This window comes from Anguilla anguilla, chromosome 1, assembly GCF_013347855.1.
Source record: "Anguilla anguilla isolate fAngAng1 chromosome 1, fAngAng1.pri, whole genome shotgun sequence".
Taxonomy (NCBI): Eukaryota; Metazoa; Chordata; class Actinopteri; order Anguilliformes; family Anguillidae; genus Anguilla; species Anguilla anguilla.
The window spans coordinates 10,508,890-10,797,247 of NC_049201.1; the positions used below are offsets into that span (position 1 = coordinate 10,508,890).

The 288,358-nt window shown below is 39.7% G+C and overlaps 12 protein-coding genes and 1 long non-coding RNA gene across 23 annotated transcripts in view; 4 read left to right on the plus strand and 9 right to left on the minus strand.

The window, feature by feature from the left end:
- The first annotated feature begins 19,438 nt into the window (after window positions 1-19,438).
- spred1 (sprouty related EVH1 domain containing 1) lies at window positions 19,439-62,862 on the plus strand. Its single transcript, XM_035432751.1, has 6 exons — window positions 19,439-20,079; window positions 44,160-44,334; window positions 49,771-49,939; window positions 51,731-51,777; window positions 56,900-57,055; window positions 58,552-62,862. Exons 1-6 carry the CDS (start codon window positions 20,048-20,050, stop codon window positions 59,197-59,199), a joined length of 1,227 nt encoding a protein of 408 aa, XP_035288642.1. The 5' UTR covers window positions 19,439-20,047; the 3' UTR covers window positions 59,200-62,862.
- A 1,705-nt stretch (window positions 62,863-64,567) lies between these two features.
- fam98b (family with sequence similarity 98 member B) lies at window positions 64,568-68,559 on the plus strand. Its single transcript, XM_035420536.1, has 8 exons — window positions 64,568-64,644; window positions 64,833-64,981; window positions 65,129-65,257; window positions 65,636-65,814; window positions 66,211-66,291; window positions 66,478-66,594; window positions 67,460-67,627; window positions 67,774-68,559. The coding sequence occupies exons 1-8, from the start codon at window positions 64,607-64,609 to the stop codon at window positions 68,110-68,112; spliced, it is 1,200 nt and encodes a 399-aa protein (XP_035276427.1). The 5' UTR covers window positions 64,568-64,606; the 3' UTR covers window positions 68,113-68,559.
- A 2,929-nt stretch (window positions 68,560-71,488) lies between these two features.
- On the minus strand, window positions 71,489-91,345 carry ptpn21 (protein tyrosine phosphatase non-receptor type 21). 3 transcript variants are annotated; one of them, XM_035420515.1, is made up of 20 exons: window positions 91,228-91,345; window positions 88,923-89,227; window positions 87,454-87,623; window positions 87,064-87,161; window positions 85,546-85,613; window positions 85,341-85,411; window positions 84,640-84,727; window positions 82,550-82,638; window positions 82,048-82,135; window positions 80,914-80,993; window positions 80,708-80,815; window positions 79,803-79,863; window positions 79,378-79,459; window positions 77,785-79,196; window positions 76,378-76,518; window positions 74,945-75,163; window positions 74,199-74,327; window positions 73,343-73,577; window positions 72,841-73,001; window positions 71,489-72,451 (listed from the first exon to the last, which is right to left on the minus strand). In XM_035420515.1, the coding sequence occupies exons 2-20, from the start codon at window positions 89,100-89,102 to the stop codon at window positions 72,323-72,325; spliced, it is 3,609 nt and encodes a 1,202-aa protein (XP_035276406.1). In that variant the 5' UTR covers window positions 89,103-89,227; window positions 91,228-91,345; the 3' UTR covers window positions 71,489-72,322. The 3 variants fall into 3 exon arrangements, with proteins under 3 accessions (XP_035276406.1, XP_035276398.1, XP_035276415.1); XM_035420507.1 differs by having other exon boundaries at window positions 91,129-91,345; XM_035420524.1 differs by lacking the exon at window positions 80,708-80,815 and having other exon boundaries at window positions 91,129-91,344.
- Window positions 91,346-92,063: 718 nt separating this feature from the next.
- Window positions 92,064-100,562, minus strand: spata7 (spermatogenesis associated 7). Of its 3 annotated transcripts, none has more exons than XM_035404442.1 (12): window positions 100,259-100,561; window positions 99,794-99,865; window positions 99,494-99,586; window positions 99,132-99,179; window positions 98,383-98,516; window positions 97,515-97,966; window positions 97,212-97,260; window positions 95,546-95,670; window positions 95,075-95,125; window positions 94,745-94,822; window positions 94,397-94,454; window positions 92,064-93,901 (listed from the first exon to the last, which is right to left on the minus strand). In XM_035404442.1, the coding sequence occupies exons 1-12, from the start codon at window positions 100,290-100,292 to the stop codon at window positions 93,395-93,397; spliced, it is 1,701 nt and encodes a 566-aa protein (XP_035260333.1). In that variant the 5' UTR covers window positions 100,293-100,561; the 3' UTR covers window positions 92,064-93,394. The 3 variants fall into 3 exon arrangements, with proteins under 3 accessions (XP_035260333.1, XP_035260350.1, XP_035260342.1); XM_035404459.1 differs by having other exon boundaries at window positions 93,759-93,942; window positions 100,259-100,562; XM_035404451.1 differs by having other exon boundaries at window positions 93,759-94,042; window positions 100,259-100,562.
- A 4,659-nt stretch (window positions 100,563-105,221) lies between these two features.
- On the plus strand, window positions 105,222-124,224 carry kcnk10b (potassium channel, subfamily K, member 10b). Of its 2 annotated transcripts, XM_035390664.1 has the most exons (8): window positions 105,223-105,477; window positions 106,110-106,176; window positions 109,614-110,014; window positions 117,751-117,868; window positions 119,114-119,274; window positions 120,295-120,487; window positions 121,080-121,222; window positions 121,705-124,224. In XM_035390664.1, the coding sequence occupies exons 2-8, from the start codon at window positions 106,122-106,124 to the stop codon at window positions 122,359-122,361; spliced, it is 1,728 nt and encodes a 575-aa protein (XP_035246555.1). In that variant the 5' UTR covers window positions 105,223-105,477; window positions 106,110-106,121; the 3' UTR covers window positions 122,362-124,224. The 2 variants fall into 2 exon arrangements, with proteins under 2 accessions (XP_035246566.1, XP_035246555.1); XM_035390675.1 differs by having other exon boundaries at window positions 105,222-106,176; window positions 120,298-120,487.
- A 3,494-nt stretch (window positions 124,225-127,718) lies between these two features.
- LOC118212613 (G-protein coupled receptor 4-like) lies at window positions 127,719-134,626 on the minus strand. 2 transcript variants are annotated; one of them, XM_035390690.1, is made up of 3 exons: window positions 134,567-134,626; window positions 132,186-133,191; window positions 127,719-131,707 (listed from the first exon to the last, which is right to left on the minus strand). In XM_035390690.1, the coding sequence occupies exon 2, from the start codon at window positions 133,179-133,181 to the stop codon at window positions 132,216-132,218; it is 966 nt and encodes a 321-aa protein (XP_035246581.1). In that variant the 5' UTR covers window positions 133,182-133,191; window positions 134,567-134,626; the 3' UTR covers window positions 127,719-131,707; window positions 132,186-132,215. The 2 variants fall into 2 exon arrangements, with proteins under 2 accessions (XP_035246581.1, XP_035246590.1); XM_035390699.1 differs by having other exon boundaries at window positions 127,719-131,827.
- Window positions 134,627-136,347: 1,721 nt separating this feature from the next.
- Window positions 136,348-137,632, minus strand: LOC118214190 (G-protein coupled receptor 4-like). The gene has a single exon (XM_035393888.1). It carries the CDS (start codon window positions 137,405-137,407, stop codon window positions 136,481-136,483), a length of 927 nt encoding a protein of 308 aa, XP_035249779.1. The 5' UTR covers window positions 137,408-137,632; the 3' UTR covers window positions 136,348-136,480.
- Window positions 137,633-140,985: 3,353 nt separating this feature from the next.
- Window positions 140,986-143,622, minus strand: bdkrb1 (bradykinin receptor B1). Of its 2 annotated transcripts, none has more exons than XM_035387531.1 (2): window positions 142,904-143,622; window positions 140,986-142,446 (listed from the first exon to the last, which is right to left on the minus strand). In XM_035387531.1, the coding sequence occupies exon 2, from the start codon at window positions 142,443-142,445 to the stop codon at window positions 141,381-141,383; it is 1,065 nt and encodes a 354-aa protein (XP_035243422.1). In that variant the 5' UTR covers window position 142,446; window positions 142,904-143,622; the 3' UTR covers window positions 140,986-141,380. The 2 variants fall into 2 exon arrangements, with proteins under 2 accessions (XP_035243422.1, XP_035243412.1); XM_035387521.1 differs by having other exon boundaries at window positions 140,986-142,449.
- Window positions 143,623-144,425: 803 nt separating this feature from the next.
- On the minus strand, window positions 144,426-147,945 carry LOC118220943 (B2 bradykinin receptor-like). The gene is made up of 2 exons (XM_035405429.1): window positions 145,271-147,945; window positions 144,426-144,781 (listed from the first exon to the last, which is right to left on the minus strand). The coding sequence occupies exon 1, from the start codon at window positions 147,157-147,159 to the stop codon at window positions 146,059-146,061; it is 1,101 nt and encodes a 366-aa protein (XP_035261320.1). The 5' UTR covers window positions 147,160-147,945; the 3' UTR covers window positions 144,426-144,781; window positions 145,271-146,058.
- A 70-nt stretch (window positions 147,946-148,015) lies between these two features.
- On the minus strand, window positions 148,016-164,485 carry LOC118220950 (B2 bradykinin receptor-like). Of its 3 annotated transcripts, none has more exons than XM_035405453.1 (4): window positions 164,401-164,485; window positions 154,173-154,659; window positions 153,039-153,128; window positions 148,016-150,292 (listed from the first exon to the last, which is right to left on the minus strand). In XM_035405453.1, exon 4 carries the CDS (start codon window positions 150,283-150,285, stop codon window positions 149,230-149,232), a length of 1,056 nt encoding a protein of 351 aa, XP_035261344.1. In that variant the 5' UTR covers window positions 150,286-150,292; window positions 153,039-153,128; window positions 154,173-154,659; window positions 164,401-164,485; the 3' UTR covers window positions 148,016-149,229. The 3 variants fall into 3 exon arrangements, with proteins under 3 accessions (XP_035261344.1, XP_035261335.1, XP_035261353.1); XM_035405444.1 differs by having other exon boundaries at window positions 153,039-153,147; XM_035405462.1 differs by lacking the exons at window positions 154,173-154,659; window positions 164,401-164,485 and having other exon boundaries at window positions 153,035-153,237.
- Window positions 164,486-169,942: 5,457 nt separating this feature from the next.
- LOC118222271 (uncharacterized protein C14orf132) lies at window positions 169,943-194,544 on the minus strand. The gene is made up of 2 exons (XM_035407724.1): window positions 194,214-194,544; window positions 169,943-171,675 (listed from the first exon to the last, which is right to left on the minus strand). Exons 1-2 carry the CDS (start codon window positions 194,238-194,240, stop codon window positions 171,448-171,450), a joined length of 255 nt encoding a protein of 84 aa, XP_035263615.1. The 5' UTR covers window positions 194,241-194,544; the 3' UTR covers window positions 169,943-171,447.
- Window positions 194,545-226,760: 32,216 nt separating this feature from the next.
- LOC118223040 lies at window positions 226,761-237,541 on the minus strand. Its single transcript, XR_004764385.1, has 2 exons — window positions 236,741-237,541; window positions 226,761-228,680 (listed from the first exon to the last, which is right to left on the minus strand). It is a non-coding gene; the product is annotated as an uncharacterized LOC118223040 (long non-coding RNA).
- Window positions 237,542-278,118: 40,577 nt separating this feature from the next.
- The window catches only part of syne3 (spectrin repeat containing, nuclear envelope family member 3), a 22,389-nt gene continuing 12,149 nt past the window's right edge, over window positions 278,119-288,358 (plus strand). For both annotated transcript variants that reach the window (XM_035379706.1, XM_035379715.1), the window contains exons 1-9: window positions 278,119-278,262; window positions 280,004-280,161; window positions 280,508-280,680; window positions 281,071-281,380; window positions 282,724-282,879; window positions 283,602-283,946; window positions 284,622-284,758; window positions 285,748-285,922; window positions 287,697-287,879. In XM_035379706.1, coding sequence (XP_035235597.1) covers window positions 280,018-280,161; window positions 280,508-280,680; window positions 281,071-281,380; window positions 282,724-282,879; window positions 283,602-283,946; window positions 284,622-284,758; window positions 285,748-285,922; window positions 287,697-287,879 — 1,623 coding nt within the window. In that variant the 5' untranslated portion in view covers window positions 278,119-278,262; window positions 280,004-280,017. The remainder of the gene's footprint in view (window positions 278,263-280,003; window positions 280,162-280,507; window positions 280,681-281,070; window positions 281,381-282,723; window positions 282,880-283,601; window positions 283,947-284,621; window positions 284,759-285,747; window positions 285,923-287,696; window positions 287,880-288,358) is intronic.

Below are 288,358 nucleotides of genomic sequence, written 5' to 3' on the forward strand. Positions count from 1 at the left end.
TTATACTTTTGATTGGATGGCCATTGAGTTCTGGGATGAACTGACATTTTGGGTAGACTGCAAGGCCAGATATACCTTGTCAAAGTCCATGGCATCCCAACACCTATGCAGTTACAGCTCTTTGTCATGTCAGATGTTCCCTGTAATGTTGTTGTTTAATGGAGTCCCAGCACCCATGGGTAGTGATGCCAACGTCATTTTGATGTGTCTTTAGCTGATGGCACTTTAACAGCCTGCAATTAGTTGTTACCTGGAACACAGGGTGATTGTTTTTTGTCAAATGCCTCAACACACAACACTAATCACACAGAGTTAATCTGACACCCTGGCCGGTATACCAGGAGATTTCAGCAGTGGCGTTAGCCCGTCCTTATCAGTTGATGCTGTTCTGCACGCTGTGTAGAAGTTTTGTGCAGAAATGTCCTGAGAAATCAAAATCATAGCATCAGGTACAACATAAATTTGTGATTAAATGATTAAACTTGCATATTTCAAATCACTATTTCAGTAATAATATGCATATGAATCTGGTGTTTGATGGACACATGGCTGAGTTCTATAACCAGGAAATTATTTGTTAGGTTTTACTTTTTCCAGTGTAGCTTGAATAGGATGATCGTAAAAAAATTTTTTTTGCCAAGTTATCATTCAACTGGCAACAGCAATATTTATTTTTTATATGTTACTGTCACAGTTGCCAGGAACATCTGTGAGTGCTACACATTAGCCAACGATGCTGAATGAAAGAATCTGTCATTTGAGCGGTCATATTTAATGATGTGATAGTTGCTGGAAATGTTATGTTCTTGTGGTAGAGTGTGGAATTTAATGTGAGTTTCTGCTGTTATCGCAAAGTTCCTTAATAAGTAAAGTAATGTTGATTATTTCATTAATCTTTAGATCTTGTATATGTCATTAAGTTCTGTAATTGTTGAGTATCTGACCTCATTTTATTATGAAAAGAATGAGTAAGTCAGTTGATTGTGAGTCATTGTGAGTCATCTCTAGAAAATAGCATATTATGAAGTTCTGGATTAATTCCAGTCAATATTAATGCAGCTGTCAGTTACTGCATTGTACTTCAGCAGATGCTGTGCAATGCATGTGCCATCTCTGAGTAGTGGTATGCAGTGTGATAAATGAAATATCAGCCAGCCCAATCCAGTCTAGGAGCAGAAAACATATTGAATTAAGAGGAATGATAATTGTTATGGCTGTCACTCATCTTAGAACAGCTGATTCATGTCTGCAGGAGAGAATAACAGGGAGCATATATGATACATAAATAAAATTGTAAATAAAAAAATATGAAATGTTATTATTAATTAATTAATTAATTAATTAATTAATTAATTTGTGGTTGGCTGATATATATGTAGATACAAAAAATATGTATAACTCATTTCAAATCATTCGTTTGTCTTGCATTGGCATATTATTGTTGTACATGAATAGCATTCTAATGCCCTCATGTGGGTAAATATTACAGTGCACCTTCTACTTATACATAAGCTCCATAATGTTCGGGACAAAGACATATTTTTTTCTTTTATTTGGCTCTGTGATCTACAAATTTAGATTTGTGGACATGTGGTCAAAGTGCACAATCCCAGATTTTATTCATGATAATTTGTATACATTTTGGTTTCTCAAAGTAAAAATTACAGCAAATGGGGGAAATAGTCCCCCCATTTCAGGGCACCATAATGTTCAGGACAAATGGCTTCACAGGTGCTTTTGATTAGTCATGAGTGTTCAGTTGCTTACTTAGTGAAGGTATAAGGGAGCTTTCAGTATCTAGTCTTGATTATAGGCTTTTATTGCCTTTCAATTTGGTTATTGTCATTTGTCAACGTAAGGACCAGAGTTGCCCCAGTGAAAGTAATGGAAGTCATGAGAAATTAGAAGAAGAAAGAAAAAAGTCAGACATAGATGACTGATTGAACATGATTAAGTAGAACGAGCGCTGGTGAGCTATTTTGAGAAAAGTTGTGTCTAAGATTATTTTATAAGTAAAACTCATCTTTTTGTCGTAATGTAGATAGAAACTGAAAAAAAATGTTTACACTTTGGTTTTTTATTCAGTAAATATGAATACATTGACTGAATTCTTCTCTACCTAAAGTTATTTATTTATTTCAAACCACAGGTGGCCTAACAATTTTGGCCTGTACCATATACTGTATATACCTACAATAATAAGCATGATGACATGGTATTTATTAATTAATCAGTAATGATAAATAAGGAAAATTAATAACTTAACACATTCGATTTGACAAAATATTTAATGAATGAGTTGATCAAATTAATTTTGACAAAAAAGAAAAAATCTCTGTAGCCAATCATAAAATGTCCAGTAGGTGTCATTATTAACCACAAAATGAATCATTCCAAAGGCAAGTACACAGTAGTTTTATAAAAGCACTCACAGTAGATCTCCTCCACAGTACTGAACGCACTCTATTGTAAATGTATTCATGATTTCTTACACAATCATTCATGATATTCTGTGCGTGTTAGATAAAGAGAGAGCCATGGTTATATCGTGCAATGCAATAACCCCTCTCTGGACAGATGTAACGAGTAACTGGCAGCATCTCAGAGATTTCTGGAAGTTGGGAGTTTATTACTACCATTTGCTTATTGAATTTTTGACAAATTTACAAACATAAGTGGTTAAATATATTGTTTCTAAAATAGTAGGTGATAGATGTTGAACGATGTAAAAACAAGACAACAAAAATAAATCATAAATAAAATTTAATGAACTATGTGCTTGATTATGAGTGATCTCGAAGGTTCCACACACTCTGTAGCTCAAGAATGGATATTGTGTTGTGCATGACATCCTCCAAAAGACAGAATCCTCAGATAATCCACATATCAATAACAATAATACTGTTGTTGTTCATTGATTGCATTTTTGTGAATATATAATTCTATAGCAATGCATCGTGACCGATGAATGTCAGATTGTTGGTTATACAACCTTCATGTGGGAACCTTTAATCGTAATGCTGTGTTTCCTTGGGGAGGAAATATATTGCTGCACCAAATAGCTGCCTTCCGGGATGAGAGGGGAAATAAAACACTGGAATCACTCTCTGGTGTTTTAAAGGAAAAATTCATGGACTTTTTCCATCATCATTGTTATTTGTTTGCTGTGTCATGTTGAGAAAACAGTCAAATCTGTGTATATCCCTGTCTGGTTAAGTTTGAAAGAGAAAAGTAGCAGGAGTAATGCAGAACAATGTAAACACTGCATATTGTTTAAAAAGTCCAATATTATATAAATACTGACCACAGTGTGCACAAAGTCTTTAATCTAGTTGTATTTGCTGGTGTTTTCCTGCCTTTGGCTATAGCAATGATTGCTGCCTTACACACTGCCTTCAGTGCAGCGTGAATGCGCTACCCTGCCACAAGCCACCCACGCATCACATTGACCACTCAGACTGACCTATCAGGGAGCTTTATCAAAATGTATGACACTTCACTTAGGGCTCAAACCAGATAGCTCTGAGGTGGGTCTCTGGTAACACCCAATCGATACAATTCAATACATTTACTGGCAGCTACAGCTCTGTAGTATTTCACGCAAGTTCACTCCTTTCGTATATTTGAGAGACCCAAAATGAATAGGCAACATTTATGCAAATATCCATTTACTAAGGCACTGTTTTCAAGTATTTACATTACATCAAAATGAGCAATTATTATTGACCTGAGCATGATGAGATAGTACAGATATGTAGTAAAGCATCAGCAAGCAACACTTGGTAATCTGCCTATGCTATATGTTCTATAAAAGTAAAAAACATACTGCCTTGGCTTGCCTTGTTATTTCTCTAGAACTATATTCATTATAGCAGAAAACTTTTAAACTGCATGATGGAGGCAGACCCAGGGGAAGCACAGGAAATGTTTATAAAATGTTTATAAGCAACAGTATTTAACCCCAAATTAAATTAAGCACATTGCTTTGAAAACATTTTCCAATCAATAATAAGGCAAGGAACAGGCCAAAAAGAAATTTATTTGATGACACTGTCACGTTGAAACTGTTACCCAAAATCCAGAAGACCAGAACATATTTGCCAGGTGTATGTAAAAAGAGAGTTGCATTTTGATATTACTATACCAGCCCTGGTTATGGTGTAAATGGGTGTACTTCTGTCAGTGCAAACATAAAGATTGTTCACCACAATTTATTTTGATGGGACAGAGCCACAAACCAAAAGGTTCTGAGCTGTATGACATCAAGTTTCACATCATGTAGCCAACACCTACTTCCAAGAGCAAAGTACCTATGTTTTCAAGTGAAAGAGGAAGTTTAGGCTCATTCCCTGTTAATGCCTTGTAAATAGCCCACAAGTAAAACCAAGTATACTTCTGGTCATAGAAACCAAATGGCCCTGTTTCATTTTCCTCTAGAGGTTGTTTGTTTGTTCCATCTGAGAAAACGAAACCTGAAAACCTGGTACTTTCTACAAGGGATTTTTTTTTTTTTACAAAAAAACACAGAAATCAATTGGTTTTGCGAGTCTCAAGACTTCCATTCTCCAAACTGCCCCTGAAAGACACCTCTATGAGTAGACTTTTGCTGCTTTAGCCTCCTTTAAAAAAAAGCCTGAAAAGGTGTTATTCCTAATGCATGGAAGTCACTCGGATGAACTTTGTTTTCTCGAAAGGGTTCGAGGCTGTGGTAGGGCTGCTTTTTGTTATATAATCTTTCTTGTCAGGGCAGCGACACATGCTTGCTGCTATAGGAAACTCACTAATCGTTTCTTATCAGTTAAGAGGCGTAATGTTTCGGTATGCGTGCATGCGTGTTTCAGTGTGTGTCTGTGCGTGTGTGGCAGGCACGCAGTCTGTGAAGCCCCTTCATCTGCTAACTGCCCGTGTTCAGCAATTACCTCTAATGTGGGCTCGCTGCGTTGAGTCAGGCCCAGAGCATAGCCGCTTCAGTGTGTTTGCAGAAGCTGAGGAGGAGGAGGAAAAGGCTGACTTTTGTCAGTTCTGCAGGCCAGAATCTCTCCAGTACATCCTGAAAAAAGGGGGACGCTATAAAATTTGCATGTGCCTTGTGTCAATGTGCTCATTGATGCTTCTCCTTAATTACAATATGCACGCTTTATGTTTTGATTGATAGACGTGCATACTTTCCTCTTCTTTGCTCTATTTGCAATATGCATACGGCGTGTTCTGTTACAGGTGAGCGTGTGGCTAATGTGAATTTGCTATGTTTCACAGGGCCTGGTAGACTTGCCCAACAGAACCACATGGACGTGCCCCAATGTGTTGACATTGGATACGGACTCAGATGAAACCGAGGTAGGCTGTCAGAGATGGCCGCACATGGCTGCAGGCACTCAGCGAGACAGAAAGACGGCTTCCCAAAGAAGCATCAGCCCCCTTTTGCTGGCTGGAATTTGCAGTGTGTTGGAACAACTTAATAACAATGCGTGAAGCAAAGAAAATTATACAGCTTTTGCTCTGAGGAAAATTTAATTGCTCTCAGGTTGTTCTCCGAAAACATTTTGTTCATCGGCACGCATGCACACACAGATATGCAGGCATGTGTACACACGCAACACACACACACACACACGCACATGCACACACACACGCACACACGTATGCACACATAGACACACGCACATACACACACACACACACACACACTTGCACACACACGCACACATACACACTCACAAATGCACACACACACAATCACTCACACACATACACACGCACTTACACGCACACAAACATACACACACACACATACACCCACACATACACACACGTGCGCGCACACACACACACACACACCCACACACACACACACCACCGGCTGACCCTGTGCCAAGGGCTGGCTGGTAGTGCAGACATGTGTACCTGAACCTGCAGGTTCCTGTGCAGTCTGAAGTGAATGGAGGTTGGAGCCACATTCCAGCCTGTTTCCTCAGGCGGGGCAGCTTGGCTGCAGCATTCCTCTCCCCGCCTGACAAACCAGGTGCATACCTCTCATTGTGAAGGAGCAACACCACAGAGAGGGAGGGAACGAGAGAGAGGTGGACCCGAGGCAACCACACACACACACACACACACACACACACACACACATGTTTGCATGAATAAAGGCCTTACTCACAGGCAGATATCACCAACCACGCATAAACTAATTCATAAAAATACTTACATGCATACTGTTCAGACACACATACATGTCGATATATATATGCGCACATACATGCACAAACAAACAAATATATACATATGCATGCACATGTACACAGCATATACGCAACACAACTCTCACCCACAGTCACTCGTCCTTTCTGCAGCGGCTCGTATCTAAGCGCTGCGATACAGGTGCTGTCTCTTTAAGTCATGTATGATTCAGGCTTTTTAATGCATGGATTTTTGTATGGGGGAGTATGGCTATTTAAAGAACGGAGTTGAAAACAGAGAATGTGCAGATAGGTTCTTTTATGAGTTCTCACGGTGCGGCAATTGTGTGAGTCACACACGGAGCTGCGTGAGGGGGAGGATGCAATCCAGGCTTTTGCGCGCTCGCTCTCTCGCCCCTCCGTACCGAAGCTTGGCGGAGGAGTCACGTGGGCGCCGCGAGATCGCTGATCCTTCCTCCACACTGCCACGCCGCGCGCGGACGTACGCGCAACGTACACGGCGCCCCCCGCGGTGCCACGTGGGGGGGGGCAAAGCGACATCCATCTCTCCCAGGGGTGGGGGGTGGGGGTTGGGGGGGGGGATCGGGTGGAAGAGACCGGGGTGAAGGAGAGGGAGAGGAGGAGGAGGAGGAGGAGGAGGAGAGGAGAGGAGAGGGGGGGAGAAGCTCATTTTGATTCTCTTCTCATGCAGTGGCAGTCGTATCTGCAGGGTCTGTAGAATGTAAAAAGCCGCAGCGCCCAGAACAAAGGAGCCATTCAGCGCGTCAGCCTGCTTCCCCTCCGCACTGCGCTGCCATCACAAAACAAGTCTGCTGGTACATGCTATTTGACAGACACGGGATTCCATGGCTGAAAAGCCTGAATCGGACCCATTATGCCGGCGTGCCGGGATATACCTTTCCTTACCGCGCTACGCAGCTCGCCGACAACGCTCTCCCGTCCGCGGTCGGAGAGCGAGCGAGCGGGCGATCTCCGCCTCCCCCCCCCCCCTCCCGCCCGCTCACCTCCGTTCGGCTGCTTTTCACCGTTAGCGCGCTAGCCTCGGCCTTTTTAAGTGAGGTTGCCGAGAGCTCGACCGCCGCCGCCGCCCCCCCTCCCCCCCTCAGCTGTCTCGGCAGTGGTACGTTCCGGGAGTGCAGAAGTTGTGAGAGGACATTGTTTGTAATCCCGCGTCGCAGGGGTCACTTCCTGAGTCATGTGTCCATCCCTCCAGCCCTTAAAGAGTTCGGACTCCCCGGCGGCCGGCCAGCGCATGCAGCCTGAGCGGCCTGCTTCTTCCCCTTTTGTGTTGGAAGTTCCAACATCTGAAAACAATAAAATAATCTGGGCACAATAGAGCTCTTCATGGAGGGGCGTTGAGCTCCAATCCCCCCCCCCCAGATGAAGTGAGGCGGGGGGGGGGGGGGGGGGGGTCCACACAGCTGAACGGAGGAGGGACCCCTCGTCACAGGTTTCTGAGGCCAATGTCAGGGCTTTGTCCTGAAGGAGGAGGAACAGATTTAGGTGGGGAGGTCTTTTTCACAGTGTCACATAGGGGACAGTTCCAGCATGGGCTGGTGTCCGGGAAATACACAGCTGAACATTGCGGATGAAGTGTGTCTGACAAAACACACCTCATATTTGAATCTGTTTGATTATAATCATGAACTCAAATACTGTTTAACAGTGTTGTGGGATGTGTGGGTGTGTTTATATATAAAAGGAAAAACCTGTTGAGAAATACCTCTGTTTCCTCATTGACAAATGCATACATCTAAAAAACTTCCAAAAATCATTCTACATTTTAAATCTGAAACCTTCACATTTTTTATAATTTGGAATGATTTCACACAGGCAAATAGCAGTTTCTTTTGTGCGTGTCATCCGTCTGTCATAGAGACTGGGGCAGCCAGGTGGCCTTTTGTCTCATGACAAACTCATGACCAACTCCTGCAGAGTTCAAGCCGTCAAGTCAGAAGCAGGATGTTGATATTACTACGTTATGTTGTTTATTTTGATGTGTAATAAAACAAATATTATTTCTCTCAATATTTGGGGTTTGCCACCAAGCTGATCAGGAACTGTCAGAGGCATATGATATCTGCTCTGATGACATAGCTAACATGTAAAAACTATCACTCTTCCTTCTTCCTGACACCATTTCTCTCTTTTCTTCTGCTCCCATTGTCCGTCTGTCTTTTTCACCCTCTCCCTCACTCTCCCCTCTGCTTTAAAAGGCCGTAGAAGTGGAAAAGGGTTGGAACTTCATCCACAGTGTCCATGAATTCCACTCATCCCCTGGGATCCGCTAACTGTCGTGGTGTATCCAACTCACGCTTTCATTTCCCAAGGAAGAGCTGCACGCCTCACAGCCTGTAGAGCATTTACAGAGCAAAGAGGTCTGGGACACAAGCCCACTGGCAGGACGCAGTTCCACTGTCCCCAGTCACAGGTGCTATGGGTGGCAGAATCCAGGCCAGGATAATGCCTGTGGGACTTCCAGCTGATCTGAAAACCAAATGATCAAATTTGGCACTGGAAAAAATACTGTATGATAAACAAAGTTGCCTGTCTCTCTTCCCATGAGTTCCTAATATAATACTGTGTATGTGTGTGTGTGTGTGTATGTGTATGTGTATGTTTATGCGTATATATTACATACATTCCCTTATCAATGTATGACCATGATTTTCATTGCTTGAGCTGAGATGAGATTCCTTGCGTGTGAGGGCGCAATAGCGATTTCCTGCTTGTTGTTCGTATCCACACCCGTGCGGTGACAGAGCTGAGCGTCTGCGGCCCTCTCCGCGCTGCCGCCGTGCCTGCATGCCAGTGCACTCCCTAGCTAGCGTGCGTGTGTGTGTGCATGTGTGTGTGTGTGTGTGTGTGTGTGTGCAGCCACAGCGCAAGGCAGACATGCCCCAGGGCCCTGCGCTTCCTCGCTCGACAGCTGCTGCTTGTTCCCTTCACTCAAAGCCTGCAATTAACATGCCTGACGGCCGCCGGCTTCCACAAGCAGACCTCCGCGAATCGCAGGTATGCGTCCGTGTGCCTTCCGACGGAAAAAGGCCGTAAACGCCTTTCGCTTTCGCGTCCCCTCTGCTTAGCAGACACCCCACTAAGAGTCCGAGGAGTCCCGGGGTAAAGCCTCTGCTGTTGTTTTTTCTCGTGGGGTGGGCAAAACAAAAAACAAAAGAATGCCAGCGATGGTCATTTGATGAGTTCAGTCAATTACTTTATGAATAAATGACAAGCTTGAATGGTAAGGGGGGAAAAAATCCCACAACATTGTGTATTGTATTTACTTTTGCTGTTCAATTTTGTAACCCACAATTATTTTGCCAGTTACTCTCAATCCAGTAAGTAAATAGTAAATAATAATAATAAGTAATATAATCTGTAAATAATTGTGATTCCATTTAATAAAAATAATAGGTTCTGTGGACAATGTTTTTTTATATAGTGCATTGAACTTTGAATTTACTGTTGAGCTTTATGGCATCAAAGACAAAAAATGGCCTGCAAAGTTATTGTATCATCTCGTCCAAAGTGTAGTCCAAACATAAGTGTTTCACAGTTATACTACACATATAAAATATGTGTCTTCAACTTTTCTACCTTCAGATCCAGCAGTATCTTGTTTCTGGATTCATTGCTAATAACACAGTTTAGATGACTGGTGCCATATAAGAACCAGAAGAACCACCCATTGTTTTTCTCGACTGCTTGCTGTGTCATCGCGAGAGAAGCTACTGTACGGAGTGGCAGGAACGCGCTTTTGACAATCTTGGAAAGGGTAACTGAAATGCTGCGGCCCAGGCTCATTATCTGCTGAGCTTGTATAAACAGCGACAGAAAATGTGTTGTAATCCCCTGACATACAGATCCACTGTCAGCAGTAATCAAGGAGGTACAATGAAAAAAAATCAGTCACCCTTCCCTTATCAGTCAGAGAAGAGTTAATGTGTAAACTGACACCACTAAGCAACTGCTTAAAAAACACTTTTCGATGCTTACAGGCTGGGTGGCCAATGACCTGTGGGGCATGCCAGCGTACAGGCCTATTATTGAGAACAATTTTTATTGATAATTCTAATGAAAAATAACAATAACATTCAACCACTGCCAGCTCAGCAACTCTTGTCTAAAATACTGCCCTCACCACCACAATCAACCACCACACCCACCACCTTATACTGAGCCTCCAACGATTTCCTCTCGCTCAGTTTACTGCTTTAAACTGTGGTATTATCATAATTGCAGGTCTGTGGAGTGGAGAACCTTCAGTGTACAGTTTTGACAGGATACACTAGATGTTTGAAAAGTAGTATAGTCAACCAATGGTTTTTATTTAATTTTTTTGATAAGGAATTACCCTGTGATTTCTCATAATGTTGAAATCATTAACTAAACTGTTTACTAGTTAATAATTTCAAGGACTAACAGCCCCAATTTTTGAAAGGTGAAAAGTTTTGTAAATGGGTTTGAAACCTGGTGCTGTGACCTACAAACATTGAGCCCTGGCATACCTATTAGAGGTAAGGACAAGAGCAAGCCATCTCCTGTGCCTGTGTTATTAAATGTTTATGAGGGGAGTCTAAGCAGCATTCTTATTTAAACATCCTGTCCTTGGAATGCTCAATAAACTGCACATTGTGATCAACACAGGAAATGCACTAAAACATCCATATTTGTGAGCTGAGAAAGTGGACTGACTTCCTGAACTTTGAATACTCCAAAGGATAAAGGCATGTTGTTGAGAACTTTCAAAGATGCTCATTGTTTTTGAATGAAATTGGAACAAGGGGCACTCTATTTGGGCCTGTGAGCTTGGTTTGTCATAAGAAAAGCAAATTTAAAGGTTTTTTTTTAAAGGCCCTTAAAAATAATAAGGGGGATTCAGCAAAATGTCCTGTATGTGCGACTACCACACAAACACACACACATTATTTGTATTATTTGGTATATATCTACACTTGTCCAAAAACATATTCGTCTTTAGGTGTCATTCATGAAGGTGAGGCTCTCGGTCAGCTGTGTCACATTTTGATCCATGGGATTAACAACTTTCAAGTTTATATGTAAATTGTTTGGGCAAATAATATTCTCTCTCTTTAAAACTTTAATGAGAATTTAGCTTTAATGAATACTGAAAAAAGACAGTCCTGCATTATTGTAATGGCCAGCTTTCATCATCCATACACAATATTAGTGATTGGAAAGTGAGGCTCTGGGAACCTCAAAATGGATTACGTGCAATCAATAGTTTATTGATGTGAACCACTCATAGTGTATTGTTTTGAAGCCTCTAGCCTGGTTCATATGGGTTTATACTTGGTCTCTAATAACTGCAAAACACGGAGCAACTCAGATGATCTCTACTTTCCACTTTTCTTGAAGTCATCTGGGACGCCAACGCTGAATGTAGGGGAACAATACATTACAAGAGTCACAGCTATCACAAATGACTTAGCTTGGTTTTGGAATCATGTAATGGCAGGTACGTATTTCAGGACTGGCCAGAATAAAGAAACAGTCAGGTTGTTGATATGTAGCATGTTTTGCACTGAAAAGAAAAGCCAAAACTGACATAAGGAAAGTAAAATGTACTCTTGACCATAAGATTTCCTGTGGCATTTCCTGCTGTCAGATATATATGTGCAATATACTTGTTACCTAATTTGCAGTTGTTTGTGTGAATAAACTTGCTAGATGACTTCTCGTACATCATCAACCTTGTTTGGTTACATAGTGCCACCTCCAGCCAAATTGCAAATGGCAAATATGCACTCTGCTCTGTGGGTTAGGGAGTGTCACCATGAGAATTTGAATGTCCCTGTAAAACTGCTTGCGATTATTGGCTTCATGGAAATTTGCTAATGAGCTAAAAGGCTGAAATATAAAATAGATCCACATGGGCAGACTGTACACGCACTGGCTCAGAATCATTTGCTCTACAGAGCCAAGAAGACCATCATGGCCTCAGAAAAAGTATGTCGCCACAAAGCATCTACAGTATTTTGGTATGAGCTCCAAAAATCCAATGATCCTCAGATTCTGTGAACACACTGTAGAGACTTTAACACTCCCAATTTTGCAGTCCCTTCAGAAACTTGAAGAAAAAAAAAAACTATTGCGACTACAAGGGAAAGCATAATATACCATTTTCCCCTGGTAAAAGCAAGTTAATAGCATTTCAGTTTTGTGGTTTTGCTGTTTAGGGTTTCTTTGTTTTATTGTTTGTTTTGTTACTATGATACTGATTAGGTATTGGGTGGGCACGCTCCAAACTCACTGGACAAACTGGAAATGTCTAAAGCAGCATAGCAGGCCAATTATCAGATTATAATGTATGCCCTCCAAAGAAGTTAAATAATTCATGATCCAATAATAGCAGGCTTGCACTTGTCTTGTCAGAGGTGATCAAATTATTTATTGTTAAGTCACTCTGGAGAAAAGGGTTTGATATTAATCTGAACCACAACAGTGAGTCAAAGGAGAAGAGGACTAACAAGAGTAGAAGTCTTGCGGCAGAATTCTGTACTGGATATAGTTACACAGAATAGAAGAGAGAAGGTCAACCGAGGAGAATTTTCATATCAAAGATGAGAAATCACAATACACTTCACAAATATGTCTGTATAAACCTAACCAAAAGGACTCGAATTCAGAAGTGATGAAGAAGAAGGAGGAGTCTTGAATGACCCCCCCAGGTCAACAGCGGGAAGATGAGGTAATGAACAACTACTGAGAGATGGGGGATTCAATTTAAGCCCCAAGACTGAGATTCCAATATGAGATTCCCAACAGATTAAAGCAAAGCAATCCCAAACAGAGGCTTGGTGTACAAAAGAATAGTAAACCTTAGAAAGGCACGTGATATGGGAGATTAGTCAAGTAGGAGAGAAAAGAACCAGGTAAAACCAGGTACCCTGCAGGAGCAGAGAGTAAGGACAGGAGAGGTAACATCAGTACATCTTGGCAACGTCAGCCATGCTGGTGTATGCCCTTGGGTGATTGTCAGAATGGCTTGTCATTGTAGAAATTAAAGCACTGTGATTCACCGATCTGAAATTCAGAATCAAAATATGTTCACTCCCCAAAGTAGTGCTTCTCATTGGCAAATGAATACCTAGGCGTAGTTATATAAAGCCACTGCACGTGGGCATTAAATCTACCCCACCAAAGCTGTTGAAACTGAATTAATCTATGATATATGCTCCAAATTCAAAAACCCAATGGTTGTAGTTCCCTTTGCTTTGAGAATGAAGGAAGGGTTCCCACTTGGTCTGAGACAAAAATTCTTCAATAGTCACAAAAGTCTTGACCAGAAGTGATTTCATAGCTTGACCAATATGTGAGTGACCTTGACTACAAAATTTGTAGTCTATTCTATATTTGCTATATTTATAGGTGTTTTGTGGGCATCATACTGAGTGCATGCATCAGGTGTTTTGCCTGATATTTTGCATGCATATATGCCACATGCATCAGAGCTTCATCTGTTTAACTGTCTGGTGGTGTAATCTCATAATCCTTTTTTATGAAGCTGTAGCCGTGGCTATTAAAGGAAAAGTAGAATCGTATCATGTGACAATTTGGTTGTGTTCATTGATAAAAAGACATGAGGTGATTTGAAGGTGTGCCAGCAACATTGTAAGTATGTGGTGAGTGGATTGTAAAGACTTGACAGGGAGGTTTTTATTAGGTAAATGTTGGTGGCCTTTTCCAAATGGGTCTGTTTTACCACAGTCTGAGGTTAAAATATATAGTCTTGTGGTCTGGTCATGAATATTTAGGTTGTGGCATATAGTGGTGTTGTAGGTGGTCGACATGCTAGTAAATTCAGTCTTGTGCCAAAATAAGCTATCGCGAGCAGCATGTTTCATGTTTTATTTAGGTAGCAGGAGTGGTAGCTTGAGTGCTGGGCATTGATGCAAGCCATCAGGATGACTTTTTATTGAATAGCCAGGCTCTTTGCCCTGTTCAACAGAGAAAGGGTATAGTCATCAGCAAAGTAAGCAAGGAAAGAATTACAAATGCACATGGGATATGGCGAAAGAGGGGAGCGAGTTTGAGATGCATTTTTGCAAAGAATGGAGTGGGTAATCATAGAAGATGGGAATAGATTAATATAGCCACGATGAAACCAACAGGGAGGTATACAAGCCCAGGTTTTCCTTTTCACCAATGATGAGATAGAGAGCAAAGACAACGACTAAATTCTGTGGCTAACTCATCAATATTTGTTGGTGCGGAGAGGAGACATGCCATTCATTTAAAGGGCTAAGAGGGTGATTTGTATCCAGATAGCACAGTCATGTTTCCCCTTCCATCCAGTATGCTTCATTCTGTAAAGAAAATAGTCCTACAGCCCTTATTTAAAAAATAAACAATAAAAAACAACATTGTGTAGCATTCCTTTCATTTCCAAAAATGAAAAAATAAAATAAAGAAATACAGTAAGTGGTGGTGCATTAGTATATTAGTATACCAACATATGAGTAACATAACATATTTCTTGTCATAGACAGAATATAACATATTTCCAAGGCATTCTTTTAAAAGTTGAAAATAGCGTACTTGTGCATTCTGCAATGTTTCTGTGTTTGCTCATGGTCTTAAGTGCACCATTTAATCATCAAATTCTTATAAAGTGACTAAGAAATGTTGCTGGTTTAGTTCAGAGTGGGGGGAGGGGAGGGAACTCAAATGGGTTCAGATCATACCTAACAGAAATACATATTTCTGCTATTATTACTCAAAGAGGTGTCCTAGGACCTCTGTGACATATGGTATCCAGCAAGGTTCTGTTCTTGAGCTATTATCTCTCTATACATATTACCCTTGGCCAGGTTATCTGGAGGCATGGCATCAATTTCCATGACTACACAGATGATAAGTAACTGTGTGTGTCAATACAACCAAGATAAATTCTACCATTTAAGACACTAACAACATGTAAACTTTGCTTCTAAATTCCAGAATGAGCAAAATGATATGTCTTTGGTTCCAGGCAACAATGATATCATTACACAATTAGTTACAAATGCATATTGCTAACTAAGCAGGAGTTTAAGATTTGGTGTAGGCCGAATATAAACCACAATCACTATTTAGATGTGAATGTAAAATATCTCCAATTTGCCCTTTTTCCTTATAAAAACATTGCCAAACTAACATAGTCTCTAGTATCTAGCTTCCTGACTCTCAGGAGTATGACACTGTCTCCTCAGCACTGGATTGTTGAAGTGGTTTTTGGAAGGTCAGACTGTGTATGAAGGATTAAAAATATTCTGCAATTATTTTAAGTGAATAAAAATATAGTTGTAGATAGATGTTGTAGTTCCTGTTGATAGATTCCCCATTGAACATTTGGCGCACTTAAATTCTGCTCCTACACTGAACGGGTCTGGCTCTTTCGTACCCGAATGAGCTTATTATTCCACATTATGCTATGAGTCCCTAACCATCTCAAACAGCTGGCTACCTTGTTTCCAAAAATTTCAAGAGATAAAATGGGTGGCAGAGCTTTTCGCCATGGGGAACCTCAATTACAGTGACTTGTCTCACAATGAACAAGAATTAGGGGCTCAATATTTACATGCCTTTCTTATGGCTAATAAACCATAATCTTCATTGTGCGCTGTATTTACCCACGGTTATAGTTTAGCTGCTTCCAAGGTTAATGAATTTTATTACTACTGTGGCTGAAATATAAAACTTTTACATCATATCACATTTGTATTTTCAAACACTGTATGGGAGTCTTTCAGTCCCCTTTCCATTTGTTCATTTTTTCATGTTCATTTTTTACAGCAAACAGTACATTTAACAGCAAACATTTTCTTGCCACTTGGAATGGCCACTTTTGCTTGTAGGTCTGTCACATCACTGCAGCATCCTCAAAGCCTTTTCTGAGACCATACTGTAGGTGAGGATGTGGTATTGGCCAAAGCATGATCTACTTCAAATATGAGATTTTCACATTTTATTCAATATACATATTTCTTTTATTACTGAGGTAAGAAACAACATGTTACATTTCAGATTGTTGGTTGAAGTTACTCTTAAACAACTGAATATCTTATGAAGGCATATATTTTGTTAACACAGCGCATGGTATGATTTTCTGTGTTTCCATCCGTAATAATACTTAAATTGGATTGATTTTCAGCTATTTCTCTGAATTCTACACACATCTAGACAGCTGTATGTAATTTTATTATCCTCTTTTGGATGAGAAATTGTGACAAGATCATTTATTCAAAACACTAACATGTCTATCTCAACTTCTCATTTTTAAGACAATATTTTAAGAAATGTATATTCATACAATCTGCACACTAACCAGAATGCTCTGTGCAAACTCCATCAATGAGTAATGCTGCCATCATCTCTGAACTGAGTAGGCGTTCAGGTTTCCCACTAACTTCAGCCTGAAATCACTCCCGTTCGTGTCTTATACAAGACTGAATCTTACTGCTTAAACACCTGAATACAGGAACAGTGTTTCAATGAAATGTACCTTTCATTTAAGGTACAAGATATTTCTACATTATCAGCAGAGAATACACTACTCTGTTGCTACATAAGACCATGGCACTGAATGTATTGAAGCCAGTGAAATACAAAGAAACTTCTCACACAACATACTGTCACTATGACAACCGTGCAGAATCATTCAACTCGATCTCCATTCCACCCAGCAAAGAAATCCAATAACATAAAACTCTTACATAACTCCCCTCTTGGTTCCTGTACATATTGTACGCCCAACAACATTTTACAGAAACTGAATTGAACTAATGCACATAAGATGGAAAAAAATGGCCAACATGATAGCTCATTACTTTGAAAAACAAACATTTTTGAATTTCAAAAAAAAAAAAAAGAAAAAGAAAACTGTTGTCAAATAAAAAAGACAGTTCAATTTACTTTTGGAACATCTTTTTTGTATAATGATAAACTGTTTTGATTATGATGTTAATGTTTACTGCTAACAAAGACAAAATAGCAGCACACACACACACACACACACACACACACCATGAAGCCACTGAAATTCCCTTTGTTCACTGATCCATAAGAGTCTCTTATACTTGCACTGTCCAAGTATAAGCGACTATATACTCAACAATCCACCCTGGGTTAGTGTCATGTCCACCTGAGCCTGAAATATATTGCTCCTTCTTAAAAATTCTTCCACCATAAATAGAAAACCTGGAGGACTATTTTGGTTGAATATTTACTTTAATTCTACAAGAAACATACCTTCTGTGACTTCATGGTCAGATACAACCTAGCCATACCTGTCAGTCACTGTGCCATTATACCATAGGCGTGATTAAACAAAAAAATCTTTGATTAGTCTGCCCAGGTGATGTGCTTTGTGAATAATAAAAAATGGCCACTAGTTTCCTGTGACAAATCATGATCTTGTGTAGGTGGGGCTCGAATTAGAGGTGGCAACAAAAAACAGAAAAACAGCATACTTGAGTATTCCGCAATGTTTCTGCACTTGCTCATAGTCTTAAGTGCACCACTTAATCATCAAATTCTTATAAACTGACTAAGAATCGTAGCTGGTTTTGCTCAGAGTCGGGCATAAGGCCAGCTAAAAGTTGCTGGAATAAATCAGATCGCAGGAAACCAGTCTCACTAACTTTAACTTCCTCTTCCAGATTCTCAAGCCATAGAGCATCTGGGGTCAAAACCAGATACAGACTTATGGTCAAGCTGTAATTTGGAGAGATTGTTTCTCTGTGGTAGCCATTAGCTACTTTACTTAGATTTCCATGTGAGGCTGTGCTGTGACAGGCCAGATTCCACCAAACGCTACCAATGTGCTCTCATTTACATATTTTGTTTTGTATTGTTCCTACAATTAAATACACATTATGTGTACAGGGGGCATTCATTCTATATGATTCTTGGCTATATAAACTGTGCACACACTGTGTGCATACAATTTTCCTACTTTTCACATTACTTTCTGAATTTTACCATTGGTCAATGCATATGAAAATGCACTTTGACTAGGACACATGAATGAATGCATACTGGATGGATACATGCTGCCAAATTGATCTCAAAGTGAACATATTTGAATTTAATATTGAGCATATGGAGTGTTAGGCTGTACATTACACTGGAACATTAGTTAAATCCACTGGTTCAAAAATAAGTGGCTATAACTGCCACGTCAAACATTTTCTATGTGTCCAAACTGGTTCGTGATGTAATGATATTGGTTTTACAAACAAGATATAACCCTATTCATTCTAAAGAAGCTTCTAGCTATGGCTAATCGATTTACAGGCATTACGGCACATAAATCCATGCTTGCAAATGTGACTCCTGCAATGCATCAGCTAGTCACCCCTACTAGAGAAGCTGAAGTCAGCTTTAGTCGCGAATTGGTCTTTATGGCAAATAAAGGAAATTAACTTGTGATAATTTGTATTTAGTTAAATCTGTTAAGATAAATGAGCATTCGCCTGGTGTTTCGTATGTATTTTGTGCGTGTCGTAGCAATATTTATAGTATCTAATTTTTTACTTTCATTTTAAATTATATTTCGATTGTATTTCAGCAATATTCTTTATTCTGAACGAGAAACGCTCCATTTTTTTGCCCCGTTTCAATACAAAGCATTTCAAGTATGTAAGAAAGTCAGTGACCTTTGGAATGAGGCATTTTATGTCATGTTAGGAATAGGAAGTTCAGTGACATTCATTAGAAGCCTATTTCCAACAGTTTACATGAATAAAGTCAATTTGAATCCTGGTGTAATTCCTTTTGCTAAACAGCACAGTTTCCCCTTTCAAATACATCTGCAGAACCCCCACCATTTTGGGTCATGTGCATTCCCAATTAAAGCGATTGTCTAGTGAACGTTCAGTATTCACCATAGCGTGCTTTAAACCACGCTGCTCAACTATGTAAATTATAAGGCATTGCTATACTGTAGGCAAGAGTTAACCTAGCAGATTCAGCTCTACTTTGCGTGCTATCACACGGACTCTTCCCTTTTCTACGTATCACTACTCTGAGTGATTGAGAGGTAACTTCTTTTGGGAAGTGGGGGACTATTTTTGAGCAACTTTGGGAAAACAGCCCGCTTCAACACTAAACCAATATATTAGTATAATATATAATCTTTCATACATTATTATTCGAGGAAGTAAGATAAATCGTGCTCCTTGATTGCAGAAATGTGCACTCCCACATGTTTTTTTCTGAAGCATCGCGGAAGGATTCAGTAGAGAGCTGGGGTCAACGCTTCCGCCCAGTTTTCCGATGTACGCTGCCCGAATTGAAAATGGAGTTCGTTGAAGGCAGATGCATTGCAACTTCTCATTAAACATTACCGCCGTTTTGTTCATTTTTGTTTCAGTATCAAAGCGTATATTGATATAAACTTTATTTTTTAGTTGCGGAAGCTGAAGATATACCGTGACGGAGTGACACTGCAGCCCTCTTCTGTGCTGGTGTCCAACGAAGTTGCGGAGGGGATTGCTACGAATAACGTGCTATATATTTCTTTTTGATATATACATTTTTCTGTCAAAGAGCTGGAGTGTAATAATCGTTATTTTGGGTATTGGTAAAGATGTTTATTCTGTTCTACTCGGATTTTATTGCTGGACAAGAAAAAATGACCCCGCATTTGCTATTCCCTTTCACAGTTTAGTCCAATTTGGTTTCCAAAAGAGAGCTGTAATGCATTCACATTCTAGACCTTTTATTTTTACCCGATAACTGGCGTTCGTGTCTGAAAGAAAATGGTGATATTTGCGGTTAATTTCCCTGCCGTGCCTGCGTTGTCGGTGCTACTGCTAGGATTTGGATCCCCGTGAGAAAAAATGAGCGAAGAATCGACAAATCCAAACAACGAGTAAGTATATCATTTTTTTCTTTTGATGGATTGCTAGGATGCCCTTCACGTATCTCGTCTTGTAACCAGGTATTTGAAGGTTCCAAATGATGATTCACATTGCATCAAGCTTGCGTTGGTAGCTGAGAGCAGTAGCCCGTTAGCCAACAATTATTTGATATTGTAATCTATGTATAACAGTTGGCTAACTATTTGGGTTATCCAAACCCTTATTGGTAATAATTTCGCTGCATGCTGTTTTTAAACTACATTTGGGAGGAGGGAAAACTTCATGAAATGTTTCCGATGACAGTAGCCTATCGTACAGTTGAAATGCATGATCTGACTAGTGTTTTTATGTAACCATTCATCTCATTACATATAATGGTAGACATGCATCTATGTTTGATATTAAATTATTTTGCTATTCTTAAACACCTTAACATAATGCCACTTAAATGAAATGCAAGAAAAGAAAGAGCCATCTAAGCTACATTTTTAACATGGTCTCTAGGCCACTTGATTTTATTTATTTAGATATCCAGATAATCGATTTAGTCGCGTATACAAACATCAAACATGCAAGTCTTCTATACGATATCATTGCGATAGAACACTTGATTGCATCTATTTCATGCAAACAATTTAATAACAGCGAACTATCGGCAGTATTGTGATTCATGCTATATTCTAGGTATAAATGATCTCATTGTTCCCATTTTTGTTCACATTTCATAAAAGATCAATGCTTTGCTTTTCTTTCAACATAAATGATGGTTCAGACCGAGCCTTTAAGCGAGCTGTTTAGCAAACAGAAAGTGGTTGCATACTGCTGGCTGCAATGTCAGCCTTAAAAAAAGCCGAAGACGCCATATTTTTCTCAATCACACTCATTTGCATACCACAATCTCCATTCATAAAAAATGTTAAAAGAACGTTGCAGTGCACGAAATGTGCTGAATCCTTGTCCAGAAAGCAACATTACTCTGGTTACGAACGTTTGGTGCGGCGTTTTTATGCACTGTCCGTGTATTTCACGTTGGAAATCTGTGTTGTTTTAATGGGCTGATCTCTGCGTGCGCTTGTTGACAGTCAGTGAGAAATATCTGCTCGGGAGGTGCTGCGGTCACGTGACCGCTTCCATTCATAAAGTACCTGGCTGCCCATTCACAGTAAGCTGTACAGTACAGAATGTCTCAGCACAGCACAGGCGATCACACAAAGATTCTATCTGCAATCGGGAACGGCTTTACAGGGATGGAAACGTGATCAGCGGCCACTCCTTAAAACGGCTTTTTTTTTTTAAATGACCATTGTTGATGTAGTGTTTATGGTGTCGGCAAGACGGTGTGCATTTAAGCAGCGTTCGTATCTTCATCTTCTGCTCACCTTTTATTGATGTTTTATTGTTGAAATATGTCAATATGGCAATGTCTCCTTGAAGATTTTCTTAGGCTTTAATGGTTTCACAACTGTAGCCTAATACACAGACCAGTAATTCACATACTAGGCATTTTGTCATTTCAGATTTTTTTGTGGTAGCATTTTCTGTTTCACAGAGGACATGTGATGGATAAAATGCAATATCTTCCTGGACACAGTGTAAGTCAAATGCAAATCTATGGTCCAGACTGAAATATTTATGCATTTTTGTTTTTATTGCAATATTTAAATTGCAAACCATTTTACACCATGCTTAGCAATAGCATATATGGCTGATGACAGCACCAGGCACAAAGAAGCAAATGTTTTGAAGCTCTGGGAGGATGCCATTTTGATTCATTTACAATATGTCAGACATTGTTTCATATGCTACTGGCCTGCCGTTTGTTTTCATATGGAAAGAACGACTCGCACACTACATAGAGATTTTTAATTTATACAGGGTTTTTGTGTGAATTGTGTAAATGTATAGATTTTTACCACCATCCACCCCCCCCTCCCCTCCGAAAAAAAGAAGAGGACGTTGTTCCGCCTGTCTATTCGACAGTGCTGCTCAACATCCGCACAATCATTTCCATTCTCTCATTCGCCACAGGGAAAATGTTACTGTTTATGGACAGGTTTAAAAGGCCCGTTTAATTCTTGCTTAAAAAAACAAAAAAAAAAAACGAAATGTATGTGCCTGATTTGAGGTAGAATTAGATTTTAATGCCACACTCGATGCACCGTGCAGTTCTACATGTAGGGGATGTGTCAGTTCTATGGCTGAGGGACACGTTCAGCCTTGATGATCAGTTACCGAACGGCTCAAGCAATTTTATCCTTTGTGGGCCTTTTTTTCTTTTCTGCACGTATCCTTGATTTGTCCTTTTTTATTGGTGCAAGGCAGCGCTTCAGCCTAGGTCTGCTGAAATGTACTATTTACATAATAATTCTTAAGGTAACGTGGTGGAGGATAATAATTCATCAAGATTTGGTATTTAAATTCTGTCCATGACAATGATGGTTAAAATATGGTGTGTACATCACCAAATATTTTGAAGTGTTATATAAACATGGTTCTCACAGATATGTCAGGAAAAAAATAATTTACATGAACATTTTGAATGTGGTAATTAAATGAACACACTTCAGTTTATTGTCACTGCAGTGAAATGAGCTGAATGACTAGAGGACATCGGAAATGCGCTTGGGGACCGGTTGTAGCTTTTTGCTCAAAATGACCTTACAAAAGGTAGACAAGAGATTAGGGTGTGGCAGCAGGAAACCGCAGGAAAGGGATGTTTCTTCTCCAGCTTCATTAATACAATATAACCTGCCTTTGGTGACAACTGGCCTTTGTTTCTGTGTAGTGAATATAGGAATACTGGCTATTCTGTTTCATCAGAAGTCAGACTGTTGTTTTATGCAACTAAAGCAACATGAATTATTTTTACACATTTAATTTTTAATACTTCTCTGTATTACAAATACGGAAGTGCTATTTGTTCTCTATTCACAGTAGCATTTTTCTTTTTTTCACTCATTAAATAATTTTCAGTTATGACGTGCTTTGCAATGGATCTATACTTGCATTAGTTGCACAAAAACTGTGGCAACTGAATTGGGTCCTCTGCATTTGCAGTTTTAGCCTCCTATCAACCCCATATTCTGAGACTAGTTCTCATTGCAGATGTTTTTTGTGTTGTGGTCTTTTGTGCTTCAGTTATTGACCACCATATCCCACTTTGCTTCACATTTTTTGTGTGTGATTGACATTTTGCCATTGATCAGCTGTGTTTCAGGGCGGTTGGGGTGGAGGTGACCATCATCATGACAGTCTCTTTGCTCTTGTAATTAATTCGAAAGAGTTCTCAAAGTATATTTAAAACTGCTTGTTGAGATCTGACATAAGCCTATTTTGGGTTTTAAAATGGGCTTGTGGATATTTTTGAAATGTTTAGAGTTCTTTTTTTTTTTAGATTAGGAATTTAAAGGGATTATCTTTGCTCTGTTCACACGGGAGGGGGAAGGAAGCTGTACGAAGTCGTGGAGTTTTGGTTCTGTATTTTGTGTAGCCAGCAATGCTGTGGTGCAGCCTTTTTTGTTCTCAGATTACTGAGAGTCCAAAGCAGTGACCAGTACATGCAAATTTTTTTCCTTTATCATTTCTAGAGTTTTGTGCACAAATATGAGATGCGGATGAAATGTAATTGCATAATATGTAATTACTCCTCATACCTCATAACTGTTTTTCCAAGTACTATGGAGGAATTATTTGGGAACTTGGTTATTTGTAATGTGTATATTGCAATTAAGGGTGTGCAGCCTTTTTAATGATCAAAAAGGTTCTCCATCTGTGTGTTCTCATGCATTCTATATTCTTCCCATGACTGACACAAAATTATATATTTTAGCTCAAGTTACTTCCCTTTTGTAGTTACCACTTCCTCTAAATATTTTAGGAGTAGACTGAAGCTAGTCTGAATTTCAGAGACAGTGGCTTTGTTTTTTGTTTTGCTTTGTTAATATAGGCCTGTCTTCTCTATATTCTAAAATGGCGACTCAACTAACAACTAGCCAGGTAGTGATGCTAAATTAATGATGAAGTATCTAAAAGGCACGATGTTAACAGCATGTCTCCCTTTAATTGATGGCTAGATTATTATTATTTTTGAGCTGCGCTGAAACACACCCAGGGTTATTCTTAACCTCTGATTTTGGTACTGTGTCTTCCCCTATTAATGCATAATTTGCCTCGAACTAGAGCATCACTGAAAATTCCTCAATGCTTTTCTGCAGCAATGATACTGTTTGCAGTTGTGTGAGAAGTTGAATGGAGATTGGCCTTGTCAGTAGTTGCAGCTGGGCCTAGTCTGCTCCATCCTTTGGCTATGTAGTTTCTCTTTTCCAGGGGCAGGGCTTCCTGGCATGAGTTTGGCCCCACCCATTTTTACATTGTTTTGGCTATTTTATCCAGGTGATCAAATGCCAACCATGAAGTTCTAGTGACATGCTGTGCTGACCTGGTTAGTAGCGGGCCAGGGGCGGGGTATGGCCTTTCATTAATGGAAAGCTGCTACATGAAAGAAAATTTTTACAGGATGTATGTTGATAGGCCTAATCCATGAAGCACAGATACAGTGCAGCAGTTTATCTTCAGAAAGATTGCAGGTCCCATTATTTGTCTCTTACCAGCAAGTTACATTTCTCACAGAAAGCACGTGTTGATGTACCTTGTTCTACATTACGGTTTAATGTCCTACAATGATTATTAAAAAGTATAGATATTGGAGCAAAAAAAAAAAAATTCCCATATGATCATCAGTTGTTTCATAGTTGAATGTTCTAGAATAAGAATTTCTTTATTATGATCTGGTATTGTGAAATAAGGGAGGGTGGCACAGCAGGGGTTTATTATTATTATTATATTTACCGGGACATATTTTAAAATGAGATTATTGCACTGTTAAGGCACTGTTCATCTTTCTATCTGGAATTTAAACAATGACTGAGTAAAGGTGCATTACCTCAAAAATCTGCCTTTCCAAAATGCAGCCCACGATCATTTCTGTTTTCATGAATTTCCCCTTAATTTGAAATAAATGGACATAAATCATGGCATGTGGAACAATTTTAATACGTATTTTCATTAAAACCAACACCATCTTTGTGCATTAATAATGAGGTAATGTTGTAATGGCAACACAACAGCAGTGATGTGGGACAATATTTTGGGTAGTTAATGAAATTGATTAGCTTGGCAAGTATTCTTTAACGATTAAGCAAAAATGTGCTGCTTGCTTCAGATAGAATCACATACCCGCCGCACTGCCCAATGTACAGCTTTCATTTGGTTAGTGTGCCTGTTTTTATCAACATTCAGTCACTATCCAAAAGCATGCGACTTGAAATCAGCCTGCCAATCAACATTATTTCTGTGGTTGAGTGTTTCTAGAGATGCATTTTGTGTGTTTTGCAATATGCTATGTGCATGTGTTTCCATGTCAGTCTGTGCCTGATGCTGAAAATATTACTACAAACCTGAACAGCTTTTGTGAATTGATTCAGGCATCTCTCAATTGAATATGAATATTATGATAAGCAGCTGCATTTTGAGAATGCTGAACACATTTATTTTCCTGGTTTTTTCTTTCTGCATAAAAAAATAAATGCAGAATCCTTTGCTTATGCAACATCTGCTGTAAGCTTGATTTCTGGGAGCCCTATATGTATTTTGTTTTGCACAATAAAATAATGAATGGCAGTTCAGTTGAGATGAATGTACATTTATTTAATTCTGGGTACTGGGTAAAAATCTGCAGAGGAGACAATTTAAGTCTGTCAGAATAAAAGAAGATGAAATGAATCTACACAAAGTTTACACGAAACATGCCAGAAACGAGCAGTTGCGTGTATTGTGTTGTACAGTAACTGCTGAATCAAGGTTTTTCTGTACCTCAGCACACGATATTCAGATTTTCTTTCTTTTGAAATTTTCAGTTCCAATTTTTGTTGTGTAAAAGACTCTCCCAGCCATTCATGTCACGTGTCACAATGTCCAAGAAAAATAAAAATGCATCTACAGTACTGGCTGCTGAGTGTCAAACCGTTTGTCACAAGCTGATGTGCACATTGAAATATTTTGCCTTGAAGTCCTCTTGCCTAAGACAAAGCTTATAGGAGGACAACAGTGGTTATTTTAACTGGCTCATTCCAGATGTAACCGGCTTTTATTGAGCAAGCTGCTGTGACATCATATACGTAACCACTAGACAGTCTTCCTCCTGGTAGCTATAATAGCTTGGTAGCTAATTAGCTGGTTGGTGCTGCCAAGGATTCTAGGTTATTCAATTTGCTAAATTATTTTCTTCTTTATAAAACGCAGGTAAAATTGTTCAATACAGAAATTTTCATTTTGAAAATGCAGATTTGTGAAAGCTAGCACAACCTGTGACTTTAAAGTGCTTTGTGTTTCAGTTCTATTCAGTTGAAAATATAGATTAACTGCTTGGCAATTGCTGTTTTGGTTTTATTGTTAATCTGTTTGTTTATTTATTTATTCAGGCCTTATAAAAATCATAGAAAACCATGATAATTTAATGGTAATTTGATCTCACTATATCCAATGACATGAGTCCCATTGGAAGTCATCATCATTTTCCAACTGTTTTCCAGCAGTTTGCAGTAAACTACTTACGCTTTTACGTAATGTATAGACATATTCAGGTTGGCAAATTATGTAATTACGAAGGACCTTTCATGCTGAAAAATGAAAAAGTATGGAGCATCTTTGTAGCATGGTGGGTTGTTTCTTAGATCTTCCAAATTGTAATGTTACTTAGCTAGTTTATGCTATGCTACTTAGTGTTAGCTAGCTAGCTTGTGTCTGGAGACTGAAGATGTTCAAAAATGATAGAACAGTCTTTCTTTCATCTTTGTCAGTTGGGCCTAGCTATGTTATAGCATGGCTTGGGTTGCTATGGTTTCTTTATCAGAAATAAAACTTGTATTGCCTTAAAACAGTCGCATGTAGCCAATAGCCTAAACATCCAATTTGCAGGAAGTGTGCTCATGACATGGAAACGGACTCTGTTTTGAAAATTATGACCTGCAATGACATTTCATAATTGAGTTGAACAATGGATTTCCACAAAAGTCTGATTCTTGGAACACGCTTGGCTGTGATAGTGTCTTATTTGGTGAGCTTAGACTTTCTGTTCAGGATTCTGCTTCAGCTTTGGTAATTTGAATCAAGTCCCCAAAGACTCCTCTTACTTCAAAGCTCCCCATGACTGCAGCAGTCCAGATTTGTGGTCCCCCTTTTCTGTAATCACAGCTCAAGTTTTTAATTTGCCAAATGGTTGCGGTTCGAATTGAGATCATCTTAATGTGTGGTGTGATTGATGTTTGAGAATAGTTGGCTGCTTGTGATACACATATGGGATGCTTTAATGTATTATTGTGCCTCAGCACATGGCAGTAGAACATAGTTTGAGTAGTTTCCTCAGTCCAGTAATGACGGGTTGTTAGCGTCTGTCTGATGCAGAAAATTGGTTTTATCAACTTATTAGTTTGTTCAGTGCTGCTATATACTATATATTGTGCGTTTCAGTGTTGTGTGTGTGTGTGTATGTGCGTGCGTAGGGTTATATAATGCACATTTCTTCAACGGTAGATAAAACAGAATTTCCATGTTTTTTTTATATTAAAATTGATATGGCCTACTATGGGTTGGGTAGCATTTGTTGTTTTTACTTTTTTTTAGACAATGTTATCAAATGGTAAGCCTGTGTGTTCTGACATAAACGTCGTACAGATGCAGTCACATTCAGTGTTCATTGGCTGCCATTAGAACTGGTTAATTTTGTTTAATCAGTTAAGGAAAAGGAATGTAATGTAATGAATGTATTTTTTAACTAGAATGTTTCTTGCTTAATTGCACTGGAACAAGACAAGCAGACAAGCAAGTTAGCCTAGTGTATGGACTATTATAGGCTATAGGCCTACATAGGATGGATGTTTATACAGTTGTTAGAATGGAGGATTCATTGCATGGAATTTAGCCCAATTTGTGCGACGTGATTATTATTCTCTTCTTTCACGTGAACCGTATAGGTTGTTTTCATTAATCAAAACCCACAGGGCAAGTATCTTTTTGGTCTGAACAATATGAAGAGTCGAGCCAACAAGCATCAGCAGTTATAGCTAATATTGTATGTTCTAAATGCTGTGCATTGATGGAAGTAGGCTAATGCACGTGTATTGTAATGTACTTTGTCCAGTAGTGCACCCAGTGAGAAGTACTGGGTCCACTGGAGTACTGGGGAGCCAGCGTGCTCTACAGCATGCTCCAGCTGTCAGATGAGGTGCCGAGGCAGGGATTTAGCTAAGTGATTTAGGCTGGGAAGTATTGGATTAGCAGATTATGAGATTATTTGGTACCATATGATTCTTTTTGGACAACAGATCTAGGATCTCGGTTTGTCTCAAATTAAAGACCATTAATGGGTCTTTAGCTCTAGTAGCTGTGATTTTCTTTCGCCATTGTTTTCACTGAAAATAGACATGATTGCTGCCGTATTGGTTTTGTTAAACATGTTATGCGGGCCTACCTCCATCAGACTCTTTCAGTTGCCCTGTCTATTCAAAATTTAAATGTTTTATGGTAAGGACCATATATGCTTTTTTGGTGGTTGTTCGCTATCTAAGCTGTACAAATGTGTTGCTCTGCTTTAGCCTTTTCAGTGAAAAATTTGTTTTGTTTTTTTCAGTGACAATTGAATTTCAATTCAGTGAATTTATGAAACTTGGTAACATGGTTGGCTGCCTTTTATTTAATGTATCTTCTAATTTTTTTGATCATTGGAGATGTGAGGTCAACCCATCAAGGTCATTTATACTTAATTTGTTTATTTCTATATGTTAATTCAATTTTTTTTCAATTATTTTCCATAATACATCTTGATGCTGTTTAGCCCATGTGATGAGGAGATTTTGAGAGATATATGGTTTTTCCCCATACTGAAATGTCATGGACCTGTCCACATCAGCCTTCTATTTAGTGCAGTGTGCCTGTAGGTATGGCCACAGCTTTAGTGCATTGGGTTTGCCCAAATTTAAATTGCCTCCAATTTCTCAGACTTCAGTGGTCTGCTTGGGAATTCTGTCATGAGCTTCAGGGCAAGTGGTCTCTGTGGTGGAGAGGCCTAGTAATGACTGATGATATAAAGTCTGGAAAATACCCTCCTTATATATGCAAAGTGCAATGCAGTTCAGGCATGGTGCATGAAACAATGGATTTCCCCAACAGTATTGAGAGGCTTGCTTTTTAGGTCTCTGTAACTCTAGTTCAGATTTCATACTTGCATAGTCATCCATTAGGCTTTGCTATTGTGCTGTTGGTGGGTACAATACCTACTCATACTTATATCAAACATGCATGCAATTAGCATGTAGGCCTCCATTCTCTACCCATGTTAGGCTCTACAATGGTGCTTTTGAGATTCGTATTCTATTTTTTTACATTTAAGATTGAACGGGTTGTTCTGTTATCAATTGCTTGTATATCTGAAGATAGCCCTCACATTGGTTTGATTTAGGCTATGTCATTGAAAATTAGGGCTTTGAATAAGCTTTAGAACAGACAAACCACTGACTGATTTGCATCATGTTAGTATTATTGTCCATGTACAGATGGATTATAATATTAATATTTGACTCCACTGGTTTGTTCTTTGTTACCATTCAAGCAGCAGAACCACGTACGAGCAGCCTGCACTGAATTTGTTTTCCTTCTGCGTTGTGTGAAGGTTCTCTGGATATTTCATGCTGAAATGCATGAGATGGAGATGAGTCATCCGCTAGATAATATGGGGGAAGAAATAAGAGAGATGTGAGACACGTCACTGCCATGCGAAGACGCAGGGAGGAGAGCAAGCCAATCCCTGCTGCATATGCAGCGCATCATGCCTGTGTTTTAACCTAATTTTACCGAACATTGCCTTTCTTAGCAAGTGAAATGTATTTAAAAATTCAGAGGCATTTTAATTTCGGTCCTATCCCTAAATAAAGATTTCATCATCAAATAGGCTATCTGTGCTTCATTTTTCAGTGCCTCCCTTAATTCAGTCTACCTGCACTCTGACCACTGGAGCCTAGTGCTTGAAGGAAAATGATTTTAGGATTTCTTTGGTGAGTTAAATGCTCATGTACAGGCGCACATGAGGGATGCAGTGTATAATCTAAATAAGGGAAAATTACTGCAGCATTTATTTAAAATGGGTACTGACTAGGCTATTTGTAGAGACACTTGCTAGCCTGTGTGAGAATACTGTGAAATAAATGTTTTAATATTTCATTACCAGGGTGCATAAAGTAGCATACCTACATAAAACATATGTGGAAGGTAGGCCTACATGGTTTGAAATTTTTATGGAGCCCATCCCAGTTTTACAGTTGCCCCACTATTATTGTTTTATGATTGGCTTTCTGTCTTGTCGCAGGTAAGCAGAAGCATATTAAGCTTGCCCAAATGCTCTCTAAGTACAGCTAAGAACCTAACGCGAAGCTAAACCATGTCAGGCGTACGTAGGTGTATTTTTTTCTATTGCCAGAGTTGGCTTATGAATCACATTTTGGTGATGATCATTTCTAAATGTTTCCTTTTGCTTAACTACTTGAGTGCTGTTAGAAAATGTGTTTGCCAAGTTTTGTTAAACGGTGTAGACTAAATTAAGTCCTAGTTGCCTGGTCATCAGGAACAATTGCATAAATGTGCTGAGTTTCCTAGAATTGTAAATTGTGAACGTCACATGTACAATGCACACATCTATCCAAAAGCAGAAAGATTTTGTGTTTAAATTTTATGGCATGAACGGAATTTGAAATGCAAGGGGATGATATCAAATATCATTCATATGAAGGATAGTAGTGAATTTTTGTCAGATGGTGCAGTTAATAGTGTATTTGTAAACTCAGACTGGGCAGCAAAATCTTGTGGGCTTATATTTAATTTGTGTATAATTAGCTTTTGCTCTCACCTCATGAAGCAATTACTTATGGGATTTCTGGATTTCACAGGACCACTGAAAGGAACACTGTGTTTTGGCCTGGAAGTAGGACTTCTAAGATTAGTTACCACGCATCAAAAATACACCAGTGAAGCAATGTGTTTTGAACTTAATAATAATAATAATTACTGCATTACAACCTGAAATGTATGGGCTGTGCTTGGGAAGTAAGTGGCTAATGGCTTCTGCTTTGTCCCTGGTGTCCTAAGTCCAGTACAGGCAGAATGGACTGTGGGCTACCAGAGGTAGAAATAATCTATTGTATGGTTCCTTAAAATGTAATTTAGTTAGCTATAATACAATTAAAAATTTTAATTTTACTTGTGGTATTTTACTTGTTTATAATTAGGTTCTTCTGTGCCAGTGTGTAATGTCTAATGGAATGGCTCTGGAGCTGTAATGTTATACAGTCATTTTTATTTGAGGCACAGAGTTGTGCTACATAATATGTATTTTTACTGCTACTAGTCTTTCCTAGATGACCATTGCTTGGAGGTGCATGAGGTAGGCCTACATCCATTGCATGTGTTGTCATAAGAAGCAAGCTTCATGGAGCACTGGTATCAGCAATGGAATGGAATGCACTGTTGGGTAAAATAAAAATAGTCAGACAGCCAAGAAAATTGATTGACGCTTGTCTACTTTTGGTTATTTAGGTAAGAGTGAGGTGTATCTGTGCATATGTACGAGCAGTAGCCAGAGAGTATTCCGGAATACCTTTCCTGGTTAGGAGAGCTAGTAAAATTGTGCAGAGGCATCAGCTTGATTGGCTGGCATCCTTGTGCTTTCAGGCTAGTTTTTACACTGTAATCGCCAGGTAGGCTACCTTGCTGGCTAAACTAAAAAGCTAATTATTTGCCAGATGCTACATAATTTCAATCACGTTAGCTTCTGCTGTTTAATTTCTTTAGGCCTGCTTATTTAGGTAGGCTTATTCTCACAAATGGCTAACTACATTGTATGTGTACATTCTACATTATGGAGATCTTGTATTTATTACATACAGTTCCACTAACTAAACATGTTGCTAACATATAAGAATGCCATTATTCCTGAGTTGCTTTGGGCAACTGTAGAAAACGTCGCGTAGTTAGGCCTACTGCTTCACAACAGTATAATTGATTTACCAACCTTGTGGCCAGTCAAACACTAGTCAGGAAGTACTCCACTGGCCATTTATTTCCGAATGGCAGCCAGTAGTGTGAGAATGAATCAGACATGGAACATTTTTTGACTGTGTGATTCCCAAGTTTATGCAATTTGAGTGTGAATATTTGGGACAAATTAACTGTCATAATTGTGAAATTATAATATAAAAATTCAAATATGAAATGAATATGACAGATCAATAATAATATTTATTTACCTTAGTTCTTGATTGTAGCACAGCAATGATATTTACAGTTTACTTGTGTAAAGGTTAAAGATGATTTTTTTGTGTAGAACTGATGCAAGTATTGCTAGCTTAGTAGACTATGTCTCTGGGCCTACTAAGGTTCAGTGTTTTAGCCTATATTTTGCCCATCTATACAGTTTAAATGTGATGTGTCTGCAGTTTTCCCATTTCACAATGACTTCATTAATCTGAATGAGAGAACATGCCTGGCTGTTAGTTTCTTAGAATCACATGGCCTGATGATTGTCTTCTTTCTTCTCTCTCTTTCCGAGTCTGACTTCAAGTAAATAATTAGGCTATTTTCCAAGCTCCACAGTTTCCAGGCTCCTACATGAAATTGCACACAATGATGCTACTTAACAGTTTGACAATCTGTGTTTTATTTCTGTATTTAGAGCACATCTGTATTCTATTGTAGAGAAAAGTTCTGTGCAGTAGTGCTATACCAGAGGCCACTATCTGATGCTGAAATTGCATATATGCACGTCTAGGATTGTGTGGGCTGTGAACACACCTAGACAAAATTTATCTTCTGTCACTTAAAACTTTGAGTCCGATGTACATCTTCAAAGGAAATATTTGCATTTCTGGAGGTTTTGTGCACAGTATTTTGTCTGGAAAGCATTCCTGCGCTGAGCCTGTTTACAGTTTACTGATTCAGTATTAAAAATAAAAACCATTTGTTCACATAGCAGGCACACTTATCCATGGCAACGTGCATTGCGTGCATTTTTATGCTATCCATTTGTGCAGCTGAATATTTTGCGCCACAATTCAAGTGCCTTGCTGAAGGGTATGGCAGTGAAAACCCATTTCAGCCACAGTGCCCCCCCCCCACCCCCAATAAAAAATAATAATAAAACTGCCTTGACATCTGTCTGGTCACCATAGCAAATCAGCATTTAGCAAGGCTTGCTTTTGGTTGTGTGGCATTACCAAATAAAACGGTTTATGGGAACTGTTTATGAAGGAAGTATATTGAACCCCCCATTCCCTGCCCACGCACACACACATCCACGTTTTAAATTGTCATATTAAAAACAAAACATGTTCACTAGAGTCCACGTATCAGCAGTCTTGTAAATGTTATGCAGCCCAAACTTTGTTTGCTCTTGTGCCAAATTTGGCTGTGGTATGCAACCCAATTTTAAATAACCAGAAAGTCAAGTCAATGAAAATACTTTCATCATGCATTATTAGACCTGAGTGTGTGCCGCTCAGATGATGTAAACCAGCAGCACTGAAAATCTAGAGTCTAATATTAGTCTCTCCCTCCCTCGGTTGGGTCCACCCCTTCATACAATGCATCCAACCTGTGAAATGGCAAGCCGTGCCACTACTCGCACGCATTTAGCATGTTTTAGGATCTCAAGAACATTTCGCAACATAGATGCTTATGTGTGCTCCATACCTGTCCATTGTTAGACATTTCCGGCTTTTTTATTAATCCTTTGCAGTTCACAAACTATTATTTATTTACAGACAACCCTTCAACCCTTTCAGTTAATGTTGTCTCCGAAATTGCTTGCACACAGAAATGTGCTGTTGCCATAAAATCCGAGAAAATCTTGTTTATGTATTTTTAAATGGATTCATTGATTGTGAATTGATAAAATAGAGTAACTGCTAATTAGAAAAATAAAAAGCTCATTGGCTGACAATGTTTTGAAGCATGCTGGCTAGTTAGCTAATATACCAGTTATGTTGCTTGTGACCTTTCCAACTTTTCATGTACATTTTATTGTTTTCAGCTAGCGTGCTGATAAAAGTTATGGAGATTTATGGCATAAATTGGCCTTAATTAGGTATTTTGTTTTCAAGAGTTTAGACGATTCAAGTTTGTTTTGGATAGCTTAGCTACTTTCTATGTTAGCATGCTTACAGGGACTAAGGACCAAACATACATTTAGTAAGTCTTCACAGAAAAGCAGCACACTAAGCTGATATCTGATTAACAGACCATATGAAGGAGGCTGGGTGGACTGGGATGTCACCCACGATATTAAGGAGCTAGTAAGCTACATTAAAACTATGAACTATTCGTTTTTATGTGCATTGTTTTTCCAATGGGTTAAAGCTGTCAGTACTGGGTGAGTTAAGACTCAGTTTGAGACGTTAGTAGCCAGGTGTGAGCTATATGAATACCGTATACTGTAGTATAACTTTTGTTTTTTTCAAATGTATTTATTTTAAACTCCGGTTTACCAAATCTCCCCCCCCCCCCATTAAAAAATGCAGTCCAGTTGTGATTTAAAAAAATTAAAAAAAGAGAGATGCACTTCTGATGGGTGATGTTTTTTGTGTCAAGTAAGGTCATACAGTAGTTCAAAAAACAGTGAATGCTGATGAAGCTTAGTCTCCAAAAAAAAGTGCAAACTCACCCATTTGGCCGTTCTTTGGATTAGGGCTGGGCGTTATACCGCAATGATAATTATAGAATGTTTCTAAGCTTGATAACAATGATCAACGCCATGTGACCTGTCTGATTACTTGCATACGTTTTTTTTCTTTAATCATACCTGATGCGATGGTAAGCATCCAAACTGATGCCGCATGAAATGCTTCCATGGAAACAAAACAAAACATAACAACAACAAAAAAAAATGTAAAAATCGCAACTGGCATCTGTCGGGTGTTGATGAGGCTGCCAATCAGCGACAAAGCCTTGCAGCTTCCTTGCGATTCTCAAAAAGACATCACCTGGAAACATTCCAAAGAGTATCGTTGTGTCTTTATTAAACAAAGCAGAACTTAGGCTACGTGTTATGAGTAGGGCCACCATTTTGTCTCCCCTCGTTTTCTCACATGGTACTTCAGTCCTCTGCCAGCTAGGCTATAGGTTGCGATAGCCTCTTTGTCAAGCCACTTCTAAAACAATTTGCCCCACCTCAGTAATCTAAGTTGATAAAGTAATTGCCACTAATTAAACACAGATGATGATTGACGTTGACCTTTACTAACGACATTCACGTGTTAAATTTAGTTAGATTACTTCATACCGTGGACATTCTGCAGAATCTTTAACTGTTGTACAGGGGAATGATCTTTTCTTAGAAGCAGTGGACAATTCCCGAGAGCTATGAGATTTAACTTGCTCAAAAAAGTGAAATAAAAAGAATTAATTAATGATTAAACGAATTCACTAATCATATTCTTAAATCAAGACTTTTAGTAGAATCAGGTGTCCTAGTGCTGGGCTAAAGCAAAAACCTGCACCCACACCAGCCCTTTTTGGATACCCCTTATTGGACACCCCTGCGTTATATGGATGCTTTTTTCTTTTTACAGCAGTGATACTCAATCCTGGTCCTGGAGAGCCACAGAGTCTTCTGGTTTGTGTTTCTTCTTTGAGATCTGTACCTATTCAGACCCAAGAAAACTAATGACTTGGGTTAACTGTGCAACAAGGAAAGCTAGCTGTGCCTGTGGTGCTCCAGACCACTGGCTCAAAGGCATGCTTTTCGTAACTTTAAACTTCCATCCATGTTCATGTTCCATCCTGACTCTCCCCACATCAGATCAACTAATTGTTTTTATGAATGTCTCATTTAGAAACTCAGTTGTACGATTAGTCACTGGACTGTGCTATTGGAGTGCCTATGGGGACCACTGGAGGATAACCATTGAAATACAAGTTTAAATCCTCGAAGGTAACATGGGAGAGACAAACTGATGGCCCTAGTTATGAGATTCCACATTCCAATTTTTTTTTCACTCATAGAGAGCTTCCTGGGTGTACCGGTAACCGTTTTATTAAATGAGAACAAGGGTGTTTCACCATAGGGCTTTCTACACTGTGAGGTTATGGACAGCATTATCATGAATGGAACGAATTGTTGTGCATGCATGGTATGCGTAACCTATGATTCATGAAAAATACCGGCATTGCCATATACCGGGGTATTGTTTAGAAAGCATAGCGGGGTATGAAAAAAATGATACCTTGCAACCCTGCAGTCTAGAACACAAGATTTAGCCGAACCCCTATGGTGCTGCTGTATCAAATTGTCCCTAAAGAGAAAGTAGAGGGGGGGGCTGTTCGTGCAGTCGAGTGCGCTGGGTCAGATGATTGTAAATGTCAGCTGGTTAGCTCTCGCAGGCTGATCAGCTGTCTTCCTCGTACAGGCCTCCCTCCTGCTTGGCCCGCAGTGCGCAGGATCACTTCTGCTCCTGCCTGTTATTTCATTGCCCCTTTTTTCAAAACCATGTGACTAACGTGGTTTTGCGAGCGCTCCAGAAAGTGTCACTTATAATGCAAACTGGAAACTATAACCAGCGCTTCCTGCTCGAGAGATTAAATAAAATTAACCTAGACCTTTCCACAGAGTAAAACGAAGAGCACGCTCTTGAAACATTCAAGGGTTTGCTTACTTCACTTTTTTTTTTTTTGAGCTGTTGCTGGTACTTTTCCTCTACCTTAGCGCGTAAATAACGTTCGAAGCGGAAAAATGGCGGCTCTTTGCCGGATTTAGGTTTTCAGGATGTACGGCGAGTTGGGGAGGCCTGATCGGCAGCCTCCGTTGGGTGCAGGGAGAGGGGTGACTTTTTTTCCCCCCCTTTTCTGATGCTAATGAAAAGAGGACGTTTCCAGTCTTAACTTGCAAAGCGTGTCCCTCCTGCAGCATGCTCCACTGCCCGGATATTGTGAGAGCACAAAACTCCCGGCCTGAGATCCAATAACGTGAAATTTCAGCAGAGAAGCCACTATTGTTTGGAGCAGAGGGGAGCGAGGGGCGGGGCAACACTTGGCCATCACCCAGCGCACCCCCCCCCTCCCCCCAAACCCCCCCGCCCCGTCTCACACCCCCTGAGGAGATGGGAAGCCCGGGGTCTGATCCAGTGTATGATGGCATGCCTGCACTGAGTGGGCAGCGGGCCCAGCCCAGACAAACGGTCACTTTGTCCATCGGGGGAAATGGCTGTCCCGAGGCCTCTCGCAGCACGCAAGCCCCTGTGGCTTCTGGGAAACGGATGCGCTGCATCACACGCGCCCGTGTGCAGGTTCTGGTGCTGTAAACGGGTTACCGTGGGCAACTTCCGCAGGAAACGTTGGCGATGCCGCGATGGTGCCGTGGGAATGAATAATACGGTTGATGCGTTAGTGACCGCCATTTGCTCCATTTATGGAACTGCCTGGCTTCCAGAAGCGGGGGTGGGTGGGGAGGGGGGAAATATTTTTGTTTAATGCCACTAAATAGTACTTGAATTTAGTTTGGTGGTTTGGTAGTTTTTTTATGCTTGAATACTGTACTTTTTGATTGGACGTATCCGTATGGAATCTGCAAACATGACTTGTTGTTACACTAAACCACATCGTCATGCTGAATGTAGCAGTTAAGACCCATATTTACACAGTTGATGGTTTTGGTTTGAATAGAAATAATTTGGGCACAGGAAGCTATGAATGCTTAAAAAAATAACTCATTTCATTTATGTGCTTTTAGTCGTCCTTAGTCACACATGGTTTCCTTCTAATAGCTAGTTTTTTTAAATGCTGTCTGTGGTTACACTGCACGTTGAAAAGTTTGAAACCGCAAAATCCGTCTGTCAGTTTTTTTGATGAGCTTGAGTGTTGGGTCCTGGGAAGCAGCCCCCCCCCCCCCCCCCCCCATTTTTCGGAAATGAAGCCAGTCATCCAGCGGAATAACTTGGAATAATTTGGAATTTGCGCTGTGTGCTGCGAGCCAGCTGATACGCTTCCGCCCTCATTGTGTGTGCAGTGGACTGTGCTCTTCCTGCAAGGGGCACAGATCCCAATCTCTCTGCCTGCGTATGGTCCTCCCTGGGGGTGGGGGGGACGGGGGGGTTTATTGGGCTTGTAGGGGCTTAGCAGGACTTTCTCTCTCTCTTTCTCTGTGTGTGAGCATATGTGGAGATTGTGGGTTTTATGTGTGTGTGGGGCTGGTGGAGGTACAGGGTTGGCATGAAGTGGTCTGATTGTTAAATATAATATTAAAAATGATAAGTTGGGTGCCTCACATTGGTGGTGGGTTCCCCTTCATCACTGTAAAGTGCTCTGAGTCGCCAGCCAAAAGCGCTATATAAATGCAGGGAATTAAAATGATAAACTTTATTGTTTTTTTTGTGTTTTCTGGACCCTTGACTTATTTCTCTCTTTTTGTTTGTTAAAAGCGTATTTTTTGAGATGTTGATGAGTGGCCAGTTGATACTGAATGTTTGCTTCAAGCAAATGTTTTACTGTGAAATCTTGCTTGGGACTGAATCTGGGGGCATTCTGTTACAGTAGAAAATTTGACAATGGGATCCTAACAGGACATGGGTTTTGCAAGATGTTAAGCAAGATGATGTGTAAGTTTAAAGCATGGTATTTAACTAATACAGTGGCAAAATGTTGTGTGAGTGTGCAGTAAACATAAAGTAATGTAAAGAGAATGTGCAAGTAGCCACAGAAAGTTGTACATATTAATGAACATGAAAACTTAACATGAAAAAGAAAGTTGAGCCTGTGGATTAGTCCATGGTTCCCACACCGCTTTGGAGAGAGAGACGATAGAGTGGGATGGAATAACCATGGTTGGGGAACCTTTTCCCCCCTCTGACTTACCTCTGTAGAAAGTTCATGAAGGCAGTTCATTTTTCGGCCCTTGTAAATGGAGCGTGAGGCCGGCGCGCGGGCTGTAGCCGGGCCCCCGGGCCCCCGCTCCGCTGCTCCGCGGTGATTTATACGCTGCGGCGCGGCGCGGGTCGGGGTAAATGGAGAGCGGCCGTGGTGGGGCCGCTGTGCCGGGGTCAGGCCCTGGTCAGCCCGCTTCGGTCACGGCTGAACGAGGCCGACGCCCGCCTTCTGTCCCCGCGCGGGGGCCGCGGGGCCACGGGGCCGCCGCCTGACGGGCGCTTCCTTTCGGACGCCGTCTGCGGGGGGGGGGGAGAGGGGAGAGCAGGCGGGCTCACCATTACCATACCTCAGGCCGTGTCCCTGCTGGGAACAGCCAGCGTTTAGCGCTTAGCGCCTAGCTTTACTGCCCACCACAGGGCCTGATAACAGAGCTCTGTCTTTTTAACTGCTGACCCGCGCGCGCACGGTTCCTTGGTGTCGGCTGGGTGGGGGGTAGGGGGGGGGTGGGGCGGTTTGGGGTGAGGATGTGGAAGTGGGACCTGCCTTCCTTCTCTAGGACAGGATGTGAGAGAGCGCAACCCTGTTCCCATGCGAAAGGGTACATGCCAAATGCTAGCATCGAAACCAGAGGCCTCTGCAGTTTTAAAATGGTTGACGCAGTGTTCTGTGGTTTCACATCTTTTTTTTCTTTTCTCAAGCATAACCTTGCTTGAAAAACAATATACTGCATAATGTATTGTCACACCATCCTACTTTTGATAAAGGAACCGATTAATCTTTAGCAGAATACTGAAAAATATGCTCCAAGCTAGTAAAAGATGTACATTACAGACTCAATGTGACATTGCACACATGCATCTGTGTTATCCTTGTACCAAAGGTGAACTGCATTGCATACTCAAGAGTGGCCTAAACACCACCCTGTCCTCAATGAACATGGACAAAATTCATACTCTGTCTAATGGTACTGTTGTGTTTGTCATCTTAAATATTGTGGTAATAGTTGTCATCAGGTAGGGTGAGGTTGCTGGGGTTGAACATGGCAGCAGAACTCCCCTCCCCCCCTCTCTGTTAGAAATGGGATATGCCCATCTGGGTCTATGAGAGCGCAATCCTGTAATCTGAAGGACGGCGTAGCAATCTTGTCTGATAGGCAAGGCGTGTGCTCCCTTAGCAGTATCCTTTAGTTCCTGGCTGTGGAACTCACCACCTCTTTGTATGATGCTGGGGGCCACCAGCGTGAGGTGGAGACAAAAGTATCAAAACAGTGCTGTCAAGCCTGTCATTTTAAGTGCGTAGGCATCGTCCGATTTGCCTTCAAATTAGCCTTGTACGGAACAGAGAGGTTTGCTTTTCAAATGGCCTGCTTAATTTACAAATATCATAACCCCTTGTATTAATGTATACAATGCATTTTGTTTGACTAAACAAATTTTCCCAGAACACGAGTGAGGCTGCTCATTAGACTACAAGGTGCTGGGATAATAACTGCGTTTAAAAAAAAGAAAATAATTTTTAAAGGTGAACTGCATTTAAATAACTGCGTGTGATGCAGTGTGACTCTGCATGTTTGAGTTGTAACGGGAAGTGTTTGACTGTACAGTTCTGATTGATGGCGGGCAGGAGATGCTCGGTGGACACATGCTCATTGTTTCAAATAAATTTGATGAATTTAAAAGATTTTACCCATTTTCCTTTCCTCCCAGTATGGGGTGGTTGAGTGTGTGTGTTCCCGCTCATCAGTGTAACCTGTAGAGAGCACTGGCTCCACTGAAACGCAGGCTAATGCCCAGAAGCTGCAGGCTTACAGCCACGCTCTCACAGACACTAGGAGGAGTTTGGCTCGCAGGTGTGGCTCGTTACAGGCAGCCTGCGCACCGTCCGATTGGGCAGAGGGGGTCGTCGGAGCGCGGCGAGGCACGATGCGCCCCTCTCCAAGGCCGGAGCCATGGGCGGTTCCGTACCGGCTCAGTCTGAATGCCGTACCGGGCCACCGAGCTCATCCACCTGCTGGAACAGCCTGAACGGGATGAGCCGTCCTGGAGCCCACACACGACGTCCTAATTAAAATACGAACGTGCTTCACGATTGCCACTTCCAGCAACATCAGAGAATTGGCTGTGGGAAAGTTAACCATGGAGCTCATTCTGCATTGATGGGGAATTTCATGAAATAGAGAGTTTATTTTAGTTTATGACATTATCTCTGCAGGCTCAGGTAAATGATTTTGGATTTCTTTATTGGTTGTAAAGCATTTGCCAGTTGTTGTGACAATGCATAATGTTCGCTCATTCAGTTTGTAGCAGAGCCCTCTAGTCACCTTATTTTTTGATTGGGACTGAAATCCCAAAAAATAAAGGAGATTACCTAAGGGTATTATTTAAGTTGATGCATATTTTGAAATGTGGTATTTTTTAGTTCGATTTCTTTGATGATATGTGTAAGTAATGAAAATTGTAAAAACTGTCATTAGAGGTGGAGATGGATTACAAGTAGGCCTATTTCTTGTCTGTTTTTTGCTTTCCAAATCCACACGGTGAAAGCTGCTGTGTTTCCTTGCCTTATGAAGAGATCATTTAGTTTTTGCTGTTTCCTTGTATATTACCTTAATTTCACATCAGTTATAAAATGGTATGGTATATTTGCAAAGTTAATTATTTGTTTTAATGATGTATTTCTAATCACTATATTAATTTGATGAATTTAGTTCATTGTGAAATTGTTTACAGCAGATAAGTATGGGTTTTGCCATACTATGTTCTCTACAGTCGTTCTCTACAGTGGTTTGTCAGAAGTAGAGTGTAACCTGGTGAATGTTATAGTTTTTTTGTTTTTTCCATCATGTAGGAAACGCTCATTGCATAGAAATGTTCCTCATCGGTGGTGTTCTCGGTCCTCCTCTTCACAGGAACCGGTAAAACGCAGGGCAGTCGGCTGCTCAGGCGCTCTGTACCTTTAAGAGCGCACCCACCTCCGGCTTTTAGCTACAGCCAACCGCTCTCAAATATTCATATGAAATAATGTGGAGGTGACCCCGATAGCATGCCCATCCGTGCTGGGGAGTGCTTGGTCTGGGGGGGGGGGGGCGTACCGTATCTCAGCCCTGGTAAAAAGGGTTACGGAATACGTGTGCGCTTTAAAGATAAATGAAAGCATGTGTTTCTTCTATTAAGAGGTGTTTAACAAAGCAGACTGTGTACTGGGCTGAGTTAGGTGCAGTGACCATGGGAAAGGGGGCATTCAGAAGCCACGGCGGAGTGCTGTGGGAATTGGTGCTTTTGAGAACCCTTTCCTTTGGTAATGGGTTAATGCACTGAGCCGGCTGAGGAAGGGGGGGGGGGGAAATCGAGGGAGACCTTTTTCTGCGATCCATTTCCCCCTCACCTTTGCTCCATCTTCCTCTTTGCTTAATATGTTACTAGAAGGATCCATAAAGGGCTGCCTTCGTCAAACTTCGACCTTTGTAATTTCCGGTTTCAGATCGGAATGCGATTTTTAATCAAGCCCTCGCTAGATTGCGGGCGATAATCGGGAGCGACTGAAGTTAACTACCTGTAGGTCAAAGTTTTGGACATTACTGTGTGATGTCTGCCATTTTGTGCTCGTCAGGTATTTTTGAGGAGGTAATAAAGCAGCGATATTAATGGGCGTTTAAAGGCACGGACCGTGTACATGAATCTTTGCTGTTATGCAACGCTGTTGGTGGGTGGGGTCCTTCTTCATCCAGGCTGATGCAATCGGTCTGCGATTCTTTATAGCTATCTGTTTTTGTTTTCGGTTTGTTTTAAATGAAAGCAAATTTGAAATGACCTTTATGAATAACCATTGTTGCAGTGCAGATGGGCGTGTAGATGTGAGTCTGTCCTGCATTCTTTTGGTTGATGTGGCATATTCCTGCTCCTGTAACTTCCATTCTCACAGTGAAAAAGGGGAAGGAGCAGCCTTCACACCATGAAGAGTGAACATTCATTGATCTTTACAGTCAAGCTGAAGATTGTTTATTAAGTGCTCGAAACAAAATGATGTTGTGAGTTGGCTTATCCTCGCAGGTGCTGAAGAAAATGTTGGCTGGCTAGCTGTTCTTGTTACAAAATTGTTACTTGGTGCCTTGTGATTTGCGAACGCTAACATTAACTATGAAATGTTCTCCTCAAAACAAGATGCCTCCTTATACGCTGTATTATGTGCAGTTTTGTGACCTTAGGGCCACGGTTGATTGATTTGTTTTTGCTTTTATTTTTGGATAGTGAATGAAATAAGAACTGCAGGTACTCTTTGTGCAACAGCGGACTTCACTTTGAAGCTGAAATGGTGCCATCTCATCCTGTAGCCCCCCGTCCTCTCTCTGGCTCAGGGGTTAAGGACAGAGTCATATGAGACTGCTCCAGAGTGCGTTCATTCACAACCAAGTGGCACGGCAACCAAGCCAACTTCTGCTTGCCTGCAGTGACCTTGAGTTGTGACTTTCATCTTAAAAATATCAGGGGAAAAGATGTTTTATGTAAAACGGCCAGTGATGGCTTCTCGTGGACAAACAGAGCCCAGTGTTAATCTCATGAGAATGTAGTTTGCAAAATGATTGTATGTATTGACTGTTAGATTGTCTGTTTTCTTTGATAGACCATGGCACCGCAGTAGTAATGTATGTGTATGTGTGGTGATGTGGCCGGTCAGTAGTGCTGGACCTGGGTCCTGGGTCCTGGGTCCTGGGTTGTGGTGGTGATGCGGCCTGTCGTTAGCGCTGATCTCCCTCTGCAGTGGCACCGCAGTAGTAATGTATGTAATGTATTTGTATGTGTGGTTATGGTCCTTGTTCATGGTCGTGACGCGGTCCTCCCCCCCCTCTCTGCGGTGGTACCGCAGTAGTAATGTATGTGTATGTGTGGTGGTAGTCCTGGGTGGTGGCAGTAATGCGGTCGGTCTCTCTCCCACTCCCTGCTGTGGCACCGCAGTCATAGTGTATGTAGTGTATGTGTGGTGGTGGTCCTGGGTCCTGGGTGGTGGCAGTAACGCGGTCTCTCTCTCCCCCTCTCCGCAGTGGCACCACATTAGTAATGTATGTGTATGTGTGGTGGTGGTCCTGGGTCCTGGGTGGTGGCAGTAACGCGGTCGCTCTCTCTCCCCGTCTCCACAGTGACAGTTACGCGCGCGTGAGAGCAGTGGTCATGACTCGGGATGACTCCAGCGGGGGATGGCTGCCCTTGGGCGGGGGAGGCCTCAGCTGCGTCACCGTCTACAAAGTCAGCCGGCAGGACGACGGCGGGTGCCCCGACTTCCTCATCCAGGGGGAGCGGCTCAAAGACAAATCGGTAAGCGGACCGGACCGCCGAAATCCCACAATCCCGTCCTGTCACGAGCGTCACGCGGGCTCCCGCGCATCCGCGCGGAAAAGGGTCGCCAGATGAGCTCATCGGTGTTTGTCATCCTGTTTTTCTCTTCCCAAAAAACATGGGTCTGTTTGGTCTTCCTGTTGTGCAGGTGGCTCGGAATAGTACCGCACTGCATGATGAATCACGGCATCACTGGGAAGGACTGAATGTTCACACACGCACGCACATACACACACACACACACACACACACACACACACACACACACAGGGAATGTGGGTGCATTTGCTCTCACAGAAGTATGTGGGTTTGTTGGTGTGGAGCAGATGGATAAAAGTAAGACAGTCACAGGCACTTTTTAAGCAGTGGCATGGATTGCGATGGGATGGAATCCAGTCAAACAACTCTAAAACACAAATGCCTTACTGAGCAATATGGGGACTTTTTCTGTGAGGTGTACATTTTATTTTCTTTCCCCCCCACTTTTTTCTGGATGCGGAATCTTCGTATTGAGTCCATGTTCCTACTTCCTCTTTCTTGAACGTCTCTCTTGTCATCCTCCTCGGATAGATAGCGTTTTTAAAGCACGGTCGACACGGCTGGGTTGGCGCACGCTGCGTCTGAATCAGATTAATTTTATCGCAAAGACCGAAATCTAAAAATAAACCGCTGTCGTTTGAATGGCCTTAGTGACTGATGATGTCATTGAAAATTAATGTAGAAAATATAATTATGTTGGTGTTTCTGTTCCATTCTCTGTGCTGTACATTACACTTTTCAGCTAGACTAGAATGCATTTAAAATGTACATTTTGAGTGAGTCTAGTGTAGACATTTTAAATATAATATACATTTTTAAAAATGTTATTTAATGTAGTAATATTTCATAATTACAAGTGAAAATGTGGTTTATTGTCTTCCCATAGCCGGTTGGCCAGTGCAGTGCAGGGAGAGAGTATTGTGGACTAAAACCCAAGTCTTGTGCGTGATACTGTAGATCATTAAACACAGTCACAATTAGCCATCAGTCTCAGGCCAACAGAGATTATTTTTACACTGTAGAGGTCAAGGGATGAGAAGCATAGTGCTTGGTATATAGGGCCAGATGTAGCCTATTCTGTGGGCTACAGTGTGATTTCAAGGTTTGTTGTTATTTAACCTACATCCCCTCCAAACTAACCACCTATTTTAATTTTTTTTGATACGTCAGTTATATATGGTCTGCTCATGGAAAGAGAAACACGAACTCCTGAAATGCTACGATGGCTGCATGCCTCAGATTGAAGTTCTTGTTAACACAGGCTATTCCACGTTCTTGCGATGGATTGATGGGAGGGAGAATCACTTGGATTTCCTGCTTGCATTACGAGAAGATTTTGTACAGTTGGAAAGAAAAGTAACTGCGCCCCATTTAAACGGTAGTTCACCCCCCAGGCGCGGAGCGGGGATCGGTGGGTGGAACTGGAGAGGTTTCTCTGGGCTCGACTCTTTTAGCCTGTGTCCTCGGCAGAGCATCGCTTAGTGTGCCTTTAAGGAACAGTCACAGAGATACGAGGTGGGAGGGAGGGGGGAGAAATCTAAAAGCTCTTTTTCCGTGCTAATGTGGGCTTTAAGTGTCCGTCATGTGACAGCCCCCGGTCATGGTTGGAGTGCCACGGTTGGCTAGAATGCCCCGGCACGTCCGTCATCGGCGACTTCTGGACCCTGGAGAAGCGAGGCCGCGTGTAACTTTCTCGGCTCTGTAGTGATAAAGGCCGGGAGGGAGGGAGACTGCGATTGCAGTATCCCAGAGCCACCAGCCATACGCGCGGTGGTACAGTACAAACTGTACTGGTGAGTCAGCTCTTACCCAATATAGCCACAGATGCGCCTTTCTTTTTAATACCAACTTGAATTTTAATTGGCTGCAGCGTTTTTTTTTCCAATTGTCAGATAAAATAAACCTTAGGAGTGGTTTTTCATCTTTATCTGTACCTTTTTTTTTTCCATACAGCCTTTTCTCTTCTTTTCCCGGTTCTATTCATTTCCTGTTCAATTGTCCGTCTGTATGACGCTAACTACTGAGCCGTGCAATTGCTAACGGTGCGTTGTCCCCGAATGACTGTCTTTCGGTGGGCTTTTTAATTATTGTATCTGACTTCTCTGTGCGTGTCTCAGACTCCCTTTTTTTGTTACGCAGTGCAAATGATTTCAGCATAAATGTATTAAAGGAAATCATATATGACGGTTTTTTATTCAGTTATTGGTGCCAGTAGTGTTTTTTTTTTTCTTCTTTTGCTGAAGAAAGAAGGACATTCTGTGTCTGTGTAATGTTGAGCCGCTACCGGTACGCGCTCCCTCAGTGTTGAGCTGCCCTCCCCTCGGCCCTGTCACCGCGAGACGGCCTCGTCATGGTAACGGATCTGTTTGGAACAGGCCGGGACGGCCGCGCGGCACAAAGGGGGCCGGGGAGCAACCCAAAACCCCCGATTCTGTTTGGATTCAATTGGAATTCCATTCATCATCGTCCCTCTCGCTCGCTGCCTCCCGCTCCCTCCCGCCCGCCCGCTCTCGCCGCCGTGCGGAATGCGGTGTTGAGTGTCGTCCTTCCTCGTAACGGCGATACTTCCTCCTCTCCCGGGCCCGCGCTCACCTTACCCGCTCCGGCTCCACTCAGTCTCGCTCCGACAATCAGGCCAGCGGCCTCCTCCTCCCGTCGCCTGTCGGGCTGGGTAAACACGGGGGCTTAACCCTTGCGCCTCTCTCAGGAGGAACACCCAAAACGCGCACACATACCGGCGCGGTCGCACACACACACACACACACACACACACACCTATCGCACGAAGCGCGCTCGCTCCTGTAAACACACACCGGAACGGCGACCGGTTGTTGGCTGTCAGAAATTAAAGTGATACGCGTTAAAAAAAATATATGGTCATGGCTGTGCTTCAGATTTGAAAAATGAATGTCGTCAGCCTGCTGTGAATATTCGTTTTCCCGTCTTTTTGATTGACAGTGATGTTTGGTTGTGTTTAGTTATTTGAAAGTTTAGCACACCTAAACCTAGGGAGCTTGGAAGTCCTATCCTGTTTTACTGTGCAACTGTTGTTCTAGATAGCATGTTTGCAAACACAATGAAAAGTTTCCTTAAATTCACTGCATGGTAGCTACACGTTTATTGTATTCACTATTTAGCAGTTGGCTGAACAAAGTGTGCATTTTTTCCCCACAATATTTGAGAAGCAGAAGACAAGCGTGTTGGCCAGCTTTGATTGTTCCCGTGTCAGACTGATCAATAGTGGAGCCCTATTCAGATAAGTATTGCACACAGCGTAGATTAGAACTGCAGTGTCTTTTGAAAACATACAAAATGGAACCCCCCGATCCGCGCGCTCTTTTGTAATTGTTATGGTCAGTCTTTTCGGGTAATGCTGATCTGATGTTTGACAAGCAGTCGTTAACAGCATCTGGAGTAGGGCCCGGGTGATTGCGAGTGGGCCAGTTTCTGTTTGTTTTGAGAGGTATAAAAAAGCAGCAGCCTCACATGCACGCACGCATGGACAGACACACACACACACACGCACACATGCATGGACACACACACACACACACGCATACACACACACCTACACACACACTCTAGCGTACACACACACACACATGCATGGACACACACACACACGTGCATACACACACACCTACACACACACTCTAGCGTACACACACACACACACACACACACACACACAGGACTCACTGCTATATCCCCCCTCCCCCATTTTGCCCCAGGGAAGTATGGGAGCTCAACAGGAAGTTAGGCTTTCTTTATTGTGACTGAAGAATGTTTGGGTATGTGTACACGCGCAGGATAAGGTTCCATTTGCAGGCTGTTTTTGGTGAGAGATACGCAGTCTTTGCTTTCGTAAGGCAAGAGGTTCACCGCAACAGAGACTTTTTCTCCCCTCCTTCCACGCATCAGTCTTAACGTCTAACCCACCGTTTCTATTATTAATTCAGTTGCACAATTATAAACAGCTAGCGATAACCGTGGCGCTATCTATGGTCATCTGCTTGCCTGTAAGTTGTGCACTGAACACCGACAGGGGCCGTTTACACCGCAGAATGCCCCCCCCCCCCCCTCCCACTGTGTTTAGGTCACTCCCGCGGTGAGACGCAAACAGGCGAGTTGCGTTGAACGCTGACTTTGAGTTTGAAGCGCTGTGATTGAGCGAGTCCTTTTCTACGCGGTGCTAGCAGCCCTAGACTTCCCTCAGAGGCACATAGCCCGTAATGCTCATCTCTCATTTCATTTAATCTGCAGAGAGGCAGCTCTGGAGCTCAGTCAAAGAGCCCATTTAATAATGGGCTTCCAGAAAACTGCTCTGCACTTGTGTACGCTTAGTTTCTCAACTTTACCTCTGTTTAATAGAACAATATTGAAATAGAATTTTTTTTTTTTTTTTTGAATTTGTGTAAATTTATTTATTTTGCTTAATTTATGTATTTTTGCCAGTACAAGTCCCATCTGGAAGACTTATTGGTCTCTTCCCAGCTCTATAACTCAACTATTAATAGGACCAATATTATTTATTTTCAGTCAGTAGTACACAGGGTATATTACTGTTGGTTGGTATGCTGGATTCATGTCATGTTATTTGAAAATTGCGGTAATATTTTAGGAATGTACTAGGTGCCATGTCAAGTTGTATTTTGAATGAAACTCAAGATATTTATTCAAGAAAATAAATATTTTTATAAAATGTATTCAAAAAGAATGTCATAATATAATACACAATATTATAAAGAATATTAAATTGTTTAATATCATTTCAATGATTTCAAATATTTAGATGTCCATTACTGAATTGCACCAAGTTTTGTGAAAACCTGTGGTAGATTTCTGTGTCTACCAGGGGATCTAGGATCTAGAGACATTCTGCTCTGTCAGAATAATACAAATAAATCCAACTTAAATCTTAAGAGATGAAACTTCAAAAAATTGCAATACGGTGATGAATATATTTCTTTAGCACACAGGCAGAAACACTGTAACACTGGTACCAGCATGCGAGGGATAGGTGGCATGCAGACGGCACAGGTTAAGGTGATCGACAGGTTCACACAGAATGGAGTTGAGAAGAGTGCACTGAGTTTGCATGTATCTAACAGACATGGAAATGACTTGCTCTCCCCTGTCGTGGTGGGGCTTAGGGAAAGGCGCGTTTGAACTGGAGGTAACCCCCACGCTCTCACTGCGACGTGTGGGAAAAACCGCGCTGGCGTACGCGGGAGACTGACGTCCTTCTCCTGGCGCACATGCAAACCTAGCCGAGGAGGGACCACCCCCCCCCCACCCCCCAAAACCGAGGGATACGGAGCGGTTGCCGACGGCGATGGCTTTAGCCTTAACGACAGTCCTCTTTCACCCCCTCAGGTTGTGCTGGAGTGTGTTCTAAAGAAGGATCTGGTGTACAACAAGGTGAACCCCATATTTCACCACTGGAGGATCAACGACAAGAAGTTTGGCCTGACGTTCCAGAGTCCTGCGGACGCCAGGGCCTTCGACCGCGGCATCCGCCGAGCCATCGAGGACATCAGCCAAGGTACGGTCCCTAACCCCCTCCCCCTTCCGCCAGCGCGGCGGTTCTGCTGTTGAGCGTGGCGTTTTTGTGGCGATCGCCAGCGGAAACCGTCCGGCTTATCAGATCACGCAGGCGTCCGCCTACGTGCCGAGCCAGGAAGATTTGCCCCCTCGCATTTGCATGGAGACTCCGAGCCAGCAATTAGCATTTGCATCCCCAGATTAAAATTCCTCTGACTCCGCACGGCTGGAACCAGTACGTACAGTCGCTTAGCGCGCGGCGGCGGCGTTTCCCAGGGAGCACGCATGAATGGCGCGTCCTGCTGCGGGTAACTCCGTCAGACTTCCGCCTTCCCCGCGCCTGTGTTGTCTGATCGCGGTAACGGCTGACCTGCCGCTGATCCCGCCGCTGATCCCGCGCGCCGATTAGCGCCGGCGTTTCGCCCGATCGTTGGCCCGCCCCCGGCCCTCTTGTTTACCTCCAGTCTCCGCGGGCGGCCCGATGGAGGCGGTGTCGGCTTTCTGCGGGAGCCGCCCCGCCTCGCACGGGTCACGGGTCCAGGGGCAGGGGTGAGATGGGAGGGGCGGGGAAGGGTGGGGCTGGGCGGCGCCGGAACAAGCCTGGTTAGGTTGGGTTTGTTCCTTTAACCAATGACATTTCCGGTAAAATGCCAAAGGTCACAGGCCTGCAATTAACTGAAAAGGAGCCTGTTCAGCAACTCGCTGTCATAAAACACCCGGCCTCCATATCCTCAACACGTTGGACCAGAGGGACCGTGGGGCCTGATAGCGGGTAAAGTTTTGCTAGTCCTAATGAGCGGCGGGGTCGTGAATGACAGTACGCTGTAATGATTATGCCGCTATTGGCCGAGCGCCGGGGGAGAAGCGCAGACGTGGATCAGTCTGCCGGGCGGGGCCGTTTGCGCTCCTCTCACATCAAGCCGTTTAGCGATTTATTCATTACGGAGCTCCGGGTCCTGTGCGTCCGTCTGTCCATCCGTCCGTCCGGGCTCTCGAGCGGCGCGGCGTCACGTAGCGACGCGCTCGCGGGCCCTCAGTATTCCGCCGCGGCGCTCCGCCGCCGGACCGCAATACATCGACTTTGCAGTTCTGCGTTGCCATGGCGACTGGGTACATGGTTCCACCAGAACCGTGGCCTTGCATTCGCGTAGTCACACAGCCTGCGCTGCCTGCCTGCCTGCCTGCCTGTTTGAGGCAGGCCGGCACAGGCTATAAATGCCAGAACGAGCAGGCTGTGTGCGGGGATGGGTGTGAACCAATCGGATTACACACATGGGGAACGTTCTAAGAGGATTTGTGATTTTTGGTTTGAGGGAATTTTGTTAATGATTTAAACAAATGTGCGAAAAGGTTGATATTTGACGGCAGGAGAAATCTGGTATGTAATAAAAATAGAGCCGTGTGGTAAATATTTAAGCGGAGCATTTGACGAATGGAAAAGCAGCACAAATTCATCAGCCTTCAGAATGAAAGTTATCTGGGGCTGAAGCAGGAGCTGATCCGCCTCCTGTGCTCAAGTGTTTTGATTAATCACCTCTGTGGCAGCCATTTTAATGTATGTGTGCTTGTGCAATCCATTAGTCATGTTGATAGGCTTCCTTTTGAAGAGGTGGCGTGTGATGAAGCACACGTTGTGTGTGTGTGTGTGTGTGCGTGTGCCCGTGAGTGTGAGTGTGTGTGTGTGTGTGTTTGTGTGTGTGTGCACGCGTGCACATGCGTGCGTCCTGTGCAAAGCTAATGTGCACACCGGGAAAGGTGTTTGATTTTCTTTCCTCTTCTCTTTCCGTTTAAGGCTGTCCGTCGTACAGCGAGCCTGAGGTTGCTGAAGATGGATTGCAGGTGAGTGAAATGGAGGCTGTGTGACGAGAGGAGGTGCAGAGCGCTGCTCACTGTAGGCCCATTCAGCGGCGGGCGCATTGACCCAGGGTGTGGCGAAACACAACGCCTTCTTCCTGTAATCCAGACGCGCGGCCCCCTCTCGCGCTCCCGCCCTGCGCGCTGCCATCGTCGCCGCGGCGACAGGCGTGTCCCGCGCGCCGCGTCCAGAGCACAGAACGGGAAATCCGCCCGGTCGCCGTGGCGCTCGGGCTCAGGCCTGGCTCAGGCCCTGTGTCGATTGGCTAGTTTTTGGCGAGTCATGACCACCTGGCCAATCGGAGCGCAGAGCAGAAGAGCTGTGTTGGGCAGGTGTATCAGGAGTGCATGAAGGCCCGTGCTGTTGGCAGAGGTCTGGCACTGTCACATGATTCATTTCACATAATCAGGGGAAAAAAAGGCTAGGAGTAAAATGGGTTTTTATCCATCATCTGTTGGGTAGAAAATGGCCCTTGTGTGATGAAAATGCAGTTGAATGCTACTCTACCTGTTGTGCTGGAAAGCTTATAAAAATGAATGGCACCTTTGTTCTCACGTTAAAGCCTTCATATGCAAGATATGTTCTGCTCAATGTTCATATTTTGTGGGAGAAGCTTCTATTCCATTCCCAGATGTTAGTTAGATTTTGACTTCTGATGTCTTAAAATCAATGGGCTAAATAGTTATACACGGGGAATGGCTTGCACTTTCAGAGGAAAATGTATGTGAATTTGAACTGTCTTATATCATGCAGAGGCCCTTGCTCTCAGGCACAAGAATCAAATTTATTTTTAATAAGTAGAACCATTCTAGTTTCAGTTTTACTCATTTCTTATGTGTGCGTGTGTGCGCATGTGTGTGTGTCCGCGTACGTGTGTGCGCATGTGTGTGTACAGTGAGCTCTATAAAAAGTGCTGTTATTTCCACGTTGAAACCGAAGCGTATGTAACAGTATCCTTTAATAAAACCTGCGGGTGTTTACTTTACCCACATGTGAATTGCTTGATTGCAAATCTTGTGGAGATTGTGGAGAGCCAAATCAAGAAAAAAGTCTTTGTCCTAAACATTATGGAGCTAACTATGTAAATATATTTTTTCAGATGTTGACATTTGTTCAGGATAGAGAAGCTTGGTCGTGCAGGGTGAAAAGTCATTGCATTTCCAGTAATCACCCTCAGATCTTATTTTAAAACATTATGAAATCTGATCAACTAAATTGGCGGTTTTCATTTGCTACATTTCCTCGTCTGGACACAAGACCATTGTTAAATTGACATTTCCTGTTGATACGAGTTGTTTTTATTTGTATACTTATTCGATTTTTTACAAATCATCAGCATGGAATTTTTTGTTGACCCGTTTCATTTGGCAAACAGTGCACATTGTTGAAAATATGGATGCAGGTATTTGCAGATGAAGTCCTGGTTTTAGTCTCGTCTCCTGCTCTGTTAAGACACACCCCCCGGCTGTAGAGTCCCAGGCTGGGCCCACAGCCCTGCAGTTGCTTGTGTCTGATAGGGCATGGCGGTCGCTGTGTACCCTGCCAACCACATCCTGCCCTGGGGTTCAGCACCCACTTCCAATCCCTCCAGACAGCAGACCGCAGTCTTCCTGTAGGCTGCACCTAATCCCCCAGACGCCCCGCTTAGCCCCGCCCCTGTCCTCACCCCACCGCAGCCCCGCCCCCACCCCAGACCCTGCCTCTACCTTCGCCTTGTGCAGATTCACATACACGTTTCTCTCCTGGGCGTGCTACTTCTCCATTCCGGTGCTTACGTGCTTAAATGCAGATGTCCTTTCTTGTCACAGGGCTCTTGCTCTGAAAGACTACACGTGGCTGCCTAGGCTACATCTGTTGTTAGGCCCCACCTCGTAGCATCACACTGCCCTTGGAGTAGATATACTTAAGATTTTATTGGACAGACCTTGGTTTATGTACTGTCCTGCGTAGTTTTCAAACCACTTAGTTTAAACAAGCTGAATGGATATCAAAGAGAAATCTACATAAAGGAGAAATGTAATGGGTTGACCGCAGGGAATATGGTTGGGGAAGCCCTTGAAATCTAGGGAGAATGGAATTGCCAGGAAGATATGGGGCTGCTGGGAAATGTAGTCATCTCTCCTTATGTGACTGCAGCCATTTTAGCTGTAACCGAGCTTTGGAGCAGGCTCGCTTGTAAATACCCCCCTAGGGGGGTTTGTGCACAGGAAAGGAAGTCTTGTCCAACAAAAAAAAAAAAAGAAAGAATCCACAAGAGAAATGAAAACATCCTGCTGTAAGCAGTGTCTGTATTAATACTGAAAAGCGAGCTGCTTTTTCCCATTTGGAATGAAACCCTTTTTAAGTGCACGAAGAGGAAAAAAAAAACACTCCCTAGCAACAGGAGGCAGATGGATGAGCGCGACTGTAGAATTATTGGAGACCCAGGCAACAGCTGCTTTTCTAATGGGCAGATCTGTGCACTGAGCAGAAGAGCTCTTCTTTCTTGTGCTCCTGTGACCGCTCTCTAGCATGGCTGAACGGGCAGGAGGGTAATCCTCTCCTCTCCTCTCCACCCCGCGCGCCCCTTCCGACGCGCTCTACCTGCGAGCGGGACCCGCCGCGTGTGCCGCGGGCACACGTGCGCCGGCACGTTCCGCGTTCGTCGGTTAAAGGCGCTAACGCTAGCGCTGCTTCGTGGCGAACGCGCCAGAATACCGGCGCTCGGTATAGCGTCAGACCCCCCCGGGGGGAAAGCTCTGGATCACTCCTCTGTGTAAAGGTCTCCATCCTCAGTGGATTCCTGCAGCCTGTTTTTTCTTAATGAGCGGGGATGTGAGGCGGTCTGAGCGCTTGCAGGCTGCTCATTGGCTGAGCTCCGCTCCAGCACAGAGCTCGGCCCCCGGGCGCTGGGCGTGGGGAAGGGGAAGGGGGCTAGGGGCCGGATCGCCCGGTCGCGGCCGGAGCGTCCGTCTCCCCTCACGCCACTGGGCGGGATCGGAACGGCCCCGTAATCTCAGACGGCGCGGAGTGGAAGAGCGAGCGAACGAGCGAGCGAGCGAGCGGCGTGGAGGGAGCGCTCGTCTGGCTCCCATTTTCCCCCCACAGCTGTCATCTGGCTTTTAAGTTTGGGCTGCGTCGGGCCAGCTGGAGCTGGTTTCAGCCTCGATGCTCGCGCACTCGCGACTGCTTCGGCAGTCTGAGGGGGGAGAGAGGAAAAAACAGAGAGAGGGTGAAAAAAAAGTCAAAGGAAGCATCTCTTAGCAACCGTAGGACAGTAATTACTGTAGCAGCAGCTGGGAGCTAACCAGATTTCCGTTGTGCATTAAAACACTGGCGTGGGTTACTTTACACACGGCACCGGCTAACCAGCGCCAGCAGTGGCCTCCACACACTGTGGGTAGAGGAGCTCGGACGTGGGCGGCGAGTGCGTGTGTGTGCGCGCGTGTGTGTGTGTGTGAGAGAGAGTGAGAGCATTTGTGTGTGTGTGTGAGAGCATTTGAGTGTGGGTGTGTGAGAATACTGTGCAAGCGTTTGTGTGTGTGCGTGCGTATGCATGTGTGAGTTTGTACGTGAGCGTTTGTGTGTGCGTGTGTGAGTGACTGATTAGAACGGTGTGTATGTGCTTAATCATACGTTCATATCTGCATGAGCCCTGTGTACATGTGGCATAAACGTGTGCTACAGTTTTAGCAGTAAAGACTAGAGCCTCTGTAATTTCTGTGAGCGTTTCCGTGCCGTTCGCTGGTCAGCGTTTGTGATGCTGAGTGACGCGGGCGCTGCCGCCTGTGTGCTCGCGGTTAAATGGCACGTGTGGATGGGTGCTGCGCCTCCACCCCCCCCCCCCCTCTCCGGTGCAGCCGGATGAGCCTGGGCCTGCCCACTCCTGACACCGCGGCCTGGGTCGTGACTGGGGCCCTGCGAGGCTGATTCACAGCGCTTTATTTAGTGCGTTTCATGGCACCTTCGCCTGTGTCCGGTCTGAATCAGCACATGTAGCGCACGTAGCGCTAGCGCCGAGACGGGCTCGGAACAGCCTGGCTTCCTGTGTGAAACGGCTGCAGAACCCTCAGATTTACTGAAAGGATCCGTACTGGGAAAATATGTATTTCGTACAGTGACTTCTAGATTGTTCATATGCATTGATGTATCAACAAAACATGTAGGCTGCACACAGATGGGATTTTTGAAAAATGAATTTCCTGATTAAGGTTTTGTAACACGTGTTGCAAGAGCTGAGAAAAAGTAGAATCTCGGTTTTTGTTAAAAACTATTTTGGAGAGGTGTTATTCTAACCCTTTGAAAAATGACTAGTGTATTTTAATCTCTCTCTCTCAAAAAAAAAAGAAATTCAGTGCCAGTGCAGAACATTAGCTGGGCTTATTTTAACAGTAGAAATATATTCCAAATTTTATGAGAAACTGAGATGGATAGAAATGGGTTGGTTTTCATATGGAATGACCCTGGTGTGAAGAAATAGGTCAGATTTCATATGGAGTGACCCTGATGTGCGTTTGCTGGAATGTTTGTTGGCAGGTTTTTGAGAGTTTGCATAATTTAAAAGCAAGATATTTGCCAATGAGTATTTGATGAAAAGGGACCGGAATGCTCATATCTTAAAACACTGAATTCCTGCTTTGGCACGTGACACTAGTGGAGTAGAGCTTCAGTGTTTGTTAGGCCCATGTTTGTAGTTCCTACACCAATAAAAATGCCTCTGGGAATCAGTTTGGAGATAGGAACCTAGTGTTCTGAACAGAAGGCGTGTGAGTCATTAAGAGGCTCATGAAACATGGATCGCAGTCGCCCCCTGGTGGATAAAAAAGCCGCCACATCATGGCCTCTAACCTGGCATTGTAATGGATGTGCAGGGAGAGCATGCATTCAGTCCTCAAAATCCTCATCACAGTAGGAACAGAATCTGTGGGTTGCAAGCTTTATTACCAGGGCTAATGATGGTGGCACAGTCAGTCATACCAGGGTTAAAAATGTGATTGAAATGTAAAAAAAAAAAATATCAGTGTCATTTCTACCTTTCACTCACAGGCACTAGAGAAAATGGCGGCTGAGCTGGAACCGTGTCTTGTGTAACAGCGGTTCGTTTCCCGCCTTCTTTCCCCTGTGCAGGTGAACCCCGAGCCTCCCTCCATTTGCACGGCCATGAAGGAGCCCTTCTCCCCGCCGAGCGGCGTGGTGAGCTCGGAGCCCTGCCGGGGCTGCTACGTGCGCGCCCAGCCCTTCGACGAGTTCCCCACCGCCAACCGCCGCTACGTGCCCCCCCAGGTCAGCCCCCCCGCCGCACTCCCGCGCCCCAACACGAGCCATACTCATCAGGCGCACCGACGACACTGGTGTGGTGTGGGAAATGATGTTTAGATAAAGATTTTGATTTCTGATATTAAACGTAAGGAATGGTGAATTTCAGTAAATCGAGCTACCGTAGCAACCATATTATCGAGAAATCTGAGCATTTTTCAAAACGGGTTTTCCTTTCCTTATTGGTGGAAACATTATCAGCAATGTAAATGCTTCTCTTATAGCTGATCATTTAGCTGGGTGTCTTGGTTACTGGAGGGTCTGGAGATATGTCTCGCGTGCACGTGCTGCTTCTGTGTCAATCTAGGGCAGATCCAGTGGCTGTTGATGGCCTAGCAACCAGCTAAGCAGATACCGACCAGCAAACTTTTACACTTCCCTATTTTCACGCTGGCGCCTAGCTTTCACATCATCAGCAAGTTAGCGTACAAATCCTCACAGATTTCATCTTTAAAAAGCCAACTGTTCTGACGCCAGGAAAGTGTCGTAAAATTCTGAGCAGAAGTAAAAAAATTAGAGGTGTCAGACAGTAGTGTTTAGAGCACACCCAAACACACAAGTGCGTACTCCCGTCTGAACTGTCCCTCCTCCTACTTATCCGGAACCATTCGCATATCTGTTTTCATCTTTACATCGGTGCAAGGTCGTCTTTTCATTTAGCGTAGCCTTTCTCAGGTATACGCAGTAAACAGTCATCTCTGCTTCGGTTGGTCTGGCGTTTCTTCCCCCGCTATTATAAAGAAATAACAGTCTTTTCCACTCCAGACACCCAGAATATAGCTATTATACAGTCTTCAATATGTTTTTTTTTAATACGTGGGTCCATACGTCAGGACTGCGAAGGGGAGGCTGAGGTTTGATTCGAGCTCATCAAATCATAAGTATGCCACAAAACCTAAATTCAAATTTTGCCTTTAAGGATGTCCATGCAGGTACACTGGAGAAAGTGTGTTAGAACTGACATCATGCATGTGCACAGCATACATGTCCAGTTTTCATAGACAACATGGGAAAGGGTGCAATTGGAGGCCTTGTAGCTTAATCACCTGCACTCCTGTTAGCCAATGGCTTTCTCCCACATTAATGACCACACTCTGGCTGAGGGAGCACCAATAGGAGGAGAGGCACATCTTTCACTGATGTTAATGATTGGCTTCTGGCAGCTGTGGTGATTAATATGGCTGCTGTTCTGAAACCTCCCCCTCCCACATACGTCTCTTTCTGACTGATTTAAGTTCGTTATCAAACACGTGCAGAGTTATCTGCACAAAGGGAAGCTTGTGGTTTCACAGAGACAAGTGCGTGATTCAAAAATCACCACGGTTACGCGCCCAAGTGATTCATTTGCAGATAAATCACTGATAAAGAAAAGCTTGTTGCTGGTGTTCTTTTCCGATTTAAAGCATAGTTTGTGTCAGCGAGTGAACGTTTCTCATTCCCCGTTCCGCGTTTTCGTCCGTCAGGTGTCCTTCAAGTCGACGCGCCACGTGAGCTTTCACATGGACGAGGAGGAGATCGTGCGGATCAACCCCCGCAAGGACGTCCTCATCCGAGGGTACGAGGACTACCGGCACCCCGTCATGTGGAAGCAGGACCCGGAGCGCGAGGAGGTGGACTTCACGGTCCCCTTCTCCAAGCTGGACTCCAAGAAGTGCGAGTACCTGTACCCCGAGGGCCCCGAGAGCCACGCCGGCAAGGACTCCATCAAGACCCAGCCGTCGCCGCTGCTCAAGGGCAAGAAGTCGCGGCGGCGGCGGGAGGACGGCGAGCGCTCCCGCTGCATCTACTGCCGCGAGATGTTCAACCACGAGGACAACCGGCGGGGCCAGTGCCAGGACGCGCCCGACCCCATCAAGCAGTGCATCTACAAAGTCAGCTGCATGCTGTGCGCCGAGAGCATGCTCTACCACTGCATGTCCGACTCGGAGGGCGACTTCTCGGACCCGTGCTCCTGCGACACCGGCGACGAGCAGTTCTGCCTGCGCTGGCTGGCGCTGGTGGCGCTGTCCTTCATCGCGCCCTGCATGTGCTGCTACCTGCCGCTGCGCGCCTGCCACCACTGCGGCGAGGCCTGCCGCTGCTGCGGCGGCAAGCACAAGGCGAACGGCTGAGACGCGGGCGGCGGGCCGGCGCCGCGCCGACGGCTTCCTCTTTTTCCTCACCCGCCGCCCACCCAGGCGGCCGCGTCTTGTTTTTGCGCAGAGCTGGGCGCGGCGGCGGCGCAGGCTCTGCGCTTTACCCGCCCGCCTCGCCGGCGACACGCCGCGCAGCTTAGCGAAAGGAGAGGCGTCGAGGGACGGCACAGAGATACTAAAACAACGCAAAGTTTCAAAAAAATTAAATAAAAAACACATTTAAAATGAAACATCCAGGCCACCGTACCGGACTCTCGTACACACAGTGCGTAACTTTGTGAAGGAATTTTGTCTTTTGTACAGGAAGCAGATTTTAAAAAAACGATACGAATACAAAAAGATGCGTACAGAGAGTGTGCTGTATGAGTATGCTAAAAGGGATATGTTCATGCTTTTCTTTTGTGAATTTGCAGTTGGGTGACCGTGGCCTTCTTGACTCGAGCGTTTTCTGACAGTGTAATTATTAGAAAAAAAGTGCACTAGATATTTTTTTTTCCCTTAAAAGGTAACCTTCATTGATTCTAATGGTAAATTAACAGTGAGCATTATAATTGTTGCTTAACAGTGCTGAGGTGTATAATTCTGTGGTGGATGTGTATGTTTTTTTTTTCTTTTTTTCATTGAATGCGAAAAAAATAAATAAAAATAACAGCATAATTTTTGAAGGTACCGTTAGAAATTGCCATCCAAAATTCACGAATGAACATTTAAACGTTAAACCTCCCTTTATTTTTGGTCGTGAGATTTGGACCATGTTGTTGCATTCCAAGATAAAGGGATACATTCTGTAAGCAGAAGCAAGAAGGTAAAACGTTGCTTTCCGCCCGTTTTTGGGAAAAATCGACACAAGGACTCTTGTTTACCACATTAGTTTATTGATTTACCTAACATGAGACCAAGACAGCAAAATTCCAGGTATTCCACTTTAGTGATAATAGCAGTCCTCTGAGTCCACTTCCCATGGAAATGATTTTTCTTTGTGACTAGTCTTATCTGGAAACTGAAAGCTGACATTTTGCTCAACCAGCAAGTTTTTTAAATTCATTTTGGGGTATTTGGTACCCCTATGCAATGAGGCACTTAAGTTAGTAATTGGACACTCTCTCCCATTGTAATATTTCTTTGCTTTTGGTTGGTCATTCAAATACTCCAGGTAATGGAAATGAAAATCCCACTTTAAAAGCACTGGTTTCCAAACTTTGGTTCCAGCATAGTCACCAAATACATTTGTTTGCTCCTTTTTAGTGTATAATTGTGTTGTATGAATCACAGCACATGTGCTAACGTGCGTATTTATGTGCTCTCTCTCTCTCTCTCTCTCTCTCTCTCTCTCTCCATATGGTTGTGTGAGTGTGTATACAGTATGTGTGTGTGTGTGTGTGTGTGTGTGTGTTCGCTATTTTGCAGATGCCCCTGTCCAAAATAACTTACTCTAGAGCATATATATTATGTTATACAGAAGTGAATACGAGTAATTAATATATTCAAATGAAAATTAATACACAGTAGTAATTTGTTTTGCATGGCTATGTCCTCTCGGCTGTATAATATTAGGGTCACAAGCTAAAACATTCCACAATTATTGTCCAATCAAAACTGTTTTGAGTCCTTTTGAGTGTCCTCTCACAGCTCCCTATAGATTCCCTAGATCAGTCTGGGGGTCCTTGTGAATAGATGAATATATTTAGACATATAACTGTATACATGTGCATATAAACTGGTATGTACATGTTTTTTGCATATGTATATTTATAAATACACATGTATCTACACACATATGCTGTCATGTACTATTTCATAGTAATGTTAAATTAACATGTGAATGCTAATTTACATTCGCCAGCCTTGTTTAGCAGTGGGTTAATTAAATGTCAATTTAACCGGTGCATATTAGCCTCACAAGCACACGTTAACTGAACGTTTAGCGTATCATTTGGGCCTGTAACCATCAGGTTTAAAAAGTCCTGTATCGTAGAGAACTATACCTTGCCATGGTAAATTCCCTCCCACTTCCTGTCTATGCAGGAAATTAGCCCTGTCACAGGGTATGTGTGAAGCATGGATAAGAAAACATCCAAAATATGACTTCCAAAACTCACTCTGCATGAGTGTCTTTATTTTATTTTACTTTCTATGCAATTTTACCTTGAGAAATACTTAGACTTCTGTCCACACTGAGTCACTGATATGACACTTTAATATGTTATATAGATGTTAGCCCAGGTACCAAACTCAAACCATTTGTAAATAAGTAACACTATATTTAAATAATGGTAATAATCCCGTTCTGAATTTAAAAATAGATCTGTATTTATCACTGCTGTCAGTATATACTGTAGCTTTGACAGCATCATGTATATAAGTCACCTTTGAGTATTATTTCACATTGAAAAGTAGAGGGGGTACATGATGGAATGACTATTGAGCTTTTAATAAAGAGTTTCTTTCTAGTTTTGTATTGCAAAAAGAAGGATAGAGACAGCTAATGCGGTACATTAGTGACAGTCCACTTATCTTAAAAGTTTGATATCTAAAGCTGCTAGAAACAATCACTAATTCTATTGAGTTAAGAAAAGGTTACAGAAGACTGTTAATACATTACCTAGTTCTCATACAGTGTAAAACAAGGATCTGGAGCAAATGTCTTAGTTTTGTGTGCACACGCCTTTTCGTTTCGTTTCGTGTCCTCTTCCCCCACCCCCTCCCCCACCCATCTTGTCATTTGATTGCTTTGCATATTGCAAGCTGAACCAAGGTTGGATGAACCTGATTAAAACTTGCTGGCTGAGAAGCAAAATATAGGAAAATTTGTATATATATTTTGGAAAATACTGAACTAACATGTTTCTGTATTAACCAGCACAGGGCAACACCTTGTCATGTACTGTATTTTATACGCAACATGTGTCTGCTTTATTTTTTTTTTAACCTACAGTATCTGTTAACTAGCATATGTAAGACTTCAGTTCTTAACCACTTTGCTGCTAGTATTTTATTTTTTAATCTAGATAACTGTGCATAACTTTGGAATGCCTATATAAACATGTTTATTCAATGTATTGTAAAAAAGTTACATTTCCCAGCAGCTGAGTGGTTACTTAAATTCTCCGATGCTTCGATGCACTGATATATGTAGGCTTTTTATTCTTACAGCGCTTGATGTAACTTTAATGTGATTAGTTCTAAATAGTGAAAAACATTTGTGTTTGAAACTGCAGTATAAATGGTACTCCAATAATTCTTCTGTAAACACTGCCTGTTTTTCATACTGTACATCTATTGGTTTCTTAGTGCCATTTGCTTCACACCCTGATGACCTCAAAAAAGTGCCTCACATCTATTATAGTTTCCATTTAAACCTTAACAGCTCTTGTTCTGGTTATATTTGTTTATATACATTTTAGGTATTTTTATTATTGTTTAAAAATACCAAGCATATGATGTACAATTTGTAGTTCAATAACTCATGTCGTAGTTGTATTTTCTTTATACATATACAGATGTAGCTTGTTACTTTTCTTAAGTATATAATGTAAATATGCATATATATGTTTGTAACTGTTTTTATGTTACATCATACACTTGTAATTTGACATATCAAATAACATTATCATAATAAAATGGTGAGTTTTAATCTGTTTTCCTGAGTATGTCTAGTAGATATTCAAAAATAACCAAATACTTAAGTCATTTTCTCAGAGTTAAGTTCAAAGTGTACTGTAAGCGAATGTAAGCCTAAGGTAGGAAGGCTAAAATTTAAGGGGAATGTATGGGAGACTATAGCACCAAATAACTGCAGCAGATGAGCATTCCCTACTGTCTCCAAAACCAGCTGAATGATCTGCACTGGACCAGTTCAAGGATACTTTGCTGCACAACATTTACTGTGACCATGTCCAACGCACAGACTTTAAGACAAGAACATTGAAATAGTCTGAATTGGAACTGAAGTTTAAAGACAACAATTACTTGTTGGGTATGTAACAAGCAATCAAACGTGTTTGGTAGGACATATAACAATCTGCTACCATGAAAAATGATGTGAGTATTGGGAATGCTTACCCCTTTTTTTATTTAGCCTTTATATAACCAGAAAGTCCTTTGAGATTGAAAGTCTCTTTTCTGAAGGAGACCTGGCCAAGCTAGTAACTTTGTAGTACATTTAAAACAAGATTGTTAAGATACACACACTTATAATTTGACACACATGCAAGCAACACTGCAAATAATAGAGCCCATTGACTATGTAAAAGAAGTTGCACTTCAGTGATAACGTCCTGAAAAAGAGCTTTGAAGTTGTGTAACAGGACAATTGTTTCATGTTTGAGGATGTTTTGACTGCATGGGATGAAGTAGGAAGCTGTTTTTTCTCCTAGTTCAAGAACAGGAGTGGGGCCTTTAAAAAGCATCTACTGGAACGAGCACACTGATTATGTACAGTGAGATAATAACGCTTGGGACAAAGATGTGGCTTTTTGGCTTCCATTTTAGATTTGTAATCAAACAATTCATATCTCTACTCCACAATTTTAGATTTGTAATCAATTCAAATGGTTAAAGTGCAGATTCTCAGCTTTTATTAAAGGGAATTTTTAAACATTTTGGTTTCACTGTGTAGACATTACAGCACTTTTTATACATGTATGCTTTTCTCACACTTCACAAGAATTGTACAGTGACTTACCTCAAGTCCTGGAATATTTCCATGGACACGGGGGGGGGGCAAAAAGGTTGAGAATCACTGTCCTACAGCAAAGTGTCCCCATCGCTACACTGGGGCACTGGGGATCATTTGACCAGATGGAATACCTACTGGCCCACCAACTTCAACGAATGGGAGACCTCACTTACTTAGCTTCAGCCGTTCGGCAGGAGCAGGGTGCACGGTGGTATGGCTGCAGGTGGTATGACTTTTATTTATTATTATTATTATTATTATTATTACTATTATTATTATGCAGACTTACTTTCAGAGCAGGCTTTGATAAGGCTATTCAGTTGCCTTAAAATACGCGTTCGCAGTAAATAGCAGAGTCCTATTGAATTTGTGTATAGCATAGACAAAACTGCTCGCTGCGAATATGAAAAAAGCCACTGGATTGTACAGTAGCACAAACACCATGAATGATCAAAGAATCAATTTGATATTTAAATGAATCATTTTTTTGCGGATTTAACGAACCCGTATCACCTGCATTACGTTTCGCAAGCGGTTTGCCTTGGAACTATCAGTTAGTATTCTGACTCCACTTAGGACTCAATTTCCAGTTACACACACGCCACTTACTGCAGCTCAGAAGCTTGTATAAAAATGGAAGGCATTTACCTTCATCTATAACATGAGATCGACGTAGACTTGTGTTTCCACAGCTCATTTTCCACAATGGAATACGATATCCTGGACATTTTGGAACAGCTCGGGTAAGCAAGAATGCTAACGGACACTTATTACGATTATCATAACAAAAATAATAAAGCCGTGTGCTAGCTAGTTCTTTGCACATGATGGTCCACAGTGAGTTCTAGTTGCTAGATTTTTCCCTACTGTTGGTTAGCTACTTTGTTTTCAGTATACCTTGCTACAAATAAACGACTTCCACTGTGTACAGGTATAATGGGCCTTTGCTGAATGAAGAGGTCCTTGCAAAAGCATCCGAAGGCGGTTTGTCTTCACCCGAGTATATAGATCTGTGCGTATGGTTAACTTCTCGACTGAAACGCCTGTGCTGCTTAGAAGAAAATCTGTCTGCCGACCCAGGTAATGCAGTACTATTTCTTTCTAAACTTGTATTTCGGTGTCAGTGTGTCACACACGCCGAAACACACGCGGAAAATGTATTATTCTTCTTCTTCTTATTATTATTATTGTTGTCGTATTATAATACTATTTTTTGTCGTTTCCCAGGTGACATTGATGGACTTCAGTTTGAGATTAGCGGGTTGCTGAAAGAGCTGTCCTGCCCATATACAACTCTAGTCTCGGGGGATGTGCAACAGAGACTAAAAAATAAAGATGACTGTCTAAAACTGATCTGTGAGTCTAGATGTCATACATAATGAAAGCTATTCAGAATACCCTTCAAAATTTTTTTACATATGGCATATAATTTGTAAACATAAATATATTTCTTATACTCAGGTAAAATTTTAATACAATTTAATTTTCTTAATACAAACCTAGGTTTCAGATTGTTTATAATTGCTGGAGGCAGTGAATATGTTAATAGAAATTGTTTGGTGAGTTATATGCTGATATGCTTGAAATCTTTTACAGATCAGTTAATGTTCATAACTGCCCTGTAAATTTTGATATCAGAAAATGACTCGTTCTTAATTTACATTAATGATATGCGACTTGCATGCTGTAGACTCCAGTTGTTTCAGTCATGCCTTTGTGTTTTGATTTCTTCAGTGTTTTTAAGTTCAGAGCTGCAGGCTGCACAGGTAATGCAGACCAAGTCAGTTCAAGAGAGCACCAGCGTGGAACAGAACACAGCCTCTCCAGATCTCAGGCTCATCTGCAGAGTACTCGGTCTATCTGAATCAGAATGTCTGGATCCAGCCCAGTTATTTTCCACCATTGAAACCAAGGTGAGTTTCTGCCCACTTTGCATAGCATTAGGTAGTAATGTGTATAAACTTGCATTTTACTATGATTGTATCCAAGATTTTGTATTTTTTTTGCAATTGAGAGTTGGCCAAGATAGGGGACGTAAAGCCTAACAGAATAAAGATTGAGACGAAACAAGGCAGGAAGTATAATACATAAAATAACAGAGAATTGGTGTGTCCACAGAACAGAGGGGCACTCATTATAGTAATTGTGTGTGTTCTTGTTCGCTGGACAAGATTTCAGTACATTGCACATTACAAGATACAATCAGTGACAGGTGTTAATGGCCAATTGTTACAGAGAAGTTCAACTGCTTTACAAGCATGAATTTTGGCCTGCTACTAATGGTGTACAATCTGGTCTTACTGTTATAGATAAGTAATATTCTTGAAAGAATTCCAAAGGAGCACATAGGCAAGCCAGTGTTGAAGTCCTCCATCGGTGGCGAACAGTGGGTGAGCATATACAATGTGTAGTTGAAATGTTTTTTTCATTAAGCATGCATATGAGCCATGTAGAGGACTAGGCTAAATTAGCCTTTTTGTCATATCTCATGGTTTATACTTGTGTAATGATTTACCTTCCGAAAGTTCTCGTGCATCACACCATCTTCTGCGCGTTCTGCTTTTGTGAGTTAACAGGAGGAGCTGGAGAAGATCAACACGGTTCTGTCTTCCGAGTACGAGTGCCGAAGGAGGATGCTAATCAAGCGCCTGGACGTCACCGTTCAGTCCTTCAGCTGGTCAGAGAGAGCCAAGGTAGGCGAGCCCCGGGGATCACAGGGCTTCCTGGGTGAGATTCGTGTGCAGTGCGTGGCACTGCGTGCGGCGTAGCATGGGCTACGTGATGTGCTGCTATGTCACTATATGTGTCTCACTACTCCGAAGACCACCCGTGGTTCACGGCATATTGTTATCTCACTACATGTATCTCACTACTCCGAAGACCACCCGTGGTTCACGGCATATTGTTATCTCACTACATGTATCTCACTACTATGATGAGCACCAGTGGTTGGTGAGTGAATTATGACTTCGTTCCACATTGTTCTGTGGTTTGCCTATGCCCACTTGCATCAGACGGTCCACTTAAGCTTTCCATCTGTGGCTGTTTTTTTTCCCTTATTTCTGCAGCGTCTCCCTTTTTATGACATTTTAACTTTTTTTTTTTTTTTGCTTTTCATCACAACCGTTTTGCGCTGTGTTTAGGCCACTATGGTGCGTAAGCCCTATTGTCCACAGGAAAATTATTTCTCTTTGAACTCTCCATTTCTCTCTGTCAAGTCCATCACTCAGGACAACAGCTCTCTTCATGTATCCGTGGAGACGACACATAGTAGTGTAGCTATATGTATCGTCTCTATAGTTACATGTACACGAAGAGAGCTGTTGTCCTGAGTTGTACCAAATTGAGCAAGGTACTTAACCTGTATTGCTTCAGTATATATCCAGCTGTCTAAATGGGTACAATGTAAATGCAATGTAAAAGTTGTCTGTCGCTCTAGACAGCATCTGCTAAATGCCTATAAATGTCTGTCACTCACTCTGTGATTAATCACTGTATGTGTCTTGTATATCAATAATTTTGATGTGGTGTGTTATGGCCTTTTTCTGTTGTTGTTAGGACCAGATAGACAGTATGGCTAAAGTCTATCAGCCAAAGAGACATTCATTGAAAATTAAGACATCAGTAAGCCTTGAACACCTGCTTGCTGCCAGAGAGGACATTTGCAATGTTGTGAAAACGAGCAGTGGCTCAAGTCGGGAGAAGACCACCTGTGCTATTAACAAGGTAGGAAACCCTGCTGTAGACGCGAGACATTGTGTATTAGTAGCATAGTCAGTGTCTTAACTTCTCTGGTACCTTGGATTCCTGTCCTGGGCACGGCTCATACTGATGTTGAATGGAGGTCTGAACTGCATGCTCTCCTCTCACAGATCCTAATGGGCAGGGTGCCCGATCGAGGTGGACGCCCATCGGAAATCGAAGCCCCTCCCCCCGAGATGCCCCCATGGCAGAAGAGGCAGGAAGGAGGAGGGAGAGGCGGCGGGTGGGGTGGACGAGGAGGTGGGGGTGGTGGGAAGGGTGGCTGGGGGGGTCGAGAGGGAGGGGGGAAAGGTGGATGGGGCAACGACGGAGGAGGGAAAGGTGGGTGGGGCCACCAGGGAGGGGGAAAAGGTGGCTGGGGCCACCAGGGAGGGGGGAAAGGTGGGTGGGGCCATCATGGAGGGGGAGGAAGTGGATATTATAAGGGGAAGGGGGGAGATTATTATTGAAGCAGTTTTTTTTCCATTTTGAACATGGAATCGGAAATGAGTATTACACTTTGTCTCAGTAGAGGACAACTGAGATTGCTGCCTCTGTAGGGGCAGGAAGTTAGGGCTTCCTTTGGTGTGTAGTTCATAGACTAATGATGAAAGTTGCAAATCATGAATTCCTTTTTCAGTATTTAAAGTTTTTGAGTTTTTAGATGAGTTTTGTGTGAAGTTACAGAGTGAATAAATTGGGACTACTCTAATGACAAACATCCTGACACATTTTGATCATTTAGGCTTCACATTTTTTTTTTTTAAGATAATGGCATGCTTACTTTGTCCAGTTATGAAAGTACATTTCACAGGATGTGGAATTCTATTTTTAATTATTGTTTTTTTTAAAAACATGGCTCTTTTTTAGAACTATTAGTTAACCAGTCTCAAATAAAAACAGGTACTTAAATATTTTTCAAAGGTTTGGGCAGATTTCTTTTTTAATGGAAAATGCAGTTTACTTATGACCTCAGCTATATGGATTTTAATTTCTTTGTTGCCCATGTTACCATTGATATGCCAGTACATGACTATTTAAATTGAAGCGTTGAGGATTCAAATTTACCAAGAAATTCAAAATGAAACCCCCCCCCCTTCTTGGTAGTCTGTTATTAATAAGCCATCAAGAAGGCTATTCCACTCTTCTCCAGCAGAGGGCATAAAAGGTAAAATAATAAGCATACTGTTTTCCTTGTCCAATTGCAAAATCAAATGCACAAAAAACCCACTGAATTTCCAATATTTTATTCATGGCAGAAAAAGATTCCTCTAAACAGTTTTTTTTTACAATGGAATACATTTTTGCTTATTAGATACAATTTGTACATTGCTTTACAAATATTTTCATTAAGCTTTAAAGCTGGAGAGATTTTACAAATTGTACAGTATAAGATTAGAACACTGTAAGAGTGGATATACAGCAGATCTGCAGACCTGAGGAGGCGGGGCCAGTTTGTATGTTCACCGGCCCCGTTCCCCCCCACCGCTCAGATAAACCACCGTTATAAGACTTGGAAACAATATAACCAGCATCTGCAAGTAAAATGAAAATCAAAAGCAGCTTTGCCAGGACTTGTCCCATTTTCCTTCTTTCTGACCCAGATTATGTTGTTATTTCATAGTTCTCATCGTCACTATGCCTTTTTCCAGTTCAGTCATTTTTATGGCGTACATTTTATCCACAATTTGAATTCCTTCCATCTGTATGGTTTGCCCAGGACATACCTTAAATTATTTCAGTTTCTTTTAGGAGACGCCATTATCCTTCATTGTTCATATGTCCATTCTGAGGAGTAAACTGGTCTCCTTCACCACTTTAACATTCAGAGCCATCTGTACTGTGAGGCTTGTCAGAGCCTACATACTGAAACCACTGGGCCTACCAGGGTTTTGGTTCAAAGCATTGTTCATCCTTCACCAGAAACCAAACAGTAGTGACTCCATAGCCTTTTAAACAGATCTCTGTAGTTTTGAACGAAACATGCAGAAATAGTAGCCGTGCGAAGCGTGTCATGAAGCTGACCCTTTGTAGTAGCTTTGGGAACAAGTTACTGTGACTGTAGTATTTCTATCTTTCAACAGCAGGATGTGTCCCTCCCCGTACAGCAGGAGATCTAAAAGTGTCACTGGAGTGAGAACGACAGTCCCGTCCAGGACACGGTGTCACAGATGCAGAATTGAGTCATTAGACTCAGACACGCCATTCACTGCTGTTAACCTGCGACGAGCCCCTACTCAGCACAAATAAGCCCAGCGCTGAGCACTCGAGCCAGGTATGGCCGTGTACAGGACCTTATAAAAACGTGCCCAACAAACTGTCCCTAACTGTGCTCTTAACGCTGCCAAAAGCACTTATGTACAAGAGTCATTTAAATGCATCTCATTACGTTAGTTTAAACCTTAGAGCACCCCTGTGTATATGGTATCAAAGAGAGACAAAAAATCTCACGTAAAACATTTAAAAGGATTGTCATCCACAACAAGTACTTCTGTCTGATTTCCTTCATAAAACAAATCTAGAAAAAAGGCACTTTCATGAAAATGAAAAAAACATACCATACCGTTCACTGTTGAAGTGTGTTCAGTACATTATTTGTACAAGACTACCAATAAAACTGTAGCACTTTTGTTGGAAAATGGCTTTGATTTACAAGGTATTTGCACTCCGTAACAGATCCAACTCATTTGATGCTTCTTTAAACTTGCTTCCACTAATGCACGGTTGTAAATCAAAAGTATCTGTGCAGTCTGTTTTTGGTGATGCCAATGAGGAAGGAAACATTTTCTCCTTTTGAAAACCTCTAAATAGTTTAATCTCGTGTTTAGTGTAGAGCTATGCTGCTGGACTGCCAACAACGCACCGATAAGACAACAATGGAATGTAGGGTATATGTGAGAGAAACCCTGCACTGTGTGTACAAAGCATGCAAACCCAATCAGCCCATTGCACTTTCAGAGCACAAACATCGCCGTGACTAAACAAAGGCTGGACCAATCATTTGGCGTCAGAGAAACACAAGCGGTGATACCATATTGGGTAAAAACATGACACATTTCACCTGACGTGATAAAGGTTAGCTTGATTCCAAGGTAAACACTGATATGCAGCACTAAGGAAGTGTATTTTATATTGCCATTAATCCATTGCACACATTTTCTGAATCCCTGAACAATGGCAATAGAAGTGTGATTAAAAGCTCAGTTCTTTGGCAAATACATGGAAAGGACTCCAGAGTTATCCCTACCCCTACTACACCAACAGATGGACCTGCTGTCTCTGTGTAATTTAATACCATAAAAGCCATTACAAAAAAGTGGACTCTGTTAGTTCGATCATGGATTCCCTTAATGCGAGTTGTAGCATCTGTCTTTTTAAAGATGAAAGCAGGCTATCAAAAATACTATGTTTGTACAAGCTACATTTTGTTTGGTATTTTGGGCTGAATTCACTACACAGTGAACAGTCAGTTCGTCCTGAAGGACTTTAAAACCAGCCTAGGAAGTTATCACTTAGTTCTGAATTTAGCCCCTTTCTAATATTCAAGATGTCCATTATTTTTGGTTCTTTAAGTAAAAAAACACATCTTATTTTTCAATGTTAATGGTCATATTTAACAAATAGCAATAAATCTTGATTGATTGGAGATTGGATCCCAGATAAAAAAGGCTTACCTGTGACTAAATCCTCATAACAATCCTTTTTTCATGAGTCACTTTTAATTGCTGGTGGTATAACTTCACCTTCACTGCACCATGAATATAGATTGGCATTAGTCCTGACCTAATAAATATAGGGTCTAATCATAAATGACCTTAATCAGTCATCTAAGAACAGATCCAAAACTATAACAGTGACATTTTATTCATATCTTCAGACATCAGTGTATTGCTCCAATAATAATTTCCCATAATTTAAAGGAATAATTGAATTTCTTCCTGTTAAACAGAAAACTGAAAATATATATAAAGATGTAGATAACATAAACCCAAAGTCTTTTTTTAGTGTTACTATCCTATATTTCTCAGATTCAGTGCACACTGCATACTTCTGAAACAAACTGCCACACCCTTCTTCACTCGAACATTTATCTTCACCATCATTCCATTCCATTCCTTCTCCCCGATGACCTAATTTTGCTCACGCGTTTCCTCGTAGCTAAAACTGAAAAAAAGAAATCTACAAAAATACCAGTAATAAAAACAGTGCCGCGATCGATAGTGTTACACATTGATCGTATACGAGCGGCTTTAAAAACATTCGTTGCTATATACAGCCAAAGAAAAAGTGCTGGGATATTTCATGGATTTGTAAAATAAGCTTTTAGTGTAAAACCCCACAGCAAAATTTCTATATAACACTGTCGAGAGGTAACACATTGGTGATGTGTTCGCTAGCTAGCGCGCTGCAGTTCCTTCATTTAGGCCTTATTCTCCTTCCAGGTCTATTCCTTCCGCTAATACTTAGTACGATTCAGTGGGCTATTGGCTGTAAAAAGACCAGCACCACTGATCCACCGTTGCCCACCACTGTCTCAGAGTCACACAAGCAGAGGATAGGTGATCTGGTGGCAGGCGGGGAAGCAGGGACCACAGCTGACTGTGTCTCACACACACACACACACACACACACGCCTCGGGTCCTCAGCTCAGGCCAAACGTGCCCGCGTAAATGACAGGCTCATATGAGTCTGGAGTTCTTCAGGAACTGAATGAGCACTTTGTAAACGAAGGTGTACTGTGAAATGGTCTGCACCATCATCATGCGCTGCTGCCGTAGCATGTTCAGAGCCGTCGGGACGTCCAGCATCTGCCACAGAGAGAGAGAGAGAGAGGCATTAAAGGCTACAACAGACAGTTCCCAGGTTTACAGTATGAAAATAAATCACGATTGGAAGCTAAAACCAGTGTGTGGGCAATCTTTGTTTTTTTGATACAGCAGACAACAGTCAATTGTTGAGATTACATATATCAGCTAATCAGCGTACACTATTTATCCACTGCTAAAAATGAGCCTGTCCATGGTTCCTTGCCACCACACAATGTTGCTGTGAAAACTACTGTACAATAAACAACAGCCACAGACTGAAATGAAAACATTATGTACGGTATGTGTGTGACAGCGCTTCTTTGCGACTCTCTTCCTGGCTCTTTTATAACATCGTGTACGCAAGATCGTAACGACAGACGCGCCAATACCTCGTTATGTTCCAAACAAGCGATCATGATTTCCGACAGGATCACCACTCCGGTGCGACCCACTCCTGCACTGCAGTGGACCAGAACCGGCAGGTTGTTGATCTTTGGGTCTGTGGTGCTGTTTGTGTGCCTCCTCACGGACTGGATCTCCTCCAGGTACGCTGCAACGCAAAGTTACAGCAACGGTGACTTCCATTCTGACAAAAAACACAACTTCTAAACAGAAATCATTTTAAAACAGCAAATCCTCCGGAGTGTGAAATTGCACAGAAGGAAGCCCCTAATTACAGTGTCAGAGAGGGCAGTGTTAATTTCCATTCCCCAATTACTCTGAGAGCAATACACCTTTCTAAGAAGAACTATACAGACGGCTCTTCACTGCTTTTAACAGAAAGCCCACATTGCTGTGATTGTAACACTGGGTCATGTGACCAGCGTTCATCTCTCTTCATCAGAGCACAGGACGAGGAGGCCGGGGGAGTTCTGGGCGGGGCGCTCTTACCCAGGAAGCCCTTGAAGTCCTCGGGGCAGCCGTGGTCGGGCCAGTCGGTGTACTGCAGGTGCCAGACGGTGCGCTCCTGCCCCGTCAGCAGGTGCTTGATCTTCAGGCCCGTGGTGGCGTAGCAGCCCGAGTCCGTGCGGAAGCGCGTGGTGATCTTGAAGCGGCCGTACGTGACCGTGTTGTGCCGCGAGCCCAGGCGGGGCCAGTAGCGGAAGCTCTTCTCCCTGCCCCCCTCCTGCAGGGCAAGAGCGTTTTACACAGAGGCAACGGCTATCTACCCCCCCTCCTGCAGGGCAAGAGCGTTTAACACAGAGGAGCAGTCACACAAGGGCTATCATCCCCTCCTTCCTCCTACAGGACAAGAGGGCTTTAAACAACAGCTGGGCTTTTCCAAGATACAATATAAACAGACGGCAGAAAACCCAAAATGGGTCACGGGAGTGTATGAGGTGGGTCCTGGAGTGTCTGTAATAGGCTAGTGAAATACAGTCTGTAATCCACTAGCCTCTGCTACTACGTGTATTTGATTGATCCCTGAAAGATACTAACACTAATATTGCGATGCTACAAAAGTAAACCTGAACCAGTGCTACAGAGTACGGATGTAGCCGAGTGACTGACCAGCTCACCATGCACTTAACTGTAACCATCTGACCGTTTCTGAGCACACTGCTTGCATGATCAAAACCAGCATTCAGCAAGTAGTTCTGGTAGTTCTACACCAGCCATCTTATCGCAGTGTCCATTGTGAACAGGCATGTGGAGTAACGGCAGTGAGAGAGGCGGCAGGAAGGGGCTCCTTCTGGGCACTTTGTCTCACAAGCTCGGAAGTGAGTGTACAGGAAACGGTGCGTACCTCCTCAGCAGTAACCATGGCGATGATGGCCACGCCCTGTTCCCACACCATCTGCCAGAAGTCCTGGCAGGTGTTGCTGAGTGGCCCCTGGGAGGCGATGTAGCTCCACTCCTCCCCGCCCACAGTGACCTGGAAAACAGGAGGAAGGGACACTGTGCAGTCTGTCCTGAACAGGGACAGCAGCTTCCCCCTGCTATTTACACACCATAAAAGGCCAACCGCAAACACTGAGCGGCACTTATTCAAGTTCTGTGTACTTTTAAACTTTTAAAAACTGAGTCACATTTAAGATCAATAAAATAATAAATAAATGACTTGAATAAAATGAAAAATACATACATAAAAAATGATTCCTGTCAGTTTTTCAGTGTGCAATAAAACCTTTAAATTTCACCTATCCTATAGTCTGAAGATGAAAATGCTAAAACAGTCCAAGTGAGGTTCTCTCTAAAACTCAGGTAATACATATTACTTTAATATTTACACAGAGGAGAGCAAAAATGTCAGGAACTCCTTATCTCAACAGCCAGGAATCCTCACTCCAGTTGTTAATTAACCAGTGCAGAAGGACACCGTTTAATGTGGCCTGAATGCTCCATTCTCTAACACTGTGGGTTTCCCATCCCTCTGTACTGAACACACAAGCGCTGCGCTTAACACCGCACAGCATGTCCAGTACCGCACACGTTTCCCATTTAGCCGTCTCCTGACAGGAGCGCCCCTCAGCACAGGGAGCTCCAGCCTACCCTGATGTGCGAGGCGTTGATGTAGCCCGTGTTGTTCTCCTTGGTGGGCACCAGCTCCACGCGCGTGTCGTCGTAGGGCAGGACGTCCTGGAAGCGGTTCCTCTCGCCGCTCTCGGGGAGCAGGGCGGTGGACCAGTCCCCTTCGGGCCGCCGCTTGGGCACCTGCTCGTACTCGGTGAACACCATGCCCTGCTCCAGCCGCTGCTCCAGGACCTTACACTGAGACACGGTCAGACCGCGCGTGAACGGATCGCTCTGCATATCCACTTAAAGCGGTCGTGTTCCGGTTGGACAGTTTTGTGTTAACTTATTCTCCCAAAGACACAAAGGAACATAAATAGAAGGTTTCTTTTTTTTTGGACTTGGGCCCATTTTTCCAAACTAATTACACGCTGTTGATCGGTATTGATAGTTATCTTGTCACATTGTTCTTTGTGGAGCTTAGCTCACCCTGAGAACTGCTCCGGTCTGCGTAGCAATTCAGTTACACAAACAAGCCTTGAAATGCCTTCTAAATGTGGCTTTCCACCAAATATAAGCTTGCTTAACATTTACAAATGCATCTAATAGATAACTGTGAACACTTATTACTCAAAACTTTATTATTACAGTATTTTTAATGATTTTTTTGCACTATAGAAACACTTCCTTACTTGCAGGCTGTAACCATGCACACAGTGGGGCGTGTTGGTGTACATGTTCAATACGATAGCTAACACCACAACGTCAAATATGGCTGAATGGCTACTGTACTACAACAATACTGAGGAGGCTTCTCTGTCTGCCGTAGCTCTCACTGAGAACAATGTATGCTTCCGCTAAAAAAAGTAGTCTGTCAACAGATAATCAAATCTGTCAAGTCTGTCAAATCCCTGGTTATGAACTGACGGAAAATGACTTAATTGAAAGTTCCCTTCAGGCTATGTAGTTATTTTGAGGCAGGAAATACAATGAGTATTTACAGGATTGTTTGGTGGCTCCATTCGACTGCAATGCAAAGCAGTGTGGAGCAGGTCTCAAGGTGACCACAATTCCACCAAAGGTGTGACAAAATGACTATCGTTACCGACCAGCATGGTGGAAATAGTTCATAAAAATGGGTCGAAAAAGACAAAAGTTACCCTTTAAAGACCTCTATCATGCACAAATTTTTTAAATAACTGCTGTAAGTAGCACTTTCACTTCTTACATGTCATCACATAAAACACTGGTTAAAGTCAAATACAGCGAATTACATTCAAGTAAACAAGTTCCAAATATTGTTCAATAATTTATCAAAGAAAGAGGACAATCTGTAAAGCACGATCAAGTCGGAAAAGTGTTCTAACGACAGTAGCAAATCTGACATACACCGTCTAACACACGCCAGGCTGCTAGCGCCTAGCCCAGCGCAGCAGCCTGTGAAACGGCAGCGGCGGCGGCGGCACACCCACCCTCTCGTCGTTGGAGGCCTGCTCGGGCTCGTCCTTGCCCTCGTCGTGCATGGGCATCCTGGAGTGCGCCAGGCCGTTGAGCGCCGCCACCTTGAGCGGGCCCATCTTCTTGAAGTCTGGTCGCGTTCCCTTCTTCATGCCCTGGCGTGGTGGAGGATGAGAGCCGGCGTCAGGAGCGCGGCGCTGGAGAGCGCCTGGAATGCACCCGGTCGGGCCGGGGTGGCCCGACCGCATTCCAGCGCCCGCGCCCACGGGCCCCAGGATCAGCCACGCGGAAACGGAGACGCCGATCCCTCAGCCTGATACCGTCTGCCGCGCCGCGGGCTTATCGCGCCGGCCCCAACGCCACGTCGAGCGCAGCGACGCCTCGACACCCACGGCGTTCCCGCTGGACTCCTGAGTACTGAGGCTTCTCAGAATTTCTAGAAGTTTCCCGCTGTGTGGCGCTGACTAAAAGCAATCTGCTCAGAAATCTCGTGTCGTCAGCGAAGAACGAAAGTTAAACGGCGGGTCGGACGAACCGGTATCCACAGAGAACGCTAACACAGGGGTGTGTCCGTGGTGACGAACACACCGCCACTCTTCCCCCGTCTCCTCAGACGCACTGAGCGTGACTCACTGCAATGAGCCGCACGCCACAGGCTTACTCAGCCCAGCCGCTCACCTCTCCAAGAAAGGCTCAGCACTTCAGCATCCCGAGCAAACAAACAGCCAAGTATGAATACGTGAATGACGAGTCCTAAAACCACGACGAACCGGTAATTCAAGCATTTGTGGAGATTAATTCAACGTCCAAGAAAGCATAATAATTCAGTCTTTGAATGTATACCCTCCGTCATTCCTTGTTCTGCTACATTTTCACTGCTCACCTCAATTTTTCTACCACAGGAGAGTATTGCTGCTCGGGGGAAAACCACCCGGAGGTAGAGCCCAGTATAATGCGTTAAAACTAACCCAATGTGATCGGATCATGTGAGCCAGACCACAGAGGACCCTCACAGCCAGAATAACGCACCAGTAACTGTTTACGAGCACAGCCTATTTGGAATATTGTAGAATTCCAAATGTGGGCCTTTGCAATCAGTATCCTGAATACACTGCAAATATTTTGTTCCATTCACAGCTCTTTACAAAAGCCACGGTGTTCTGGTTGAACCGCAGTTTGCGCATGTGATTCTAGAGCTCAGAATTTAGCTCAGTTTAGAATTCAGAATTAGGCCTTTACACCGTATGTTGCGCTACTCAACAGAGGTGTATATGAAAACAGCATATCTTCCACTAGAATGCCTGCGCTTGGCTTACTCTGAACATTCCATTCTGAGTGAAGGTATTTACATGTCATTTGTAGCTGTCGAATATTTGGAATAGCAGCAGAACCTTACGGAGCACATGAACACAGTGACTCACCCCTGTAGGAGGGAGGCCCTCCAGCGGGTTCCTCTTGCCAGGGGGCCCGTCTGAAACGGGCCTCTTCTTGTTGGGGTCCCTCTTGGGCCTGGGCCGGACGGGGCCGCTCAGGTTGCTCTCGGAGACGGAGGGCGCCATGGCGTTCCCCTCCCTCCTCTGGGGCCGCCCGTCCACCAGCACCCAGTCCGTCTCCTGCTCGCGGAGCAGCAGGTGCGGCTGGTAGGTGAGGGCGCTGGCCAGGGCGGGGTCCAGGGCGGGGCCGTAGGGGTAGGCGGGCAGGGCCTCGGCGGGGGCGTCCTGGGAGCGCGGCGTGTGCCTCCCGCTCTCGTCCTCCGGCTCCTCGTCCTCGCCGCTGCTGTGCACCAGCATGGTGGCGTCCGACAGCGACTTCTTGTGCCCGTAGCGCAGGTCCTCCCCGCTGCCGCCCGCCTCCTCGCCCGCCTTGGTCCTCTCCAGGAAGACGTCCAGCTGGGAGCCCGAGCGCGGGGCGGCGGCGGCGGCGCGGGGGGGCGGGGCCTCGGCGGCCGAGGCCGACGCCGTCCTCTCCTTCAGCTTGACGCCCTCCAGGCCGTAGGCCAGGCCGGCGATCTCGATGCTGTTGCGCTTCTGCATGCGCGTGTGGCGGGCGGTGACCAGCGGCTCGCTCACCTCCTGCAGCGAGTGCGCCACGGGCAGGCTGTCCTCCTGGAAGGTCTGCACCGAGTGGTGCACGCGCCGCGTGATCAGGTCCGGGTTGCTGCTGCTCACGTACAGGTGGCGCGACAGGTCCGGCGTGCTGTTGGCGGGCCGCGGGTACGGGTAGGGCGGCGGCGGCCGGTACACCTGGGTCCGCATGATGTTGGGCGCGGGGTACTCCTGCGCCTGCAGCTGCACGTTGGTGAGCTCGGGCACGCTGACGGCGCCCACCACGGGCCGGCGCTCGCCCGGGTACGGGTAGGGCGAGGGGCTGTGGAAGCTGTAGTTGAGGTGGAAGGGGTAGTGGCCCGGCTGGCCGTGCTGGCGGATCTCGGGCTGGCTGTACACCAGCGGGTCGGGCCGGCTGTAGGCGTACGAGCTGCCGATGTTCAGGTTGCGCATGGAGTGGCTCTGCCGCTCGGCCGGCGGGCCGCCCCGGGTCTTCTGCCGCATCACCGTCTCGTAGTCGGGCGTGGCGCGGTACGAGGGCGGGATGAGCGCACTGTGGCGGTGCGAGGGCACGTAGTCGGCCCGCATGATGTCGCTGCCCGTGATGCTGGGGTTGGACGACATGGGCGACGGCTGCAGGTAGTGCTGCGGGTTGTTGAGCGAGCTGGTGCTCTGGGCGCTGTACACGCTGCCGTTCCGGATCCTTCCGTTGTACTCGTGCGGCGAGCGGTCCAGGCTGGTCTGCGAGTGGTAGTAGTAGCCGTTCTGATTGTTCATGTAAAGGTTGTCTGTAAGCAAAAAAAACGAGAGGTGTGGATAAGGGCCAGTGCTTACTTCTCCAGGCTAAATTTACTGTAAATATAAAAGCAAACAATGGCAGGACATCTTCAGGAATGGAGATTCTGTATTGGGGGAGTTTAAAACCCTCTTCACACTTATTAAAAATCCACATCTAAAACGTGTCTCTACCTTGGGATGATGTGTATGGTTCAGTGTAATGGCCATTGTAATGCATCTGTGGGGGACCCATCATGTACGCTTGAGGTTTTGGCTGGGGGGAGGGGGAAACAGAACACAATATTACACAACAGTACATTTCAATTGTATATTTAAATAGAACATTACCTTGTTATTGTGGTCTCTTTGAAAATTGGGGAAAATGGGGGTTGTATAGAGAACATCTTTGCTACTGCTATTGCAGGGTCACATGAATACAAAGTGATTGCATCAAACATAATGAGCACAATTAAGTAACACTGTAAGGACTAAAAATATATCAACAGACAAGTAATTAGCTGTTCTGTTTTATTGCACGCTAATTTCAGAAATTCTAAAGTCTGTCAATCTGTGCGCTTAATTCTAAAGAACAAATGGGCAATTTCCTGGGCGTTTACCAGAGAAAGCCTGGTGGATGATCTTCGTCTTACAGGGTTGACGGCAGCAGCCTGAGTTTGGCTAGAGAAAACATTAGAAATGAAAATGAATGGCTCTTGTTCTCTGTACTGTACAGTCAGGATCTCCTGTAGGTAAAGATAACTGGGAGTTAGGCTGACAGAAGCCCCAAAGAGAACTCTCCTGAGATCAACTGCCTCTATTCAGATCTATATAAAAACACTCTTACTACTTTCATGGTTACCACTGAATTGTGTGACTTCACAATTTAAAATCATTATTAATAGAATACAAGACAGTAGAGTCCATATTTCTGGGTAAGAGCTGGCATCTATGAACACAAATATTGGGTTGATTCTACATCTGTCCAGAAGAGTAACCACACTGCACTTTATTATTTCCAGTAAACAAAAAAAACTGAACCAAGCCTTTAGTTCAAGAATTCAAGACCAGGTGCAGTCAGGCTTATTTTATTCTTTTTTCATTCCAGTATGAATTGAAATATATATATATATTGAAATAAAATATTATTGTTCTTTTCCCATCACCATTAGCAAAGACAGGCCTTATCTGTAATGTATGTAACTTCTTAATAATAAACACTCAGTTTCATGCTAATGTCACCATCAGGGAAACTCCTAGGTCTGTAGGTACCAGGTTCAATTTACATACATGCAATGGCTTACGGTGGAACTGTCAACTTCAGTCTCCATTTTTATTGCATACTTACCTTTGACTAAACTGAGAAAAGCTTTTTATAAATATTCTACCTCAGAAAAAATGATCACTGGCTGCACAGGGACATTTCAGTGAACGTACAGTACAGTGAGCAGGACTGGTGACACCCACAAAGTGAAAGAATGGAAACACAAGGCTAGGTGGCCATGGAAAGAGAGTGTTTGCTCACCCCTTGATAGAAGGCAGAGAAGGACGGGAAAGCATTGGAAAGCGAGGAAAGGAAAGAGTGAGAATAGACTTCTGGGAGCTCTCAGAAGGCGGGGCTTCGCTCTCCTCTCTGGAGACAGGAAAGGGACAGGAGTGAGGAGAGCCGAGAGGAACAGCGGCGACGCGGGCGAAAGACACGGGCGCGAAACGGGGCGCGGGGACACTTACAGACTGCTTTTGTTTATCTTATAAAACTTGTGCCGGGCCAGGCACATCCGGCACACGTATTTGGATGTTTCCATGTCCTCCTGAACAAAAGAAAAAGCAAAAAAAAAAAAAAACATTTAAAATGGACACAATTTGGTTGCCTTTCAGGCGCAGCTGTTACATTCACACCACACAAGTCACGTTATCATTCTGGTTTGATAGTGAAAATATAGGCTCTTTACTTTCATGTGTAAGTCACCAGGCCTTGTACTACAATCAATGAGTTGTAGCTAAACACAAAAATTAATTTAACACATTCTTCCTCATTTTGCTTATTATTCTTATTTTGCCTATTCATTTTATTTCTCGAAAGCAAAAACCATGTAGTGACACACATAAACCCGTGAAAGGGAAAATGGCAACAAATATTTTTATCTGAGACATAAAAACTCCTAGTTCGGGCAATGGGCAATCTTTCTTCTTTTCATCTATTTTTTATCAACTACATTCAATTCCAAATGGCTTTTTCCTTTCAGCACAATCACTCAGGTTGATGCCATATCCCAGCGCATTATGAATTCTATCCAACCAGGGGGAAATCCATCAGCAGCCTCACAGACACATCCAACAAAACCTGCATAACATGACCCTGTATGACACTCTCTGGTTTAACACATCAAAATATTATCAAATCTTAATGAAAAATGAAACATTCTTTCAGTTCCTAAACAGCATTTTTGTTTTGTAGGTGAAAGTATCGCACCCCTCTTCTGTAGCTACCATGTCACCCAAAAGTGAGAAAAGCCATTCGCAAGGTCCTGCTGTAACAAGCAGGCCATGTTAATCTGTCTAAGATGTGCTGAACCTTCAAGGGCTTGCCACCATCACTTTTTATTGTTCCTGTAGCTGGCGATTACTCACTCCCACTTGACAAACAAAATCAAACTGTACCAGCCTAGGAGGCTCAAAACAAGGAACTACCATCTGCAACTTCTAATGACACCATTTAAAAAAAACAAGTTAACACATGAATATGCACGCCATCATTTCAAGAAAACAAATAAATAAACCAAAATATATATTTATGTTTAAAATAATTTTTTAAACATAAGTGATGAGAAAGTATGTGTGTCGTGTGGCAGTCGGGAGACTTACAGTCTGGAACTGAATGGTGTCTTCTTTGTTCGCCAGCTCCAGAGCAAAGAAAGACTTATTGTGAGTCATGTTGTTAATGTCATTCCACCTACACAGCCAATTAAAACAGGGAAAAAAGATGGTAAATGTGGTTACAATTTTAGACACTGCAATTACAGACAGGCTAGAAATACATAATATGACATGAAAACCTCCATGCAAGCCTTTTAATAAACACTGCGAATGTGGACGTCCTTCACACATCCTAATATAACAGCGGTAGTGGCTTATAAGGACATACGGTGAAGCTGAATGAAATGAGTGACAGAGGCTGCGAGCCTTTAATGGCAGCACATCACACAGACCTTTAAGCAGGTAGGGCCAAAGTTTTAATTAACCGCGAAAATAAACTGTGCAACAAATAACACGTCCCCATCTTTATGGAGACCCACGCATTTAGAAGCATATCGTATTGCCGGGCTGTTTCTTTTCCGTTCTGAGCTCCCGTTCCTTACGTTCTCACCTAAATATAACGGGAGGCCTGCCGTTTTTGTGCTTCACAAAGATCCCATCCAGACATGCCCCGATGAGCACATCAGTGCCTTGGCTGTCCTGTTGCAGTGAAGAGAAAGCACGACACGCCACATCAGCTGTTGCATTTCCCCTGTTCGTTACATCAGCTCGCTGGAAGCCTTTACTGTTCTTTAGCAGCTCTAATAACATTACTGTCCATAATGCAATCCAGGTATTTCTGCTTTGCATTAGCTAGGCCCATGTACCATTTGAGCTGATCTGATTATTTAGATGGCAGGTCAAATTGGCAGGGGCATTAAAAGCATGATGCTCTCACTGAATCTGCTTAAATGGCAAGTATCAAATACTGAGTGCCTCCACCATTAATGTTTCTTGATTCTAAGTGCTAATGTATCTGAAAAAAAGCTACTGATGATAGCCAAATTGCAAAACTATTTGTGGCGTTAAAAAACATAAAATGAATACATTATGAATGAATACGATATTTCCTCAGAATCTTTTAGAGAGACCTTGTGGCATGATACCAAAAATGCCTAAAAACAAATTCAGTTATGCACTGTACAATATAATTCAACAGATGAGTTAGGCATCGTAAAAAATAAACATCAGGCAATTTGATGACATCACATAATAACGTTTAAATCAATAAAGTTCATCTGGAGTGCTATCTACCCATCCAGATCGCTTCACTGAGATTTGATGAGTTTTCTGGGTATCCCCTGCAGCTCACCCATATAGCACAAACCTCAATAGGGCCAACATTCGAGGCACTCAAAGTGCCAAAAATTAACATTTGAAAAAATCAACAGAAACTTCTCTTTCCAAATATAATGACAGTTACTCAAACATCCACAGACCTCATTGTTTTAAAACATCGTTTCAACATTGTATTAACAATGTTGACACTGCACTCCAGAAAATTAGTGTGCTTTAGTCGAGACCGAGTACAGATATGCACAGTTGGCGTATTTCAGTAGAAAGTAGTTTTCAATGAAACCATGAACAACAACAGCTGTCAATGTTTGTGTTTAACCATGTCATTATATATGGAAAGAGATGTTGCAGTTGAGTTTTTCGAATGAAACTTTTTGCCACAAAAACTTTGCCCACTGAGGTCCGTTGTGTCAGATATCTAGAAAACTTCAAAAATCTCAGCAAAACTATCTGGATGGATAGATAGCACCATGGAAACATAGCTTTATTCCATTTTTGAGTGAACTGTGCCTTTAAATATCCGACAAAGACAATCGGATATAACAGACTTTGTGAATTAGCCATATGAAGAGCATATGTGAGACAAGTAAAAATGATCTGTTTTCAGTCAACAAAAGAGCTATTCATGCAGAAGGTCTGCCATACACAAGCCGAGTATGACACAACTCCACTGCCAAAGCACAAGATATTCAGTGTGTGTGCGTAGCAAGCAAGCTGCTTTATGTGGAGATATAGCTTTCCATAGACCATATTTTAAAAATGACTATGGGCACAGTCTTTGTGAACTGTGTGAAAATGCCACAGTGGGGAGTTGAGCTAGTCCTGTAAGGGACTGTTAAGCAGGAACACCAAATTACTGAGGAATGGAAAGGTCTGTTCAGTACTGATACAGTAGGTCTGCTTTACTAGTGTGTCCATACAAAGCACTGCCACCCTAAAGACTTCTGGCAACAGCAACGGACAAAACACATTGAACATAACACACTCTGAGTTACTAGAAAGTAAAATGTACAAGTAAAAGGAACACATTTGTGATTTTGTTAAACAGACTATAAAAATAAACTCTTTAACTCCAACTTAAATTGTAAATTATATGATGTTCACATTAGCTTATGCTGGCATTCAAATTTCCCATTTCTGACCACAGGTATGATTGTTTAACTTTTTTTCAGTCTACAGTTTTAAACTTTACATTAAAATCAGGTTGAGTGCTTTTTAAAAAAAAAAAAATATGGGACATGATGCCTTTGGTTTTTATTTGTTTGCTTTTTGTGAACCCCACGCACAGTAAAATAATACAAAATGAAATAACTCTAGTCCACCCGCGTCAAGCTGTTAGCGTGGTTTGACTGGGTCTCTTCTCACCTTGGCTTGATAACTCTCCTGGCCATAGCCTTCCATCTTCTCCACCTCCTGCATGTACAGCATTTCAGCCTCTGGGGCTGGCAGGCCTCTGCATGAGAACATAACACAGGGTTCCTGTCTCGCACACTGGACCATACACGTCATCGTCCTATATCACACCCGATACTGATAAAAAGGGGAACTGAGATTTTAGTGCGCTCTGTTATTACACAATCCACAATACTGTTCAACCTTGCACCAAAATGATTCAACTTACTACAAAGCGATTAGTTTTTTTTTTTTAAAACATAGTGAGCTACTTTCCTTTGTTCTTTGTTTGGACAAGAATAATATAAACAATTTACAGACGTGTCTGTGCCAAGGCTGGCAGATATTTTCAGTCCCGCATCATATTGAAGTCGTAGGTTCTGATCAGTGATAAATGGCTCTCGGTGCAGGCGGTAAGCACTTGAAAGGCTATGAGCCAGGTTCAGCGATTCCGCTTTTATCTGTTCTATATAAATCACCGCTGACAATTCATCAAAAGACTCCTCAAAACTATAAACCGAAACAGATGATGGCATCGTGTGAGCATCTTTACTGCATTAGTTCCAATAGATGAATTACTGCTTAAAGCCAGATCAGAGGGTTCCACCCACATGTGGAAAAACACGGACGGTAAATCTACACTTCAGCGGGTCTGCCATGTTCTATGTTCTTACCTGTACTTCTGATAGAGCAAGGCCACTTTCTGAGTGGCTTCTTCCAGCACTCTTTCATCTTGGATCCATCCCTTCAGAGCAATGAAAAACAGGACAGCATGGGCATCGTGACACATGCATTTGCAAAAATGTAAAAACATGGCAAATTTTATTTAATCCAATTATGCTTCCTTAACCATATAGTGCCAAAAGGTAAAACACTTACAATAGGAAACAACACAAACTTTTGCAGAAATTCCTGGGATTCATAGCGATTGAAGTCACCAAAATCAGCTGGGGAAGAAAAAAAGCATCAGAGTAAATATTTTCAATTTAAAAAGCATTCCAATTTTAAACAACAGAATGTTTTACAAAGTATCAATATTTTTATGGCACTGCTATCAAAGCCCAATTAATGAGACAATTATGCCTGGTTGTAAAGATTGTGTATCACCTAAGTGAGGGAGTGGGGGTGTACTCTACTCATTTCAATAGAGTTTACGCTCTTTAAGAGTCTAGCCAGACAATTAATAGGAAATGAGATAAACAGCCAAATTAACCACAGAGACATCAATAAATCTTGCCTTACATTCAAACTCCACTCTTTCAGTTTCAGAATGCGCCAAGGTGGCATATATGCAACAATCTGAGGATAAAACACTTCTTGATTTTGCAATCCTCCTCAAATCAATTCATCCAAGGTTACATGTGCTTATACAATTAAGGAACACCAACTCACTAAAAGTGAAACGGAAATCTTAGAATGTCAAGAGACTTTCTGGACAACCACTACAGGCTAATTTTAGCAATGGTGAGACTGCTACTGTACGGAATCGATTCACGGTTTGAAACTGCAGCGGTGCAATGCTAACAGCAATTTCAAACTGCCATCGGAAATGTTAACAGCTATGTTGGGCATTCCAACTATTGACCTAACCGTGTACTAAAACCAGCATAGGCAATCCTGCCAACGAGCAAAAATAGATGCGGCTACATCTTCAGACTAAACAGCCGAAAGCAACCTTACATAATGCACCCAAAGCGAATGGCACAAAACACCATTTTAGCTTGACTATAACTGCGGCATTCTTTACCCCGACATGTGATTCACGTCAAGCGGCAGTTTGGACCTGGTTGCAATAGCGAGTGATCTCAGTTCCTCTGCTATGTTAACACCAGGCCAGTAACTTTTGCTGCCAGATATATCTTTGCCAGCAGTGTTTGAGATTCTTTTCCTTAGCAAAGGCTGGTTGGAAATGTCATGGCTTGAATCTCAATTTGCTCAGCGCGGGCACTAGTGTTACAGCTCCGTAAAGTGTGTACTGTAGCATGCTGGATACACACGTGTTACCATACGACCATACCACTGCGCACCAGCATTACAGCTCTGTAAAGCACGTCTTGTAGTACACATGAAACCTACATGCTACCCGTACCATTATGCACTATGTAGTAATGGTTCCTTCCATTATGCATATATCCTTCCTACAAGTGGCACAAGCGGCTTCAGAAGACGTACTGTGGTGGAGCATATTTAAAAGAGACCTGCTTGTACACAGTTAACATCTTCGGGATCAATACAGCAGGGCCAAAGTACAGAATTTACTTTGACAAGCCATCTGAGCAGTGAGAAACATATAACCATGCAGCATGGCGTGTCGCTGCCTCTGAGCTGGTGATCAATCTCCACTCCCCAGACAAAATGTGCTCATCTGAAATGTTTTACTGTCCCAGATCACGCTACCTTGCACAGCTAAGGCAGCCAGCCGTATGGCCTGCTCTATGGAGCAAGGTATTCGGCCTTCCAAGATATCTTTCTTCAGCTGAAGGTAATACTGGTATCTGCAGGAGGAGGAAGAGGAAAAGGAGGTGAGTGTAGTTACTTTGCTCAGATGAAAGATGCAAACCTGTAAGATTATGTAAGATTATATAGGCTACATGCTGGGAGGAATTCAACAACACAAATCACTAAATCATGTAGTAACATTTTACAGGAAGATTTTCTAAAGGTTTGTCACTGCTTGGTGAGACTGGGATGACCATGCAGAACTGATTCTCCTCTTTGTACGTACCAACATTCAGGGCAACACAGAAACTAGTTTCACCAAGAATATTTTAACCAAGCGGAGCTCACCTTGTTATCTCCTGCTGTAACTGGCCCACACTTGGCACATAAAACACTACTCCGAAGTAAACCGTGGGCTCCAAGCCATATTTGTCCAGCTGTTTTTTCAGCGGCTTTTCCAAGTCAATCCATCTCTGTTGGTTTTGCTTGTTGAAGTACCAGAGACTGAAATATGTCACCTGGATGACAAACAATTTCATTTTCAGTAACAATTTCTTTGTCAGTGCAATGGGACAACCTGTGGCTTCTTTATGAAAACAGGGAATAGAAGCATGTGAAACCAGGTCAATGGAAGCACACCTCCCTCTAAAATAGCTACTTATCAGGCGTTTTCCACTTTCTCTGTCAATCAGCAGAACTTCTTAAGAGACATTTAAGGGATGTCCTGAGGAGTAAATATTCCCCTTTCAAGGTTCTATCCTGACTTTCAGCAGCCAAATATCGTACAATTACCTTTAAATTATACTGCTGATGGTTGTGTCTGCATATTTTCCCATTATATTTAACATTCAACTGCAGTGATGCAACGGACCTTTCCTTAAGAGCCAAGTAACAGCATAACATAACCACAAAGCTATCAAAACAGTCTTTTTGACAAATAGAATACTAGTAAATTCTAAATAAAAAGTCAAAAGACTGTTGAAAGACTGTTGTTGGAGTATGGCTCTAATTGTTATGTCCAACTTTACCACTGCCACTTTGGAATAAATTGTTTATAAAGCAGATTTAACATTGTATTCATTTTTGTCCCCTCTTGGAAAAATTTAGTTTGATAATACAGATTACCAACAAAAATATTACTTCACGGTAACAGATGCAGCTTGCTTATGGCAGAGGAATCGTTTTTGAATCCCTGACTTATTATTCCTGGTGTATTAGCAGCGCAACTATCTAGACCCTCAGGCCTCCCTGCCAGATTTACAGCTTCATTTATAGTTCAACACCAATTAGAGTAACATGAAGAATACAGGATTACAAGGACAACTACACACACTCTCAGTCACTGGCATTACTTGAGGGGTGAACAGTAGGCTCCTCTAGGATGATGATTTACAGTTAAGAAGCTAAAAAAAGTAAAAAGATCGCATTTAAGTCTTTAATAAACACCAAAGTCATTTTCGAACCATACAGTCTCCTCACAATCGCAAGATAAAATAAGGTACCTTGTTCTGATGGAGTGGAAAATACACTGGTCAACAAAACTGAATCACTGCAACGAGCTTAACACAATGCAGACCTGCACAACTGCGCTGGCCGTTCCTCGAGTTCATAGCTGGCACATAGTGTCACCGCATGACTAAGGGCATGCGGTATGCCAGTGGCTGAAACCAGTGACACTTAATTGCTCAAATGACAATGCTGGCTTGTGTAATACAGACTGCTGCTGTGGCAGAAGGATGTGAAGGTACACAAAGAAGTCAGTTTCACCGATAGGTAAGCGCAAGCAAGGATCGCGTGCCTCAGTGGCCAATACATACCTCTCGTAGCTCTAGTCTCTGAGCAACAGCTTCCAGACATTCCTGACCGACGCTCTCCACAGAAAGTGTGAACTCAACAAATTCGCCGTTGAGCAGCTGGATGCGCGTAACAAGGCAGCTTTTGCTGGAGACCGTGTACCTTCGTGTTCTCTTTAGTTTCAATCCAAATGGTAAGGGCATTGTTCACTCTCTGTCTGCTGACGTCCCTCCGTTGACCAGAAATATCTGTCCCCGTGTTTTCTAAAACCTAACCCAGTAACATGTGACTGGATATTCAGAATTCCACACAGCAGATGCATGTGTTCCTAAAGAGAACATTGAATTAAGATAAGAGTTTGAACATGCAACATGGTTCAAAGTACATTTTACAATTTGGATGTCCACCATGTGTCAGGCCTCCACCACTGGATGTGTGTAAATTTGGGGATTTATGCCAAACGCCAAAAATGAATGACAAATGACAACAAGAGCCGTCTTCACAACTCTAGTCTTGCCTAGATTACTGATCTTACTGAAATTACTGATTACTGAAACGCGAATGTCTGTGACTGACTGACTGAGTGCTTGATGAAGTTACACCACTGGTCGGCCGAGTTATGTCGCCGGATCACGTGTGTTAGGTCCAGCCATATACTAGGTTTTAACCTGGTCTTGTTTTTCTTAAAAAGCTATATCAATGCTTTCATGAAGTGTTTATATGTCCTAGTACAATGATTGATATTGAAACCCAGCTAATGGTATAACATTTCGTTTAAAATATGAAGTATTAAATTAGTGGCTTGCTAAATTGCTTTCAGATAATAACAAAAACAGGCAAGTTGGCTAATTAAGGTACGGTGCGCATGGGCCGAAGACCAGAAAAAGAATGGCACAAACTTTGACCGTGGCAGGTGGGAAAGATGGCTAGCAAAGTGCGTTAGTATTTTTGAGTCAGAGACGGAGTAGAATCTCAACATTTTTGCTAAACAAATAACTGGACGTGACATGGCCGGGTGATCAACGCTCCCATCTTGCCGTTAAAGCTCAGCAGCGTCAAAAGTGTTAGCTATACAGTAACGTTCACTTGTTAACCGACAAAATATAACGTTACTAATTTCAGCATCTTGTACTAACAATAATTAATTTATACGTCACTTGGTCGTCTTTAAAAACGTTAAATACTTTCTGATAATGTTAAGTAGAGTAGTTAAGCTAGTCTAGCTAAATTGACAACTGTGCTTCCCAAACGTTAGCTGACTAAGGATATCTGGCTAGCTAGTTAATGTTCGCCAAAGCAATATCCAAATAAATAACATGGCATTGGCTTGCCGTTGGGGCAATCTGCAATAAATCAGCTAGTCTAGTTAACTAGCCAATCTAGCCAGCTATCAAATTTAATCCTATCACGCAAGTAGCCAACTAACGCAGCTATCCATCTGCCTTCTGTCATCACGTCTCAAGGATGGCAGAAAAACAACGTTAGCAAAAAGCTAGCCACTTAAAATCAATGAGAAACAGTGATTTAAAGACAGCTAGCAAACTTCAGGTAGTCTAGTTTGTGAAGATAACGTAGCTAAACCATCATCAGCTAGACAGTCTAAAGTGAAACTTGCTTGCAAACAAATCACACTGTACAGTTATCGCAACTAACGGTAGATACTTTCTACCAACTGTAGTATCTGATTAACGTTATATAGCACTAGCTAATGTTGATAGCTGACCAGATAATACATTGCTGACAAGCTAGTGGTACCTCCCTAATGTTACCTATCGAACAAAATAAAATCAGAAACCAGTTAATATTATCTAGCTCGCGACATAACTGGCTGCGATTTTACAACGTTCTAACTCGTGATAATTTAGCTAACTAGCAAGAGCACGTAGCACGAGCTGAGCTCACTAACCAGCCAAAAAATACAGCCAGAAAGCCTACGACTGCGAATTTAACAAAGTTGACGAAGCGAATTCAGGCTAATTTCACGACTAAATTCGACAGGTTAGCTAGCTAACAACAAGCTAATTATGAGCAACAAGTTGTTTAAACTTCCATACTAACTAGCAAAGTCCGCGTCTCTTAAGTCAAACACGAACAATATCACACCATTAATTTACAGTTTAATGTTGAATTACACTGGGGGCATAATTTAACTAGCCGACGACAACATCGGTCTTTCCGGAGCTGGCTGCAGAAGCATCAAAAAGTGCATTTTCACTATATTCTACCTACCTGTTGATATTATCCTCTCCAAAGAAATTTGCCTGTTTGTAAACCACACGCATTCTCCACAACACACAATTCCCCACAAACAAATTTTGAATTAGCTACCTATTTTTAATTTTCGCTAGTCAACTTCAATGTATCTTTCTACAGTAGACTAGGCATGCTGTAATCCGCACAGGTCACACTAAAAACACGCTTCACTTCCTGTCGACAGGCAAATGACCAGCCTTCGTATACATCCGCGGATCTATTTTCCCCTTGTCTGTCTCAATAAATATTCGTCCACTAACAGCAGACCGGTATTTTCAAAACAAAGCAGTCTGAATCGTGCGCTGTGTAAAGAACAATGGGAATTTAATTTAAGCGCATATCCAGCTCGGATCATTTCATTTGAACGAATACTTTTGGAGGTTTTTTTAAATAATGTTTTGCTTACGGCGTGATACACAAAACACCACCGGGTTTGAGTCCATTACATCAGACAGCTGGAATGCCAGGCAGGGAAAATGCCAGGAATGAGACAGCTGTCTCATCCACTGCCGAGAGGGGAGCAGAATTTTAGACCGCACGAAGTCTCGCGATTAAATATATATTTACACACACGCACATTTTTTAAAGTTCTACTGAAACGTAAACGTTTATTATTATTGATGATGATAATAATAATAATAATAATATGCCACATAGAACTTCAGCAGCCAAATGGTAAACACTTATAATCTGCTGAATCGTCCTGAATATAAGATCTAATATTTATTGAAAGCATTATTTTGTTTCTGCTGTTGTCAATTCATTATTGTTCCTGGTCGAACGCGTGTGTCATCCTCTTTCATCTCCTTAATCTTCATCAATTGATTCAAAATTCAGAAAAGTGCATCGCATATTGTTACATGTATCAGAACTAACAATCACCCGTATAATCTTTCAGACAGACAACCAAATAAGGTTACAGAATAAACAATTTATTTCATTGAAATAGAAGGAAAACTATAGGTATTTGCAGTGTCATAAAATAAATAATAAATGCTTTCCAGAATATTACATTTTCAAGTACTATGTGTAAACAGTCAGAACTACAATGGCTAAAAATTAGCCTACATATAAATAATATGTATAAATACAGCAAACCATAGCAAAACAGTAAATGACATATCCAGCACCGGTAGTCCCCAGGCTGAAATTGATCCGATCATTGGTCATTAGCTCACATTCATTTTTGTGACAGTCTACTCCATTATATAGCCAGCATTGCAAGAACTTAGTCTCAAACCTTCTAGGCAGTATTCACTACTGTTTACCTACAAGAATCACCTGGAATATGTTGTCATTACAAAATAATTTGAAACTTCAAAAACTACTTGTATCACAAAGCTCACAAAGTGAAACGCAAAACATAAACCTACAGGTACATAACTGAAATACTCAACTCCAAGTCTTCCATCATTTTGAAAAACAAAAAAAAAAAACAAGAAAAACAAAGTCCTTTTAAACGTTCGCCACATGGATTAAAAGAACATAACCTGACATGTTCCACATCAGATATTTAAAGTATAAAGAAACGGCATGTTAGAGAAAATCTATTTTAAAAAATACTGAAAACAGCTAAACCTGCAACTTAAAATTGAATGTTTTTTTTTTTTTCGTTTTTTGTTTTAAATCATGGGAATGCACATCGGTTGTAACAGCTGTAACTTTCACAGGAACTTCATATATGGGTAGAGGGTAGAAAAATAAATTTAAAAATCTGATCACATCTGAGGAAACTGGGAGGACAAGTAGGAATTAAACCACCCTATGCTTGCTACACAGTTTTTAACAGTTTATACAACAGCTATTCAACCATTTATCCTCACAGCTACGGCCATTTAACTAAGATATATTAACTTATAATGTCAATACACGGTGTGTCTTTTCCTCTGATCACAAATCAGTTGAGTGCAGGTTCCATAGTAAGGGAAGTTTGGGCGTGTCTTACTCTTTCCATAAAACATGCAGTGATCTGATTGGTCCAAATGCATCACACTGAAAGATTAGGCCGATCAAGAAAACATGGCATCACGTAAGAGTGAAACAACACAAACCTACTGCTATTCAACACATTTAGTTTTGACAGGGAATATCTGGTAAGACTTGGAGGTAAAAAAAAAAAATAAAAAAAAGGGCATTTCAGACTTGGAGGTAAAAAAAAAAAAAAAAAGCACATTTCAAATACTGTCCATTTTATTAGATGAAGGATATCACAAAATGGTGGCCTGACCTAAAATGAGAGGAATTAGAACTCCTCATCGCTGAGAAAGTGTTCTGTAAGGTCAGCTTTATGCTTGTCCTTGATATCTTCAGACATGCATAAGGACTCTGCCAAATTTCTTTCCAAGTCCACTACCTCTTTTGATTGTTCAAGATTGTCTGGGACACTTTCTTCGTTATTCTCAGAGTCGGGCAGATGTGTCTGTTCACAGTTTGAGTAAGGACTAGACTCTTCAGAGTCTTCTGCTCCTTTATGTCCTGGTAAATCTTTATTCCAAGCACAGTTCTCTGATACAGGAGGGGGAGATGAGTCAATTGAATTCACCACTTCTCCACAGTCCTTGTGAAACACAGTGCATGCAATGACACTACTATCTTTGGTTTCAGAGATGGAATCATTTCCCAGACTTGACAGGAAACTGGGGGGTAGGTAACTTCCTCCTTTTTCTCCAAGCTCTGTGCAGTTTGTGACAGAATCAGAAGGACTTGCAAGGTCTTTGCGAAGAACTTCCAGAAGGTGGCGCATTTTGTCCTTTATTGAAAAATAAGGTGAAAATCCTTGATTCAGTGTACCTTAAATCGTACACAAATAACGAACATCATTCTAAATCTCATTTTTAAAAATTCAAACGAAACATTGTTCTGGATATATGTGCTCTTATATGCGTATATTCTGTAAAACAAAAAATGAAAAGGCAAAATAAAAAGGCATTTTCTGTCCACAGTATGTTACACATATACATTATAATTAAAATTTACCTATATTTTTTTAATTTAGGACAGCAAGTTTATGAACTGTGTTTGTCTACCATACCAAACACACGAATAATGTAATAGGTGACTATCCTTACTTAATGTCTACTTCCATTACTCAAGGATAATAAGTCAAAGGTACAAAATTAAATCCAAATGTGATTGCTAACAGAATGCAATCCCTTAATAGACACTAAATAAGACAGCATCATCTAATTACAACGGCAATTTGCCTGCACAGGTACTGCATTGCTAAATTTGGAACGGTACCTACCTTATCTAGTCGATGCTTATTCATCTCCATCTGACGAGCAAACACACGCTCCAAAACCCTGCGGCAATGGAAATCAACAGGATACAACAATATCACCAAACTGACAGCTGGCCAAGTTCCTGGTTATGCTAGTATCTGCAACTGTTGAAAGGTTATCTTATATTCTTCATCATTTAAATTCAGAGACAGCTTTAAAAAAGCTGTCGTCTACCCACCTATCTGTAAACCCATTAGAACATTTATGCAGGTAAGACGAGATAAAAAGTATATAACCAAGCATCAGAAAGTTAGCAGTTGGAAAGCACTCTCAAAAATAACTAGATGCAAGTTAGATGCAAGTTCAGATACCTGTCAGAATACAGTCCCCTTGATAAGATGTCATTGGTCACATCTGCGATAAATTCAAGGTACATCAGCTCTTCTTCCCTTAAAAAATGGGGGGGAGGGGCATTACTTTTACAGACCATTGTGAAAGAACACAATATACATCAATCTACAGTAAAAACACTGATTTATAGAATATTCATATTTCAGAAAGTCAAGAATGTAATACAAATCTTATTCTGAAGATTTTGAATGATATGCTATCGGTCAGCATAACAGAAATGATTTGCATGTAGCTATGCAAGAATACAGGACTCATTTAGCCACTGCATTGAAAAGACGGTGCATTCTCACTCTGCAGTCACTTTCTTCATCACAGGGGACTTCATTCCATCTGGCGAAACCCTTCAAAAGATAAAATCCAATATTAAGTTGTAGGAGCCATTTTGTGTGTCTTGTTATTATTGTTTTGAGTTTAGCTACAAGGATGAAGTGTGCGGTTTTTGTCTTGGGTTTTGGGTGACCTACAGTATAAGGTCACAGGTGAGAGGTGACAGGTAAAGACATAGGTGGCGGGATCACACGGATCTTACATATTAGTTTAATCATAAAACGTAAAACAGAAATATATATTTTTTTTAAATGCAATGTAATAGAACTCTCAAGCTACAAAATGTACATTATAATCTGCTTCATAATCAACACTTCATCACTACATGTAATAATGTTTTCATTGTAAATATTGTACATATCAAGTAACAATAAATGGGAACTTCAGTGTACATGACAGGATGTTGATTTGCAACTGATATAACCAAATAGTACCAAGATGAAGAGTGGAGATCACTGCTCCTCCTTCTGGTCTTCTGTTCCCTGACTTGAAGCCCGACGTCAGAATGGTTCAAACTGTGAGACTCCTCATCTGACCATTCATGCTCATTACTAATTTCCTGGGCACAGAAATCACTCAAAATTAATTCTTTAAGGAAACCTGAGGTTGGGATAAGAGTTTTCTTTCTTTTTTTTCCCCCGAGTGGGGGGGGGGGGGGGGGGGGGGAGTACACCGGGGGACATCAATGCACCTGTGCTTTTGTAACTGAATATATATTGTGACACAACAAAGTTACCCCTCCTTTGGGGGACAGTGGTGGTATAATTTTTTTTCTTTCACCACAGTTGATTTCAAATGCCCTGTTTAATACAGTTCTGTCACTAACAAATTCAGTACCTCCCGTTTCTAATCTGCAATGACAGGCACTCGGCAGGCACTTAAATTAAATTGGTCCTCTTAGCTTAAAAAAGAACCACCATTCTGTAAGAACCCCAGTCATTTCTTAAACCATCATTTCATAAACCGCTTTATCTGGTCACTTCTTTCACTATTTCTCCTTCATGTGACATCTGATCCATGGTCATTTTTCATCTTGAAAACTGTCCAATCAGTTCTCCATCCCACCCCATCTCAGCAGTTCATCTGTAGTTCTGTCTGCCCAGCTTATTTTTGATGTCCATCACTGTACGACATTTCACAGGTATTTTTTGTTCAAACAGCTCCTGTATGTCCAATAGTGCTACACTCCACACTAAATGCCCCATCTGTTCAATCTCTCATCCATTTCGTAGAACAATCCCATCATCTTTCTGCAATCTCAGCCAATCCGACCTCAAGGAGTACAGCTGATAAATATTTCACTTTCCAAGCCATTAAACTTCTTTCCACTGAACATGATATGGACCTCCTCTTGTCTTTTTTCCCTTCAAGCACAGATTTAGATTGCACTTAAGATGGCCCAATTAGGGGAGGGAAAAAACTCCAGACAACATTTATAGATTGGTACGGACCATTGGCTGAGCCTCAGTTCAGTATTCGCTCTACCCTCACAAACCTCACTTAAACTTCAGAGGGATAAAATCCCTGAGAGTCAACAGACATAGCTATTTTTGGTACAAGCCCAATCCATCAATAAGGTGACACAATTAGTCTACAGCAGCCCAGAGCCTTTTATTCATAAATTTAAAAAAAAACCTAGTTAGACATATTATCTAATGCTATTATTAGCTCCACCTTTGTCAGCTAACTAGCAACAATACTTGCGATTCCATATTTGTACTTTAGCCATGTAAGCTTGCTAGTCACATCTGACAATGATATTTACAGTTCCCTCGCTTTGTCAGATAGCTGCTTAGAAAGCAAAAAATAATTACATGAATTATCAAACCAGCATGTGTCCAGCTGGCCTAAATCCTAAGGTATACCTGGAATTACACTGAAGCAAAACTATGCCATAATTTACTGCCAGGATGTCTCCGTGGTAATAACAAACAACTGAAATGGGTAATGAGCTTCCTATGATCCTTCCTACCTCTGTTGGTGTTGCATCAATTAAAGTGGGACTCCCAAGTGGAGGTAATAAGGGTAAGTACATTTCAAATGTGGATTAAAATTTTGGACACAGGGTTTTTTGATCAGTTATTTCATAATCAAACTTGCCTGGGGTAGGTCCCATTCCTCTTCTGGTGAACCTCCCATGAAGTGTGTGCTACATGAAAAATAGAAATAAAAAAATATGATTTTTTGTGCAAATTATGTTGCAGCCTAATAGAATGTGTGTGCTTTCAAATTCCAATAATGTTTTTATTTTTATACATATAGGCCAAATATTCTTGAAGAAAATTTGTATAATCAGATTTAATTACTTGAAAGGATTCTAATCTGCTTGTTTCTATGGAAGTACATATCAGTAACCTTGCGACCACTGCAAGTGAGTTAATATGAATCATTCTTCCAACGCACCTTCCATGGAATGTGTCCTGATGAGTCAGCTTTGGGTCTGTCTGTTTCCCCCGGGGAGGGGTGTAGAAGCGGTACTGAGACAGAAAGGACTTGCTCTCAGTTTTCAGCGTCCGGGGCGTGAAGGGCTTATCTTCGGTGAAATGATGAGAGTGCTTCTGCAGAAGGTCACCGCTGTAGGTCTTCTGAACCGGATCCTGGAAGGACTGCTTGTATCCGTTGTGGCTGCTGGAGGTGAAGCAGGAGCGGGCGGAGAGCTGCCTGCGGGCGTTGGGGCTCCTGTAGCTGAGCTCGGAGGCAGAGCGGTACCGGTGCGGTGGGCTCCACAGCTGGTCCATCTGGGAGGGATAGGCGCTGTGTTTGGTGCGGAAAGAGGAGTTGAGCCTTGGGGTGGACGTCACGGGGCTTCCCAGACAAGGATAAATGTCCTGGCCTCTGTGCACAGACGCATGACTCTGTAGTGAAAGAAAAGGAAACTGTGTTTTAGGCATTCATACGCTATTTGAATAGCCTACATTTCAGTTATTTTCAGTTAAGTACTTTTTTGTTTTAAATGGTGAGAATTTAAGATGTTACAACACAACAAAAAGTATGTGACTGAGATTTGAGGTGGTGTTTTAACTACAGCTGTTCGAAATTTAATATTTACAAAACTTAAATACAATGTTTTAAGGTAGGGTACTGTGGAATCACAAAAGGGAAAATACATTATTAATTTGAAAGCTACATGGGAAAGAAGGAATGTGCTGGGGATGTGCCAATTATAGTTTGAATAAGCAAAATAGACCTAGGTTTTTACAAATCACAATCTAAAATGACAGAAGAAAACTTGCTGCTGTGGAGCAGCCTGAGAACTGGTGTGAACCCTTGCCTGGATGACTTCAGTTGAGGAGGGTCTGGTATCGGACCTGACGCTCTTCTGGGACAGTGACTGGACTGAATGAGACCGTCTCTCATTCCGATCAATATCCTTCTTTAACCTCTCTCGTCTCTGCTGGTCAGTGTCTGTTAGATGTAAACAAATTATCATAAAGTCTTATCTGTATTGTATTACACATCAATTAAAATATACCTACAACAATAAAAAACAGCTAAAGAGCTGTAGGCCATAACAAGGGTCTTAGCCTATTAATTAAATGCACCTAGTGTTTTTTGCTTGAAAGGTGCTATATAAATAAATAAACCAAGTGCCCATGTGCTTCAGGTATAACATAGTATTGTGGAATAACACGCAGCAACTATTTTACATTATAATAAACATCACACTTGAAATTCTCATGCTACTATCACAGAATATTTTAAGCACCGTATGACATTATTGTACAATTACAATTAAAACCTACTGAGATATTTTACAATTCATAAAAGTTATATACATGTAATATACAATGTGTTGGCGTGGGAAAGGAGCAAACACTGATTTCCCTAAATGTTCCTGTCATTTAGTTTCCTCTTTCATTAATTAAACCACTCAAGATGAATGGCAAGAAACAAACATTAATGATTGTATTTCAGTCAAGTCTGGAAAAACATATCTGGCTGAATTACAACTGAGAAAGGTATGCTATTAATAGTAATCAGTTTTAAATCTGTTGTGAATATTAAATGAGATTGACATACATTTCACACTGCTTAGCAAGCTTTTAGGCACCGTTGAGTCCACAGCAGCTGAAAAATTAACAAAATATGACACATGAAATATATTACCATCAATAGACAAAATGGCTTACTAGTATCTCTATATACTACATAAATCAGCAGAGCTTGAGATTTCTGCCAATATACAGTCTCCTTTATGATTTCAATTGATATTCCACTACATTTTACTGGACATTTCTACAAAAGTGTCAATACTTTTCACAATTTGACAGAACTGTAGTATGGGTATACACACAGTTAATAAAACACTTAATTCAGCACATGCAGCGACATGCTTACCCAGACATATTTCCTGGCTCCACTGAGACTGAATATTTTCTTACCTTTGGCTGAGAACACCTTTTTGTAATGGGATACCATATGATCTTCGATTATGTACTGGCTCGTAAGCTTGCTTGAAGATCCGGGGCAGTAAGCTGAAGCACATAAACAATGTGCAATTTACTCTTTTTTTCCAAAAAATCTTTTTTTCCCCAAAAATATTTACATTATCTATGGAAATGACATTTTAACGCCCCCATATCTCTGCTTGTGACAGCGTATCTGATTGTATTTACGAGCCGGTAGTACAGAGAGCTTTAATAAATGACAACAAGGTAAAGAGCTAGAGCCGAGTTACTTACGGCTGCTTTTAAAGCTCAGATGTCCCTTGAATGGCCCAGCCAGACTGTATCGTGAGACAGGTGACGCGTTCACTAAAATAAACAAACAAATATAGTTAACCATAGCTAAAATAAACAAAGGCAAATATTAACTTTAATGGAGCCCACAATTGCATTAGTGCTAGGCTATCGAAGTATTATGATGTGGCTAAGTAGCTAACTAGCGTTACATTAGCTCGATAATTAAGACTAGATAGCCAGTCAAGATAGCTGACGATAGGAGTTCAGCAAATGAGCTAATTTAGTCTATACGGCTATCATTAGCTAGCTAGCGTAATCTCACAGTCTGTCTGCTAGCTATAGAATGCTAGATAATCTGTTATCGGACAAGTCTAAATTAATTAGCTACCTAGCTAACTTTGCAAAGGGATAACAGTTGAGGACATTGCAGCGATGGTCTATGTCGCGGACAAACGCTTAAGTTACCTTTCCTTGCGTCCATGAGTTTCATATATCCCATGCTCTTCTATGTTAGCCAGCGAGCAAGATAATCGTAAACGGAGCTAATCATTTTAGTATTTATTTAGTTTGAACTGTAAATCATTATGGCGTATAGCTATAAACTGACACACTTTTACTTCGTTGCACTGCCTAGTTACTCCTGACTTTTAAAATGCTTGGAAAAACCGTAATTGCTATCGCAAAAGCCTATCCGCTTATATTACACTGCAGTAAAAAGCTTTACTCGTCGCCATGCTGGTTGCTACGCGTACGTCATTGCGTAACGTAAACCACGCCGGGAATCCTTCCCCCAGTGCAAATGCTGGGAATTTGGTGGGGAAAGATGAAACTCTTATTGTGAAAAGAAGAGGATCCATGGCTCTCTGCAACCAATAACCGTAAAACTGTTTTACCTACCGTTAATACCCGTTTTGTTTATATGCAAAAAAAGGGTCTGAAAAACATTTGATTGGGAAGAAAAAATGTCTGTCTTTGGTGATGATTTTCTGTAGGGTCGTTCCTTGACATTCCCAGTGGTAACTGCTGGTTGGCACGCCCTACAATAAATGGCAACAGTGGACCAATAGCTTAAAGCAGTCGTCTTTATTTATTTATTTATTTATTTATTCATTCGTTTGTTTAGCCTCTGCACTATGCAACATTTGTTTTCTGCTGCTCTGGGACTTTAGATCATTAGTCCTGCTCCATGGTCCTGGAAATGTGCACAGTAACAGTCATTGATTGTACAGCCCACCATACTCATTTCTCTTGTGGCCCCCAGAGCTTTAAGCAAGAAGTAAGTAGCCTACTGTTGTCCATATTTCTGATCATGTCCCCAGATAGACTGTTTTAAAAGCCTTCATGAACATCATCATCAAAAATGAATTGCAGTTACTGTGAGGTATTAGTCACCTTATTCATTCTTAAATAGGATAAGAGTAAATTTGCAGGATTTAAATATGATTGCCTTTTATGTTTCACGGGGTTGGAGAATAATTCTGCAGTTTCTCTCACATTGGCATGTATGTGTTTTGCCCACATCCTCCGTGAAGCATTATGTAATATCATGTTTGTAAAGGGTAGCCTACTATTCAAAATAAAGGTTGACTGACTAAAAAATAATAATTCAGATCATATTTACGGATCTTCTTGCATTTAAAGGATGTATACAACATAGAGATAGTCATTTTGTTCCATCATTCTTCTACATTTCAAGCAGTAACATTTTCTTAACTGAATTGATTTAATTCACATATTACACACACATACGCACGCACGCGCATGCACACACACAAACACAGTATACAAGGAAGAGAAATCCGCCAACCCATCTACAAATCTGCCAAGAAATGTATTTGAATATTTAATTCTTGGAGTAACACATGCGGTAATTATCCCATCCTGAAGACGTCATGTCATTACATATTAATGAGCATTCTTAGGGGGCATAGCAAATTTCATTCATAATTAAATGCAGTAAAAATAGGAGTCTCTTGGGGATGCATCCATCTCAACAATAAAATGGAATGCTTGGACAATACACTATATAGTATAGGTGATGGTATTTAGAATACATGTGGATTTTAGTGATCTTTAGTGATATGTTCCAATGAAGGCTGAGCAGGTACTGTATTCATTCCAAAATGGCCAGGCAAACCAGATTCATTAAAGAACTGACATAAAAAAGAAGTGACATGACTGATCACCTGGCATGACTCTTACGGAAATGGAAAATACTGAAAATGTAAAAATATTTATCATCATATATTTTTAAAAATATATTCCATTATATTAAATTTCCATGAATGCAGAACTTTCCTTTCAAACTACCCTTAGATCTTTTAAATTTATGCAAAAAGTTCTGCTGATTTCTCTTTAACTTGAGGATGGCAACAGTAAGCAGTGGAGGCAAGTAAACATCTCCCATTAAGATGTCCAAAATGGCAAGCAGACAAGCAATAGTATAATGACTTTGGCCCATTTAGTTTCCGTCTGTCTTTAAAATTCAAGCGAACTTGAGCTGTAGCAGGGATTTAAATGCTTTTTTTGCAGTAAGTGCTTCTCTGATGTGCTGTGTTGTATGAATAGCTACCATGTAGTTGTGTAGCGAAAAAGCCACTGGACCTGTGATACTGCTTGTTTCAATTATTAAACTGTGCACCCTTGCGATCTGTTTTCAGATCATATATTTTGCCCTACTTTAAAAAATCTATTAAAATTCTACTATATAATAATAATGAAAATTATGTTTTTAAATGATTAGTACAAAACTCAATTGGATAGATAAACTCCGTTTGCTGCATTTAGCATAACTAAATACCTTCTCCCATAAGAATGAAAACACACACTAAATCAGATTTTAGGCAGCCAGCACAATTTATCGATTCTGAGTTTATTATGCCAACACTTTGGTTTATGAAACCCTGTAGGGTAATTGCTGCAGTGCTTTCATGTGTTATACTGGTGATTACTCATGCTAGATACTGTACATCCCCAACCTTGTAGCCTTTTATTTATATGGTATATCAGCACTCACAATACATAAGTCAAGACTACCGAAGTGAAGTATGTGCAAGTCAACAATAGTCAATCATTGGTTTGAAGCCAATGATGAGATCATAGTGTTACAGTAAGTACCTTATGGCAGAACAATCACTAAATTTAAAAATATGCAAGAAACACCCATGCTGTAATGAAAAAAGAATATAATTAGCACACTTTTTGCGAGAAAAACAATTCTGTTAAAGAAATATTGCTTCATGGGTGTACTTACTGTTTTGTTTTGGGGACCTTTTGACCTAGAAAAACCCAAATATAGCTAAGTGATTTGTGATTTATTTTATAGCTGTGTGGAGAGTGGGGCTCAGATTACTCCCACAGATGCATGCTTGTGCCAGTCTCGAAACCCAGTCCCCTTAGCTCCTGTTCGCTCAGCCTGTTCCAATGTGCAACCCCCCCAACACCACCCACCATAATTTGTTATAATTTAATGCAGCCTGTGTGTATAGTGCTCTCTTCACAGAGAAGAAGTCCATTACTTTCAGAGAGGAAACCTGATTATTTTCATGAAGTATCATTTTTTACATACAAGACTATGATACTCTCCTACACAAATATTAGATAATTGTGTGAATTAAAGGTTCCTCTCACACATTTCTGACACTCAGAATTTATGTGTACTCAAATCCTAATTTCAGTTATCAATTAATATATTCATTTTAACCATCTTTCTATCCCTAGGTTTTACCTTTTCACCCAATTAAAAAAAAAAAAAAAACTTTTTCCATTCCTCCATTAATTTAAGAGGACACAGTCAAGCACATGCATCTTTTGAAACGTAAGCAGCCGAGTACAGATTCTATAATCTGCACAAACAGACAGACACAGACAGACAGAGAGACAGACTGCACATGTCTGATCGTCCAGATGTGGCCTTGGGTGGGGGTTACCCTCCTGCTGTGTGGCGAATTACACTTCACCCTGCAGGACTCTTGGCTGTAGTCCACACTGGCAAGTTCAGGGCTTGAGAATTAGTCACTTACTGGTGATTTAGCTGGGCATGGCACCTGGTGAGCCCAGTTGGAGTTTTCCCGATCAGCTTCTAGCATCAGAAAAGACAGTGGAGGTGTTCAAAAGAAAATACTAAGAAATAAGGCTTGGTCATTGACAAAAAAATAAATATAAAAACAATGGGAACACCCTGTATCTGTGCGGCTATATCAATCATTTGGAACAAATATCACATTTTTATCTTAAATTTGCAAAGACACCTTGAAATATACACTGATGTCTCAATGGTTTAAGGAAAAGGGGAAACACAATCTTCATAACACATACACAACATAAACATATTAATCTTCACATTTCAAACTTAAGCCTTAAACCACAATGAGAACAAATGGGATCATGTACATAGCACAGAACTTGTTTTTAGTGGGAAAAGAGACCAACAAAAAAAGTAAAAACACAACACATTTGTGTTGTGTAAGATTGCAATTGTGTTTAGGTGTCACTCCACCCCTTTTCATAATATTTCCAAAAGTTCCAATCATTTACTTTGTGTAATTATACAAGCTGTTTCCCTGTTAAGGCAAATATTTAAATTCTGTAATAAATAAAAATATAAACAGTGAACCTGATACATTTGATAACATTTGATTTTTAAATGAAATTTGTATAAAATATAATACATTTAAATAAAATGTAATACTACAGTAATATGTGATTTTTGGTTCTGACATGAAATGTAAATTATCTGTTAAATGAGTCAACTGCCATTTTAAGCTGTTTATTTTAGTTTACCTAAGATCTGTTGACTGTATATTTGCATCTCATCACGTTAGTGGGGTCATACATCTTCAACATCACATTCTCTGGCTGGTCCATGTGTCCATACATTGACACTGAAGTGGAAATTTGTGACAGGTCAGAGTTTTCACAAGTGGAAGGCTCTAAATAGTATTCTATTTTTGTTTTGGGCCACAAAACTAGTTTCCCAGAATCCAAACATGCATGTCCAGGAAAAGAAGTATAGACAGGGTCTGGAGGGAGTGGGTGGGATGGGAACATGCAGGAGGCAGTAGGTGTATGTGGGAGGAGGGGAAGGGAGGGGTATGAACACATAAAGGGCAACATGAGTAGGTAAAGGATGCGCACTCTGTCAACAACAAATGACAATACTACATTCATGCAGCAATTACACACACAATATCAGTATATGGTTTTATGCACTCACCATGATGTTCACACCATATTGTGGTAAAAATAGCTTCCGTTTCCATTATCAATTGACAGCATAAACCTATGTACGGTTAAATGATGTCATTTTTACAGTATTGTTTTATTTAATCACTATTTCCTTAAACCCTAAATAAACGTGTACACCCTCTTGGTTAGTGCTCACAGCCAATAGAATATTGGCAACGTGTGAGAGATGCCTGGTGTGACAGAAATCTGGTCCTTTACTTCATTAATTATTCATGCTTTCTCCTACATGCTAAAATTCTGTAATGGCGTGTGTTTCCAGGAGAAAGAACGGGTACGGTAAATTACTTTAATTGCCACGGGGACCCTCTCTGTTACCATGTGCCCGTGCCTTCGCCTCACTTCTTGGTCGTGTCTCCAGCGCCTAACTCCACCTAACAACGACGGTAGAGGAGGCGTTTCCTGCCTTATTTGTTGGCTACACGACGACATCAAAGCCAGTAAGTCGTAATATGAAAACGAAGATAATGGAAAACTAGGGAGCACATTGTAGCCCATAATTTAATGGGTCTTATGACGGAGGCTCTCATTTATTTTGTAACAGATCTGTTACAAAATTTTGCTTTTGGTTTGACAAGAGGGCTTGAGCAGAGTGGAGACTACTATAGCTTTAGTGACAAGTCAGTCGTGCTACGACTCGATTGAAGTCTTCCCAACAGCTGTTTTGAGATGGATTCACCGTAGTGCTGCCTTTGAGCAATAGATGAAGCTGGCGTGAAGTTAATCATCTCTGTTTTCTTTTATTATCGAGTCCGCTTTCCTTGTTTACTGGCGAACTGACGTGTGAAATGTGCTGCAGCGAGAAGCCAATTGGGTGTTCTTATAAGGTACCACGGCAGGGGAAAAGCTCAAAACGATCAATTTGCCCCGGCGTGCACCACGCGCCCTATGACTGCTAGAGAAAAGAAGATAAAGATGATGCGTTTCTGCGATTGTTTCTCCACCTATGTAGTACAGTATCTGTTGAAAACGAGTGGATTCAAAGCAAGGGCGCTGGCTGAACAGAAATATTAACCTGTTTTTGATGCAACGTTGGACAGATATTCTTTATTCTTTGTCTTTTAATTGAAAGAGAACAAAAGAGATGAAATTTCCAATAGAGAACCCACGAAAGCAAGTGAACTGGGAACAAGAGCAAGGTTAGTAGAGTATTATTTTGACCTCATGAAAAGTTTGTTTCCTTCTTTACATAATGTTTATATAAACTAATGATAGCTACTGTGTTTTCTATTATTTATATTACTTTATGTAAACTTCAGTAATAGGCAGCTAGAAAACGACGATCAAAAACATTTTATACTAAACAAAATGTCTCAAAATATTATTTGATTCTGACTATCAATGAATGAAAGTCTGCGCGCACTTCTACAGTAATTTAAGTAGCCTATGTGTCCTGTATCTCATGATTCATCAGTTACCGTTCCTTTCGGAGCTTTATTACTTTCGATTATTCTCAGCTCATTGCTGAATATTTCCTTTTGCACATTCGAGTTTGGCAGTGGGTGCCTTGCTCAGATGTATTGTAGGCTATAGTCTAAATGTGAAATATTAAGGAGGGGACAGATTGGGAGATGCCTGCAGGCAGCCCATCAGAACATGGGGAATTACTTAATACTGTCGTGGGCATGGTCAAATGTAGGCTGAGGTCATACCGGAAAACGAAATAATAGTGCGCTGGCATTTATTATTATTATTATTATTATTATTATTATTATTATACACATACACAATACATGTATACATACCCATTGGCTGGGCACATTAGGAGGTCTCTGCGCTGCTGTAAGAAATGATGAATAATGAAGTATGGGGTGATGTGCTACTCTGATGAGCTGCAGAGCTACTGGAAGTCAATGTGTAGTGCATGCCATGCAGCTCTTCCAAACACACCATCACATGAAAGCTAGAATACAAAGTATATTAGCAATACTTGGTGATTTAGCCAAGTGTCTCTGATGTATCTTACATGTTGATATGGTTTCAGGGACGATAGCTTATTTAATGTATGTATGCATCAATTAGCATGTCTTTTTTTGTGGTCAAAGCAAAACTGAATATATCATTAGATCATCAGAGCAAATCAAATGCCTGGTGGAATAGGCCTTTACTGTCATTGGTAAAGGTTCTTTCTTGCCTAACTGTATAGTTGCCTTTGGGTAAATTGTAAGAGTAAGTAGCCTAGGTCTGCATCTATCTTATTGTTAACCAGACAGTAAGGACAATTTAGGAATTTGATAAATGAGTTTAAATTAAAACAGTGCCCACTACCAAAACCAAATTTTGTTAAAGTGAAAAATCAATATGATTTATTTATTTATTTATTTGGTAAAACATAAGTAATTTTTGTCTTATAGGTACACTGAATACAAACCACAGTCATCATTCAAAACCATTGCATATTTTTAAATAATGAATTGCATTCTGGATATTAGAATTTTGAGTTAGATAATCCTGCTTTTAATTAGTAGAATTATTTTATCCAGCACAACAGACAACCTGATAAGGATTATTTTCCAGGCACATTCTTAACAGTGTGACAGTTGTGAATTGATCTTTTAATTAATAATCCTTCAGTACAAATCCGTTCATGAAATGGTTTGGTTTATGAGCAAACCTGTACATACATTGTAATGTATTGTTTGTGTTTCTTACAGGATATTCTTTCAAGCATTTACAATTGCTCTGAAGGGCACTATATTAGATAAATAATTGAATCACAATGCATATGCAGATATGCCTTATACAGTTTACTCGTATACGGATCTGTAGCTCCGGTAAGCGTGTGGGTGACTGCAGGGATTCCCGGCTGTCCTTGAGTCACGGACGTGAAGGTGGACGTGATTCAGAGTGAGACGCGTCAGAGTTGATGAGGGGAGCGTTCCAGAAGGCAGGAGCTATCGGCTTGCTGTGCTCAGCAGCAGGCGATGAAGACAGGCAATCAACTAAAAATACTCACCCAGGCGTCTAACTAAAACAGAGGCAACAAATGATCACTTTTTGGGTTTCATATGAACCTGGCGAATGCTGCTATCAAGTTCCCTTTGGCGTTGCATTTTTGTTTTGCAGAGGAGCAGAGTGAAGTTAAACAGCATTATTGTGTCAGGGATTATTTGTCTTCTCTGTGTGACCCTTACCATATGGGATGCATCATTGCAGGCACAGTCCATCTGCAAACCCCTTACAGACTTGCAGCAAACACTTTTCATTATTGTGATTTTGTTTATTTATTCAAACAAGATAACTTAAAGGGGTAATATTATCAAAAACGTCTGATAATTATTATTATTAATGGTATAGATTGCATCATTTCAGTTTGTAGGCTTCCTTGCATTTTTAAGGAATAGTTTAAAAGACGCATGTATATTTTATAAACTGGGAAACATAAAGCAAAAATGACATAATCATAGCCTGTACTCTATGTTCTATGTATGGGTATTCAGAAGAGACATATGGAGAGTATGTGTGGGTTTCTCAGTCAGTGAAGCGTTAGAAGTGATGCAACACAGCACAGTGGTCGTACACAATGGGATCAATCTTGCCAGAAGTAGGGATTCTTTTATCTTGACAAGGGCTACTGTTGCATAGGGTCCTCCCAGTTATGCGCCAGGTGCGCTATAAAATGTTCAGTGTTATTCAACCCTTACAGAGTACATATGGTCCCTAATGGGATAGTTTACTGTGTGCTCACAGGCTACCAGTTATCATAAGTGACATGCCTCGCCCACTGTTGCTGCCAGCTCTCCTGTGGTACCATGTGTCAAGTGGTTACTCACATGTGGTTGAGTACAATTGGAAGTGTGCACGTGGTTCAGTCGCAATAGTATTAGATCTGAAATGAAAACCTGATATATAAGATGGGTCTCTCAACTGACAAATCAGGAGCTCCAAATGCTAAAATGCTGTACATTCATGTTGGAAATGTATAGCGGCACTGCTTCAAGGCTACCGCACACAGCTGTAATTGTTCACATCATTACATTGCCTACAGGGATCCATCTCTTTTTTGTCCTTTGGCTTCTGCTTACAGTTTTGCACAAATGGTGTGCCATTACAAGAATGCACTGTTAGTGTTTTAGCCTGATCCAGAAAGGATCTACTGTCTCATATTAATTTGACAGACATGCATTATCGCTTCATCTTCACTTCATCCTGTCAATGCTGATATTTCTATGGCTTGAGCCTCTAAGCTTCAGTGCATTAACTTTCCTCTCCTGTCTCTGGTGGTGCTTCAGTTCAGCGTTGCCTTGCACAGCTCATTACGTAAATCATTTCCACATTGTTTCTGTTTCCTCTTGTGAAGGTTTAATCCAGAAAGGTACCATTTTGAACACTGGCTTTTTACAATTAAAAGCCACCATTACCGTTTTTATTCACAATTACAGTTTGGTGAGTTCAGAAATCACTAAAACTATTTAGCCAAACTGAGTTTGTATTTATAAAAAAAAAAGAAATGTTATGCTTGAATTTACTTCAAAGTCAAAATTAAGGACAAACGTTGAGTGAATACAGGCCACGTCCACCAGTACAGTCCAGCCCATTAGTAAGTTCTTGCTGTTGTCTCCCTCCCTCTCTACAGTGGCGGTTCAAATTAACATGGTTCCGCCAAAGAAGGTTCAGCCTGGGGTGGCCCAGTCCAGCTTGGTGCAGGCCAGTGTGGCCGCCATGCAGAACCCCATGGGCTGTGAACCCAGGCCCAATGGCCACTGCCCGCTCCCCAGGCTCTCCGTGTCTTCCCGCTCCACGGTGGTGGCCAGCATGGACAGCACCAGTTCCGCGCTCCACACCGTCATGAAGTGGAAAACGGTGCTGGCCGTCTTCGTGGTGGTGGTGGTCTACCTGGTCATCGGGGGCCTGGTGTTCCGGGCCCTGGAGCAGCCGTTTGAGAGCAAACGGAAGGACAACATTACACAAGAGAAGGCTGTCTTCCTGCACGCACACACATGCGTCACCCCTGCTGAGCTGGATGAGCTCATAAAGGTAAGTTAAAATCGGCTACAGACGAGCCAGAGACCAGGGTTCTGTCAGGCAAGAGGGATTAGGGTTTTTGGTGGAAACCAGTTTCAGTACATTGGAAGTCGAGGGACTAGGGTGTGGCTAGGGAGTCTGTGGGGTGGAATAAATTTCAGTAGGGCATTTGTTCTGTGGTGGTGATGAAGTAGAACAAGTACAGTGAAGTGAAAATTAGAAGCTGACAGGGCTTATACAAAAAAAGTTAAACTTGGAATTGCTTTTCCTCAATGATGACAGTTGTCTCAAAACTGAGATATTAAAAAAACGATATAAACACGTATATAAAATGTAAAAATGGAGGTGATTGGGTAGAGTTGAGAATAGAGGAGGAGACATCTTTGATTTTAAACACAGGAACAAAGCAAGGCTAAAAATCCGGCATAGTATGCCTTTATACTTAAATAAGCATATCTGTAAAACCGTAAACATAAGGACGATAAATATAGAAAGATTGTCACCCTTGGGTGCCTGAAAGGCTAATTAGCTGTAAGGAGTTATCAGTTGTATCCAGGAGTCATGGGGCATTGGTTTAAGACTCCCTGCAAATGACCTGTCTATCAAAGCCATCCCACCAGCTGTCCCCAGGTCAACAGAATGTACTAATTGATAAGTAAATGCCATGTGCAGACAGACTGGCCTCTAACACATTAAAAGGCTTTTCCAACGGCAAGATGTATCCTGCAGGAATGTGCCTCACATATGACAATAAATCCCACGTTATTTGTGATATTATATGATATGGTGGAGCTGGCATGTAATTTGATTTTGTCTTGTCAGCAACTATGAGCATAGAAGAGGTCGTCTTGCACATGGAAGGCTTGCACTGTCTGGAGCCTTTAGAAATGGTCTGAGTATTACAGAAGAAGGATAAGAAGCAGTAAATTGTGAAGTGAAGCACTGAAGAAAAATGCCAGACAGCAGGGACTGTATTTCAGAAGAATACAGAGTGAGCTGGAGGCTGGCTTATCAGCGGTACCTGTGGAGTATAACACACTTTTCAGGCACCCTAAGATGTATGTGGGAATGATGGAGAGTTTATGATATTATTGTGGTAGTTCTTGGCATTTATTGCAGTAAGACTTACGAATGTTGATAGCCAAAATTTCCACAGTATATTAAGGGTTTAATGTCCTTATGACATATCCTTAATGCTTGCCCTGAAATTGGCAGGCATTCTCATCTCAATGGACAGCGACACTTTGGATATAAGTGTATGATTGACTGTGGAAGATGTCTATTACATCATGTACAGTTTGCAATATAAGTAGCGACTAATTGCTAAACAGTGTTGCCCAAATAGCAGACTGCTATAATGCCAACACTGGAGAAATTACCTTTATCATTACTTTTATTGTTGGCACACTATGGAGAATTTGGCACGGTTAAATTTTGTGAACTTTATACCACCCCACTATCCCCTACCCCCCAATGATCCCACATCACTGCTAACCTCATAGGTCCCATAGCCCTGAGCGTTTTGAGAGAGGTCAGTAATGCCCTTATGGCACAGACAGCATAACTAAGAATCGCTGGTTGCAAGTGTAGGCTAGCTAATTAAAGCAGCCTGTTCTCTGGTGATAGAAAGCTCATAACCGGGTTTTATTTTACCTCTGCTGCTCTGCGTTCTCTTTTCTGCAAGCCTTGTGCTTTTTTAATAGGTGCACCTTTCTTGGCTCCTCATAAAGAAACTGAGCAACACCTGAGATTTCATGCCCGCCAGAAACTGATCTGGAATCGTGAAACCGTGCAGATAGTGAGCCGAACAGGGAGGTCCCTTGGGTCTTTAATGTAGTAAAACAGGACAATTTTATTTAACAATAGCGGCCAGCCATGCAGAATTCAGTTCAGACGCCCGGAGACCACATATTAAAATGAGCGGTTTGGTAAGTAAACAAAAAGGCAAGGTTGTTTCCTTGGTGGCTGAAAAAAATGAAATACAGATGGTGTCATTAAAATATAGCACTTTGCTTTGGAAACCTCAGTGGGAAAAATAGCAAAGATGGAGAATGTGCTTTGTCAGGGAATCTGATTTAAAATGCTGATATTGTGGTATGTATGATTTACAGTCATTTCACACTCACTGTGACGGGCTCGAAAATCACATTTTGCAAATGCGTTTTTAAATAGGGACATTTTCGTGAAGACATTTTAATCTGCACGAAAGATCAGACACTGCCTCCATATGCAGACTCAGAGGTAGAAATAGGATTACTAAAACAGCTTTATTTTATTACTTTCAAGAGTGATGCAGATCCTTATAATGTGGCACATGGTGTGGGTAGCTCAGTGCTTTCCAGTGTGGTGCTAGCCTTCTCTGCATGGTGGAACATGAGAAGGATAGGAAAATGGATGTGCCATTGTTGTGAGCTGCAGAATCACGCAATCTGGATCAGAGACCCCTATATCAGTATTTACACTGATAAATTAACTGACCTGAGGTCACCATTGTATTGTTTGTTGATGGAAATTGACAAACCTGAGACCGATACTGAGATATTTACTGACAGAAATTGATAGACCTGACACCACCTAGCGGTACAGTATTTACAGAAAAACAGACCTGTGACCAGTACTGTAGTATTAACAGAGACAAATAGACAGACCTCAGACCAGTACTGGCGAATTAACAGTGACAAAGGAACAGATCTATATATCAAATATCAAAGATATCTTCTTGTGTTGACAATCTTTCTTAAACAGTGGTTTTTGACCTGACTTACACTGCATGGTTAAGTATAATGACAGGCCACTACTCAAATGTTTTCACCGTTGTCACAATACAGCAGGCCGTAGTGACATGACTGACATTTTTTGCAGGGCGTTCCTGCAAAAGAGCATCCATGCTCAGCGAACCTACCCTGGGTAAATAAAGGTTAAATAAAAATAAAAAAAACATGACTGACATGAAGTTATGTCCTGAAATAAAAAAAGAAAAAAAAAGATGGTATAAAGATGCTGATGCCAAGAAACCATAAATATGAGTGCACAGGGATCTGACATCCAGGAAGCAGCTGGACTTTATTAGAATGGCCACTGCAATCAAGTGATTTGGAAAATATGAAGCTGTCTTTCTTTTGGCTGTGATCCTGTAGTGTTTTGTAGTGTCTCTTTTGATTAAAACAAGAAAAAGAAGTCTAAAATGAATTTTACTCAAAATTAATTCAATTAGGATATTTTTAAAATATTTGTATCACCAGATGAACATAACTAGAAATGTGAGCTGTAAAAACAGATGATTTGAACTAATGTGTTAAATGCGTGCATCTCAGTCATATGGTTGCATTGAAAGAATGGCAGAACAATGAATTCACTCATTCCACTTTAGCTTTGGGAGATCTGGATTTTAATATTGAAATAAAGTTTCAACATTCCAGAATGTTTATTCTGAAAGATCAACAAAATAAAAATTTCAATACTGATGATTTAATATTCAATAATAATATTAGCTGATGTTGGCACTCTTAATTAACTGTAGCCGTGGAAACAAGGAGCCACCATTAATTTTCAATCATTGTGTGTCATCTGTTTTAATATTTCATTCAATATTAAGGCACTAGGCCTTTCCCCAGTGCACATAAGAAAGCCCTAAAATGAGATGCAGCTCACTGGTATTTGACGTGTACTGTTTTTAACCAGTTCCCAGGGAGCCACGTTCATTCAGCACTCTATCAAAGCAGTGAAATTTCACAGCATGTCTTCATTTCCCACACAGCTTTCCTATTAGCACTGGGAATTTTCCCATCTCGGATGGATGCTCATGTCATTTTTATCATTATAGGGAACTTTACATTCATCAGAAATAAATGCGGGAAGCTGCATTTTGCTTGTATATGTCCTGTGATACATGCTGAAATAAAATGTTTAGGATTGTTTTTAGACCCTGGGTCATTATTTAGTCACTGAAATTTTTCCCCTTTGGAATTGACCTTTATTAAGTACTGTGGCCCTTTACAGTAAAATTAACGGAGTATATGTGATGGTCCCACTCTGGGCCAGTGCCAGTCCATATGCACTATGTTAGAATTGATTTAACAATGGACATTTTATTGTGTGTGATCTCGGGGGGGGGGGTGGGGCATGGCTTGAGGGACTACCATGACTACCATGTCAACAACCATGGCAAAACTTGTATTACAGTTGTTGACATGGCTGAGGATAATAACAAATTCATATAACCACTCTTCGTATAACCACTCACAAATCAACTTCAGTTCATTTCAGTGTCACATTGATCATGTTGCATCAATACCAGGGGCAGTGCAAAAATAACATAATGAAAAGAGAAGGAGAATCCGTAATCCACCACCAGCGTCTGTGGTTTCTAGAGAATGCGCTAGAAACAAACATTCCATCACATAGAAGAAAACTGAAATTTTATTTTTGGTAGTTTCTTAAAGTGCTGTGTCATAATGATTCTGTGCCATCTCACAGTCTTGCTGCGCATGATGAGCTTGTCACACAGAGACTCCGGGTGCTTGTAAACATTGGGCAGGCTCCTGGGATGCCTATGCCAGTGTTTGGGAGTGAGTGATTTAGGCACACTTCCTGCTCCTTGCCATCTCACCAGGGTGTTCATCCTCATTACACTGTCTTGGCAGCAGTGTGGTGACTCGCTGTTATGGAGGATGGATGTGCACTTTGAAGTCACTCACATTTCTTCTCGTCGATGATTGTTCTTTTTGGTGCCTACTTTATGTGAGGCTGCTTTTCATAATTTTCTTTGAAATGAGATGGCAGTTCAGCAGACTTCAGTTGGCGTTTTTAAGCAAGCACACAGGGAGAGATGACCTACTCCTGAAATAAGGATCTTGCAGACAACTTCTAGCCCGCCATTATTTTTGTCATCCTTTGATCCACTTTTGCTCAAGATGTTGTTTTATTTTCAATTACAATGATATATGCAATGCTTTATTTTAACAGATCAAATAAAAATGGGTGTTTCCTCAATTTGTGTAAAATACACCATTTGGTTTATATTGTTAACCTTTCACAGGTCATAAGCAAAATTTTTATACTTTAAAGGTGGGTCTTAACCTTTGAGAGAATTAACTAATATGCATTTTGTATAAACAGGAATAAAGACACAAATGAAATAGTAAGAGCTCATTAGCATGCTAATTGCATTTGGTCAAGGATTCAGGAACTGATGAATTGCACCTCATACTTTACCCACAATGCATTTCTATGAGTTGGAGTAAATGCTTCACTAACTTCATTATGGCACAAAGCAGGGCAGGCTATAGGAAGAAAAATTGGTGCTTGCAATCTGCGGTTTGATCAAATGGGTTAGAATTGTGTTTTTCAAGCCTTTTTTCAGGAGCCATCCTTTCCAGGCACCAATCATCCTTTAAGGCACTCAGATTTTTAAAAAATATTGCTTCACCTTGATCTCAGCGCAATAAAGAAACCCAAACAAATGTGAAGTGGATCAAACATTATAAAGCAATTTCCCTATTCTTGCAGCACCTGAAAGTGGTTGAACAGATCATCTGAATTACAAAGCTTCAGTCTGTAAAACTCCAGAGTGCATAGCTCTAAGCTGTCTGTAGAAGACTTCATCTAAGAAATATGGCCAGTGGGAGATTCCATGTGCTGGTTTGCTTCTTTAGCTAAGTAGGCGTCAGTTAGATTTATTACTTAGTTTTAGCTCTGTGGCCAAAGGTGTGAGGTGCAATGTGGCTGTTATCATCTGAGTCATGTATCATGTGCAGGACCAGCATGCAGAGACACTAGCTGCAGGTGCAGGTCTTATGGAGAGTCAGTCTTTAATAAGGTTGCTTTAGGGTCGCTCTTTCATTCGATGCTAAAGCAGGTGGGTACAAGTTTCCTGGTAGCTTTTGCTGTCTTGATCTTGTGTTCCTGAAGTCTGCATGGCTTCTCCTTTGCCAAAGATATGCTGTACAGATGCAGTACCAAAATGATAAATCATTTGCAGGGTGCAGTACCATATTTTGAATTGGTATTTGTGAATATTGTGTGCATTCGTGTGGTTTAGCCCTTACCAGAGAAATGTAATGGCTGACTTTTGGAACACCTGTTATTTGTAAATGTTATTGTGTCTGTTAAGAATATTCTGCTCTTCTCTTCTGCCAAAGATCTCTGGCGCAACTGCAAGGAATCGGTCAATTAGTATAATGACTCATTCTCGTTCCAGGGGGTGAGATCACTGCAACATGAACAGAAATGACCCTCTTTACAGTCACAGTTGTATGTGGGAAAATTTATTTTACTCCTCTGACACTAAGACCTTGATTCAGTCAATCTTTTCTAAGTCTTAAACTCAAAGATAGTGGAAATTTTCTTTTTATCTTCTTATCAATTTCACAGTCTGCCAAATCCATGGAAAATATTGTTTGCAATGAAAAAGGCTTATTCTCATTTATTTGTAAATGAAAGGGCATATGTTGGTTGACTTGCCACCTCCTGTACAGACAGTTGTTCGTTGTTATCCTTGATTTAGTGGTGGTTTACAGTAGCTCATATTTCTTACTCCGTGGAAGGGTGAATGTATATTTCGTAAGTCTGACTTGATGCACCTGACAAGACATGACACGTTGAGGTGAGATGTTGGCATGGAATGACTTTGGTGGACATCAATTCAGTACTGAAAACACAGCAGAGAAAATGTGGAATTGGCTTTCATCGCCAAACTTCGCCAAAATTGTCTTGGGAACCCTACAAGAATTCACATCTCAAGATGTGGGAATGGGTATACTTGGAAATGAGTGTTCATTTTAGTATTAGGTGAAGCATTTCGTAATCATCTACAAGATAAAAAATAATACAAATGCTGTGTGAATTACAGGATGGCATTCTGCGGAATGATTTATGTTTATCATTATTGATATTGAACTTTCATGTGTTTTTGAATGCCTGAGACATTTAAGAACGAATGTGCAGCTACACCAGCCAAAATGTTATGAAAGGGCATTTGCTTACAGTGCTGGAAAAGAAAAGCTTTCGTACAGACCACAGCTAAGTTTCCTGCAGCAGTCCTAACTTGAGAACCTGCAGAACGCACGTTTGACCTTCAGCTCTCCGGAGGCTGGGCCATCGATACATAACTCTCACACCTGAACTGGCTGGCAGTCCACCCCGCTGCTCCCCACACGTAGCGTCCATCTGCTCTCAGGATATCCCGTCAGGATAGGGGCTCTGATGTGGTGCACGCCCAGTGTTTCCATAGCGATGACTCATCACTCTGAGGAGCCATTGCGTGTCACTCACGCAGATGACCCAGCTGAGCACTGTCCTCTTTGGGCATTATGCACGTAGCTGCCCTGTCCTCCAGGACGGCGGAATCAGGCTAAAGTTAGTCGCTCATTTCAAGTGAGCACAATACTGGCGAAAGCTTTATGGCTATTTGACACAATTTTTTTTGTCATGTATGTTATTATAGCCACATGCAAAGTTTTGACCTGTCTGAACATGCACTTTATGTAAGATTCAGAGGTTAGTTCTTAAATTATACCTTAGTTGGGATTAAATCCTTGTGGTGTAGTTTTCAAAACAGGTTCATATTGTATTTACAAATCCTCAGATAAACTTTGGAAGTTGACACCTCAAGCTCTGTTAATTTTTGCATAACAGTGGGTTAGCAAAGTGTAAAAAATCTATATAAAAAGCTGTAATATTGAGGATTCACTGCATGTCTCTTTCAGAGCATGTGACTAAATTAACTGTGTGACTCATATTTTTCCCAGCATGCTGTGAATGCTGCCAGTGCGGGGGTAAGCCCCATCGACCAGACATCATACAACTCCAGTTACTGGGACCTTGGAAGTGCCTTTTTCTTTGCCGGCACTGTGATCACCACAATAGGTAATCTCCACACGCCTCTTCCCAGAACCTCTTCTTCTTCTGGGCCCCTGGAAGATTGATTCATATGCCCTTGTCATCTGTTACGTGAAATGGAGTGAAGCAATACACTCTGCAGATTGAAACTCTGCCAGTGAATACTGTTGCTTAATTAAGCTGCCAGTGAGATGGCAGATAAAGAGATTTCAAAGAGGGAAGCAATATCTGACCTTACCCTTAACCTGGATGCATGATGGATTCATGACCTTTATAGACTTTTAATGGAATCTGTTCATCCAGTTGCTCATTTCAGAGAATCTTGTGCTGTCAGGCTCCAAAAAGAATCTCTGCTATGGCTTGAAAGAGAGGGTTCTTCCAAAGACCAGCTGAAGAAAAAGCTTCAGCTGAACGGAATCCTCATTTAAAATACAGAGCGAAAGCAATATGCCCAGACATTAATGAGTACCTAGAAGTTGTGGTTGCAGCCAGTTGCTGATAAAACTTGAAATGACTTTTGTATTGCTAAATAAGAGAGTTTTTGCAGGAAATCTTTTCCGCCATGAGCTTGAGATGACTCACTAATGTGGGCATTAGTGTAGTTATTTTACACTTTAGTTTGTATTTTCATAGAGATTTGCTCATTTAAAGATCTCTGTCCAGAAGCAATCCCTAAAATATATATTTAGTCTGTTTTAATATTAACAAGCAGGTAGTTTTCAGTACTTCATGCAGTTTAGCACACTTCAGAAAATGTATGAACATGATTAATAATTTACAAACCAAAACAGGTTCAGCAGAGCCTCAGGCTTTGCTTAAAATAACCTAAATAATAGAGTAAAGGGTCATTCCATTGGCTGGAGATCAACCAGATACAGGAGGAAGGAGGAAGAGAACTATGATATGGAAATGAGGTGAGGAAACCATGCATCAGAGTAGGGTTCTAGGAGATAAGATGAATGGCCACTGTATCTGTTCACTCAGCAAATCAGACCAGCCTGTCATCATGGGCCCTGATTCATATACCTTAGTGATACAACTAATCTCACCGGTCTTCCCCTCTTGTTATTATGTGGGCCTTCATTTATGTCATGTTCTTGAAAGGCAGTATGGTCGTCTTCTCCCATTATTTCTATCCCTTTATCTGACTTACAAGCAAAATCACCCAATGAGTTGTCTTGTGGATGTGGATCAGTAGGCAGATGTAGGTCTTTCAGATGCTGGAAGATAAAAAGACTGCATCTCACCGTGACATCTTGACTCCTCCTACAGGGTATGGAAACATTGCCCCCAGCACTGAGGGAGGAAAGATCTTCTGCATCCTGTATGCCATATTCGGCATTCCTCTCTTCGGCTTTCTCTTGGCTGGCGTCGGTGATCAGCTTGGAACCATTTTCGTAAAGAGCATTGCAAAGGTGGAGAAGATGTTTCGGGTGAGTCAGAACCATTCCAAAGCACATCCTGGGTTCTTCTGGGTCCCAGAAGCCTGGGCACACAGTGGGATTCAAGCTGAGGTTTCAGAATTATTTCGTTGCCAGTCATTCTGGAAGGAACCCAGCAGAAAATGAGGAACAGTACATGGAGTATTAAAAACCTTCGCATATTTAAATATGTATCACTCATCTCTATGCTATATTGTAGCATATTTAGAATGCACTGGCTCATATTATGTTACGTAATAGCAGACACCCATTTTAGGCTTTGATTTGTGATTAAATTAACTGAATGGACAGCCTTTGAGGCTACAGTGGCTGTGGAATAGCCTGAGTGACTTAATAACCGTTCTTTGCACAGAATAGCATCGATTCAAGTAATGTTATCAGGTTTGAATCTGATTTGACATATGAAACCAAAGCATCTCAAGCATGCAATGTGAATTTCATTCTGTATTTTATTTATTTTAATGGGATTTTCTGTGAAATAATAATGCATCAGCCATCAGTCTTAAAGCATGTTTTTCTCATTGGGTGTAAAGTGTCATTTAGGTATTTGCTGTATTTATTGGTGAATGGAGAGTGTAGAGCCTTACTCTCAGGCTTGCATAGATTCTGATGTAGCCCTGTATATTTTTTTTATAGGGAATAGGACACGCACTGCCTGAGAGTCCTTGAACAAGTCATTGCAATGCCAGGCTGTAGGGAAACTGATACATGGTTACATGAGCATCCATAATGGCTTCTAAGCATTCAGCTCTTAAACATACAGTACCTTGAGATGACAGTTTATATAACAAGGCATGCAAATTATGTTCAGGTCCCCTCAATTATTTTAGATTGATATTGATCATTTATCACAGCACACTGATGAACAGATGATGAATGGATGTTGAGTCTCTGCCATGCTGGTCCCTTGTTCAGCTTTGCTTGGCCACGACAAAACTTGGCAAGCTTAACATACAGACCACTGAAACTAATTTAACTGAATGTGTCTCGATTTGTCCTCCGCTTTTCCAGCAGAAACATAGGCAAGTCAGCCAGACAAAGATCCGGGTGATTTCCACCATTCTCTTCATCTTGGCCGGGTGCATAGTCTTTGTCACCATCCCCGCCTTCATCTTCAAGGGCATTGAGGGCTGGACAGCCCTCGAAGCTATCTACTTTGTGGTCATTACCCTCACGACTATTGGCATTGGAGACTATGTTGCAGGTGAGGATTTTAGATTTATATGTGTATATATGCTATGATGTTACACTACAGTGCACTGCCGGGGGACTGGGATAGGGGTTTGGAAGGACAGCCCCTTTTTGTTCACTTGCTCTTGCCTGAAACCACATCAAGCTAAGCTTCCTTTCCAACTTGACGTCTGATCACCGACTAGCAGGGCCTCCTACATATCCACAATCTGTCTACACTTATTAGTGTGAATAGAGGGAAGAAATGTATCAAGAATAAAATGTAATTTATATTGAGTGAATAACAGCTGGAGTAGTGTTGCTTCTGAAGTTAAGTGCTGCAAATGTGAAATTAAATAAGCTCTTTACTGCATTTGTCGCAGGAACCTGCATTGATTTGGGATTTAGCTTGTTGCCAGTGCCTCCATCTTGGTCATGATTCTTTTTTAATGCCTCTCAAACATCCCCATTGTTTCTGATGGAAGCGTTTCAAGCACTGCCTTCAACATCGAATGCACAGAAGTACTATGGTCAATGTAAAGATGCAGCTTGCAATGAATATTTTAAAAGTTTCAAGCTAATGGGAAATTCAGGCAGTGCCAGATACTGTATGTTTTTGCTTTCAGGTGGAGATCAGAAAAAAGAATATGGGGAATGGTACAAGCCGCTGGTCTGGTTTTGGATTTTGGTGGGCCTCGCTTATTTCGCCGCTGTGCTCAGCATGATCGGAGACTGGCTGAGAGTTCTTTCCAAGAAAACAAAAGAGGAGGTAGGAAGCACTATTTAAAGCTCATTTGTAGTAACGGCTTCAAAACTACAGTTAATGTCCTCTTTCTGAATTCTCACACCTAAAACAGCCCAGGAAACGTTTAACCCTTTAAGGTGTGAGATATGTAAAAAAATATTTACGTATGTATGTTCGTAACTGAACAATCACTACTGGTAATTGAAAACAATGGAGTGCTACAACACTGACTTGGGATTTTGAAAAAAACATTCCCAAAAAAACGTACTTTAAAGGTAGTCTGTGTAGTTCTTAAGATTTCTTTCCTATGGTAACACAGTATGGTCCTTCAGCTCTATAAGAGTTGGCTGTAGAGTCTGCCAGTCTATCCTATTGTGTAAAATAGCCTTTACCGCTTCTGTTATGCGTACTTTATACAAGCATGCACTCAAACAGTTCTGTGTTGCGTATGTCATATCAAAAGTGCTAATACACCTTTGTCTCTTGTGACGTGTCCTGTTGTTCAGGTCGGGGAGATCAAGGCCCACGCCGCTGAGTGGAAGGCCAACGTTCGGGCGGAGTTCCGGGAGACCCGGAGGAGGCTCAGCGTGGAGATCCACGACAAGCTGCAGCGCGCGGCCACAATCAGGAGCATGGAGCGGCGGCAGCTGGGCTTGGACCAGCGGGCACACTCCCTGGACATGCTCTCCCCGGAGAAGAGGGCTGTCTTCTCCAGCCTGGACACCGGCCGCTTCAAGACCACCTCGCAGGAGAGCATCGACTCCAAGCTGAACAACCTGCGGCTGAAGGTGGAGCAGCGCGAGAAGCGGGAGCAGGCCTCCTCCTCCTCCGAGGACAACATCTTCAACCGCTTCGGCTCGCTCACCAAGCTGGCCAAGCGCGGCAGGACCAAGGAGCTGAAGAAGAACATCCCGGAGGACATCCGCAAGATGTACGACACCTGCAGCTGCAACACCATGGAGGAGGAGAAGAAGGAGGAGGAAGGAGAGGAGGAAGAGGAGGAGGAAGGGGAAGAGAAAGAGTGCAACACCAGTTTGACAAATTTAGCCCAGTGTCCCGAGAGCTCCAGGCTAATGAACGGGTTCATTCCATTTGAAACCAAAGAGGACGAGGATGAAAAAGCACTTGAAGAACAACAAGAGCAGACCCAGATGAGCCCTTAGGCTGGGCATATGACCTGTTGAAAGGTTTTTTTTTTAAAGTCTCAAAATGTGCCTTTCTGTTTTGTATGCTTAAATGTGGGACAGATCATGGTCTGCAGTCTGCTCATTAACTACTCACTGTGCCCTTCTAAATGAAATTCCGTCTGCCAAAAACCTTCTGAAAAAGGTTGCATTACCCAAATTGGAAGTTACGCTATACTCTGCCAAAATGTCAGATGACTACGATACTACTGTAATGAGAGATGATTTTTAAGAGGTTGAGAATGTGTAGGACTGTAGAACAGCCATGTATATTGGCAGAATGAAGCTGAAGATTGCACATTTACTCAACCTTCAGAAAGGATTTTCTTTCTTACTATCAAGTCAATGTTGATCCTTTAACATGATGTCTGTAACATGGAGTCATTGTGAAATGAGAAAAAAAATGCAGAAAACTTCTGACTTAATAACACAGAAACCTAATGTTTTTAAGAAAACGGAAAATGACTTTTTAAAAATTGCTGCACACATGTAGTCTAGATTGTGTAAAGAAAACAGTCAATGCTGAGAAAACTCAGAACTTCAACTGAAAACAACAACAGCAACAATAATTACGATACTTGTACTGTGCATTGTCTTTGAGAAAAATTGCTGTATCAATATATTCCAAAGCTGTTCGGTTCATGTTCGCAAGTGACATCTCAGGGCTCGTTGTCAGGTGGTTGTTGTTCATATACACTTGTCTGAATGATGCTGCATTCTCACTTAAAAATGGATTGCTTTGGCCGAATATGGACGAATGGAGCATAAGCCATATTGCAAAAAAACAAACAAAAACAAAACAAAAAAACAAACAAAAAAATATAAAACTGAGTGGGTTCCATCTTACCATAGTAAAACGCATTGTAAAATGTTTAACATTTGTCAAAGCAGGAAGAACAAGTTATGGAATATAAATCTCAACGCAGTACTGTTCAGCGACTGCTCAGTCGGGTATGTTTCCTTAGTCATAAATAATAATCTTACATGACTATTTTTCTGAGACCTGGACTGTACCCTGGGTCGGTATGGTAATATTTGAGGTTTTGGATAAAGACTGCTATCAACAGTCAGAATGCTTCTTTGAATATAATTTTTAATTATATTGCAAGTTCCTGCACAGAATGACACTGTCTGACAGTGTACGGTATGTCTCAGGATAGGTGGGTAATGAATGATTTGATTTGCTAGAGAGCACTGAGTATGTAATGAGTAGGTAGTGTCTTGTGTGAGTGTATTAGTGTATGTGAGCATTCACTACCCATAATGCACCCGGGCAATAATTTTCTGACCCTCCATCACAAATGTGGGCATTTGTTTTACAGTCAGCTATATTCAAACCAAGAGGAATTTGCGACACAAAGGGTTCTATAGTTTATGTATCATTATGTGTCGATGACATGAAACCAAAATGGCATATCTTCATGATATTTTTGATGCTGACTTCTTCAACACAGACAAATTCTCAGTTTTCATTTAACTAAAACTATTCATATGTGTCCAAGACTGATCAATCCACTCTTTCAGAGTAAAATGCACTCTATCAGAGTTCATTTAGCCATTTTTTTAATATAGCTTTGTACCCTTAAATCTATTTGCATTTCCTTTTACCAAGTCGTTTTGTTTGCTTACTTAATAAACGCCACATTAGTGATTGTACAGTATGCATCACAGGAAATCATCAGGCATGCAGTAGAAGGGAAACAGGAGCTGATGTACAGAAATACTGCCAGATGTGTTCCCAGCCAATTTTTGTAACACGCACCATTATCAGCTGTGTACATGCATGGTATAGTGATCTCATCTCCACAGTCATCCGTCACAATAAATGGACCTGTAAGCCTGCAGATGTGTTGCTACTTCCATTAAGTTTGGGGTAAGCATTTCAAAAATAGATTTATTGCTTTATATAACACATAATTGCATAGAAAATGAGTTCTCTTTGTGGTTTCTAAATGAATCGAACTGAAATGAAAATGTGTGACCCACTGAGTTGCTGATGGTAAAAAGTATCCTTTCATTTAAATATCCTTTATGTCTGTATTGGGCAGTGCAGATATTTAAATTCCTCAGAACGTCTCTCTCTCTCTCTCTTTCTCTCATACACACACACACATACACACACAGTGTGATTCTACCATTAGTGGGGAGTGTAGTCATGATTGTAACTTCAGTTTCTCTCACAAACCGTACTGCACTGACAGATTTAATTGCATCAGTACTTCAGTTCCGCAGTGAGTCATTATTTAAATTTAGAAAGAAAAAAAAAACTTATTTGCCTTTAACAACACACAAGTTACAAAATGACTGCAGTGAGGCTGTTTAGCCAATATAGAATTAAAATGATGCATTTGACTCATTTCTGTGGCCATATTAAGCTTTTGTACGAGTCTATTCAGGCAAAGATATTGATCCAGATATAAAATGAATATTTGCGGCAGAACACCAGACATTGGGCACATCTTTTCCCTAATGTGTCTGTGCCTACTGCAGAATAAGGGCATGGAGCTGAAACAGTGCAGTCCTGGGGGCAGATATTATAAAATAATATTTCTAAGGTAACAGTTTCACATTGAGTTGAACTGAACCAACACGAGGACAAAAAACAGCTTCAGGTACAAGATATGTAATTTCTGAGCAATGACTTGAAGATTTCTTCCATATCAGCCATTGCTGTAAGCGAACAAACTCACACAGGACAAGAAGAGTAATTGAATATGGATCTCCAGTCCTAACATATCATTTTTTAAATCTTCAGCTGCTTTTTGTAAACATCTTTGCCTCAGTGTTGATTATCATTGAATTTCCATTGGCTATTTTTTTCCCTCAGACTAGAGAACTGGTTTTCCCTCTCAGTTCTCTTATTTAAAGTTGTTGTCTATTTGGTGGGGCTTTGCATGGTTTGGCAGTAGTGTAATTAAGGGGTCACGAACCCTGCTGAGCTGCCAGGCATGTCAGTTCTTGGAACCCATCACTTAATTGATCAATTAAAGCAGATTGCATGGTTAACTCTGATCACCAATGAAAATGTCCAGACCATGTGGCTCTCCAGGACCAGGTTTGGACCTGGTCTAATATAAAAGCAGCAGATGAATAAAATAAAATAAAATACCTGAAGAAAAAGGGCATGTAATTGTGCTGATATATTAATATAAAATGTTGTACTTCATAAATAGTTGTTCCTTGACATGCTTTAAAAGGTAAACCTATCATTCCATCATTTTCATTATGATTTTCATTGAACATCACTTGTGCAAGCATTGCATTAAATATAGTGAGTGCATTTTGGAAATGAATAACATACAATGAACTGATACAGCAGATTTTGTCACTGGTACCTGATTAACCTATTAATATTCCCTGATCGGTCATTGCACACCTGGTGTCATCTAAGATGCCAGACTAGAACTTATTTCATTCTGATTGCTGTTGGCTCTCTACCACTACCCCCAACTGAATGTTCTGAACTGATAGAGAAATTTGAACGTGTGTTAAATCAAAATTAAATTGTCACATGCATACATACATTTTAAAAAAAGAATCATATTCTAAAAATAATGGGCATGGTTTCTGACTAATATATGCACAGAATGCAAAGGATAATGGAAAGATTATCCAGGTAAATGAAATGTCCACGCAGTCCAAGGTGACACAGAAATCGGTAATGAATTGAATCAAAGATAAGCTCCGGAGCTGTTGAGGACGGAGGAAAGCTTGACATAGGGCACGTGCACTTGTGTAATTGAATTATGGACAAAGTACCACGGAAGAAAAAAAAAAGCAATGAATTGCACCCTATGGAGTAAATGCTCCTCCAAGGTTAATATGACCTCCACCTGTCATGCGTTTCACATTGATGGGGAGGCGCTGGGTTGCACCATCAATTCAGCCCGTATTGGCTACAGAGGTGGGTTTCACGGGCACATTTACATCTCTGGACTGGCAATCAATGAGAACAGTGGAAAGCTGCACTGTATCCACATAGATCTAGCATGGTCTCACCTTGAGGCAGTGACAGCTATCTATAATTGCACAGAGCAAAATAAATTACTTCACTGGATGAGGAGGAAAGAACTTTACACCATGCTGGTTAATGCACTGTGATAGGTGGTGAAAAAGATAGGGATAGGGCGTCACTGGAAGAATCGGATAAATATGGGTTTTCCTGCACCTTGGGACTTTGACATTCAGCTAGGTAATCAACACTGATTTCTTCATTCAGTAATACAAGCATGGGTTACATTCTCACATGGACAGTAGATCCAGTTCCTCTCAACAGGGAAACTGATGGCGGCTATTAAAGTGGAGGTTGACCGTATGGTTCAACAGTACATGATCAGGGGTGCTCAAAGGTAAGTTAAAAGCTGGTGCTTTTTATTTTCCACATCCCTTATGCCGCAAGTGCTTTGTGCTACAACTGGAATTGGCGCTTCGATGCAGGGGCTGATGGGAAAGCAGCAATGTGACAAGGTTGCAGCTGTTCCCACCCTGAGGTGAATAGATGACTTACGGCCTCACTTGCACTGTGAGAGGGAGGCCGCAGAGAGCCTGGCATCTCGAGAAAGGTGACTGTAGAAAGGACAGCGCTAAGCGTGAGCAGAGACTACAACCTTAAGGACCCACTGCTGGGGCTGTAGGAAACTGCAATGAGGCTGTAATGGAAGTACTCCTGTCAATGAAACATTATTAATGTCTCCCAGAGGTTTGTAACAAGTGGCAGAGGCGTTAAGCTGTCACCGTAGTGTAATTCACCAAAAGGTCATCCCTAAACCTCTTCAATTAACTAAATGCATTTACTGTACTGTACTGCTCTCAGGCTTGCTTATTTTCCCCAAATGAAAACCCCAAGAAGACCTTTATGAATGAGAAAAATATTCACTTATAATTAGAAATGGATCTCAAATTTCAAATGTAGAAATGTAGACTAAATTTTACAGGATTAAACGTAAAAAGAGAAAGGTGAAAGGATAGCCAGTATGGTTTATTCCAGCCTTACTCAGGATGTGACTCCTTTTACTTCTATGCTATGCCATGAGAAGCCTTGGTTAATTGGATGCAGGAAACAGGGAAATGGGTCGATATTCCCGTCCAGTGACGAGACTGATGCGGGACTACATCGTTTTTCTTCCATTAGTGGATGGGAATTACAGGAGAAAAACCTCTTGCAGAGGAAGACTGTGAGGTCGACAGGGAGTCCTTGGGAATTAGCAAATATGCTAATTATATAATACATGATACAGAGCAAATTGTTGTCATGGTAACCCTCATTTTGAGAATCACACCATATGGAGTCAGTCCAATGTATAAGGGCAAAAAACACTCACCACTTGATGGTTGCTTTAAGATTTATATATTGTGCATTCATGTATTTATTTATGTATGTATTTATTTGTTATAATCATATTCATCATCACCATCATAATACATTCTCTACAAATCATTATATAATTATTTTACAGCTATATTCCTTAGCACTCTTAATTGACAGCAGCTGGTGTCTTGAAAAATTTTGTGTGTGAAAGGTGTGTGTGATCAATGGCCAGTTATGAAAAATATCTGGGAGCATCCCAAGTGTGATGTCCAGACTGAATTTTCAGTAGCAGTGTATGTTCCTCCGCACATGGTATTTAAACCACTTCCCTGTCCGTTAAACTGAAGAAATATTGTTTCCTCCTCTTTGGTATAAACATGCCAGGAAACCTGATTGCACAATTGTTGATGTATATTTAAAAACATTTTCATTCACCTAATTAGCTAGAAACAGTGCAGTGAAGCTATGGTCCTTTTAAACTGTAGATTCATGAAACAATGTAGGTGGAAGCAATTTTCAGGCGTGGCAGTTTTATTCACAAGCGCAGTTTGCTGAATACATTTTTTGAAACTGCGCAAAGTATGAGAGTAACTGTTGAATTTAGCTGTAATTCAAATATATCAATGTGCTACGATTGAATCCAGCACTCTGTGTCTGCAATGGGTCCAACTACAGTGGTTTGTGGAACATTGTTCAAACACAAAGTTCCTCAAAGCCAGTGTCATGTTCTCATCTTCATGGGCTAATTCAATGACTGGCTCTGAGCCAGTTCAACCTGTTGACGAAGCATTTGAACATCTCTTAACATGAGCATGTGCCATTCTGACTCCCCAACTGAGAACTTATAGGTTTGAAGGACACCTACAGTTGTACATGAATACATGATGCTGTTCAAAACTTGTGTGTTTGAAACATCGTGCCTTAGTCTCAGCTGGAGAATTACCTCCACTACTATTGCCAGCCCTTGATGGGTGGCTTTCACTGTCACAGAATTACAGAGAGCAGAGAGAGGTGGTCTCCTATTATCAGTGGGAGAAACCTAATACATGTAGATTCTCCTTTTTAAAGACACATATGCTCCATAATCAATATTTCTGTGTTTTGACTTCATTTGTAAAGAACATGCTTTCTGCATATAACCTCCATAACAGCTGTTCTGTGGATACAAGAATACACCCTACATCCTTTGCCCAATGGTAGAAATTTCTTCTTTTTTTAAAAAATATGAATTTGCTCTGTCAGCAAAAAGGAAAAGTATCAGAAGGAAGAGGAGGAGATACAGGGAATGGGTCCAGCGCAACAGGAAGGATGCTGATGAGAGGTGAGGGGTAAAGCTCATGATGTGTGTGCTTGGGGTAATTACCAGTGATACCAGGGGGGCCTGTCACTGACACACCACGTGACTGCTAACGGAAACATCACAAAATTCTGAAATACAGGCACGAAGACAGCTACCACTGATTATGCCTGAAATTTCAATATCTTCCATATGGTAGTTTCATATTAAGGACAACTGAAAATGTGAACATTTTTAATTAAACCATTCAACAAAAAAAGAGAAAGATATCCAATAAAATATTGATTATAATAAACCCATTAACCTACATAATATCAGAGCGGAAGAGAAAAGATGTGCAGCAATGAATTACACTGCATGGGAGTCATTTGTGGTGTAGCTTAGGAAGCAGTGACTATTGAAGAATGCAACCAAATAACACGCCTTCGCGTGTCCCTTTTCCTGGAGAAAGCAATACCGTGGAAGCATTGAGCTGAGCCTCATGATGAAAATCTCATTGTGGTTTTGTGAATATCATCTGAGCAATGGCCACATATTGACCCCATAGGGAAAACTGGCACTGAGTCACACCATACCATCAAGCTTAAATTACCTGAGGCACAAGGGGTTTCGCGTGAGTCACACATTCTAAAAGCTCTTTTGTGAGTGCTATCCATTTCCTACGCACCTTCACTAGCACAGTGGGTGACAATCACTGTTCATTTTTGCCTTTGATAAAGACAATATAGATGATAAGGTAGAGTTGAGATGAAAAAGATACACATATGCACACAAACACAGACACACACGCATGTGCGTGCACACACACACACACACACACACACACACACTCACCTAAAATCTGTACATGCAGATTTTCTCTTATCTCCATGTGCTTCCTGAGCTGTGTGTGTTGGTCTGATTGTGGAAGTCTGTCTCAGAGGGCTGTCTCTGTAGTGACTCATGGCTATGGACACGGGCCATTTCTGTGATCACACTCCAGTCCAAACATCAACTTCTGAGCTGCATTTCATGATAACAACCAGAATCAAATTTTATTCCCTGCTATTTCCCCAAAACACCTTGTTTGGCCTGACAAACCAAATCCGTGTATTACTTTCGATTTCATATTTCCTGTTTGGATAGCTTCTTCATTACCCTGCTCAAAGTAAATATTTAAAGCAAACATTTAAAGCAGTACTTTTTCAGAATGTGTTGAGGAATTCTGTTCTATTTTCAGTCCTCATTTACGCCAGAAGGCTCTTCTCATTATCACCCTCAATTTCACTGGAGCAAAGTGAAGAGAATAACAGCAGGCTAGAACATGGTGGCATATAGGGAGGTATCTTGAAATAAACTTCACCGTCGGTCGCTGCTTAATTCCAGGAACTCTTTTGACAGGTAAACTTCACGTACTACACAAATAAGAAGCATGGTATTTAATCTTCTGACCACCTAGTACTGTGTGACGCAAATGCAAATAGGCAAACATCAGCAGGAGAGTAGGCGGCGATTGACAGAGTCTTTGTTCTGAAAATTATATAGGGAGGTTAGAAAATATTTAACATTTAAACATCATTATTTTCTTGTCCTGAATTATTAACAGTGCACAGCAGCTGTGCAACCTAGAAACACATAAAAAACACACTACACTGTTATCATTATTGCACATCCCCATAAATTCAAGATGCATAATTGTAACCCGATTACCCACCTACTGCATGTGAAAGGGAAATTACATGGTTCTTGTGTGATCCAGCAATTAAATTCAGAATTGGAACAAATTGTCCTGTAATGTCAGTGTTTACCTCAGCACCACCGTGTTTGGTGCACTACACACATTTATTTCTGCTATGAACCTGAATCTAAAGAAATGATCATATTTACCTGTAATGATTATAAAGCACCAAGCATCTGAAAGCTTCTTCTCTCCACTAATGTTTCTGCCTCGACTACATGACCATGCAGGCTATTCCACACATTGGCGACTCAGATCAACATATCTGAAATTTTAATAATCAAGCGCTTTATACTGATTGTATGACACTTCAACAGAACAACAAGCAAGTTATTAGACTGTCCCATCTTGCATTTGTGATGGCAGGACTGTCTAACTGGTGTGGAAAAAAATACATGGGTCTGCATGGGGCCTGTCATATAAGTGTGTATAACAGGACCCATAAAGACAAAACTGCTCAATTAAAAAAGATAAAATTATTATTATTATGAGATAGGATCATTTTAATACTATTTTTACAATATTTTTTGTAAATACTGTACAACGTTAATATATTTTTCAAAATAGGAATATAACTGTTGTTTAAGTTCAAAGTTCAAACTATTCAAATTTCATGAAAAGTGAATTTTTATTTGATAGAACAAGCTGTGGTGAGATTTTCAACCAGTATGGTCCATCTGTTTTTCTAACATTGTCCAGTAGATGGCACTACAAGCCAACTGTCTGCCTCTACTCTTCTACCCTTTCAGCTTCATATTGGTCTCCCAAGTGAACATTTATCTTAAAATGAAACTGAGCAAGAAAGCTCAAGAGAACCTAATTTCAACATACGAGGACTTCCATTTGGTGAAGTAGTGCCAAGATACAGTTTTTACTTTAAAACTGTGAGCACACCTATAACACGTGAAGTTGAGTTTTATTATGGGCTGTGTCCAAGACATTTCTTCCTTTTGAGTCATCATGCCTTTATGCAATTCATGACCTCTGTGAAGTCTTGCATTGTCTATAAGATAAACAGGAAGAGAGCAGCTGATGAGATATGACGGTCTCTAAAACATAGACGTACTTATTGTCCAATGCATCAACTCCTCCGCCAGTTGTACAGCCAAGGAAAATCTATGTCCTTTTATAGAAAAAGGGATAGAGGATACAATCGTTTATCATGTTACATCAAAAGAAAAAAAAAAGAAAAAAAAATCATCAGAACAGTTCCGCCAAAACTTTCAAGTTGTTAAGCTCAGTTCACTAAATTCCTGATATTACAGTTGGAACTCAATACAGAAGTACAGAAAACTCTCTTCTTGCGATTGCTGTCATGACTGATGGTTATATAAGCTAGTGGTTATTTTGTCAACCAGCTCGCCAAAACATGGTTATACAATCGGAAGAGATTGCTACATCTGACAAACAACAGATGCATTTATTAGGAAAATCGCCATGAATCTCCCACTATATGTTCGGATAGAAGTTGTCAGTCCTACCTGCGCAGATGTGAGGCACAACATGATTCTCTATGATGGTTGACGGGTCATGTTCTTCTTCCGCTTCCTCTGAATGAAGGCAACGGCGCGTGTGATTTCTGATTTGGCACTTTTTGTGACAAAGCAGTACAGCAAGGGGTCGGCCAGACAGTTGAGTGAGGAGAGGGCGATGCTGACTTTGAAGGGGACGGAGAACCGACTGGCGTCCTGGCACTCTTTCTCCCGCAGAGCGCGGAGCAGCAGCACGACATGGATTGGTCCGAAGCAGAGCCACAGCGTCAGCGTCATGGCGCCCATCAGCATGGCGATACGTCTGCGCTCGAGCCTATCCGTGGCTTTATTGGCCCTCGCCGCTCTGTGGATCCCCTGGCAACAAAACGCGATCAGCAGAGCCGGGAACAGAAATCCGACCAAAAAGCGAATTACGCTGACCGTAGCTTGCCCCTCGGGCATTGGATAGGTATCGAAGCAGCTCCCGTCATCGTTATAATACTCTTGAGTGGACATTGTGGCGGCGTTGAATGCGATGGTGAACAACCACACTGTCACAGTGACGCAGAAGGCTGTTTTCACCTCTCTCAGGACAGGGTTCTTTAGTGGGTAGACCACAGCCAGGTAGCGGTCCACGGAAATGCAGCACAACAACGTTGAGCTGGTGTAATAGTTGGTGTATATGAGAAATATGGTTAAATTGCACAGGAACTGGCCGTGGATCCATTGGTCTTTTTGCATGTAATCCACCCAAATGGGACCCACCATGATAAAGAAAATGTCAGCCAGGGCCAGGTTAAAGAGGTAGACCCCTATCTCATTCTTCTGCCTAATGTGTTGCCAGGAGACGTAAAGTGAGAAGCAGTTGGAGGGAAGGCCTAACAGCATGATGCCTATGTATAAAGTCAGAAAAAGCATATTTTCCAGATGTGCATCAGGGGCACACCGGCTCAAGTTTGCAATACTTGCTGAGCTGTAGTTTCCTGTGACGAGTGTTGAATTCATCGTTGCCCACCTGTAGGTAAAAGATGCAGCCTGAACAGCGAGGAAGCTAACTACTGATACTACGTATCAGCTGATCACGTTACTGCGTTGCGTCAGTGTCTGTTACTATAACCGGCTTCAAACCGGCTTTCAGTTCTGTTTTTGACTATGTTCACTTCCGCGTCTGACATAATTTTCTACTAGGTTAGAAGACTTAAGTGAACAACAAAGATTATATAGCTGTACATTATTTACATCTGAAGTCAATTACTATCATGAACATTATGAATTACTCAGTGTCCCATGTAAAAGCATGAAAGTATTCACCACATTGTTTGTGTTTTGGCAGTATTTTTTTTTTATTGGTCACTATTTTAATTGGCCTTTCTTGTGAATGTATTTCCTGCCTGTTGAAGCTTTCTCAATCTCAGATTTTTTTTTGCAGTCACCTAAAATTTTTTAGTTATTATGTAATTATGTCAATTTCTTAAAGTGTAGCTTAATCAAATCAATTGCTTCTTTTATGAAGGCTGCTCATAGCAGCTTTTTCCTGTGAACTGATAAAGCTCAGATGCAAAGTAGAAGGCTTTGCCTTGTAAAACAGTGGGTTGTTTACTTTATTTTGCATGCATACAGTATCAGCCTCAGCTAAACTTGAAAAGGTTACAGTTTTTACTTTGTCTGCCGTCTTCCTGTGTTTTTTTTTTGTTTTTTGTTTTTTTCCTGCTACCCATACACTTTTCTGGACAAAATGTACATGCTCACAAGTCTGTTCATGCAATCAGTTATCAGTTGTAATTGTTTTAACCAGATTATTAAGGCAATAGTATTTGAGGAAACAGCTTAAAGTAGTGCTACATATAGGATAATTAATTTAATATTATACAATTTATTATTTAGCACTATTCTGGTACCATGTTTTAAAAACAAAAAAAGTTATTTTTTAAATCAGTTTTTTGAAAGTTGTAAGTAATGAGGAGGGAATTAAAATAATCTCATTAGTCTCAACACAATGTAGCTGGGAAATTTAGTGTTTTACATTTTTAGATTGCGAAAGTAGAGTACATTAAGACATGTCAAGTTCTCTCAGCAGAGGTCAGAGGTGGATATTAGTTAATGGAAAATTTCACTCTTCTGTTGGCAATATCCTTTGCCGAAAGAGCTATAGCATCACGACTCACAGTGTAAGTACAGACTCTTGGAGTTCTGAAGACTGATTGACACAGTCTAAAGTGGGTTCTCAATGGGTCCCTCAACCCCCGTAGTCGGGCACTTCATTTGTGCTGCTTCAGGAAATACTCAGCTTTGACAAATAGATAAAATACAGACTCTGCAATGCCTAATTCATTGTGAGTGAGTTTCTGGGAAGCTAGCGAAATGGAGGTAGAGTAAAAAGTTTAACTTACCCTTCATATGCATTTAGGTCTGAAACACATCTACTCAATACATTTTTCTTCTTTCCTGCAAGTCTCAGAACAGTCAGAATTTCGACATTCAAGGAAATAGGAAGTGGCTAAGCATGTTTTCAGAAAGAGATAAGAGATTTCAGTGTCTATGACTTATACATACAATATATACAAGCTGCCGTATTGCAAGTAAAACTCCATTATGCTTGTGCTTCGTTAATTAGATCATTGCCAATATCGTTTTGCAATAATCATACTAATCATACACACTGATTCAAATTGGCATTGGTAGCAAAAAATAGGTATATGTTAAATGCAGCAAGCTAGCTATCTAAAGTAGTTTACAATGGCATGGTTACTAATTAGCTAGGTAAGTGTACAGCCAAAAAGTATAGTCTAAAGTGGGCTAACCAGCAAAGTAACTATCCAACTTGTTGCAGTGATTACAAGTGATAGCTTGCATCATTGTACAGCTGATGACAGTTTGAATGCTGGAGAGTGACTGAAATTACTATATATCAGACTGAACTTATCAGATACGGAGAAGGCCATATCTAATATAGATATCCAATATTAGATATGGTCTTTCATTTAGCTAACGCTTTCCCGAGGAAATGGAAGGTAAGTACAAGTGTTATGAATTGATAAATTAAATCCATATAAAAGGCCATTGTGTCCAGAACTGGAATGGCAGCAAAACAACATCTTCAAACTGGAATAAAGGTCATTTATAGACACCACCACAGCAAACAAACAAATAAATAAATAACAAGTCCAAGATTTGAGACTTTTGTTCAGGCTCATTGTAAGACTAAGGGGTCAGCACATGCACTTAGTATCAATTCCCCAGTGAGTAACCAAGTCAGAGGTCATTGCTGGGGTTTGTAGTTTCTATGGTGTGAATGAGCCAACGTTCAGTTCTGCAGTTCGGCACAACTACATGGAGCTAAATATGAGAAGCAAAACAAAATCATATAAAACGTAAGATACAGAACTTTATGAAATTTATTTACATCAATCATAAAACCCACCAAAATAGTATTTAATTCCTATAAAATTCAGAAACTCTAGAGATATACCAATTCACACATAAAAATGTTTGACAGCTGCAGATTTTCTCTACACCACTAGAGGCAACCGATAACAAGGGATGCCTGTGATTTCTTGTCCAGGCCTGAAGATTCAACACAGAAACGTACTCTCACATAGTTTAAAAATAAGGCCAAGTTATCTGCTGTAAAATTAGTGGCCTTATATAGCTGGCTACCCTTCCAGCGTTATAATTTTGTATAATGTGAATTAAAACAAGCCTTCGTCCTTTGAAAAAATATGTCTATGTCCAGGTTTATTGGCCAGTAACATTACCAGCTTCAGTTTTCTGTACATTTTTATGCCAAAAATGAGGGCATTATGAACATCCTATTTTTTGTGCAAATGATGGATAGACATGTAATGAATAATATTGTCTGATTACCTGATCCCTGCATCTGCCAAGAGAGGTGAGAATTGTCTTTAGCTATTATAGTGTAGCTAGCAAAGATGTAAAATACATTTTACATACTAAATACTGCAGCACCCATTGATAAATATGTAGTTGAAAATAAATGAAAATGTAGAAATATATGTCCCATTAAAATGACTGACAAATAATTATATAATAAATTTTATGCTCACAACTTTAATAGCATTCATCTTATGCTGATGCAGTAGATCTCCTATTCACAGAACAGATTTCTTTCAAGAAGAAAAAGATGAAAAGGATGCTGTTGGAGAGGAAGAATATGATCAGTGTGCATGGATGAAGAAGAGTAAATGAACTCACAGCTTAGTTAAACATTATGTAGTGAGGCCTGGTGAGTCCTATGAGATGGGGGAAACAGTCTTTCTCCGGAACGGTAAGATCTTTCCAAACCGTTAACGGCATCCCTGAAGGATCAGGTTCATCTCCGCCTTTGCAGCTTCACTCAGGAGGCAGTAGAGGATGGGGTCCACCACACTGTTGATCGTTGTCGTAGCAACGGATACCATGTAGGCGTCCCTCACACGCAGGGCGAAGCCACACGCGTTGGGCTCCCAGAGGCCCCTGAGGAGCATGACGGTCTGGAAGGGAGCGAAAGCCGTCACGTAAGTGAGGAGGAGGAGGAAGAGCAGGCTCTGGACCTTCCTCCGCTCGCTCTCTTGCGTGAAGGTGCTGCGCTGGAGGGCGAGGAAGATGCGCAGGAAGCAGAACGTCATGAGGAGGAGAGGGACGAGGAAGCCCAGCGCCACCCGCACCAGCGCCACACGCGAGACCGCCGGCCTCATGGGCATCTTCTCCTCGCACAGCCGGGACTCCGAGAAGGAGCGGAGCGCCCCCGTGTGGTGCAGGAGGACCGCGTGCAGGGCCAGCTCCGCGCACCACACCAGGGCGCTCACCCCATTGGCTGTCCGCACCGTGTGGGCCCATGGGTAGTAGAGCGGGAACACCACAGCCAGGTATCGGTCCACACAGATGCAGCAGAGGAAAGAGGTGCCCATGTAGAAGCTGTTGTTCATGACCACGGCGATGAGGCTGCAGAGGGTGTCGCCCACAGGGTAACGGAGAGCCAGCTGAATCCACACTGGCAGAGTGATTGTGTACAGGAGGTCTGACACAGAGAGGTTTACCAGATACACCGCCAGATTATTCCCTTTCCTTGCCAGTGCCAATGCTACATAGAAAGAGAGGCAGTTAGCTGGGAACCCAATAATAAAGCATATAGAGTAGAACGTAGGATACATGCGAACGTCCACAAAATCTTCTTTTGTGCAAGAGCCTGAACCTGAGCCGTTTGTGAGGTTGTGGGACAGCAGAAGGTCCATCTCTACAGTCTGTTACGATCAACGACGTATTGTTGTTTTGTCTGAAAGCTCTGTGGTATTATACAACAGGGCAGTTATGAGTACAGGTGCCAATGCAAATGATTTCAATTCAATTTTTTTTCCTTCCTGGATGCAATTCATTGTAATTTTCAGGGGGTTTTCATTGTACTACATGACTGTTCAGACTACTGTTCCACATCGTATATGGAAGCTGTACAATCTACTGGCTGGCTGATGACCTGGTGAGCTCATTTTATAATGTAATCAACACATTTATTGGATAGCATTCAATAATGGGAATATTTTCCAATTATGATGTGTCTGTATGTGACCATTTGGATTTATCTTCAAACCTAAAAATAAATGCTACAAATAAATTAGGAGGCAGCATAGTATAATGGCAAGGAAACTCAGTTTGCAGCTGAAAGGTTGCACTTTTAGTTTGCCGCTAGGGCACTGCTGTTGTACTTTTGAGCCAGGCATGCCAGGCTTTAAGCTGAAAGGCTTCAGTAGAAATTTCATAAATTGATTGCATGTTAAGTTTCACGCAAGTTGCTCTGGATAAGAGCATTCAGCTAAATCCTGCAATGTTGACCTAACTAAAGGAGGGTTAGATAAGGATGAAAAACAATTAAATATGGTGGTGGTTTGCCAGTTTGAAAGTGCTTAGTTTTATTTAGAAAGTGCTAACTAAAGGTACAGGATGATAACAATGACTGAATGTTGATCTCCCTCCCTCGTCACTAGGCAGTTCAAAAAGTCAAATATCGGGCAGTCTCCAAGATCAACATTTAATTACACTAATGGCAATATCACACACTTTATCCCAGCGTGTACAATAATAACTGCTCCTGCCAAATTCGCAGACATCATTATAACCCCAAAGGCATTGCAGGTGCTCTATATTAATGTACTCCCAATGCTGGATTTAAAGTGATCCAAGTCAGATGTTTTTTGTTCTCCTATAAGAGACACTTAATTAAATAATAGAGACTATTAATCAGGTGGATAAATAATGAAATATTTATCTTTTGTGAAAATAGTGTCCATTAATAATAATAATAATAATAATAATAATAATAATAATAATAATAATAATAATAAATCCAATAAAACACCATGACATTGTTTTTTCCCTTTTCCGTCAACAAAAGCAAGTTGTCCTATGTAGGGTCATACTCCTACAAAATGCCACACTCTGTTTGCAATATACATGTCATAAGGCTTTAACTTCATCATTAGATATCAGGTTACACATGGCTTAAGCTGGTTATCTTGGCATGTCACAAGAAGCAAATGATCTCTAATGGTAAATTCATCAAATTAAGAAATATTTTTGTGAGGAACTGAACATCCATCATGAAAATGCATCTCGCTAATTGCCAGAAAAAAATTCTACAACTGTGACGAACCTGACATGGCGAGCTACACGCGGCCTGTAATTGAACTAAGAGCAACCAGACACTGAAAATGACATTATAATACTTTTGATTTGTGGCTCTGCTTTAGACTGCAAGTATTTCACTTGCAGCCATTAAGGGAAATTCACATCGCCGTGAATATGAGAGGGCACATGCCCCATATAGAATTAAAAGAATATCGCTTTAGAAATGTAGTCAATTGGCTTACGTAATTCACAGAAGTATATTGGAGCATTGAGAAATAGCTTATTCAAAGCATATATTCTCCTAATAACTGGCATTGTTCTTTTTTTGAAATAATGGATGACAAAAACATGTTCCAGTGAAAATATATATATAAAAAATATATATATATCATTTATTTTTATTGAATGTGCCTTATAGTGTTGATTTCAGTTTAGTAGAATATATAGGTTTTAAGATTAAGACCAAAGACTAATGTCCTCTACAGGGGACAATAATCCATTGCTTTATGGTTTTTATGAAAAATAGTTACTATATTGTACATCGCTCTAAGCATGACAATATTATATTAGCAAACTACACAATGAAATACACGGAATATGGAACACCATGGGCATAGTTTCAGCACTGTAACTGTAAATTGTATTATGATTTTCTTCATAACCAGACTGAAATGATTTGGAAAGGGAAATTACTCATTTAAATTCCCTGCCCCAATTTGCTAAGGAAATGAGCAAAATACTTCCTCAGCAGACCAACAGGCAAACCCATTTTCCCACATCTTGTTTTGTGCTATGGGATTATGGGATCCCCTACAGGTTTTGGAAGTCTGCAATGTCTGACATGTATCCCGTTTTACTCTGAGAAAGCTTAATTGATTATCGGATTTACTGTGTCCCTGATTCAATAATCTTACAAAAGCTTTTAGCATTACTCCTGTGGCCTAATGCCATTTGCAGTGACCAGTTTAATTGCAAATATCATCACATTAAACTGCTTGTGTCTTTGTGTCTTTCCTTATATGTATACGAAGCTCACCGAGAAGCCTTTAATAAATGCTTCACCAGAATAGTGATCAACATCCTGTGTGTATGTACTAAGTCACCTTCTTTTAAACATAAAGTCCCTGCTGGGATAGTAATTCCATTGATTTCCAAATGGATGTCATTCTTTCTGCTCAACTTGCTATCATTTCTAAGGACTTTGATTTAACACAAATGGCTATGGTCAGAGATAATATTTTGAAATATATACTTCACAACAGTATAATACTACTCAGAGGTGTCATTGGAGGATGTATTACCGGGATTTATTGAAGAAATTAATGCAATCTAAATTCATTGTGCCCATCAGAGTGTTTTACAGTTCACTGTAGCCAGGTTACACAATCTGGATTATAATCTTGCTGAGGTACAGTTTTACTACTATCTGGATCCCTCTTTACGCAACACTATACTGGTAGGCAGCCACCTACTTTAAAGGATTAAGATCTGCAGAGGAACGAGAGCCAGATTCACTCTTGTTCCCGTGAGCCGGAGGAGGTGGTTCACATTTTATGTCATTGACTTCATGAACTAAAAGCCAAAGAAATGACTCTTCAAAATAGGTATTTTCAACAAATGACATTACGGTTTGGTAGCTGGGTGGAAGAGCTCCCACCATGTGAAAATTTTCCATTGTGTAATGGAATAGTGAAAATGCCACTTGGCTGATTCTGCCCTGCTTTGACTGGCTAGAGCAGCCATATGTTCATATATATTTACTGCATAATCCATCATGATACTTGAGTTTATACGTTCCTGAAGCTATGTGTGCTGAGAGTGGGTGGCCAAGCACGTGAAGTATAACGTATACAAACATGAGATTTTTTTTTTTTTTAACAGAAGGTTCACGTTGATTAAATAACCCATCAAATAAATCTAAACTCTTTTAACACTCAAATAACTCTTAAAACTCAACACTTAATGCTCTTTGTAATCTTATAACGCTCATGAATATGCCATAGTCCAAGCCTTTCACCAGTACCATGCAAACTATTCAGGATCTTTAATTTGTTTTACTATAGGTAAGAGCCAGACGGATTTGTGGGCACCATCTTAATATATTGTTACTTGAGAAGCAGACAACTCCAACTTTACTTCAACAAAAAATAATAAAAACTGTCATATATTAATTTACATCTGTTTACTGGGATCCTGAGACTTAAAGGTTTTATTGCAAAACTGTTCAAAAGTTCAAATCTGGGAAGTATTAACATCTGGAAAATAAGCATCATCTCAAAATTATTTCAGGCCTTTAAATGGAAGAAACAGTGCCAGGAAGGGATCCCTCTGAAATTTATCAACACAGAATACACAGAGCTGGAATCTGCAATCCTTCACTTCACTTGAGGCCTGGAAAAGGTACATTTAACCTAAACAGTGCACAAATGTAATCTGGGGAGAGTAAATATTCAGTTTGTTTTTGTTATATTTTTTGTTCCAGTTGATCAATAATTTTTTCATCTTCTTAATTTCCTCGGTAACTATTGTGTTTATTACATGGCCCTGTGTAACTGCTTTGTTTTCTTGTACATGCGGATTAGATTTTTATTTGTTTGCGGAAAACAAAGCAGGGCTTAATTGATCAATGCGCAGGAGGTATGTTGATACGACTGAACGCTGCTGAGCCAAGTCGTGTGAATGGCTGCGAGCCTTTTTTCTTCTGCAGATATCCACTATCATCTTTCTGAAATACTGGCCAGTGAAAACATAGAGCACCGGGTTCAGGCAGCTGTTCAGAAACGCTAGGTAAGTTGAAAATTGGTTCCCAATGTCAAGGGCGTGATACCATGAGTCAATGTCCAATATGTGAAGATCACACAACAGATCAAGGAAGGTGAAAAGGTGGAAAGGACACCAGCATATGAAGAACAGCAACAAGACTGCATAAATCAGTTTGATAGCCTTGGTGTCATTCCTGTCCTGAGCAAAGACATGTTCTTTCCTCCCTTTCAGGGCTATCACAATCTTACAGTTGCAGAAAACTATAATGGTTGAAGGCAGCAAAAGTCCTATGAGATTCATTAAAATGTGGTTGGCAAGTTTCCACGATTCTCTGGGATAATCAATTAAGCAGGCCACTGTTTGGAACTCCGGAACATATTTCACACTCCTATGAATGACCATGGGCGTCGTCATGGCAAACCCAAACAGCCATAAAACAAGGCAGATCACTTTGGCGTAGCGAGTCCTCCTCATCCATCTCGCGGTCAAGGTTCGAACAAGTGCCAAGTAGCGGTCAACTGTGACCATCATCAGCAGGTAGATGCTGGTGTACATATTGACAGTGATGGACATATTAACTGCCTTGCACAGAAAATCCCCATATAGCCAGTTGAATCGGTTCAAGATGTTCATAGCCCAGAAAGGTAGGCTGGCCAGAAGCATGAGGTCAGCTAGAGCCAGATTACCAAGGTAAATCTCTGGCACCGTCCAGTGAGCTTTGTGCAGTGCAAAGACTAGCAGGACAAAGGCATTTCCTAATATTCCTGTCACACACACAATGAAGATGTACGGTGGCACTATGGTGTGAACAAGACTCCAGGCTGTTGAGTTGTCATCTGTGATGTTGATGGTTTGGGACTGAGTTGTTACCATGGACACTGCCTCCATGCTCCTCATAAGAACAAAAAAAGAAGAGTAAACACAGAAGTAATGTAAATAGCTACATATTTGCAATATTATTATAAAAAAGTAGGTCTGCTAAACGTGGAAAATAGTGCTAGGACACATGACACCACAAAGTAATTTTAGTTGAAAATCGATGAAAATATTATAATTTCAACGCATTTTCCCTAATCTGATTAGATTAAAGAAAGCACTTAAAAGGTTATGAGTACGGACACATTCCATTGCAATTACTCTTTTATATTTGTAATAGTTTTACAATCATTTTATATTACTGTTATTTAACATTTAACTGCTAATATTCATTAACAGCAGAATGTGAGTACAGCTGCTGTGATCATTCTCTACCAAAACAATTCTTGACATAATTTATAATTTTACAGTTGAACATTTGAACATAAGTTACCTGCTGAATCACCTTTGATACAGCTCTAGTTTCTTACCTTGTGAGTAGAGAATTCCCTGAAAATTCGACTGGATTTTGGTACCGGTGATGAAGGATCACGCAGCCCCGAAGAGCAATGCCTTGCACTTCTGTTCCTTCTATTCAGGGAAGCTCTGCTGTACTGCAGAGGACGTGTCAGCTGCTTAAACCACGCCATTCCTCAACAGAAACATTGATGTGTACATGAAACTTGTTTATAATGTATTCTGTACTTGCCTTCCAAAGATCTGAAGAATGTTCTGTTGCTACAGAAGGGGAAATATTTATTCTATGATTTAAAGTGTGTTTGCGTGTGTGCGTGTGCGTGCGTGCGTGCGTGTGTGTGTGTGTCTGTATGTGGCCGGGGAGTAAGGGTGGGGGAGTGTAAGAGAAATATTGCACTTATATGTGGCAGTATTCACAATAACACATTTAGGATAATACTAACCAGGCCTGAGGCCTCATTTATAGAATTTTTGCTCATACAAATTTGATCCCACGGATTAATCATGAAAATCGATCCACAATTTGAGATTGGCAAAACTTTAGACTGGCATGAAAATGTTCTTGTGCGTACACAACCTCCAGAGGATGCCTGCAAACACCCTTTTTTCAGATTTGAGAATATTTTGCCAATCCCTTCACTTATGGAGATGTACAGACCATTAGAAGCTTAGATAGCAATTGGAATGTTATAACATTACATTGGCAAGACTATCTATGTTTGACTCAAAAACGTTGTCACAAAAATACAACAGACATAAATATATGCATGTATATATATATATATATATATATAAAGGAACAACCTGAATAAATGACTGATGGTTTAATGAGTATGAAAATGATGTGCATCATATGCTATGGATGAGGGAATATCTTCTACAAGCATGGTGTTCATCTCTCTGGTACAGTTCCACTGAGTGTGAGGTCTCACATTAATGGAGAAGGAATTGGGAATATAATTAACCTTTAACGGCACTCTCCGCCACCATAATCAAAACACCAAATGAGGGAATATCATTTAGAAGTGTGGTGTTCCATCCCTCTGGTAGAGTTCCAGAGACTTGTATAATCTATGCTAAGGCGGTTTGCAGCTGTTCTGGTGGCTTGTGGTTGTCCAAAAGACACGTTCTCTTTGCTTTTCCTTTAATTTGTCACCCATTTGTGAGTATATATGAGAAAAAAAGCTATGATATGTAAATTACTACCAGAGATGTCCTAAATAAATATTTGCCGCTGAAGTTTTTTGCCATTGAGCTACTGTCCAGACCAGTCTGGAATAAAGCAACTCCATTCTTCTGGTACATTCTTTAGATAAGGCACCTCCACAAATCTTGCCCCATTTATTATGTACCTAAATCAGTGAGGTTATGGGTTCACTGACTGTGAGTTCTCACATTACTGGAGAAGGAATCTGGACTATTTAACCCCACAGAAGCATTCTATTAATGAGTCTTTTGCTATCTTAACAAAAACTCTGACATGTCAGTGAATTTGTTAATTTTTAATTAATTAACATAATTATATAGTATTTGAAAGAAGAAAAAATAAAAACTTTCATGATGTCGAGAAGCATTAAGATGTGTTGCCATTTAGTGCAGTGAGTACAACTTGAAGGTTAATTTTTTGATTAACTACAGAAATTGTGCTGTCTGGGAACATAATTCACACAACATCATTTTCTCTCTGTGGGAATGACAAAATGAGACATTTTGAAAGAATACACTCATAGCAAGGTGGTGCGGGAGACAGTTGAGGTCCACATATTACTAGGGGGAAAAACACATAAAAAACTTGTAGATAAATCCAACTTACACATCATATCTCAGTTGCGTGTAACTTATCCAGTCTTTCAGTTGCTACATTCCTTGAGTATATCCCTGCACTTTTGTACCTGTGTGCATAACAACCACCAAGATTTAGAACAGTTGTTTTACATTTCACAGAGCTTGTGTTTTTATAAAGGTAGCTTAAGTGTAGTGTTTTTAATAAGCCAACTTTTATTTGTAAAAGCACAGTGTTAATCTCCATTAGACAAGTCACATAAAGTTTGAATTGAATGTTGGAATGTCATATATTTTTGTACTAATGTAAACTTAGCTCATGAAAGACTGAAGTGATTACTTAAATGTGTAAACAGTGGTCTCTAAAGAAAAAAAGGGGTATCCTGCACTTGTAGTCTGGATGCTGGATGTCATGGAAAATATCAACCACCTTTATCATGGGGTGAATAAAGAAACATTATGGCAATCTGTTGATAGAACTCTTGTAAAGCTGTAGTTTGCCATAAATAAATATCTTCACCATGGTTTAGAAAATCACACTGTCACTCATCACCATTGATGGGCAGTCAGTAAAATCAACACAGTTAAAGAGCCATTACCTATCAAATTGGTATCAGACTATAAAGTAGGAGAATTAATAGGCATAAGTAAGTGGATGGGTCAGAACCACTTGGTAAAACTGGGCAGGGATGGGTATCCAAGGTAGCTGCTAAGAGAGAGGTAGTTATTTATCCAGTTAAACAGGCAATCTTATTTATCCAGCCTAAACAGGCTCTCAGCCTGGCCATCCAATCCTCTCCCAATGTAACTGCCTTTCTTTCCCACCACTTCATATAATTGTGGTTAGCATTATGGTACCAAATGGTTCCTGTGCATCACCCAGATGGTGACAAAAGAACAGTAAGGAAAATGTGGAAAGCAAAATTCAAACCCTGTCAAGAATAAACAATAAATATAATAAAGAGGCCATGAGGTTTTGTTTGATTCAGTTTTGCCATTTAGTTTGCCACAGACCAGTACAGGTTATACAAAATTGATGTGTGAAGAACTAATGAACAATGAAAAATCACAAAACATACACTCAGTAGTGCAAACCAAACAAACATTTGACTTTAAATGGTTTCCTTCACAGAAATTAATAGAATTTCATTATTAATTATAAATAATTATCCACTTATCACTTGATGGTCCTAATGTTATTTCACATTATTCATGATAACAATGTTTTTTACAGAGAAGAGGTCACTTTTAAGATCTTTACATTCAGACATGTCAGGTATTATATATTTTAAATATGTGTAGAAGGAAAAAATAAATCACAAATTACCTCAAACATTGAACATCTATTACTCCATGTTCTGTCATTTCCACAGAATATTAGCCTAATTTAATTCGATGATTCTAAAGTATTTCTAAGATAAAGTTCGGAATCACCCAGATTGATGGACTCATTGTATCTAGTGATTGATGTAAATTTAATAGTTTTCAAGGTCTCACTCTTGTCTTTTCGGTTGAGAATGTGTTTAAAGATCCTTGTTGCCTTTTGCCTGAAATGCTTCCCCACAATAGCATACAAGAACGCGTTGAGTGAGCTGTTGCCATAACCAAGATAAGTAGCCAGCTGAATGCTAATATCAATACCACTCGCCCAGAGGCAACCTCTAAGAACATGGTAGTAATAGAGTGTGTCCAGGAACATGACTACCTGGTAGGGCAGCCAGCAAAGAATAAAGACTACAAGGACAATAAGTACCAGGTGTCTGGCCTTCCTCCCCGTCCTTACTGCAGAATACTTCCTCATTTGGTTGTTCTTGAGGGCAGTGATGATGCAGTAGCTGCAATAAGACAGCACCGTGAGGGGGATCAGGAAGCCCAAGATGTTGACAGTCATGTTGTAGCGGATCCTCCAGCCCTCGTGGGGGTAGTCCAGGTAGCACGCCTCCACCCCGTATTCCGGGAAGGGCTTGACGGTGCGGAACAGCAGGGCTGGCAGGCTCAGGAGACCGGCCACCACCCAGACGGCGAGGCAGAGCACTCTGGCCCAGGACACGTCCCTCAGCCTGACGGACGACATGGGCCTGACCAGGGCCAGGTAGCGGTCGACGCTGATCATCGTGACGAACAGGATGCTGCAGTAGTAATTCATGGCGATGGTTAAGCCCACCAGCTTGCACAACGCCTCCCCGAACAACCAGTGGAACTCTTGGGTGATGGTCACGACCCAGAATGGCAGGCAGGAGACCATGACCAGATCGGCCAACGCGAGATTGCCGAGGTAGACGTCGGCTACGGTTCGGCGTTCCCTCTGGAGGCAGAATACACAGAGGACGAAGGCGTTGGCGGCCATGCCCAGGACACAGATGACCCCCATGTAGGCTGGCTGCATGGCGTAAACCCACTCCCAGGCTTCAGTATGATTGCATTCATTTCCATCAGTGGCCCAGGAGCCTGTGGCTGGTGCAGTGCCTTCAGATGAGTTTGACACCATTGGGAAATGGTCAACGTTTCAATAAAAGTTTAAATAAAACGTAAAAACTTTTTAATGCATTGGTCGATTTGATGACAAGAAAAAACTAACATGAACGAGTAAGTGAACGCAACATAAAGATTTACACAGGGCTGTTGAGAAGGTATGTCTCACCGTTTGTTCGTGTTGGCAAAATTAAAAGTGAGAGCACAGTGTGTTTGGGTTTTTTATATAGAAACAGAATAAGAAGGGGGGGGGGGGTGTGGTTGCTAACTAAAACAAGTCATCTGTTGATATAGCCTAACCTTGAATGGAGTTAATGGACCAGTCGACAGATGGCACATCGCTTTTACCTCAATGACGTGAAGGCGCAGGAAACATGGTTGCTCTTAGGAAGGAAATACATCTGGGTGCAGTTGTGAAAAGTGAATGAATGTGCTGAGCAGTATGCCAGTGAATCCAAAACCGCTGTGAAAACAGAAAAGTTCCAGACAAACTTTTTTATTTAAAAAAGAAAAAAAAAAAAGCTACACTGAAAGGAAAACCGATATTTTATGAAACAATATTTAGTGATTCAACTGTTTTCATCATCTTGGTTTTTCCACCCAAGATGGTTGTAAACATATGCTCTTAGGCAACTATAAGTGTTCTCCCTTTTGGCATGTCTGGTGAATATGGGGGTGTTTGACTGACCTGAGTCTGTCTCGGGAGCTTCCTACCAATAAAATAGGGCCTTCTCTACAAAATAAACTGTTAAAGTTTGCGTCATTCAAACCTCAGTGGAAGAAACAGAATTTATAGCACCACTGGAAATTCTGTGACACATTAATCAAGTTTACTTCAGTAAATCTGAATCTGAAAGGTTTCAAAAATAAAACACTGTTCTCTTAATTTTATTTGTGGAAAATTTATGGACTATGTCTGCATGGTACATTTGCTTCATATGACACATATACACACAATGCATGTGTTTTAACAACAAAAAGCACATATGATACTTTACATTACATAGCTTCTCTTGAAATGATACACTTAACAAAATACATGTCCACACACATATACATACACAAACAAATTAATTAATACTGCTTGGTCTTCATCAATGTTTAATTTCTAGTTTGTTATATATACTGAGTTGTTCTTATTTTATTCTTATTTCAAATAAAATAAAAAAGAACATATGTCCTTAAATCTTCTATTTCAAAAAAAGCATCTGCCTACATTTATAAATGCATTTTATAAATGCATTTATAAATGCTTATTTTCATAAGAACATCAGCAGTTACGTATTGATCTTTGCTTATGTTCACATGCTGACTTTAAAAAGTCTTTCAATACTGCTTCAACATTTACAAATTTTACTTGAGTTGCACTCTGTAACATGGGTATTTCCTGGGTCAGGTTAAGCACTAGGTCTTGGTGTAGTGACATGCCCCAAGGAATAGAACCTAGATCCTGAGTGTTTTTGAGAGTCCCACTAGGCAAAGCAAATAGTTGGTCATAGTATTGCTCAAGTAAAGAGAGATTTAGGCAACAGGCTTTCCCCCATTATTACACAAGAGGGAGGGAATAAGTCATTAGGTCTCCCAATACTGGTGTACTATTTGGAAGCAATGACTGTATAACACAGATGTTAGAAAGTAAATCTTAGAATGCTACAGGTCAACTTAAAGGGCGGGGGGCATTTTGTAGTTAGTTGCTGTTTTCCCTTAATGCTAGTTTTTGTTTAGAGTTCCATTTTTTAAATAACATATGATTTGTCATACTATCTGGGCCTGCTTCTGTTGGTGCTTCAGGGTTAGCATCTATTCAATTATATGTTTGATAAATAAGCCATTCAACATTCTGATATGCAATCAGATCTGTGAGAACATTTTACATATTACACAGGATGTACATTTTTGCATGGAATCACACATAAATAGTAAACATTAAATGGAAAGAACATTATATACATAAACTATTATAAATATCATAAATATTTAATATATTTTAACAATTGAAAAATTGATTATCAGCTTAATTCTTCAATTTCTAGAAGTGAAATGGAGGCCACAGGTGTCTAATCACATATTTCATTTGTAAAACAGCTCAAATAATGGTTTTCAGTGTTGATGACAGATTTGACCGAGTTGATCCAGTCACTCTTTTTCTTTTCTGATATATTTGCTCAAAGACCTCCTTAACTTTCTTTCTGAAGTTCTTTCCAACAATCACATATAAAATGGGATTCAACACGCTGTTACTAAAAGCCAGGTAGGTGAACACCTGGTTGCTGATCTCAAGGCCATTGATCAGTTCACATTCGGTGAGACCCATGACCCGAACAACAACGTCGAGAAACGTGACGAGGTGAAACGGAATCCAACAAAACATGAACGCCAGCAATACGAAAAGCACCAGGAGAGTAGCCTTCTTCTCTGTCCTCACCGCGCTGAACTTGTTCACGTTCTGATTCTTCAAAGCCTGGATGATCTTACACGTGCAGTAGGAGATGACCGACAGAGGTATGAGGAACCCCAAAAGGACCAGGAGCAGGTCGCAGGCCACCTCCACCGCAAACGACGGGTAATCCAGAATGCAGGCGTCCACATCAAATTCTTCTATGTATTCTACCTTCCTGAAAATGACAACTGGGATGCTCATGAGAATGCCCAGGCACCAGATGGCCAGGCAGCTCAGCTTGGCGTAGGACGCCCTCCGCATTCGCCCATGGGACATGGTGTGGACCAACGCCACGTAGCGATCGAAGCTCACCAGGACCAGGCTGTAGACGCTGCAGTACATGTTGACCTTGATGCCCACGTTGACCAGGCGACACATCACCTGCCCGAACTGCCAGTCAAACTCATTCCACACGCTGATGGCCCAGAAGGGTAGGCAGGAGACGAAGACCAAGTCTGCAACAGCCAGGTTGCTCAAGTAGATTTCCGCCACCGTGCAGGCCTTCTTGTGCAGGCAGAAGACGGAGAGGACGAAGACGTTCCCAGCGATGCCCAGCACGCAGATCACCAGCATGTAGACCGGCTGCATGGTGTACAGCCAATCCCAGGCCTCTGAGCTACAGTTGCCATGGCTGCCCTCGTGGACCGTGGCGTTACCCGTTGTGAGGCCTAAAGTAGCTGTCTCTGTGGTGTTGGAGCTCATGATGGTGCTGTGAAGAAACGTTTTTCAAATGAAATGAAAATCATTGACTTAAATATGAATTCAGTATCTTTTAAATAAATGGAGATATACTGTGGAACAATGCATAATGTAAAGCTGATAGAAAAACTGCATATAAAGTACCAGTAAATAAAAACATGAATAAATACGAAGAACACAGCAAAATAAAACAAAATTTTGCCCTTTGGCATGGTAGGGCATACATCACCCCCACCATGCTGCCACCCGCCCCCACCACTGCATGTACAGTCCCACACCACCACTCATAAGCCCCAAGCACACTGGAAAATAAGTAAGTCAATATGCCTCAGGCATTTGAATATTCCAGGACAGCAAAAACACCAGAATGAATTATGTTCCCTATTTGTTTCCTGGAAACTTTGCAATCATATATGTGCATCTTCGGTGAACTTGGTAATTTCAGGTATATAGCTACCGTGTGTTGTCTTTTGGTGCTGTTTGTTTTGTCAGCAAAACTTCAATTTCTACTTCAATTTCGAAGTAAAATTTAATTTATCACACTGGATATGGGAATAGACTAAAAACATGGCCTATGCCTTGCCCACAAAATGTACTTGTATCTACAGGCCATTTTATAACAATGAAATTATTATTACCTGAAGGAAATTGTAGGAGTAAATCTGAACTAAAGAGGCTGTTTTTATTTCTGTCTCACTGCAGCAGTAAACTTCTCGGTTGGTGCGCTTCCCCTTTAGAACATGTTTTTGAGTGACTTTATAAAGGCATGACTAAAGATGCCACCGGGAATTTCCGATCCAATGTGACGGCTTGCAGACTGCAGCAGCACGGTGTCCATTGGCTCACATGCTGAATTACTCTGACTCATCCTTAGACCCTGATGTCTCATAGTGTCAAAACATTGTGTATTATTGTCACACAATTATTTTTAGCCCTACCATTTAGATTTTCTCCCAAAAAGCAATATTTAAATGTCCCCCACTTCTAATCTGACCTGAAAGGAATAGGTGAATATGTGAAGAAAGCATTTAATTTGATCTGGCGAGGGATGGTAGACAAATTATGGAAGTACTGGTAAAGCTTACAGTAAGTGAACTGAAATGAGTTCGCATAAAAAAATAATAAGTAATCTGATTAATTCATGCAGGTTTTGGTCTCAGCTGTAGATTTACAATGCGACCCCAAGTTTAGTTTTCTGTGAGTGAATTTCATTTGTGTGCAAAATGTTAGCTGTTATTTCAGAAGATATTCTCAAACTTATACCATATGAAAGAGAAGAATACCTTCAATTCATTAACATACTCTAGATTTTGTTGAACCTCACGTAAAGCTGATTGGAAGCCATTGTAACAACCCTACTGCATGCTGATATATGTATGTATATGATTTAATTTAATGGGAGTTCTGCCAACTCTCTAATCAGCACACTGAGTAACTTATTGTTTATGCAATACATAATATTTGCTTTTTACTTTGCTGAGGATTTGCACAGACGTCCAAGATGTCTTCTCCTGAATTATTAAATATTTACAGGAATTAAACCGATTTCGTTGACTGTTCCAGAAAAAAATGTTTCGCAACAATTATGGCGGCATTGATTTTCTGCCACAATTTAATGGATCAGAAAAAAAGCTGTGACAAAAAGATCTAATTGCCTATGATAACATGACTATATTCTTTATGTGTGGTTATACTTTTACATGTACTATAGTTACTCGATAATATAGAATAGTTACAATTGCTCAACATTTCAGGTGCTATATGATTACATTTACCATCATCAAGAGTTAGTAGTGTGTAATCTGCAAACTGCTGAATCACTCTGAATGGTAGTTTGTACACTACCTCATGCTTGATTTTACTGTACATGCTGAGAGTCAGAATAATGTTCTCTCTTGAATTATTTAGTACTTTAATAGAGGAATTTTCTGAAAGGAAATCAATTACCTGAAGACAAATTGTTTTTGTATATTTGTGGATGATTGGCAGTGACCATTATATCAATGGTGGTAAAGTGTAAAAATTACACATAAAAACAGAGTGAGGCTCTGCTTACGTATCAATTATTATTGTACAATAACTGTTATACTGTTAATTATTATAGTTACCGCTAAACTAATATGGAATACATGTGCTGTAAAAATATTTCACAACCTCCACCTTCATGCAAATAAGTTGGTAAATGTGCGACTTCATACATTAGATAAACAAAACAAACAAGCAGTAAAATATATTTAATTTCAATTAAACCAGAAATATGCCTATTAACTTGCAATATTGACCCAGTTTAACACAAAAACATACCGGAACATTTCTGACAACACATTCGTCGATTAAAAGAAACGTATTGCCATTTTAATACATGCACTGATCTATATTTAACAATTATATACATTTTAATACCTGTAACCCACCTCTTTCACACGTGTGAATGTATTTTGAAGCACATGCATTTACTAATGCCTCATTTTTGGGTGCTTTAAAAACATGTGGTCTATATATCCACATGTATGACAAACCACCTATCAAAGCTTCAGAATTTCTTATGTTAGTTCTATTAATCCTTTCTTTGACAATATGGACCATTGTCATGTATCATTTATTCACTTTTTTTGTTTAAAATATGTCAATTCCTTTTTGGATTACAGATATACACTGCCAAGGTAAAAGTATTTACAATAGTCTCATAAAGCGAAGAAAATGTTGTGAAAAATGTTCCCTCCCGTTTATTTACTGTAATAATTTAGCCTACCTACCTGGCTTGATTGAATCTATGCCCGTCTAAATCCAGCTGTGTTCCCTTTAGCCCAGATGTGCGGCCACGGCGATTCTGCTTCTGCTACAGTCTGCGTTGAAAAGCAACGGCTGTTAGAGGAGGAGGGAATTAAAGTGATGTCATCCATTCATCATCTTTCTTTCCCTAATGTTTTCTGCCCTCTTTGCCCAGCTGCTTCTGTATAGCTCATTTAAAAAAACAAAAAACATCATATTCATACTATTGGACTACACAGTATTCATCTGTTTTGAGGAATATCAGTTCATGTAGGCATCGCACACTTAAGAAAACAAGCATTTCATGAGTTGCAGAACTGAAAAATGCCAGAAGCGACCAGGTCATCATGGGCATGCCTGGGGGCAGTCTGCCAAGGAACCACACCTTTATCTATACTGAACACAGGGTGTATGAAGTTTCAGAGAGAGTGCTGTTTCTGGATGTCTTGTGAGACTGAGGCTTACTGCGTCTGCGTACATGTAAGATAAAACATACTTTGCTTCTGAGCTTACTCCTCTGAGAGGCTTGGATATTCAAAGACTCACCAGTGTAGTCTAAATAAGTGTATATCCGTGTAGTATGTTTACCAGCTCCCCAGAGTTTTCTAACCTCGCACACTGTAAACGAAACAGCGTTTGCAGCATAACTGTAACATCATTTATTGTCACGGCCTCAGTTCCCACACCACTTGTTTCCCGGTGTTAGGTCTCGCCTGTGCTCTGTGATTCCCTGTGCTTCGTGTCTCGTCCTAGCTAATTGTTGCAGTAATTGGATCATTACCACATTCCCGACATGTGTCTGCTCGTTGTCCCTGCTTGTTGTTTGCTGTGTATTTAAGCTTCTGGTTTTCCTTGATTTTCTCAATTTCCAGCATTGGGTCATGTCAGTCCTTGGTGCTAGCCACCCCGTGTCTAGTTTTATCCTTTGGTGTTGCATTGTTTGTGGTTTCGTTTTTGCTTGTTAACAGTCTCTGTAAAAGACTTATTTAACTTATCTCTGCCTCTCTGTGTGATCTCTGTGTGTGGGCCCTAGCAATTTATGATGTGTACCATACCACATGCTTTTTTTCATTCTATAGGACTTGAACTACATGTCAATAGTTAATCTTTAACACAACCTGAAGAAAAAGTGAGGCTTTCAAGTGAAAACCCTCAAAAGGAACATTTGCTGTCTTTCTCTTCATGGTGGTTCGTAGTGTTTATGGGTGACCAGTGCTGCTCGACAACCGGGCTGATGATCTGACAGTAAAAAGAAAAAAAAGTGACAATATGCTGAGAGACTGTGAATAAGCATACCCATTAGAGCGCACAACACAAAAAATGAAAAATAGAACTTATATGATAGGGTGCAGACTTTGTCCTATAAATCTTGGTTGCTTTAAGATTCAATTCAATTCAAATTGTATTTGTAGAGACATTGTTGCAAAGACACTTTACAGCAGAAATACAAAATAACATTGGGCAAAAACATGCCTGTACCTTCAAAAAGTAAGAAATTAAGGTTAAAAAATTCCACAGTGGGAAAAAAGATACTACTTGCCAATGGGAAGAAATCTCAGGAGGAAAACTGGCTAGAGATGTGCAGCCCATCCTCCACTGGCTGGCCTGTTGTAACAGGTAGAATAAAAATATATGCAATAAAATGGGTTGGGCTGGCTACAGTCAGAGGTAGGTAGACTTGCGGGAAACATAGTCCAAGCAGAGAGATGTAGAGTTATATGCAATTCAGAGGGGCGCAGGTATGCTTCAAGGCCTCCGGTTTACGACCAGGAGAGGGACGAGTGGTCAGCAAACTCGGGGGCTGGGGGAAGCGGCAGAAGCCCCCAGGAAGAAAATAGAGAAGAGAAAAATGGGTTGGGCACTAATTATGAGATTAACTGCTGCATGTGTAGAGGCCTGAGCATAATATGGCAACGTCCCAGTGTGCTATGCTGTCTGAGCACATCTGAAAAATGAGAAGGAAGGGTGTATAACCATGATCGTGATCTTGAGCAGACAGTACCCCAACAAGGCACAGAACGGCAAACCAGAGCATTCACGTGCAGTGGCAGGACAACAACACAGTTAGCTTTGCTCATAACATATCTGTGGTCCTGATTTCCCCTTCCCAGACATTTTAACAAAAGGACTGATTAAAGAAGTAGGTTATGAGGCATGGACATGCTAAGGGACTCGGCTGTGCCTCCCATTGTAATTTTAGAGGTACTTGGAATTTTCAAATTGCCAGAACCTTGTAAATGAAGCAATCTTGGGTAATAAGGGATAAGTAACTAAATAAAGTAAATAAAGGATAAGATATTCTGGAGCCAAACCTCGTACATTAGGAGTAGAATCTCATAGTCAATTAAAATTTAACAGGCATCCAATGAAGAGATGCAAGCACCAGACTGGTATTCTCACATTTCTTTGTTCTTGTAAGTACCCTGGCAGCTGTAGGCTGTACAATTTGGAGACATTTCAAGGCTGAATTAGTGCAACCAGACAATAAAGCATCACAGTAACCCAACCGAGAGGTTACAAAGGCATGAACCATTGTTTCAGCATCCTGCAGGGACATCGTCCTCAATTTAGATATGTTCCTCAGGTCAGAGAAGGTCACTTGTGATGTAATTAATGTGGGCCTGAAAGATCAGAATCCTTAGTCATGCCAAGTCTTTTTTTAACAACTGCATTGGCTGAGATAGATTTAAAGACAAGTTTAAGAATTAATCTTTTATATTTGGGACTTACTACCAATATCTCAGTTTTATCTGAATTCATTAAGAGGAAATTTTATGTCATCCAGGCCTTTAAGACAGATCTCTAGTTTGGCACGCTGATTAAATTTGCCTGTCCTTGATGCAGAGCTGGCCATTATTATTTGGCATTGGTTCTATTTTTACCCTTAAGCAAGGTCAAATGCTCAACTGTCTGCATAAATTGTATGTGAAATTTCAGCAATACAAGTCACCTTGGATAATGCAATTAGTAAAATTAAATCTAGCAAGAGCTGTATAAACTACTGAACCTGAAAAACACTGACTGCACAGTATCTAAGCTATATTGGACACACACGACCAGACGCTCACTTGCTATTTTCAATGTTTTTGCCACTTAACATAGCTTGTAGTGGTTGCTAAACAGAAAACAAAATGCTATATAGTTATCAAGCTAGTTGACTACTGAGTAACTGACTGCTGCTAAATTGAACGTCTCTTACTTCATAGACTTATATTTAGGATGACAGTCATCTTAAATGTGTTAGCTAACAAAAAAATAATAATAATACAGCTGTGAGCTACATAAAAAAACAAACAAAAACAAAAAAGCACATGTAGGCAGGTAATGCTCTGCTCATCACCAAAGATTAAAATGTGAAAGGACACAATTTTACCACAACATGATAACATGGATTTAAAGATAAATATCTGTGTGTTGCACTGTATACATGGCCTTCTAGGCTGGGATACTGGGGGATATTATGGCTGTGCTGTAACCAACCAAAAATCCCTAATCTGTCAGCTGCCAATGTTGGCATGGGGAGTGTTCCAGTGAATTTCTCAACAGATGCTTAATGCATTGGAGGCCAACTAATGTTGGCCCCATATCAACTACCAGCACTGAAACTAAATTGGATGCTTTATAATTGCGCATATGTTTCCACACAATAGTGGCCCCATGCTAAATGTAGTTATATTAGTTTGCCTTGCTGGACAAATAATGGTACATTAAAATAGACCAGTAATAGGCGATGCATCAGTACCCAATATTGGTTGCTGACAGTTCATAAACATTGCCCAAGTTTAGATCATCTATCATCTTCCAAAACTGGCAGCCAACTAACTGATGACTGCTTCCAAATTGAACAAGCTAAAAGGGCTCTCTAACCATTTTAAATAAGCCATTATCACAGTGATAATAAAACCACATAAGGACTTATTTATGTCAGGCCATTGTTTGTAACTAATGCTGGGCAGCCACTGGCCTTCTGAGCTGCTGACAAACAAGCATAAAGATTGATCAACTGATACAAAAAAATGGTAAACTGTCAGGTCTGGATGGCATCATTATATAAATCAATGCTGTAATAAACATTTTGACAAGCATAACTGACATAATGAAGGAGACCGCCTGAAAAAGGGATATCGCATCGATCACAGAGTGGTCAATAATTATGTGACACGTTTGTTAGGAAAAATATGATTTTGTCATGCAAACAAATCCTTTTTTTTTCACCAGAAGGTTTATATGTCCCGAGGGAGGATAAGCAACTCAAATGGTTTGTTTATGGTTTCAGATTTCAGTTGGGGTCGGTGAAGCTGAGTACATCACATGCGATTCCTTTTGAAATGGCGTGTTTGAGAAGAGGAAGTGTTGTGCGAGTCATCAAGTGTAGGAGTACCTCCCACAACAGTTTCAAAACAAATATTTTAGAACATCTGCCTCAGCTGTTAACATCTGACGCTACCATAACCGTACCATTTTTTATAGGCTGACAAGTAGTTTTAAGTCTCTTCTGTGAAGGACATGTATTTTATGTACATGTACATGTATCTCGCATATACAAGTAATGTTTTTTTGTTGTTATTTTCTTTACAGCTTTACAGCTTTGCATGTAAAATAGAACAATTTATCATTCATATTCCTTTGTGTTCTTTTTTTGTACGAAAATACAGTACCAGCAGAATGTTTATGCCTTGGTTTCACAGTGACGCATGCTTGTAAGTTGACCATTACTGATGATTCATGTCCCACGGCTGCCATGCAAAATGTCTGTTCTGTTTTAGGAGGACAGAGCTTTGATTAGTGAGGATGATCTCTGAGCCCCTATATCATTTTGAGAGCAATTTAATGCCAGCACCTGGAGGTATTTTTAAGTAACCAATGAGCTGTGCACGCTCATCCCTATTTGGCTGTGGATTTGCTCCTGAGCACCCTGACAAAACATATTTTTTCAAATCCAAAACAATGATCCTCCACTGAGATCAAGCGCAGTCCTTTTTCCATTGCATCATATTGAAAGATTGAGCCTAAGGTCAAAGAAAAAAGGAAAAAAAATCTCTGCTCCAAGTTATCCAAAAAATTTGATTTGATAAAAAGACCTAACATGAGTGCCAATGAACTGATGGAGGATAATGCAATTTCTCACAGATGCACTCATACTTAACTCTGTGCCCTCTGACTGGTTTTGATCTTAGATCAGTAACATATGAGAGAAAGTAATTTAGTGACAAGGCAGAAACTAAACAGACCCAGAACACATTATAATTTGTAAACAAGGGTTACTCTAACTCTGACCAATTTGAGATAAGATAAATAAGGAGGATTATACTTTTGACAGTTCAGATATAACTTGTAATAAAATGAATGGTTATGTAAACTTCAAAGGTTTTTTTCCTCCTGTTTTAGCAATGATTACAGACACATGTCTGAACGCCGCTTTAAATATGTAAGGTGAACATGTTCTACTCCAGATACACCATAGTTTTTCTGAGCCTTAAGCTACTTTCAGCTGATGGGGTATGCCATGATGCCTGTTGTCTGTCAGTCTGTTCCTTACACAGTCTTTTGAATATTTTTTTATGGATTGTTCACTCAGTGAAAGACACCAGACTTACTCATCAGTATTATTTAACATTTAGAAGCCATATGTGCGTCATTGTGTGTCATGACCATTGACCTTTTATATTTTTGATGAAAATGGTAATAAAAAATATTTTCTGATTCAGAAAAGGAGTGCACTGCATTGAATATTCACCATGCATTAAAGTAGATCTCTTTTAGTGAATTTGCGTTCAACTACAATGAAAGTTTCATTTCACCTGAAATAACTGCAAGGTCAAAAAATGAGATCATCTACAGACATTTAACTGACTAGAAAGAAACAGTATCTGTGACTAAGAACCCAGCTGTTGAATCCTTTGCGTGTAAAAAGTTTCTAAGCTCTCACAAACCCCATAAAAAAACAGACAGTACTTGGAACAGGCTCATAAATTAGCACTGGGATTAAATCCATTAAAACAGACCTAGATGTATCTCCCATTACAGCATACGTGACTAATGTACTAGATTAATGCAGGTCTGTTTAGAGCAAATGTTCATTCAAATCCATGTGAATACAAAGGTATGTAAATCAAAAGCTCTAGTAATGCGGTCAAGACATAACCGTACTTTATTTAAAATTCCTCATGCAGCTTTAAAAATGATAAAACCACTCCTGTGGCGTTTTCAGACATCTGCCCATGCAAAGCTGCAGCTGGGTGGTCTTGGGTCCTCATGTCAGTCCTGTACATTTTCTAGCCACTGCCCCCATCCTAACCTCCTCTTTTCTTCCTGGACATCTCTTCCTTTTGCTGATTGGCCTGTTTCCTCCGAGCCACAAGGAGTGCCACATGTTCCATTTGAGCTTGATCACAAGGGTTTGATAGATCATTAAAAGCCTGGGTATTCAGAGCCTGGACGACGAACTGCTGAGTACCTCGAATGCATGGTCACCTGCATCCATTTAGCTTAATAATTAATGGAGTTATGCTGTTATAGATTTGAATGGAACAAATACTGGGGCCATGTCTGCCACTCCAGGAGCAGGGGTATTTACTCCTGAGTCCTAATAATGCATTTTCTCTTTCCCATTCCCTCTCTTCAGCTAACTAAATCAACACCAAGCTTTGCTGGTTATATTTAATGGAACCCGTTGCCTCATTTTATGACAGCTGCTCTTAATCTGAATTCAGTGCAGAAACAAAGCAAACCAGATAAGACAGTCACATCTCTTTTGCATGACCATCTGAATATGTTTCCATCACAAATGGGACATCACAACAGAAATAAACTCTACATCCAAGATCAATTAATGAATAAGCGATTGAAATGTGTTGTATTCACATAAAATATATTCATTAAATGTAGAGAAATTAGTTATTTTGCAAATGAGTGCCAGTACAGGAAACTGTACAATACCCAAGTCGACCGCATTAACCTATAGAGATTTCTGAAACAGGGACATTTCGGGCGGGTATATTGGTAGGTCATTCTGGAAGTATATGAACAATAAATTTGTTCCAATTTTAGCCTCTCTGTTAGAGGACATGCATGCAGAAATTTTTGAATGGCTAGATCATATAAATGTTTTGTTACATTCAGTTTGTTCACTTTTATACAACTGTAATTCAGAAGTATACATCAGATACTGGGCAGGAGATTCATACAATTGTGATACAGTGTTAGCAAGATGATCAAACTGGTGAAAGTATATTTCATTTTTTGTATCCGTTTTAATGAAAAATCCATTTATAGAAAAAAAATCCCCTGACATAGCACACATGATAGCTATGCCATTCAGCAACCTGGCTGCTTGTCTGTCTTGGACTCCATTCAATTATGTGGGCATGGCAGAGAAAGGCTGCCCACTGCTATTAGCAATCAAATCACAGCATAACAGAATTACCGAAGAATTTAAATGAAGAGAACTGATTCTATTCAGGAGACGACTTATATCTTCACAAAAATAAAGCAGCACATTTGCTCTTTTATAAAGCACAGAGATAAATTACATCCAATGCCGGATTTCTTTGAAACTTTCAGAATAATTACATACCTCCTAACTCCAGGCCAATTATGCAGGCGGTTTCTATGGCAACTTGAGCTCAACAGTTATTTTTCAGCTGTGACGGGAAGCAACAGCATTTGGGGTCAGTGAACGTCACTCTTTTTAAATGTGCATCCGCTCCACCTGCCAGTAGCTCAGTAAGTGTAAATCAAGACCTGAAAAACACTGTTTTCACTGGGGTGAAAGAGAGAGCAAAGATAACAACGATAGGACAAATGTTCACAATAAAAAGGGTCAAAGCTATGAAAAGCCAAGCATGGAGAGGTTTATTCCATGCCTTTAGGCCAACTGTTTGCCTGCTAGTTCCTTCCATATTTCATCCTTTAGTTTCTGGTGCTATAAAAAAGTGTTAAACAGTCACGGTGGGAAAACAGCATCATGTTATGGAACAGTAGGTCAGGGGTGATTAACGCAAAAATGTGGTTATGTAAAAAAATAAATAAATCGTTTCTGTTTCTGAACTATGAACTCTGGCATGCAGAATGCAAAGAAGTATGCAAGCGACTCCCCCAACATCTACACATTCACTCACACACACACACACACACACCACAGATCACACCCACACACACACCCACACACACACACCATAGACCACACACACACACACACACACACATACACAGACCACAGACCACACACACACATACACACACACACATACACACCACAGACCACACACGCACACATCATACACACACATACGTACACACACCTCAGACCACACACACACACATACAATGCACACATTCCATACACATACACCATACACATTCCACACACATACACACACACACACACAAACAAACACACGCACACACCACACACACACACGCACACACACACACACCTACACACACACATAAGTGCACTGTAGAAAAACACCAGGAAACTTGTAAAACTATTCTGAGGATCTCCCTCCTAGCCCTGTAGTTAGTCAGGCAGGCAAATATCAGTTCAGCCTAGAAACTGGCCTCGATCGATGTTCAATGGATGTTCAGGATCATTCGTCCGTGGAAAACACTCGGCATATGATTTAATCTCACACAAGAGGTTCTGTATGGTATGTTCTCATCTTTCATATGGTCTACTGTAAATACAAAAAAGGATCATTTTAAAAGATCCATTTCAAAATGTGAGGGCCTAGCTTTTAACTTAAAACATTAAAGCCTTGTGTTTCCCAGAATTATGAAAGGTCATTTATCAGGTGGCAGATGGCTATGCGCAGATAAAATGTTATAATGCATAAGTGATGAATTTAGCTGAGCAAACAGTCAGTATACGCCTGCTTGATCAAATTAAAGCTTAATGGAGAGTCCACTTAAAGTGCTGCACCTTTTACGTGCGTGTGATATCAAAATGAAACAGGAAATATGTTCATCTTGTTTGCCGTTCAATGTCAATAAATAAACTGATGAAAGACTACAAAGTGGTAGTTTTCCTGAAGTTTGTTCCTCAGTGGATTGTGCAAATATCTTGTACACACATGACTGTTTATAGTAAACATAACATTTACTGATAATGAAAAGGCTGGCCGATTCCGGAAAATCCTTTGATGTTCGGAAAGATGTGAGAAATTGCTCACACTTTGTGCCACAAGTGAGAAACACCCTCCTCAGTGACAAACCCAAGAGTTTGCAGATAACTCACTTTAAGTGATCCTGTGACTGACTCTGCCTGTTACGGGAGTCAAATACACAGGAGCTCAACTAAGTCGTAAATGTTAAATCTCAAACCTGGTATGAAGAACATGATTTATATAACATCTTGAAATCAATACCTGAAATGAGATATCGGATTTCATTCTGATTAGCTTGGCCAAAGATGCCTTTACCAGTGTTCAAAAATCTTTCAGCATTCTCATTGAATGCCAGGTGAATCTCCTGGCTCAGATCAGAATCAAAATTGTAAAAATCTTTACTTCTGAATGTGGAGTGAATCTATGAATGAGTAAATAAATCACAAGTTTATTAATGTTACATACAATAACTAATTTACTAAAATAAAAATAAAAATACTACAATTATACTACCATATTACAAGTTATATAACAAGTTAATTGTGTTGTTATGCACATTGCCAGACAGATACAAGGATTTATACACTTTCTTGAAATGTGTAAAAGTTTGCATGCTTTTGCATATAATTGCAGTCTAGTCAACAGATTTTGTTGTCTTGGAACAATTATTTTAAAGCTGCGTTCAATGAAAGTGCCTGTTCAAGCTGTGGTTAGTTCATCAGGAAAATATGAAGCTACAAAAAACCAATTTTCACGTTTCAGACGATCAGAGACAATAATGGTGGCAGACAGCATCATTGTGGTGTACTTATGAGGTTATTGCGAGACTATTTTCATTTATATTCTTCTCTATGTTAGGTCGTAACCTGAATATACAGAATCCCAGAATGCCAACACTTTGCATGAATAATATTTAGAATTAAACTCAAATGCCCTGCCGTTAAAATGAAAGAGTTTTATATATATATATATATAAAAATCTAAAGTCATAAAATCGACTTAAAAATGGTTTTATAATTATTTAAGAGACTTTGCAGGCTTTTAGTAGAGACTTTTGGTCTGTTTTACAAATTTAACTACATAGTGCCAATTCTCTATTTATTATCTTTAAAGAAAAAATTAACTTCATTATGGGGAGCATGTCTGCTTAGTTGTTTGACCATGAGCTACAGACAGCAGTGCCAATAGTATTTGAGATGATGCTGAAATAAAATGTCCCCTACCCAGAGGGGGACAGAGGCAGAGTAACAAAAAAATAGTTTTTTATGAATTTGAATGTTGGCAAAACACTCAGTGGTACAGTAAAACTGTACTTGTAAATGCACTTGTAAAACTATAGTAAAACTGGTTAAAACTTGGATTTGCTATGAAATATTTTTTCCAGTGTGGTGGATGGTTATTTCATAACCCATCAAAAAGGGTGTGCTTTGTGGGGGCTGATGTCTGGACAGCGTGAATCACAATGTTTTGTGTCTGCTACGTAGGTCTAAACACTTTCATTTCTAGTGCTGCCTGTCTCCTGTTTAGCTGAAACACATCAACCCCTAGTTTTCCAGTCTTCACCACTGAAGATCTTTGGGCCAGACCACTAACCACTAATTCAGTTGTAAGGGCAGTCTGTCGGAATGTGGTAAATACTTGTAGCAGACACTGCTTTGGTAGGCTGTCATCCAATTCTAAAAATAATGATTTCACTTGCCAAGGAAAAAAGTTGTGATGTGACAAATACACACAGTGCAGACAGCAAAACAGACAGTAGCTGGAGAGAGAAAGTATATGATGCTGTATGGTAAGCCCTGTAATACCACAGGACTTCACTCCATGACCACCTCAAAATGGAGTTCATGAGCTTTGAAAGTCGGTTGTATTGTCAGGTAGATAATAACCCTGTCGAAATGTTTCCATTTCATGTTAATTGAAGCATTAGTGAATTTATTTGTTTCTGAGATGGGTTTCCATGACGACCCATTGGCACATCCGCTGACTTTTATCTGAAGTGCTGAAAAAAAATGTTTGCTTTCTCACAAAGCTAAGAATTTATTTGACAGAATTAATATATTTCTGAGGAAGAGTGCATCTGCATTACTCTGCATGAAAATACATTATCCAGCACTAAATGTTTTATGCTTTCAGTTTAAATACGTTTTCAAATGAGCCGGTAAGTTTTATTTTTATTTTTTGGAAATTTACATTTCAGACAAGTAAACAAAATGATAATTATCATGAAAGTTTTACTTACACATTCTCCAGAGCAGACTGTCTATGACTGTTAACCGCAGGGTCAAAGTCTTGTAAACTATGATAAACACGACACGGGGGCTTGGAGGCACGTATCATTACAGAGGCATGCTGTTACACAACTGAAAATGATTAATCTCTTGCTTCTCATTTTCCATTTATTTAATCAGTTGCCCCCCAACCTTTGCAGTGTATGTCCATGTGTCTAGCAGATTCCAAGACAGGCACTGCTGGGCACAGTCAGCTACTGTAAGTCACCATTTGTCTAACATCAAAAATATTTGTTCTTGCTCTGAATGATAATTTTTTTTGTGTGGCAATCTTCTTTAAGACAGAAATCTTACTTTCCTGTAAGATCATGAAAAATCATATTGTTTAGTTACAAACTCTACTGTTTAACCAATGATAAAGGAATTTTTTAAATACAAGTTACAGAGCATTAGCTTTTATGCCTAAATGCAAATCTATACAGAATCATGGTGATAGCTGATGCACTTAGAATACATTTAGTTTTGATGTGATCTGATTAATTAAACAGATAATTTCATAAAGATGGGAATATCATGATATGATTGGGATATAGGCCTACATAGTAAGGCTGGGTGTTTGTCACAGAAGTCGCAGGTGCCACGGATTTGGTGACTTTCCCTTGTTTAGGATTTTTAACGATAGCCTATTGCCAAATGCTGGGAGAAACAAAGTGCAACAATGTATACAGATTCTGGAATGCACTGGGATCAGGATTCTCATCCTTGTTCGTTGTGTTGATGCCCAGCACTCCTTCACCATTACATAATTTCAGTGACAACATGCGCTCATCAAAGATTCAACCTTGCATCACATTGTACCTAAACAAACTTTAAAGAAATAAAAACTGAGATGTGGTCGCCATTTTATTTTCCTAATGCAATTTGAGCATGCTCTATTTCTAACAAAGTTCTATTGAATTAAAGGCAAAAAAGCAACATTCAAACTAAAGTTATACCCTTGAACAAACCCACACACACCTTTGGCAAGTTGAAACATGTTCAGGGGCAGCTTTCCTTTTCCTGCCCCTGGATGTTATTCCCTCCACACAGGAAATGTTAATGTAGAGGAAACTTTGGGGGCAGACCAGGTAATCCCAAACCCCAACAGGAGACATAGCGTGTGGTGGAAGCCCAGCAAATCACATCGTTTTAATTTAGTTTTGATTGGACAGGACAAGTCAGCACATAAAACCTTTCAGAAAGGCAAAACGTTTCATAATTTATATTGCAAACTCTGGATGTTTTTGTTGTTGCTTCTCATAGTCTGCTAAGAGAACTGGTGCTATACCTACTCTCATATATTAATAAATTGCATTTAATTGATTTTATATGCACTTATCATATTTTTTTAATCTGTTCTTGTGTGTTCAACACCAGAAAAGTATTAAAATAACATAATTCATAGCAAAGTAATTGTCCACCAACGTTTCATGAGTATATCATGAATGTGAATGAAGATTTTGACTCCTGAGAATGAAGGTTAGAAAGACACAGGTTGTTGCATGCATTCCTTTCATCTATGACTCAGCATTACTTATGACCAAGTGCCCTCTACTGGTACAGACGGTTATCATTTGAAACATATATAAGATATGTTTAATAAAATCAAACTGTCAAATGTACTCAATTTATGTAACTGGGAAAGCAACAGACATTAAAACTGTATCAGAGTGTTGGTGTTATGAAGATAAAATTTAGGAACATCACACTTTTCACATGACAACATGCATCACAACGTGTGCATCTCTACAGCTATTCCTTTTCTGATAATTGCTGAACAGCTGTATTTGCAGACAGTTAATGGGAAGTGGAAATGACACAGGTTAACGGTGTAATAAACTGCTCTAATGTGAGCAGCCAGTCGTTAAATTGTGGGCGCTGAGATTAAACGTTACATTTAACGGACAACAAAGCCTACCTCCGATACACACACACACACACACACACACACACAGGCAGTAATGACCAATAGTCTTCACCACAAATCTCCCTCACACTTCGATAACGAACAGTTTGGGAATTAATTATAATGGATGCAGGACTGAGGAGACGATGTAAGCATGCAGTTTGTAATTGCCGTCGTCAGCGTGTCACGTTGCCGGTGAACGCTGTAAAACACGAGTGTGTTTTGCTTCCTCTTCCACTCAGACTGGCAAGTTTGTCTGCAAAAGGGGGACAGACGTGATGCAATTCCTCCCACAGGATTAATAAATAACGATCCCTACGGTGAGGGGGGATATGACCTGCATGAAGATCGTCCATCAGACAACCCCTGGCCCTTTGTGACTGGGGAAGATGTCCCTTTTGCGTCATGTTTCCATCCATAATCCATACGGCTGAAATGAGGAATCAAGGGAAGATTCATAGTCTCACTGCTAGAAAGGGGGCATTGCTGATTTATTGAAAAAACAAGCAACTGCTTCAAGATCAAATTTGAAATAAGCGCTCCCTTGGCATTGGATTTTGGATCTGATTGTTTGACTGTGGGCTCAGGTGGAAACTCAACATTTATCTGTGTTGGTGGGACACCTTGTCATAAATTTTGCTCTCTTCTAAACACATTTGTTATTCTATTGGCTACTCCAGTGACAGATAACATTTAACCTGGTGCCTGGCAGAATTACATTCAACTACCTCACACAAAAATAGAAATAATTTAACACGCAACAACTTCGTGACTAATTGTAGCAGTGCATTATATTGATATTTGCAACAACTTAATGCATTGCTCTTAGCTACTTTTTAATGAATATCGGAGATTTCTCAAACACACTGTGTCATGCTGCAAAGAAAACTCCCTTAAAAATGTCAGCTTAGAATAATTTGAATAATGCCCTCAAAAGTCAAATGTTATGGATCTATAATAATCTGTGAAATTGAATTATCGAGACCTGTCAGTGTACAGGGGCTATGGAGCAGTGGTTTACCATCCAACCTGACCAGTATCAGTGAGCATTCAAGCAATTAACTGCAATAACATTCATCATCCAGATGCCACAGTGCAGTACAGGGGACTGGAGAATGAATAAATCCATAAAAGCAAATGAGAGCAGAATTCAGCACTTGTATATTTCTATGTTTATGTTTCTATGTGGAAATTGCTTTAGACAGCAAATATTTAATGGAAACTTGGCATCGCCTCTTTGCAGCCTCCTAATTAATAGGAATATATCAGGTGAATATGTGGTAAAATTGCATTTAATTGTGTAATTACCACTGGTAAAACAATAGGAAAATACTAAGAAAGTAAAATGAAATACTTAAAAACATGGGATAACTGATAAGTTAACATTTAAAGCTTCTGACAGAGTGATTAACACATTTATACATTAATTTGTGAACAATTTCAACAGCTGGAGATTGCTTGGATAGGAATATTTATATTTTAGACTTTTGACTGTGCAATATAGGCCTAATCTTATCCCCCCCCCCCCATGCCTCTGCACAGCTATGTTGCTAACTTGTATACATGGGGGTAGGTGAGGAGTGTACTGCTTTCGTATGTTGTGCACCTCCACAGTATCACTCTTAGGATGGGTGGTGTTTAATCTTTATGTTCTCATTTACAGTAGGAAAACTATCATACAGTATTGTTTTCAGTACTCATACACATTCATACACAGAATTGCACCTGACATGCGACATCCCCATCAGCGGTGGCTTTCTGCCATACCTCTTTTCCACAGGTGATGACATGCTTGGTTATCCCCATCTTTCAAAGACGCCTTCAAAATTAAAATGAAATAGTTAAGGTTCATTTATTTATGTGTAAGAGGCAAAAAAAACATCTGACTGTAAAGTGCTTCATGAGGGGGAAAAAAGCATTGTTCTTGCGTTTATATGGGGTAATATGCAATAAAGGTTTTAATGCTTTGTGAAATGTACCAGACTTGCTCAGAAAGGGCATGGAGAACCTGCTAGACACGTTTTGACGTGTGTGTCCAAATGGTTGGCACATATTAGCATATTCAACACCTCAAGGCCGGGCTGTCAGGTGGGATTAGACAGGAGAAGACCTCCACAGTGTATCCTCTGAGACATCTGAGGCACTGGCAATCTCCGGAACTGTCAGACGTGAACTTAGCCTGCACTCAAATGTAAAAAAAAAAACAGTAAAAAAAAAACCCTGTCAGAGAAGAATATATGCCCTTAAGGCACAAATCTGATTTGTTTAGCAGAATCTCACTTGAAATGCTTATGTGACTGGGATGAGTGATAATGAGCGCCTTTGTCGGAGAGGTAACTGTATTATTTTTGACGGTGTCTTCTTATAGGAAAGGTTGCCTTTTGGAATACTCCGCTACCTGAGACCCAATGATGCTTACACCGATACAGATTAACAGTATTGTTTAATTTCAGCAATGTGCAGAACCTTCTACAGGTGATATAGCATTTTTGACAGTTAAGATATATTAATTAGTACTATGAAATGAAATGTCTATCCATTGCGTTTGAGCTAAAGTGAGCTAACTTGCATCACTTCAAACTGCACTGTACAATAAGCAGTCCCACTTGTGCACTCTACTTTATTCCAGGCCCAGGGAAATTAAACACTTTATGTACAGTAGAGAATGTAGATTCAAGGAAGCACTGTAGACCCATATAAGATGTAAGATTAATACAGAATGGATGGTGCTTTAAACGTGAACCCGGTGCTCAAATTGTACCATATATTGATCAAAAACTAAATGACGCTAAACATGAATCAAATTAACGACGATAATGAAAAGGTACTGAGGAAAGGCAGTTACCATCGAAGCTATGATACGAATACCAACAGAGAGAAGACTGAGCAGTGAAATGTGTTAGAGAGGAAAGTAAACGAGGTGACTTTTCACAGGTCTGGGTCGTTGGCGAAGAGAGAGAACGTCAATTGGCTGCATTCAGGAGTTGGATGTGCAATCTGCGACCATGTCAGGGTGAGCGATGGCGCCTTATGCTCCTGCATCAATCTCGCTCGGGAGATACGCCATCTTCAGTAATCAGCCGCAGCCGGAACATGTGGCCAAAGCAGCACAGTAAAAACCAAGCTGCGATTAAAAGGAAGTTAGCCTCAAAGTCGGACGACACTCAAAAAGTTCTTCGTCTGGTTGTGCTGTAGGAGGAAGATGAGGGGAAGTCACTCCCATTATTGAAGAACTGGATCAGATTCTGTCAGACAACTGTTCCAAAAATGCCTGATCTTAACCATTCACATGCTAGGCCTTACAGAACTGGACTATAATCAAAGTATATTAAAATTAAATAAGCTACCGAGATATTGCTATAATTAACAATATATAGGCAAATACACTAATTATTGTCAATTCCAAGTATTGTAAAATATAATTTTTAAATACACTGTAGTGAAATATATTTATATTTTTCACATATTCAACAAAAGTCCACATGTTTACAATATGTTGCAGGATATTCCATATCTGTAAGGGATTAAAGTATTTTCAGAACCATGGTCCTGTATCACCAAACAGAACCTCTGCTTGATCTTCGAAATGAAATGGAATAATAATGATGTGATCATACTGAACTATGTAGTACTTTATTATACCCCCAGAATTATGGTCTTGAAAATGTCTACAGACATCACATGTATAATAAACATCTAACCAACAATGTTTCCTCTTTCTGTAATAAAAAAGAACATTACTATTAAGTGATGCCACTCAAAACACCACAAAATACAAACAAGTTTCACTGTTTTCCTTTGAAGAATGAATATATACAGTTAGCCAGTCTAGTTTTACTAGTGTAAACAGTTATTTCAAATCTACAGTATATATAGCAACAACATAACACTGCCTGCTTGTGTCTCTGGTGTAATTACACATATAAATTATTGTGATATTGAATACATTTCAAAATTGAATAGAATCATTCTGGCCTACACAGCTGAATAAAACTATTTTACTGAAAGTTTCAGTTCTTAAGTTTCAATAAAATCAATGCAAGGATAAGGAAATTAGTATGCAAATTATTTTCAACACGCTTAAAAAATGAATTCATCTTTTGAAAATGAGCAATTTAAGTTATTTCCAACTAATGAATAATACTTGTGTAGCCATAAATAATGGTAGATTGTCAAATGAAGGGCATTCATACATTTGCTGCCTTCAAAGGTTCCTCTGATATAGTAGCATTTATTGTGTAGTGCTAAAAGCACATTCACTTTTGACTGGAAGGTCTTGAGCAAGACAGCTGGAAATAAAATTTAAAAAATACAACATATCATATAAAAAAGACACTTGCACTGAAAAGGACTCTGCCAATTATATTATGGCATTGAATGAACACATTTGTACACTGAATAGTGTTGCAGTCAATGATTGTCTCTTTTACTAATCAATGCTGGCCCCATATTATAAGAAACAGATGATATAACTAGTGAATTGGACAAAATTTAAAAACCTCGACTGCAGAGTGGACTACTACTGTACATTTAAAGCTGTTCTATATCTGTTGTTTTTCACTATTTACATTTTATAAATTGAATATGTATACATCTGTAATTACATCACAGATTACCTCCCTTTGGCAGTAAGTTTTAGTATTTGAAATATGTCACATGGCTAAGTAGTAAGTAATGCAGAAATTATACCAAATTTCATGTTTTCTTTTTTACAACCCACAATCCATTGCACTTTTCCCCAGTAGGTAGACAGCACCCTCTTGAATGCTGCTCTCATGTCTAGGAATGATTTGTTGGTCCACATTACCAGTAGGTTTTCAGCTGCACCTAATTTCTAAATAAATAAATAAATAAAAAGAAATAAAAAATAAAAAATCTCTAGATTTCTTTAACAACATTAGATAAACTATGAAGAAATGTACTGGGTGGATGGTGGGATACAGTAAATGATATATAAATAAATACACAATTAAAATAACCGATTACAATTTTACCATGCAATGAATTGCTGTCGCTCTGAATCCCTGTGTTCTGCTGGACCTTTTCTTTAACAAAGAGAGTTGGTGGCATCCCCCAGTGTCTGAAGTCAAAGGCAAACCACGGCAGCGGACTATCAGAAAGTGAACGCGTACACCACGCCCACGACCACGATGTTCCCGATGGTGGCGATGATGGCGATCCAGAGCCAGATGGCGTCTCTGGACATGGGCTGTGCCTCGTCCTGCTGGCCCTGCAAGGTGACGGCGGCCGCGTGCACGCTGGCCGAGGAGTTGAAGAGCGAATGGTCGCCGCTGTAGTCGTCGTTCGGCGAGTCCATGAAGGCGCCCGTCATGACCGGGATCTGGCGGAAGAGGAGGACATGGGTGCGATTGCTTGTCAGGACAAGGGAGTTCATATGAAGGGGATGAGCACCTTTTCCACCATGTGGGCCTACACATCAAACCTGCAACTGCCCCTATATCAGCTATTGCAATGCTGGCATGTCATCAGAAAATTCAATAAATATCTACAGTAGCCTTCAACATACACAAAAAACCACTTTGGCCAATTCAAAAGATACTCTAAAACCTGCAATGATATCAAAAGAACATGAGATAGTGAACTATCCCTCTAACAAATTTATCAGTAATGGACCATACTGGGGAAAGGAGATGGCAGGAGATTAGCTAGCTGTGTACTCTTTCTTATAAGCCTTAAAAAAAATACAAAGATAGAAGTAGATACCACTACATGCATAAGGCTCCTTGTGCCTATTACTGTAGTCATGAATTTTTTCCCCAAGTTTTCCCTCCTGCCTCTTTTAAGTTTCCAATTCCATTTTCCAATATTGGGAAGGTTTCAAACTTCTGCCATGATTTACAACATAAGCTGTGGGAAGTAGGGCTTAATTAACACGCATGAATATTTCAAATATGGGACATTAGAGTGATTTATTGCTTAAGACAATTAAACCATTTAGAAGAATCTTCACCAGAGCAGAACCATCCATCCACTCCTATGAACTGTACTTACTGTAAGACACAGAAGGGGGCTGACCAATGCCCTTTCAAGTTCATTGGATGAACAGACCCTCTTTTCTCAACAATGATAAAATATACAATACCTGAGAGCTATGTAAAAGAACACTTCCATTCTACTCCCTGAAAAAGCTTAAAAGCCGGAATTTTAAACCTTTGCTCCCTTTTGACAAACAATGACAAAGCTGGCTGAGCTGCTATTGCTCACATGGCAGGCATCAATGCACCAATGTACAGGGGCAGCAACCTGTGAAGCCTCCTCCCCCCTCCCCAATCCTCTTGAGATTATTCAGGCACACACAAGGACTCTCTTCGGGCTAAAGAATTGGATGGATGCCGATCTTTCACTCTAACGTTAATGAGAGCACTGCGATCTTTATCTTGCACATTAACACCTCACTGTGAAGGAAAATCTTTCTCATTTACTGGAAGCAAGAACGTGTATATTTTTTTGGCCACATTGATTTACTCTAAGTAGCTTAGCTCAGGATCTCATTGTATTAGCATTATTCTTGCAGAAGATGGGAAAGGGGACTTCAGAATGTTTCGAGTTACTCATCTACAGACAGGCTTTGTCTGTTGCAGTCACTGACGTAATTCTTCCAGACAATCAATGGACTGTGCCTTCGTCACCATGTTCTCACAGCAAAGAACAGTATTGCAAATTTGACATCTGAAAACATTACCCTTTTTCATTACTCTTTCTTACAAATCAGTTCATGGAGATAATAAATTGAACATGCAGCACAGAAGGAGAATTTTTTTATATCTTTAATTGATTTTTTTAAAGGTTAGAAACCAGGATGATTGTAGCCTTTAAAAATCAAATGAAGATATCCAAAACCATCACCAGCTGTGCTATATCTTTAATTTATTTCTCCAATCAAAAGCATCTTGCTGCAAGGCAAATATTAGTATGTATGTCCTCCAAAAATGATGTGGCTAGCTGCTAACCAGTTGTGCTGCATGGTTACTGCACTGGAAGACTGGTGCGGGAGCCAGAGAATATTCTGCTGACTTACACCCTCCCTCCCTACGTGCCACATTACACCCTCCCTCCCTTGTATCTCGCCTCATTCCAGGCCACAGGCAACACTGGCACAGTTGGGGTTCAATTCCAGACCATGGGGTAAGTTACTGCACCAAGGAATGATTTTTATTTTTTTAGTTGCATGCACTACCCATGGATACGATAACATATCATCATATAGTTACCTATATTGTTACCTATAGATAGAAGTGAAATTAATTTTCGAGAGTATCTTCCCTAAAGGCGAAACAGAATCCCATTCAAAAATTGGTAACCATTATCCTTATAGCAAGAGGGTGGTGCCTCCACAAACTGCAGTCACCCTACTGTCAGCTCACAACACTAAGATGGAATTTACTCTTAGCTGTTCTGTGGACTTGAAGTAATATCCCAGCCACAAAAGAACATGCACATGTTCCCACACGCACACAGACTGCACAAACATCATACACACATGCACACACACACACACACACAGATATTCTCATTATGCCATCACTGGTTACACAAAAAAAGTAAGCTGTGTAACTGTACTGAACAGAATGACACAAATCATAGTGTGAACATCCCCAGCATCTCAGTACTGAAGTCTTCGCTCACGAACAGTTATTGCAAACCACTGGAAATGTGGAGCTGGGAGCAGTGCTGGTTCAGTGTCTCTGGAGTACAACAATCCAGGTACGTGATCTGAGACGGCAGTTTAAGATTTCCCATTCCACCCATGTAATCTGCTTTAAAAAAAAAGTGACATCGAACACTGGACATAGTCACGCATGTGTGTGCATATACATGCACACACACACACATACACACACACATGCAAACAAGTGCACGTACACAGATGTATGAACGCTTGTCAGCAGGCTACCCATTATAAATGTGTTCATGTTTCTGCAATAATGGCTTAAAGACCCCATAGCCTCTTGTTGCCAGTAATTGAATTGTGAAACTGTGAAATGGCTTTCCTGAGATGCATGCAAACACAGATTCCACACAGGCAGAGAATGTAAAATGTACTGTTTTTACTCAGTGCACGGGGGCCATATCAATAACAACCCGCCTTACCATAAATCTGTTTGAGCATGGCACAGAATTCATAATGTACCACGGCATTTACCTTCAGCCTAATGGGCTGCAACTTCAGCCACATACCTTTTATTCTTTTACCTTCCGACTTCAGTTTTATTGACTTTGTGTCCCTCCAGAGACCGACTGTACTGTTGGGCACTTTCATAATTACTTCATTCAACTGCTTAATCTGAATAGAAGGATAGTTCAGTTCACTGTGAACAGAAAGAGCACAGCTAATAAGGTGTTTATTCTCTATCTTCCCTCATAACTATGCTGAATTTTTTTTTCCTCCAGAAGACTTAACTTGCTTGTTATATAAAAGAAAGCAAACAAAGTCTGAGTGTGAAAGCAAAATAGTTTTTGTCCATACATAGCAAGTAGATTGTACAAATGATCTTGAATTTGTTCGCGAACAAATTCCAATTTGGTTGAATGTTCAATGGAAAGTGAATGTGAATCATTAGTGTGATTCACATTCACTTGAAGTGAATAAGGAGTTAAAGTACCCTTGGAATAAATTAACTTGTGATTTTCTTCTTTTATTATTTTATTAGTACCCGTCTAAACACTGATGATTCATTTGTGATGTTTTAAAACAAGTAACTTTTAATTGGTGTACAAGGTCAGCTACTTGTTAACATTAAAAAAGCAATTTCAAGTCTCAAAATACTGTTCTTTTTTTTCGTTACCAACGCAGCGCATAACTGGGACTACCAGCTGTTGCCATCTGCGTGAGGCTTTTGGCCGAGATCAAAGCACATTAAAATATTAAAATATAGCGTATATTCATGCGTATAGATAAGTGATCATTTTCCATTCTGACCAGATGAGAGAGTCTGAGAAATACCCTGGGAAAAGGAAGGGGTACACTCAAAAGCCCTGCGGTGACATGTGAGACGGAGAGGTTGCGTGAGCCTGTGTGAGAGTGGTGCAGTTACATGTGCATCCTGACGACTGCTTGTTTCGGTGGCTGACTTCCGACACTTGCGGACGCCAGCGTGTCAGAAGTGCGCTCATCCATGAGACCTTGTATGACAGGAAAACTCTAGCAAGCCAAAAGTTCCGACACCCTCTGGCAGATTCACCTTCCTTCTCAAACAAGGATGGGAATAAACACAGATGTGCAAAACTGACACATTTTCAGTATTCTTTAGACACCTTGCTGAATATGCAGATGTCAGAACTCAATTTCTAATCTGACAAGAAAAGTTACAGTACCACATAAAGAAGATAAGTTCACTCAAAGACACAGTACACAGTAGGCCTCCTTGATTAAATATAAATATGTGTACTTTCACCACAGATTAGATCAAGAATGTGAACTGAGAACATGAGCTGCTTTCATCTGGAAAATAATTAGCGTTATTCTGCTGAGTGCAGCAAAAAGTTTTGCTCATTATTAGGTGTGCTATCTACAGCGCAGTACAATTTTATGCAGTTATCCTCTTTCAAGCTGTAGTAACAAAAAAAGGCATAAGGATGCTGGACAATATAACAAAATGTATTCAGTGTAGATCAAAGGAGATAATATCGATGTTATACAATGCCTACTGTACGTCAGACCACATTTAAAGTACTGTGTTAGGTTTTCAGTGCCAATGAATAAGAGAAGTATAGAAGTATAAAGAAGTTGACAAGGAACTGTAACTAAATGTATTCTACAGTAGATGAGAAAAGTAAAGACCTGTCTAAACACTAATGATTAATTTGTGATGTTTTAAAACAAGTAACTTTTAATTGGTGTACAAGGTCAGCTACTTGTTAACATTAAAAAAAGTTTTAGACATTTAATGGCCTGTAAAAGGAGACAAAAGGGATATTTGATTGAGGTTTATGGATTACACAAAAGCAATTAACAAAGTCAACTAGGTTTTCAGGTTTAATTCTGTCAGCAGAACAAGGAGGTAGGTAGTAGTTCAAAGTAAATTTCACACTGATATAGGGACATTTTTATACAGAGTTGTCACTTGTGAATGTGTGGAACAGCTTGCCAATGTCATGCAGCTCAAGCAGACAGCCTTGGGATGTTCTCTGTGCTAGATTATCATAACCTGTTTTCATCAAATATTTCCATTCTCAATGGTTTAAGTGTTGATGGTGACGTTTCAGTTCATGAACTTTCTATAGTGGTAATATTTCGGGGAACATAAAAGAAGAATTAGTTATTACAATGCTTAGAAATTACCATAATGATCAATACTTTATTCTAGGGACATTATTACATTTCCATCGTAGTGTTTTTTTTCTTGCTTTGCAGACCTTGTGATTTAAAGAAATTCACATGTATGCTGCAAAGACAGTCTCAAGGTAATTAGCCAAAACAGCTTTGAAACATACCTTTTGTACAGGATTTGTTCCACAAGCTTTAATGTATGTGTATGACAATATGCTGACATTCTGCAAATGCATTTCATTTTGACAGAAAACACAGTAGTTAAAAGTAATATATTCTCTCTTTGATTTTCTTTGACTCAAATGTCCTATTTTCTGTTCATTCACATTCAGTAAAATCCTGCCAACCTTTACCATCCAAGTAAAATGCATGATGAATATGAAAGCAGTGTTACTAGCATGAGGGTCATTTAACTGATGTTCTATTCATCTTCTTCATTTCAAATTAAGCTACATTTTCATACTCATGTGCAGTGTCATCTGCTATGTCTTGAAACATTCTGACAAATCGATAATTAATTGTAATTCATTACTTTAATTAGAGATGGTCCCAGAATTGAACCATGTGGTACACCCTGTCCACTGTGTCCAGAATATTCAATTTATGGCCTCCTATTGTGTTTCCATTACTTTTAAATGTCCTGATCAAATTGTATTTGCCAAGGTCAATGCCTTTATAAGATCAATACAAATTTCCTGTGTAATTTATCTCATCACTGGACGTTGGCATGCAATTTCAAACTGTAATAAGAGCAGTGATCATGACAGCAGATAATGGGGATTTAAAGTTATTAAAAGGGAAATATGCTTTTGTTATTCAACTGATCAACAAATATTTTTATAAGCCACCTTATTGCCAATGACAGTTAAGACAGATCCTGAGTTACATCCTGAGTATTCCTACCATTTCAATTAAGGTATTAGTCACAGATCAGTCAGCATAAATGCCTAACCCACTCAACTAACTCTGGTTCAAATCTACTTAAACTACAATTCAAATGACTAATTACCTCTTTAACCATAGGCTCTTCTTGATATTTAGTTCCTTCCGAGTTGAAATATGTTTTACATGATCACACTTGACTTTAAAAGTATGTGGACTAATACTGTATCCATACTACATCCTCATTTATGCAAACACAAAATAATTCACCAGAGGAAATTCAATATATTTATGACACACAAAAAAGCCATCCATCCAAGCCAAGTAATTCATGAGGAATTTTTGAAGCTTCTTTTTTTCCAGCTTAACCCAGGATAAGGTCTTTTTTTAACCCAGGCATATAGTTTATTTCACACCAGCTTTTAAAAAGTGGGACAACACGGAATATAGTATCAACGTCTGTAGCTCTGCTTAGAAGTAGAGTTATCTTAGATCTGTCAGTGAAAATACCAGAAATAACCCAAAACATGGTAGCAATATCAAAGAGGTAAAAAAAAATCTCATACTGAAAACTTTGTCAAACTAGCAGTTCTCTTTTTCTGACACCTTTTCACTTTGTATCAGCCTTTTTAGTGCCTACATTCATTCATCAGCAGTTGAAAGATGAGCAAAATCACCACATTGTCTGTGTCTGTGGGAGCCATGTTTGAAATTCTACACAATGACCGTGAATATTGATCATGTAACATCGGTAATCACCAGCCCGCTCAGAACAGCCTGAAAGCACAGTCTTTTTTTTAGCCTAGGGCTAAGAACCTAAATTTAATAAAATAAACATTTGCCAAGGCTAGCCTTTGGCTAGTATTAGGTTAAGGAAGGCCGGGAGCTATGATAACCAGGTGGGAAAATTCAGGGGAAAAAACAATGGACTGAAATTGTCATTACATCAGCCCACCGTTACAAAATATCACAATTATATTATTTAAAAAGCTTCATTTTTTCTGTGCTTGAAAATGGAAGAAAATGCTTTCTGTCACAGAAATGCATTAATTATTTACCCAAGCAACTATTTTAATAATGTATAGCTGGATTAAATGGGAAGCATGTGTTCACAGTATATTTTACACTCAGGCAAGCATAGATTTCTCTCACACACATTGTCTTTTCCCATTCCATTGTGTATTTGTCTCGATATCACATTTTCCATACATATATTTCACACAACTCAATTCAAATATGTATATTAGCAATAAAATATACATTTCATTACTTATCTTTGTTTAATGAACACACCACAGATATACAAGCAATGCATTGACATATTTAATATATTGCACTCTTTTACATTTTGTTTTTATTGGCAGACCCATGATATATTGGAGCATGCCACAGTGTACATTTTATTTTGTATTTCCAGACTGTGTACATCACCCACTGTGTATGCAGCTGGGTGTGGCCGTTCTACACAGTCCCTGTGTCCTGATTTTCACTGTGTTCCATTTCCTGGAACCACCAGCCCTTCTGTGATGTCACTACTGCTTTCACAGTGCTATTTATGCACACAATACACTCTCTTCCTGTTGCTGGGATTCTCACTTAGCAATAAATAATGGGCTTCTTGATAGCTGCCGGAGACTGTCAAAAGACACACCAGGGTTAGAGAAACCCACATAAATGCCTCCTGAATGTGTTAATGACTGCCATTTGCCAGTAAATACATGTGATGCCACAATTTGCAAAGAAAAATAATAAGCACCTTGTCCTTATTTGGAAGTTCTCTTTAAACACCAAGGCCTGTGTGGATTTTGCACCACGAAAAGGATCAATAAGGAATGTTATATTTTTGCAACATACAACAGTAAGTTCTCACATGTCCATGATGGTAAATAATGTACATTGGCCTCTGCTCAGTCATTCTCTTCTGTTTGTATGACCCTAGCTCTGTGACTTTTTACATTCTGCTCACACTGTGTGTGTGTGTGTGTGTGTGTGTGCCTTTCGTGTGTGTGTGTGTGGGTGTGTGTAGGTACACCTCTGGTAGAATTTCCTTTTGCTGCTCATTCTAGTGCAAGGTCACTTTGTCCCTGAGGAATCGTCAGAAAACCACACATTTAATCTACTCAGAGATTCATCACAATACCATGACATTGCTAGTTCACATGGATTTTGATAGTAAACCCCATCAGAATTGCATTGTGATATTTACACTTAGGGGAAAACCAATATTATTTTTAATGATTTCATTCCTGATCTTGAAATATACATTCTAAAGAATAATTGTTTATCAGGTCAAAGATAGAAGCAATAATGTCCACTGGTTACCGTGTCCACTCTACCCTGTGCCCTTCTCATGGCAAACAGGTGAAGTTAAACAGGCGTGGGATTGGTTGGAACTTGGATAGGGGACCTCCAGGGAAAACTAGGCAGCTACGGTCAGGCAAGTAGGGGGTGCTCTCCCCTCTGGACCAAATTGAAATCTGAGGCCTGGCAAAGAGACAAGAGTACTGGGCTCTTGAGGGGGATGTCCATAACCGTGGCCCTAATTCTCTATTGTTATTAATAATCAAGAGACGGGGTGATACCCTGGTGTCTTGGCCAAATTTGCATAAAAACAGGCCATCTACATTTGGCTATCACATCACACTCTAAGATTGATTGGCTAAACAATCCCCAATCAATATTGATTCCCTGGGTCATCACTACAAAAGAGAAGTGAATTCTCAGTCGACCTACTTGGTTAAATTCAGTAAGACACAATGATCATATTAATAGCACAGGCACTCATTCTGTAGAAAGCAAGCTGCTGACCTCTTTACTTCACGTTATCGGTCTCTTCTTGCAAGTCAGCCTGTCAGCCTCTGAATTGCTAAACCTAAAGTTCTGAAATCCTTTCAGTTCAAATTGCCCATTCGCAATTAGCTTGTACAGTTTTCATTTCTGTGTTACACTATGCTGGTTTATGGATAATGTATCTACATTCAGTATTTTCTTACTGTATTGCATTTTAAACACTGTATATTTCCATATATCACTGTATATATTTCCTACTTTAAGGATGATAAAGTTAATCAACATCATCATCCTCATCTGCAAATTCATCATCCCCACCATCACCATTATCATCATCAACTAGCAACACTACTTCTACTAATTCTACACTAATTCCATGCCTTGAAGGTATTTTTTACTTCCTACAAATCAAACCACATTTAACAAGTATGGCGACGAGTGTATGACTCCACAACGCCATGGTAGTCAGCCTGACAGTTTCTCAAGGATTAATGAGCTGCTCAGATCTTCTGCCTGCGGTGAGATCTGCAGTTACCCCCTCAGCGCGATCCTTCCGGCAGTCCTACCCCGTCATCATCCTCAGGCAGCGGAGATCAAACGAGGGGACGTGCTGAGGGTCCCCCCCCACCCCCCCCCCCCCCCCCCCCCCCCCCCCGCCACCTCCCCGCGTTCTGGGATCAGGAAACTCTGTCATCTCGCATCCTGCTCTACAGGCGCGGTCAGAAGCACCTGCATGCACTCCAAACCCAGGCTTCTGCACAGGCACAGGGCCCAGGGCCCAGGGGAAGCTTCACACTGACTCTGTAACAGGGGCAACCCTTTAACTCTATGCCCTCTGCCAGTTACAGTATCCTACCGTAGAGTTACAGGGCGCTGTCACAGAACAAATTCATCTTGAATCACATGTTGGGACAAATCTCCATTTATTATTGCTATTCGGAATGTTCTTTCATTCTGAAAAAGATAAAGAATAGAAAACGCACACCCCAGTCTCTAAATTCCACTGTGTTTTATCATACAGTTAAACTCAGATATGGCCACATTTCCTGGACAGCGCATGCCCATCCAACAGTACTCATCAGTCATATATGAAATTTCATTATCCCAGACCCTCTGAACCCATATTCCAATATCCTTTGTGGCGGCACATGGCGAACAAATGACTTTTTCTAATTATACATGGGCCAAGTTTCTCTTTCGATAGAACTGTTTCTATAACCACGGTGAAATTTGATTAATGACACGGATGATGCATTGCATTGTGCGCGCGCTACAGCTGAGGTCTTGGCAATCTTTCAGACTCAAGAGGTGTCAAGTTAAGCAGAGCTGAGAACAAAGTACAGCTGAAAATGGAACGCCCGTGATAAAGAGGTCGCTCACTATTTTTACCACCCATTTTTCAGAAGTCACTCATATCTACGGTGCTATTTTTCTTCCCCGGCAATAAAACTCTTCTGACACCTGTCCTGAAAGAAGGAGGAAGCACTAAATGTTATACTAATCACTAAGGAATGCCTCTTTGATGTACAACTCTCAATTATTTAAAGTGTCTTGCCTGGACCAGTGAAGGGTATGTACAATACCTCTCTCCTGTATCTTCTCAGTGTCTGTGATGAATGTTGTATGATAAAATAAATAAATAAATCACACCAGTTGCCTCAAAGCTTCTCAAACCGCTGTCAGCGTCTGCACAGACATGACTAAAGCTTATTCTTTCTGTGTAGGTCTGCATGCGTACGAAGGGTGAAACGAGTTGTGAATCACTCCCTTAACATGGATTTGGAATGGCATTCTTTGCTCACCAATTTACATTCTTTCTCCTGTCAGTCTTCTGCATCTCCCATTCTGCTTCCTGCTACAATTGACTCTACGTGCAACCACACCGATCATTAATAACAAGTAATGGATTCTTGTGTCACACTTCTTCACACATTCTGTTCCAAACGATGTACTGCCCCCCAGTGAGAACTGGACAGATTTACAAGAGCTGGAACAGGGTGCATAATGCAGGCATTACAGCACTGAATCCTCACCTCTCCGTCAATAAGAAGAAAACTACTGCTCTATAGTCTATAGGGTCAGTTCTGCGGCTGACCAATGCTGACAAGAACATGCAGCGATTCTACTGTAGACATTACATGCCTCTTCCTGTGCCAGTGGTGGAAAAAACAAAAACAGAACTTAAGTTTGTACATTAGAAAACTCATTAAAAGAACACACCAGGAGTCTCTTGGGGCAAAATAATAATCTATCATTTCCACGCGAGTCTTAATTTTCAATTCACAGTGGCGTCTCATCGCAGGCTAAATATAGTCATAAAAGAAAGCCAGAAACCTTCACAAACTAGGAGAGGATGCAGAGACGATTGCAACTCTAATGAGGGCCGGGAATAAAGCACCTGCTGCTCACCGTGTAATTAATCAGAGCAGATGGAACTGGTGTTCGCACTGAAATTATGCATTGCATTTGTTTCACAGTGAGTTACATTGGCCATTAGCACGGTTATAGGTGCACATACTAACACACAAAGCCATATCCATGATGAAATGTTGCCTCGGGGGGCAATTCCTTATCCAATCCTCACAGCATGCTTTTAAAAACTCTTAAGGTCTATAGTCTCTCCCTCTGAGATTAATCCGTTTGGGACGGACACAGGTGAATGGGAAATGCGGAGAGAAAATTAAACTGAAGCGCAAGCCACCGTAGGGTGAACAGATTACCAAAATCTGACAGCTGTAATTCCAAACATGTTCCAGATAAAATATGACTTTTCAGGCAGAATGCACTTCTTATAATAGCATACAGGCTCCACAAACTATCGGAAGAAAACGAATTAGTGAATAATTTACTGATCTTCAGTAATCTCGGTGTACACCATGCTTGATCAATTTTTCACATCAAAGGGATACAAAGGAGTACTCCACCAAAACCCCAGGGTTTTATTCAATGTCTGGTCGAAATGTCCAAACCATTTCACACGGATACCCTTCAGCAGTCAAAACATGATAAAAAATAAATTCACTGGAGTCATGGAATGAACAGAATCTTATTTTAGTTCCTGATTTCACTACTTGAGAAGAATTACAGCTCTGATGCTCCTTTGTCTGTTGTCATTCGAGAACAACATTCTGTTCTGGCGGGCATCAGAGTTCAAGTAGTTCAAAAACTCAAGCAAAGAGACCAGGAACACTGCAGAGGTGTGGCTATTGGTCATGGAGCCATTATCGAATCCCGTGTGCCATGAAGTTATCAACCATTATAAATGGTGATTAATTCAAAAGAATAAAAAGAATTAAAAAGAATAAAAGAGTAAAAAGACAGGGGAAAATTACAAGGCTATAACGTACTATGGAGGGTACAAAATGCAAAGTAATGGACAAAGGATGCCCTTACATGGCAAACATCGGCTAGCATATTATATATTTACAGAGTTGATCCTGTTAATGCTTGCCTGTGTGAACGGAAGTTTGTCACTCACAGACATAGCCACAGGAAGAGGACAGAGGCGAGAGTAGAAAACAAGCAAATTGTTCCTAGAGAGACAGCAGAATTAGAAATGTCTATGGCTGAACATAAAAGATGTTAACATTATTAAAAAAGGTCGCATGATGAATTTAGGATTTTCAGCCAATTTAAAGGAGAGGAGAGTTGAGATTGGATGTTTGATTACTTGATCATCCAATCATGAGATCACTAATTGATTATGTGGATCAGAACTGGAACGTGTGTGAATTAACAAAACATATAGACATCTCTACGGCATTCAATCTAATCAATATTCATGTCCGGAAGCTTAAAAACCTGGTATGAAATAATAATAGAATTCATTGATCTTAATTTTCCTGCATGAATTTTCTCCTCTGGGAATCATTATTAATAAAAAATGTATGCTTCATGTGCCATATAGAGCCTTTGGGGCGTGGACAAAGAGCCTAGTTCGGATTATTACAATATTTAATTTTCATGGTCATAGATTATTTTAATATGAAAATCAATACATAATATTCTAAATTAACATCCCGAGTTTGATGAACTGGTCAAGGCTGCAGAACATATACAGCAAAAGTCTCACCCAAATCCCATTAATTAATACAATGACAGGAAATAATATCGGGCTGACGGGTGGATAGATATAGAAGCCACAGTCAAACCCCATCTTATTAACACAAGCTGATGAACTCCTGTTAGTGTCGGATGGAAAAGACAGAGCTCAATGAGCCAACAAGCCATCAACAAACTCTGCACAATCAATATTGACAAACAGCAGTATTAAAGACATCATTAGGATATTTATTTATTTATTTACTACCATTTTCATTTAAGATGGTTTCATTAGATGCAATGTGCTCACATGTTCAATAATGCTAATTATTGTTATTCCAAATTGTGATATGATTTCCTTGAATCTGAAACACACACACACACACACACACACACACACACACAAATGGGAGACAAATTAAAGGAAAAACCAACATAAAGTATCTTGTATAGTGTTGGGTTTCCACAAGCCACCAGATCAGCTTCAATGCCTCATGGCATTGATTCTACTGGTTTCTGGAACGCTACTACAGGGATGGAACACCATTCTTCTAAGAAAATATGTCACACTAATGGTGGGGAATTTCACACAGAACAAAGCATCACGGGCCAAAATATCAAACTTTAACGCTTAATATCTCAAAATGATAAAAGATAGAAACAAGGTTAAAAGAATAAAGAAGCTAATAAAGCTTTATTTCTCACGTGCATATATACATGTACATGTGAAATGCATCCTCTGCATTTAACCCATCCTAATTACTTAGTAGGAGTGGGCAGCTACAGTACAGCACCCGGGGAGCAATTAGGGGTTAGGTGTCTTGCTCAGGGACACTTCGACACGCCCGGGGCGGGGGACGAACCGGCAACCCTCCGACTGCCAGACAACCGCTCATACCTCCTGAGCTATGTCGGCCTTCAAAAAGTACTTTAAACAAATCAATTAGAGAAAAACACAAACAATTAAAACACCATAAAGGTGCAAAATAGGTGAAAAATAGGGCCTTTGATAGCCAACCAGCTATGAATAAAGTGGGGGAGGGGGGCGCATGCATGAGAGTGGTATAGGTATGGAGGCAGCTCACTGAAAGAGGGATCTGGGATCAGGCCATAGCATGTGATTTACATTATTTTCATAACCTATCAGTCACCCTCGTGCCCTGTGGATGGGGGCATTGCCATCCTGGAAGAGCTTACTCACATCAGGGTAGAAATGTTTTATCATAGGATAAAAATGACTTTGTATTCATTTGCAGTGACTATTCCATCTAAGGGGACAAGTGGACCCAAACCATGCCAGAAAAATGCCCCCCATAGCATAACAGAGCCACTGGACCCCTCACTGTTGGGGTCAAGTATTCAGGCCTGTACCGTTGTCTTTGTGTATGCCACACATGCACTCACCCATTTGTCGAGAGTCACATAGATCTTTTCCTCTTGCCATCTTTATCCAAAATCAAAATCAACTGGGCCACAGAGCACAAACACACACACACACACACATATATATATATATATATATATATCACTGACGATTTTCTTATGTGCTGAGGTATCTGAAAATGTAATCAGGTCCACATGGTTTATTTATTTATTTATTTATATATGTATGTATGTATTTATTTATTTATTTATACTGGACATCATTAAAGTTAGCTAATGAGAATGAATTTTCTTGTGCATCTCAGCAATAATGCTCCACAGGGAATGGGTTGTTGTTCTAATCACAGAGATCTTACACACAGCATCTGTGACTCATATGGTTAAAACCACCGGAATGTGAACACAAGTGAGCGCAGCAAATGAACTGTAAGCCCTATGCCCCCTCAACGTACAGTACTGCTGGAAACTTAGCTGGACTTTTCATGCGTTAGCTGAGTCATTGATGTTCTTTCTGAAACGTGTAATGTTTTATATAACAAGGACCCAGGGGAGACGTGTCTGCCCTAGTAGATTTAATAATTAGTTTCCTGACGGTGTTCGATGTGGGACACAGCCAGGTGATGAAAAAATAAAAATATCCAAGAAATGTATCATGTGAGAAAAACACTTCCCTTCAGGTCTTCTGTAGTTAAAGGAACAGTGTATTTGAAGACTAAATGTGGCTTTTTTTCTATTTCAAGCCGGATAGCTACAGAGAATGGATATGTTAAGAATTCCAATTTTAATCTTTTTTTTTATTGAAAAAGCAAGCCTGTGATGAAAATGTCTTTATTTTGACTTCGATTTTAGCCGCACTGCCCTTTCCCCCCTCTTTTATTCCCTTCCTCAGTGTTTTACCCACTTTGACCTTTCTTTACCATCTCTATTCCATCACTCTTATCTCATTTCAGTGAAAGCTCTGTGAGTGTCCTTCTGATTCTCCTGTGGAAAGCTGCGGACTGAGGCCAAGTTCCACCTGAGCAATAAAAAAACACTGCTGTTCAGAACATGAAGAAGCCCTGAAGGAGGCCGTGCATCAGTGGAAAACATGCCACCACACATTCAGAGACGGGAAACTCCGAACACATCAGTGTAACATTCAATAAGCACTTGGACACACACACTGAAAAAACTGGATATGAAGGTTTCCTCGAATCATAAGCATGCAGTAATTTAACAGTGCATATATTCCATGGAAAACCTGACACAAAAATCATTGCAATATCAGATTTTTCTTGCTTTGCAGAAAAAAATGAATGCCTGGGCAAATGTCAAGAGCTGAAACACTTTAAAATCATTATAATCCAATCATCCGAGGTGACTGTGCTACTTTATGAACTCAAGTTGTTAAAGAATATTTCTGGAAATATATAATACTGTACTTGCTCAGGATCTGACATAACAGGTTGAATCAGCACATTGGCAGTTCAGCAGTGAGAAAACGGCAAATATAGTGATCTCCTGATTATGGCCAACAGCAGAACGAAGCCCTGTTCAGTGCTGAATCGCAGACTTGTGCAGCTGGTTTGAATAGACCACCCATATGGACGCCAGTGCAAGAGAAGCCGATGTGACCAGAGCACATCCACAGCTGGGCACTCCAAACTGGCTAACACACCTGAGCCTCAGTGCTCATTTCTGGGAAGGGTTTGGGAGGCCTGTGGTAATTTGGGATCAGAGACCAGTGGAGCATGCATAATAATGCGCTTTGACAGAAACGGGACAGAATATCGCAAAGCAGGAGCTGAAACCTGCCTCAGCTTGTACCGTTTCCCCCTAGTGGCCACGTAATATAACAGTTGCTCCCATCAGAAAGAAGTTTATCAATACCCTGCACGCATAACTGCCAGTAGGCTAAGGACAGTGGCAGATCATACACCACTCCCCTGCCAGGTGAAGCAGAAGAGCAGATGGATGGTAGGATGGAGAAGGAAACTGCAAACACAAGAAGAATAAGGAAGTCTTTACCAGCTGAGTAAGTTCAAATAAAAAATAAATACTGTATATACCCATTTAAAGATATCAATACTTAGCTTTGGATGAAGAGCGTGAGGTAATAATTTAACACTAAAACTTACAGATATAATTATTTAACACTTAGTAACCAAGCACTAGTTTGGCTTCATTTGATCAGCCCAATTGATGATAAATCATGGTTATTGTACAGAGGTTAACTTATGCACTGTAGCCATAAGATTTGGCAGTTTTCCTGATAATATAACACATTTATAAATGAAGAACAGAACCCGTCTTAAAATGAAAGCAGGTTTTACATTAAGAACATCAACAACCCGTCCTGAAGAAACCTGGTTTCTCCAAGTAAGTTGTGATCATGAATATGGCAGCCAAAAAAAAAAAAAAAAAACGTACATTTTTCTACTGAAAATGCTACGGTGAGGGCAAAATCACAGTCAGGCACTATCAGCATTAGGATTGACCCCTTTCTGTCAAAAACTGAAAAGACTGCAACAAAAAATTGCTACAATAAAAAATTTAAATTGCACTGCCATTTTCCTACATTTTCTTTGTGTTTCCATTGAAAAAAGGCACTGGCCTTTAAGTTGGATTTCCATGGAAATACACTTTCATTTTTTGGAAGTCTAAAAGAAAAGAGCTTTTAGAAAAGCAACTTTCCACTATTTTTTCAAAGAATGCTGTCAGAAATAATCAGCAGGACCTGAAGAGGACACTGAGGTAGCACATTTACAGCACTGTATTTTCCATTTTCCCGCGTAAATGAGCTGAATATGGCAGATTATCTCAATTGTCTTATAGTGGACATCCAGCAGACCAACAAATAGACTTAATATTACACTTCAACCCCCGGATGTAATACAAACTCACTTCCTGTTTTTAAATTTTCATTCAACACGAAATCACAGAACCTGATTCGATCTGATATGACACCAGACAAGAGATTGCACTGACAAAAAACAGGTTCGGATGAAAAAGTACTAAAAATGTGGCATGTTTTCAACATCAGACAGATGTTAGGGGTTTGTTGTTCTGACTGTGACTGTGGATGGCCATAGCTGCATGCCCTATGAAGCTCAGAAAGGTTCGACAAGGTCCCTGTGAATGACTCACTACCACTGTGACACGCCCAGGCTGAAGGGGAATCGCTGTTTGTACTACAACTGCCATGCTTTCCACTCTGAAGATGCACTCATTTACATAACAGCCTGAGAGACCATGACCTCTACTCAACCTCTTATGTGCATCATCAGGTTAGCGTATGGGCACATGTCCTATACAAGGTTATGACTGGAAATAGCATTTTCTTTCTCTCTCAACATTTCTGTTCCCCCTTAATGTGAAGTGCTGACAATAATAATAATCATAATAATAATAATAATATTAATACATGTATTCAATTATCGCTGATTCTTAAGAATCAATCAATCTTAAAAAATGTAGTCCACATTAAATCTACATCAAATCTAAATTTTAAACAATAATGAACTAAGGTCATTCACTTAAAGCAACAATTGTATAGAAAGCAACCATTTTTAAACACACAAGGGGGCATGGAAAAATCATGTGCAAGCACTGAAAATCACTGGTACTGGCACTGGCTGAAGTTAAACACAAAGTGCACTGCATTTAGAAGGAAAAGCAGCTATAGTCTCCTTAGTCTCAGGCTCAAACTGTTTCCTCTGCTCCTCCTTATTTGCTCCCCTGTTACAGGAGCCATTTGCAAAGCCAAAGGACATTCTAGAAAGAAGCCTTCAGCCTAGTTACTGATTCTTTTTACTTAAAAGAGGAATGGGGCCTACACCTATGATTTATAAATCTACTCTTAATGGGGGATAAAATAGAAAAATGCATTGCTAATTTTCTGAATTCATTTATGTCTGTGTCTTGGTAGGATGTGCAATGCAGTGCCCAACACCATGGGTAGGCATCACTGGTCCTTTAACATACAGAAAGGTTCTCTTAACCCATTCTTTTATGGATTTAATACAAAAATACCTGAAAGTTTTATTTGAATAAATCCATATTTGTGATATCTTCTCTATCTCAAAAAAGGCACACTTCAAATTTGAACTGCATGTGAACCTGGAGCTCAAATCCCACAGGTAATACGTTTATTCTTTCCATAATCTGGGTAGCTTATGTAAAGTACAAGATCTCGACATGAAAAGAGAAATAAATTATATGAGTCAGAGCCCATGCACATACAGTGTGAATACAATTGAATCCTGCGAAGTAGAGGCAATCTGCTAAGCAACTGCACGTGTAATGGAATAATTTTTTTTTAAAACGACACTAAAGTCAAACTTTTCATGAAAAACGCCTAAACGGATCCATGAACTACTGAACTCCCCTTTACAGTATCTTGAGCCTGATATAATTTGAATTAAAGTGCCTACACAGCACCTTGTCACTTTTCTCATCAGATAATCCGGCTGAAACGGTTTCAGACGGCACGGAGGGCCTAAGAAACGCCTAATGCTCAACATTATCTATCGCTTCCTGCTCAGTTCGGCCGCTCGCATCTTCCCGAGGAATCGCGGCGCTAATGAGAAATCGGGGGCAAATGCATCCGACAGGTTTTTTTTTTCTTTCCTCGAGCCGCGGATATGTTTCAGCTCCCTTACAGCGTCCATTGTCGCGGCTTATCAACCGAGTGGGTTAAAGAGGACGCGGTCTGCAGGAGGCCTGTAAGGTTTTCGCCAGGCAGAATGGCTCACAGCATGGGCAGTCACCAGGAGCAGCAAAAAAAAGGGAGGTTATGAGAGCTGGCAAGAGCCAGGAATAACAGAGCGGATTCTGGGAATGAGATTTTCAGCGGCAGCGCTGAGCGTAACATGGCCAGAGGTGGGGAAGAATGTTCATTCTGCCTTTTCACAGTATTACCACACACACCTGCTAAGCTCTTAGCATGCACTCTGGGTCTCAGTGCTCATGGCTACAGCCTCCATGTTTACTTTGAACTGTGCTTATTTTATTTATTTATTATTATTATTTTTATTTTACAACATAACACCAGCAAGGCTTGGAGCTACAACCATGCTCAAAAAAGTGGCGGAATTGAATTTATATGCAAACTGCCATACCAGGGAAATAAATATAGTTAAAATAACAATAGCTTTGTAAATAGTAAAAGCAGAAAACTAAAATTTGAAAGATCTGCAGCAGTTGCATTAAGCAAAGGGGCAAAATCTTATGGTACAGTTCAGCAATAGTGCGTATAAACTTCAGAAGTTGAGTTTTGAGAAGTATGACACACAAATACTAGCTCACTCACAGCTAATTCAGGCAAAATCTCATTATAGCCATGTAGCACTACTAGCCAAGATGCACAGTGTACAGCTATGTCTTCCCTTTGGGACAACATGAGCTGGTTTTGTTACTTTAACTTATTTTGGCAATTAAAGAAGAACAGCTTGCAACCGTGCACTTAACAACCTCCCACAAGTGCCATGTGGATCTTTATTTAACCTTGCAAAGCAAAGCAACTGACCTTAATGAACACCACAAAGGTTTTGTTAGTCATGGCTAGCAATGGAAATGTTCTGGCTTGAATGTCCACGTGAAACTAAGCAAGCATCTTCATTGGTATCTGTCAAGCTAAATTAAAAATGAACACATTTGGATTTACAGTGCATTCCAAAATTTCAAACAGAAAATTTCAAATTTTTATGATAAATTTGGATTAAAATAGGCTACCTGTCGAAACATTCTTGTCCTGAACTATTATCAGAATCGAAGATAAAAGTGAAATGAAATCACTCAGTATTACACTGACCCACATAGTTCCATGAAATCTATAACAATCTATGACACAATATTCATTAAAATTGTACTCTTTTGAACAGGAGAACAAATATCCCTTGTGTGAGTTCTTGTTTTAATTAACGACAGACTAGTAAACCAAAAGCCCCACATACCTAAATATGTGAATAAAATCACACACCACAAATATTACATGAGTATAATTGATTTCTTTGGCCTTTAGGCAATGTCAATGTCAGTAATAATCCTTAATATCTTCTTCGAGATTTTCCCCACTTACAATCAAAATGGCCTCAATGTGTACAATGCAGCTATTTGTGAGTCATAATTCTTACTGATTTTTTGCATATACAATGTTGAGATACAGTTCCTCCCGAAAGAACAAAATTATTCAAGCACACAATAATAATTTAATCACAGTGGCTAAAGATCCAGACTTGGGAATACAAGAGCACATTTGCGGGAAGCACCTAATCAGGATTCTAAGATCTTTGAGTTTCACCTATCCTTATAAAAATTATCCCATTGAAATTGCATTCAAATTATTCCTGAGCCAATACATACCAATAACTTAATTAATTTGTGTTTAACAGCAGTTAGTTACAGTACATTTCTTTTGCTTTCTCAAAATACAATTACGTACAGCCTGGAGTCAGGCCCCACTGTTCTTGTAATGATGCCAAATACAAAATGACCAGACTTGGAACACAAGACAGCTCTAGATATATGACTGCCAAAGCTCTGATAGCCAGGCAACATTTTATGATACTGGAGATGAGACTCACTTTCATTTCTCATTGAAAGTATACTGTAGTGGCATTTTAAACAGAAAACTTAATTATAATTCTAAATAGAAATGGATTGTGCTCTCATTCCAGCCCTCCAGGTCAGAAACAGTGGCACATAGATCAAAGGAATTCAGTCACTATTGTACATTCAGGAAAGATCCGTACTCAGTGTTTTAAGATGAACAGATTTCAAAAAATTGCCTTCCTCAGTGTCCGCATTCAATGTTTTCAGATAAGATGAGGCGAAAAGATTTTGGCATACTGATTTCATTAGTGAAAATGGTGTAAGACTGCCATCAGCACACAACACCATTTCAAGGTAACATGCCGATTGTATTTTTAGCCTCATCTTAACTGAAAAAAAAAACAAAACAAAAAATTTGTAGATCTTTCCTGAATGTAATATTGTACTGTACTGACCTATGAAAGTCTAATTAAAATGGTCCTTTCATGCTGTCATCATAAGTAAAATCAGATTAATTCCAATAATATTACCATTTATTCAAGTGTAGTTCAAGTGTTATCATTTATAAGACCAAAGAGAATTGCATAAAAAACAAAGGAAGGAAGGAAAAACAGGAAAATCACTGTGTATTACGAAGTATAGTCATCATAAATACAGTAATATACAGGTATGCACATGTTACAATATGAATAATGCAAACAAACAGGAGGAACCGTTATTGGTTCACTGAATCGTCTAACTCACTGGTGATAAGCTACCCAGCTGCCAAGGCACACCACCTTCATTACCATCACCACTGTCAACACGTTTCAGGCACCACTTATCATCACTTGTGAACAAATAATGAAGGGTTATATGCTGAAACTATTTAAATGACTGTCATTTACAGTATAATGAATTTTAAATAACACGAAGGTCAATAACAAACAAGTTGCTACACAGAGAACATTTACATTTATTCTCTGCAACAGAAGTTATCCTCTTATGAATGTAGCCTACCCTGTCAACTGAAGTTTGTACTACCAATGAAGTTTAGTCCTACTCCACTGTATCCGTAACTCCACCTAGAGGACATTTTATTTTTCAAATGGCAGGGTTTTTATTCCAATGAAAAGGCAAAGGAACAGCAAGTAAACCTAATTCCATGGCTATAACTCCAAAATATTACGAGTAAAGATAGTCGGCTACAACTGTTAGCCGTGTGAAGCTCGAGAGGAGCGATGCGAGTTGCTTCTTCTCTATGACACGTGCAAAAGACGGTGAAACATACACGGTCTTTGTCAATGGTAAGGAGCAGGTGATTGTGTCACTAAATGGCTGGGATGTCTTGCAATACAGAAGCCTATCAACATTCAATGCCTAAGTAACAAATCTGTAGGTCAGGACTGTTATTGATTCGAAACTATTTAGTCATAGCAGGCTTATAAATAGGAATGCCTGTAGCCTACTAGGCTGTTTGAAGTAGGCTAGCATATAACGTTCTTAAATTATAACTGCTTTTGGGTTTACCAACTGACACAAATAAGCATATGTGTAATAAAACGGATAATAGTTAGCCCCAATATTAAGTAAAGACGTCAAAATGAACAAAGCACAACACTGATACATAAACCTATAGCTAATGAACGTTACGTGAACAATGCGAAAACGATTATCGCGGACAAAAAATAACAACTATATAACATATATTTTGCAAAGTAACGATGCGATAACGTATGCCATGCTTATTAAATTATTTAATTATGCTATGTAGAATTCCACTAGAAGAATCTGATAAAATGAGAAAAAAAATATGTTTCGTATTACATTGTTCCATATAATAACTTTATTTCACTAGCATGCATTTTTGGGTTAAAAAATAAAAGTTGTTAAACATAGACATCCAACCAGTTGATTGTTAAAGAACAGAACAGTATGCTAATTCGATATATGTCAAGGAAATAAAACATGCGCTTTCCTACCTGCGCAGCCATAAATGAGAGATCCATTGTGTTGTATAATTCAGGCCAATGCACCCACTGGGAAATTAAATATGGGTGAGTCTAAGTATTATTTCCAAAAACATTGGTCGATTTTCACCCTCAAAAACCCTTCCTCGGTTTCGGTCCTTGCTTTTCTTCGCATGTAACGTCGTGGACGAAATCGTATGATCAGAAGGATCCGGTTCTGTGCTGAAACGAACAGAGTGAGATAGGAGAGGGGGTGTTTCTGTGACAAGGCAAAAGGCAGACTGAATCGGCGATGATTGAATCAGTAGATGGAACCCACTACAAGACTGGAGGGGCGTTCCTCCCAGATCTTTTCCATTCTGTCATTGTGCTACCTGTTAGAGAGATCGGTCTGTTCTGCACGCCTGAGAATATAAATAAACTACTGGAGTGTTCTAAGAATATTTGTATTTTAAGTGTTGTAGATATGCATTCAATCGTAAAAAAATAATAAAAAAACGAATGACCAGCAAAATGTTTGTAAATAGTAAAATATGTGATTAATGTTTTTCTTTTAACTCAAGCTGCTTTGTTACAAGCCCTTATCACATCGAATTATTCCACATTTATTCAATGCATCTCCTTGAAATGCAATAAAGTTTTTCCTTGCGAGGTAGAACAGTATTGTGTGATATGGCTGGCTTATGCAAGTAGCCTACGCTAAAACTGTGAAGCACGTGTAATTGTACTTAACAATAATCAGAACTATAATGTTCGAATCCATTTTTCACTTGTCATTTTGAACCTTTCAGTCTTCAAATATGCCTAATGAAAACCGAAACGGTTCAGATTATTCATATTAGAATGATTAATTTTTATAAAGGTGAGAGTAGAAATGTTTTGGAACCACATAGGAAAGATTTTCAGAAGAAGAAAAACCTGAGAAAGAAGTATCCTAGTTTCCATTTTTCCCTTTCCTTGGTTCCTCTAATGGATTGATTTTGGAGCTGGAAAAGGAAGCAAGGTTAAAAAAAAAAATTTAAAAATTGGAATACACCCGTGTATTAAGCAAATTGGATGTTCTTATTCAGTCAAGTGTAAGTTTGAAGCCATGTCACTTAAAGATGTGCCAGATTGAGAGAGGTAGATCCACAGGTTGGTCGTTTATACACCATGCTTTCTGAAAAAAATAAATAAATATCCTGCGAAGGATGCACTTGTGTTTCCTCACACAACATCTATTGGGAGCCTCCTAGCTCCTCCCTCTTAGCTCCTTCAAGGAGAATTTAACGGGTTGGAACGTCCTTGAAAATGGCGGACCTCATCCAGGCAAGGACCAAGGAGACAAGGACAAATAAAATAACCAATTGGAATGAGCCCCTGGTTTTTATTCATCTCCTCTAATCAGGAACTGATTTAAACCTGAAGCACCAGGCGAGTGCAATCTCTGGCCAATCAGTGACATCATTGGACTATCAGGCCGAACAGAAAACCAGCCATGCTTTTGACCTTGAAAGCCAGATTTTAGTATCACTGACATACTGATTTATGAGGAATTAATCATTTAAGATGGCTGAGTCTCCATTTTGTGGTTCACTACTGCATGGGCTGCATCATTTTTCCAACATAGAATTGTACATTCGTATGGCAGTCTATTGACTGTGCAGGCACTGAGCAAACCCTGGTGTAGAATTGTTCAGCCTTTTCTACTGGGTTTGACAAGTCTGGTCAGTTTATCTTTTCAACAAGAACTAATCTTTGGACCTGGAAATCAGCCCTTCATCTTACTGAGTCTTCCCCATGAGAGTGCTTTCACAAAGAAACATGTTGTACCTTATTCTTAATATGTTTGACATATTCTGATTTGCCACTTTTGGTTTAACTCAATAACTAGACTTTTGTTTTGTCTTGGTGTTTAAACATTGCAGTCGGTTAGGGAACTGAAGCACTCTCATGCTGTAACATACTTCGGGTATATTATAAATACTTTAGCATCAGCTATCATTTGTTTTTATTACAGAAAAATGACTGCAAGAGTATTACAAAGGGCCCAATGGATACTTCCATGATTGCACATAACACTAAATTAGATTGCATTACATTGCTTTCATTTAGCTGCTCTTACTGTCTCCAGAGTAACTTACAATATCAGAGAGACATACACCTGCATTGATTGATATGAGCAGTAGCACCAGACCTAACTAACAATATTCCCAGACCAGGGAGGAAAGAAGCAATATTTACCAAAGTGCTGGTGCAAGTCAGTTATGCTAACTATGTGCCCTATGATAATACTAACCTAAAAATTCTATGAAAACTATTCTTTGGTTAAAGGGCCAAAAGATATAAAGCCTGACAATATTATGAGAATAAAATATGGAACATTTGAAAGTATTAAAACACTAAAAAATAAATTTCAGTGGTTTGTATTTGCAAGACTGGTCAGACTGGTGTATATACAGTAGTTAAAGAACAGTAAAGCACTACCTCTGAAGAAGAAATAAATTATTAAATTGAATGTTTCTCTTCTTGTGGGAACACAACAGTCATATGAAAATTAAACAGGTAAATTGCATACAATGTCTGCTTTGCTTCAGCGTCCATTAAGCTTATATATTGTGGATTGGAATTGTTCTGACCTTATTGCAGGTTGATCTAGCACTGGAATGACATTGGACATGAATGAAGCTAACCATCTGGTCTGTAGTTACTGTTTTATTCTGGGTTGTGAATATGTGAAAAGGCAGATTCCACAAAAGACAAAGCAACGGAACACTTTGGAATAATGCCATATTTCAAACACAAGATGTTTTTGGCTAAATTAAATTATATATAATATGGGTTGAATCTTGATGTACTACTAGAGCGAATGATGAAGGGACTCTTTAATCAATGGAGGACGGAGGGTTGTAAACCTGGGGGCGGGGCTGCACTGGTGAGGGGCATCTGATTTTTGATCCTGTCTGACAGGTGCCTTCAGGTTTCACTTTCCTGGCCTACTCTTAGCAGCCTCTGCTGATTTTATTTTAAAGTCAATGAAATATGCATTTCCAAGCTGTTCAACCTGTTGGTTGATATTTGTAATGCTTGCCTCTGATGTCTTATTATGATGAGGTGAAAATAGAAGGGAGTGTGATAATGCAAACATTTTAGAGCTCTGAGACAGTTTTTTCTACAAAAACTGTAGGGTACAATGCAAAAATCTACCCTACAGCTTGAAAAAATTAAGGGTGAGGAAATTCAACAGAAGAGAACGAAACAAGGTAAACTGGACACAAAATGAATGTCAATCTTCTATACACTCTGAATACCGAATACATTCTAGACTCTACTGGATGATGAGTTATGTTCACTGTTATAATCAGAACTATTATAAACAAAAAAATCTGATGTGTTTTTTAAAAATAAAAACTATAAATGATTCTTATATAATAGCAATTTATACTTCAATACAATTGAATGAAGTTCCTCAGCAGTTAATTAACATTTAAATTAATAATGTTGTGCATATCAATATATTTATGATGGTGATGGATAGAATTAAATTAACTTTCCAGGCAATTGATTTAAAAACATTTCAAACAATTAAGAAGAAAAAAACTATTTCTAATTATTATTATTGCATAATAATTAATAATTTATTCATATGTTTGTACTGCTAGCATTAGCTGTTAATTAAAACAGGTCTTTATGTGCTCAACTAGCGTCATTTATGTAGCATGTGAACTGTTATGGTGAAAATTTGCTGCTGTCAACCAATCAGAGAGCATTATTTATTAAGTTTATTTCATCAGTATAGAACAATTCCAAATATTATTATTAACTGATGAAAAGGAGGAAGAATTTATAGGACTGAGAAATTATTTTGACAACAATAACAAAATATAAAAAAATAATATGAGTGACACACTATTTTGTTTTCGAGTTTTATTGTTCCTCTGTAAATAGACACAGAAGTAGTGCCTAAAACCCCATCCATGTGTTAAGGGTTGTATTGCACAGTAATGAAATGATAATAAAGCTCCTCACCATTGAATTGCAAACCATCAGTTTGTCTTTCATGCAGTATAATCTTCATATAATCGTTGCACTGGTTTATACATCAATCAGGGGATACCACTTAACCTCAAATGTGGAACTCATTTGACATAATATGCATAAGCCAAATGAATTTTTTGAAAAATAGGAAGCTTCAACCCATCTCTCTAAAATACCCTTTTGTATTCAAATTTAAGGATAATCCGTCCATTATCTAACCCACTAATTCCTGTTCAGGGTTCCTGGTGAGGCTATGATCTATTTTTAGCTCATAGCCTCACTATGAGCTAAGTATAATGGGTAGCATGTCACACACACACATTTTGATATATGAGAAAACATTGTATAGGGAATTTCTCTATTGCAGGGCACACACAACATTCACTCACACATTCATACCTATGGAAAATTTAGAGTCTCCTAATAGTCTAACCCACAGGAAATCCACACAAACACAGGGAGAACAAGCGAACTCCACTCGAAAGCAGCATTAGCCTTAGCTAAGTTAACCATTACCTGCCAAGATAGCTAGTCTACCTCAGTGTAATGTAGTGAACAATGATCTCTTAATGGGTCCTTAATAGTGTAATTGAATTAGACTTGGTGCCTACAAAACCTTTAAAATAATTTGTCAAGCTGTCCTATTTCTGATGAGTTAGCAAGCTAATGATGAATGTTTTACGCTGAGATCTTTTGCTACCACCGCAACATTAGACAAACTGTTATTTCTCTGCCACCAGTTTGGCTCCACCCACAAAATACATCATCAAAGTTTACTAAAATAATCTATCTTATGGGTGTAAGTCTCTCACGCTCCTTGTGTCTCTCATTCTAATAGATTACATTCATTAACCCCATTTAGGTGCAATGCCTAAATAGCCCGCATAACTGCTCACAGCTTGCATATGTAATAGTCAAACTTAAACAAACAAAATATTTCTTGCATCTGTGTTATGTGTTCATCATATGTGTGGCACATTTAGCACGCCACCAAAATAGCACCATGCACCAGTGTTTGAGTTAAAACCTGGTCTGGCTTGGTTTAAACCGCAAACTCATTACTGAACACAAAGCTTGCACAGCATCATATATTTCTACTGTCTAGCGGCCTCTATTGCGGTACCAAACGCTTGGTGATGTAAACGGGTCTTCTGTAGACCATGAGATGACAAAACCTGGTACAGGTGATGTTGCATTTGCCGGAGACAAAATTAGGAATTCTATTTGCACTCAGGCACCTCTGCGCTTACATTATCATGAACATTAGGCCCAATCTGTTTTAACACAACTGACTGAAAAATTTCATTCTTATGTTCCCTCTGAACATACAACAGCCCTGCGAAGAAATATAAAGGTAATAATATCATTGGCCAAGAACCTAGTAGTGGGGGGCATCCATAAACATCCTGACTATTAAAAAATACAGTTGTCTGCGCACGTGTATAAGCAAAAAGCAGCTGATGAGCTTTGACAGAATCTAAGAGGATTTTTTAGTTTTTAGCTTGTGAGCAACTTCATGCTGATGCTGTACTGCTTTTAGTAACTGGATTATATTAAAAGGGAAGAGTCTGTGGTGTATCATAAACATTTTAGGGCTTGTTGTGTTGTTAGGTACATAGACACATTTAGAAGCTAGCCTCTATCTTACAGCATGAAAGCCTCATAATAATTCTACTGGCAGAACCGTGCCCCTCCATTTGAAGTTGACATTTTACATTCAGCTTGTCATTCAAATGTGCTCATATTTCACAACTTAATCATCCGCATAGTAGGTATTATATGATCGGACCTTGACATATGCACCCCACCTAAGGTGGTTAGCCTTTTTCACTAATATATTTCAGCTCAAATTATTGAGCATATCATGAATACTATCATGGACATTTCTAATCCTAACCACTCATGATCCACATTATTCAAGACATCCACATTGTTCAAGTGCAACTGTTTTATAACACATTACATAGTTTATGAACCTATTTTTAATTAAAACTGAAAGTCTCTTTCAAAGTGTTGATGGAACATCTGTGAAGATTCACAATACATATTAATGTGCTGTGGATGAAGTATCAATATATAAAACTTATAAAAAATACTGACTATTTTAGTGTATATGACCAGCATTGTTAATAATCATCAGGTCAGAAAGAAAAAATATGCAGGACATTACATTCAGCTTTATTGCATGACATTTTGGTGAATTGTTGTTGCTTATTCGGGGCGATATAGCTCAGGAGGTAAGACCGATTGTCTGGCAGTCAGAGGGTTGCTGGTTCAAACCCCGCCCTGGGCATGTCGAAGTGTCCTTGAGCAAGACACCTAACCCCTAACCTCTAACTGCTCTGGCGAATGAGAGGCATCAATTGTAAAGCGCTTTGGATAAAAGCGCTATATAAATGCAGTCCATTTACCATATTCTTTCTGTGCTCAGTCTGTGCCCTGTATGGCTTAAAGTTATTCACACGGCTTGCAGCAAAAATAAACTACTCATAACAGCATATTGTACAGTATTAATTAAGGTATTTATGGTATGTTTTTCTATGCTGCTGTGCTAACATACAATCATATGCATGTGGATTTAGGCTTTTAGAGGGTACTCAATAATGTAGCGAGACCGTGGTTCGCTACATGTGTCACTTAACGAGCTGTCATGCTGCCTGAGACATTTGTCTAAACAGTTTTAATCTTCTGTGATTTTTTTTTTTGTGTTCATTTGGATGTGGCAGCTGTGTGGGAAGAGACCAATGAATACCATTACAGCCATGGAGTGTCGGAAATGAGAAACAATCAATCAAAACACCATATTGCAAAAAATAAATAAAAATAATTAAAAAATTGGGAACATAGCTGTAGACAAATTTAATTTAGGGGAGGGAGGTTTGGGTGCAGGTTAAACACCAATATCCCTTATGCTTCCTCTATTATTTCTGATGGAGAGATTTTTGAATTGCTATCTCAAAAGCATAAGCTCACCCAGTTTGTTTGCTTCATGATAAATAGTGCATGGCTAAAGATATGCATAATTTATGATTAATGTTGTGCTGACTTAAAATTTATTGAAATTTATCACAGTAACTGGTGACCATGAACAGTCTATGAGCACCAGCCAGGGTGCTATATTCCCTTTAAGGGGTATTCTGCATATGAGCCATGCATATAAATGTCCATATACACTGTAGATACCACCTGCTGTGATAAAAGCTCTTTGCACTTGTGTGAAAATGTCTATGTCAGTAAAAAGTAATCATATTTTTGTGAACAAAATGTCAACTTGATGCTAGCTGGTAACAACTGAATGGCTGATTCTTTCGCTTTGCCGTGATAAAGGGGATCGTGCCGCACAGAAATGGCTACTAAATAGCTTGGAAAACATGCTTAACCACAGAGAAGGCATGCACATTTAGATCACATTGAATACTTGCACCATATGGTACTAGCCTTAGCAATGAAGAGTGGTATTGACAGAGAATTACATTTTGCCATTCCCTAGTTTTATGAAATGTCTCACGGTAATGATCCACCAAAACATATGTGGAAAGACATTTGTTAAAAAGTGAACGCACCGTGTTCCGCTGTCTGTCAAATTCACTACATACGAAGAGAGCTGCTGCTAAAGGAAGCAGTCATGGCAACCGTAATTAGAGGAGCGGAAATGAGCTATGCTCTTCATAGTGAGTGCACACCACCCGTGTGCCGGGTAAATGAGATATTTAAATCAGCGCCGTCCCCTGTGTTCTTTCTCTCAGTGCGGCTGATGAAATTGTTGAAGCAACAAGATTAAAGGAGGGCAAACCGCGGAGGGGCCAACGAGTCCATGATCGAGCCATGGTGCGCTCTCAACTGGTAGCAGAGCGTTGCCGGGGGTTACGGGGATGGCCATGTTGAAGGTCTTTGCTGAGAGCAGCTGAAACAGGGAAAAGTGGGTCAGCCGGCCAGGTGACCTTCAGTTGCGTCACATCCGCTCTTATCGACCGGCAGGCAAAAAAGTGCATCAAATTCCATTTAGGATCTCATCTGGCAGGGAAAATACATATGTGTGTATAGTGTGGCTCAGCCTGAGAAATGCAGTCGTCTGACATGATGCATGGAGCCCAATTCCTGGTCAATTGTGGTGACAATGCAGTTCTAACTACAATGTGAGGTTTCATGGACACTATCTGTAAATAAATGAAGTTAAAAAGGTATAGCGCCATCAAAACACCAATGTCATTTCACTGTTAAACTTCCCCTTATGTATGAACCTTGCAAAAAGAGACTTTCCTTTTGAATGTTGCTCTATATATACATACATGCCCTGGTAACCGAACACTAAACAACGGTAGATTAAAACCAACGCTAAAAACACTAAAAATGTGCCATTTCACAATCCTGGTTTTATTTTTACCTCTCTGTGTCCAGACAACATGAAAGTGAATTAAAAAAAAATACTTAGTATCTCTGAAAAGTGCTGTAAATTATCATCTGTCTCTGTAAATTGAACTGATCTTTATTGATATTGCATATAATTCTTTAAATATTGTGTCCTTTTCTGAAAGGTCTGGAAATATTATATATGGACCATATTTCACATTTCGCTGATCATATCACTGAAATGGTATTGCACTTGTATTTGCATTAATCCACTCCCCCACATACTGTAACTGGTACACTCCCCAATTCTATCCACACAGTTGCAAGGATGAGAGGTAACCTTGCTGTTACCATCCATTGTTTTGCCCTTCAGTCCTTCCAAAATGCATAGTTTCATGTAGAAACTGTGTTTGGGCTTTACACTGGCTTTTATGGTATCAAAATAGGACCCACTGTATCCTTATTAGCCACACACAGTAAATTCGTCACACAAATGCACAGAGCTTGCATGATGTACTCAAGCATACACTGCAAGAAAATAAATATTAAATAAACTTAATATAACTTAATTACAGATGCAGATTTTGACTAATGTTTGACGTTGATATTTTCCTATTCACAAACATCCAAGGCAAAACCCTCAATTGAGATTGATGATGCTGCATGAGATGCCATGGGCTATTGCTTTCTGAAGGAACAAAATGTACCACCGAAATATGGGATCATTTTCTTCAGACAGTGTAAATGTTTCAGGATGATGCATTGAGACTATGAATTAACTCCGTGATGATTTCCAGTATTCCCAAACAGATGGTCCTGGGAAAAAAATGAATGAAGTAAAGTAGGAAATCCTATGTTCCTGGGTCCTGGTCTTAAGCAGTATGCACTTATTGCACGTCACTTCGAATAAAAGCATCTGCCAAATAAATGTAATCTAATCCCCACGCATCACGGTGAAAGAGGAGTCCTGCTCACTCACAGTCAGTTGTGGAAGGCACTCGCAGTACAGACAAAGGTTGAATTCAGTCTTCTTTACTCCATGGGGCACCTGACCTGATTAGCAGATGCCTTGCAAGTCTGCAGTCCCTGAGGTGGGATGCGGCTGTACATGTGATATGGTGTTATGTGGGTGTGATTTCATGCTCTGGTAGGCCTTTTTTTCATCTTTCTTTTTCTTTTTTGAGACTGACCTATAACAAGATACGCAAGGTTTTTACTTTAGAATCTGAGTTATCCTGAGAGTTGAGCTATACATGTATACCCGGCCATAGTAGCCTGTTGTGGTTACCAGGGAAGATATATGTAGTGAGTAAAAAAAAAAAAAAGAAAGAAAATAAGCATTTGGTTCAGCAGTTCAGCTTGTTGGTTAGCAGTAAGGACAAGGGAAAACCAGACAACAATTGTGAAGACAAGCATGAAAAAAGGCCATACTGTTTTTTTTTTTTGTATGAAGGTCATGCTTTTATCGCTCAATGTACTTTAAATAAATTCTTGCATCCTCTTGCAGGGCTGCATCTGCCACTGAAGCAGCTGTCTCCAGTTCCTCGCTGGCCCTGCTGGAGTAATTTCCTCTGAAAGAGATCAGAACGTGTAACATTAGTCTTCCAATGAGATAGCCAGAGCCCGCACACGCCGCGTTTGATTGATCGATAAAATACGAGAGGAAGCATATTACAGCGTTTACAACGATGCCCTTGAAATGCAGAAAAGGAATCCAAGCAAATATAATACATAAATCAATATCTATGACCTACTGTAAAATGCATAAAGACAGGAGAAAAGGCTCTCAGTATATGTGATAGGGTTAAATACTGTGTGTGTGTATATGTGTGTGTGTGTGTGTGAGAGAGAGAGAGAGAGAGAGAGTGAGAGAGACCAATACATCACACCATCAGCATAAACTAATATTTATTTATATATGTGTATTTATCTTAATATATATTTGTACATTATTTATACAAAAGGAAAATGTCAGTCTTGCTCTCTCCTCAAATTGTCCTAAGTAACTCCAATGTTCTTTATATGATTGATTTACCACAGAAACATCCATAATGAAGGCATTTAAGCTGTTATCTCCCCCCACAGACTGTGCATTCTTAAAATTTCTTAAAATAAATACATTTATTGACACCTTGCTCAAAATGACACTAGAAGGAGAAAATACACAGAAGAGATTGTCAGAGAATGGAAATATATATATATATATATATATATATATATAGCCATGTATCTTTTAGCAAATGCATGACACATAAGGGGTATTTACCTTTTAGAACTAGTCTGGCAATTGCTTTTGATAAGTGGTAGCACTGCAGAAATGCATATAGCCAAATCTAAATGAAGAATGGAAAATTTAATATGTGAACCCAGGAGGGAATTGGAAATGATATGAGAGTAGTCAGACATACCAGATGGCTCTGTAACTGCTTGAAGCATACTGGTTTGTAAGAAGATTTGTTCAATTAAAGGAGCAGTGTGTGTCCATGACATAAAGTATCAGAGGTTAAATACAGAGCCATATTTAGTGTTTTATGCCAATCAATAAGGGTCCTGTTGGCTTATGACTGGCTCAAAGTAAAGATGTGAATCAGGATGATAACTGTTTTATTTATTTTGTTATTGGTAGATTCACAAAGGATGTATTTTTATAATTTTTTTCTGGGGAATACTTATACAGATTCTGTTCTATCCTGGGCAGTTCTGTGTTCTATAACCCTATGTGAATACAACTGTAGTTATGAATCTTTTTCCATCTACAATTGTGGTGAAATGTCAAGTAAAATTATATTTGCCTTAATATTATCCTGCATACAGTGACAAGCATAGCACTGGTCGGTATTTACATTGCCCAAACATGCTTGCAACTGAAGTGAATTCTACTGGCCTTACTTTTGTTGGAATCAGTAAATCAATGGGCCCTGGAGAGTCAAATAACTCTGCTTAAACATCCTTGACATTTGCTACCTCTCCCTGATGAATTAATCAGAGTCCTTTTGTATCCTGGGTGTCCTTAGATCCTATCTAGAAATCTTTATCCAGACAGGGCATGGGTGGCATTGAAATGAATCTCTGCACCATAAAGTGCATCACAGGCTTTACTGAGTAACGGAATGCCATTAAAGTAATTAATGGGCATGTCATGACATGCTACACCACTGAAGTTGAAATGTTTGAGATTGGCATTGCAGGACATTTGGCAACATGAGTTTGCCCTCTTTGAGGTCTTCATTTAGACACCTTTTAAATGACGTTCTGTGGCCTGTGGGGCTGCAAAATGATCTAAAAGTAAGATAAAGGAAATAGTGTGCAAATAAGAGAGGTTTTAATTACCTTTTGTTAAATGGCATTAGACAAAAAATTTTAATTGAGGGTATTAGCTGGATATGTGCGGAAGCAATTCAGGTTAATATTTACTGTACCTCTTAGTTATACAGTAAGCCCAGTTCCCCTATCTGTTATTGTACAGGCGCACTTTTCTTTAAATTCACACACTTCACAGGCAGCCTGACAACACTGCTTGTGAAATTCTGAAATCCTACATTTACGGTATGTACTTCAGTTATAATTATTTTTGAGGACATCTTTCCTTGTCACAGTTAATATGTAGTAATGAAGAGTTAATAATAATGTGCCATTTGAAAATTTTAATTATTTTCAATCACTGTGCTGTGCTATTATAATATACTTTCCTCTCTATTAACACAAAAAATAAAAAAGTAAAAATCTGCGACAAATCCATTCCACACAGTAGCTTAATTCATTATTAAGTGGTCCACATTATTTAACATTATGCCAATGCACCATGCCCCAGGGTCTAGACTAACCTCCACATGTTTTATCTTTAATTAGTTGAAGGGATGAATTCTAGTGTAGGAACTTTTTGTATAGACATTTTAGCCATAATGCAAAAAGAAGATATATCTTCTCAGCAGTGATTATCCATAAAAACTTTCCACTATCACGTAAACGTCTCTAAGGAATCTGCTGAATTCATGCCACTTCCTTAGATTCCAAATGAGCAGTGTGCTCCCATGGTCCCCATGTCTGGTGAGAATATTTAATGTATGTGATCATTGTTTAATATTAATAGCCTTTTTGGTAATGAACAGGATTCTGTATGTATTGCATCTATACATTTTCATAACCAAAGTGCTGAATATTCTCTCATCCTTTCAAAGGTGGTCGTAAGTGTTTGACCTCAACTCTAAATTAATAGGCAAATCACAGAGACCAGTCGACAGCCGCAGATAATGATGTGACCGACCTTTTCACTGCCAGAATGCCACTGTAGAACCCTGACAGAGCCACATGTCATTCCTGTAAAAATTAGTGCTCTTTAAATTTCTAAAAATAATTACAGTACTCTCTGTCTCTCCTTTAATGGTTTTTCTGACGCAGCTGCAACAGACACATAACCTTTTCCTCAAGTCTTTCAGCCATTCATTTAAAAATAGAAGAGTTAATAAAAAAAGGAAATAATGTAGAATCATCTGCCATCATCCAGGACAGTACATATTTTATAAAAAGTGGCCATATCTATAAAACATGTTTAAAAGAATTCTTGATCATTGTTTGGTGTATCATACGCATATACACAGTCACCCAAGCACACATTTACACATGCACGCACGCACGCATGCACACACACATGCACATACACGCATGCGCACGTTCACAGTAGGCTAGCAGGAAGAAATTTCAACCAAATAGTTGCCAGTCTCTCCTGTTCATGGTGAGTTTCAAGTTACATTTTCACTGATAAGCTCTGCTACCATATCAATGACTGGATCAGTTAACTCCAGAAAATACACCCAGGCAGCAACATAATATGTCTATACCCAGCATCTTATCAATGGCTTATTTTTAGTATCAGGAAGTAATGTACTTCCACAATCTGTAATTTCATCAGCTTTTTACCCCGTTCATAACCTGTAGCATGTCTATTCTAGGGGCGACATAGCTCAGGAGGTAAGAGCGGTTGTCTAGCAGTCGGAGGGTTGCCGGTTCAATCCCCCACCCTGGGTATGTTGAAGTGTCCCTGAGCAAGACACCTAACCTCTAATTGCTCTGGTGAATGCAAGGCATCAATTGTAAAGCGCTTTGGATAAAAGGGCTATATAAATGCAGTCCATTTACCATTTACCATATTCCAGCCAAGGTGGAACTCAGTGTGAAATAAATGCATTGGTCCTTTTTGACTTCTGTCTAGGGTTTAAAGGGGGTAATTACTTTTTCTCATGGTGATATGGGTGTTTGATAACTTTTTTCATTAAATCAATGAAATAATAATTTAAAAATGTTTTTTGTGTTTACTCTTTTCCCTGAGTTTCCCTTTGTCTAATTACAATTACTGTGACTCACTGAGAGCTGATATCAAGGACATCTCTAATATGAACTAATAGACTGTAGGAATAAGATATGCCTTCTTTCTTGTTTCTACGCCTTCTTATTAATAGCTGCACATACTGTATACTAAATATAGTTCTGTGCATTAAATATGACATAGTATCATTTTTGAAAAGAAGAAGATTTAATGAACTGTACCAGTTGTGGTTCAATAAAAAATTTAAGGTGGTTGCTGAGTGTTTCATGCTGTTAAGGCACTGATGTGTGGATGGGCCCCATGATTTGGTATACAGCCCTTGTTTCCAGTATTGGATGTAGCTAGCAGGAACCCCCTCTGGTCAACTAAACACCTGCTGTCTGATGTCTGAAAGGGCTGCACATGAGGTGCCTACTTCCAATTCAATATCACACTGTGTTCTGGTGGAGGTATTATGCTTGTCTGTGCTCTCGCAATTTGACAGCAGAGGTTTCCGCAGTGAGCACAAATCCCTAGAAATAGATCATTCCAAATAGCAAAAAATAAGCTTATTACAAATTTTGGGCCAAAGAAATGCTGTAGGTGCTGTGCAGAAAGTGATTCTTTTTTTGGCAACAAAGTCAGTGAGATCATCCTCAACATTGCATTGTGCCCTGAAGGGAAAAAAAACCTTGTCCCTCAGTCTTAGCTTGGACCTACAGTACAGGCAAGGACTCTACTTGAAATCTAGTCCTTTGGCGGGTGTGGAAACAATCACTACAGACTAATATGAGCAATCTTGTTTCCACCTGCCACATCCCATCTGCCTTCCTGCTCAGATGGAACCAGCAGCAATGGCTGCATCTTTCAGTTCTTGTTCATGACATGTAAAACCACTGACTATCACAAAACTATGGTTCATTGGCATATGACATATAACAAAATGAATGTAAATACTGTAGATTCTCCTGAAAAAAGAAATATTGGGTAAAAGTACTTTTCTCAAAGGTACTGTATTGTATAGGAACAGCATAGCAACGCTGAACCAATAAATTCCATATGCAACCACATATCGTTCAAATCCCAGCCAAGGGCCTTTCAGTGTGGAGTCTGCATGTTCTCCTTGTGTCCGTGTGGGTTTCCTTCTGGTACTCCAGCTTCCTCCCACAGTCCAAAGACATGCAGGATAGATTAAATGTAAAGTCTAAATTGTCCTTGGGGAATGAATGTGTGAGTGAATGGTGAGAGGGTCCTGCGATGGATTGGTGGCCTGTCCAGTGTGTATTCTTGCCTTTCACCCAGTGTATGCTGGGATAGGCTCCAACCCCCTACGAGCCTGATCAGGAGTAAGTGTTTTAGAAAATGGATGAATAGATGTTGGTTTTGAACTCATACAATCATGGGATAATTGGACATTAGCTCCATCATCTCATACAAATATGTTATTCCTAATATATAATTAAGAGAACATATTTGTACAGCCAACAAATACTACTTTCCCTAGTTAGGATGCCAATAACTACGTAGAGAATTTTGTCTGATGGACAATCATATTCCTATCCGTTCATCCGTCCATCCATCCATCCACTATCTATACCCGCTTATTCCTGGAGAGGGTTGCGGGTGGTGCTGGAGCCTATCCCATTGGGTGATAGGCAGGAAATCATATTCCTAAAGACCTTCTATTTTCTTCTAACAGGAAGCACTAACAGCTTTATCCTTCAAAATGATTGACATATCACTCCCAAGTGACAATATTTAAAGCTCTGATGACAGCATGGCCCTGCCTATAAAGTATTCAGGTGCTGTCTCACTGCCTCTCTGGCCAGCAGTTCCTGTACACTGGTATGCACTGTGTGTACATGGAGCATTGAATTCGAGGGACTGCATTAGAAATAGAAAGCATAAATATCCCGTGCCAGTTTTTTCACACCACTTCTGCCTTTAAGTGCAAGGTCCTGAACGCACTGAGAAATGTATACATGTGTCAAAGCACATCACTTTAACTCATTGCGTGGAAACATTGCAAGACATGCACTCAAAGGGGGAATTCTCACGGTCATGGTAAATATTGACTCAGAGACATAATCATATGGACACTTTCTGATAAGTCAGTTATTATTGTATTTATAAATTTAAAAAAATAATAATTTCCAACAGGTTGTCTTCTCAGTCCACGACAACAAACATTTTCCAAAGACAACACCACCAGAGCCAATGTTAAAACTGAAAAATTATTCCCTGACCACTGAAAGGTAGTCAAGCAGAACTCCTCAGAAATGGTGGGATTGCAAAATAAAATACTTTAGTAAACAGGAATATTTTGGAGAAATAGGCCTGTATTTTAAAAAATTCCAGGCTATGAAAATACAGTCTATTCAGACATTTTGTGGGATTGGGCACATGTAAAATGTTTTGAAACACATTCAGTACAAAAAAAACAAAACAAAAAGTAAGCCATTAAAGGAAAAGGAGGCGACTGTTTTCAATAGTCATGCAGTGTTACACTATGCCATTTCGTCTCTGAAGAAGGTGAAACATGAGAGATGCAGTTTTGTTGCATGCAGCCTAAATTATGGAGATTACACCCAAGTCTGTGGAGAGGGTGGAGAATGTAATAGACGGTGGTGGCTGACTTTTGATCTTTGTTTTTCCACAGATTTCCCCACGGACCCTGCGTTTGAGATTCCATTTACGTAAGATTCGGTGCAAAGACGGTCTGTGTCATTTTCTCATTTCAGAGCCACATATCCATCTACAGCACTGCTACCTAGGTGACAGATGGCTACCAATACCAGACAGTCAAAAAAAAAGCTTGTGGGTGAAACGTATTATAATTAAATCTTTGGCCTGCTTCTCAGTCTCTGGACATGGAATTTCAGTTAAAAGTACCACGTATGAAGCATTACCTGTGGTCAAGTCTGACGGCAAAGGAGACATGCGCCATTTCATTTCCTAGTGTTTTGCTAAAGAACTACGGAAAATCACATGCTCAGGCAATCAGTACATAATATTTCCTCAGTGATTGTACACGTTTCATCCCAATGTTTCAGTCCATGATGACAACATAATGTATTATGAGATTTCTATGAGATATGTGCAGAAAATGAGTGCGTGTAGATCTGAGTCGGGGATAAAGAAAGCTGCATAAAAATCTACAGTTCTCATTTGTGATGGAGTGCAGAGAACTGGGTTGAGATCCAAGGGCCTGATTAAAGGCTTATCAGGGCAACAGGGACATCATCCAGCAATAACAACTGTAAGCAATTCAACACTTCAATGGGATCCTATTACAGCTGGTTTTCTCTAATCTCTAGCTGTCTCCAAGTTCTTATATGACTTACTGCCACAATTTGGTTTCATTCATTGTTTTTAGAATCAGTGATTCAGGTTTTTTTTTTTTTTTTTTTTTTGCTGAAGTAGATTTGAAACAGAGTTTGTTGAAGTTGCCTAGTGGAAAGAGGGAAAAACCAACAAAAAATCTAACAAATATATTACAAATATACTACAATTTGTTGATTTAAATGTAGCATTGTTAAGTTGTGATATTTTCCTATGTAAATGAGCCCATGAAAACCGATATGCCACTCACACAGACAGTTCTTGTATTGTTCTTGTGAAAAAATAGGGAAGTGAGAATTTAAGTTTTAGAGATGTTACATAGAAAGGCAGAGTGGCCACAGACATCCTTGCAATCCCTCCATATTTAATACAGTCAACATGGTCGTATCACTGAAAGCATGCCACAAACTAAGACAATGGTTGCGTGCTCTTCTTTATTATGCTGGCTTTTATCTTCATTGAAGTGTTCTGGTGTGCACTTTCAGTGTGTTGTTGCAGTGGTGCGTAAAATGTGTCACCAACTGCATGTGCCTAGGCACTCTCAGAAAACCCACATGCACTAATATTGCATATCGGAAACAAGCCGTGATGCATTCACTACTGGACATACAATGCAAATCAGAGATCACCTACTTTGTAAAAAAAAAAAAAAAAATTCACATTTATTAGGAGTATGATTCATTTGCCAATCAAATAAAGTTACAAAACCTTATTACAAAATAATAAAATAAATAGATTAATGAGAAATGATTAACTCCACCTCTTTTGTTCTCATATCATTTAAAGTAAATTTCAATATCTCATACAGTACTACACATTTTCTGCAGCATTGTGGTCTATGAAATATAAATCCTTTAAAGTTAAATATTGATTTTATTTAGCTGTCGCATTGGGTACTCAGTCCAGAGAGCGATTTAATCTGCATGTGATCTTGCTGGAAAGATTCATGTCTTTGGCGAGATTAATAGTAAGTGGTCTCTAAAAGGCTGTCAGCGTGCTTTAAACATGAAGCTTTGAAAAGGTCACAACCTCCCCATTGGCCAGGCCCAGGAACCACTCTCACACACTGTGATCTAGACCTCCTGATGAATAATGAAACATTGTTAGCAATGGTCTCCAAAGCGACAACCTTTGCACACTTTTCGTATTCTGTTCTCAAAAATTCCGAAGCAATTTCAAAGCATCTTATTGTGAAGTCACCTAAATTTGTCGCTATGAACAGCCCTTCAACATGAACGCATGATATTCACCAAATCAGTAAACCAGACAATACCTATTTTACATCTGTGACATAAACAATTTGATAATTCAGATTTCTGTCTTTGGAAAGTGGCCTAAAACATATATTCATATTGCTAAAAACCTGGATATACTTTATGGATTCAATCAGCAGTAATCATGATGTATTTATGATAATGAAACATATCTTATGATTTCTGTGGACATATATTCAGAGTCTGCTTGTTCTATGTCTCTTTACATGTAATTACTAAACATGTATGAATCTAAATCTGTGTACCTTAGCCTTTGATTCTAGTACTTTTGTATGTGCTTCCAAATGAAATATAGCCTGGTGATATCAGCTGAAGCCTTGAATAAGAATGCATATGCCCTATTGCATATTTACGAGTAATTTATCATAATGTATTACATTTCCAAATGAACACAGTAAATCACAGTAAATAATATTTTTAAATAGGCTTAAAGGGATTTGGGCTTCCAGAAAGTTTCATTATTCATTTAGTAACAGTTACATAACAAACCAATGCAGAAAAACATTTTTTATGGTCCTGGAGTAGCACATTAATCAGATGACCTGATGTTAAGGACAAAGAATTAGAGTAATAAGAAATCAAAATTAATTAGGTAATTAATACTATTAATTCAATATGCATTCAAGAAGGTGCAATACATAATGATGATGATGATGATGATTATTATTATTATTGTTGTTGTTGCTCTTGTTGAATTATTTCACTTCTATTGTTTTCATCACAGGAAGGGTGCTGAAATAATCTCTGGCATAGATAGGTTGTTCAGTATTATTTTTGTTGACAGGTTCACAAAAGATCACAAGCACAAACTATACTTCGATTTCTTTAAGTCTGTCTTCTCTGATAGATATCTCTGGTATGCTATTAATATATACAAGTACACCAATTTGCCTGATTTTCATTAACCCTAAGAGGTCATAGCATTATAAATAGATAAGATAGATGTGAGGCTTTCCAATATGTCCTTTTTGATACAGCCGAGACAACTGAAAAGACAATTTTCAAACTCCTTTCACATATAGTTGGTTAATGTTGTTTGCAACGGCCAAACCATTTTTATCCCCATTTGTAAATACTGGGATGTCATTCTTTCCAAATATTGTTAATGATTTAGCATATTGGCGAAAAGACAGTATGCAGTGATATTGCACATCCTGAATAGAGACAAATTTGTTTGGGGTTGGGATGTCAAAATCAGGATCAAACTAATGGGATATGGAGGTAAGAGAAGTGTGTTTGTTCTTGTTGTTGGCTTTAGTTCACATTGCTCCTGTTATTCTTCCACCGTGTTCTCTGAGTACTAATGAGGTGAGGGCATGGAGGACCACTTCAGGATTATTGACTCAGAAAGCCCAAAGCTGACTGAATTCAATCAAACAGTGTCCCTGAGGTGGCCTCGGAAAGCCTGAGATTTACAAAGTTGCTGTACATCTTACAGATCATAAGCATTCTCACTCAAGGCCAAACCAGTTCACGGGAAAAATTAATACAAAGCAAATTTATATGCTGAAAGAGGGCTCTGCCTCTACGCATCCCTGCCAATTAGAAAAGACGAGCTTAATCAGTGTGATGTGAAGTGAAATCAGGAAAATCGCGACGGTACAGCGATTGTCTGTTCTGAGACAGACGCACCCACCTACCCTTGATGGGTAACGCCTCTGTAGTAATGGAAATGACAAGCTATTGATTCCGTTCCTGGGTAATCGCAGCTCGGGGTATTGTGCTTCTTTGAGAGGCACACAATGTTCCTGAGAGAAGTGAGCATGTTGACCTATTTTCACTGATGTCTAAGACCTGAGTCATTGCCCACTTGAAGCTTTCCAGGCACACTTTTGTTTCAGGGAACTCCTTGAAGGGAACCTCACAGTGAACCATTAACTGGATTTAGGCAGCATTGCAAAACTGTCTCAGATTTTTGTGGTTTAGTATTTAGAGGGAAACTGGACCCAGGCCATTGTTTCAAGTTTCAGAAGCAAGCACTAAGCAAATGTACTGAACCTGAAATGTCTTTCTCTTGTCTGGATCGAAAGTATACCTCCACTTGGATATGTTGGGGCGGGGGGTTAATATATTATTATGTTGAAAAGTGTTTCTTCTTTTTTATTATTATTTTTATTATGTTGGGCCCTCAGAAATTTGCTGTAAAGTATTTAAAAATATAGATTTTGACATACCCAAAGGACAATTTATCAAGATTTGGTCCAGGCACATTAGATAGAATTAGATCAGTATATTTAGGCTGAGAACACTATGAAACACGCATAAAGATAATATATACATGCACGACCTTTAAGTTTTACTGGATTCAATTAAATTTTCTTGATTACTAAGGTTGTAGCTCTCAGGTCTATCATTTCCCATCCTGTGCAATGCAATGTCCATACTCTTTCCAATGCTCAGACCTTAGCACCAAACTCCAATTATAACATTATGAATAGAAATTAAGCCATTGAGTTGAGTAAAGTCAAAGTCAGTGTTGATTCCCCATAGTCATTTGTCAGTGTTGTGTTCCTAAGGTTGAGAAGCATCTGCTATTACTGTGTCTCTCACTAGAGGTCAGCAGTAGTCCAATTTTGTCATTTTGTACAACGACGTAGTAGGAAACACTCCTGAAGTGCTTTTTTATGTTTCTCTCTTTATGATAAAATAATAGGTAGCTCATACTTTGAGTAAAGACCTACATGCACCAGTTAACTCCATACCATAATGACTAATGTTCAACCCACTATGGCAGGTGTTGTTTACTTTTGCATTTAAGCATGCTTTCCAACACATAATAGTGTACTCTCTTTGTATGTGCCAGTTTTTTTTTTCCTGCCTATATATTCTCATCACTTACTTGACTGTTGAAAATAAGGCTGCAGTTTCTGTTAATGCCTATTTATTAAAGAGACTTTAATAGTTCACAGGGATAAAATGTTACATACAGTATGTTACCAATACACTATGTTAGCTAATGTTCTCTCTGCGAAATGTTACAAGCAGCACTCACTCAATTCAGTTTGATTACATTACATAATACCTTGGACATGTTAGAGTATTTTTGAATGTTGTACACTTAACTTTTGTTAGAAGCGGTGGGAAATGCCCAAATAAAAAATGAGAGCAGTTACAGTATATAAAGTTAAGTAAAAAAAAATTAATTCATGATTCAACGACTTAACTAATCACAAACTTCAATCAAGACCTTAAGTAGAATCAGGTGTCTCAGTGCTGAACTAAACAAAGACATGCTTTATATGAATACATTTTTCTTTTTACTGCAGTAATACTCAATCCTGGTCCTAAAGAGCCACTGTGCCTGCTGGTTTTTGTTCTTTACTTAAGATCACCGACTGATTCAAACCCAAGAAATCAGGTGACCTAAATTAACTGTGTAATCAACTATTTTAACTGATCTATTGCTGTGCTACTCAAGTGCTCAGTAACACCGAAAACCAGAAGACTCTGCAACTCTCCAGGACCAGGAGTGAGGACCAGTGGCTCAAAGACTGCATTTAAACTTATATCCATGTTTACTTTCTTTCCTGACTCTCCTCATATTAGATCAACAAATTGTTGAATTAGTGTCCCCAAAACTCAGTTGTATGATTAGTCACTCGACTGTGTCGCAGAGTGTCTATGGGGATGATGACCCCCTGGATGATGACCATTACAATACAAGTTTAAATCCCTACAGGTTGCATGATGAAGGCAAACTGGTGGCCCTGTTATTTGTGCCTCTCAGAGGGGAAATCTGATATCCAGCCAATTTGTGGGTCAAGGGTCAGGTGTCTTGTGCAGCAAAGAAGTTGTGAGGCTGAATTGAATACACATTCCACAGTTCAGTTATTTGGAGTAAGCTTTTACCTACACAACAGCAAACGCCCCGTTAAAAAAATATTTTTCTGCAAACACATTTGAAACCTTTGGTTTTGGTTTGAAACCAACAAAAAGAAAGAAGTACGACAACCTCCAGTATGTGCCTATAGAGGGCAGTGTGCTGCAGGATGTGATGAAGCACTGCTTCAGATTCTGCTGCCAGTTCAAAAAAAAAAAAAAAAGGAAGAAGTGTTTTAAAAACTGTGAAATTGTTGTGGCAGTTCAGAATAAGACACCATCCCTTCTATTTTCCGGCTCTGTTTGATTTGTCAGTGTCCCTTCCTTCCAAACTTGTCGTGCCCAACAACAACGTAATTTCTCCGACAGAGCCTGACAGCTTCGCATAAAGCCTGTGGCAGAAGCTAGCGGTGTTGACAATGACCTCATTATGGTACGACACACAGCCAAATGGAAATGCACCGTGGAAACATCTTCATGACTTTTAATTAATAGTTTCTGTCCACTCAGAGCCACATCATGTTTAACGAATAAAATGCGGCGAAGATCCCCAGACAGCCCTGTTCAGCAATTTGCTTTACGAAAAACAAATTTTGCCGTGCTCAGGACTGGTGTGTCTGTCACTGGTCTGCACTTTAATCCACAATTTCAGATAATTATTCATCTGTACCTACTGTACATTATCCACTGTACCCGTCCATTAAAATAATATCCTTGCATCATTAATGTCAAGCTGTGCAGCCTTTTAACAGATGTGCCATGAGTGCTAAGTGTGTGACTTATGTAATCAATGTCTATTTTTCCCCCACATTATGATTGTGGGGAAAAAAAGAGCAATACTGAATCAAGCTTTATGGCACCAGTGATGATTTCTAAGGGGTGCTCTTCAAACTCTTTGCAAGCAATAAGGACCTGTCACACAGATATGATATCCAAGTTAACCTCTATGTGGTCGGATAGATCTGAAAGTAATTGCAGCCGCTAGAGATCACAGCACTGGGTCGCACGATCCACAATGGCAGCACCTCGTTACGCTGAAGTCGATCCCCGGCATTGACTTCCACGTCCAATTAGGGACACCCCTCAGCCTGGTCTATTCTCTAAGTGGAGTCAGCTGTTTGAGCGCGCTTTTAATTCTCTCTGGCATTGATTGATCTGCTGCGCGTTGGACGCAACCTTGAGCCGACAAAGCACCAGCGGATTGCTAGCCCGCATGCATTCTCACTCTTACAGAGGCACGGTGCGTAGTTCTTACTCGCGTCTGGGTTCTGACTGAGCCAAATCCTCAGGTTTGAGATGAATTCGGCGTGCGTAGGTGGATGCGTGTCATCAGCATTTTTGCAAAGACCAATAGAGAGGACACTGACAGTTACTGTGGGGACAGAGAGTCAGAAATAGCACATCTTGGTTCGGCTGCTAACTCCTCATTAAAAAGGTACCTGCTGAGATGTCCTTTTCATTGTGTTTACGTACCTGCTCAAGATGATGCATTAATGCGCCCTTAATACTAATGAGTGGGGCGTACTTGTATTGCGACGATCAGTCCCATTTTAAAGTGAAATATTTACTTCAAGCAGCGTTTCCCAACCTTTCTCCTTCCGCGGCACACTTTCCAAATTTACATGGCACACTACTCTCAAAATCGAGCGACATTCTAATGCTGATGTGACGTGTCACCAGTTGGCCTAAATGTTCTTTCTGGGTTATAATGAGGCGATATGCATTTGAATGACATTTACTTTGGCTTTTGTTAATGGAATTTTTAAAAAAGAAATTCATTTGAACTTTCATTTGAATTAAACGCACCGCTGACACCGAAGTGCCATGGCACACTGGTAAGGAAACAGTGACTTAAACGACGACATGTTTAAAATGTTTTGGTGCTAATATTAAGAACTGTAACTTCTGACCAGACTGAAATGAGAAACATATTTACATTTTACAAAGTTTCCGTTTATTATGAATAAGTTCCTGCAGCAATTGACCACACTGAAGTTATTATACTTAATGACAAGAATTATTACATACTGTGTTTCAATAAAATCATAATGAAGTTCTAATGTTTGTCAATTAATGGCATCATACCATCATAAGAGAAACACAAAAGTGGGGGGGGGGCTGTAATATGAATTGAATAAGAAAAGTTCAGGCAGTGCTTTCCTTGTTAACCTCTTGCCACGAGTAAGCATAAATCTTCTAAACCCTTGACAAAGCAGCTGATTTGCATGCTGTGCCCTGCTAAAGGAAGCAAAGTGGGCTGATGGATGTTAGAGAGCTCCTTAATCATCTCAAAATGTAGCGCAGCCCCCAAGTAAATATTAACATAATTAATCATTGTCCGGGTGTCAGTCATGTTAAAACAGCTTTCGATAAATTATGCAAACAGTTTTCATATGTGGCTTTCACCGCCTCTCATCCCCCCAACACCCACCCCCTCCCGCCCCCCCCCATCCCCCCCCCCCCTTCTGAGAGGCAGTGGCATGTAATTTAGTCAAGGTCATTCCATCATATTTTGTGTATTCTTCTCTCATCAAATGAGTAAGTCTTGCTCGATGTGTCCAGCTGCATTTGTTTTCCTTAGTTTAAATGTCATAAACAGAAAATTAAAGCCGATCTTCACACCTCGGTGGAACTCAAAGTGACTTTTTAAACAGCCTCGTCTAATTACTTGAGAGGCAAATTTATGGAAAACGGAGCTGGCGAGCTTTTGAAAGGCATGAGCATAACATTAAGAGTTATTAATGAAATAAAATGTAGGGTTGTAAATATGGGGCAGGGAGGTCTCCATACATTCAGAGTATTCATCTCTTCTCTTCTCCAAGTAATTCAATTGCATTATTAATTCCTCCTGGATATAATGAAATATAATACAGATTTAAACCGAAATTTAATAACACAGGTTCCAGGAGCTAAATCATTTAGCATAGAAAATGAAATGGGGGGGGGATGTGAGATGTGAGAGTGTGGTGTTTTCTGGCTAGAATATTACATGAGTCAGTAAGTGGGGGAACTCTGCAGACCATGATTAAATTCAACATATGAATTCATTGACTGGCAAGTCTGGGAGAACTAAGAGAACTTCATGCTTCATGTAATGCATATGCCTGTTTCTTCATTGATTAAAATTTGACATACAGAAAATATTGTTAATTTTATTAATTTAATTTGATTGCAATAAGCCTGGTTGTTTAGCTGTTTCCATTTCAATGAAGCATGACTAGTATTCATATGTGCAATATGAAAGCAAGCCCCTAAGGCAAGCATTCATTGTTTCATCCTGATTGAGCAGACCACTGTAAGCCTAGAGGATGCAAAATATTCTGTGTATGGTTGCAGAGCCCCATATAAAAAAAGAAAGGGATGGAAAGGTTTTAATAATTAAGCAAAGGTCTCCTCCAAAAGTAACTCATCCATCACTGGCCTTGTTGAATAGGCGTGTCACACAGAATATGTGTGTGTTGTGTACTATATGACAGCTCATTCATGTTTGAATACCATTTCCTTGCTGTATGAGTTTATATTTTAAAATCTTTACTCAATTGTTTATTTGCAACAACACAACAATAAATAAATAAATAAATAAAAGCATTATACTCATCACTGATCAGTTTAGAATTATTCATTGGTCACACCAGTGTATGCAGCAATGCATGTATTAACTTACAACATTGCTACCATATTGTACAAAGTACACATTCACATTATAGCAACAAGCAACCACAGTACACTGCATGTCATTTCACCATCTCTGGTACCTAATTATTTATTATTATTTTAAAATTTATGCTGAAAATCTGGAGTGCTTAGGAGTGCTTAATTGTATCCCTAGGCCTATTTGATTGCTGCAATATTCTCTATAATTTTGGGATTGGAAACGAGCGTGCACACTCCCTGTTTGTGCTGTTCAGTCACAACACAAATATGCACAATCTTGTCTTGCCCTTTTATAGAAATGTGGCCACAAGCTCAAATAAACTGGCAACTCATTTAGCACAAAATGCTGAAACTGCTGAAACAAGGGATGTTTCTGTTGCTTGAGTTTTGTGAACCTAAAATGTTACACACTGTTTTCTGTTTGTAAGTCACTTTAGGAAGTCTAACAACATTTTAGTAAGATTTCAGTTAATTAAAACTTTTTACAACAGTGGAATGAGTTTGGAATATGTTGGCCAGCATGAATTTGAAAAAAACATCTTGGCTAAATAGTGCACTTCTTATGCATATTGTTATCTCACTTATTGGTTTTGAGGTTATTTTAGAGACTGAAGAAATGTCATAGTAACCTAAATAGAGGTTGGATAACATGAAAGAGTATGTTTTCTGCAGTGTGATTTATTTTACTGTAAAATATTTTAAGATGCTTCAAAGGTTTTGCCTTTGACTTTCATGCGCTTTTATGCTGCAGGGATTTATTTGTTTGAATTAAGCATTTCAAGACAGAAGACTGAGAAATACTTGCACTTTGAGCTGAATGTAGGCCACATAACTATCCTGAAAATAAATGTTTGTAATTGCCATCCTCCAGTAATTATTGTGACAGGGGGGATGCTGTGTGAGTCCTAAAGCTGAATTCACAAACTTCCTGCCATTTTGACCAATGAGCTCACAGTCTGATGTCACATTTGCAATTCTGTATTTTTTAACTTTTCTCCCCCCTGCCTGCAGAACCTTTCTGACATTCCTGTGCATTCTTCATGACACATGAGCACTAGCTACATAAAGGATCCAGTGGGTAGCTAAGCATCCTGAAGATGCTTAAATGATTTTTAAAAAGGCTGACACTGTGTTTGTACAGTATTCAAAACCGGCATAATATATTCAAAAATAGTGCAAAGTACTATATACAAAAAAACAAGTCAAATTAGACCATGATATGCCTGTGTCTAACTTGGCATGTGAGATTTGCATACTGTAAGTAGAATCTTCTGGAAAGGTTCTAACAGCAGAATCAAAAAAAAAAAAAACTGTAGGTTGGCAATAACACACCAATTTGCATTCATGTACATTCATGACAAGACCTATTTAATTACAGAAGACAGTCTGCTTGAGGGAATATGCAAAGAAATTAGAGCAGTTGGTGTGTGCTGAAACTGCAGCCGCTTGCCAAGGTGCTAGATGGCTATTTACTCTCCCCCTGTCTCTCCTCACGACACAACTTGATGATTCTGAGTGGAGAAGTGAAAGCTCTATACAGGATCAAACCTCGAGTGAGCAGCTAAGTGTCAAATTCTTATCAAGGGTTATAGCACAATTAATTCCTTTGGCTGAGTAGCCAGTAGCTGGGTATCATTCCTTAGCTTCAGGGTATGTAAGATCAAGCTTAAGGTCAGTGGTGTCAGAGCGTGGGTGGGAAACAACCTGCTATTTAAAGCTCCATTAGTTCATGTTTCACTTACCAGCGTTTAGTTGCAAGCTGATCATATTTCTGAGAAAATGTTAAATAATTATTACGCTAAATTATTAAAAGTTTCCAGAATTACCATCACCATGATCCCTACTATTTACGTTTTTACTAAGCAACTTTCCACTATGCTGCTATTCTATTTATTATTACATTTTCTATTATGCATTGTCATCTTGAAATACATTAAACACCATGTAAATGTTTTACAATGTTCCACAGTAGAGTTAACCCCTTGTTTCTGTTGTTGGAGTTTTGTGGAATGTTACATATTGTTTTCTGTTTGTATGTCACTTCAGTACACAAAATGAGTACATTTGAAAATGTTTAATGCGCATTACAGAGGTTTTGTGCCCCTTAATTAATCATTCTTTATTTTTTTGCAACAAATTTTATAAACACGTATGTCTGGGGGAAAAAAGTAATAAATAAACATAACAAATGGTTGATTACATTTACCCTTGGGTGTGATATAGATATTAGATCTAACATTCAGATTTGTTATTCAAAACATCACCTTGCAGTGTTTAATGAAATAAAATGAACAATTTTATGCAAACCAACTCATATAGATAATATAAATATATCATGATTTGTCTGGTGCAGTTTGACTTCCTTTTTCCCCATGTGTTTATAAAATGGGATGTAACGCGCATGTATTCCATTAAAACAATGTTTCATTGGCATTGTCCTTGTAAAACCCATTAATAATTGGCATAATCAGATGTTTTTCCCAGTAGCATTTGTAACAATTGCAATACATAATTAAAATGCTGCCCACATATATAGCAATTAACTGCAAATCTCCAAAGAGTAAGTCCTGGATAGGGGATGGGAGAATCCTACATTGACCTTGAGGATTTAATCTCATGTTCCTGCATCCCATGCATCCCATGCATTCCATGCATTTCCAGGTACCATACATCAGTGCCCCTGGCACAAGTCTTGTTATAAGCTTTCCTGTGTCATACATTCTAGTCTCTTGCTTATAAAAGTAGGGAAAAGACCACGGAATTGCATTACATTTCAGAAACACACTGAGAATGGTGTGAGGTTAAACATGAGGTTTGTCGTCAATTTGCTATTACATACTAAATAATCATTAATACCACAATATGCTGTAGAACGGTGCGACTATTACACTATTGTTAAATTAATTTGCTTGAATATATCTGAGAATTGTCCATCTATGCCTGGCTGCCTTGTTGAAAGATGTCCTCACAATCTTCCATAAACCTGTAGGCAGACAGCTGTTGTGACCTGTGGACTTGGTGAAGATGGTTAAGTTTATTGCTGCTGGCATTCTTGATTTTATACTTCATGTTGTGCTTGTTTTGCATTACTGGAGAGATACCTTGCCAGCAGGCAATCCTATTCCAGGTCAGTTGAGACCTATCCAAGCATACTCATGCAGACTAGACATGGAGCCCTTTAACAGATGCCCTTGGCATTGACTATGGAAGTAAACTGAAGTGTCGAGTGATGTCATCTATTGAAGTAGATGGCATCACTCCATAGTCATTCAGCCTTTACAAAATAGTCTGTGGAAATAATATGGTTTAATGGTGAAACACGAAACTGGTGGAGCACATCAGATTACTGACTGAAAATGAGAAATGTACTACAATTGATTAATCAATAGCCAAATATTGGTCTGTTTGGATCTCCTCGTGTGGTTCGATTAGTATTTCAGTGTGTAATGCTATCGTAATTTTCAGAAAATGTTTATGTTCCTATGGTTATAGGGGCTGACACCTTCCTCTTAGAGTATTTTCAGATTCAGGAACATCGGTTACATCAGTTACTGTAAGCATCCATTTCTGAGAAAGCACCATTTAAAAACAATAAATGTAAAGAACTGAAGTAACTATGAGTATAAATATGGATGAATATTGCAGTTAATTAAATTCCCTTTCAACTTGTAAGCCAGTCATGTTTCAATATATCAAGCATCCATTTCTGAGAAAGCACCATTTAAAAAAAAAATAAATGTAAAGAACTGAAGTAACTATGAGTATAAATATGGATGAATATTGCAGTTAATTAAATTCCCTTTCAACTTGTAAGCCAGTCATGTTTCAATATATCAAGCATTGTAATAGCCAGCTTTAAAAACAAATTAAGCACAAGGTCACATGTAAACATGTTTTAATGTTATGTGGGGAGAAAAAAAAACAACAATAATTAGCATGCTGATCACTTTGTATTCATTTTATGCCAATGGAGGATAATAGCTGCTCTTGAAATCAAGCAGTCTGAGATGGGTTATGGACATGTTCACATAATGAGACCAGTTTCATTGAAAAAGTTCCACGTTTTACTCATCTGTCTATAGAACATTTTCCCAAAAGGCTTGGGGATCATCTAGGTGCTTTTCTGTAAATGTGAGATGAGCACTGATGTTTATTTTGGTTAGCAGTAGTTTCTGCCGTGATTCACATTGTTTGGCCAGTCTCTTTCTTTTTGTGGAGTCACAAACACTGACCTTAGCTGAGGCTAGAAAGGCCTCCAGTTCTTCAGATGTTCTTCTGGGATTTTTTGTGACTTCCTGTATGATTTGTTGGTACATCCTTGGAGAAATTCTGCCAGGCCAGTCACTCCTTGAAAGATTCACCACTGTTCCAAGTGTTCTCCATTTAGAGACAATGGCTCTCACTGTGGTTCGTGGAGTACAAGAGCCTCATAAATGGCTTTGTAACCATTTCCAGACTGATATATTTCAACAACTTTTTCTCTCATCTCTTTTGTAACTTTGATTGTGGCATAGTGTACTTGTATAAACTGTTGTGACTACTTCACTTTGATGGTAAGGTTCAATATGAGGGAAGTTTAGATTCGACAGGGCTGGCTTCAAGCAAGCCCTGGTTGTGTTCAATCAACGGAATCAAATAATTAAATAATAATTTTTAAAACGTGTTTGTTTACTCAGTTTCCCTTGGTCTAATATTACATTTTGTCTAACGGTGAAACCATTTCGTGTGACAAATATGCAATGATAGAGGAAATCAGCAAATGCTTTTTCACGGTTTGTAAATATATAGCATATACTATACAGTGTGTATCATTGTTTTAGACATTTGTCAGCAAACACTAGCTATTAAGATGAAGAATTATCTGAGGCTACATTGTCTGTCTATCCAGTTAGTACAAGAGCTCAGTACTGGCTCCTAGGCTATTGTGAATTTAAGCAGCTGTGGATCATCAAACAATATTGTTTACTTGGTTCATTGCCTAATCCAATATATATTTATAAAATATGCAGTTAGTTGCGTTTTTAATTTATTTATTTTTAAAAAGGATTATTCCAGCCTGATTTAAAGCATAGGAAACTCTTAATGGAATGAAAAATTATTTTGACACATACATGACCTAAATGATATAGGCAAAAAGGAAAGGGGGTAAATAAATACATTTGGTTACGGTTATATGGTACCATTTCTTTGTCCTCTACACTTTGTGGTTCTTTTATTTTCTGTCCTTCAGATTGATTTGAGGTTTGACAGAGAAATCTGTCTTACTGTATGAAATGTTTGAAAATAGGAGGCTTATTCCCTTCTTCCCATGCACACATTCTGGATCTCTCTTCATTTCTTTCCTGCAATGCAAGAATATGTTGAAAGCTTCAGTCCTGCATGTGTGGGTTATCCATCTCATGCTTAAAGACAACAATGCAATCTGACAAGTGTAAACTTATAAAATATATTTTGCGACTTCGTTTATGATTCAGTCATTTATGAGATGTCTGGGGAGGAAGTGAGCACTTTCATGTGAATATACTTGCCTCTTGCCTGTAAGCTTTTGAGTCATCGTGATGACCATTTTAATTGAATTCGGGATGCTTCAGTTAATATCCAGCTGTACGAATAGATACTATATATATAAATGCAAGCTGCTTAAACTCTGGATAAAAGTGTCCGCTAAATGGCGGTAATGTAATGTAAAAAACAGAAACAAAATTTGGCCATAGGATGAATATGTAGCAAAGTTTGAGGGACACACCAACCTCACCCCCAGCCCCCCCTGAACCCCCACCCCACACCCAGCCAGCCAAACAAATAATCACTGATGTGCCCCACGGTCCAGAATCGATTCCCTACTTTGTAAGAGTTGACTGCAGCTGGAACTCCCATGGGGCCTTGGGAACCTTGCCTGGTGAGATCCACCTGACAGAGTGTGTCTCAGGCCATTCAAGAGCCAGTCTGCCTGCGCCCACTGCACATGAAGTGTAGCCCTCGATCACAATGGCTGCATGGCTTAGCTGGCAGATAGCAGAATACAAAGAAGTGCCAACTGGCAGAATGTACATTGGAGGAGGCCCTTTGTAGTCTTCCTGCTGCTGATTTGGATTTTAAAAATAGGGGTGGGGTAGATATGGTTACAGATTTGAAATCTGCTTCACTTGATTTTATTGCAAAGTTTTACTTTATTTTTTTTTAAGAAAACATCAGGCTGAAAAAGCTTTACATAGTAGATAACAGGACTTCAAAATCATATCACCATACTTCCTTTTAAGAAGCTTTATTACATTTACGAGTCCCACTTTTCTCTCTTCAAACTGTTGTTCATATAGGATTTTAACAAATAAATAAATGGCAAATATATGTAGAGAATATACAATGAAAATTGCAGAGAAAGAGTGGATTTCCTGGGAAATCCAAAATTAGTTACAACAGGTGCAGATTATGACAAACACAGAACTCCTGTGATGGTTTCCCAATCTTTAAAGATGAACATCAGTTTGTGTATTTGTCTTTCCAGTGTTAAATATATCATTGAAGACTTTAGGCACTGCTCTGTGGCTCTTGAAGCTTTCACTCCATTGCTAAATATGTTTTCCCCTATCTTTAAATGAAAATAATAAGCACCTGCAGGTTAAATGGCAATGAATTATTTAATTGTTGGAAATTGAAGATAAGATGATAAAACGGACAGAAGTTATTTTTCAGAAATACATTCTCAGCACTGTCCACTGAAATTATGACAGGCTATCTTTTCCTTGGAGCTAAGTGCTGCGTGGAGTGTTTGTGGGCATCTTGAAACTTTGTCACAGGCACTTTTCTGGGCACAGAAATTTTTTTTTTAAATTCATATATTTAAGTAACCGTGCCCTCTTTATTTGTGCTTTATGATTCTACTACCACCTTTACCCCTTACAGAAATGGAATGAACTGCAATGGACTGCAACATTGTAAATATCGGCTAACTAATCGACTTAAAGGATATCATTAGTGCATCACCTGTGCAAGTTATAGTCCTATACCTTAACATAAGCTGAAACCATTTAAAATACAATACATTGACATGTTATAATCATTGCTGTCTGACATTTAACAAGCTGTTACTGTCTTCCTGGATCCACACAAAAAAAAATAGTTTCATGCATAAGGCAGTATTATGATTATTTCCAGGTAGTGTATATGTCTTTGTGAAAAGAAATAACTGTACAATGTAATAGAGTAAATATGGAGTGGTCATACAAAACAGTCTTGATATAATAACCCAGCTGTAGACATGAGTATATTCAATGAATCCACTAAAGTTTAAGCATAACGTTTAAATGAAAGTATCGCTTTATCTTATGTTGTTGTATACCTAGAAACACATTAAATGCACTAAGACCAAGTATGCACCATGTACCCTTATTTACACATACAATGTCACTGTTACTTATGTAGAATTGTGCAAACTATACACTATCCAACATCCATACCATCACATGGCCTTCTTATTAAATGGCTGAAGCTTGTATGCCGGATGACACCAGGGTAAAATCGCCTGAGAAGACACAGTTGGAAAGGTGTTGGTATGCTAGGACTGGCTGCCGATCTTTGGAACAAAAATAAATTGATGCTTCATGGGAAAGTTACCATCTGAGAGAGAGCCTTCAGTCGTAACGCTGAGAGAGATTGTGAATCAGTTGCCACTTAGGATCCTGAAGAACTCTTTGTAAAGGGAAGGGGTGTTGACCCTGGTTCAAGAAAAAACCTTATATTCCTTATATTTCTTGCTGATGTCCACTATTTTAATTTTAGCCCTAGGGCTCAACTGAGTCTATGAATTATTAATTAAACCCAAATAACCAAGTAGCATATTTCTGGCAACACATGTAAGAATAAGTTGCATCAAATAATTCCAAACAGCTTTTGCTATGTCTCTAGGCAGTAAAAACATAATTCAAGGGTGAATAAAATATTACCCCAACCATTTTATCCTACATACACATTACAAATATCAAAGTCATGTTGGTATAAACAAAATATCTTATAATAGATTCTGAGTATTTATCATTATAAATGAGAAACACATAGTAGCTCACAGCATGTCTGAAATATCTTTCAGTCTTAAGCTTCAAGGTGTACTGTGTAAAAATCTATTGTTTTCCCCGTTTATATAAGAATGCTCGCTCAGCTCACAATATTGTGCTACAGCCTCTTGTTTTTGTTGTCTCCTAATCTCAATGCGTGATTTACACAGTCTTAATGAAAACTGCATTTCGGATGCTGTTCTGTGATGTGGGTCTTGGCTAAATTGGAACATGAACAGTTACTCCAAGCTGCATTTGTGGGAGTCATTATCTCATGCATATATACAGAAGAACTGGAAACAGTGTTCATATGATAACTTTTGATCACACCAGTGCCCCAGTTTCAAGGGTCCCACAGACAATGGTCTCTTGGTATGATCCTCTTTGAGCCCCCTTTGATCAACAAGCAAGTCAATAGCTTTGCTGCTCAGCACCCAGTCCTCCAACATGTAAGGTTTGCCAATCATTTCAGAGATCTCTCTGGTCACAATGTTGTGTAGATGTACACAAAAATGATGACAACCAGGTTGAGGATGGTTCCAATGATCCCCAGCATAGCCAGTATGGACTCTTCCTTGCTTTCCTTATCTTGAATTCCCCTTTCTTCATCATTGATGGAAGTGTTTACCATTTTCGTAGAAAAAATCTGTAGTTTTCTTCTCAAGCTGACCTGTGAGTGAAAGACACACATACCATGTGATGCATGACATAACAATAATTAAGGGGGTTGAGTGGATTAAAACTATGTTGAAGACTTCATGCAGTAATACAGAAATGCAACACCAGACTTAGATGTTTTTTTATTTTTTGTTTTTTTGTTTTGGTGCTGCTTCTGAAGTAGTTTCTAAAACAAATGTTCTATTATTCATATTAAGTCCAAGTCCCCCCAAAGCATATCACAATACAGTATTGATAATGTTTCAAATTATATTGATGAAATTTCAAATAAAGTATTATTTATTTAAAAGTGCAATACTTGAAAAGACAGGCAAAAAATCAATCATGATCCCTGTCAGTGTTTGTGTAGATAAAAATAATTGATCAATAAGTGTCCCGCTGAAAATTCCAGCTTGAACCAGCCAAAGCTGGTCAAACTGGTTTAAGATGTATTTTCAACACTTCTGGCTGGTCAATCAGCTGTTCACCAGCTGACCAGCCTATATAGTCAGCTAGTCTACTAGTTTGACCAACAGCTTATTCTACCATCTTAACTGGCTTTGACCCGCTTTGTCCACCTATAGACCAGCTTTGAGTAGCCACAGATCAGCTATGACCAGCTAGAAGTGTCAAAAACATGGCTTAGACCATGTTAAACCAGCTTAGAATTCCAACTGGTCTTAGCTGGAATCTGTGTTTCAGAAAAAAAGGTTTTAGACTCAAGAACACTAAATAAATAAATAAATGGCTTTTTGGGGTGGGTTGCTTTTATATATGTATTTCATGGACAGTGCATGCACACTAGAAAATCCTACATGACATTTGATAAATGAGGCCCAATGCATGCAGTGCAAGGCTGTCAGAATAATTAAATTAAACTTGTGAAAAATTCAAACATCACTGTCTCAAGATCAGAATGTCTGTATATCTTGCATAAATGCATGAAATAAAAAATGACAATAACAAAGTGTTTCAATTGTACAGTTCATGTTTTGTGACCACATTTTGTGCATGTTCATTTAATTATTTATACTCTTAGCAGAACTTGTCTTATTATTTGAGAAATTACAGTTGAATCCGAATACTTATTTCAAGCTGTCATTATGAGTGTCCTGGTACTTTTGGTCCTTACATGACACACATATCCACACGCACGCACGCACGCACACAAACATGCACACACACACGCACACACACACACATACACACAAGCACGCACACACACACACACACACACACCCATGTTAGGATAGTTATCCATGTCATTAAGGGACAGTGTAGTGTTAGTTGTATTAGAAAGTGGAACTATGATATAAACAAACTTTTAACTCTCACTATCAAGGTAACTTTAAAAACTGTCTATGAAACGTCTCCTATATCCTGGAACATAATCCGCAACATAATTGCAATAATGATTTGTTTTTCTTACCCTACTTTATACTTTCAGACCAATATATACTTGTGATTAGTTCAACATGTTCTTTTTAATGGAAAGGGGCTTGAAGTAACTGTTTGAAGACCCAGGGGAACAACAGCAAAGAAACAACTACATTTTCTGGCAGAAGCACAGTTACAGCTGGCACAAAGTTTAACCAGTCTGAAAAATACTTTTTGAATTTATGAATAATCATTTCATAATGTTTGCTAAGCCCATCTACATCGCTAATATTAGACAGGGCTCCAAGCTTACACAATCACATCATCGAGAGGCAGTTTGTCCATTTTTGGACTTTATAACCAAGACATTGTAGCATCAGAAGAAACTGGGAACACCAGACTGATTCGGCCTTAGATTTTAGAACCTCAAGTGCATGCTGGAACAATGCCTTTACATGATAACCGCTCGACAGTCCCTGCATTTTGTTTATAAAAGTCATTTTAAGCTGTGATCTGGTATTTTTCCATGTGTACATACAAATTTACAGCACTGCTGTCCAGAATAGATAAATTATGTCATGTATAACATGCTGTCATGTTTCCTGTCAATCCTAACGCTCTGAGAAGATGTTCTACGACAAAAATGCCTGGGCAAACAGGTACTTCATAGGTTATGTTTAATGCTGATAACACACATGGACTGCGCTATGTTTCAGAAATGTGTCTTTTCCATCTCAAACGATACAAATCAAAATATCGAACAAGGCATTGTTAATTATAATCAGCGACATGATGTGATGACCTTTTAAAAGGAACAGTCTGAAACTGTATAAAGATTGGAAATCCCAAATATGGTGTCTGTGTCAAATGGAACCATTCTTAAAAAGAGTGTATGAGGTTCAAACTGGTAACATGGGGAATCTCTACACAGACACTTCCTTCAATGCTGCACTGGTCGTCTTGCAGGCTTTTATGGTGCAATGTTTTATTTAAGACCTCTGAAGTGATTTTTCATCAAAAATATATTAATTTCCATCATTCACTGAATAAAATATAGTGGACTTCTAAAATGTGTTTTCATGACAGGAATAAAATGTAGTGAAATACAGTTACATTTAGTTGTTGCTTCAGTGATATAGCTGAAACCCTTTTTAAATTGATACTTCCTCACAGAGTTTTTTTTTTTTTTTAAAGCATTAATGTCAAGGTTTGCACAGTTCATAGTACTAGTATGCATTTGTTAAAACATATAAATGTTGGTCCTAAAGTGTGTATATATATACTTCTGAAATCGAGCAGAAGAAAGTTGGAGGACAAAAACGTGTTGCAGAAAAAACAAAAATATTTTCACAACCATCATTTATTTTATTTTTATTGAATGCCCCGTGCAGTGTAGGTTTCAGCATAGTTGAATATATGATTCTTGAGAATCAGACTTCAGACTAGAAACTCATGTCCCCTACAGGGGACAAATATGAAGGATAAATAGATAACACTTTTGTTACTTGCTAGTTTACAGACATATACTAAAATATACATATGTTCTCATACTGGACGACTAAAGTGACACAAATCAAGCTGACTACGCCAGGTTATTGGGCTGACGCATGAACTTCCCCCTGCTGCAGGGAAAGGGCTTTCTCCAGGAACACCTTGGAGCCCATCATGATTGACACTTTGGTCATTGCAGGGATGGTTCAAGAATGAGATCATTTCCATACCCTGTTAAGGCCACTCAGACCATCTCGAGGTCCATAACCAAGGGAATCGTCTGACAGTCATCTGACAGAATGTGTTCCGTATCCAGTCAAAGTGATGAGTTTTTAAGTAGATAAGGGTTTTGTGTGTGAATGTATTACTGAAGTATATTGGTATAAAGCAAAAAATAAAACAAAAATCTAAATCATAACAGCTTGAAGTCACAGTAAAAATGTGAATGTAGATGACAGAGGATTGTGGATTTTTATCTCTGGTGGAAAAATGCAATTTCTTCCTACACAAAGGCTATACATTTTTTCAGTCAAACTAAGTACATACACTATTTGTATATGACCTACTGTATCTCAATGGAAAACACAAAGACATGGGCTCTGATTAGCACACAATATATTAATTGATGAATCCTTCTTCATGGTAGCATATACACTATATCGGTACTTCTGTTGCCAGAAAGCAAACATCTGAGCATCTTTTAATAAACTGTTTGGCTTCAGAAGCTTACAGTAAATCCAACTGAATTCAGTTGTTTGTTGTAATTAATACCTGCCACATCCAGATTAAGGCTCATTGGCAAATGCTCCACCAGTGCAACTGATGCTTACAGAACATCAGAGCTATTCTGAATTACAGGCTATTTTCTCACCACTTTGCTGGCCAGGGTCTTGGCCTGGCCTCACTGGACTCCAAATAATGGCAAATTTTCAAATGTTGAAATCAGTTGAGGCATGCAATTATTTTATTGTGCAGTATAATCAGTGTTGGAAACCACCACTGTATCTGTAGCTGTATGTACAGTACTAGTAAAATGACATTTTTTGGTGCCGTGTGTCTTTACAACATAATTGTAAATTGCTGCCTCATGAAAGAGACTCATATGGAATCCTACTTCATCAAGATGTTTAGCATTTTGTGTACTATTTTGTTCTTATATCACCATTACCTACAGTCCAGATCATACATTTGAACTCACTGCCTAATTCTAATTTAAGGAAGAGTGTTCATGTAATTAAAACTATTCTTTAAGCTCATGGGTATAAAAATATAAGGATAATACATATGCCTGTCTTCCGAGAGTAATGCAGATTTAATTTCTAAAATCATCTTCAGGTCTTTTAAAGTTCTTGTCTGTAATTGAATTTTTTTATTTATTTGAAATGTCCTACTCTTTGAAACATTATCTAGTTAGTATACCTTCAAGCAGTTACTGTAATTACTTTACCATAACTTGACAAAATGAATCATATTTCCATAAGCATGCTGTTAATTATGAAAAGCTTGAGTTTTTTTTATCACGGTAACAAGATGAACTAGTTAGTAAGGATAGCTTTTATTGACAATAATTTCCCCATGTTTCTATCACAGTGTTTCACAGATTGTTATGATTGATAGGCTGGACAGATTATTTAGACTGGTCCAATGTGTGATGCATGAATGACATTTAATCCATTGATATTTATTTGTATTCTTTTGATAATTTGTAGTTTATTTTACACCACACTTATTATGCACATCAGTCTTTCTTAAATTGTGTATCTCATACTCATACTCATATACCCTTCTCACGTTGCATTTTTGCAGCCTTGGATATAATCAGTCACATGCCAATCACACATGCATGGCCTTTTGCATGCATGTTTCATTCAAAATGGCAGGTGTTTTTCAATAGCAACTTCGTAGTTTTGGTATAAAGGGGACTTCCCTCTGACAAGAATGGCATTCTCTCTAAGATTCTGTCCCGTGAGTGCACTAGACTGATTGGATGCCACTGATGAGCTATATTTTTGAAGAAAAACAGGCTTTCCATGTTGCCAGCTCTAAGCTATATCACAAACACACATTCTGGAGCACATCCAAAGCTCTAACAAAACATGGACAATTTTCCATGGATGCAAATACAAGCATCGCAATCAAATATGCTTAGAATTTCACCAGCAAACAGAATTTTGTGTATATTTTTGCTTCAGTATTTATTCAAATGTCACAAATAAATGTATGATTCATTCCTCTGGAATGCTGTAAAAGCCTAACATCTAAAAATGTAGCAAATGCAGATTAGAACTGAAATGAAATGGAATGAATAGCAAACGCTAAGCATGAAATCTCTAGATCAGTTAATCAAGCCTGTTCCTGGAGATCTACCATCCGGTAGGCTTTCATTCCAACCATAACAAAGCACACCTCATTCAACAGCGAGAGATCTTGTTGAGTTGCTAATCAGTAGAGTCAGGTGTGCCAAATCAGGGTTGAATTTAAAACCTACAGGATAGGTAGATCTCCAGGAACAGGCTTGGTTACCACTCCCTAGATGCTGGACACACAGAGATAGATATGGGGTAAAATTTCAACAATAAAATGAGGAATATAATGGACTTTGAGAGGTACTGCTGACTTGGGAATTTTAATACTGGTTGAATCATATTATGAAATATTGTCTGGTCACTTGATCTTTGACCTCTTTGTGGGTGTCACTAAAGGGGGCTGGGCATCATAATTCAATATTGTGAGGTTACAGCTCTCTGCATCCAGAAGATGCCTGTAACTGTACTATATCAAACTTACTGTAATCTTAACAAAACACGGTTATAGTCCTGTCAGCACTGCTGTATCTGTAGTAGAGTCAATGCTCTATCTCAGACCTATCTAACTTGCAATGGTGATTTGGATATGAATATTAAGTACTGCTTTCCAGAATGCATCAATCGCTGCTCCTGTCACTTATATCAGCAGTTCCCCATGCTGACATATAAGCTTACAAAATTCCTGTTAAATTTATGACAGATGCAACCATCCGCACTAAAATAAACCTTTTTTGTGTGACAGAGATGGACGGATATGGCAAGACACTGCACCATACAATGCTAACACATCCAGTGCTCCATGTAAAATTTAGCTATCTGGGATTAAGGTCCATTCATGTGTTCACAACCTGGTAAGCACTAATGGTTTTAGATGCATTTTCAATTTCTTTCTTATGATGCTTCACCATCAGGCTTTCAAGCAATACTGTACCACTTGGAAGAGCTAACAAATCATGTATATTGTTTTTTTTTTTTCATTCTTATTTTACAACTTTTGCAGATGCAGTGCAATCAAAAAGACTTTATTATGCCTGGGATGTAATTCTTATGTGGGTCTCTTGTTCAGTTCAGCAATAAATGAAGAAGAAGAAAACAAGCCTGAGTTTGCACTTTTTGACAGCCATATGCACCATCATAAATATAAAAAGGCTATTGCATTACAAAAGAAGACAAATTCCAGAGAACATGAATACAGAAAAATTCATTACTCCATGAATAAAATATAATACCGCTGAAGTGTGAAGGTTTGACTTTAGCCCTCTTTTAATTCCCTGTGAAAATTCAAGCTTGGCTTAATCAATATGAATATAACAGTATTTGTATTGAGGGCTGTATTAAACCATACTATTGGATGGGAATATCTCAGGTATGTTGATTTATTATATGTTCCAAATAAAGTAGGGACTCCAATCAAAATATAGTTCATTTTGTTAAATCTAACCAGAAAGAAGAGTTAAACACACTTCATTTTACTTTTGCCGGAAGTAAAAATGAGACCTTCAAACACTTATTGTTCAACTAAGCATTTATTTCTGCTGGGGAATAAAGGAGATCACATCTGCATTTCGAGACCAAAGCCAGGAGCATGATTAAAAAAAGAACGCACAGAAAGAATGAAAGGAACATCCTACCTGAAAAACAAAAAACAAAAACAAATATAGAGATCCTGACTAGAGCTCGCCTAATCAAAATTAATGTCTCAAAATTAGTCAAGCTTGAAACCTTATGCCACTTGAATTATTCAAAGCGTGTCAAACATTGCACAATATTAACTTACTCTGACAAGCAAAGGTGCTTTTGGCATTGTTATAGAATTAATACAAAGAACTTCCCCACACATCTCTCTCTCTCTCTCTCTCTCGCCCTCTCTCTCTCTCTTTCTATCTCTCTCTCTCTCACACACATATACACAGACACATCGTCTACACATTTAACCTAACTTTCTATAGTAAACAGCTTAACCTATCATTAGCTAGCTACAGAAATTATGCACCACATTATAAATTTAGTGACTTCTTCTATATATATATATATATATATATATATATACAACTGTGTGAATAATTCTAGTGGAAAAATATTCTAAAAAACTTTCACTGAAGAGGAATATATGATGCATAATGATTGGGTTTCCTTTTTTTTTTATTGGTTGGCAATTAAGATATCTTACAAGTAAGATATTCTTCTTAAAACCAACAAAGTAATCATGTTATTCACATGTCCTATTAGCCTCTCAAGTGTTAATGACGTTTTAATGATTAAGCAGCAATTTGCATCTGTAAAAATCTTTCATGCTTCATGCTGATTTGAAATGAGTTGTTTGATCTGAATAAAGTTTTTTTCAAACGTGACATCCGACTGAATAAAAACAGCATACCAACTTGATTGACACAATTAAAAATCTAAATATTGTGCATGTATGCAAACAGCAATGTTCCTAATTATCTTTTACATTCAAAAGAGTGCCTCAGAAAATGCACAGAAATGGAATTGACTGCTATTACCAAAATTAAAATATCAAATGTAAGCACTGCAGAATGATAAGGATTTTGACTGCTGTTAGTCCATCTGTCCCTTAATGGATATCTATATCAGTTTTTAAAACTAAAAACAGTTTTAAACCACATGTCATTACAGTCCTATCAACATCTTATCAACACTGGAGATGCTCAAGTATTCATCAGCATCTCAAAGATAGAACTGCTGTACCTCAAACTGCAAATCGGTAACAACAACAAAAGAATCTAGCTACAAGCAGTGTACAAAACAGATAGGATCAGTTGTTAATTTACAATGTGTCTTGACACATTGGTACAATAAGCTACAACGTGCTGGAGAGCCTTCGGGAGACCTGCACAGCAGGAGTCACTGCTGACAGAAGGTAGGTGACAGCACTTACCTTGCACAGCATCAGGAGAAACATAGCATTGGACATGCTGCAAGAGACGGCCTTTCTGTGGTGCACAAACATCCACGGCAACTAGCTGCAAAGTCGGTTCCACTCATTCTCGAGCACAGGATGGCCAAAGGATCTGAGGAGGGCAGTGTCTTCTTCCAGACTGTCAAACTCAGGGTCAGTTGTTGGCGTTCGCTCCCTGATGCAGTTGAGTGTTCCCTCCCCGAGTTTCATCTCACAGACGCCAGGATCAGTTCGACTCTAATCTCTCTTCTTCAGCTCAGCAGCTGAAGCCGCTCACTTCTTCTTCTCCTTTCGTCAGGACGAGGGCAGGCTGAAGGTCTGTGGAGTTGACGAACGAAGGTGGGGGCGTGGGTGTGGGGGTGTGGGGGGGTAGAGGAGATCTTATCTTGTGTCCAAGATTATCTCTCCCCTTTAGCTCTCCTGTTCCGCATTGATCTCACCAAAGGTTTCTTTTTTCCCCCCTTTAAGAAGACAGGGATGTAGCCCTCAACGAGATCGCATTGTGTAGTCTTTCACTTGTGAAGCAAAACTCCTGAATCCTGAGTGTAATTGTAGAGTTTCCCAAATTTACACAGGATCTTGAAAGAATTCAAATTCCCACAGTGACCAGATTGGGACACTTGGTGACTTAATGTACAAGTATATGATTTGTGACCCTCACAGCACAGCGTAGCTTAATGGCAAGGCGTCAGGCGCCTCTCGTATACTACGCCGAGTGAGCGCGCTCTGCTCATGTGTAGTAACCATGCTGCCGTCGCGCTCCGGAGGCAAGAGGCATTCCCCGCTCCTTCTGCCGCGCATATTAATGGAGCTGGGGTTGCCTTGGCAACCAGCTCTGGGGAGCCGCAGAAAGCCTGACGACAAGAAGCGTTTGTGACAGCGGCGGTGATGGGGCGGGGGGGGGTTTGTGGTGGGGGGGGGTCTCCTCTGTGGATGTTCTCCTTTTTTAAGCACACGGAGCGAGCCGCGCTGTCGGAGCGCCCGCAGTTACTCCGACCTGAAGGAGGCGTCTGTGTGGTGCCAGCGGGGCCACGTGGGCAGGCAGGCTGGCACGCTGGCATACACTACCCGGGCACTGTCCGACAGCGCTGCTGTATGAGGCTACGAGGGGGCATCCACGCCCGCAAAACTGAGGGGCACTAAAGCTTGCAGCGAATGCGCTCATCGAACATGAAATACGACTTGCTGAGACGCTCAGAATTCAACATCAGATTTCCCCCTTAAAGTGTAATGTTCCTCCTCTATTTTCTCCTCCATGACTTAAGATGCATATGAGCACCACAGGCTAGATGCAGTTCTGTCATTGTCATATAAACTACGGCATTAAAGTGCAAATCGGGCAGGCAGAATTACACTTTGTACATAAAGGAAGAGGCAGATCCGCTCCATGAATTTATATACTCATTTATTCATTCATATTACAACACCCCGCAATAAATATATCTGTCTTTCCAGCAAAGTGGAAAGTAAACTATGGCTCATTAAAGCCTTTCCTTTCTGACTTCGGAGGTCCATCTCTCCTGCATTATGATTACTGAAAACATATGACAAAGATATTTCATTTCTTTACAGTTCCTATAAAGCTTATTTTTCTTTTCTTTTTTTACAAGCACACCTAGGCTTATTGGCTTATTGGCTTATAGGCCAAAATAAATAAATAAATAAATAAATAATCTCTCAATAAGTATCAAATCTATACAAAATTAATGTACATAATGATAGACAAGTTACCAAAATAATTATGAAATCCAAGTAGCTATAGTTAGCTAATGTTATCTGAGGTTCTAGTAATTATATGCAAATCATATGCAAATCACAGAGATGGTTAAAAAAATGCAATTTAAAATAGTAGTAAACAGTTTTTTGTGAACATGTAACTAGATGTTTATAAATATAATTGCTGATCTTGAATTAAATTCAAAAACTGATGACTAGAAACCTGGTATTTTGATGTTGTGGTAACATTTTAAGTAAGCATTATATGTACAAACCTTGAGAGTATTCAATAATTCCCACTTCTTTCTGTAGGGTCCACACAGGGTCCACACAGCATCCTTTTTACTAGCTAGGCAGTGTAAATAAATGGATGAAAATTTCTATTTTATACTACTGTATAAGGGAATTATCAACAGAATATTAGCATGCCTAGTGTAACTTGTCCACAATCAGCATTTTGATAAGATTAAATTAGGTCACTGTGCAACTCAAGTTACAGGGGAGTTGCATATATATTGCAGTCTAAATACAAATAAAATAAAATTTAGTTGCAAGCAACAGAGGTTTTTGTTGCAAGTAACATCCTCCATAGACCAACTGCAACTAACTTTTGATGTGTTTGCTTGTTGTGGTTGAGTTGAACCCCATGCTGATATTAAACTTTGACAACAGTCATGACATTTGTTTGTTGCTCAGCTAAATGAGCTGTGTCAAAGTACACCTGACCTTAATTTCCGATCAGTTGACTGAGACTGCAAAGTGAGCTGAAAATTTGAGGACATGCCCAGTTTAAAATGTGTTAAATGAGCTATGCAGTCCTAAAAAAGTAATTACCGCTGCTATTCCAGTGAAAAATAGAGAGAACTGGACAGCGGCAGTCTGGCCATGTCACCTTTAGGGGTTTTATGAATGGCAAAATGAATGTTAGCACCAGCTTAACCCCTGACAGTGATCCTTCTGTCACAAAATATCTCATCACTGTATCTAGTCATGGCCAGCGTACAAGGATTTCAATGGTAGTTCCCACAAAGTGGCAAGGTGACAAGTGGTTAGGTGACTTGATAAAAAGTCATTTCTTGAGATACCTAGAGACACAATTGTATCTGTATGCGCGTTTGTATCCCTGACCAAGAGCTGAAGTTCTCACTAAAGTATTAATTGTTAAATATGTAGATTGCCATACAGAAGGCACCTGGAATCAAAAATATAAATATGTAACACGTAAAAGCAAGGTATCAGTTAAATCCTGAATTGTGATAATACAGGTGAAAAGATCTCAAATTCTGCCTCCAAGTATTTATCTTATATTTCAATGGAAACAGCATTTATGTGTGTGGGTGTGTGTGTGTGTGTGTGTGTGTGTGTGTGCATGTGTTCTTGTGTGTGTGTGAAATACTAACACCATACTTTAAGGTAGCATAAATGCACATTTTTGATTAATGCTGGTTCTACAACCATGATCAAATTCTGGTTTCTGCTCCATAAAGTTGATACAAATGAGATAACTTCATAGTCCCTGCTTAGTGATCCTTGCAATGATTAGATTTATATATTGCACCTACCTTACGTCCTATATTTTTACATGGACAATATTTCATTATGTGGGGGATGTTAATGGAAAAAGTTTAGGATGGAAAAAAACAGGCAAAACAAATTGGTTTAAGCTCGATGTCACACTGCACATTAAATGGCCTGGAATGGACAGCAATAAAAATGGAAATGTAAAAGAAGGATTTCTTAGACAGAGCTCACTGGTGTGCATCATTTTATTGCTTACATTCACCCCCACACCCCCATCCCCAATCTTAGATGAACTTACTTCAAGCTTCTATATCCCATGGAACATTTATTATAATTAACATGACAGTAAACCTAATTAGTTCTTGTCACCAGCAAACTTTGTCACTACAGACATCGTTCAGACAGTACTCAAGGTAACCCAAATGAAGACACCTTATTAGTTTCAGTTCACTTAGATCCAAAAGGAAAATCTAAAACAAATGTTTTTTTTTAGGAATGTGGAGATCACATTGCATTTATACATTATGTAATACACTGCATCATATAAAGCATTTCTGATTTGTTTGAAAAATACCAGCATAGCCAAAAAGACTGTGCGCGGAGTGCCAAGTACAGATCCAGCTTGGCAAACGAAGAAACTCCTGCTTCACTGTGAAGCATTAAGAGCTCTACGGTACAGGACCTCCCTCTGTTTTCCATGTTTACTGCAGTCATTGCGCATCAGTAGCCACAGGCATAAAAACAGGGGAATCCTTTCATCTGCTAAGCTACAGACGTCCCTGTGCTACAGAGCTCTCTTTCCGAAGCTGGTCTCTGGCAGCTCAAACTCACCCTTCGTTGTATTTTTTAACAAGAGAAAATGAAACATCTACAAATATGTAGGTGCATTTTTGATACAGCATTCATGGGAATTTAATAAACACCTATTTTGCGACTTGGTTTAACACCGTGAATCACACTTTCGTGCTAATATTCCAAGCTGTGTCTATATTTAGCTGCTCAATCTCTGAGCAGGAAGTTGTCCTCTTATGAATTCCGATCAGGCCACACTTTCAGGTCAGGCAGAGGACAACGTTAAGTGGGGTTCAGTGTAGTTTTATGTGGCATTGAAATAACTACGGAAATGGCTGCCATTTAATCTAATTGTGAAGAAAACGAAGGGTCCATACAGAACTCTTAAAGCTCAGAGCAGTCTCCCATAGATCTTGCTGGCTGTACTGCAGTTGTTTCAATCAGAAATTTGTATGGCAGGTAACAAAAGCAAAGGGCTTGAAAACCTGGCAGAAGACAACGTTGCATGATTGTCTACAGTTATGAAAACATTCAGTTTTGCTCTTTTCCCTGTACAGGGAGGGCTTCTCTTCTTGCAGTAGGCTTCTGTCTCCCTTTATATCTGGTAAATAGTACTGCAGTAATAAAACTGGTGATTTTTCCCATCCCAAATCCCAAAATTTCCTTTACTCACATCTAAACTACTCAGCCCCTCTTTCAAAAATCCAAATACCATTCTTTAAGGCAGCATAAATGCATTTTTGATATCCCTGTACACACCTTCATGACTCCTTGTGAACACTATCTAACCCCATCAAATCTTTGTGCTATTATGAGAAAAGTGCCAAGTTAGATTTCCCAATGAAGAGTCATCACTGCTGGCCACTGCAGTACCATTTTGTAGAATACATTGTGATTGGTGCTTGATGCTGATCGAGAATTGCGAGCTTTCTATATTGATGTGTTTAAAAGCATTTTTCAAAAGCTACAATTACTTCTGGAAAGAAGAACAAGATAAGTGTAAGTTGCTGCAAGTAAAAACAAATAGCAGGCCCAGAAACACTTCAACAAATACTTTAAAAAGTACAAAAAAAAACACTTTAATTTACAGTCTTACGAAAAGGCATTAAAAGAACACAAAGTGTCACTTTCATCTAAAGAGAGAGACATGAGTCAAGATCATCATGGGCTAAAGGATTGAATAAATATATTAATCAGAGTGACATTCACCACACAAGGTTCCCCATTCAAAATGTTTCATCTAGAGATGGTTAAAGTACATATGGTATGTTCTTCATCATGAGAGACTTGGATAGTGGCACATCCACCTGGCCCCAAAAAGGGGTTATATCTTGTCTAAATCAATTATGACTCATTGAGTAGAAAATCTTAAGATAAATTACAATATTTATGTGCTTATGTGCAGTCATTCTAAACTTGTAATGGTGGAACCCATACAGACTGAACTGAAGAACGGAGAGTCTTGAATCCTAATTGATTTATGGATTCTTTCACCAGACCTGACATACAGGTTCAAGCAATGTTCTCAAATACCTAATCTCAGAGAGCCAAAATATAAATAAATGAATACAGATTAATAGAAAGATTAATACATTTCAAAAAGGAACACAGTATGTTCCCTTTTTCCTTTCAGTGATAGCACTTTAAAGTTTGCATATTTATTAATATTCTGCTGACAGTGATATCTGAGATTTGGGGAGTTCTGTGATCCCTGTCAATCACATTCTCTAGGGAATGCATGAATGTGTCATGGCATGGGTCAGGTTTCTTCTCAGCTGAAATGAGCTGGAATTACATAATTTAAACAAAAGGTTTCTTCTAAAAGCCATTACATTAAATGTTTTGAATTTCATTAATTGAAATTTAAACTAGCAAAATGTACCATTTTTCTTCATGACTATGTGCCTGTCTTTTCATGTAACAATGCAAATGTGTATCTAAAATTTGCTTTAAAAGACAGTTCTGATAAATAAGTAAGACATGCAGGAACACTCAAATTCTGCTATTTGACTGATAATGACTATTTTACAGTTTGTGTACATCTGTAGATATAGTGCTCAAAATCACTTACTGCAAAGAAGTGCGTAAAAAAGTAAACATTGGAATGATTGTGGTTGTTGGGTGGCTAAAGCTGCTAAGACACTTTCAGTGTGTGTATGGGCCCCATGGCCTAGTATCAAATTCGAACTATACCAGTTGCAACTGTGGCTGGTATCCAACAGGGTTATGCATAATGGCAGTCAGGCTCCTCAGAAAGGGGGGATTTGGTTGGATGGGATGACTGTGGCTCATCACTAACCAGTGACCCCCTGTCGAGTGCCCACAGTTCACTTGCTGTACTTGAGCTGCACTGCACATGAAGTGTCTTTCTCCAACTCATGCATATGCCGTTTGTGGACTGGGACATGAAAAGAAGCAGCGGCTTTACATCACATGTTTCAGAGAAGAGCACATTGCTGAAAGAAAATTTGGGGGAAAAATGTGAATTTAATATTTTTAAGGTGAATAAAGACCATGTAGACTTTCTGAAACTTATCTAGCGATTTTCCAAACTGAATCTAAACTTTTACCAGATACTTCAGAGGCAGAGAGTCATAGAACATGAAAGTGTGCTGCCAACTCAACAACTTTTTTAGACCCCAAATATTCAGAGAAAGAAACTGTACCCAACGTGAGCGTTTTCGGGTCAGCACATATACGCTTAAAATATTTTAATGTTATGGAAATTAATGAAAATATATTCATCACACTGCTCCTTGGTACTGTAAGTAGCATATATTGCACTTTTTAATGATGAGGTTTTGTGGTACAAACAATGCTTCATTTCTAACATCATCAATCAACAGTGACTTTTGAGAGATAAAGTGGTGCAACTGCAATGGTCAATTTCTTTATGTACCTCTCAACTCTCAAAGAGAACTGAGAAAACCATCATTAGTGCATGTAACACAGACAAAAGAAGTCTTTTATGGAAATGAGAAGAAAGTTTAAAGGCAGTTGTGCTGATGAGAGAACTCTGTGGGCACACGTGTTCATTATTTAACAAACAGAATAATGAAAAGATATTAAAGTCACAACTTACTGTCTGCATTCCTTAAAATAAATAATGTCTGTTGTTTTTATAACTCCAGCTCCACTTTCATGTTGCAAGATAAGATTTCAACACAAAAATTACACTCACTGTTTGTGCTTGTCCAGTCCCCAACTGTTTAATTGACCATACTGATGCTGATCTCTAATCCTAAAAAGGGTCATTCTACAGCCCTTCAGCATTTTTCAAAATGTCAATAGTTCTCAACATTCATTGACAGCCCGAGAGTGCTGCTTTTCCATTGACCAAAAAACTCTGGGTGCTCACAAGAGTGTGAGCCAGCAGTGCTGACTCCTGTGGGAGAGCATTGTTCTCCCTCATTAAGGAAGAAATCCCTTTGCAGTGCTGTTCATCTGATTGTCGACTACCTCTTCAATTAGCTTGCCTGCGTGCTAGCTGGCTAGCTCCTTAAATGAGTTAACTGGCATGCTAAAACATTTGAGAGGCAATAGTTGACATGAAACGCAGAATACCAGTACAGCAGGGGGCTCTGATTTGATCAACTTATCGTACTCTCCAGTAGTACTGTGCATAAAATAAACAGGAAACCACCAGCTTTCTTATGGAGTTTTAAAAATGAGCACTTTGATCATATCAGAAATGCAGGCAAAAAGCAATATATAACAATATATAACATGCCGAAAATATGTTTCATGTTTGAAGATATACATCTTGTCACTGAGTTTCCAGTGATCACACTACAGTTACATATTCAAGATCTACTCAAATATCACTACCTGGATCTCTAATGCATCTTTACTGTATAAATGGAAACAATTCATGAACAACTGCAACCCTGATCCACACACTGTAGACTACTTTTCAGAAAATAATGATGGAATGATCGAGAATTTCTGTTAAATGAGAGAGGGCTATACAATTTGATATCAAGCAAAATTCAAAATTAGGCCACACCATTTTAAATAGCATGAAATGACTACATCGTCTACTGGGCATTTACCATGCACAATTCACCATCTGCTCTTCAGTACCTTCAGAAGGGCTGTTTGCAGTTTCTTGCAAATGTGACTATGCTTTCCAGAATGCTTTTCTTTATATATCGATGCAGTCCCGTATCTACAGCGGAATGCCAGAGGATATTGTGTCTTTCCTGAGCATGGTATCAAAATATGAATATACACTCAAGAAAAAAAGCTCAATATGTTTGTGAAACCATCTGGCGTGTCTGAATGGATGCCGATCTGCCGAGTGCTTGATCAAAGATCCGTTTTGCGGGAAATATTAACATATAAAACACGGAGTCATATCACAGTTGGATTAGGGTAGCATGATCCTAGACAGATCAGAAGATCTCGGGGTATTAAATATTAAATATGAAATCTCAAAGTCGGGAGCGGACTGTTCTGAATTTGGATGATTTAAGGCTTAACAATGCCGCTTATCCTGGGAAGAGAGCACGTTGGCTTTCTCTCAGGGATTAGAAGCTGATGTTGGCAGGAGTTCAAGATTTGTCTCTGTATTTCTACCGTGTCGATATTTCAGTAGGTGGGGTATTGACTCTGGCACTGGAGATGAGCTGTCTGAATTTAGCCAGAGGATATTTGTGGAGTTCACTCTCTTTACCAAATTTCTATCAAGGTGAATAAAAATGCCGTTCTGTCCAAGGTGGAGAGAAGTTGCTAGAAGACACATGGGTACTTCAAGAGCTCCTCCTGCTGCTTATGGAAAGAATGCATAGTATAGTATAGTATTATACAATAATGTGTGCAGTCTAATAACCCACACCTTGGTTTATTAATGTTTTAAAGTAGACAGGGATTCAAGTCCCTATTTAAGGATGATTGGAATAAAATTGTTCCTCGGAAAGATTATAGTAGATGCAGGCATATAATTATTGATTCTGTACTGCATGCCATGATTTGAATAATCCAGTAATCCTACTCTAATTATAAAACTGTTTTACTACTTATTAATATAAATTGTCCTGAAAGTGCATGACACTGAAAGACATCAATCATTGATTGTTTCTTTCAATTATTTAAAAAACTCACCCAATCTGGATAGATTTTGCAATACAATAATCAATGAAGTCAATCACTGAACTGAAGACGACTAGGAGAAAAAGCACCGGTGCCATGGTGAAGCTAATTTGCAATTTTTAAAGCAATGGCAATTAACAATGCCTCAGGTCTTGAGGTAAAATGAACATATATGGTCCTGGTGAAATTCAGAAAAGAAGTACTATTTGTAACACAGATTCTTAACAAAGATTCTTAATACACTAATAGTTCTGTTGGACACTAAAATACACTTTATACTTTAGCTTTATACAAGACCAGAAGTACAGTAACAAGAAGTACAAGAAAGAAATTATTGTTGTTTAACCAAAAGAATTGTTATTGCAGGGTAATTTGACAAAAATTGTTGAAATTGACACAAACGTAGTAACACAAAAAGAATGTTGGATATTAGCACATTCTTTTTAAGATTGCATCCAATTCTACAGTACAGCTGGTCAGAAGCTTTTTATTTTTATTTTTTGAGGCCGAACAGTGCTCACAGCAAAGGACATGTGGCTATTGCCTCAGCCAATCATTTCAGCCAGCCACCCCCCTAGCCAATGGTGGGCAGGCCGCATGGTGCTAGTAATTTGGAAGCTCTCCCCGGTAACCTCTCCAGGACTCTTGTCTGGAAGATTAGTTAAAGGACTCATTTGAGCGATTTTGTCTGATTCTGTACGCGACAGCCATCTTCCCCTTTTCTCTGCAGGTCAGAGGTGATTTGTTATGGCTAACACTGGATGTTAAGCTACGCTATACTCTGCTGCACTCCGCCTGCCAGGCAGCAAGCTTGCCTCATTCGCACCGTGCGGTCCCAGCGGCGCTCACGTTTCGTGAGCCTCTCCCAGCAGTGCATTTATCAGTTTGCACGTGGCGCAGGAGCTTCAGAACCAAGTCCCACAAGGCACCAATGCATTCAACTGCTCTGACCCCGGCATGACACAGCCGCTAATCTGCAACTGCTGTTGTGGCGGGATGAAGACAAGAGACACGCCTGAGTTATGTGTGGCAGCAGCAATCCGGCGATGTCAGATGGAGTTTCCCAGAATACCTCTGGTCTGCCACCAGAGACACCGGCCTGGATTCAGTCATTATTTATCCTTTACCTTGACTTTAAATTTAATGTAAGTGTTGGTTGTTCCTCCCTTCACAAAAAAAGAATTTGAGCATAGCTGGTTTAGATCAAGCACAAATTAAGTCATATGGATGTTTGTGAGTAACCTTGGCATATTGCTGTTGAATTTTTTAAATGCAAATTTTAAACTCATTGAGCGCCATGAAAATAGGGGTCTGTTCTGGTTGTATCAGAGTGAGCTGCGGTGGATATCTAGAAAACATGTAAAATCTCGAAACTATCTGGATGGAAAGATAGTACTCTGGGTAAGAGAAAACACACCTTCATTTCATTTTCAGGTTAACTTTCCCTTTAAGATCAGCAGCCAGTTCAGGCCCATAAAACCAGGTGACCTGAGTTAGCCTTACAATCAGCTGCTTTACCTCATCAATTGATGTGCTTCTCAAGGGCTGAGTAAGGGCATTTCTAGAAGGTCACCTATCCAAATACTAAACAAGCCTGCTTAGCTTCAGCCATTTGGCAGGAGGATGGTGGTGAAAACAGCTGAGTTCAGTTTCATTTGTATATGAGCTGTCATTGTCAGTCATTTTCATACTTTCATATGACAGTCTGTCTTTTTCAAACTTTCATATGACAGCACTGATCTAAACACCCAAGGGACATGCTGGGGAAATGATAACCCTCATTATTTGTTGACTCCATTTTGGCCTGTACATTTCATCAAAGCCCAGACGGGGAAGAATTCAAAGCACACTGAAGAGATGCAAAATATGAATGTATAAGTATCTGGGAAATGTAATTTATCCCAAGATGAAGTTGAGATATCTTTTTCACAGCACCATCACACTTTCTGTGAATGCAAGACTACCACCCCCTTTTACCATAGCAGTAATAAAAAAACAGGGCATAAAATGTCATTTTTAGATGATAAAGTTGTTTAATTCCACTGTGCTTGACAAGATGTAGAGAGTATGCATGCGTAAATATGCATTATTAAAATCACCCGTTTGAGTCGGCCTAACGTAATAAGATGCAGAGTGCACTGTGTTAATCTCACAGGCATCCCCTGATGCTGACTGTGCGTGTATCAGAAGTTAAGTCTGCATTTGCGTCTTATTTTATAGTCATGTGCTAACTTTGCAGATTTCCCTAGCCCTGAGAAAATGTGTTGCAAGGGGCTTTCTTCTCTTTGGCTTAGATGGATTTTTAGATATTTTTTTTCTGATAAAGGGAGAAAGTCCGTTTTCTCAGGATGCTTGGCTTTAGTTTGTATTCTGGACAACACATTTTCAGGCTCTAATTCTGTCAGGACCACAGTAATTCCACAAGCTTCCACATGTTGGAATTGTACAAAAAAGGGCAGATAAAGCACAAATACTAACTTAACACTATAAAAACAGAAGGAAAAGAATCATGTCCTAGGAAGAGCAGATACTCTGGTGGCCTACTAAGAGGCGAGTACACATTGTCTGACCGGTGGATTTAGTATTGTATCAATTAGCAAAATTCTGCAAAGAAAAGTCTTAACATGGATTTAAGCTTTTGATCATCCAAGATCAATATCCACATTTACTCATATTTATTTATTTATTCAGGAAATGTTCATCCTTCTGTGTTTATGTGAGATATTTATGGTGATATTTTGTTTTTGTATTCAATGATCAAAAAAGAAATCATATCCCTGCCATGCATCCAGTGTAGCCCCAACAAGCACTTGCATCCCAGTGGTGCTCCTCTGACATATCACATTCCAACCTGTTTTTTTTTCTTATTTCTTTCAACTTCCCTATTTTCAGTAGTTTGGCCCTGCTGACTCTTCTATTTCTCTGTCAGAAACAGATCGCTGAGTGATCTGTCGTGCTCTATGCCTTTCCCTCAGTGTGAGATGAAAATTTCATCCACATGGCCACATCTTTCATCTTAACTTTCAAGGAATTGGGATGCCATTGCTTTCTCTGTTCTCTTTTATCCCACCTTTATTTTGTTCCTTAGGTCTAGGTTGGGTAATTCCTCTGTAGTTTTCCCAATCCATTTGGTTTCCTTTATTTTTACGAATAGGGGTGTCTACTGCCCCCTGGCAACCCTCAGGTGCTCAGAGACTCTGTATTCCCACAATGCATCAGATGCCTGAGTGTTCCCCATTCACATGTGTTTTTCTATAAAGCTGGATCACCTCAGTTTTTCTGTGATGTACAACTGGAAATCAGTTCTCTGTGCTTCATTTGATTTCTGTTCTCTCTTCCTTTCCAGGATTTCTCTTTCTGTGTTCTCCTCAGATGTTTGAATGAGTGGCATTTCTTTGACAGATCTAGGAGGCCCTTGAACCATTGTTCTTCTTCTTTTTTGTCTGATGAAATCTTCCTCTCTGCGCAGATTTCTTCTTTTATCATTTATGATTTTATTGAACTCTCAGTGTTTTAAAAAGTGAGAATCCGCCATTGCGGCACTGGCAAAATAGGAGTTGAAATTCTTCCCACGTCTTATTCCTTCTCAGAGAAAGCCTTTGAGAGTCTCAGAGCTCACCACTGTATCTACAAAATGTTTTCATCAGCAATTTCTAAGGAGTTCATTCAGGTTCTTGGGTCACATTAACTTTCTTTAAATTTTACAGAATCCTTTGAAATCTTTTAGATACAGTATTTTAACCAGTGACTTATTAATGTACATTTAACTCCTTCTGTTAATTTAATAAGTTGTGGTGAGATGGGATGTACAGTATATCTGATAAAGCTGAATTGCCTCTGAGACACAGAATTTCCAGTAAATGAGAATGAGTAAGCAGTCATCTTTAAAATAATAGAAACAGGGAAGTAAAATCTTCTGTGCAAAATAAACTATGATAGAACACATTTGACCCCTGCTGGGCTCAAATTAATTCTTTTAGAGTTAGAATTTCACTGCGTATTTTCCACTGAAGCACATAACAGTGAACAACTATTTATCTAATTGGAAGCAGAATTAAACAGAGGACATTCTGATCATGTTAAAGTCAAGACATGTATATCAACCATAAGGACACAAAATAAGTTGCAATGTCAAATGAACATTTTCTAAGAGATGTGACACTTCTGTCCGCATGGTCCAGTGTGCCCTACAGCCAGCATGTATTTTAAATGTTATTGCCATTCCTTGTTCAGAAGCATTCAGTCTGATCCACAGCTGACTAGTAGTCTTGGAGAGTCAAGTAAATGCAGCCAGACAGCAGAATAAGGATATAAAGAGGCACCAGTCAATAGTACTAAGCCAGCTGAAATCACTCTTCATTTAAGCTGTGATCTCTATTGATTTGCCTTTCCATTTTCATCGATCAGGAGAGGAAAGAATTAAAATTATTTTTTGTTTTGTTTCTTGTTTTTAGATGGCCTGGTTAAAACTGGCACCAAGATCCAAAAGTGACAGGAGGTGTTAACTTTAAAGATGCTGAATTTGTGTGTCAACTGAAGCCTCTTAGTGGCTTCATAAACCATTAAAAAAACATGAGTGTGACTTTATTTTAAAGCATTAATAAGTAACTACAGAGATACATACATGTTGGCTAATTTTCTGTCATTTACTTCTTTTTGTTTGCTTTCTACAAATTATATCATGGTATAAAAGCTTACTAGGCCATGGACAAATGCAAATTTATTTCACAGAAAGAGGAAAAAAAGCTGAATGTCAAAAGAACAATTACAAGTACAAAAGTCTAACCCTCCTCCAACCAGATCTAGCTGCTTTTTCTGCTTACCATGTTTTTATACTGTGTTGTAAGCAGAGCTAAATGTTAATAATTCCAGTGCTTACCATTGCAGTTCTCCAAACAGCTTTTTATTGCCGACGTAGAGGCCTTGGAGTGTCTGTGTCTTTTCCTCAAGGCGTAGCACTGAGTTTCTGGTTCATCAAGTTTAATAATAATCTGACCTCATCTTGTTTCGTTGGGTGGTGTTCGGCCATATTAGTCTGCGAAAACATAAATCCAGAACCCGTTTAAATTCCACTACGATCATCTTCAAAAATCATGTGAAATATGCTAGTACCATCCTGTGAAATATGCTAGTGCATGAATACTATTTAAAAACTTCTGCTCATTCCATTGTATCTAGTAAGAAACTGCATGGCACAATTAAAATATAATTATCATTTTTATGAATACGCACTTGTGCTCAAATATTTTGTGCTCACTCAAGCCAACTGTGGTGGGTAAATGGTCGGTAAAGACATACTGCACATATTTATTTATTCATAAGTAAATAGTGATATAATTTGTTGAAATTTTAATGCAAGTATTTAATAAGTGTGGTCAAGTATTTCTGTGTTTTCATTCATTATTTATTTGCTAAGATAGCATTTTTGAAACTCCTTATATGAACTGCTTATTTACTTATTTATATTAAAAGGAATATAAAAAATCTCTAAATATAAAAAGTAGTAGCATAGTATAGTATAGTATAGTATAGTACAGTATAGTATAGTGTTATCATCTAAACTGTCATATTTTCATTGCCATTCATTCACAGCGAAAGGAACAGAACAGCTATTCAGTGAAGAATAGCATCTGAATGTCAATTTGCAGAAAAAAAACCCATTTTATTTGGTCTCCCTCCAAGCACACTGGGATGTGTGCCTTTATATCCTGTTTGGCTTGTTCAGCTCAATTTTCTCAATAGCCTATTAATTAGAAATCACTTCTGGACAAAGCAGTGTACATACTGGGAGACATTTAATCTTTTTGTTTCATTTCAAAGCAAGGGATATATTCATGCCCTCATAATGAAAACTCCCATGTTCAGATAATTTTACTATGACATGCATGTGCAATGTAGATAGCAGGAACCATTGATATATGATTGAATTATTTCAAATGCATGCATGGTATTAAATACATGCAGTGAATAAATTGTTTCAGAAAAAATTGTAAATCAGATTTATTTGTTCCAAGTGATTTTTTTCTTTTTGCTCTTCTTCTTGCTTTTCTTTTTTCTATTCTACAATAATTTTCTAGTCTTTCAAACTGGCTTTCAAGATAAGCTCTCTTCCGTCTGTAAAATAAGAGTTAAAGCTGCGAATTTCCACGATAAGCATCTGCCAGCACTGGCCTTCTACAAGATAGAGAGAGAACATTTTCTTTGAGGGGTAATTAAGATGCATGTGCATTCATTTTCAGTGGCACAGTGTGTGAACAGTATGCAAAATGATTTACAAAATTTAATAATTTGTTTCTCACTGTTTCTATATATATATCTGTGTGTGTGTGTGTGTGTGTGTCCTTTCGAAGGATCTACAATTATTTTAATTCATGTACATGGTCCTTATATTAGGAGTATGCATGACAAATACTTTCTTTCTCTAGCTGATAAATGCAGCCTGAGAGGAGATGTTGACACTAATGGGTGAGTGTAGTTACAAGAGGAGACAGGCTATTCATTATATGTACTCATGAAAACCCCCCACAAAGTTTAAAACAACAAAGATACTTCAGTGCATGCAAAGGTTGCAGTGACAGCCCTAAGGTAGCCCAAAAATAACTTCTGCCCTGGGCTTTAAAATAAGCCAAAAAAACAACATACGCTGTATTTTACCATGAACTAGTGGCCTGAGTAGAGAGAGAACTGTTTAAAAGTCTCTCACACAGACTACCTGAGCCTGTAAGTAACAGAATGTGGACTCTCTCAGTGACAGCATTAGATAGAAGCACATCTGCAAAGCTCTTTTGTGCACCATTCTGAAGAATTAACTAAATCTATAAATAACATCTCATCATTGGAAAATGGCAGGTTCATGAAAAACTGAATGAAAAGAAATAGAAATGTTTGTTCAATGATGTGCATGCATATTATGTGACCATGTATGGTACAGTAAATTGGTGCAAAACATGTTTTCTGTATTATTGCTATATTTTAGTTGGTTTGTACAGATGCTCATTTAATAAGTGTTCCACATCTTTTTTCATCAGTCATTCTAATGTGAATTCATGGGGTCCAATAGCATTTTAATATCTTTGTTTTTTTTTTCTTGATTTTAAGTAGTTACTGTGTAGTAGACACAAAGCAGTAGATTTCATGTATAGCATACAATTTTAATGCACTTGGAAAGCGCATTCAGTTTTCAAGGCTGGTAACAGTGGACAATGAGGAGAAACATTATCTGTGGTGGACATTCAGGTTTTTCCTGAAATCCCTTTATTCCGTTTTATATACGTTTCTGCTCGCACAGTTGGTGCACAGTTGTGAGTGACATCACACGCCCTGGCAGTGTCTTCTTCCTTCCTGGCATGACAGCATGACTGTTTGGGGCCACCTCATTGTTCGGGGATGATTAATTACCATCTGGATTAAATGTGATGTTTGAAAATGTCACAGAGACAACGTGCTCCTCTGTGCAATGTGATGGGAGAGCTGGATTAAGCACACATGTCTGAATGAATACAACACATTATCTATCCTCTAGTTTTCAGATATAATCCATCACCTGCATATGCAGGTTTTAACAGTTTTAAACTGGAATTGGGGTGAAAAATCCTAATACATTACTTGTATTCACTTCTATTGCAGTTCAGGTATAGAATATATTAGTCCTACAGTGTCAAAACTGAATCATGTGTATTTGCTACCATCGACCAAGTTATCCAAAACAAAAAAGCACATAGTAAACAGATTGAGCTATTTGTATGGCAGTGGCCATAGAGATCCTTGATTACTTCCATAGTTCATGTGGATTAGCCCACTGGGAAAATAAAGCAATTACGCAAAAAATGGTACTATTTTTTTATTTATGATGTTCTACGCGTGCATATTTTTCACTTAAACCCCAACCCCAACATACCCCCCCCCCCCCACCCCCCCCCCACCCCACCCCCCCCGCTTGCAATTCTCAGAGTTTATGCATTTCAACCACCCCCTATATTCTCACTAAAGTTACTGTACACCCTTGCCTGCAGGTGTCAGTGACAAGAGACACATTAAATATTCTAAGAACAGCTTTACGTAACTCTCTCACACTGATTGTGCGGATTGTGGAATTACATTTCAGAGCACTGAGCTCTTTGCAGAATGTGTGAGTGGGTGAACCTCTATTTTCCACAATATGGATTACCTCTTATCTTTGTTTTTGCCCCATGTCAGGTAACATGACATCCCCATTACCTAATTCTTTATGGTGCATGGAGAGCATGTAATACTGCATATGGCAGCTCTCAGCTTCTGTCCATCATGCTCTGTAATTCTGTGAGCAGATGTTTTATATTGTGATTACATTGCCATTGATCTGGAATGATTAGAATCAGACAGGGCACTATGCATGCTAGTCATTCTAATAGCATGGTCCCTGCACCATTTGAAAAGCTGAGACAGAAATATATTTTTTCTTTCAGATCTTTTAACTTCCTGTATATATGCTGTTTTTACAGTAAGCCTTAAAAGCTGACATGTTTGTATATTGCTGACTATTTACTATATAATAATACAATTGGAATGTATGATAGCCATATGCATTTATACATCTAACAGATTTTGTGTAGTAATGCTAAGTTCTCTTAATTAAAGAAAAACAAGCCATCTCTAGCATTATATACATGGCCTTATGCATGTGGCAATGTTTCTTGTTTATTAATGAATTTCTATTGTATTCATGACCTGTATGGTAGCCTCTGCTTTGCATATACTGTATATGTTGTCCCTCTTCAATCCAAGTTTTTGAATTATTTTGTTTGCTACCTGTAGAAAGAGAAATGATACCCATGTAAACAAAAATCATAATGCGTGGATAAATAAACAAATCATAAGAATTAAATAATGTGATTATAATAATCATAACAAACATAAATTCTGGCTTTTGCGATTTATTTTCCCAGGTGCTAACTTCATAGAGGCTGAACAGTGTCACTTTTAATCATCAAAGCCTTGCAGAAAAACCATGCCTTGTAAAATACTAAATTGAACATACATCACTCCTTGAAGGACAGATTAGATCAAATGTCTGGAGGTACAAATCCGTTAATATGATACTAAGCATCTTCATTAAGAACATAATAAATGGGGCTCCACCAACCCATGTTAAGTTATTCTATTTGTGGACCATTTTATTTGTAAAGCAGGTAGCTCTGTCTATTTCATCATGAGACTTGGTGAAGTCAACTTTCTGTTTTATTTTTATTATTTAAAGATTATAATTAAATAGTGGGAATTTAAAATATTAAAATATTGTTGAGAGCAGGACTTGGTTGCCCAGTTCCCAAGTGGGTAATGCATGGCAGCCTTTCACCATTAGTGTGTGAGTGTATGTGTGAATGGGTGAATGAGAGGCATCAATTGTAAAGCACTTTGGATAAAAGCGCTGTATAAATGCAGCCCATTCACCATTTTACCATTTATAAATATTATGTTATAGCTCTGTATGCCATCATTTGACAGCTGTGGAATTAACAAATAGAGGAAGAAAGAGTTCCCCCATAAGCATTAGCATGGAGATGGCTTGAATGGTTTATCAGAGGACAATTCTGGAGTGATATGCTATTATTATATCCATGCCCTCTTATTCTGAGCATTTCACCATGCATTGGTCATGCCACCAAGTTGCACCTGTAACAATGCAATTATTGAGGGTAGTGCCCTGTGTTTACTGTACTTCAGAATAAAGAAGTGTCATCTATTATTTAATACAAGCAGCAAGAGGTATATACACATTCTATGCATGCTTGTGAAAGGTGTGGCACTATCACGCAACAGAAAATGACAAAAAAATATTGTGCTTATTTATTTTTAATGTAGGCATGGAAGACACAGGGAAAGAAAAGAATAATTTAACTTGACATGGTTCACAATTTTAGAGGTCGAAGTAGACTGGAAACTCTCAAAATTGTGCTCCCCGTTGAATCTTCTGAACTCTCAAAGTCTTACCATTTCTTAAGACATTTCATAGCAAATTTTACCTTCATAATAACACAACACAAGTCAATCGGCTGTTTTCATATTTAAACATTGGTTGTCATCTATATAAATTGACTACATTTCTATAGGATATGTACCTATGTACTGTAAGAACAAGGTATTGGATTTCTGTGGGAAGTGTATGTTACCTGTCAAAAGAAGGGCAACTTCTCCTCTAGTTCCTGAGTCTGGTTCTAATTATGCTAATTGAGTTTGACGGTTAAAGCTAAATATCCTCGAACACAGATAAATTAAACCTGACTACTGTCAAATAATTTTATTTTGGAATGGCCGATAGCAGAAGAGAAGCAGGGTGAAAGATTCAAAGGCACAGATAGATCAAAATAAAGTCGGATTTGAGATTGTCTGTATCATCTCCAACTCAATGAAGTTGAGGGATTTTTACATTTGTTTTATCATTTATGTCTGGGCATTGTGGGAAAATAATGAAATCAGTTAAAATTGGTCTGAGATGAGTATTTATCTCAGTTGGTGTCATATGCACACACACACACGTGTACACACGCACACACGAAAACACACGCATGTGCATGCACAAACACGCACACACACACACATCTATCTTCTTCAGTTCTGCAAAAAGCAGTTGAGGAAAATTTTAAGTATCAGAGTATAAGAGGCTGACAGAGCAATGCACTGAGATAGAAGTGCTTAAACTGCAGCCAAAGGGAAAGAAAAGTACAAAGGGAAGATGGGAAGAAATGCACTTTGCTTGTCTGAGATTTCCCAGTCCTCAAAAACTGCAGATTGGAAACAAAAGGCATGCTGCTTTGGTTGTTTTATTTAGAATCAATGGCCATTAATCTTTAGAGAAAGCGAATGATTGTGGTTTTGGAAGGAAAGGAAAGCTGACCCAATCCACAGGACATCCTAATGGCGCAGATGTTTGTGCTACACAGCACTTCTCCCCTGCCTTGTTTAATCACTGTGCCCTGACACAAGGGGGAAATGCAGGGGAATACGCTCACACTGCCATCTCACTAAATGCACTTATTCCATCACTACAGATCCTTCACAACTATTCAGTAGGCTATGTGTGTTTCATTATTATTATTATTATTATTATTATTATTATTATGGGGCAGCCCGGTGGTGCAGTGGGTAGCAAGAAGGTCCTGGATTCGATCCCAGCTGCGGCCTTTCAGTGTGGACTTTGTATGTTCTCTCTGTGTCCGCGTGGATTTCCTCCGGGTACTCCGGGTTTCTCCCACAGACTAAAGACATGCATGTTAGGTTAATTGTAGAGTCTAAATTGCCCCTAGGTATGAGTGTGTGGGTGAATGGTGTGTGTGCCCTGCGATGGACTGGTGAACTGTCCAGTGTGTATTCTTGCCTCTCGCCCAGTACCCACGACTCTGTCCAGAAATAAGTGGGTATAGATGATGGATGGATGGATGGATTATTATTATTATTACTACTAATTTATTTATTCTTTTTATATTTATTTTTGTTTTGTTTCATTTTTCTTGCTTATTTTAAGTATGGGGCACTCACTGATGTCCACTAGACCCAAAAAGTTGAAGGCATGGGGGCATTTAATCACATCTTTAGATGGAAACTGTGAGGAGAGTTTGCTAAAAGAGGCATTGAAAAACTGCAAATGACTGCGTATTTACTGAAAAAAAGTTTATACTCCTACTCACTGTTTCACCCTGTATTTACAGGAGATAATTATGCAAATGAAGGCAGCTGAAAACCAACCATTTAAATATCACTAATGGCTCAACTTCCTTTCATTTGGGCAGGTACTTATTCATTGTGTGAGTGTGCTTTTATTTTCTACACTGAAATCTGGGGACATCAGTTGAACATGGCTATGATTTGGGATTTTTTATACTATACAATAAGTTCTTTCAGTGATTGCTTTTGTACTCCATGCAAAATTTAACAAGGTCTCCAGGGATCTTCCAAAGGTGTGCCACTGTTTCCCATTAGGGCTCTTTAGGTTAGGATGTATATACAATTTCTGTTATGCTTTGGGCTCTGAATATTACAGCATCTGTTTTTATGTCATGTTAAAAACAGATGCTGGGGAGGAGGGGGGGGGGGCGTATTGCCATTTCGGCAGTAACGTTTGGGATAATTACCTATTTTTTATTTATTTGGCTCTGTGATCCACCATTTTAGACTTGTAATCGAATTCAAATGTGGTTAAAGTGTATAGAGCAACCTGTTGGATCAGCCTTTATCAAAATGTACAACTCACGACCAGATAATAAAAAGGAAACTTAATGTTTGAACAAATTATTCAACAACATGAATTTTACAGACATCGAACAGGTTACAGTCACAAAAGAAATTACTGAACGAGAATACCAAACCACTGCTTTTTTCTCCCAAGATGGTCCCTGCTTGGCTTCAGCTTGAAAGTGGAACAGCTTCTAAAAATATGAATTCCAACTTACAGGCCTCAACATCTACATAAACATTAACACATTCAATGAAATGTCAAAGATTGCATTTAAACCCAAAATCAAAAGGAATCATAATCTTTGTGTGTTTTGTAGCCATGCTGGGCCTCTGGCCCCCAATAGTTTGGGTGTTCTGTGTTTCCTCCAGAAGGTAATAAAGTAAGAAAAGTTTCAAGGGAGAGAAAACGCTAGGACACCCCAGGTTTGTATAGAGACAATGTGACTTTTAGTTGCACCAAGGATGTTTCCTTTGATGTTTGCAGAGGGGAGAGCAAGAATAGAGAGAGAGCATTCATATGGTCAAACAGAGCACGCTAGGCCACACTAGGCCACTCGGTCACAATGTGGACTATAAGCAAGTTTATACGATCTCTCAAAGGCAATAATTAAAACTAGATATCTGACAATCCATATATCTTTGCATAATTTACATAGCATGGTTTTCTTAAAATATCCAGAAAGAGTGAAAGAACAAGTTAAAGCACTTCACTTGAGAATGTGTTACTCGTAACCTTTTCGGTGCAAATTATTGTAAAAGAAAAAAAAAAAAAAACCAGGCATGCATCGCATGTGAAAACGCAACACAATGCACATCGCTCTAACCACATCAGTCTCAAATAACTCACAACCATGTAATTCAGCAAACATTTAAAATCTGAGATTAATGCTTTTTACACTGGTCAGGAAAGTTAACATTTCACGCACTGCCAGGAGAACAGGAGAAATAGATTAAAGCCACACCAAGAGAGGGACGAGTTGGTGGTTACTCAAATCAGCACACTCTGGAAACACCATTCAGGTTCGGTAAATGCTTTTTAAAAAAAAATATGTATCGTGCTGAAAGGGCACATATAGGGGATGACATATTGGATTATAAACACTTTGACAGTTTCACCTTCTCTCCTTCCTAAATGTTTTGAATAAGTTATGTAAATGCCAGACCCTTCTCATGAATTAACATTGAAGCTCAAAGGGGTTGTTTTTAGCGTATTGTTTTCTGGGTGTATTAATGGTTTCAATTTGCATGACTGATAGGACAAGTACTACAAGTCTGATGGGAAGTGGCATAGAGCTATGGAAAGAAGGGTAACACGACAGTTTTAGCAATATCCTTGTATCCCGGCATAATTGCAAATTATAGACAATATATTTTGTACCACACCATTGAAAATCAAAGAACAATGATTTAATGTGTCTAGTTCCATGATAAACATCCTATATTAGACCCCAGGGGGTTGAAGCCCTACCTCCAGCCCCCACCTCCACTTCTTCCACATTGTGTCTGCTGGTATTTAAGGGAAAGGAAGATGAAAAACAGCATTTTGCAACTATCCATACCATTATCTGTCAGGCCTTATTCAATTCATGAATAAAAAGACAAACGGGGTAATAAATCTATTTAATTAGCCTCCATTTACTCCCGTAAAATAAAGTTGTCATGAAGTGCAAAACCTTTCATACGCTTTCCACTCCTGTAAATTGCCAGTATTGCACTCTGCCTCGTCTACTATTTCCTAATGTCATTAAATCCCCGACATTGTACAGTTAAATACCTCCACGCATTTATTCTGTCACCAAAGCAGATGGTGTACTCTGCAGAAGAATAAAGCTGACTTTATTGAAAATTGCTTTGTAAAGGCTATGCATAGCTCATACTGTATATCCCTGTGGCAAAGCCGCAGAAGAAAATGGCTTTGAATCTCACAAAAAAAGCTTCTTATTAAAGCTATTTGAGTTAGAAATAAATGGTACATTTACATAAGTCATCAAACTGCTTTATTGCTATGTTTATGAAGTATTAACTTCAATTACACCTAAATAATAACTGCATTTACATTAGATTTCGGTTTTAATGTGTCCCATCAATATTTAAACCCATAAAGGCTAAGCAGTTCCCCTAAGGTATGGTGCGATCAATTTATTACTTACTTATTTAAGACGTGTGTAGCATGGCAGTAACATGGAGATTTAATACATAAATGTTATCTCCCATAATAAAAATTTTACGTTAGAGATAAAGCAATCAAAGGACCAGGCTACGCCCTCTTGTGGTAATCTGCCTGTACCAGTCCTGTCCAAAGTCTCTGTATCACCTCATTCTATCACTTCCCCCACCCTTACCAGACTTTGGCTTTGAAGGTGGTCTCCAGAAATTTCCTGTGACAATTTGTGTCCTCTTCTGGGCATGAATTGGTTCACATGATCATTATTTTATTATCTGAGACTGAGCAGTGAAATGACCACATCCGTAGCAAAAATAATCATCAATAAAGATACCTATATATGATAGGAAAGACCATTTATTTATTTTATTTTATTTGGTTTTATAGTAAACACCATCGGGCTACACCAGCACTAAATCTCCAAAAGCAAGCTTGCTAAGAATACATAAAATACATTCATCAATAGATAAACCCTGGACAAGCATGAAAATTATAATATGCAAAAACAGTCAAACTGCTAAGTCAAAAGACAGGAGAAGACTAAAGTAAATTATGTAAATGAGTATTAAAATCATTATTGGCTCACTTGCTCTCTTCAAATCATTACAACCTTGAGTAATTCTTTCTGCTTCAAAGTGAAAAACAATCTTTCCAACAGATTTGGAAATTACTGTACTCATCTACATTACTGTTCAGCTACATCCCAATCTTTACATATTCATCTTCATGGCTGTTTTCAGGAACATTCCTTTCTATTTACATATGGTCGTGAGAAGTAATTTTACATTCAAATCGCAGAACACGTCTTAAGTTATTTGTGGATGTGATATATTCCCCTTGCGCTAAACATTTAAAATTGGTTAATGCTGCATGATTTCACTTAAAGACTGAAGACTCTGTGGCCCATTATTCTCAACCTCCTGGAAGAAAATGAAAGGCAAAGAGACTGCTGTATCACCCTCAGAATTGGGATATGTAAACAAGCTCTCATTATTGCACTAACTGGAAACTGCCCTGTGGCAGTTTTCTATTAAAATTTTAACACCGTCCCCTTTAACTCTACAAAATGCATCAGCTTTTTAATAAGCTATCGTAATTCCCTGACTTTTTGAGATCTGGGCGTGATTAAGATAATTAAAACTTCCCTTCCAGCTCTGTTATTTGAAGCCAACTTTCTGAGAATTCGTTCTGAGGTGAAAAATGCAGTGGGTGAACTGAAATAAAGGACTGCACAAAGTTAAAAAAGTTGATGTATGATGCAAGCAGCTAACTCAAAGGACCAAAGGAAATATTTATTTCAATCAATTTTTACATTTCAATGAAACAGGTTTTTGTGCAGTGCGGATGCACCTGCTTTACATGAACCATGGATGTTTACTCTGACATTAACCACACATTTTTACCCTCAGAATAAAACCATCAGTGTGATGTAGAACAAGAAAGTTATCTCAGTACAGTGACAGTACAGAGCTAATATGAAAAGTTCACTGCATGAGGGATGCAAGTGAACTTTTCACATGCAAATCGGCCTGTGACTGTGAAAATCTCAATTTTAGAGAAGATTTCCATAATTCCTGATTCATACCTGGTTCATTATTTTTTTATGAATAGATCACCCACTCTCAAAAGTGGTAATACATATATTTACATTTCAAGGTCTTCTGATTCTGCTAGAGAGAAAAGTAAAAAGTATTAGATGCATCCATGACAAGTTTACATGAGAAATTATAAATACCCAGACAAAGCACCGTCTGTAAATATTGCACAATGACCAGAAACCTTTTCCATCTACCAAGCTTTCTTCTGCTTCTGACATAAATTAATTTATTACTTTATAAACTTAGAAGTATAAAACTATTCATTATATTTATCTTCTAGAATTCCATTCTTAAAATAAATTTAAAATGTACTTTGTAACTTGTTGTTAAACGCAGATTCCATCCCTATACTCAAGTACAAAAAATATATATATTTGAGCAAATATAAATCTAAAAGCTGTGGGGGGAAAAAAAAATCAATTTCTTGGCACTGAAAACTGCTGGCAAAATTCAGAACTTGAGCAAGTGAAGGGTGATTCTTTATAACTAGGCAGGTAGGCAGACAACTGCGAGAAATTGATTCCACCTCACTCCACTCCATTTGGCAAACATTGCACACATTTGGCATCAAAGCAAGGAACAATATGCTTATTTGAAAAAGACACAGGCTGTGAGTTAGCACGGCCATGGAAACAAGACAGATAATGCTTTACTTTATTAATAAATTGAAGGGAGACGGGGTTATATTGTATGAAGTGAAGCATCATTACTGTGCCAAGCCGCTTAGTCACAAACAAGTGTGGAGCCAAAATTGTTGTGATGATAAGCAACATTTTGTCACACACTTGTTTGTGACTAAACAGCTTAATATAGTAATGTCCACCAGACCCCACCTAAGCTTTGCTTTTATCATCATGAATGCTTCACTGGTATTACCAGAGCCAACGGACCATCCTAATTAAATGAAAGACTAATGGACTTTACTGTAGCTGCATTTTAAAATAAGAAGTGTCGTGATCCTGTACCATGAGTCTCATTCTCAAGGTCCCAGTTTTGCTTACATCAGGATGGCGACAATGATCCTCTGCTCAAATTTGCTTGACAGTTTGCTTGTGTGAATGGCTGATAGATTTTGCGCGAGGACACTCTGGAGGACTCTCTGTGTAACAGCATCCCGCTGTGCCTTGTCTTTCCAACCATCTGCATTGAATCCATTCTGCTTAGCCCAAAGCTACATGAGAACACACCCATATTCCAACAGAATGTAACCAAATGAGTTGAGCAGACCGTTGGAAAATGGCTGGCCATAGTTACGGCTATATAAAGGTAACATTAGAGGGATTTTTGAAAGAGTCTATTATATTATTTTGATTATTTCTCTTAAATGTGTCACATTTGACATACAAAGAATAAATGTTTGAAATAAATGTTTTAGTAATAAAAAATCTTTTTTAAACTGAAACTGATGAGAATTCATTAATTGGGACACATGACCCACACACATGCTACCCCAGGTTGCGCAGATGTTTACTTACAACTGGAACAAATCTCTAGCCACTGTAACCATCTGCATGATGTCTGGAAGTAGTTATGGATGGATCTGTTGTTTGGACTTGCCTTCCGGCATGATACTGCTATTCTTTTTTTTTTTTTTAAACTTCTGCACTTTTTCTGAATGCATCTGGGGTGGTGCAGAGTAACATACTGAAAATTACTGGTAGCACCAGTAACATTTTCCCCTAACTTTAAATGATAGTACTGTATGCCAGCCCCATCTTTTCCGGTCAACTAGGAGAACATGACAATATTGTTGTATATCCTTATAGATACATGATTAAAATGTTGAGGAACTTTTCATGTTCTACCAACTTGGAAGCAAAATGTTCCCTTCAGCACTGTAACATTTTATTGGACGGCAAATGTTAATGCCATAATTAATCTTTGAATAGCAAGGCACCTGTAACATACAATGTACCTTGTGTTTCCTTCAAAGTACAGAAAATATATAACGTCTTACATAAGTTGTATGTAAGACATTATATATAAGTTGTATAGTTGTATTATTTATTCAACTATAGAATAATTTGTGGCTGACCTGTATTTTCATTTTGTTTTGTCAGAAACGAGAGAAATGGCAGTAAATTCTGCTGTGGTTTGGGGAAGAAAAAAAAAACTTGTGACTAAGAACTAGCCTACAGAATAATGTCAACATACATTGTAATCTTCAACCGTACTGGCTAATAGGTAGAGACTGAACACCCAGGAGACATTCTTAATTCTAGCATACATGTGGAGGGCCAGGACCACACTGCAGGGCTGCATTGCCTTCCACAATCATTCACCTGCTTGGGAAATGGACAATTCTCATACTATGAACTGTATATTTCAGACTAGTCCACTTTTGGGTGGTCTTTTCTAATAATGATAAAAGTCCTTATGTTCTATACATTAGTTTGCATAGTAGCAGTACTGTCTGGGGCAGCTGTAGGGTGCTGTCATAGGGTGCATAATTTAATTTATTTAATGCGACAAATCAAAGAGCAAAATACTACCATAATGTCATTTAGTTGTGTACTTCAATGCAGTAAATCCAGTTAACCATACAACCATATGTCACCCCACTGTCTTAACCCCCAACAAGTTTGATAGTTGTTAAACTAATGACAAATGAGAAAGCAAAAAAGTGCTCATCATATATGTGAACAGCCATTTGCTGTTTTGTTTATTGTCACCTCGTTCAATTTGTTGAATCCTACCACAGGACACTCCGAAGTAGGGAGGTTCTCTTCAAATGTGCTTCCTGGTATGTATGACTTCATCTTCATCAATCCAATCATTGAAAAGGCAAGGAACAGAATGATTTTTATTTTGTGCTGTTTTCTGTGATGCATCTTACAGCTGGTTCTTTGAGCTGAGAGATTTCACAGAACCAGAATACCAAATTCACTGAAACAATGACAGCAGACAAGATGTCTGTTTCTATGGCAAATACAGCTGGATTGGCCCAAAGACAGTTCTTGATTGGTTTTTCATTAGATTTTTATTTTTTTATTTTTAGACATGGTCACTTCCAATGTTAAACAGTTTGAGCCTTTTCTTTTTTTAATAGCTCTCAACTTTGTGCATGCACCAGTAGAAAAGGTCAATCAAGATGCATCTTAATGGCTGAATGGTTCAAAACTGCAGTGACCTTAATGCGATGGTATTCTGGGAAAGTGAGCCATTCTGATTTAACCTAAATGGAAATATCATATCCGGTATACTGGTCTTGTAAGGGGTTTCATTCATCTATGTAAAGGTCAATGGATTACCCAGTTAATTCATTCTCATTTGTGGTCAAATGAATTAGTTTATCCATTTGATGTAGAATATGCGCACTCATTGTCTTTTTTTAATCATATTTATTTAAATTTATTTTTCTATTACAGCAGGGAAGATTTCATATGATACAAATTAGAAATGAGGAAAGAAATGTGCTAAAGAGACAAATAACTATTAGGAAAACTGGTAAAAATAACACCACACTCCACCTCTCACCCTCCCACCTCACTCCAGAGGCACCAGAGGAAACCAACACATACCAAACTATTTTTAAAAATCATCTTAGTTCAGCATAAAAAGCATCACTCTACAACCTAATTTTTTATTTCAATTAATTTATTATTTGAATTTTTATTTTTTTCTAATCCATATAAGAGAGCGTGCAAGAGTGAGAGAACAGAGGCCTAAAGAATATGGAGGCTTCCATTACGTAGTGAACATTTTCTTCATTTAAGTCAGTCCAGCAAGATGTAATCAGTGCGATGAACTCATTTAAAGTCTATTTATTACATTATACACTGCTCAAAGAACATAATAAACTAACAAAACTATTGCTTCAGTAGAATAAGTTTCCAAATGCTTCATGTCTGTTATATAGAGTATTCTACAGGAAACATATAAATATTGTAGTAAATGTGGTCCAACAAAACATGCAGTGGATATAAAAAGACTTCTTCTACTAAAGTACTATTTCTATTCAATAAAATGATGTCCCAGAAAAAAAGTCAGATAAATCTGTCACAGAACATGCAAGTGACTCAAAAATGCTTATAATATGGTATTTTCATTGCGGTCTTATAGACCAGCCCTTGCAGTCAATCAGATCTTGTGACTGTACTTCAGATATGTTGAAACTGCAGATTCAGCATTCCAAGCTGACAGGACAGCTTTCTTTCTTGGATATATTTGTTCTTATCTTATAGCCTGAGACAGAGAGAAAAGATAAGCTACTTCCATGTGAAAGCAGTCATGAGATGTGTGTGGTTATGCTGTTTGAGGGCCAGCCTTTGCTCATTGAACATTGTGAAGATACTATGAAGTGCATAGTTCACATGTTACTCCTTTAAATTCTCCAAGCTATCGCTGCCCCCGTATCTTCCATCTATTACATATCAATAATGGTAATCTCTCTGAAACTGAGTACATTTTTGCATTTTTGAATGCCCTCAGACCCTTTGAATGCCCTTTTTTCTCTGTCTCACTTAAGACTTATGCAAGCAATTTTATATTGGGATGTTATAATTATCCACTGATGTAAAGCCAGATTTTCCCTTAAATTCCATTAATTGTACAAAGTTAATTTGTAACTTCAAGATGAAAACTGAAAGTTTCAAGTGTATTATGTGAGGAAAAAGCATGATTCTGAATTTTACACTTCAAGACACAATTCCCCCCTCCCCAGCCCTTGGGGAAGAGGAGAGAAGATGTTTGTTAATCATCCCATCTTGTTTAATTGCGTCTTGTGTTATAATGAATGCAATATGACTAATTATAGAAATACTGTTGCAAGACTTTTCACTGTCTTCATTTGTCTGAAACATTGCCCCATCGTCACCCTCCACATGCAGTTAATTTTTATTTATTTATTTATTTATTTATTTAAATTGGATGTAATTACAAACATTTTAATCAGCCAAAACATTACTAGGCCATATGTTCATAAAAAGCACATACAGTAGAATGGAATTACTTGCAAAAAAAAAAAAAATGTGTATCTCAACTAATTTCTTATTAATTGTACCTAATTTCAGATAAACTGGAGTAACAATCTAAAAATATAGTATGTGTTTATCATATGTGCATTCTCATTTCAGAAATATGTATCTGAGACATTTAAACATTGAAAAATGTAAATCTGGAATATTTATTGTAAGGTACAGTAGGTGGGTGGCTAGTGCGAGTGCAGTACATTGAGTTTTAACCTATATGGACACTTTTAACAAATAATTGATAATTTGGTAATTATCAAAATGATGAAAAAATAATTATTCAAATAGTTATTTATTTCAAAATATTAAGAGCAGGCTTCACATATAGCAAGACTGCAGGCTTTCATGGTGAATGACTGATATTGTGAGATTGGCAAGAATATCCAGGGTCAGTTAGAAAAGAAAAAAAATCAGTGCAAAAGTCATGCACTGCAGTCATACCTGTTCTTACATTCCTGGACAATGTCAAGTCAAGTCACTTTTATTTGTATAGCACATTTAAAAACAACAAGAGTTGCGCCAAGTGCTTTCCAGTCACTACAATACAACACAACAAACCACAACAAAATTACATCACAATACAATACATGTATTAACAATACAACATAAAAAATAAAAAGAATAAGGAGTAAAAGGATAAAAGTACAGGATAAAATCAATTTAAGAACAGATTAAAAACGCAGTGAGAGGATGTTAAAAATAACTAAATAAATTAAGGGTGGAGAAAACTGTAGGGCAACTTCAAACTGCACTAAAAAGAAGAGAAAAAAGGTGGGTCTTTAAATGTGATTTAAAATTATCAATGGTGGGACAGGACTTAATGTGGGATGGGAGATTGTTCCAGAGCCTGGGGGCAGCAACAGAGAAAGCCCGATCCCCTTTAGTTTTAAGACGTGAGTAGGGGACTGAGAGGAGTTGTCTTGCTGATGACCTGTGAAGGTCAAAGTGAAGATAGAATTTACAGCCTTTCCCAATGTAGTCAACCAGCCATTTCAATCATAATTTTGACACTAAAATTGGAGAGAAGATACAGAAGACTAGATATCTTTGCTGAAAAAGTGCACATCACAAAAATCCTACCAGTAGGCATAGTGAGATAAGAAACTCTGTAATGAATTATGAATTTTCTGATGCAGCATCACTTTAACACTCCTAAATTGCTTATTAGGCATGTATTGCATTAAAAAAAATCAGAAGACTTTATTAAAGTTTAATGATACCCTTTCATATTAATATCAACTCAGCAAGAGCAGATCTGCAGCTAAGCAGCTGTTTGAGGTAATCCTTGAAAAGTGACTTCACTTACAGCCATAAATCATATATGAAGTGAGTTCTGCTGGAATTTAAAAAAGGGAGACTTCTCAGCAGGCTAGCCATATGAGGTTTGATTTTGGTCAAACGTAACATAATCATAGACACACTCTTATTCTGTGATCTGTCAGATCTAATATCAGATACAGCTGATTTTTCTCAAGTGAAATGCTACTAGCCCATGAGTTAATCTAACTGTGTGTTATGCAAAATGGAAAACATCAATACTAGATATTTTTACACCACTGTCAATTAAATATAATTTCCTGCTACTCATATTTACTAGTATTCTTGTACAGATGGACTTTACTTCAAATTTGTAATAATTATAAATTATAAGGAATGCTGATGTGCAAGGAGCATATACTGTATATAAAACAACTTTATGTTACTTTTTAGTTTAAATAATGAAAACATACTTTTTAATGGGTCCTAACTGAGTTTGGAAATAAATCACTGATAGTGGTTTTCACAATCAATATAATGAAAATTGCAAGTACTACAGAATGTTTTGGTGAATAACTCAATCATCTTTGCTTTTATTTTCAAAGGATTTGAACAGAAAACCTTGAGGGACAAGGACACAATTTTGCATTTCAGAGACTAGATTAAAATATTGACTACTAAAGCGAAAGCATAAAAGTCAGCCCTCCTGTGAATTTTAAATGAACGCTTCTTGGAGGTCATGCAAAGGTGGCCTAGAAGGTGAATGATTACCCAGAACCCCTAGGACAAAAATACATTCAAAGCAACGTGAGGTTCTTCAGCCACTCTTGTTGCACTGGACAATTTCTAAGAAAAGTAAAAAAATATAACTAAAAAAGATATTTATTCAGCAGGCTGTCCATCTGGGCACATGAACTCAGTATACAGGGTTCTCTTTCATCCTCGTATTGCATATAAATAAAAAGGGTAGCTGCTTCAGAACTAGTTTTGTATCTTCATAAATGAAAGAACACGAAAATGTTTTTTTTTTTTTTTTTGCTTAATGAAGCTTAAATAGACCCATGGGACCCAAGATTTCGAAAGGTGAATTTGATTTGATTTACTAATTTACACGAACATTTATAAGTACAAATGCGGAACAAATTTCTAGGAAACTATCCATCCATCCATCCATCCATCCATCCATCCATTATCTATGCCCACTTATCCTGGTCAGGGTTGCAGGGGGTGCTGGGTCCTATCCCAGCATGCATTGGGCGAGAGGCAGGAATACACTATAATAATACAAAATGATCAGGCGAGACGAGTGACACAGCCCATAGAGCAGTTGACTCTTGAACCCATAAGCATGAACACTCCGCCTTCAAACTCCCTCCACGTGCCACCTTCTGAGATGTGATCCCTTATGCCTCTGCAACCTTCTCTGCTTTACAGCTATCTCAATACTGCAAAAACGGAAGGCTCCCCCTTTAAAAAAATGAATAAATAAATAATACTAAATAGTTTTACTGAGGGGGTTTTTGGTTTGGAAAGTGTACTTGAATCCAAAAATAATGTTTTATATAGAATATATAAAACATTTGGGTTTACATGCATTTGCTGTACGAACACATTACCATATCTCAGCTTTGCATGAACTGTATAATTGGGGTTTAGTACTCAAGTAGTAAAAAAAAGGGCACAGGTATTTTCAAATGTATTTTCCAAAGAAGTTTTGTTTTAATGATCATAAATTCAAGTGAAATATACTACCTAGGTACTGTAATTACGATTGTAGTAAATTTCACCCAGCTCTCACTCAGGTTTCTGTATGGTTATTGAATGCTTTTTCAGGGAAAGCACACTTCCCTCTCCTGGCCCAGCTGACACCCATTCAGGAATATGAGTGCCTTAATGAGAAGGTCAGTATTGATTACCAATGAAAACATTCCATTGCTTTGTTGTCTTCCCTTAACCTTGACTCCTCGTTTCCTGACTCTGCCGATTCCAATTTCATCTGCGGGGAGCTTTTTGCTTTACTGTTAACTCTTCCTGTCAGGCCGCTGTAGTTTTGTTCCATATGGCGACAACAAGGACATTGACTGTACGGAGGCAGAAATATCATGTGTCTCCTTAGACAAGTGCATCAGATAGAGGTGTGGCCTCCATTTAGAAATAACTCTGCAATACAGATACTCATTCAGAGACAGCTGGGCTCGGGGAGTGTCTCTCCTGCATGCTTCTCATGAGGTTCGGATCTCATTTATATACCAAGTGAAAAGAAGGTACCCAAAGGCAGGTCAAGACACAGTTTGAGAGAAGCCCTGACCGCGTTATAAATGCTTTTTGCTAAAGACGGGATGTCAGTTTCTATACTGTTGAGGGCATGGACATGAACCCGTTTGAGGGGAGGAGGTGACCTCTTCACTTGCTGACATTAATAATGTAATGTTTTTTTCTGTGATAATGCTGGGAAGTCAAGAAAGTGGTAGGGCCAATAACATAAATCTGATAAATACATTGCACACACACACACACACACACAAAATGAAAAACAGCATGGATATCCGCAAGACTAGGGATTTTGGGGATTTGAAATGCATCCAGTAATGTATAAAATAAAGTTGCCCTGAGTGTCAAATGCAGCCTGCATCTCATATTTGGGCTACGCAATCAGCCAGTTATGACCAGTTGTCTATAGAGTACAGTGGGACATAATTTGTCTCATCCCACTAAACATAAATCCAGTTTAATGTTGGCCAGGGTTTCCTGAATTACAATGCATTACTGTAGTTCTTCCCAGCAACATGTCACGCATCAGTGAGAGAGGTGCATTTCCTCCAGTCGGTGCTAACTCTCCCTCCTGTGTAGGGTGCGAAATAGTGACCGGCCCAAGGTGAGCCTATCAGAAGGCTCCAGATGCCTCAGCTGCATTTCCTGTCCTCGCGTAGATGTGGGCGATACCGTGGAGACCTCAGAGGCACAACCGATGATTCGAAATTGGTCCGAAAAAAGTGGGGGTAAAATTGTCAAAAAGTTAAATAATAAGCTGGCCACGGACCCGCTCTGTGCACTGCAAAGTCAGGACCAGAATGTTCGGAGTTCAGCCGTGAACTCTGAGCAAGAAAAAAAATGTACACAGCAGAGACCTTGAATAATTTATAGAACCCATGGATCACCAGCCATCATGTACAGCATTGAAAGTGCAGAAGACAGCTCATACCCCATAAGGACTCATTCACAGAGACAAAACCTGAGTGAGCGGAGGACCTCCCGTTCCACAGGAAGATTTTTATTCAGTGCTAGACCCAAAATCAGATAAATAAATTTAAAAACTCTAAACTACCACGTGTTCGGTTTTTCATAAGGCAAAGTCCATTGCTATGGTTTAATTGTTTTATAGCTTTATAAGGTATATAGTCTTCTTCACAGAAATGCATTCTTACCCACTCCAATCCACTGACTATCGTGCTCTGTAAGCACTTGTATATTTGGTGTCTCCACTGTTTCAGAAATTCAAGCAATCAGGAGGCTCATGCATACAAATAAGAGTTGAAATATAAAACGTATTATTTTGTAGAGACGGAATTATTTGAATAGAGGGGGAAGTAATTAAAGTATGAATTACAACTGAAAGTGTATTGCCTATTTGGCTTCAGAGTTAATATTTCCTTTGGGATGTCAGAGAAATGAAAGTACCTGACTAACTGATCACTTCAGAATGGGACATACTCCATTTGCTCCGTACATTCATTAGGAATACAATTAAAGGAAAGAGAAAAGCAAACATATACCCCCATGAATCAGCCTTTGAGTGTCAACTATCACTAAATATTTGCCAGCAATTTAAAATGTTTGTCTAAGTCCAAGCTTAATATTGCAATACTCAGAGTGACACTATATTGCTCTCTAATTAAGGCGCCTCTACTACCAATAACATGATAAAGTCACCTGCAAAAATGCTGAATTAACATATCCAATTTCACAGACTGCCTGCATCAGTTTGCCGTAACATCCTGTAACTGAACATATGTTTTTCTTACTGCAGATGTACAGGTTATTAATTTTTATAATCTCATTAAAATAATGGCAGAACTGCAGATACGAGGCCTATAATAGCATTGTGGAGGAAATGTACTGAAAGGGGTTGGATTGTCTGCAGCGTGTTTACCTCTGGTTCCTTTGACTGCCTGGAGATGGGGTTTCTTATTGGCTTGTTTTACAGACATGCATAGATGCCTAGCAAACACCGCAATAAATAAGTGACCCAGAGGTGCTTACAGTACATTGTTTAGCTTTACGACACCACTACACAATTGCTAAATTTGATCTTGTCTTGTTTCCCAAAATATGCACCGTATCGGGATACAGGTAGGAACACAATTTCTCCGATTTCAGTGGAGAATAGCTGAATGAATGTGCCTTATAAAACGTTATTTAACTGAGGTAAACAAGCGCCGCTCATTCTAAAGTCCCTTCGTGAGAGAACCATCTGGATCACCTGTCTTGATGGCTGGTTAGAAGATGTATTTCATGTGTCATTAATTTGCAGGCTTGTTTTAAACTGCCAGCAAACACCTAATTACCATGAAACAGTTTGGCACTGCCTCTAATCACACAGAGGTCAAACTATAAATGGTATATATTTACATCTTTGCTCACGCAGTGGAATTGGCTGACGTGCCCCCTTGAGTGACATTTAAAAGGTGAAATCTCTGATGGCTTTGGTCTGGAAACGAATTAGCTCCCTCCTGTCCATTTGGGTGATAAATGCCACTTGAAACAATAAACAGTATTAATGAATCACCGTATTTTGTACTATTTGAATATTAAATCTGAAAATAGCACAAAGGGCAACCTTTTGCCTTTATGCGGCTTCAGTTTCCTTTTTTTATTGATTTTATTTGATGCATGGGTTTACTGTGCTCATTTGTTCAGTTTGTACATACAGAAGTTGTATTGATCCACAATGGCATATGTGTTGTTTGTGTATTTGTTTGTATAGTTTTGAGTAGCTCTGTCAAACTACTGTAATGAAGGTTGATCAATAGTTCTGCGCATTTTTTATGATTATTCTAAACTGAAAAACGATATCTACAATTCAATGTCTCAAAGGGATGCAGACAGAATTGTTTGTGATGTACAGTAGGTTCTTTAAATCTGCTGCTTACACAGCTACACTATTTTTCCTATTAAACTGCAAGCTTTATAGAAATCTGCCAAAGATTTCACACATTAATAAATGAAAACATTTAGTGAGTAATCTTGTACTAATTACTCTCTGGCTGATTTTATCCCCAGATGCAACAACAGTATAACTGTATGAAACCTCATATTGATGATTGAGCAATTAACTAAACAGCAACGAGAATCTAATTACCCGAGGGTGATTAAATTCTATTTTTTTAAAGTAGAGCAAGGAATTGTGACATATTACTCTGGTCTTTTTACAACCTACATGCACACAGCCAGAAACAAATCATAGGCCCCTATTGAAGCATAGATAGCTAAGATACTGATACTTTCAGGTGTTCACCAACTGTAATTAAGCTTTAAAAACTACCGTATATCAGAACATTTAATAAAACTCACAAACAGGGGTGTTTGTGTCAATTTTGCTGAAAGAGAATGCGTTTTTACTGTAAAACTAACTCTTGAGGGCATTTTACACAGTATACCCTTCAAAGGACTACACTGATAGTACTGGAAGGCAGCAAAGAAACCCTATAAGAGAACATACATGGAAGGCATTTTCATCACATGCGCCATACAGTATATAATGTCATCTTAAATCTTTTGTAAACCTCAGATCAGCAGTTTTATTCCATTTGCATTTGCTGTTACAAGAGTCAGCGATCCAGAGTGTTGTGCGATCTCAGTTGCATAAAACAGGATGCTTGTTTAATTTTGAAAGCTTAGTTTAGATTAGAAGGCAGATAATAAGCCTTGCCAATTACTGCCTTATTGCATAACAGGGAGTAATAGATATCTCTGAGCATGCCTCTCCACTTCAAAGCACATAATCTCACATCCTCTGATTCCCCGTACAGTCCAGCAAAGGAGGCAGTATGTTCCTTTCATTAATGATGATATATACAGGTGATAAAAAACATCTGTCACTTCATATTAGGAATATGTTTATTCCAGACTGAACACAGCTGTATCAAAGACCAGCTATGAATCAATATGCTATTTTGAAATGCTGGTATATTAGCTAAATAATCAGGTTTTAGTATTATAATAATAATAATAATAATAATAATAATTTCCCACAGACATTCCTCTCCTTTGAAAGAACACTGCTGTACCTTAGCATGTAGTTTTCCAGAAACAATCTTGATATAAAACAATCCATCTCAGATATTTTCTGCTCTGGCCTGATCTGGATGTACCAATTTAGAATGCCCCTCTGCCATGTCAATGTCTTCAAATAGTTCTTTTTTAGATTATCATTGCCCCCTTGTGGAAGAAATGATTCTGCAGACAAATGATTAACTGGTTCAGTGAACTCACCATCTTTTTAGATTGGTAGTGTTGCAAGGACGTACTAACTATATTAACGCCAATTTGAATGAAAACTTCAAAAAATCAGACAATTAACAACAGCAAATAATACATTACTATGAGTACTTACTTTTTCCCTTCATCAAATAATGATGATGCATCTCCTGCATGCAGCCGAAAATCCCCTAACTAAATATAATTTTACCGTAACTAATCTCTCCCCTCATAATTCTTAATGCACTTTGGTCCATTGAATAGTCCGTTGAATAGAACTTCAAGTGAACAGTTACCTTTTGTTTTAATTGTTTAAAGTCTTGTTACTATGATAAGTGCCCTAAACGGTAACACCTGTCCCTTTCCATGATTCATAGTTACCTCTAACTGGGTTTTATGGTGAGCAACAATTTTCAACCTATGACCTTTGGTCTATAGTCCTTGTTATGCTCCCTATCCAGGTACTTTGTCTGGAAAACACACCTACTGAAATTGTAATAATGTAAATTTAAAAAGCTAGGACACAAATTACGTAGTAATTATACATTGTGAATATTTTCCTTTATGCAATGTTCATTAATCCTTGTGAAATACTATGGTAAACCTCATTGCATAACCACTAAGAAAGGAAATGCTCAGCAAAACCTGAATCTGAATGTCTGAATGTTTACTAGCATAAATACCCTCAAGGTGTCATTAACATACAAACACAGTGAGAGCATTATTTCCTCTCTCACTGAGTCAAATAATATCTACATATTTGATGAAATAAATAATGAAAGTTTTCTCTCTATCTAATGCAATATATAACAAATAAACCAATATCTATAATTACTTCATATAAAAGAAAAACACTAGGGAAATGTGGATCATTACACTAATGTGGAAATTAAACTAATGAGATTTATATTATTTGGTTTTAGTTTGCACAGACACAGAAAATTAGGTTTATGGAAGCCATTCAGAGTTATGGTGGGTTATTATTTTATGTGACTTTAATATTCTAAAAATAATATTAACAGAGTAAATTATCATATTAAACATTGCTGTTGTTGTCCATGTTTATTGGATATCAATTATTATTAGTTTATTTTGTTGTGGTTACATATTAAATTACAATGAATTAATACCATTACCCTAGTTATGTCATTTGCCATTATAGATATTTGGCAGGTAGGTTTGTACAATCATAAAGCACTTGTCTTGTAATGTATATGATTTCGGTAAGTTACGATTTCAAAGCAGTACAATTCTATGAGATTCTTTGTGTTCATTAAGGATAATTATTTTAAATGCAGCTATTTGCATGACAAATTACTTTACTATTACGTACTATTGCATTATCTGTACAGAAGAATGTAGGTAACATCAGTGATTCAATTCAATGGGAAGAAACATTTGCTTGCTTGCTAGCATCCTCTAGTGGTGATTATACAAATGTTCCTTGTTATCCTTACAGTATTTTTCAAACCATATCTGAAGACTCTTCTTTATTTTAATGAATTCAGGGGCATATTGAGAGAGGTAGGGTGGGAACTTGGCTTGGACACAAAACAATCCTCTATTGTTAATCTGCTTGGACCAAAGAGAAGACTTACCCCCACTTCATCGCTACCACTATTACCAGCAACAACCCAGTTTTTTTCCCCCATGAAATCTCCTTTCCTATCCAGATACAAACCAAACCCAACGCCACTTGGCACCCAAAGTGTTTACCCATATGTTAATAATAATTTAATGGCTTTTAAATAAATGTAACATGTTAATAATGGTACATGCTATCCTACATTACTTACTAGTGTGGGCCTTAATCGTGTCATTTTGTGTATTCTGACATAAAGTTTGCGTCACAATAAGAAATGTTAGACCTAGCAAAAAATACATTTGCTTTTTAATTACATGTTCTAAGCCTAAAAATCTTTTAGAGATAATGAATCACCAGACAGCATTGTTGCATCCTTTCCTGCTGTCACTTGCCAACTGAAAATTGCCAAACAGAAAGAAGACCATGCAGGGCTTTACCCCAGGCAGGCACTGGGTCGTGCTTATAGTATTTGCTCTTCTCTCTGACCCAAACATTATGTTTAATTTTAACAGAGCCAGCACTAGTGGTTTGGTGGCCCTAAACTGGAATGTTGTTGTGGGCCCAAAGAGCTCCAACATAAATCACACAATTACATTAAAACTTTGAATTGTGTGGCCCAGGGATAGTTGCGGCCCTAATCGACTGCGATGCCAGTGGCCAGCTCTAAATTGTAATTGTTCACAGAACGCATATCAACTCATCTGATGAAGATAAATAAAATGTGTAATGGGTCCCATACCAGATACAGAGAGAGAAATAAATTGGATTTTAAAATATTCTGATTTGACTGAAATACAAGATAATTCTCCATATATATGAATGGTGAGCTACAGAAAAAAACATTTATTATGTATTGTATTTAAAGGGTATTTAATTGACAATATTATAAAATAACAATAAGGAATATCTGTGATGCACTGGGGATCTATTTCACCGAATTAATGCACCTTCACCTGTATTTATTATTCTAAGGTGTTTGGGACGTTTCTGGGTGTGGCTCCAGATCCCATGGTTTGGGATCAGATTTGAGTGGAGTGTTTGCTGCTAGTCAGCTAGCTGCTGCAATGGTGGAGGTGAATATGGAGGAGGAGTGCTTGTAAACACACGACCACAGCAAGACTTAAAAAAATGGACACAGCCTTTGCATACTTCTAAGCAGACTTTCCATGCTCCTGGGCATAATTACATGCCTGGTTAAATATACATAACCCACATTTGAAAAGACTGTATTTTTGTTCTATTTGTGTCATTGTTGTCCTTCCTTAATTCTTGTAGCTTCAATCCAATGTCATCTTAAAGTTTATTTTTAACAGGAAGTTACAATATAATTCACTTTGTAACAAAAACTGAAGCATGGGTATTCCTAATTTGACACAACATTGCAAATTGACATCACAATTGATAGGCTTTATTTGTTCTAGCCAACAAACAACGACAATCAAACACAGGTGTATGATCACTGGACAGGAGCCAGTGGATGATCAGATTACTGCTCACTGACCCCCAACCCATGCTGTGTGGCAGAGAACACATTCGTTTATACTGTTCCAGAGTTATATGTCCTTTAGAGAATTTCAGAATTTCATTTTTGGTTTCAACTTTATTTAAATCAGCAGCATGGGTTAGCAGCAAATTACAATATATTTTACAGAAACAGTGGTTTTAATAATAAAAGCTTAAGCGTTCTCAATCCTTTTTTCCCCACAATGTCCTGGATCTGCCCTGACCGCCACAATTTGATAAATAAACGGTGACGCTATTTCTTTAGCTATAAAACGCAATGGTCTGCAACAGTTTTACACCGAGTTTCATTTTTAACCCTGGAAAAGTTCAAGATAAAACTGAAACGAATTCCCTCTTAAGAGATCTGTGCATAATACATGCGTTAGCGAGCAAGAAATCTACTCGGCGCGTTTCAATTTGAATGCGTACACATACCCTGGACTGCGCATGATTATCAGTTGCTCGGTGGATTTGTTGCTACTGCCTGGGTAAATCTGTAGTCAGCCAAATGCAGTTGTAGCAGGCCACTGCTTCCTGTTCCTGCATTGAACAGGGAGATAAATACAGTACGGCAGATTATTTCCACTGATCCGGCGTAAGCAGCGTTAGATGCACAGGTAAAACGAAAAGTTATCGTTTTCTTTTTCTTTAACAAGCAATTTTAGTTCGATTTATACATGTTAAGTTCACTCCATGGAATTATCAGCAGCTACCAAACTTAATTTCAGCGTTAGCTTCAGTACGGTTTACGATCATTCAAGCTGCATTACCCCCCACATGAGTTTTTTAAGTGACAGGAACGTGCAGTGTGAACTTTTGTATTGATCGTGTTATGATACCGCGCGCAGATGTAACCATGGTCTTTATTATCAGAATTGTGTTTATTCCGCTGTGTTTTAAGTAAGACCGTTTGTATAATACAGTTTAATTAATGCAATTGTAATTCTGAAGCAAGCTCTTTGACAATGTTACTAGTTTTCAAACTAGACGAAACAGAGTCCACTTGGATACCGATGTATTACTCCGGTGTTTGAAAACGTAAGGTCGCCTATTTGCATTGCAATATCAATCGTTTGACAAAGACGGTGATCTATTTACGCGTTGCTGTCAGTAACAGATGGCTGGGAGGGACTAGGGGCGTAACTCTAAAAATATATTTTTAACTGATGAGAGCTTTTGGACCGTAGGCTACGATGGGTTTTGAACAGGAGTTCCAATAAATTGTGCACTAACCTTACTAGCACAGTGGCCTATTAGCCTACCATACAGAATCGTTTTTTGAGCTCACTGGTCGCCATGATGACTTGTCTGATAGTAAAATGAAAGTATGTGAGTGTAGTTTTGCTAAATTTTCAGGCTCTGGTATGCTCACTTGCGTACTATTGCCAGGAGTTGCGAACAATAAACTGCATTAAAATTGCTCTAAATGCGGAGAGGACACTTAAGTCGTCCTGCGATAATGGTTCCCCTGGTACATTTCTTTTCACTTCTGACCATGGAGAAAAAAGACGGTGCAGCGTTTTTGTAAAACTCACTAACACACGCCAACGGAAAGGGTTGGGGTGGTAAAAATGACTCATGCAGGAAAATGACAAATTCATTCAAGACCCACCGTAAAAATTATTCTAACATTGGATAGTTCACTTAGCGTCCTTAGCGTGAACATTTCAAAAAAAAAAATCTCTGTCAGTGTTTTGATTCTGATCTCTCCACATAGCCTAAATAGTGTCATGTATGAAGGAATATTTGTATTGGCTACAGGCAGTCGCAGCCCCAATTCTTTTCAGAAATGCAGCGGTATGCATGTGTGTATGCAGAGAAGGGGTGTTCTTGAAGGTGATCTTTTTACACTCTTGTATTTCAGATGACAGTTTGGAAGGTTGAAATTATAGGCTATTGTTTTTCAGGGCTTAACAATAATTGATTATCAACAGCCATCAACCGCTTCTGTTTTGGTGTTGGAAACGTTGGTTTTTACAGCGAGTCCATTATACACATTATACAAGTCTTGTAAAGGGATGTTTTACCTCCTTGCAGAAGGTCATGTAGCCTACCCATTGTGAGAGCTTAGCTAGTTAAGATACTTTGTGATGTAATAAGATGGCATAAACCTAATATGATTATGAGTCTATGATTTAATCTGTCAGTGGATAAAATTCAGCCTGTTTTGTCAGTATTCAACTGTATAGGACAACCTTGTGTAAGCCTATATCCAATCCATGTCTTCCTTTCGGTCTGTTAAGCTTATGTTCTGTACTTTGTTAGATATTGTGCTTTATTCTTTGAAAATCTTTGCTAAACCATTACTCTGTTCTACAGCAACTGGTGACTCAGCGTCTGTCTCATTGTCTCTCCCAGAGTTGTCTTGTGCCATGACTCAGCAAGAGCAGGATGAGTTTGGGGAAAGCCTAGAAGGAGCCCTGGCCTGGATGCAGACTGTGCAGGAAAGACTCAAGGCCAATGATAACACCCAGGGTCCCAGGGCGGCACTGGAGGCCCGTCTCAGAGAGACAGAGGTGAATCCAAACCAACCTTTGGCCCTTGACCTCCAAACCTTTTATTTAAAGCTGAATATATGTGCATCAGGAACTTTTCAGGAAACAGACAGGCTGAAACATGCTGAAATAAATGTTCTATATAGCATGTTTCTGTGCAGTAGGGGAAATGTAGGCCTGTAGTGTATGAAATGCATTAGATTGGAGAAGATGTTTGTTCTTGCCCTCTTCATTGTTACCATTATCTGAATGATTATGAGAGAAAGATTTGTAATAATTATTCTGATAATTACTGTTACTTTGTGACATTATTTTCTGGAGAGAGATAGTGTTTGTTAATGGAGAGTTTCTCTTTTGTTGGGGTAAGAAAATTCATGAGTCAGAGCACGAGGGCCGGTTGAAGGTGGACAGGGTCCTGGTGGCTGCGGAGGTTCTGCTGCAAAACGATGACGATGAAATGAAGAACCGAACCCACACCAAGCTGAAGGAGCTCAAGTCGCTGTGGGAGGAGACGTCAACGTACATTATTCACTGTCACAGGTACATTTAAAAATATATAATTTTATAGTCATGTATCATTTGAATGAAGAATGAGCAGGAGACCTCTTGCACTTTCTGTGACTCATAACATTTTGTCAAAAGTGTATGTACTGACTACTACTATTAGTTGTGATATTGCTGACTTGGCATCATCCCTGTTCCTTCCCTATACCCTTTTAAGTTTTGTAAGTTGTTCTATGTAAGGAAATCTAAATGCTTAAGTGCAGTTTAAACTAGGGCCTGTTGTTCTTGTATCACCTGCGCAGTACATGTTTAGTCATAGCCCTGGATATTCCGGGTGCGAGGACTGCAGCTGCGTTTGCACAGCCCTCAGGTACAGCGGTGTCCCGTGTCGGCCCTTTGTCACCTCTTCCCCTTTGTCCGTGTCAGTCGTATCGAGTGGGTGTGGCTGCACTGGAGCGAGTACATGAAGGCCTGCGAGGATTTTGAGCTGTGGCTGGTGAAGATGCGGCGGGCCCTGGAGCCCGAGCTGGAGCTCCAGCTGGGGCTCCGGGAGAAACTGTGGCAGCAGGACCACCACCGCGTGCTGCTGAGCGACGCACACGCCCAGGCCCCGCTCCTGGAGAGGCTGCTGGACGAGGCCGCCACCCTTCACAACCGCACCCAGGACCCCAGCGTGGACGTGGATGCGCAGGAGGGTCTGCAGGAGGCCTACAACCAGATCAAGGACCGAGCGCAGGTGAGGGCCCAGTCGCCATGGCAGCTCAGCCATGCCTGTCTTCCCGTAGTCTACCTGTCCTACTCACCTTCTTCCTTTACTCTTAGAATGTGTGTTTCTAAAGAAGAATGTACTGAAGGGATCATCTTGTGCTGGAAAGCTAGGAAAACATGGAGATTCCATCACTATAGTATCAGCATATTTATACCCCTAAATAACACTTGGGGGGGAAAAATAAATTCTGACAGTTTTTTGTTTTCAGTGCCCTTTGAAATTGGTTCTGATCAATGTGCACGTTTTGCTCAGAATGGGTGAGGTTAGGATTGAAAGAGCTGAACCTGGAACATTCATTTTCATGGACATTGATGCCTGTTTTATATAGCTGTACTGATGTTCTTCAGCACTTGTGTGATGTAGCATGGTATGCATTTTTATGGGTGCTTTAATTTGGCGGAATGGGACTTTGAAAGGATCTTGAATTAGTGGTGATTCCTAATGCTAAGACTAATGCAGTGTGGAAACTTACTTTAGGCAATGCTTTGTCTTAATTGAGTGTCTGGCTGTTGGCAATAACGGTCAGAAGTTTGTGTGCCTGCCTCCTAATTTTTCAAGTTCCAGTTTGTCAGTTTACTGGCTGCTCTATCAGTTAGCCCCTCAAGCACAACGGAAAGGAACGGTTGGTGGGGTGGAACTTTGTTCATTCAAATAAAGAAGTTCAAATTCCATGCAAGCTAGGCGGCATATATCTCAGCTCAATTTTTAAAAAAAATGTTTGTTTGCTATACACCAAGGACAAAGTCTTTATGTGATGAACAAAGTGGTTCTTTGTTAAATTATGTGGAACTAGCTTATTGCCGAAGATAATGATCAACACTCAGTTCACAAGAGGCTATGGTCCGATGAGGGATGGGCAGTCTCGGATATTGTTTCGCCAGAAACATGTGCAAACACGCTTGGCTTTGGCGATATGGAAACTATTCTTTTGTAGCATTCCAGTGGTATTCTCAATTTGTGGTCTTTACATGGGGCCGTTTACTTGGTTATGTAAGAAAGAAAAGTAAAAAGAACTTTTTGAATGTACACAGTAGTCCATTATGTTATGACACAATATAGAAACTGGAAGTAAAATTCTACATTAGGCTGTAAAGAAATGCGGATGAAAGAGATGTTGTTCATACCAATCCAAGCTCTATGCACATGCCCTGTAATTCCACTTAAATGTAAATTAAGTTCAATTATGTAAAATATTTATAGAAACATAGATTAAATTTCAATTCCATGATCCGATGCTTTGGATTTGATCATTGGATTAGAGGCCACAATTGTACATTGCAATAAATGTAGTATTTCTGTCATGTTTTCAGGAAAGAGTGTCATTGCTGCAGAAAATTGTCGAGGAACATCAGCTTTTTCAAAGTTGTGTGCAGAAGTTCCATGCGTGGCTGATCTCAAAGACTGAGGAGCTCAACCAGTGCAATGAGATGGACGACACTCCAGAGAACAAGCTTAAAGCCCTACAGGTATGCTGGCTTAGATGTTTTGCATCAATCTCAATGTCAAATCGTATACATGGCACTTGCATCAGCTGTCTTCATGTTTTGTGTTTCTGGAATGTGCATGCAACTACATTGTGCAGTGAGTAGCCTAAATTCTGCTGGCACAGACCCCTCATCGCAAGTCTTACGTACATTTTCTGGGTTTCCATTTCTCAATTTCTTTCCTCAACAAATATTTGTTTTCCCCATTTTCTTTTTCTTCTCCAGTTTAGTATCATCAGGTGTGTCTTTAAATTCATTGCTGTGCCATATTCATATCTGGCACAAGGAACAAATTAATGTGTATGCTTCCTGTTCCAATGTACTTCCTGTGAGTCATTTTCCTTTCTAGAGAAAGCATTTTCTTTACTACAGGCTACACAGTACTAGGCGGGGAATATTTTTTTATTGACAAATTGCTAGCCAGATCAATTCGTCTGTAAATGATTAGACTATATACAGTTGTATTATAAACTCATCTCATTAGTGAGTCAATAGGTCGTTTGCCAAGTTGGCACAATTAATTCTGTTAATCATTTTATACAGAACCATTAACGGTAGAGAGGTAGCCTTTGGTACAGAAGTCATTTAAATTGTTCTTTTCTGAAATGCGCTCCTGTGAGTGCTTGCCTGGAATTCAGAGTCTCCATTTCTCAAGAGTCAGAGGTTAATGGGGCTGGGGCTGTGGCTGTCTCCCTGCCGGTCAGGACCTGTGGGAAGGCGCGAGCGCCGAGGAGAAGACCCTGCGGTACATCGAGGGCCTGGCGGAGGCTGTGAAGGCCCACACCTCCCCGGGGGGCACGGAGCAGATCGCCGGGGAGGTGGAGCGTCTCCGCGAGGCCTGGGAGAAGCTGCGGCGGGGCCTCGACCTGGCGAGGGAGGGGCTCCAGACCACGCTGCACTCCCAGAGCGAGTACTCCGCCCGGGCCGAGCAGCTCCGCGCCGACATCGCCCGGCTGCGGGCGCTGGTCCTCAGGATGAGCCGCGAGCTGGAGACCAAGGACGGGGAGAAGACCGAGGAGCAGCTCGTGGCCTTGTGGAGGAAGTACATGGTCCGTCCCCGCCCTCTGATTCGGCTCTATTTCAGGCCTGTCTGCCTTCTAAGCCGTAAATTGCGATGTGAAAGTTTTTCTTCTTTTTTTACTTGCTTGTCAGAATAATTACCTTAGAGGAATTTTCCTTCAGGGAAGATGTCAGAGAAATGTGTTTTTAAGATAAGAAATGTAAAACTAATTCACTGAAAAGCCTTCACAAGTTTTTTCAGATTTTTGTGGGGCCCAGCCTTTTGAGGAAATTTTAAATAGATGAGTGGTTGTAAAGAAATGTAGAAATTGTGAAGGCGTCAGGACACCTCAGTGTGTGTGTGTGTGTGCGCGCTCGTGCTTAGGGTTTATTTTTGCTAAACAAACAGGTATTGTATATTACCATTTGAACTTTTGTTGTTTTGCAAATAGGTTTAAACTGATATTGCAATACTCAACAACAAATTCTGTTTAAAAGGTGTGAAATTCTCTTTAAGCCGGAAAAATAAGCTGCACGGTAATGCTTCTGAATGTAAGGTGTTAGCTGTACAGCACTGGAGGGAATTAAGTATTTTGACCAGTTTAACCATGTGGTTTAAGGCTGTCAGTCCTCTAATCCACTTTGAGGTGCGTAATTTATTGTGCTATTTCCTCTTTACTGTACGCATTCTGGGAGTTGATGTTTTATCTGTGACCATTTCCCAGAACATCAGGAGCACGCTGGGAGCAGAGGAATCGCACATTGAGCAGCTGAAGGCCCAGCTCAAGGAGCTGTTCCGCTTCTCCCAGGATGCTAAGCCCCTCTCCGAAGACGTGCTGGCTGTAGTCAAGGAGTACCAGAGGTGAGCAGATGATCAGAAGGGAGCTTTCAACAAGGACTCCTGGGGCTGTCAGGGTGTATAAATATAACAACCTTTGGTGGTGTGCATTCCATTCATACTATTTGTCTGTTCCAGTCAATCAACTAAATGCCTCTTTTGTTTTCTCTGTGTTTATTTAATGGAATGTGGACAGCGAGTGAATGCAGAATTACCACCTTTTCTTAGGAAGTATGACTCTCCTCTGTGCTATGCATAACAGGTTTTTTTCCTGCCATAAAATATGGCTTAGGTGGTGTCTTTGTGTGACAGCTACTGCGGTCGGTCTGGATTTACTGCCATCGTCAACTTCCCTTAGCGTCATCTCCTTTAGCTGTATTTAGAATGTAAAGTTCAGATCTTCGAGAGACCAATACAATGCACAATGATAAACAATATATAAATAATGTAACACATGACAAAAAATTAATATTGGAACAATTTAATTAAATATTTTTTGAAAAGTTAAGTATTGTAAGTGCCAGAACTGGGGGGGGGGGGGGGGGGGGGGGGATATAGCCTATACTGAAGGATTTGCACATTATCAGGGTGTCATTCTACAGGAACAGTGATATTCGGAAATGCAATATGTCTTGAAATGCATAATATAAAATTGCATAATTCAGGGATTTGCGTAGAATTGCCAAATCCCAAACCAGTCATTCCATTGTAAAGAGATCACGATTGCATAAATCATTAGCACATATTTAGGGTATTTTCATTGAATTATGTCCAGTTACAACACATAATGATGTATATATATATACATCAAAAGTTGGCTATATGTATAATAAATATTTAAATATGTCTACCCTCTGAGGAAAAAGTATGCCTAGTGTGAATTGTAATATTTAACATTTGTTTCACATGGTTATTGTGTTTGTATTCATGGTGCTGCTGACAGGAATGGTTCTCCTGAGCCGCTGGTCTGGTGACTGTGTTTGTGACTTCCTTTTTCTCTCTCATTGACTCAGCGCGAAAGGCCGGGCCTTCAAGCTCTCGACGGAGATGGAGACGAGCCTGAGGCAGGTTCTGCAGGACCCGCTCCGTGGCTACAGCCAGTGGAGCCAGCTGGTGTCCCAGATCCTGGAGGCCTCGGCAGAGGTGTCCGAGTTCTCCCACATCGCCGTGCTGGTGCAGAACATCGAGGTGACAGCGTCCTCTCCTCTGGAGTTAGCGCACTGAACAGAACAGAGCTGAACCTTTCCCTACACCAGAGTGAAAAAGAAAGACAGTGAATACAGCCATGCTGTCTATACACAAAGGGCTGTGCCAGCCACAGATCTCTGTGGATGCATTTCAGTTCAATGTAACCAACCCCGTGCTCAGAATTGTCACGGATATTTTGCTATTCTCATTTTTCATGTTGCAGCAGATTTCTAGCCTCAGTGGTAATGGCACTGTTGGGGGGGAGGGCTGAAATGTGGGAATGCTTATTGCATCTAATGAGAAACACTTGTGACTTGAAATCTCCCCTCACGTCAGCGCAGGTTTTGTTCTCTGTGAGAACGACTGTGCTTTGTGCTCATTCCCTCACGGTTTGCCTACATAAGCAGTACTGAAGATTTGGTTGGTCTGCTTCAGTGCTCTTACTGCAGTCATTTACCAACAGTTGTGGCTCAGGGGAAAGGTTGTGTCAAATACACAGTGGGGTGGGGAGCAGGTTAAATCATTTACTCTTACATCTGCAATTAGGTAAATAACTTTGTATCTAAATTTCATTTATCTAGGTGTTATATGGGACTCAAATTTTTTTTTTTTTAAACAAACAAAAAAGAAACGGATACAATTATAATCCACTGCCTTTCGCTGGAGGTAGCCATACTTTTTTCTTATCTTGGATACTAAATAAAACAATAAATGTAGGGTAGATTCTCTGTATCGGTGTCATACAGGAAGGCCTCTTTCGGTTATTACGAAATGGTTCATTATGCAGGACGGTTTGCAGCCCGACCCTTTGAGGCTAACGCATGTCATCTTTCATTGCATTGACATTGATTATCCACCAGTAAGCCCTGCTGAATGTAGTCATAGCAGTATGGTTTATTTAATCTTTCTTATCGCTTGTAACATTTCCATTAAAAATGGTATGGTAATGGATTTAGAATGCTATTGTAGGGTATCGATCAGTATACAGAGCTTCGATGAAGGGAGTATGTATGAATTTTGCTTTCAGTTAAATCCAACTCATTATAAACATGTACATTAAAATTAGGATTTAGAATGAATAAATTTGACTTGTCTATATCAGTTAATAACACTAAGCATAGTGGGCCACATAAATACAAAAGAATGAATAAATAAAGAGATGTTAGTCTGCATATGATCAATGCTTTTGCAGGCTTTTCTTTGTTTAAAATGGAATCGGCAGAATGAAACATTTTTCTTGCGGTTTCTACATGTGTAAGTTACCTTAAATTATAGTCATCTTGTATTTTGAAAAATGTTATTCTACCTGCATTGTGGTAGATATCTATTAGTTTTGGTCATATAATTCCCATGATTTTGCCTTCTTGATTAATGGCTCTTGACAGTTTTCCTCTGTTTTTTGAGTGAGAAAATATGCCGCTGTGTGAATTCAAGGCAGTAAATCAAGGTTTACCACACTTACAGTGACATTTCTGTTGATGCATGCCAAAACTGTATTTCTACTGAAACTACTAATTTCCTGGGAAAAAAGCTGTTAAAACTTCCAGGGAACATTGTCTATGTCTGGAGGGCAACAGATTTTGGTCCATTTCAGTGCCAAGGCATTTGAAGCATGAGACCCTTGTTTCTTTATTGTAAAATGTGCTGAGTGAGAGTCAGATGTTCTGCTTGTTGTTCCCCCCCACAGACCTTGGCTCTAAGAACGCAGACTAGTTGGATTGCTATCGCACTGTGTCCCCTGTGTCACGCTTGCCTGTGCTCTGTCCCTGTGCAGAAGCTGCTGAAGCACAGTCTGCAGCTGCAGGAGCGTCTCAGCCTGCTGCAGGTGAAAAGGGACCTGCTGGGGAATGTGTTCAGCCAGGAGAAGGCGGAGAACCTGCTGACCGACCTGACCTCCGCCCTGAGGAACAGGGAGCTGCTGCACAGCCAGCTGCTGCAGAAGAAGCACCGCCTGCAGGTACAGTGCAGAACATGGGGAAAGTTCCATACCACACAGAACAAAGAGACGGTTCTGCGTCACACAGAACAAAGGGAAAGTTCTGTACCGCACAGAACATGGGGACAGTTCTATACCACACGGAACAGAGAAAGTTCTGTACCACACAGAAAATATGGGAAGTTCTATACCACTCAGGACATAGGGAAAGTTGTATACCACATAGAATACAGGGAACGTTCTATACCACATTGAGCATAGGGAGAGTTCTCTAGCACACATAACATAGAGAGAACTCTATACCACACGAAACAAATGGAAAGTACTATAGCACACAGAATATGGGATGTTCTATAAAAAAAGAACGAGGGGAACATTCTGTATTACACCGAACATGGGGAAAGCAATAAAGCCGATTTAACGAGGGGAAAACGCTGATTATAACCACTCATTTCAGAGTTCCTTTTTCCAGTCTAAGGAAAGGAGGCACACTACAGCCC

Excerpts from the sequence above, each read along its gene's own strand:
- spred1 (XM_035432751.1), top strand. The coding sequence starts at position 20,048 with ATGAGCGAAGAATCGACAAATCCAAACAACGA. Across the intron at positions 51,778-56,899 it reads TTGCTGAAGATGGATTGCAG|GTGAACCCCGAGCCTCCCTC; the intron begins GTGAGTGAAATG and ends TCCCCTGTGCAG. Across the intron at positions 57,056-58,551 it reads GCCGCTACGTGCCCCCCCAG|GTGTCCTTCAAGTCGACGCG; the intron begins GTCAGCCCCCCC and ends TTCGTCCGTCAG.
- fam98b (XM_035420536.1), top strand. The coding sequence starts at position 64,607 with ATGGAATACGATATCCTGGACATTTTGGAACAGCTCGG. Across the intron at positions 64,645-64,832 it reads GACATTTTGGAACAGCTCGG|GTATAATGGGCCTTTGCTGA; the intron begins GTAAGCAAGAAT and ends CACTGTGTACAG. Across the intron at positions 65,815-66,210 it reads TTTCCACCATTGAAACCAAG|ATAAGTAATATTCTTGAAAG; the intron begins GTGAGTTTCTGC and ends TTACTGTTATAG.
- ptpn21 (XM_035420515.1), bottom strand. The coding sequence starts at position 89,102 with ATGCCCTTACCATTTGGATTGAAACTAAAGAGAACACGAAGGTACACG. Across the intron at positions 82,136-82,549 it reads AGGCCTCCCGTTATATTTAG|GTGGAATGACATTAACAACA; the intron begins GTGAGAACGTAA and ends TTGGCTGTGTAG. Across the intron at positions 73,002-73,342 it reads GGACTTCAAGGGCTTCCTGG|CGTACCTGGAGGAGATCCAG; the intron begins GTAAGAGCGCCC and ends TTTGCGTTGCAG.
- spata7 (XM_035404442.1), bottom strand. The coding sequence starts at position 100,292 with ATGGGATATATGAAACTCATGGACGCAAGGAAAG. Across the intron at positions 97,261-97,514 it reads CAGGACACATTCCATGGAAG|CACACACTTCATGGGAGGTT; the intron begins GTGCGTTGGAAG and ends TTTTTCATGTAG. Across the intron at positions 93,902-94,396 it reads ATAAGCATCGACTAGATAAG|GACAAAATGCGCCACCTTCT; the intron begins GTAGGTACCGTT and ends TTTTCAATAAAG.
- kcnk10b (XM_035390664.1), top strand. The coding sequence starts at position 106,122 with ATGAAATTTCCAATAGAGAACCCACGAAAGCAAGTGAACTGGGAACAA. Across the intron at positions 106,177-109,613 it reads GAACTGGGAACAAGAGCAAG|TGGCGGTTCAAATTAACATG; the intron begins GTTAGTAGAGTA and ends CCCTCTCTACAG. Across the intron at positions 121,223-121,704 it reads CCAAGAAAACAAAAGAGGAG|GTCGGGGAGATCAAGGCCCA; the intron begins GTAGGAAGCACT and ends CCTGTTGTTCAG.
- LOC118212613 (XM_035390690.1), bottom strand. The coding sequence starts at position 133,181 with ATGAATTCAACACTCGTCACAGGAAACTACAGCTCAGCAAGTATTGCA.
- LOC118214190 (XM_035393888.1), bottom strand. The coding sequence starts at position 137,407 with ATGGACCTTCTGCTGTCCCACAACCTCACAAACGGCTCAGGTTCAGGC.
- bdkrb1 (XM_035387531.1), bottom strand. The coding sequence starts at position 142,445 with ATGGAGGCAGTGTCCATGGTAACAACTCAGTCCCAAACCATCAACATC.
- LOC118220943 (XM_035405429.1), bottom strand. The coding sequence starts at position 147,159 with ATGGTGTCAAACTCATCTGAAGGCACTGCACCAGCCACAGGCTCCTGG.
- LOC118220950 (XM_035405453.1), bottom strand. The coding sequence starts at position 150,285 with ATGAGCTCCAACACCACAGAGACAGCTACTTTAGGCCTCACAACGGGT.
- LOC118222271 (XM_035407724.1), bottom strand. The coding sequence starts at position 194,240 with ATGGATCTCTCATTTATGGCTGCGCAG. Across the intron at positions 171,676-194,213 it reads TCTCATTTATGGCTGCGCAG|ATCCCGGTCATGACGGGCGC; the intron begins GTAGGAAAGCGC and ends CTCTTCCGCCAG.